The 255,244-nt window shown below is 42.7% G+C and overlaps 1 protein-coding gene and 1 long non-coding RNA gene across 2 annotated transcripts; one reads left to right on the top strand and one right to left on the bottom strand.

Moving 5' to 3' along the window:
- The first annotated feature begins 316 nt into the window (after window positions 1-316).
- On the top strand, window positions 317-188,693 carry FGD3 (FYVE, RhoGEF and PH domain containing 3). The gene is made up of 19 exons (XM_048857647.2): window positions 317-507; window positions 97,630-97,800; window positions 102,314-102,482; window positions 103,538-104,135; window positions 119,304-119,393; window positions 122,161-122,297; window positions 125,398-125,554; window positions 130,531-130,669; window positions 131,474-131,532; window positions 148,980-149,126; window positions 149,456-149,548; window positions 150,778-150,857; window positions 151,270-151,300; window positions 151,826-151,927; window positions 159,041-159,103; window positions 169,127-169,252; window positions 172,245-172,397; window positions 179,789-179,929; window positions 187,300-188,693. The coding sequence occupies exons 1-19, from the start codon at window positions 492-494 to the stop codon at window positions 187,522-187,524; spliced, it is 2,697 nt and encodes an 898-aa protein (XP_048713604.1). The 5' UTR covers window positions 317-491; the 3' UTR covers window positions 187,525-188,693.
- LOC142072871 (uncharacterized) lies at window positions 68,080-86,929 on the bottom strand. Its single transcript, XR_012669475.1, has 3 exons — window positions 86,865-86,929; window positions 69,232-69,318; window positions 68,080-68,399 (listed from the first exon to the last, which is right to left on the bottom strand). It is a non-coding gene; the product is annotated as an uncharacterized LOC142072871 (long non-coding RNA).
- Window positions 188,694-255,244: the final 66,551 nt, after the last annotated feature.

Here is a 255,244-nt window from a genome sequence, read left to right on the forward strand (position 1 = left end):
GGGTTGTGAGAGGGACAGGATTTTTTTTCTCTGTCCAGACAGTGGAGGGGCGGGGGGTCGGTCCCACACGGAACAGGATGTGGCAGGATCCAGTTTTTACCCCTTGCCCTTGCTCCGCTGAAGGGGTGGGGCAGAGTTGCTATTGACTTGAGCGGGATGGGGGAGTCTGGGGTATCAGAGAGTGGAAGGCCACCCCCCCCCTCCCGAAGTCACTGGTGCAGCCCCTCCCCCTCCAGCGGGGAAGCTGCACCTGGCCCTAGGGACTGCAGGGTCCGCCACTCCCTCCCTCCCTCCCTCCGTGGCTGCGGGAGGCTCCCTTGTCCCGCTCGCAGCCTTGGCGGGCGCGATGCGGCGGCCGGGTGGGAGGGGGAGGAAACCCACCCCCCTCGCCAAGCAGCCTCCTTTGTGAGGGCTCGGCCCTGACGCGCCGCCCTGCCCGAGCTGCAGCCGCGCCGGGGAGCGTCCGAGGGCTGCAGGCAGCGCTGGAGCCGATGGAGCTGCCGGAGGGTGAGTCGGAGCCGGCCCCGGCCCCGCGCCGGCGGGCGGGGAGTTGTCCCGGGAGAAGTTTCCCTGCAGGCTCCGCTCCGGCCGGCGGGAAGCGGGGCGCCTGCAGGGGAGCCCGAGGGCGCCTGTGCTGGCGGCGCCGGGGGAGGGAGGTTACGGGTTTGGGCGCCCGGGAGCGGACTTGGTCGTGGCCTTGGCACTCGCCGCCTGCGGGGGGGCGGCCTGGGCGGGGACCGGTTCGGGTTCAAGGAGCGCCCAGCTGCGAACCCGGGACCGAGCTCAACAGAAACCGCAGCGGCTCCTGGGCGAAGAACCTCACCGAGCCCGGCAGTCGCTGGGACGGACGCCCAGAGGCTTGCTCCGGCCTGGGAGAGAGGGAGGGTCCTTATTAAAATAAAACCACGAGCAGGGGCGCTGGAACCATGTGTACACTGGGGGCGCTGAGAGCTGTTGCACCCAACTGTAAACCCGGGATATGATGGAAACCGCTTCCAGCCGGGGTGCAGCAGCAGCCCGCCCCGCACCCCGAGTCCCCGCAGCTCTCACCCTGACTCGGGATGTTTGCAAAGCGGCGATGGGCTCTTCCCAAACGTTTGGCACCGAAGCCCCACGTCGAGTCTCCCTTGAGCGGGCTGGGGTTTAGGGGGCACTGGGATTGCTTGGATTGACATGTACATTAGCAACAAGTGAGTTTGGAAGTTGAGGTGAGATTTATTTAGCTCAGTATTCTTCCTGATCTCCAGTCGTCTGGCTCCCTTTGAGCCCATTCATTACTTTTCCTTGGACTGAAAGGAGATTGGGGGCAGGGACCGACCCCTTTTGCATGCCTGGAAACAAGCAACTAGCTCACCTTGGACGCTACCATAAACAACATCATAATACTAATAATTAATATTTCCTCCTGCTTCACTGCTGTTGACTTATTAACTAGGGCTCTTCTACAACGGGCAACCCCTGATCTTTGCTGATTCCTGCCAGCTCCATTGCATGGTCTCTGCACGTTTGGCAGACCGGCCCAGCTGCTGTATTCAATTATTGTGCAGACAGACAGGCCGCTCTGAATGCATTTTGCACCTTTTGCTCCAGAGAATCCTGGGAGTGCTTGAGGCATGAGGACAACTGCCAGCTCAGAAGAGACTGCCGGCCCTGCTGAGTGAGACCTTAGCATGATTTTGTGGGATGTCAGCAGAGTTAAGAGTTGTGTTTGAGCAGACAAAGGACTTATCAGACTCTTTATCAACGGTTCATGTTCACCACTTGAATTAAAGTCTGGGCTGATAATTTTTTTCTTTGTGAACTGATTTGGCAGTTTGTAGCATAAATCCATTTACACAAAGGAAGAGTTAGCCGTCTTGAAAAAGACCCAAACCATTGACTCAAAAGTACATGCCTATGCTGTGGTCTTGCACTGTTGTTAGGGTAAGATGAAAAGAGTATGAGTTGCAGATGGAGCATCAGCCTTTACTGTACAACCTTGGCTCACCTTGTGTAGCAGCTATCAGAATCTAGCACCTGAAGTCTGTTAGTATTGACTGAGAGATTAGTCTTGTCTGTAAATACAGTACTGAGCTGTGTAATATATTTTTAGATCCTTCAAAAACCACATAAAACCTATCTAGTTAAACACTTATTTTGGAATGGCTATTTATTTCCTCAGCACTGTTATGACCGACCAAGAAAATCCATATTTAGGCACGTTTGAAAACCCCGAGTCTTTTTTTTCTATTTTTTAATACCTATTGGAGCTGTTACTACTTAACATAAACCACTTTCAGTCTGCAAATTGAAAACCTCTGGGCCATTATGGTCTATTGCAGCTAGCTGACTGCCTCTTGAAAGCCATACGTTCTCATAGCAAAGAAAAGAAAAAAAACACAAACCAAAAAAAAACGCTTATGAGATTCATGTTTAGAAAATTGGCTGCATACGTTGTAGCTGCTTTTTAAACCTCAATACTTAAGTCACATTTTCCATTTGAAATACTAAGAGTAGTTAAACTATATTAAAGAGATACACTCCATTTAAAAGCCCCCCCCCCAACTTTGAAGTTTTGTGAAAGGAAACTTGTATAGAATCTAACACAATAGAAATGTTTCTACAGTTAAAAAAAGTTCCAATGAAAGCATTTACTTTGTCAAACATTCCCAGTAGCATCTGAAACCCAAACACTACAGTACTAAAGCATTTGAAAGTTGACTATAAACAAAAGTGATAGTGACTTTATTGACTTTCAGTGTCCGAATGGAGGAATGCAAAATGTAAATGGAGCATAGTGGCAACATATTAGAAATTTAAAATACTGTATTAACATAAAATATCTGTTCTAAAATAAACACAAAACATTCTTTCACCTGGGTAATCTTGAGCATTGTAACAGAGATAATGATGTTTTCAGAACATATCTCAAACTAGCACAGTTGCATTTATAAATTGCCATTCAAAATAAGATGGGCCAAATTCATTCTTGGTGTAACTCTATTGTCAACAAAAAGAAAAGGAGTACTTGTGGCACCTTAGAGACTAACAAATTTATTTGAAATTTGTTAGTCTCTAAGGTGCCACAAGTCCTCCTTTTCTTTTTGCGGATACAGACTAACATGGCTGCTACTCTGAAATCTATTGTCAACAAGTTTTTTTATCTTTATTACTCATAATCCTTAGATTAATATAGGTGGGGAAAAGGCATGTTACAAATCTAACTGAATTCAATGAAGTTCCACTAGGGATGATGTCATCTATTTTGAGTATTCATTTTATAAATACAAATTCACGAGGCCCATTCTTCCTGGCAGTAGGTGCAGATTTAGTCAGCACAGGCGCATTAGCAAGGTGATCAGGCCTGCTGGACTCCTCATCTCCTCTAAACACTGGAGTCCTGATTCACTAAGGTATTTTATTCATGTGCTTAAAGTTAGTCAGATGCTTAAACAGTTCTGTCATCTCTCACATTATATTATGAGCTATTTGGTGTTTTTCTTAAAGCCCCAATTTCTAGAGTCAGATGATTGCCATTTAAAAAAAAAAAGTGAGATTCTCAGGTAATTACATTGCTAGCGCTCATAGTTACAGAGAAGCTATAAAAAGGCTAAAAAAAAGTATTACTTTAAAGATCTCAGAATATTTAAACCAATCTCATAACTTTTAGGGGCTGGACTCATAACTTCTGAATTGCGGGGGGTTGGCAATACTAGAATTTGTCCCATTTGACTTCAGTTCAGCTGTTCATATTTAAAATTAGGCACATGCTTAGGCACATTGCTCAAACCGGATCTGGGGCACTGAGCTTCCTGAGGCCTCCCCTTTTGTCTTTCTGAACATGCAGGCAGGAGCCCACTGGCTTTCTTCCCCAGGGCATGGCTCAAAGGCCCCTGCTTGAGGCACACATTGGAGCAGCAGTGGCGAGGGAACACTCAGAGACTTGAAGCAGTTTTGAAATCTCCCTGCTGGCTGTGGAAGCACTAACTGAACTGACAGTGTCCAAGGAGGTCAGGGTTTTGGTGTTGTTTAGGGCTTGAAATGCCCCAGAGATGCAAATTCAGCGAAGAGTGAGACAGCAGGCATTAAAATCCAACAAAGAATGGTGGTAATAAAACAGAACAAGAAAGCTTAATGTGAAATGCAAACATCTGTGAGGTGATCAGGGTAGGTTGTGGAAGCAGGTTGTGGAAGCAGGTTGTCTGAGCACCTGGACAGAGGGAGGAATGGCTTGGGAAATCAAAATCCAAAATAAGAGTTTCCCTGTCAGTAACATTCTGGATATATGCTGTTGGTCTTGTTTATTTACATTGCAGGCTCTGTGGCTAGGATTTTCAAAGGAACCTAAGGTATTTAGGATCCTAATTCACATTGAATTTCAATAGGATTTGAGCATCAGACTCTTTAATTCCTTCCTTTATTTGTACAGTGTCCGGAACAATGGGCACTATGCAAGCTGTCTTCTTCTTGACTGAGACCTCTGGTGCTACTGGCCAAATATATCCTTAGTAATAATGGGATATTTACTTTTTTATAAAATTGTTAGCAACTTACAAATATATTTTTACTTTTCCAAACTGGCAAGAAAACTTGCTCTAGGGCAGAGACTTTCTATGTCAAGTTTCCACTTGGAGTGCTTTTTTACAGCCCAGTTACAAACCCCTAAAATAAAGTTTTATAATAGCAATACTAACAGATCCTAAGCAATAGTGGTGCAAATGGTGCCCCTCTAATTTGTCTGTCAGTGTGGCTTGATCTGAGTTAGTCCATTTGAGGATTAAAAGGACGGGAATGTGAAAGTCAAAATGTGAGCACTAATGTTCTGTTTCTCATCTGAGCATAAACTTTATCCAACTGAAGCAACTGTGAACTTTAAGATGAATTTAGTCCTCCAGACTGGCTTGTAAATAACTCTTAAACTATTATTCATGATTTGCCATATCCAGAAAACTCAGTAAAAACATCTGAAGCTATTTACAATAGCCTGCCATCAAAAACTGAGTCTTTAATAAAGATTTCTACTGTGAAAAACAAGCAGGTTTTAAGATGCTTAAAATAGATGGACCCTTGAACAAAGAGTGAGTTACATATATGTCATGTGTAAGACAGTGTTATGTCTGCAGTAAATGCTCTCTATATATGGTGTAGCCAAGATACAACAGATCTTATGTTCTGACAAAATGTTTGTATAAAAAAGGAGTTGCTTGTTCTTTTCGAAGTGTTAACATCTATTCAGTGCTCAGTGTATTTGCAGTTTGCAGCACTGTGTTAGAAATAAAAAAGCATTAGTTTTTTATTGAGAGGACTAAACTGTATAGTTGAGAAAAAGCAGTAGCAACTATTGCTGTATTTTCGTTTTGAAGGATTTCAGGAAGCCTGAAACTTTTTTTTCCCCTTTTGTTGGCTTATTTAACTTTCATATGAAAATCCATGTGTCATTAAAGATATCTTTTTTGTTTGTTTACATTGATTGCAAAGTGATTAATAATGACACCACTTTCATACGGTTTTCATTTTTCAGATAATCTAAAAGATTTCTAGTAGTGCTGCAAAGCCAAAAAAAAAAAAGAGGGAGTATTTTCTGTTTCTCAGATGTAAACTGAGACATAGGTTCAAGACACTTTCCCAAGGTCATATGGAGAGTCAGCATTAGAGTTGCGATGAGATCTCTTGTCTTCCAATATAATGCTTGTTCCACTAGCCTATACCCCTCTCTGTGGTTGTTACTAATATTTAGCACATTTTGTGACTAGCGCTTTTCGTGCATAAGTATCAGAGGTCAGTGCGGATCTTAGCCCCATTGTCAATGAGGCATAGAGAGGGTAAGTGACTCACCTGATGCTATGCGTCGAGTCCGTGGCAAATCTGGCAGTGGGATCCAGAGGTTCAGTATAACTAGAATTGTAATTTGTGCATTTCAGGGTCTAAAAACCTTATGGAGTGTTGTTTTAAAAAAACAAAACAAAAAAACCTTCACCTCTAATGGGCCTTCCCTGTATCCAAGCTCACTATCAGCAGGTCCCCCTTGTACTAAGGTGCTGCATCACTACTTTATCTTAATACTATGAAAGCACTAGGAAACCAGCTAGTAGGGAGGGTGCAGAAATGTGAGCACCTGGTGCACCTGTCTGCAGCACTAAGTGGAATAAGTCTCACTGCCCATTCTCCTTTTATTCCTTTTTGATTGTGCATGACTAGGGGATGAAGGCCAGTGGCAAAATGAGATTAAAATGAATGGAAGACTTAAGTTTCTGCAAACACTCCCAAACTGTACGCACTAGTCTTTCTGACTCTAACTACAGTACTGTGAGAAATACCAGTGATGGCTGTTAATGGTTTCCCATTAATAGCACCATTAAAGTGCATTGCTACTGTGGCCTCAGACCACTAGTGCTTCAAATTGCCTTTTTTCTAGTGGTGCAAGTAGGGCGGTCCGGTACACCATTAAGATATTTATGGCCGATACGCCGTACCGGAAAGACACAGGAGTAGAGTGTGGCCAGTAGCTCCCCTGGCGTGGCTATACCGCCCCCAGCCCGTCCACACAGCTGCGTCTCCTGTCTGGGGTCTGTAGAGCCCTGCAGGCGGACAGGACTGGGGGTGATACAGCAGCTGCTGCGCCAGAGGAGCTGCTGGTATGGGGCCACCCGGCGGCCCCACATTCTGCTCCTTTTGCCACTGGTTCCCTGCTCCTTTCGCCGTTGCAGTTTCTCGGAGAGCCCTGCGGTTCAGGGCTCTCTTGGGAACTGCAGCGGCGAAAGGAGCAGAACTTAGCGCCGCTGGGTGGCCCCCTGCCAGCAGCTCCTCTGGCGTGGCTGTACCACCCCCAGCCCTGTCCTCGGGCGCGCTGTACAGACCCCAGACAGGAGACATAGCTGCGTGGAAGGGCTGGGGGCAGTACCACGGCCCCACGTTCTGCTCCCTTTGCTGCTGCGATTCTGGAGAACCCTGCCTTTCAGAAGTCAGTGTCCGGCACAGTGGGAGGACAGAGCTGGGGGCCGGGTGGGGCGGGGCAGGGAGGAGTCACGTGGGGGGTCATGTGTCCCCCTTTTGCTGGTGCCTCCTCCTTTGTGTCCCTCCCACGAGTCGCCTATGCACAGCGTACCAGTAAGAAATAAATTCTACTTGCACCACTGCTTTCTTCCTCCTCTTTTTTTTTTTTTTTTTTTGGTGTCACTGACTTCTGTTGCTATTTGGTCCTCATGTAAATAAAAAACATACTTTTGTGGAAGTTATCAGTGCTGTCCACCCTCTATGGATGCTGGGTTGAAGTCTCTTCATTTTATGTCCAGACTTAGAGACTGACCCTGCCGTGAAAGAAATTGGTGGCAAAACTCCCAGTGACTTAATAGGGGCATGAAGTGGTACTTAATGTGTGTCTCTCCACTCACCTGCATTTGCTGTGCACAGCTCTTCTTTTTCATCAGTAGTTTTTCACTGTCATTTAATCTCAGGGAGACTGTAATGTCCCTTGGGCTGTGTTGTGGTGACCTCAGACAGTGAAAAGGCGATCTAGAACTCAGCAACCGGCATGAAAGGATTAGGAGTAAAAAATAGTGACCCAACTACATGTACTTAAACGCTGCATGAGTATGATTTTAGTATCTGTCCGACAACACTATGCTCTCTGCTTTGCTTTTTGTTACACGCTCTGAGCCAGATTTTCATTTATAAGGCTGTAAGAAAATTGCAGGTTGTGATTTTTGGTGTGGAAACTGCAATTTTCAGCACTCACCACAACTTCTTACAGTTGATGCAAATTGGAGTGGTGTCGTGACCCCATCCCTCATGTCGCAAAGCCTCTCGCTCATGGTGTTGCAAAGCCACTCACTCAAATTTGGCTTGGCCACCCCTACCCCCATGACCTGGTGGAGGCAGTGGCGGAGATGGATGAGGAAGAGGCTGGGGACCTGTGCAGGTCAGGGCTAAACTCCCAGAGATGGTTGTCCCACTTGCTGCCTGCACTCAGTCCTGCTGGCACTGGCCTCACACTTTGCCCAGGGACAGTTCTGCCTTTGCCAGGAGGTGTGGGGCTGGGCCAACTGACCACCAGTAGCTTCTCCTCGACTGCGAGGACGTGGCCTGCTCTGTAACTCCACCACATCGCTACCCTGACGGCACCTCTGCATGCATCGTGACGGAGGGTTGGCTGAGCCACACTTGAGTAGCACTGCAGCCTTGTGTGCCAGGTTACAATGCCACTCTCTGAAGCATGGGTGGTGGTGGTTTGTTGTGTTACTTGAGCTGACTGCACCAAAACTGGAGCTTTAACAAACTGTGGCTGCAACGTTTGAACCAAAAAATCCCAACTTTATTATAACCTTATTCATTTACACCAATCCCCCTTTATACCATTCTGTACCATGGTGTAAAGGCGCTTTAAAGGGGTGATTTATAAGGTAATCGACTCCTTTAAAGCCTTTTACACTGCCAGAGTGGTGTCAAGGGGCTATATTGTAACTGTGAATCTGGCCCTCAGTGTGGAATGAAATCCCTGAGGCAGTGGTTGTGGAAAGCTTAACGGCTGTGACTCATTGGGGTCTATTCTGTGGTAGTCTTATTAGGCCGTAGTAGCATGGGGAAGATAGTTGTCAGTGTTGAGGAAAAACTAGCATCAAACATTAATCGTCCCGTCCCCCCCGGTCGTTCCCCAGATAGTAGAGACATGTGCAGTGTTCTTAATTGCAAGAATTGGAACCATTTTATAAAAAACTTATTTTTCAAAGGCTTCTACAGTATGTTTTAAAGTGTTAGGAGCATCAATTGCTGTTTTGAAGCAAGCTCTGTATATTGACGAAAAAGCTGGCATCAAACAGTGAATGGAATAATATACAATTCATACTCTTCAAATCTGTTACTAGTAGGAAAAGGCATTCCTTTTGATGACAGAATCTTCAAGGCGTTAACAGATGGGCTGGAACAGACTACAGGAAGCTTTATTGTAGGAGACAAGGAACTATTAAACATCTTAGTGCCTCGTGAACATGAATATGAAAATGAATAATTAGATACTTTAAATTGTATTTCAAGACATGTTTTATTTTCTCTTTTTAAGTAATTAAGTTCTGGGATTTCTTCACAGATTGCTTTGATGCATCCTCTTACAAATCTCTTGGATGGATGAATATTCAGTTTTGAGAGTGTATTTTTTGTAGAATTGCTGAGTGAATATAGCATTTATAGAGCACTTGCCATTTTCCTCTCTCCAGCTATGGACTACTTGTAAAGTGCTTGAACTGACGTCAGTGCAGTGCCATCACTGAAAGGTAACCTCTTCTGTCACTGCCATTTTATGATAGTCATTACATGTAATCTGGGTAAAGGAAAGGGTGAAAAATCTATTGATTTAGGAGACAGACCTAAAGAATTCACTTCCAACAGGAGTCCCAAACAGAAATCTAACCTGTGTCCTGGAGGCAAAAGTTTTTAGGAACCATTATGTGCACAGCAATACACAGACCTTTACAAGTCATATTGGGAACCAAAACCAAGATCTTTGAAGACTGCTAAACTCCATATTGAGGACCTGCCTGATTTCAAAAGTGCTGAACATACAACAGCTCCCACTGGGTGCTTGAGTTTTTGAAAACCAGGCAGGTACCTACGTATGGATGCTAGGCCAGTGGGAGCTGCTGGTATTCGGGACTTCTGAAAATCAGGCAGGTATCTAAATATGGATGTATAAACTTGCTTCAGGCTCCTATTTTTGAAAATCTTGGCCTACCTTTTTTTGGTGCTTGCAAGGTCGTCTGAGCACAAATTCTGTCTTGGAAACTTAAACCTGAACAAATATTAACATCAATGAGGTTTCGGCTACTTCAGCAAGGATTTGGAGCATTGAGGCTGGAATGGGGTGGACATTATTGTACTGATCACTGTTTGCTAGTTCTGTCACGGGTACAAGATCTGCTGTAGCATTCTCATAGAAGGAGGTTCCTGCAGAAGTTTCCAGATGTGGGTGTGCCACCTTTAGCAGAGCTCACTTTTTCAACCTGTGCTGGTCATCTGTTGACGCATCACTGCAAAATCACTGATGGGAGCAATAAGAGAGAAGTCTCCTGATGCAGTCAAATTATCTGTTGCCATCCTCTGTGTTATCTCTCATCCTCTGGAAGTTTCCCATTTGTGTTTTGAAGAACAAGTAGGACCTTTACTACCGCCACATCCTAAGAAGGCTGGGGGGTGGGAGTTTGGAGAAATGAAAGGGAGAGAATTGCTGAGAGAGAGAGCATGGAGGTGAGACATTGAGACAGTAGGGGGAATAGAGAGAAAATACAGAAGGTATAAAAAGGAGGAGAAAGGTGAATGAGAAGACAGAAATGTCTTTGAGAAAGAGGGTTTCCAAGTAAAGATGTACCAATAAATATGAAACATTTTAAAAAGAATTAACAATTACAGAACAAATAGTCTGGGCTAAACCATGGACACTGGAAAACACAGGAAAAAAAGATACTTCTGGACATAGAAAGAGAAGTGCAGAATGGGAAGAGAAAAGGGAAATAAATGGGAAAACAAATCTAGTCTTTATTTCATAGAAAGTCTGCTTTACTATATAGCATCCTCAATGGTGGCTTGGTGGTTTCTTGGGATGGGGCTTTGGATGTATAGAAAGAACAGCAGCATCCCATATCGAGACCCTTTTGGGAAAAATTGACAGGTATCCCATGAAACTCCTCTACAGAGACCTCTTACACCTGGTCAAACAACAGTGCACCGAGCAGCACCTTGCCCTAGAGCATCTTCAGAATCTCAGCCATCTTGATGATGCCATTGGGCTCATGTTCCAGAGCATAGCAACCATGAACCTGACTAATAGAGTAGAACAGAGGATCAAATCCTCAGCTGGTATAAACCAGTGTAGCTGACTTGAACCCAATGTATGAAATCTTGGCCCTGTTAAATCAATTGGAGTTTAGCCATTGACTTCAGTAGGGCCAGGCTTTCACGCCACGTGTGTGAGTGAAGTCAATGGAACTACACTGATTTACACTGTCTGAAGATCCGGCCCACTCCACTGAGACAGGCTGCAAAACAAGTCAGTATTTGAATGATTGAGTTCCATTATTGTTTGCAAGTAGGGAACATGTTTTCCTAATCAACAAAGAAATGTATCGAATGTTTCTCTTCCCCTCCTGCCAGATGTCAGAGAAACCAGAGTTATGGGATAGATGGGTTTGCAGATAGGAAAATCTCAACCTTTCCAGTTTCCTGTGGTAGGCAGGTATGCCACCTATATGGAACACACCCTACTGATTCAAGTAATTGGTGACTTGAACTGAAGCTTCCCATGGAGTAACTAATGGTGCTACCTGCTGAGCCATTCTGTAGCTCTGTATTTCTAATCGCAATTGAAATTCTCTTAGCCTGTTTCTGAACAGCAGAAAGGCACAGAGCCAATTGTGGAAAATAAAAGGATTCTAAGGGCTGGATTCATGAAAGAAATAAAGGTAGAATTTTTTTATTCCTTTTGTTTCTAACCTGAATAAATAAATGGCATACTTGTTTAGCAAATGTCTAGTTGTTTTAAACTTTTAGTACTATTGGGTAAACTTTTAAATACAGAAAACAGAAGGTCCCCTGCCCTTAGTCCTGATCTTTGAAGAATTACACATATGCTTAACTTCATGCATGTGAATAGTTCCATCAAAGTCACCAAGACTACATAGTTAGGCCCATGTGTAAGTCTTTTTGCAGGATCAGGGCCCAGGCATTAATTCTTTACCACATGAGGAGTGAGTCTGCATGAGAAGTGGCAAGACCAGTTTAGAGTTCGGGAGTTTCCTACCTGGCAAGCACCTGTGATGCCAACAAGCCCCAAAGGTTCACCAACTGAGCAGTGGATGGCTAGTAACAACACTCTAAAATACAGACACCCCAGTGTCTGGAGTTGCTTAAATCAGCAAGGTCCAGCTATTGCAGCTTGATAGTGATGATGAGTGAGCTGCCAAAGCAGCTACTTTCTGTGTTGCAGAGTGGGGAGGGCTCCTACCACAAGATACTTCTTACTTGTTTGTAAGCAGAACTCATTTGTGCAAGTGCCGCACAATTATAACCTAATCTAAATTTTTTTACTTTTAATTTTTACAACTAATTAAAAGTTGTGCAAGTATCAAAGACCCAGTGCATGTGTGTTGTAAGGATCATGGGAACTGTCATACCGGTGATCGGTCTGTTCTGGTGTCTTGTTTCTGACAGTGACCAGTACCAACTACTTCAAAGGAAGGTGCAGGAAACAAGTGTGAGGCAGTTATGGGACAACTTGTCCCAATGGAAATTTCTTCCTGACAATCATTCTAGATTGGCTTATATCCTGAAGCATGAGGATTTATGTCCAAAACTCTTATGCTGAAATTCAGGTTTCACTGAAGTCAATGGGAGTTTTACTATTAACTTAAGTGAAACCACAGTTTTAAAGACTTTACTATTATAATTCTGGATATTCCTGTCACCCATATAAATGTCCAGTTCTCTTTTGAATGCTGCAAACTTCTTGGCCTCAATAATATCTTCTGGCAGTTAATTCCCCTGGCTAAGTGTGTGCCCTGTGTGTGATTTGAGGAGGTGAGGAGGGGGAAAAGAAACAATTCCTTTCTTGTTACCAGTCCTGTTGATTTAGACTTGTAGAAGTGTGTAGATTAAATGGTGGCTACCATAATTTTATTTCTTTGTGCACTCCAAAATTTGATCTATCTGTTTTGACATTGAACTTCATGTTTTTTTTCCCCCAGCTGCCACACAGCTTGGCAGAATTCTAGCAAGTTGAACTTGAGTTCATTAAGGGAAACCCACAGACAAATTGCTTCTGACTGTACTATAGGGGGCATTGTTAGTGGCTTTTTTCTCTACGTAGTTTGTGACATACTGAGTAATCCTATCCCTGCTCATTTCTCAAACACCTGTTGAAATGTAACCTGTTTTGCTGGCATCTAAAAGTGCCTTTGAAAGCACCATTTTCTCCTCTGCCAAGCAATGGATTTGTGATACACTTCAATATGCTAGTTTATTCTTTTGTAAAGCACTGCTGTAAGTTTGCCTAGAATTCTGTTTTTGCTCACTTTGGCCCTGATTCTGTGAACATGCACATCCTTAACTATGAAGGGAATGGAACTACTCGCATGCTTAAAGTTAAGCATATGTTTGCAGGATCTGGGCCTTTAGTAACAGCTGCTATTAGCAAAGTTGGCAGGCTGTGGAGGGGGCCTTGTCTACTCAGAAGGATGGACAACAGCTGTACTTAGGTTTTGTTGCTATGAAGAGGGGATGTTTCTGTTGGAAGTGCACATAGGGCTGGGGTACTACGTGCTAGGGAGAAAAATGGAGTTCCGCACAAAGCCTCCATTAAATTGCTGGAACTGAACTCAGGTGTTGGTCAATAAGTAATGCCGCACTTAAGTTTGCAGCAGCACTGCTGCTGGAGAGATGACTGATGCTTCTGTTCTGTGGCTTAGGAATCTGAGAGAACCAGGAACCTAAGTGTATGTCTACACTACGAACTTAGGTCGAATTTATAGAAATCGTTTTTTTAGAAATCGTTTTTATATAGTTGATTGTGTGTGTCCCCACACAAAATACTCTAAGTGCATTAAGTGCATTAACTCGGCGGAGTGCTTCCACAGTACCGAAGCTAGCGTCGACTTCCGGAGTGTTGCACTGTGGGTAGCTATCCCACAGTTCCCGCAGTCTCCGCTGCCCATTGGAATTCTGGGTTGAGATCCCCATGCCTGATGGGGCAAAAAACATTGTTGCGGGTGGTTCTGGGTACATGTCATCAGGCCCTCCCCCCTCTGTGAAAGCAACGGCAGTCCATCGTTTCGCGCCTTTTTTCCTGAGTTACCTGTCCAGACGCCACACCACGGCAAGCATGGAGCCAGCTCAGCTCACTGTCACCGTATATCTCCTGGGTGCTGGCAGACGCGGTACTGCATTGCTACACAGCAGCAGCAACCCATTGCCTTGTGGCAGCAGACGGTGCAATAGGCCTGAAAACCATCCTCATCGTTTTCAAGGAGGTGCTCCTGGCCACCTTGGTAAGGTTGGTCAGGAGCGCCTGGGCAGATATGGGCACAGGGACTAATTAGGAGTGACTCGACCAGGTCATTCTCTTTAGTCCTGCAGGCAGTCCTATTGTACCATCTTATGGTGAGCAGGCAGGAGATGAGGATGGCTAGCAGTCCTTGTCACGGAGTCCCCGGGCGATGCTCTGGAACTGCTCCCTACGAAGCCAGTCAGGACTCTGGGGGAGTCTCCTTTCTGTGAGCAGACTGTCTTCAGGACACACAGCTCACACAACTTCCACCTTCTTGGGTCTGACCTTGGAGCATTCAGCATCCTCTGCCCCTCCGTGCGCTTCCCACAGCGAGTCTACCCAGGCGGGGTCCTGGGGAAGCCAGAGGGTCCTGCACCCCAACTTCACAGTAAGACATGACTCCCAGCCAGCCAGTAACACAGAAGGTTTATTAGACGACAGGAACATGGTCTAAAACAGAGCTTGTAGGTACAGAGAACAGGACCCCTCAGCTGGGTCCATTTTGGGGGGCAGTGAGCCAGACAGCCCCGTCTGCATTTCACTCCATGTCCCCAGCCAGTCCCAAACTGAAACTATCTCCAGCCCCTCCTCCTCTGGGCTTTGTCCGTTTCCTGGGCCAGGAGGTCACCGGATTCCTTTGTTCTCCAACCCTTTCGCTATCACCTTGCGGGGGAGAAGGGCCCAGGCTATCAGTTGCCAGGAAACAGGGTGTTGGCCGTTCTCTGTGTATAGACCCCTGCACACACCTGCCCTCTAGGGCTCTGCAATGATCATACACTCTTATCCCACCACCTAGATACTTAAGAACTGCATAGGGGAAACTGAGGCATCCCCACAATATTCAGAGGAAACATTAACAACAGTCCCGCTTCGTCACATCTCTCCCCCCTATGAGACCGAACTGAGCGGGGTCACTTTAGCCGGTGACCTGGGGAAGTTCGAACCCACCAACGTTCTCATGGATGCCCCAGCATCTCTCCCGTTCCTTGGTGGGAGTTACACCAGGCCCTTCCAGTTTCACACCCTCCCTCAGATAGGGGGTGGTCGATAGCACTTGCATGCCGCATGTGGGAAGGTTTATGTGGCCCGTGCCCTTTTGCCACCCCAAAACCCCCGGGGGTCAAACTGGGATCGGGTCTTCTCCCAGCGCTCCAGTTTGGAGGGCTGCAATTCGGGCTCTCTTGGTTAAGAGCCCCCATCTTGACCTGGGCCACCTACTGTTCACTTACAGAACTAGCATGGAGACATTCCTTTCTCAACAACCTTGTCTCCCCAACAAGCTGGCCAAACACAGCCACTTGGTTATTGGACGGTTTACCTTTCTTAACAGCTTTCACTTCATCTGAGACCTTCTCAAAGCTATCCACACTGGATCTTTCAACAGGAAAGTCAGTGGATCCATTCACAACAGAAAGTTTCTGGCTGTTAGGAACTGAAACTTTCTTGATTAAATCACTTTCACACCCTTCAGTTGCAGTAAACTGCTTGCAAAGACTCCATGAGGATTCCTTTCCCTAGGGGCTTTTCTATGCAACAATTCACCGTTCACAGAAATTCTGCCCTTACCCGGTTTACCTAGGGCTTGCTCTAGAGGAACACTTTCCTGAGCAATAACAGACTCTTTCTGGGTCTCACTTACATCCAGAATCACCTCTGGCCCATCAGGCGGATTCCTACACAATCCCCTTTCAGGCAAACTTACAGACTTCCTAGATGAAAGGTTAGAAGCATTCTTCTTCCCTTTGCCACACACAAGTTCAGGAATCTTTTCCTTCTTGCTACAGGTTTCCACACCCTCAGTAGGTAACACAATCAAATCACCTTTCTGGACTCCTTGTGCCCTGGCTAGGATCTCACCCTGATTAGACAGAGTTGCTACACCCTTTCCCAACAACACACTAGCAACAGGCAAAATACAAGCACCAGAATTGTGTGGGCTCTGGGATTTTGCATAGACAGTAACTGGATGTGACCTAGTTACAGTGCCATTCTCCGTAGCAGACACAAACTTAGGACCATTCCCTTCCTGGGCTTTAGTTGAATCCAGAACCAACTCTGAGACAACTGCACTATTCTCAGCTGTCACAGGCTGAAAGGCCCCTTCTGTCTGCTCCACAGACAAAGAAGAGCCGGACACACTTTCTCCTTTACCAGACACACAGCTTGGGATCTCATTCCCCTTGTCCCAGCACACAGGGCTGTTCACAGACAACTGCTTGGAGACCGGGGTAGCTCGCTCCATAGGCAAGTCAATACCCCTGACAGACACAGGCACATTTCCTTCACTGTCCCAATTCTCCACCCAGGTAACAGGTAAGGTACAGGGACACTCATCTTCCACTATCCTCGCCTTCTCAAACTGCTGACTAGACAAAGCCATCAGCTCACAAGGCTGCCTAGGCTCATCCAAACTTTCCTTACCAAGCACCTTGCCACTCCCAACAGATACCCTGCCCTGCCTGTGTCTCCCCCCACCCAGCTGGGGCTCAGCTCCCACTGTTGTCAGCACTGCCCTTGCTGTCCCAGTGGGAGTAGGCAGTGAGCTCGCTGCTTTCCTCACTGCATCAGAGCCAGCATGAGCCCCCTCTCCCGTGTGCAAGGGGGCGGGGACCATCTCTCTGTCCCACCCAGCCCCACGGCTCTGATTACAGGCAGGCAGGTAGGTAGCCTAAGCCTAGCAGCTCCTCCCCGCTGCCAGCCAGGTCATCTGCATTTTCACTGATCATTTCCCTCTCCGCCGATTGGTTCCCTGCATTCAAATTCAAACCCTTGGCCATTACAGGAGCAGGGCCTGGATCCTGTCCCAAAGAGAGACAGTCACTCCCCAACAGGGTCTCACAGCTGATATCCTGGAGAACCTCAACGACCAGCCAGCCCCACCCCTCCTGGGTCTGCACAGGGATCTGGGCCATAGGCAGGGCGAGGAGCTTCATCCCTGAGACCCTCACCCAGCTCACACAGCCCCTCAGTATCTGAGGCTGCACCACCAAGGGCCTGAAAACAGTTCTCTCTGTCCAAGGATCTTGCCACCCCAGGAATGTCTCCCCATTGACCATCACCTTCCGCTCCAGCTGGAGGTCCAAGGGGCCTGAGCCCAGGAGACTCCACACAGACATATAGGTTGGGACCAGGAGTGGGAGCCTGTCCATCTCCCCACCCATCTGGCTGACGGAGTCTATGGCCTTGGGACCCAGCAAGGGAGCTAGACACTGGGGGTTTTCTGCAGGGTCCCCCTGGTTCAAATAGCCAGCCTGCTCAAAGGCAGTGAGGTGGGCATCCACATCCTCCCTGTCCCAGGGGCAGCAATTTAGTATTGAGGTTCCCTGCGGAACTGGCACCCCGGGGTCTATCCCCACTCACCCCTGGGAGGTCCCCTATGCCTCTCCGCTCCACCATCGCCAGTTCATGCTGCTGCTGCTTCTGCAGCTCTTTTCGGACTCTCGCTGTCTCTCACGGTCCTCTTGCTCTCTTGGACTCAGCTCTAATCCTGTCCATCTGCGATCCCCGGATGGGGAACCCGATCATGAAGACCCCCGTCTGGTCGTGGACAGGAGTCTTGGGGATGCCTGGCTACTACTCCAGCTGCTCCCAGATCCTGCTATAGCCCCATTTGGGTCAGGAATCTGTTCCTTAGAGCGGTCATCCTCCTCCAGCTGCACGATTAACTGTGCTTTGGTGAACTTTCCAATGCTCAACCCTCTCTTCTTGCACAGGGTTACAATGTCCTTCTTAAGGAGATGGTGATAGGCCAACACTCCGCTTTTCCCAACTTGTTGTGGACACACAGGCCTGTGTGCTCTCAGCTCCCCATGGTTTCCAGGGAGAACCCCTCGTGTGCCAGCCTTCTCAAGGTCACCACCTCTTTGCCAGGGTCGAGCTGCAGACTCCTCCGCCCCTTGGGCTGCTCGCTGCAATCCCCAGCTTTCTGACCTGGACCCCAGTGAGTCTAATGCTGGCCCTGCTTGGTGGACCCCCTGAAATCTGCTCGCGGCTCCCCAGGGGGCCCGGGACCCCCTGTTCTAGATCCAACCTTTTCTCTCCGACCAGATGGCAAAGACTCCTTCCAGGTCTGGATCAGCTCTTATCTTGACTATTGAAAAGTTTTCCCTCTGTGGTTTTTCCAGCATCTATCTATCTTGCATCACTCCAATCCATACAGAAAGTAGCTGCTAAAATCATCCTCCTAATCTACAGAATTGACTGTTACCTCCTTTGAATTTCTCCAGGAAGCCCCCACCGGATGTGATGAAGTCCCTCATAATTCTGCTTCTGCCGAGTTAACTCATCAGGTTGAAGGCCAGAAAGGATCACCAGATCACCTAGTACATAAGAATGGCCGTACTGGGACAGTCCAATGGTCCATCTAGCCCAGTATCCTGCATTCCAGCAGTGGCCAATGCCAGTTGCTTCAGAGGGAATGAACAGATCAGGCAATCATCAAGTGATCCATCCCCTGTGGTCCACTTACAGCGTCTGGCAACAGAGGCTAGGGACACTCAGACCATGGTGTTGCATCTGTGACCCACCTGGCTAATAGCCATTGATGGACCTATCCTCCCTGATGATATTTGGTTCTTTTTTGAACCTTGTTATACTTTTGACTTTCACAACATCCCCTGGCAATGAGTTCCACAGATTGATCGTGTTTCGTGTGAAGAAGTACTTCTTTTTGTTTGTTTGAAACCTGATGCCTATTAATTTCATTAGGTGACCCCTGGTTCTTGTGTTATGCAAAGGGGTAAATAACATGTCCTAATTCACTTTCTCCACCCTATTCATGATTTATAGATCTCTATCCTATCCCACCCATATAGGTCATCTCTTTCCCAAGCTGAAAAGTCCCAGTCTTTTTAATCTCTCCTCATACGGAAGCTGTTCCATACCCCTAATCATTTTTGTTGCCCTTCTGTGTACCTTTCCCAATTCTAATATATCTTTTTTTGAGATGGGGCGACCAGATCTGCACACAGTATTCAAAATGTATTCTGACCTCCTGCATACCACAGGCCACTAAATGGCACTCAGCCACACCTGACTTTTGGGTCTTATCATTTTGCCTTCAGATCACACTGCTCTGCTTCAACAATTGCCATCATCCCTCTTCCCATAACATTGCTTTAGTGTGAAATACCCTTTGTGAATGGGTGTAGCAAGACATTGGAGCCCCCTTGTTCAAATCCTTCCTTAAGACCCATTTTATCATGACACCCACCTAGAACGACCAAGGGCTTATCTTCATATACAGCTATCGCGCTTTAGTGAAGACACTCCTATGCCAATGGGAGAGCATCTCCCATCGGTGTAGTTAACGTTCCCACTTCCGGAGGCAGTAGCTATGTTGGCGGGAGAAGCTGTCTACCCAGGGGGTTAGGTTGGTATAACTACATGGATTTTTCACACCCCTGAGCGATGTAGTTACCCCGATACAGGTCTGTAGGGTATACCTGGCCTAAAAGTAAAAACTAAAAAGCTATAAAACTGCATATACAGACCCTTGTGTAACCTGTGTTAACTTAGGGTAGCTTTGTCTCTCTTTGTAGTGGCCAGATCTCTTTTTATAGAGGTTTATGAGTGTCCACTCCCTCTCAGTTAATGACCCTGTAGGTCAGATAGTTGAGGCTTAGGCTGTGTCTACACTTCAGCTGCTATAGCAGCCTAGCTGCAGTGGTGGCACTGTAGCAGTTTAAGTATAGACACTCATTACAGCAACGGGAGGGGTTCTCCTGTCACGGTAGTTAATCCACCTCCCCACTTTCCATCATTAACCTAGCGTTGTCTACACTGGGGGTTAGTTTGGCTTAACTGTGTTGCTCAGGCATGTAGATTTTTTACCCCCTTGAGTGATGTAGCTGGGTCGACCTAACATTTTAGTGTAGACCTGGCCTTATGCTTCTGGATCCATAAATCTGGGTTAAGGCCTGGCATACGTCTCAACCAAGGGCATCATTACATGTGGTTATTCAGCAAAATAACATGCACATAATCTGATAGCTGTGACCACTGTCTTTTCTTCCTGCATCCCCACTCCTGTATTTTGTTGCCTTTTTGTTACATTATGTATTAAATCAGACTGTAAGCTCTTTCAGACAGGGTGCAATGGCAATTCTGGGTGTGGTAAAATAACAAAGCCAACTCTCGCTGTGGTTACATAGTACTGCCCATCATTGTTAAAAGCTTTAGAGGCTTTATTCTGGAGTCTGCCCTTAGGCAAAAATAATTTTGATTTCATCAAAGCATGTAGGAACCAAAGGATCTAGTCCATTACACATGCATGAATATTTATTCCTTATATTACATAACTAAGTCAGTATTTCATTACTAGTAATCGAGCTTGTGGGTTACTTTTAAAAGTACATGAATAGACTTTTTTTCAAATGTCAAATTATCCCTCAAATTAAATTTCTCAAACTAATGATAATGCCTTAGCAAATGGTTTACAATGACACTTTTAAAGCTGCTTAATTTTGTGGGGTGTTAATTTTAAAGTAGGTACCTTTTTAAGTAGTTTGAAAATCCCATCCCACATTAAAATTAGAGTCACATAAGTGACTCAGGCACCAGTCCCATTTTTGTCAGTTTTGAAGTCAGTTTTGAAACTCTTCTTTTTGCAGGACTTTTGCAAATTCTACCTTCAGTGTTTCAGTAAGTTGAGTATTAAAAGATATTGCCTGAAGGAATAAGCTTTTCCTTTTGTCTTCGCTGCTGGCTATCCTGGTGCCAGATATCAAGGGGAGGTCACACTTAAAGAGATTAGCAGAGGACTGAGTAAGATAAACCCTTGTCTTAACAACCAGAGTAGACAATACTTTCCATGATGCACTTGCCCTGTCGATCAAGGGGTAGGGGAGGGATGTCATTTAGTGTATTATGGTTGGCATTGATTCTTTTTGTATCTCTTTAATGCCAATATAGTAGGATGAGACTGAAATTGATCTGTTCATAGTGCATGCCTATAATGAAAGCACATTTGTTTTAAAAATGTATAGAAAGGGAAATGTTTTAATGGAAACAGTACCAGTGTTTGTGGTACTGTAATAGTTTGTATGTAGAATTCCATTTAATCTTGCCTTTGGGTTTGAAACTGGTTCTAGGATATCTCAATTATGCAGTTTTAAATATGAATTGTTCATGCACCTATAATTTGATAGGTAAATTGTGTAAATGGGAAAAATTAGTTATGAACAAGATTTTTCTTGTTATTACATTTGACTTTTATATTAGGAATGTACAGAAAATGGATGATTTCAGACTTCATTTCATTTTTCTGTAAGTGAAAAATAGCCTTTTTGCCATGTTATTAGTCCATACTTCAAACTGGTGCCTTTGAGTACTTTTTTTCAATGGACTATTAAATATGTTGATCACTTTAGATAAGCTATTACCAGCAGGACAGTGGGGTGGGAGGAGGTATTGTTTCATGATTTCTGTGTGTATATAAAGTCTGCTGCAGTTTCCACGGTAAACATCTGATGAAGTGAGCTGTAGCTCACGAAAGCTCATGCTCAAATAAATTGGTTAGTCTCTAAGGTGCCACAAGTACTCCTTTTCTTTTTGCGAATACAGACTAACACGGCTGTTCCTCTGAAACCTATTAAATATATAGGTCTCAATCCTACAACTAAACCTGCTAGCATAAACCCTTAAGACCAGACCTCTGTGCTTAAAACTCAGATCAAATGGCAAATGCATTTACTTCGGAGGTCCTTGCTAGAGCTTTCAATTGCAGGACTGGGGCCACAGTTTGTAAAGAAAAATGTTTACCATGGTTTTGCACTGTCATTTTTCCACATACTTAGTGGCAGCCATTGTGAAGTGAGACTTAAGTAGGCCTTACACCAGCAGTCTCTAACCTTTTCAAGCACAAGATCACTTTTTGCATTTAAATGCAACCCACGATCTACCTCAAAGAAAATGTAGAAATAACAGTAATCACGCAAACCCAAACACCCTTGCCTGGCCCCTGCCCTGCCCCTTCCCCCAAAGCCCCAGCCCGCTCACTGCATCCCTCCTCCCTCCGTTGCTCGCTCTCCCTCACACACTTTCACCGGGCTGGGACAGGGGGTTGGGGCGCAGGAGGGCATGCGGGCTCTGGGCTGGGGCTGAGGGGTTTGGAGTGTGGGAGGGCTCCTGGCTGAGCTTGGGGCAGGGCTTTGGGGTGCAGGAGGGGGTTCAGGGTGCAGGATCTGGGTGGGAGTTTGGGTGCAGGAGGGGGCTCAGAGCTGGGGGAGGGGGTTGGGGTACAGGAGGGGGTGTGAGGTGCTGGCCCTGGGAGTGGCCTGATGGCTTGGGCAGCGGGTTGGGGTGCAGGCTCTGGGAGGGGGCTGGGGCAGGGGATTAGGGTGCAGGAGGGAGTGTGGCCCAGGGCTGGGGCCCGGGTTTTAGGTGCAGGAGGGATCTGGGCTCTCGGAGGAAGTTTGGGTGTGTGAGGGGGCTCAAGGCTGGGGCAGGAGGTTGGGGTGCAGAAGGGAGTCTCTTGGTATCACGCCCAATCTCCTGGAGGCTACTTCAACCAAACCGGGAGATTTTGGGTGCTAACAGTCCAGTGCGGCAACAGGGCTAAGACAGGCTCCTTTATGTGACTTGGCTCTGTGCTACTTCTGGAAGCGGCCAGCACTGTCCATGTGGCCCCTGGTGGGGGTAGGGGACGGGGGATCTCTGTGCACTGTTCCCACCCCGAGTGCCGACTCTGCAGCTCCCATTGGCCAAGAACTGTGGCCAGTGGGAGCTGCGGGGGCAGAGCCTGCTGGCAGGGACAGTGCGTGAAGACCCCCTGGCCACCTGCCTAGGAGCTTCTGCCAGAGGGGTGTGCCAGTTGCTTTCGGGAGCTGCCTGAGGTAAGCACCGCCCCTCTGACCCTATTGTGCACCCCAACCCCCTGCCCCAGCCCAGAGCCTGCACTCAGACTACCTCCCAGAGCCCGACCCCACACCCTCTCTCATACCCAAACTCCTTCCCAGAGCCCACACCTGTTCCCGCACCCCAATTTAAGTATTGTTAGTTAACATGACTCCAAGATCATGCTCTAACTAACATGATGATAAACATTATCCCCCCAATCCCCTGACCCAGCCTGGTGAAGGTGAGTGAGGGTGGGGAAGAGCGAGGAACAGAGAGAGCGGGGATGGAGTGAGTGGGGGAAGGGCCTCGGGGAAGGGGCAGGGCAGAGCAAGGGTCTTTGGGTTTGTGGATGATTAGACAGTTGGCAACCCTAGAGGGGGATTGGGGTGTGTGCTCTGGCTGGGTGCTGCTTACCTCAGGCGGCGGCTCAGTGGGGCTAAAGCAGGTTCCCTGCCTGCCCTGGCCCTGCGCCGCTCCCGGAAGTGGCCAGCATGTCTAGCAGCGGCTCCTGTCGGGGGAGGAAGGGACAGGTCGCTCCGCACACTACCCCAATCCGCAGGCACCACCCCTGCTGCTCCCATTGGCTGTGGTTCCCTGTTCCTGGCCAATGGGAGTTGCGTTGCAGCCGAGGGCAGCGTGAGGAGACTCCCCGCCACCATCCCTGGAGCCGCTGCCAGACATGCCAGCCACTTCCAGGAGCGGCACGAGGCCAGGGCAGGCACAGAGCCTGCCTTAGCCCCGCTGCGCCGCAGGACTGTTAGCGGCTGATCTCCCTGTTCGGCTGCAGGAGGGTTGGCAACCTTATTGCAATCAGCTGGTCGATCATGATTCATGGAGCCTCTGACAGTCGATCTCAGTCTCGACTGAGATCGACTGTCAGAGGCTCCAAGATTGACCAGTCGATTGAAATCTACCGGTTGGTGACCATTGCATTACACCATAAGCTGTGGTGTAAATGTTTCTACAAGATCAGATTTTACAAGATCAGATTTTACAAGATTTTACAAGATTCTACAAGATCAGAATTTGTTGGAGTTGGGTGATCACAAGGTGTGCTGTAATTCCTTGGACCATATACGTGGATGGGGAAGACGAAGGAAAAATCCTGGGAATTATGGTATTGCATTCCGAGTGAGCCTGAACTAAGCAGGAAGTCAGATTAGCATCTGAGCCCTGCTCTCTGTTTAGGCCCAGCCATTACCTACTGCATCTCGTGTCTAGTTTACTCTAGTCTTAAAGATGGATTGCTAGGGTCAAGTTTGTATGTCCTTGCTTATATCAGTTTATGTTGACTACCAAAGTTAAAATCCACTTGCTTTCTGAGGTACAATATGATCCGTTCCTGAGAGCAACCTTGCATATAACATTCTTCCAATGAAAATGTCTGACAGGTTTATAATGCTTTGAGTTTTAGGGCAATAGTGACAATCCTGATCTTAATATTTGGATTCTGGAAAAGGGTTGTTTTTATGAAACATGAGTATTGTATGATGGAACAATCAAGTTGCAATGACTTACAAGGAAAAGTATTAGAGGGAGAGAGAGGTGTGCATCCCCTTCCCCTGCTCTACCTTGTTACTTTCAAAAGTAATTTAACTTTAAAAGTATTTTAACTTTGAATAATGTTTTCCTTTCTTCAAACCCAAAAATGTAGGATGCTCTGAGTAATTGCTGTTATTTTTGAACGTGAGGTTGAATTATACATCTTATTTGTTAGTTCTTTGTTTCAGAAGATATACACTCTGTGGCACAAACAATTGGGCTAAATTCACTTCTGGTTTACTCTTCTTGGCATAATCCAGGGTACAAAGCACCCAGTGGTGGTAAATTTGATGGGTGGGGGGAGTTTGCAGCAGTGCCAGCTCGGGGCACTCTTCCTTTTGCAAAGGAGACCTCCTGGCAGTCAGGCCAGCATTTGAGACTGAAAGTGCAGACCAATAAGATGCACCGTCATGGTGGCTGAGGATGCATTAACTTTGCATTCTTCACTAGTGAAGATCTTTAAGCAGCCCATGCCAGATATATCTTTAAGCAGCCCATGCCGTGACTCACTGGCAGCCCATGCCAGTGGGTCACGGTGGGTCTCACTGATACAGGAAGGTGAAAATCACACCTCCTTACGCTAATAGGAGTTAATCTGTCTTCATGTCTCATTTTTGGTGTTGTACGTTGCCAAGCACTTGGTAGGCTTGTCTTCACTAGAAAACTAACTAGTGTTAGAATGGGATCTTGTGGAGCCAGGTTAACAAACGTGATGTTAAATATGACTTTGCAGTCTGTGTAAAGAGGGACAGGTCATGTTTAACATCCCATTAGCTGGTCATGGCTGCTTGAATTAGCTGATGCAAGTTCAAACATTGTCTGTCCCTGTCTATTCTCCCTGCAAAATAATGTTTATCATCATGTTAGTTAGAGCATGATCTTGGAGTCATGTTAACTAACAATACTTAATTTTCTAGTGAGGACAAACCCAGTCAGTGCTAAACAGATAAATAATAAATAACAAGGTGTAAAGAATTAGTGCTTCTTTTTAAAAACGGATGTTTTTCCTGAATCTGTGGATCAGTCTTGTGCAGTATTCTGCATTAGTATAGAATTACACTTTCTATTATATAGGATAAGTCTTCACTATACATGGAGCTGTTGATCATTGCATATGGAGTTAGGCTCACAATTTCTAGTGATTTCATGTGCCTGGTTTTCCTTTGTGTTTGAATATAGAATAACTTAGATTTTTTTTGCTAGGGCTTTCGCATGCAGAGTGGACTGCAAAGCACCATATGTTTAAAATCAAGAGTACTTAATAGTTAATGATTTTCTTCAACAGCATATCTGTCCCCCTGGGAAAAACAGGCTATTACAAACTGCTTTTCTCTTCCCTTTTCCATTCTTTTTTTAAATTATAGGCTTGATATGGACTTCACTGTTAGGTGGCATAGTGGGCTTTGGTCAAAAAAAGCAGGAAGTGATAAAGAGAAACACGTTTTGTCTGTCTCCACCCCAGTGTTCCACTTGGAAAAAAATAAAGATAGGCACCAACTTTATTTTTTGAATGCATTCTTTGACTAAGAGATGGGTGGGACTTCACTGCCACAGAAGTGAGTTACTGTGAGCACTGTAGAAAAGACTAATTTGCACTTCTGCTAACAAATAACACAGTTGGGTCTAGAAGGACCAAATTTCAATGACCTTTGGAAGGATTTCCCCCCCGCCAGCACATGGACTCATGAGGGAGGACTACAACTGTTCCAGGTATCAGGTCAACTTGTGGTGTGTGTATACATATGGTGTTTCCACTGGTGATCAGTTATTAGAAGAACTGAGCCTGTAAAACTGGGAATGGTGGGAGTGAGCATCATGCAGAAAGAATAGGAAAATTCCTGTTCTTTTGCAGGAGGAAGCTTGCAAATGATCTTATTCAGTGTGAAACATTTTGAAACATTGTGGGACTTCTTTGCACTCCATATCTACAGTCTTGCAGGGAGCCAAGGTGGTGGTAAAGTTTGCTTTGGCCTTTGTAATGGCATAGGTGCTGGAACTAAGGGTGCTGTCACACCCCCTGGCTTGAAGTGGTTTCTATGATATATAGGGTTTAGAGTTTGGTTCAATGGCTCTCAGCACCACCACTATACAAGTCGTTCCAGCACCTCTATGTAATGGTCAGGCAAGCCTGCTAAAAGAAAAACATTTCTGTCATTCTTGATGTCATCACTTTCTGGCTGCTGCCTGCCAGTGCTCTACTGGAAATTCCTAATTGTTAATTTTGTTAGGAATGATTTTTTTCTCACTGCCAGCCTGAGTTACTACAGTGCTGGCAGACTGCATGCTTGGTACAGACATTAAAGGCACTCCTAAAGGGCTGTAGATTTACGGGCTGCATCCGATGAAGAGAGCTGTAGCTCACGAAAGCTTATGCTCAGATAAATTGGTTAGTCTCTAAGGTGCCACAAGTACTCCTTTTCTTTTTGCGAATACAGACTAACACGGCTGTTACTCTGAAACCTGTAGATTTAAGGAATCCTTAAGATTCATGCAGTAACAAATTTTTTTTCTACTGGAAACTGTGGCATTGGTTTACGTAATCAGAGTTCTGCTTACTTGTAATGTATAAATTGGCATGTAATTGATCCCTCCTGTTAAGATAAAAACCTCCTGTACTGGAACAGGTGGCTGAGATAGTTCTTGTAGGACAAGTCGGGGAATACCCATGCTAATTCTCTTAGATCTGTCAAGTTCCTTCTGTACCATGAAAAGCAGGGTTTGCAGTCTCTAGCAGGGTATGAGATGCCATGTTGGAGTGGCTTCTCTCAGGTCTGGATTAAAGCAATCTGGGGCCCCGGGCACACCATGACAACATCCTGTAGCTACACCCCATGTTGTGATACTGCTCCAAATTTGAAGAGGCAGGGGGCCCCACCCATTCCAGAGGCAGAGCTAGTGGCCTGGTCCTTGTTATCTTACCAGGATCAGGGCCTCTGCTCCTATTAGGAGCAACAGGGGAGCACCCCTGTACTTATCCTAGCAGCCAAGTATATCTGCGTAGGTGGGTGGTGCAAATCCGCTGCACTCTTCTCCTCTTGCCAGACGGAGTTCTCTGCTGAGGTGGTGTTGGCAGGGCCCCCAAGACAGTGGGGCTCAGTGGGATTCAATGACAGCTGGCTCAGAGAGTCTTATTGGGCAAAGCCCAATTTGATTGTTTTACCTGGCATTCTTGACGCAGACGTTGGATTGGACTTCAGGGGAATGGAGTTGAAGAGGGTGGATTGTTAATGTGCCTGGAATGTCTGTCTGTCCAGGGAAAAAAAACCAATTATCTGTATGGTTTAAGGAATAACACAAATTATATGGAATGTCACCTTGCTGGTGGAGTTGTTTAAAAGCTCTCATGTAGAGATAGCTGATCACCTTCTAGCTGATGTGCTTATTACCACCAGCACTGCTACCTCTGCTTTAGCCTAAAGATATGGAGGTAGCTCTGTATGACAGCCTAAGAGTTTCCATCCATAGGGCTCACCTACTGTCTCCAGTAAATAATATACATAATAATGTAGGTTCTTCCCACCATCAGGTATACTGGACTACTTGAAAAATCGTGAAATGTTTATGCTTAAAGGTATCTTCCATGTATAAAGGTACCTCTTAGACTTCTAAAAAGTTGACTTTAAAAATCATAACACTGGACCTGATGGCCAGGATTCATGTTTGCCAACTTGCTCATCATGATCACCACCAATCTGGCTGATTAAATTAGGTACCCTCTTTTTTTGTGATTGTACCTTTGGGCACTGACTTAAAAATCTAGTTAACTGTAACTGACTTAAACGCCTTCCCTCTTCTTGTAGGACAGTTACAGCTCTGTCCTTTCTGTGTGCTCTTTGGCAGAGATATTGGAGAAGATCTGTTGGATCTCTGTGTAGACAGGAGACCAAAATCCATGTTGAAAAGCTAAAAAGGAGCGGGGAGAAGGGTCATGTTCGGTTTTGTGCTAAATGTTCATTCTTTTTTTTAAAAGGACAGTACCCCACACACTCAGGATTTGTGGGAGTGGAGAATGTGAACTCCTTTTACAATTTTTTCTTGAGTCTTATGATATTTGGTGGTTTTTCTTAAAGCTACTGGAGTCAAATAATTATGTGAGATTTCATTAAAAAAAAAATAGAGTAAGTTTCTATCCCTCAGGGTTGCAGAAATAATGTGACCAGAGTGCATTCTACAAGCTCAGAAACAAGAAAGAAAACCCCCTTCCCAAATTGGTTATTTTTTTAAAAAATAAGCATCTCATAGTTTTTAAACTGATCTCATGATTTCATGAGGCCACACTCATAACAGTTGAGCACTTTTGGTTGACAATACTGGGAAATTGTCCTTTTCAAAGATCATTTAAATTGGAAGGTACAGTTAAACAGTTCTATAAGAAGTAGAAGTGTTATGAGAGAACCCCACTACTGGGCACATTATAAATAACTCCTATTGATGTAGGTTAATTAAAACATTGATTATTTGCATATCTAAGGATGTATGTAAAAAAGCAAAGACCAAATATCTGACTATAATCTGTCCACTGCTGTAAAACGTTGCTTTCAGTGCAATTCTATGTCAATCCACCAGATGACACTTGATGCTTATGAAAAGCAAACAATTTATTTCTTCCACTGAAAAATTATGTATTTCTCCAGTTGTTTTGCTTGATTTGACAGCTGTCCCAGAATGTTTTTTGTATTACTTGTGTAATTATATTTAGATGTGTGCATAAAAATATAGATGTTCGGCATAATCTTTATATTTCTCCACATCAATAAGAAAACAATCAGGATGTATTTATCTGTTAAAGCTGTTTAATAAGAATACTCAATTGCACAAGTTTAAACACCATCCTGATTTCTTGCTGAACTGGTGGTGAGTACAAATCGAAAGTGAGACTAACAGAATTAACTAGAACAGACAGACACTATAGATTGTACTCTTAAACTGTAAAGCTCTCTGGGTCAGGGACCGTCTTTTTGTTCTGTTTGTACAGCGCTTAGCCCAGTGGGGTTCTGATCTGGGGGCCCCTAGGTACTGCCACAATACACATAACTAAAAAAACTTCTTTCACAGCTCTACCAGTAAAACCCAGTCTTGAATTATTATCCCTGATAAAGGCATCTCCTAAACAGACTTCCAAGAGAGCCAAATCACCAGGTGGTTTTCATGTGAAGGCAAAGGAGGGCTGTACCGTGAATATGAGAGCAGAGTTTGACCTGTAGTATTTATCATGCTGCAATTCTACATGATTAAGATGGAAATTAAAACCAAGACCCCTACCTTTCCTCTTTGTGTACTTAGAATCTGGCTCATTGCATAATATACCTATCCCTCAAAAAGAAAAGGAGTACTTGTGGCACCTTAGAGACTAACCAATTTATTTGAGCATGAGCTTTCGTGAGCTACAGCTCACTTCATCGGATGCATACCGTGGAAACTGCAGCAGACTTTATATATACACAGAGAATATGAAACAATACCTCCTCCCACCCCACTGTCCTGCTGGTAATAGCTTATCTAAAGTGATCATCAGGTGGGCCATTTCCAGCACAAATCCAGGTTTTCTCACCTTCCACCCCCCCACACAAATTCACTCTCCTGCTGGTGCTAGCCCATCCAAAGTGACAACTCTTTACATAATCAAGTCGGGCTATTTCCTGCATAGATCCAGGTTTTCTCACATCCCCCCCACCCCCATACACACACAAACTCACTCTCCTGCTGGTAATAGCTCATCCAAACTGACCACTCTCCAAGTTTAAATCCAAGTTAAACCAGAACATCTGGGGGGGGGGGGGTAGGAAAAAACAAGAGGAAACAGGCTACCTTGCATAATGACTTAGCCACTCCCAGTCTCTATTTAAGCCTAAATTAATAGTATCCAATTTGCAAATGAATTCCAATTCAGCAGTTTCTCGCTGGAGTCTGGATTTGAAGTTTTTTTGTTTTAAGATAGCGACCTTCATGTCTGTGATTGCGTGACCAGAGAGATTGAAGTGTTCTCCGACTGGTTTATGAATGTTATAATTCTTGACATCTGATTTGTGTCCATTTATTCTTTTACGTAGAGACTGTCCAGTTTGACCAATGTACATGGCAGAGGGGCATTGCTGGCACATGATGGCATATATCACATTGGTGGATGTGCAGGTGAACGAGCCTCTGATAGTGTGGCTGATGTGATTAGGCCCTGTGATGGTGTCCCCTGAATAGATATGTGGGCACAATTGGCAACGGGCTTTGTTGCAAGGATAAGTTCCTGGGTTAGTGGTTCTGTTGTGTGGTATGTGGTTGTTGGTGAGTATTTGCTTCAGGTTGCGGGGCTGTCTGTAGGCAAGGACTGGCCTGTCTCCCAAGATTTGTGAGAGTGTTGGGTCATCCTTTAGGATAGGTTGTAGATCCTTAATAATGCGTTGGAGGGGTTTTAGTTGGGGGCTGAAGATACCTATCCCTGTTGTCTTTTTTGCTTTTTACACAATAAAATATATAGAAGCCTCAGAGGCACAGTGGGGTTCCAATAAAAATATACAAACATGCAAAGCTTAGCTATATATGCACAGACTACCGCTCTAACTGGTTTCTCAGACATAAACACAGTGACTGTCACTAGGAGGCTCACAACAATTTAAGGGCAAACTACCCAATTCCTTTATACCACAGCCCCCTGCTAATCATGCAAGCCCTTGACCTCAATATTACAAATGTATTTATTTTACTAATTTTTTCCCTAGGTCTAACAGAGTTTCTCACCACCACTCTTCCTAAAGAGAGAATCCTAAATGGAAAAGACTATTTAGATCTTCTGGTCAGGCCTCTCCCTGTATTGAATTTGGTGGGAATTCAGAGGGGTAAACAAGACCAGAATTTGGCTCTTGAAGTACATCTTAGAGGCATAACAGTACACTAATCATCCTTCAGTCCTTTCCTAGGCTCACCCTGTAAAATGATCAGTTATTCCTCTATTACCGCTACTTTTTTCTCCCCATGTCTTTTCTTTACTCTCCACTGAACATGTTATTAAATTATTGTGCCTAATTGGTATGATCAATTGCAAAGTGGTGTTCCTGTTAAGTAGTTAACAGAAATAGAATGCCTAGCTAGGTTCTTTAATCCGAAAGTTTTTGATAATCTGGTATTTTAGTTTCAGAGTAGAAGCCGTGTTAGTCTGTATCTGCAAAAAGAACAGGAGTACTTGTGGCACCTTAGAGACTAACAAATTTATTAGAGCATAAGCTTTCGTGGGTGACAGCCCACTTCATCGGAGGCATAGAATGGAACATATAGAATGGAACATTAATATGCAAACTAGATACCATTAATTTGGGTTTAAATAGAGACTGGGAGTGGCTGGGTCATTACACATATTGAATCTATTTCCCTACGTTAAGTATCCTCACACCTTCTTGTCAACTGTCTAAATGGGCCATCTTGATTATCACTACAAAAGCTTTTTTATCCTGCTTATAATAGCTCATCTTAATTAATTAGCCTCTTACAGTTTGTATTTATACATAGAGAGAGAGAGAAGGTGGAAGTTGTCATACAAACTGTAAGAGGTTAATTAATTAAGATGAGCTATTATAAGCAGGAGAAAAAAACTTTTGAAGTGATAATCAAGATGGCCCATTTAGACAGTTGACAAGAAGGTGTGAGGATACTTAACGCAGGGAAATAGATTCAATATGTGTAATGACCCAGCCACTCCCAGTCTCTATTTAAACCCAAGTTAATGGTATCTAGTTTGCATATTAATTCAAGCTCAGCAGTTTCTTGTTGAAGTCTGTTTTTGAAGCTTTTCTGTTGCAAAATTGCCACCCTTAAGTCTTTTACTGAGTGGCCAGAGAGATTGAAGTGTTCTCCTACTGGTTTTTGAATGTTATGATTCCTGATGTCAGATTTGTGTCCATTTATTCTTTTGCGTAGAGACTGTCCAGTTTGGCTAATGTACATGGCAGAGGGGCATTGCTGGCACATGATGGCATATATCACATTGGTAGATGTGCAGGTGAACGAGCCCCTGATAGCGTGGCTAATGTGATTAGATCCTATGATGGTGTCACTTGAATAAATATGTGGACAGAGTTGGCATCGAGCTTTGTTGCAAGGATAGGTTCCTGGGTTAGTGTTTTTGTTGTGTGGTGTGTGGTTACTGGAGAGTATTTGCTTTAGGTTTGGGCTGTCCGTAAGCGAGGACTGGTCTGTCTCCCAAGATCTGTGAGAGTGAGGGATCATTTTTCAGGATAGGTTGTAAATCTTTGATGATGCGCTGGAGAAGTTTTAGTTGGGGGCTGAAGGTGACAGCTAGTGGCGTTCTGTTATTTTCTTTGTTGGGCCTGTCCTGTACATTTCAAATAATTCACCCTAAGTAGAGTATGGGATATTTCTTTGCTTCCTAGCAGTAGCTCTTGTGGTCAGCACAAATTGCTGGTTGTACCTAATTTGTTCTCATACTGACATGATTTGTATTTATGTTTTGTTTTTTAATCTACTCATTTACGTTTCTAAGTACAGAACCTATCTGCTTTGAGGCCCTCTGTTTTGAAAGCACTTTCACTTCAGGTGGATGTAACGTGCTGCAGAGACACACGCTTCTTTCTCGTGGAGACTTTACATTCTTGTTTTCTTTCACCTAACATAACTCTGTAAGACTGAAAGAATATGGTGGCTTTGTTTATGGAAAAACAGAACAGCTGCATTTTCTCAGGTTCTGATTACCTGGCATGTATTTAACAGCACTCTCTCACTATGGCAACAATATTTGGTATTGTAATGAACTGGTTAAGTGTATAAACATATTGCCCTCTACTGGCTGATACAAAGATACTATAAAAGTTGCCACCAGTGACAAGTGTGGACTCTTGAGCTTTTATAACTAAAGTACTGGGATTCTACTCACCCACCTTACATGTGTATGATACATCTGACATCCATGATATCATTTTGCAGCACATGGATTTTTTACATTTCCATGACTTTTACCTGGGCGTACACATTTGCACATTTTACTGAAATTCTTCGGGTGAGGTACATTATCAATTTATTATATTGCAATATGTTGACTGGCAGGCCCACCTGTATTTGTTGGAAACCTGTCCCAGTATAAAGCTTTGGGGAATTAGAAGCAAGGCACTCTTGGTTATGGGCTCTCCACTATGGATTTCACTCCAGCCAGAAACTCATGTAAGCTTGAGCCTGCCAGTTTAGGGCATGTCTATATGACAGAGCTGCAGTGGGGCAGCTGTACCAATGCAGCTGCACTGCTGCAGTGCATCTGATGAAGAGGCTCTGTGCTGATGGGAGAGAGCTCTCCCATCAGCATAATAGATTCTGCCATTCATGGAGGTGGTTTTGAGTTGGCGGGAGAAGCTGTGCACACGAGCGCTTATGTCGGTGGAACTGTGTCGCTCAGGGGGTGATTTATTCACGCCCCTGAGCGACATAAGTTATGCCGACATAGGCTGTAGTGTAGATATAGCCTTAGAAACCATTGTATTGCTTATCTCTTTGTTCAGTCTTTCAGTTAACTTCCTGCTTTGCAAACATATGGGATATGGCCTACTCCCTCGCCTGTCTCGATCTGCCTTTTAAAGTTATAGGGGGGTGGCGGAAGGGCTCATGATTGATTTTTTTTCTCCCTTTGCTTGAAAAATGTTCTTGATCTTAATCTAAATGCACTCGGATACTGTGGTGATGGGTGCCTTTATAAATGTTTGCAGCAATAATTTAAAAACAATTTTAGATAATTTTAGATGCCGCTGATAGACAACCCGTATTTAATAACAGGCTCTATATATGGTATTTAAAATAGTTGTTTCAGGGTTGGAGGCATGAAGCTGCAGGCTCCGTTCAGAAAGCATTCCTGAGCCTCCCACTCCAAAAACTGTATTAATGCAAAGGGGAACATACCTGAGCAGCAAACCAGATGTCCTATGCAGAGCCAAAATACAGATCTGTCTAAGAGAGATCACAAGTGAGTAAAAGCTCTTTGTTTGATTTTTTTTTTTTTTAATCTTAAAGCAGTAGTAGGTGAAGCCCTGATTTTTCAAACACTTGAGTTCAAGGAGTTTGCTCACTTGATTAAAGTTACTTACCTGCATTGATGATTGCGGGATTTGGGCCTCAATTTGCAATGCCTGCAAAAGACAATAGACTAGAGAGATCCAAATTTTTCTGGCTACTTGTATGCTTGCTTTGGCCCAAGTGTTGCCTTATTCAGCCAAATTTTTAGCTTGAGGTCAATTTGGAAACTCCTGGTAAGCCTGTATTAAAAAATGGATCGCTTGTAAAGCTCTGTGATGTCTCTGGATGAGAAGTTGGAGGCTCTGACTGCCAAAACAGATGAATTAGAGGGAAGAACAACAGGTTCATGCAATGTCTGGATGGGTTTGATTAGGTCTGGATGAACCTCATGGATTTGAAGTTTTGCAAACTATTCAAATGATTTTTGGGTTTGCAAAACTATTCCTGGTTTACAAACTCACCCTTGTAATTTATATTGATTTCCCCCCTCCATACCTGCAAAAGTTAGAAACAAAAGCAGACTTTCCCCCACTGCTCAAGGGATGCCTGCAGTTGTGTATTCAGAATGGAAGGAGTCAACTACCATGAAAAAAGCTAGTCTAGGACTATTTGGTGCTCTGTGTATGGTGTGCATGTGTATTTAACGAAAAAATAGACTATTAGATAGACTTTTCTCTTCCCCCTCTCTGCTCCTGTTGTCACTCCCTTCATATTTTCTTTCACTTTTTTACTGCACTTTTTTTGTTTGCTCTTTTTTCAGTATTTCCTCGTCAGAACACAAACTCAGTCATGTTAAAGTTCATGGCAAGCTTTCAAACTCAGTGGTCAAGCGAGGTTTGAAATTAAACACACTTAAAGAACTGCCAAATTTCATTGCATGGGTGGTCATGTTTCACTGGAAGATGAATTGATCCCAGTGTATAGTGTTTTAAGTAGGTGAGGTGCTTTGGGTTTCTTTTTTGGATAAAAGGCCTTTTATAAATATGATTAACATATAATAGAAAAGATTTAATGATAACTTATTCTATTCTGAAATCCAAAATGGAAAGTCTCTGGAAATTACAAATTTGAGATAAATTTGGCTTGACTTTTACAGTTTTTTGTGCAAGCATGAGCTTTAATTAATGTAATACAGAGATTAATGGGAACTACTAAAATTTTTCTTTGTAGTGATAGTTATAACTTTTATCTTCTTGGTGTAGGTAGATACTCTGGTTTGCTATGCCAAGGAAGTCCATCGTTACTTGTTTGTGGAAAGGAAATTCAGCCAGTATGAGCTCTTATGATTGGAAAGAGAAATGATCAGTGAAGTGTAACCTTTCTCTTAATTGTAGAGCAAAAGAGCTTTGAAATTTACATGAAGGCATACCTATGTTGAGGTAATTGAAAAAGGCTGCTGAACAAGAGTTTGAATGCAAACTATTTTTCATGGAAAAAAAGCAGCGTAGTCAATGCTACAATGAATTTAAACTGAATATCCATTACTATATAATTTTTTCCTCTTGGATAAATTGATTGTTGATTTAAAACAAAATGGTATTGAGCAATCTAGAACTGCAACAACAGGACAGAAGCAAGAAAATCTTTTTCTGTAGGTAGCTAAATCAGATAACACATTAGAACACAAAGTAGGTTCTATTATTCCTTCTGACACAGCACATTTTAACATGTATTTGCACTCAATCCCAAATTATCACAAGCAGAGAGATTCCCCTATTTCGGGGTCTGATTCTGCCATGTTTACTTAGATATTACTTTGCATACTTCCTGAACGGCTCCATTAATTCCCATGGGACTATTTGAGTAGTAAATTACTACTCTACGTGAGTAAGAGTGCCACAATCTGGCCCACTTAGATGAATGTCACAATCAAGCTGTGTTCAGAGGATTACACACTCACCAATTTTTGAAATGTGCTGGTAATGTATATAAATGTAGAATACTAATATATAAAGCTTTAAAAAGTAAACCTATCTGTGTGAGTCCCTTGACTCATGTGCGCCTGGCTAGCCCCTTTCCATGTGCCAGTGAATCAAAGTGAGCTGTAGCTCACGAAAGCTCATGCTCAAATAAATTGGTTAGTCTCTAAGGTGCCACAAGTACTCCTTTTCTTTTTGCGAATACAGACTAACACGGCTGTTCCTCTGAAACCTTAGTAAAACTTTAACTGTTTTGAGAAATAAGAGAGGAGAATGCAACTCAAACACTTCTCTAGTGGAAGAGGATAAGGCCTTTGTTCTTAAAATCTCACCATATTGTTAAACTCCAAAGCTAGCATTACAAATTAATCTCTGCTCCATTGTTGCATGAAGAGCAAATAAATTCTATGAAAGACCTGAAGTTTTTGCTTTGAAACATCGTAATTTAATCCTTCGAATGGAACAGTTTCTTTGCAAATGTATTTGTAGCTCAGTACAAATGAATTTGTATGGCAGAATGCGGTGTTCCTTTTATTCTTCTTGCATGAAATGCCATTATAGTTACTAAGTTGTTTGCATAATGTCTACTGTGTGCATAATACCTGGTCCTTTCTGCAAAATTACATATTATATTTTTATCAGACCATGACTGATGTAGGAAGTGAATTTACAGTGCTAGTGATGTACTGCCAATATTTTAACAAGGACGCCCACAAGAATTTCTGCCTTTGGCCTGTAATGAACCCTGTATACTGGTATATCTTTGTAGAAAGAGAGGAAGGTATGGATCATCTCTTCACTTCATTTGTGAAGCCAAACTGCTTTCTCAATAACCATGACCTAAGGAGGCGGCAGCACCACTATTTGCTCTCTAGTGGATAGTGTACTAGACTGAGACACTGGAGATCTGGTTCCATTCCTGGCTCTGCCACTGACTTGCTGTGTGACCTTGAGCAGGTCACTCTATTTCTCTGTTTCCCCTTTCACCTGCTTAGGCTGTAAACTCTTCAGGATGTGGACTGTCTTATGATGTGTTTGTACAGCACCTAGCAAAATGGGGAATCTCTAAGCCAGGGGTGGGCAAACTATGGCCCGGGGGCTGCATCAGGCCCTTCAGACATTTTAATCTGCCCTCAAGCTCCATCCAGGGAGTGGGGTCTGGGGCTTGCCCCACTCCAGCCGGCAAGCGGGGTCTGGGGCTTGCCCCACTCTGCACATGCCGGGGCTTTGCGTGGCTCCCAGAAGCAGCAGCATGTCTCCCCTTTTCCTCCTATGCATAGGGGCAGCCAGGGGGCTCCGCACATTGCCAAATGTTTCTTTTCAGAAATATTTGTTTGAGCCCTAGAGAGAGAAATCACCTGTGGTCAGGAAGAATGAGGAGTGTTTGCAGGAAGTGATTCCAGTGGGGGGCAAAGAAATGCTCTCCACTTCCCTCTAGGTGGGGGTGGGGGTGGAATTGTAACAAAGGTCTCCTGAAAGGCCCTCAAGCATGTCACTGTGTCTTGGTTGGAGAACCAATAGCAAAGTAGTTTTACAGCCTCAAGTGTAGTAATAGTTTTCTATCTCTGTTCTCCACCCAGCTGCTTTTGAACAGCCTGCTAGATGTAAAGTGCTCTTGTATTGTAGAAATATGCAAAAATGCGATAGAATAAATGTCAAAGATTTTTCAATAGTGCTGTATTCCAGCAGTTGCTTTTAATAGGCCAGAGATTTGGGAATTTTACACATTTTGGTTACAGAACAGACTTTTCTTGAGGGTTTACTGTGCAGTCTGTGACAGATTCTGGGTGGGGAGAATGGTTCATTCAGTAATTTCTTCGTAAATAAATACTTCTCCAAAAACGAGCGGGAATGTGTGTAAAATGTAACATGAAATGTTAGATTTACAGCAAAATATTCTGTTAAACTCACATACTTATTAGAGGGGGTAATTATCACAGTAGATCCACTTTTTTTTAATCAGCCTGCAATGCTTATCAAAGCTCTTTGTTGTTATGAACCTTTTAAGATACACAACTGGTTTCCTATGGTACAAAGGAGATATTTGTTACCGTCATGATAATCTAGTCTGACCTTTTGCACATTGCAGGCCACAGAACCTTACCCACCCACTACTGTAATACACCCATAACCTCTGACTGAGTTACTGATGTCCTCAAATCATGATTTAAAGACTTCAAGTTACAGAGAATCCACCATTTACTCTAGTTCAAACCTGCAAGTGACCCATGCTGAAAAGGAATACAAAAAACCCCTAGGGTCTCTGCCAGTCTGACCTAGGGGAAAATTCTTCCTGACCCCAGATATGGTGATCAATTAGACCCTGAGCATATGGGCAAGATTCACCAGCCACACACATCTGGGAAGAAATTTTCGCTAGTAACTCAGAGCCCTCTCCTTCTGATGTCCCATCTCTGGCTGTTGGAGATATTTTCTAATAGTGATCACGGATGGGCCAGATGCCACTTTTTGCCATCTTATGGTCATATCATGGTGTAAAATGTGTGTTCCAAACATGTCCAGTGAAGACTCATTCATACGGATTTGCTGAAGAGGAAATGTTCTAGGGTAGTTTTCTACTGAATATTTATCTAGCAGATTCATAAACGTGAAAGTTATTTGGCTAATTGTTACAGAATCTTTATCTGCTTTTATACCATGTCCATGATATGAGTGCCTTCCAAGTTTAATTTTTAGTCAGTTTATCTTACATAGAAGCTTTTCAGGAGGACTGCAGAAATCTAAACATGCCAGGCGGGTGTTAGAATGCTGATGAATTTGGCCTGACATTGACTTGATCAGATTTACACCGGTGACAAACTTGGCCTGGGAAGATTATTTGGGAAATTCGGATCTCAGGGCATATGCTATAAGAGTTTTACAACCATAGGTGGTAGCTGGCATAAATGATCAATGTAAAAGGCGATGCCTCCCTTCAAGTTAGGGGCAATGATACAAGCACGGAGTGCTAGCATCTTGGTTCTAACCATACCACGTCTGACCTGTCCTAATACAGGGTGAATAGGTTGCAGCTCCCTGGTCTCATGCGATTTGAAGGCCTCAGTGATTTGAATTTTCCCTTCAGAGAGCACTGGTTCAACTGTAGCAGTCAGGAAGCAGCATACTAGCTCACTTGGAGGCTTGCTGGAATGGACCCAGAAGCAGAAAAACCATACAAATAGCTGTGTTGCCAAACTCAAGAGCTCAAAAATCTGAAGAAAACCCATATTCAATCTCCATCTTGAAATACACCTAAAACTAGTAACATAACCTGCAAAGAGCAAGACATTCACAGGAATGGACTCTGGAAGCAGAGTTGGCTAATGCTATGCTCCATTTCCCAATCAGAGAATGTCTCTTGAGGTGGCACAGTGATGCTGCTCCATCACCAGTGACAGCTTTCAGAGGGGTAGCTGTGTTAGACTGTATCAGCAAAAACAATGAGGAGTCCTTGTGGCACCTTAGAGACTAACAAATTTATTTGGGCATAAGCTTTCGTGGGCAATAACCCACTTCATCAGATGCATGGAGTGAAAAATACGGTAGGCAGGTATAAATATACAGCACATGAAAAGATGGGAGTTCCCTTACCAAGTGGGGGTCAGTGCTAACGAGGCCAAATCAGTCAGGGTGGATGTGGCCCATATTCACCCATTCTTGTCTACTGTTGGGAATGGGCCACATCCACCCTGATTGATTTGGCCTCGTTAGCACTGATCCCCACTTGGTAAGGGAACTCCCATCTTTTCATGTGCTGTATATTTATACCTGCCTACCGTATTTTTCACTCCATGCATCTGATGAAGTGGGTTATAGCCCACGAAAGCTTATGCCCAAATAAATGTGTTAGTCTCTAAGGTGCCACAAGGACTCCTCATTGTTTTTGTTGATATTTCCAAAATTAAACAACAACAACAACAACAATCTCAGCTGTAGTCTCTAGGATCTGGTCTGAAATGTTGACATTAGTTTCCCATTAGCCACTTCGCTGCCATCAGACAGGGATTGCTGATCGATAGCAGAGCTTGTTTAAAAAATGTTGAAAATTTTGGAGGATTTTTTTGGGGGGGGGGTGAAGCTTCAGTTTTTTTAAAAAAAAAATTCCAACCAGCTCTATCACCGGTGTTGTGACCTGGGCTGGAGTAAAATATGTGTCATGGGGGGTGGGGGGAGGGAGAGGAGAAGCTGCACAGCTCATTAACAGATGTCTTGAGCTGCCCTCAGAGCATGGTTTAAATGTAATTTAGAGAAAAATTAAACAAAAAGAAAGCTTCAAAGCATAGATTAATCATGTGGATAATGGATATTTACATACTCTCCCCTTTTTCACAACCCAGTTTATCAAGTCTTTTCTCACCGTTTATTTATTTGGGGAGTTGAAGAGGTTTACAAATCATTGCCATATAAATATCAGAAACAAAATGATAACAGTGCAAGGGTAAGCTTTTGTTTGTTTGTTTAGAGTCCCTTTATGCAGTAATATACTCATCAGCTCTCTCAGCCATATTACAGGGTGAGTCTTTTGACACCATTGCTGGTTCTGGGGATTTTATTAAATTGAGTGAAACTACTGACTCTACTTTTATTTATCCACCCAGGTGTCTATCTCATGTTAACATTAAAAAAATGGGACAGATGTGCTGGCTTTTTTTCAGGTGAATGTACTCTGAATATTGAATAAATGATAGCAAAATATCTAAGTGTCTGTCTGGTTTGCAGGATATGTAACTGATGCATTAAGTTTCCATAAGAACAGCCTTTCCCACTTTTTAAAAATCATTCTTCTAGTTTTGGACTATTTTTTAAACTTTTCCAGTGAGAGGCTATCAATTTGTCAGCTATTAGCAGGTGAGGGATTAATTCTTCATTTCTTTGAATGTGACCATTTCTGATAGGAAGTCCCAGAAGGATTACCAAAAGGTCATTTGGTGATAAATAGCCAGCAATTTGCAATATTTGGTCACATTTCATTCCTAGAGGAAAGAAAGGAAGTGTGAAAATTGCTCTGAGCTATCTTGCCTTGTTACTAGGAAACAATGTGATTTGTATAATACTTTCCTAGAGTAGGATTGTATTGCCCAGTTAAGTCATGAGACAGTTTTAGAATATACGTGTACATCTGTTAATATTAGCAGTTCATCAGGTTTGCATTTATGTAGGCAGTTCTGGCTCTGCTGTGGAATCTTCCTTGAATTTGCTCAGGGAGTGGAAGTTTAATATTAGTGGTTATAAAGATGGAATGGGTAGGCAGATATAGGAGCATTGGGAACCATTATCTGTGTAACCAGGTACTGTACAATTAATCTAACAGGTCTGGTTAAACAGTTATTTCTATGGCAGTCATAATACATACAAAAAGGAAGTAAATATTCCTAATCTTGTTGATTTGCATGTGCTTAGTACAGTGGATGAAGTATTGCACTCTGAAGGCTAAATAGAAAGCTGTTACAGACCTCACCCTCTCTCAATGGATGAACGTATTATAAGAGTAGTGTTTAGTGTGCCTGTCTTCTGGCCAAAACCAGTCCCTGTGCTGCCTCCCCTGCCCCCCAGTTTCTTCACCTGGTATATCTCTCCAGGGTAGAGAGGGAAGAATCCGACCAGAAGTGTGTGTCTCGGGGCCATGGATAGCTCAGGGAGTATACATGTGCAAATACGTAAATCATGCTTTCTGATCCCATGGGCCATGTGCCATATGTGTACTTGCAGTTCCTATGGCAGAGGGGCATAGAGCACCCATTCTGTGGTTTTTCTGCATGACCAGAACAGTAGTATATTTTCTGGTATATATCTGTATATAGCTCCAGATAGAATTTGACTCCAAATGGTTAGCGTTCATCTCCTGGCTGAAATGTTTTCCTGCCAGCATTCTTCAAAAGACCTTTTAAATAAAGGCTCAGTTTATGTAAGCTAAAGTTAAAGTAGCAGAAATGGCAATGCAGGATACCAGGTTTGAGATGCCAATTTACATCACTGATAGCTGTATGACTTGAAAACATTACTGCAGAGAATTGACTTCAGCCCATAAAATCTCAGACACTTAGGACCATGTTCTTTTTAAACTGGAGGCCTAAGTCCAACATGCAAAAATGTACGTGCAGCTACTATGAATAAGATGTTTATAAGTGAAAATGGTATCTACATTTATTTTGGGGAAGTTCTATGGCCTGTTATACAGGAGGCCAGACTAGATGATCACAATAATTCCTTCTGGACTTGGAATCAATGAATCTAAATGACTGTGTGTGTAAATCTGATTGGCATGAGAAGTGAGAAATGCTAGGTGAACAATCACACACATTTCATGGCACAAGTGCGCCTCTTCTTAGAAACACCATAGGACTTCAGACATGGTCTCCAGTCCTTAACTTACCCTTTTGTTCATATGCATTCTGAGTTGTGGAGCTCAGGGCATATCATCATGTCCTGTATGTATTACAGCATCAGGGTACCCTAATGGCCGGAGAGGCTGCTGCTCTCCCTGTGACCCACTACCACAATTACGGCAGCGGAAGTGCTGATACTAGATTGCCCTCGAAAGGAGACTGCTAGCAAGGTGTTCTCTGTAAGGTCCCTCAGGTAATATGTTGCCCCTCCTACTTTTGGTCCAAAATAATTTCAGCTCACTGACTTTCCAGGCATGTTTTGTTTTGCCTGGCCTTAGAGGATAGTTAAGGGAGACTGGAGACCTGGACAAGGTGCTGGTGGTGGTGTGTTTATAGCAGGATTGAGCTGATTGGAATTTTGATTTATTTTTCTAATTTTAAATAATTTTCAGCGTGCTCTAAGCTAGTGTGTGAGCACTTTTAATTGTGCTAAACTGAAAGAAAATGGATTTTAAAAATGATAGTTAATGGTGAAATGGATGACTTAAAGTTGCTGACAGCTCCTGGCAAACACTGAAGTGAGCTGTAGCTCACGAAAGCTCATGCTCAAATAAATTGGTTAGTCTCTAAGGTGCCACAAGTACTCCTTTTCTTTTTGCAAATACAGACTAGCACGGCTGCTACTCTGAAAACTGGAAATATAAGCATTCTTTTAAACGCCCTGTCTGTATAATATATCCTGTAATTCACTTTTTCTCTTTCTTCAATATTTGAAGCATTTTCATAATATAACAGTACTTAAAAATGAAGTCAGTGGAGGTTGCATGCATGTATCTGGCGGCATGGTCTGATCCAAAGCAGTCTGGATTAATTGACTCCGAATAATGTCTGACCTATTTTTGGAGTGCAGGCAGTGCCTGAAAGCCACCAAATTTAAATTTCAGAGTAGCAGCCGTGTTAGTCTGTATTCGCAAAAAGAAAAGGAGTACTTGTGGCTAGAGACTAACAGATTTATTTGAGCAGAAGTGAGCTGTAGCTCACGAAAGCTTATGCTCAAATAAATTTGTTAGTCTCTAAGGTGCCACAAGTACTCCTTTTCTTTTTTTGAAAATTTAAATTGTGTTAGGCCCCTGTGCTGAGACTTTCAAGACAGGTTTCAGTCTATCATGAATTATTCCGGTTGATTACGAATGGGAGTTCTGACAAGACCTAGCATGGGTGAGCGCTGCTGTAGTATTTCAAGTAGGAATCTCATCCAGGATTAACAGTCAGGTTAGGCGTGTGACACAATGTTGACTCCTGCATCTCTGGCCTTTGCCTTTGTGTTCTGTCTAGATCCTATTAATAGAATTGTAATCATTAATCTAATCTGTTTCCAGAATGGTCTCAAAATATACATGACAATTGTCAGTAACAGAAATGCTACTCTGCATTTTAATGATGAGAAGATGCCCCTTTCCAAGCCTTCCTGTCACCATTCATCCTCATTACAATTGCCTTAACTCTGCAACAGGTTCATACTCTCCAACCTGTTTTGTTTAATTTAAACACAGATTCCTCTTTGTGGAAATGCAAATATGCAAATAAACTCTTTTCAGGTCATCAGTTCTTGCTAATGTCTCTGGGAAAGCTCTTATGCCAGCAGGTGTTTCAAACAGCATTGCCCTTTGCTTCCCAGAGGACTTTATTTCTTAGCGCCTCCTTGCTTTAGACATATCACACTAACAGAAAATGAAAGCCAGCACAGGTGTCATTTTGTTGTTGGTAGTAGTAGTAGTAAAACACATTCTCTCCCCCAGTCTCTTCTGCACAGCCCCCATTCAGCCTTCCTTTAAAGCTCTGCTCCATTTAGTAGCAGCACTTGTCATCAGACAAGCCCCCTCCCCTTTCCACATTCATTTCCATGGTAACCCTTCTAAGGCATTCTGCAGGCTGAAAACTACTTTTGCTCTTTCATCATGCAAGCTGGTATTGTCGAGGGCTCAGCGTATTCCTATAGCTTTTGAATGAATAATAATAATAATAAAGCAGAATTCGGATGGACAGTTGTTATTTGGGAGGGAGGCCCTAAAGCAGGAAGGAATGGGTAACCTTCAAATGACCTAGTGTCTACGCATTGCTTAGTAAGGAAAACAGTCTTGTTTCATTAATTGATTAACTTGAGGGGTGGGGTTTATCAGAATTATCATTCTGTGAAGTGAATGTGGTGACTCCCTGAAACAGCTTCCAGGAAGAAAAATGGGCAGATGGCTGTCCAGGCTCTGCTGGTGAACTGCTGGTAAGCTCTCTGATCGGTTGCAAACCTCGCTTTTTCATGGATTCTTTCATGTCTTTTCAGATATGATAAAGAAAATGGTGTCTTAACAGATGCTAGATCTTTGGGCATTTGTTATGCATTTGTCATTCATTGGTATACAAGCAGGTGTACTTAGAAGCACTTATCAATGGGTGTGAGCAATTTAGAATTTTGGTAGTATACCTTTTAGCTGTGTTGCCTGCTTTAATGAGCTGGATTGATTTTACGATCTTTACAATGCATGCTTTTTAAAACCTGCTTTTCTGGAAGATTCACATGTAGTTACATGTGGGTTTTTATTGTATTTCAGCAGGTTAAGGGTATTTGTTTACTATATGTGACTCAAGCAGTATGTGAGATTGATAGTATTTTGCAAAGAAAACAAATGGTTTGCAAACAGTATCTGCAAAACTGGAAGAATGAAAAGGGTATTGTAACCAGTCATTTATAAAATCTGGTGAAAGCATAAACTTAGTCCTACTATAATCCTTGTCAGAAGAGTTATAAGAATTACCATCTTCATATATGTAAACTGATTTGACAGTTAAGATTTTTTTAAAACTCTGGCTGTATCTGTTATGTTTGTTAAATATCTGAATCAGACAATATTATAGCATTGATTGAATACTTCTAATGGTGATGAATGATAAAATACATCTGTTGATATTTTGCTTGGTTTGTGACGAACTAGCAGGATTTTGTGTTTGTTGTTTTGATAGGGGTGAAGATGTAGTTTTCTTTAAAATGTGGTCTGAAGTACATAATGACTGTGAAGTCACCATGACAACATGGACCCTCTGAAATTCCCCCCCCCCATATTATTTGTTTGTTTTTTGTTACTGTGTCACTGAATCATTCATTAATACATTTCCTCTTATGGACAAAGAAATAGTTATGTGCAGCAGTTATGGATATGACTTGAATTATGTCCTTAAGGGTTCATTGCTGGAAAGCCTATACTACCCATCATTCTGTACAGACTTAGTCTGTTTTCTTAAGAGAGAACACAGCTTCTTAATTTTTCTATTTATGGTGCAGTTTCTTTCTAACCCATAGTAGCCATAGGTTTTATCATTTGAGGAGGACACTTAAATTGTGTATGGATTTTATCTTGTATATCTTACTGAGCTTTTATGGAGATTCACCAGCCAAGGTGCTGTCTTATCAAAAGACAAAATATCACTTGGATATCTTATTGGGCCAGATCCTACCCCGATGGGAGAAATGCTACCTGAGGGGGTGAAGGATGAGAAAAACTCTCCAGTGTTCCCTTGCAGAATTTCCTCCAAATTTGTCTGTTGGCTGGTATGGGTTTTTCCCCTACGGAAGAAACAAGAGGACTGGTTTCCATACCCTTGGGATCTCCCAGATCCTCCTGCATCTTGGGAGAGCCCCTCTAGACATACGGCCATCGACCTGGAGGCCTTGTACCTCTACTGCTTCCTTGAAGGTCTCCTCAGGCTCTCTGTCAGCATAGCTTCTGGAAGGGATAGTGATTTTATACTTGTTTGTGTACCTTACAGTAAAAAGCAGGTGTGTAATGTGTATATAATAGATGTGTTTGTATGGACTGTATATGAAACCTTTCCAGTTGGGAAGGGAAGGTGTACTGATAAATTTTAAAATACCAGCATACATTTTTCTGGTTCACCATATGTTTCTGGTGTTAGTTTATCCTATATTATGTTTTTTACAAACTGATCCCCAAATTCTTGTAACTGTAACCTTTACAATAAAAAAAAAATGTGAGTAAAAGAATCCTGCTTCTTAGATATCTTTTAAGAACAAAAATATGGGCTTTATCTAGTAGTCATTGTGACAGCAAAGAAATACAGTTGCAAGTGCATTTATCAGGCTGAAGTAAAATAATTTAAAAGGCAAGTGTAGAAGAGACAGTTTTGTCTTTGAGTTATTTCTATACCTGCTTGACATGAGAAAATGAAGACTTCATCTCAGCTGTCCAAGTTTTCTCACTGGTTTCTGGGAAAAATCCTGACATCAATATGTTTTCTTTTTTTAAAATTATTTCTAAATCAGGAAAACAATATAGTGCCCTATCAATACTCAAGCAAAATTCCCAGTGACTTCAACAACAGTTCTGCTTAAGTTTTGCAGGATTGGGCCCTGCTCTTAAATGAATCCAGACAACTGTGGCATGGTTACCTCCACATGACCATCTCCCTCATCTTCCTGTCTTATTCACTGTCACCTTCATGGTTGTGGCAACTATTGCACCTGCTGCTGCCTTGTCCATGGCATGGCTGGAAATCCTAAGATTTTTTTGGAGGCAGTCCTGAGGACCTGGGGACAGCCTGAATGTGAGCCCAAGGTCAGTAGACTTAGCTGTAGCTCTTATGATTGACTTATCTCTAAGGTTCTGCTGGAGTTACCGGTAGGTACATGGATGTTGATTATACTGGGTGAATAGATTCCACCTTCAAGGGACACTCTGTCAGGTTAAAGACATCTTAAAAAGTTAGTTTAAGCTGCTGCTCTGAGAGCTAGGAATTGAAAGACCAGAAGATGGGTTCATTCCTCCTTCTGAGACTTGCTGCTGTCACCACTGCCTTTAGGAGCCCCAGAGATTGATCTGTCCACTTTCTGGACCTGGAAATGTCAGGATCCATGCTACAGAGCTCTTGAGCTATATGACACTCTTTGCATGTGGGAACTGGCTATTGATTCCCCTCCCCGGGAGTGGAGCCAGTGTGGCTAGTGTAGGGGAGCACAAACCAATCCCCCAACACCACCGGCAGTATGAGTTCCAGGAGGGTTCTGTGTCCAGTATCCACTAATAAGTAGTAGCTGATGGGAGGTCCCTGCTGGGCAGATTAGTGAGTGGGAGGTTAATGATGGAGAGGTGCCTGGGAAGCTGGAGGGATGGAAATGCATGTGAGAGGGAGTGAGTGTGGTTGGGATACTTGGAGGAAGTGAATCCTGCCACCACCTCCCTGCTGTCCATAACTCTTGCTCCATGTTGAGCTGGTGGCAGAAGAGGTATCACAGTCGGCTCTGGTGGTGGAAGGAATCTCTGATGGATTCATGGGGATCCCCTTGGGCTGGAGCAGGGGTGTCTGGGCTCCTTAAAGGCATGAATATCATGCAAGACACATTGTACTTGGCTACCATGGAGATTTAAATTCCCTTCTCACTTCAGTTTGGTTGTGGTGCTGCGGTGAGAGCCCGTTTTGTAGACTTTTAGTCATGTGTATAAGGGATTTGTCTTCTCTCCGGGGAGGTTTTTTGTAAGGGTATTGGTCTGGGGATGGGTAAGCTTTAATGTTTAATGGTGCTTTAATGTTTCTTGGCAGTGTTCTATTGAGCACCAATACTTACTCCACAGCTCAGGGTGGAGCTAGTTCCCCAGTGTAATCCTGATTTTTTCAATCTCCCATAGGATATGCAGAAAGAATCTTTTTAAAAATATGATATTATACATCTCATCGCAGCTGGGAAATTTGATCAAATGCAGGCAAAGAGATATGGTGTTTCTGAAAAGGTATCTGTAATTTTACTTTAGAATGTTTTTACTTGTATGGGGGGAGAACAACCTCCAAAGTGACTGGGCTTATAAACTCAAAATTTGTTTTGTTAGTCTTTTAGGGTAGTCTATGCTCTAATTAGACATCCGTGTCTGGCCCGAATCAGTTGACTCTGGCTCGTGGGGCTTGGTCTAAGGGGCTGTTTAATTGTGGTATAGGTGTTTGGGTTTGGACTGGAGCCTGGGCTCTAAGATCCTGTGCGAGGGTCCCACAGCTCAAGCTCGAATGTCTGTTTCTCAGTTAAACAGCCCCTTAGCCCAAGCCCTGCTAGCCCAAGTCAACTGGCACAGGCCATCAGCAAGTCTCTAACTGCAGTGTAGACATACCCTTAGTGTTTTCTGGGATTGGGAACAGGAGCAAGGTGAAATAGTATCAGAAAATATATTAAGAGTTCTTAAGCGTATAAAGAATATTCTTTATCAATATAAACTTACCTTCTTCTGACTTGAGTTGAGCCAAAGATGGTGGGACCAGTGTGTGTGTTGCGGGGGAGAATCAGGTAATCAGGAATGAGTATAGACTTGTGGTAGGGCATTGCAGGGCATATCGAGGGGTGATTGATGTTGTTCTTCCCTGTCTTGGAATGAAGGAGCTCTGAGTCAGGAGAAGGTAGCACATAGAAGGTAGGGGCAGGACACTTGTTGGGTACAGACAAAGGATGAATGGACTCATACATGTGACTCAAGTGACTTCAGAAGCATAAAGGAGGAGGACACAGATCTCAGGGGGGAAAGGACGTGGAACAGGATGCAGGGAACTGGAAGAGGAATAGAGTGCAAGGAACCTGTGGAGAAATAGAGGTGAACAGAATACAACCAGTTTTCCAGGTGAATAAAAGCTGTCCTTTCCCTTCCACCGTTTGCCTCCACTATCCCCATATTTCATGCAAGTAAAACTCCCCCCACACACCTAAGGACATGCTAACATTTGGCAGAGGGAATCCCTGCTTTGGTAAGCTTCATACGGGGCCAGACCATCAGCTGGTTTAGATCAATGTAGCTTCATTGACTTCTTCCAGCGCACCCACTATTCTTCCAGGTCCCTGCATGCTCTTCTGTTAAGTCAATTGAGCGATTTTGGTTTATGGCACGTGAGGATCTGGCCCCAGATCTTTTAGGGAGGGGCTCCTCTCCTGCTGGCTTCATACCCCAATTTAGTTTCAACATTTTAGAGTTTATTTAAAAGAAAAATAAGGAAACGTATAAACCAAATACATCGGCTGGTCAAAATATTGGGTGTTTTTTAAGGAAATTGAGATTCCTACAAAATAGATTCCAGGAGGGACCATTATGATAATTTAGACCTACTTTCTGCACTAAATATTCAAAAATCTTGCCAAGTAATCTCTGTATCAAGCCTGTAACTTATGTATGAGCTATAGCATATCTTCTTGATTTAAAGACTTCAAGTGATGGAGAATCTATCATATCCCTTGGTAAACTGTCCAAATGGTAATTACCCACACAGCTAAAATTGAGTCTTATTTCTAGTCTGAATTTATGTAGCTTCTGCTTCCAACCATTAGATCTTGCTATGTCTTGTAGACCAGTGGTTTTCAAACTGCAGGTCGCGACCCAGTACTGGGTCGTGGTGGCTCTGGTCAGCACTGCTGACCGGGCCATTAAAAGTCCTGCTGGTGGTGCTGCCGGGCTAAGACAGGCTAGTCCCTCCCTACCTGTCCTGGCTCTGCGCTGTGCCCCAGAAGCAGTCAGCAGCAGGTCTGCCTTCTAGGGGGGAGGCCATGGGGTTCCGTGTGCTGCCCCCGCCCCGAGCACTGGCTCCATACTCCCATTGGCCAGGAACCAGCCAATGGGAGCTGGGGGTGGTGGTGCCTGTGGGCGAGAGCCACATGGAGCCGCTTGCCCACCTCCTCCTGGGAGCCGGACCTGCTGCTGGTCGCTTCCGGGGTGCAGCGCGGTCCATGGTGCCAGAAGAGGCAGGAAGCCTGCCTTAGCACCCCCGCTGCGCCGCTGACCGGGAGCCGACTGAGGTAAGACTGTGCCCCAATCTCCTGCCCCAGCCCTGAGCCTCCCGAAACCCGGAGCCCCCTCCTGCAACCCTACCCCTCATCCCTGGCCCAGCCCAGAGCCCTGACCCACTTCCGCACCCCTGCCCCAGTCCAGAGCCCCCTCCCACGCCCCAAAATCCTCATCCCCAGCTCCAGTCATGGGCATCAACAATTTTCTTCAACTGGGTCACCAGAAAAAAAGTTTGAAAATCACTGTTGTAGACAAGTGAAAATTTCAATTTTGGTGCAATTTTTATATTTTTCAGTCAGGACAAACAAAACCATATATTTTATTTTGGGTGGTGTCAGCCTGAATCTAAACATTTCATTGTCTTGAACTGAATCCAAACTTCTTTTGTTTTAGGTCACTTCAGCATTAATCTATCTACCTGAGCTGTCTTGCTGCCACATGGGAGTTGTAGTTTGCTTTCTTCATGGCTCCATTCTCCCCTGTGGGCTTCCTGGCTGGACTACATCTCTCAAAATGCACTGTGATCTCACCTCTGGCTGAACTGCTGTTGTCCATCATGGCAGTCCTGTGACTGTGGTGCATCATGCAAGATGTAGACTACCCAGGGAACCCCATCCCTAGCAGAGAATGGGGGCATAAGGTACTCAAACTACAGCTCCCATGGTGCACCATAGCAGCTCAGGTGGATCCAGTTCAGTGTCAAACCAAATTTCCAAACAGATATTTTAAAGAATTTTTCATTTTGTGTGTGTGTGTGTTGGGGGGGAGGGGTATAAAATTTGGATGGTTAGTGCTAATTCAGGTTGAAAACAAACGTTGAAATCATGGAATTTTCCAATCAGCTCTGTTAGATAGTAATCCCCTCTGTGACAGCCAACTCCACTTCTGTGACTATTCTCACTTCCCATTTCTCTCTCCCCTGTTTTGAGCAATTCATTTTCAGTCCCTACACTGTGCAGGCTGCCAAGGCCATTATTATGATCCATGCCTTTATGGACTATACAAGAGCAGGAATCTTCTTAACCCCTACCCCAGCTCGCTGTGCAGCTGTGTTAGAGGGCAGAGTCTAGCCCGCGTACTTTTTACCTTCTAATATTCTAGTGACTCTTTATCAGAAGTGCTAATTTAAAAAGGGATTTGCATTTGCCATTAAATATGGCTTTTCCTTTGTGTAAAACGATTATACTTTAGAGGACTAAATTTCTTCATAGCCCAGTCGTGCAAGCTGCTGAGGGTCTCCCAGCAAGGAGTTGAGCTCTCTCCACTCCTTTTTAAACTGTTTGAGCAAGGGGAGCTCAGCACTTTGCATGAAGAGGTGTTCAGCACCTTGTAGGAACAGGCCTTTGAAGAGTTAACATGTATAAGACCGCTACTCAGTGAATATTTAGGTCATGGAATGTTGAGTCTGGAGAGCGACTGTGAACAGCACTGACAACTATGTGGCTTTTACTTGGACAATATAGCATTTGAAAGTATCTTGCATATTCGTGCATCAACTCATGTTTTAGGTTTAGGGTTTGTTACCGTGTTCTCAAATGCAGTGGTCTTTCTGGCATGGGTTATTACAGGTGCATAAATTAAAATAATGTCCATCAATCTCACTGCTTGCAGAGTGAAACTTGAATCCTGCAGTCACATTACCAAAATGGATATTTTTTTTCTGATCTCCAGTATCCAACTATGAACTTACAAGAGGTGAACTAAGAGTCTAAATATGAGTGTCCTAAACTTATTATTCACCGTGGTGTCCTGTGGCCCTAGTCAGGGTCCAATTGTGCTAAGTGCTATAAATACAAAATTATAGGGTACAATCTTTGAAAGTGCCTAAGGGATTTAGGAGCTAAAGTCTCATTGACTTTCTATGGATATATGGCTGCTAAGTCACCTGAGAAAATCCTACCCATAGCCCTTGCCCCGAAATACTTAAAATGATCCTGAAGTCACATACATACTTTTGCGTGTGAATATTCCCATTGAAATCTATGAGACTGCTCATGTGTAACCATTTGCAGGACTGGGACCTAAAATTGTTTTTACTTTTACTTTCCCACCACACCAAGGGCACAGACTTTCTATCTGTACAGTGCCTGGTACAATGGTATGCTGATCATAATCCCAGCCTCTGTGCAGTGTTGTAATACATATAATAATAGCATGTGTAACTACAGTTTCAGGAGGGAGAACCAGCAGAATCCTCTGAATAGAATTATTTAGAATCCTATGTTAATAGGCCTTCTTTTGTTTTAAATAAGAGCTCATGATTAACTTGGGGGTGGGGGTGGGGGAGGGAGAATCTATTTCAAAATGGTAATAAGGACAGTTAAACAAATTGTACACTAGTGAGATAATCCCAGGTGGCCGTGGTTCTGAGCTGGTAAGATTCACCTTGAAGTAGATTTATTTCCACATCTCTTATTGCTTGTGTCAAAATCGTTAAATTTATTATTCAGTGAAAATAATCCTTTGGCAATAAATTAGGTTATTTCTTCCTGACTGGACTTCATGTTTCTGTTTAACTTCTTATCTCTATCAAGAGGAAGGATTATCCATCCCTAAAAATGTGACCATGAATTATTCTTTTCAGTTGGTTTTATTTAAAGTTTTTCCACCTGTGCAGTGTTTACTAGTATTTTCTAGGGTGAATGGTAGCTGCAAAAACCCCCTATATTGCTGGTTGCACAGTTAAAAATTAAAAAGTAAAGAAATGCAGCTATTTTTACTTGTGATGTTTTCTGTTCTTGTTTCTTTTGTCATAAATGTAGTTGATAATTATGCCGTTGTACTTATGCCATAAAATATATAGGGTGTGCTTTGTGGCCAATTTAACTGCAACAGAGTGATAAGTTGAAGGGGAGCAATCATCCTGATTTTTGCATCACAATAAGGTACTGCAATTCCCAACATGCTGTGGGTCTTTTTTATATATGTTCAAATATTTGGGGGAATTTTTTTTGTCAGATATATTGTCTTCAGGTCCATAACTGAATGGCTATTTGCTACTTGTAGTGTTTTTTTTCCTTCTTTTTCCAGCTAACTATCTGCATTAAGAAAAATTAAGAATGGTTATATGAGTATAAATGTAGGTGAGCATATTTGTGAATAAAATTGAAATATTGAAAATGGTATTGCATAGCAAAATCAATTTCCTTTCTAAAACCATCTCAAATAGATTAATGCAGCTGAAGATTTTTAACCACAAACATCTTGTTTGTTGAGCTCAGTGAGAGTAATAGATTTCTTAGCAAAATATATGGTAAAATGTTTTAGTTTTCGTTCACATTTTTGCCAAGAAACCTATCTAAACATTCACTGTGTAACCTAGTAAATGTGAATAAACGATGTCTGAACCATAAATGACTGGAAAAGGGACTATTAACTCTCTACTATTTATACAAATATATTTTTTTAGATAATGGCACATATTAAAAGCAACATTTTGTAAACTGCCTAGTGTCTGTAACTTACTTTTCCGAGACTGATGCAAACCTCTGTGTAGGACTACATACAAATGTTAACCAGTTGTTGCTTTAATATTTCCAAATCTCCATAAAATGATTTTCTCTTAGCAAATAAGAAATTTTGAAAAATAACATAATAAACGTAGTAGTAGTAGTCATGTTTTTCATTTAGAATAATTATGCTAATTCTTGTAGAGTTGCAAAACATATGCATTCTTCAAAAATTTTACCAAAAGTGATGTAGGAGCCTACATTTCACTGAATGCTAATGGGACTTAGGCTCGTAAGTGCCTAAGGGCTAGAAAAAGTACCTGGATTTTCAGAAGCACCTACGCAGGTTAGTTTCAATGAAAGTTAAGTCCATAACCTATGTATTTTAAGCTCCTAAATACCTTGGAAAATCACTTTTTAAAGAGGGACTTAGGTGCTTTTGAAAATTTTCCAATAATCTACTTTGTGTAGTTTACAGTGAACTCTCTAATCTATACCTGTCCCCAATCACAATCTGGCCTAGACGTTAAGGAGCTTCTTCCTCTTCTTTCCATTTTCCTTTTGAACTTTCAAGGGATGTAATATTGGTTGTAGGTCAGTGACATGGGTGTCTGTCTCCTGAGTGCTGGCTCAGGAAATGGTATTTCATCCTTCTAACCCCCATGTTGATCCCAAGTGCAAAGCCTGTTTACTCAGGCTTTATATGGGGAAGGAGAATTTTCATCCAAGGATCTCATAGCACATTGGAAAACATTTAATTAAGCCTTACAAATACTTTTTTAAGTTAGGGAAGTAGAAGTAGTAGTATTATATTAAATGAGAGGCACAGAGAATTCAAGGCAATGCGGTGAGTCAGTGACAGTCCTGCCTCCCAATATTTTCTCTAAGCACTAGGTATACTATCTCTCTTTGTCTTAAATAATTTTTTCACTTAATTTATGTATATTGTTTCTCAGTATAACTGTGCATAACATTTGAATGTGAAAATCTGATGAGCATGTGGTTTTGGAAAAGTTATAGCATTTAGTTTTGAAGTTACTAATTATTTTCTTGATAAAATATTACTGCCTTGTTTATCCTTCACTAGACAACTACTAAGCCTTTCTTTGGTGGTATGGATTACATTCTTTTCAGGTTTTTAATTACAGTCTTCAGTATGCAGTAAAATGTAAATCATTGTCCAAGGCTGAGGACTGTCTATTGACGAGTAGCTGCATTCTGAACTATTCCAACTTGTTCCAATTCATCTGTGAAGAATTTGATTTTGCATGTTAATTACCCTGCACATCAGCAATTGGTTTAAAGCATTGTTAAGGAGAATAAATAGCTTTTACAAAACCTGGTCGTGTGGAAGCTACTCTTACTATTTATCTGCTGTAATTTGTCTGTCTACCGTTTGAAAGCATTATGCACAAAGATGAGCTCAGCTCTTTGAGATAACCATCCACTGTGGATACTAACTTATTTCTTCTTGGAAATTAAAAGACAAAAGAAAATTACTCCCCCCACTTGCAGGCGGACGGAGAAGCAAATCAATTGATATTGGCCCCAATCCTGCAAACAGCTACGTGCTTGAGTAGTCCAATTGATTTCTTTACTCACATGCATAATGTTAAGTGTTTGATCCAGAGTCATTTTTTGGAATTGCATGTAAGTAAACAGGATGTTAGAATAAATTTGGGAGTTGATTTTCATTGCATAGTTAGGGTGACCATATTTTCCCAAATGGAAAACTGGACATTTCTGGACTGTCCTGAGCCCGCCCTGGGATCACCCAACTTCCTTGCGCATAGGGCTGCCCAAGGCCACCCTTGCGCCCCTGCACTTGGGCCAGCCCAAGCCCTTCTTCCTGGACATGCGGAGCCAGCCTAAGGTCCCCGTCCCTATTGGCGCCTGGGATTGGCCTGAACCACCCTGCTGCCTGCCTGTCCGCAGGGCTGGTGGTCCAAGCCCCCGCCACCACCACATGCCTGCCCATGGGATTGGTGGTCCAAGCCCCCACCACCACCACGCACTGGGCTGCCCGAGACTCCCCTTGCCCTCCTGCATGTGAGGCGGGCTGGCCAGCCTGAGCTGCTCTCCCTAGCCTTCCCTCCAGCGCAGGGCAGGTGTTACTTCTCCCCCCGCCCACGTCCCTCCATGCCCCACTACGGGTCCCACGTGTGGGGGTGCGGAGTGGGTTGGCAGTGAGGTGAAACACTGTTCGCAGCCTGCTCCCCCTGCCAGGGAGCCAGTGGAGCCCCTCTCCCCAGGAGAGAAGGGATCCTCCCACCAGGGCTGAGCAGGGACCCCCATCCCCGCGGGCTTCCCCAAGCGCCAGGCAGGAGGCACAGCAGGTGCACGGAGGAGGGGGGGACACACCCTGCCCCAGCTACTCACCCGTGTAAGGCGGGAGCTGATGGTGGCACTGTGGGGGTGCTTCCCGGGAGTTATGGAGGGGCGGTGGGGCTGGAGCAGTAGCAGGAGCGGGGGGAAGTGGCGAAGCCTGGGCAGCTCTTGGGTGTGCTCTGGTTGCCCATCCCTGGCACTACTGCCGCCGCCAGTGCTGCTGGAGGAGGCGGCAGTAAGGGAGACTCTGGTGTGGACGTGCGCTGGAGAGAGCAAAGGGGGTGGGGCATGGCTGCTTGCTGCCCCCCCCCCCCCGCTCTGTGCTGCAATCCCAGAAAATACAGGACAATTTGCCTGTATCTAACAAAAAGTTGGGTCACCTGGAAAAAGGCTTAAATATAGGACTGTCCCGTTAAAACGGGATGTCTGGTTACTCTACACATAGTTGTATCTTTTGTCATGCTATATTTGCACTGTAGTGATGAAACGCAGCTTCATAAAAAGTATAAATTCATTCTCCACTGGAAGATGAGTTCTGGGTGGCAGAATAAATTAATGGGACAGTAGATTTTAGTGTTCCAGTATCCAGATAGTTCAGCTTTCTAGAGAATGGGGAGATTCTACGCCCAGTTCTTGTTTAAGATTTCTCCTTAACATGATAGGATTTGAAGCTTGTCTAAGAAATAAATGTGAACATAAGAATGGCCCTACTGGGTCAGACCAATGGTCCATCTAGCCCAGTATCCTGTCTTCCAACAGTGGCCAGTGCCAGGTGCCCCAGACGGAATGAACAGAACAGGTAATCATCAAGTGATCCATCCTCTGTTGCTCATTCCCAGCTTCTGGCAAACAGAGGCTAGGGACACCATTCCTGCCCATCCTGGCTAATAGCCATTGATGGACCTATCCTCTGTGAATTTATCTAGTTCTTTTTTGAACCCTGTTATAGTCTTGGCCTTCACAACATCCTCTGGCAAGGAGTTCCACAGGTTGATTGTGTGTTGTGGGAAGAAATACTTCCTTTTATTTGTTTAAACCTGCTGCCTATTAATTTAATTTGGTGACCCCTAGTTCTTGTGTTATGAGAAGGAGTAAACAACACTTCCTTATCTACTATACCAGTCATGATTTTATAGACCTCAATCATATCTCCCCTTAGCCATCCCTTTTCCAATCTGAAAAGTCCCAGGATTATTAATCTCTCCTCATATGGAAGCTGTTCCATACTCCTAACCATTTTTGTTGCCCTTTTCTGAACCTTTTCCAATTCCAATATATCTTTTTTGAGATGGGATGACCACATCTGCACACAGTATTCAAGATGTGAGCGTACCATGGATTTATATAGAGGCAATATGGTATTTTCTGTCCTATTATCTATTCCTTTCTTAATTATTCCCAGCATTCTGTTCGCTTTTTTGACTGCTGCTGCACATTGAGTGGATGTTTTCAGAGAACTATCCACAATGACTCCAAGATCTCTTTCTTGGGTGGTAACAGCAAATTTAGACCCCATCATTTTATATGTATAGTTGGATTATGCTTTCCAATGTGCATTACTTTGCATTTATCAACATTAAATTTCATCTGCCATTTTGTTGCCCAATCACCCAGTTTTGAGAGATCCTTTTGTAGCTCTTTGCAGTCTGCCTGGGACTTAACTATCTTGAGTAATTTTGTATCATCTGCAAATTTTGCCACCTCACTGTTTACCTCCTGTTCCAGATCATTTATGAATATGTTGAATAGGACTGGTCCCAGAGCAGACCCCTGGGAGACAGCACTATTTACCTCTCTCTGCTCTGAAAACTGACCATTTATACCTACCCTTTGTTTCCTATCTTTTAACTAATTACCAATCCGTGAGAGCACCTTCCCTCTTATCCCGTGGCAGCTTACTTTGCATAAGAGCCTTTGGTGAGGGACCTTGTCAAAGGCTTTCTGAAAATCTAAGTACACTACATCCACTGGATCCTCTTGGTCCACATGCTTGTTGACCCCCTCAAAGTATTCTAGTAGATTAGTGAGGCATGATTTCCCTTTACTAAAACCATGTTGACTCGTCCTCAACAAATTATGTTTATCTATGTCCGACAATATTGTTCTTTATTACAGTTTCAACCAGTTTGCCCAGTACTGAAGTCAGGCTTACAGGCCTGTAATTGCCAGGATCATCTCTGGAGCCCTTTTTAAAAATTGGCATCACATTAGCTATCCTCCAGTCATCTGGTACAGAAGCTGATTTAAATGATAGGTTACAGACTACAGTTAGCAGTTCTGCAATTTCACATTTGAGTTCCTTCAGAACTCTTGGGTGAATACCATCTGGTCCTGGTGACTTATTGCTGTTTAATTTATCACTTTGTTCCAAAACCTCCTCTAATGATACCTCAATCTGGGACAGTTCCTCAGATCTGTCACCTAAAAAGAATGGCTTGGGTTTGGGAATCTCCCTCACATTCTCAGCTGTGAAGACCGATGCAAAGAAACAGTATTGATATGTTAGGGTTTTAAAAATACATTCTAACCCCATCCTTTGTAGTTGTTAACTTGGTAAGTGCAGCTTGGCTGGACATGAAGATCAGGGTTAGGGCCCCAATAATTTAAGAATGTTTTTCCATCCAACCTTTTGCTACTAGAATTATCAATCTTTCACTCTTTTCATTTTATCCTGCCATCCGTCACCACTGTGTCCCACTACTTTCCATGTAAAATTGTTAGCAGTAGCAAGGTCTCTAGTGGACTTCATGGAGATTCTGGCACTCTTCTCTTTTTTGGGTATAAAAACCCTATCCAAAAGTTGTATTTTGTCTTTGTTTTCAGTTTAGTTCTTTTGTAGCTCTCCTTTTGAGTGTAAAGTGGAAAATTTGTTCTGGAAATGGGAATTCTCTCATTTAAATTAGTTTTAATTAATTTCAGAGTAAAGCAGCAATCCATGAAAAGGAACAAGATGCTTCAGTAAAGCTGGATGTGGTACCTTTCTGAATTGTCTATATGAGAAAGCTTAGTGGTTTAACCCTAACTCAGTAGAATTCCCACCTTAGGTATGTCTGGAATCCTGGGATGTGATTTGCGGCTTGAGTGAACATATCTGAACAAGCTTTAATCTAGCTAATTTACGTACTGGAGCAGGGAAGTCATGGCAGTGCGTACTTCAGTATGTGGTAGCCCCTGAGTAATTACCCAGGGTTCTGGGTGAGCTTGTACAGTCCCTGCTGAAGTACTGCCACAGTTTTGTTGCCCTGATACCTGAGCTAGCTAAATTTAAAGTGAGCTCGGGTTTGTCTACTTGAGCTGCAGTCACACCCCATAACTGCAGTATAGGCATGACCTTAGTTAAACCAGTGCAAACCCTTGTGTGGACACACTTGTTTCAGTTTGAATGGCATTTTTCAATTTAGCTGAAGTTGACTGGGAACAGGTTTAAACTAAGTCAAGATAAACCACTCTTAAACTGAAATAAGGGTTTGTACCTGTTCAGATCAGTTTATAAAGGTGGCTGTTTCTCCCCAAGATAAAGCAATATATGTAGCTATAACAGATTGCCATAGCTCCCTGCACCTGCTCTCCCACTGTCTGTTGCCTTCTTGAGTATTATCCGTATGCGAGTCATGATGCAGTGTTGGATGGCTACTGATTGCCGTTACTTGATATCTGATGAACATGGCGGGAGGGGAGAGTGAACATGAACTCGTACTGCTAATAAGTCAGTACAGTGTGGTTACCACCTATTTTTTCCCCAAAACTCCCTGCTGCAGACCCCTTCCTTCCCCAACCAGATCTTGGATAGCTACAAATGTAAAGGAAAACTATGGCTTTGCTAGAAACCTACTTTTTGTTTTCCATGACTCTCTTCCTTGTGAACAAAATCCTTCCTCGGGTGCACTGGTGGCTCGGGTTGAAGGGAGAATGTGGCTGGGCTCCAATTCGGCAGCAGCAAGCTGAGTGTGGGTCAGAAGTTCCCCCACTTCTGCACAGCACACATTTCTTATGTACTGCAAAATGAGTCAGTTGGGTTTGGGGAGACTGTTCTCATATCCTTATGTTGGCCACGTGCCTCCTGTTAGATCATGCTTTACAGGAGTCGGTTCTATTTTGTTTTGTAGGGCCTATCCAAAATATTTATGCTGGTTCTGGACATTCAGTATTCCTTGTCTGACTTAATAGATTGTAAACTCCCCAGGGTAATAATGCTGTCTTGTAGCTATCCATAAAATGCTATAAACATCTATGATGCTGTATAAATGACCGTGATAATCTCATGATACATTAGTTTTCCTGAGAGAGCAGAGATTCCTTCCTTCGCTATTCTGGTTCCTGATACCCAGATGGTGGTGACTCTTAATAGACTTGTTTTCGTCCTATTTGAACACCATAGTCACTTGCTTTTGCAGCCCTAGGCAGCTCATGTGGACGCACTTATGAATCCCTGGAACCAAGGCCTCCGGTACATCTTTTTCCTGCTGCCCAAGCAAATGATGTCAGTATCAGATTTTTACAGCGCAAAGAAAAAGGTTGGTTCATTATTAGCCAACAAGGTAATAGCTTAGCAAATCTACAAATAACCTTGTTCTTCAAAAATTAGGGTCTGATTCTCATTTATACCACTCAGGTCTTTTAATGTTTTTACTGGGAATAAAGCTAAATTTTCTGTCATTACTGTATATGGCTGAGCACAAGAATCACCTTTCCTTTATCTCTATTGTCTATCTTTGTGGTCCACCATTTCCTTTTTCCATAGAGCGCAGAGGGACAGAGCAAGTACAAATTACCTGTACAGTCAGTGCAGAGCAAGGAACGCTCCCTGAAATTGGTGATAAGTCATATCTTGGCATTAGAAAGGCTGTGTGTGCTAGGTCTCTATTCTGCAGTGGCTTCAACAGCACAACTGATGGGTGTCCTTACCAAAGAACCCCAGTGAATGGTGCGATATATGGGAAGTATAAAGGGCTGGATTCTGATACTGTTGCTTGCATTGAGTAAAACTATACTCCATAAGATGTCACTGGGACTCTTGGAGGAATAAGATGCTACTCAATGTAAATGAGAACATCAGGTTCTGGTCCTAAGCTATACTCTAAATAAAAAAATGTTTTTTCTTTTCTTTTTCTTTCTTTCACTTTTTTTGAAAGTGAGTCTTTCAAATACTGCAAACTAATACCTTTTTTGGTGAGGGTTGTGTGGAAACTATACAACAGGTAAATATTAGTCTTTATGTTTCTGACATGCTTCACTGTTGTGCCCAGAAGATTATGTTTTTATATTAAACATAAGTGTAGTTATGTTTGTTTAAAATCTGTGTTCATAGAGATCAAGGCATTGTTACAGTCAATTGTCTTTTTATAATTGTAACTCTGAAATAAAACACGCTTTACTTCCACTGCTCCATAAGAGTCAGAAGCACTTATTATAGGGTAATTTAAGACATTATTTGGTGCCTTGAATTATAATTGTTGCTTGAGAAGTTAATGCTGAGATTATTTCATATAGTTTTCATAGCTAGAATGAATTGTATCATTTAAACTTAATTGAATCTACATATGATTCCATTAACATTTCATATAACTGTACATATACAGTTTTGGAATATTTCTGGTTGGGTCATTCCTTTACAAATTGCATGAGCAGTGCTCATATTTTGTATTCGGGACTTAAGTAAATACAGTTGTGTTCCAAAAACTACATTAAAAGAATGCTAAGGTTGCACAATTAACACTCAAAAGTTAAGAATTTGAGAATTGAGGTTGCCTATGCATTAAAATAGTGTTTAATTATATGATCACGTAATAATATTTTTCCTGGGACTCCTGTCTCGTTCAGTGAATGAGTAGTTGCTGAATATTTCTCTTTATCCTCCACATTCAGTGTGTGATCCCAGATCTTGTTTAATGCATGCCATCTAAACACCTCACTGAATACAAAATTATTAATTTCCTTAGTGGCACTTCTGTGATGCTATCACCATAACAATTGAGTGCTTCACAAACATTAATGAATTTAAGTGGTGATATCCCCATCCTAAAGATTAGAAACTGAGAGGCAGGGAGAAAAGCCAAAGGAGTCACCATTTTAGAGTAAATTTAAAACAAAACAAAACAGAAAACCCTTTAGCCTGGCATGATAAGCTTAAGATTGTCGTGGCTGAAGTTATATACAACTGAGGTCTTATGGGGGAAAGTTTTAGGCAACCTCAAGTATAGGTGGCACTACCAGATTCACGTATAGTAGATGTCTCTAGACGTTTTGGTTCCATTCCACTTCCCAAAACGTGGGAAGAGATATCCAAAGGCTTTGGCTTGACCATGAGAAGGAAGAATGTTCTGTTGTTGGATGCAGAAGAAGTTTTTATGACCAAGTTGTTTGGCAAGTGTAGGGTTAAATCCTTTCCCCATTGAAATAAATTGCAAAACTCCCATTAACTTCAGTAGGTCCAGAATTTCACATAGTCTTGGAGTTATGCTTCTACTGAATCTTCCAGATGCTGAATTTAGATTGAAACAAAATGGTGCTATTTGAAAATGTCAAATTGCCATTATGCTAGATGCTACCAATCTATACTTTATAGTAGTGTGTTAAGTAGTGGTCGCTGGGATAAATAAGAACCAATTTATACCTTCATCATCTTTCAGATGAACTTTTTAGTGACAACTTGAAAACATTTTGGCTACAGAATTTGAAGATATTTTATTTTCAATTAATTGGATTTTTGCCCATTGGTGTTGACAAAAGGACCAAGAGATGAAGTGTCAAAGTACCGGTAACAATGGGCTTCTGTTGGTCTCCCCAGTTCTGAGAAGGGGCCTAATCCCTGCAGTAAAGCTGTCAGAGTCCCACTTGAACTTTTTTCCTCCTCAGCACTCTGCTATTGCTGGGAAGAGAAAGGAGAAGAAAGTGATGCATTGACCCCACCATCAGGAGCAATATTTAAAGGGACACCCCTTCCCTTCAGTGTCCCCTCTCTCTTCACTTTTCTTTCCTTTTAGTTCAGGGGTGGGCAAACTTTTTGGCCTGAGGGCCACATCGGGGTTGCAAAACTGTATGGAGGGCCGGGTAGGGAAGGCTGTGCTTCCCCAAACAACTTGGCCCTCACCCCCCCCATTCAACCCCCTCCCACTTCCCGCCCCCCTAATGCCCCCCTCAAAAACCCTGACCTATCCTACCTCCCCTGCTCCTTGTCCCCTGACCGCCCCCTCCTGGGACTCCCTGCCCCTCTCCCGCATCTCTATTTAGCTTGTAGGCTCTCTGGGGCAGGGACCATCTACTTCTGTGCACAGTGCCCAGCACAATAGAACCCGGCTCATGGTCGATCTGTAGGCAGTACTGTAATAAACATGAATAATAAACCAGATTTCCATTGGAGAATTCTGTACTTATTGTTATAAGCAACCCACGGCTGCTACTCTGCAACTTAAGATTACTGTAACTGAGAAATATCAGAGAAAAATAATTCCCTATATTTTCAGTTTTTCTTTGCGCATTCAACAGCAGCTTGTGACTAGTCAGTTGTACTCCTTTGTTGATCATGCCCCCCCTTCCCTGGTCTCTGTAACAGCAGCAGCAAAGCCAAAAATGAAGGTGTAATAGGCAAATATATGCACAACAAGATAGGTGATGAGGGAGTCTTTTGTAATTTCTAGTGTCACTTTAGTTGCTTTGTCACTGGCTTCATATCTCCTACTGAACCAGATATCAGAAGGTGGACAATTAAGATATTTAATGACTACAGCATAAGTGTTGGGCAAATGATATTTTAAAAAAAATTAAAACTAAAAAACATTTTCTTTTTATGCTGTTAGTTTCTGCTCTGTAGCTGGCCACCACAATAGCTGAAGAGCAGCAGCAGCAAAGTTGTCTCTTTTTGAGACTTCAGTTTCAGTTTAACAAACCCAGAGATCACTGTTACTCACTATTGTTTATGCTGGCTGCCGGTCTGTCTCTGGGCTTGGGCATAACTGCAGAAGATATACCAGTAGGTGGGTACTATTATTCTGATGTCTCTATGGATGTATAGCTGGAGAAAGAAAGTAGATTGACCACATAGAGCATCAGAGCCTTAGCTTCATCAGTAAAAGTTGCCAAGAGCTGTAGGTCCTTTTCCAAGTTTGCTGCTTTGTCAGCTTTGCCTAAAGTGGGAGGCACAATGGCATAACTAATACATAGACTTTGAATTTATTTATGGGTGTCAGTTTGGACCGAGGGCTGAGCTGTGGATTTTCCCTAATTTGTTCCAGTTCATTTATGAGCAGGATAATTTAGACTAAGGCTGTTCTGAGTCCCAGCTTGTTTGGTGATCATCCTAAAAATTTCAAGATTAGAAAATGCCCCCAGTACTCCAGTGTAGTCCTGAGGAGCTGCAACAGTGCTACGTTTTTATGCATGTCAATCATCTGAAAAGTGTTTGGTGAGCAAGACAGACTTGTGCAGTGTACCTTCCATTTGCTCTGATTTTTTAGAGAGGTGAGGAGGAAAAGAGGGGGATTGGCTTGCCTAATGTGAAATACTGTTGCTGTTCTTGTGTTATAGTGGCTTTTGTAAAGTATAATGTATGCAGGCAGCTGTTCATGAATGGATGTTATAGAATGGCTGCAGGTTAAGCTCTTTTTATTACATTGTTTCACCCTGAAAATTGGATATGGCTTACAGACAACATAATCAAAATTCAGTGCAATCCTTGTTTTTCTTGAAAGGCTTCTGTTGGGCTTCAGTGGACATATGAAGACTCTAAGATTTAATATTATTCTACTAAGAGAGTGACAGACTTACTAGTTATTTTTATAACGTTTCTTGATTTACTCTCATTTGTACACTTTCAATTTTAAAGAGCCTCTCTTTCATTTTTGTTCTTGAATTTTTTTTAAATCAGTGGGAAGATATCCGTTAGGGCTAATTGACTTCATTGTATGGTAAATTTAATCTAACACTTACTCTTTAAACATTTTGAGGGACTGGCCGTCATAAAAATTAAATTTCATCATTAAATTCTTTTATAATTAAAATTTAATTCATTTGATTTTTACCATTTTCTTTTATCATCTACAATTGTGCTCGTAGAAATAATGTTTTAACTTTAATTGCAGATTAATTTAAAAGATCCAAAAATCTGAATTAATTACAAGAGGCATTCAGAATCAGAAATAACCTCCCCCCCCCTTTTTCTTTTGCAGTGAATGTGTTTTGTATTTTTCTTAATAGCCTCTAAATTTGTTATAATCACTTTTATTCTTATCTCCTGCCATTATTTCCGGTTGTCCTTTCTCCTTGATAATACAGCTTTGCCGATATGCACGACATCTTACATATTAAGTATTTTCCATCAATAAAATGACAATATGGAATAATTCATGGAAATTAGTTATTGGTAGAGCTGTGAGGGCTGTTCAGCCAATGATTTATTCAATACAGTTTTAATTACAAGTCTTCAGATGTGTCCTGTCGAAGAAATATTATCTGTTCATATATTTGTAGACCTGCAAATCTGCAGATATGCTTTGTATCCACGGACCATGTTTGCAGATCAGATGCGGATACAAATTTTGTATCCATGCAGGACTCTACATATATTGTGAAACTGCCAAGTGTCAAGTATGTTTTACCATCACATCTTGGTCTCCTTTGGTATCTCTGCTTTCCAAGGATTCTGCCCCACCCCCCATTTAACTTGTGTTTTGGATTATTCTTTCCCCAAGACATATTCACTTGCATTTTTCCTAGATCAATCTCATTTTGTTGTTCTTCGAGAGATGTCCCTGTGCCTTCGCTTGGAGAGTTTTACAGCAGTGTCTGTGCAGTGTCTCAATTAGGGTGGCCAGATGTCCTGATTTTATAGGGACAGTCCCAATATTGGGGCTTTTTCTTATATAGGCACCAATTACCCCCCACCCCCTGTCCTGATTTTTCACATTTGCCATCTGGTCACCCTAGTCTCAATAGCACGTGCGCGGCCCAGATTCCTCAGTTCCTTCTCTGAGACAGAGCTCAGCGGTCCTGCTCGTTTTTCGCTTCTTCATAGTTAGTTTAGGCAAATTTGTAATTGTTAGCTTAGTTTTCTTAGTTAGGTAAGGTTTAGTTCTTAGACTTACCTTCCCTGTTTAAAAAAGAAAAAAAGTCCCCCCTTTTTATCTCAGATTTACTGACCCCATAAAATGCCTGGTTCACCAGGTTTCAAGAGATGCACAATGTGCAGAGAGGGCATCCCCATCTTGGACGGCCATTCTTCATATGTTCGGTGTTTGGGGGAATCCCATGTACCCCACAGATGTGTCCACTTTAATAAATTGAAGGCCAAGGCACAAAAGGACAGAGACCTGAGGCTGAAGCTCATCCTCATGGAAAAGTCCCTCAGGCCCACCTCCGACCCAGGCCATCAGTCCTCCTTGCAGCAGAGTCCACTGCCAAAATCTTCAAAACATAAGAAACTGAGAAAAAAGTACCTGGCTTCATCGCTCAGAGGGAGCACATAGCCTCAAAACAGTCGCCGACCAGGTCAGTCTCATTGGTGCTGGCCGCTCCACAGCTCAGCACATGCGATGCTCCTGGCATCTCCGGCACAGTCCATGCATCGGTTGTTCTCATTTACATTGAGTAGCATCTTATGCCAGTGCCGAGGCTGATGGCTCTTAAGTTGCCTGCCTCCACTGCGGCACCGCCAGTCACCGCAAAGGACGCGGTGCTGGCAACTACTCCCGCACCTGTGCTGCAGCTGCCCGTGACTGGTCCTGAGTTGCCGACGTAGATTACTCCAGCACCGACCCAGCATGCGGCACTGTGCGTGCATTTTGTGCCTCACCCATCGGCACCGACCCAGCATATGGTGCCTCCGACACATGTAGTGCCTCACCAGTCAGCATCGTCAATCTCCATCCCACCCCACCCGCAGTTTCTCCACCAGAGAGATCTGGCTGTTTCTCCTACCCCAGAATCTCCTGTACTGGGCACTGATGTTTCACCGGAACCGTCGGCACCATACCGACAGCTATCCCTGATCCCTTCACACTTTTCCAGTGATGGAGATGATGATATTGAAGGGTTTTTTCCCCCCACACCTTTCTTCCCCAGTCAAGACGCCTATTAATGCTGGACCGTTTAGATCATGGTCCTCATATTCCAGAGACTTACCACCTTGGTATGGCCAACCTTGGATGGGGCCTCCTATGCCCTTCCTGGGTCAGTAGCCCTATTGGAATCCCTGGGGGCCTTACAGAAGACATTACAGCACTTGTCCTAACCCACGCAGGGAGGACAGATTCAGATTCTCCTCCTCCACCCTCAGACACTGCTGTTGAGCTACAGGAGGAGACACCAGTTCAACGGGCAGTGGATGTTGCACCCAGCACCTCTCCAATGAATAACGACTCATCTTCGTCACAAGATGAGGCTATTATGCCTCCGCCACCAACAGCGGCAGATGATTTCACACACTTTCAGACTTTGTTTAAAAGGGTTGCTGACAAGCTAAAGATTCCTTTTGAGGAGGTGTCGGAGAATCAGCATGAGCTGATTTTACAAACCTCTGCTTCTTCCAAGATTGCACTGCCTATCAATGGGGCTATCCTGGAACCCGCCAAGACCATATGGCAGATCCCTGCCACGATACCCCCAACCTGCAAGAGAGCGGACAGCGAATATTATGTCCCTTCCAAAGGTTCTGAATTCCTCTTTACTCACCCAGCACCCAACTTGCTGGTAGTTGAAATGGCCAATCAAAGAAACAAACAGCAACACTTTCGGTCCACTCTATCCGACAGGGAGAGTAAGAGGACAGACTGACTTGGCTACAAAGTTTACTCTCCCCTTACTTTACAATTTAGATTGGCAAACTATGTGGCCCTATTAGCAAAGTACGACCACAGGAACTACGGTAAATTCATGGAATTTATTAATGACATTCCTGAAGATAAATGACAACAGTTCAAAGCCGTGATCTCTGATGGGCAGATGATATCTCACACAGCTCTTCAGGCCATCCTTGATGTTGCTGACACAGCCACCAGGTCCAATGCTATGGCTGCGGTCATGCTCCGAGCCAAATGGTTCATCTCCTCCTCATTCCCACGGGAGATACAGAACACTGTAGAAGATCTCGCCATAGAAAGGGAGAAGCTGTTTGCAGCAAAAACTAATGAGGTGCTGCACACCATGAAAGATTCATGGGCTACGCTCAGGCATCCACACACCTGCCACAAGAAGAAGACAATACAGATATCACCCTTACCAACATCCTAGATATCTGGATGTACACATCATCAAAGACCTTATGACCAGCAGCAGCACCAACCCCAGAGAAATAGACCTCAACAGCACCGCCACACACCACCAGCAGCGTCTCAACCTCCTCCATGTAACGAGCAGATTCTGAAGCCTTGGTCGAGTGTATAGAAGACCTCCCACTCACTACAGCGCTCACTTCAACCATCCACCCTTTTGGACACTGTCAGCTCCCATTCCTTACCAACTGGGTAGCTTTCACTATGGACAGATCGGCCCTAGAAGTCATCTGATCGGGCTATGCCATCCTGTTCCTGTCCATATCCCCCTCCCCTGGCCTTCTTCAGGGACCCCTCTCACAAACACTTGCTCCATCAAGAGGTACAACATCTTCTACAACTAGGAGCAGTGGAGACCGTACCCACTCAACACAGAGGGAAGAAGTTTTACTCGCACAATTTTTTAACACAAAAGAAAAGTGGGGGGTGATGACCCATTCTCGATCTCCGACTACTAAACAAGTTAGTCAAGAAACAGAAATTCAGGATGGTCACCCTAACAACAATAATTCTGGCGCTGGAGCAGGGAGATTGGTTTTCAGCCTTTGACCTCCAGGATGATTATTTTCATGTCACTAAACACCCTGCCCACAGACATTTTCTTAGATTTGCTTTGGGCACAGATCATTACCAGTGCGAGGTTTTGCCCTTTGGCCTTTCAACAGCACCCCACGTTTTCTCAAAAATTCTCGTGATAGTAATCGCACACCTCATAAAAAAGGGAATAATAATTTTTCCTTACCTGGACGATTATCTTCTGAAGTCTCCTACCCGTTCAGAAGCCATTTGAACCGCTCAGACGACCATAGATTGCTTCCAGAGTCTTGGCCTACAAATAAACATAAACAAATCTACACTATATCCTACCCAGCAACTAGAGTTCCTAGGCACCCTCCTTGATTTGACAATGGGGCTTGCATCACTCCCAAAGGACAGATGCCACACCATAAAGACTCTTGTTGCCAGGATGCAGAACATCCCACAGGTCACCGCACATGAGTGCCTGCAACTTGTAGGCCGCATGGCCGCATGCACTTTCGTAGTCAACAATGCATGCCTGTACATGCGATGCCTATGAGGCTGGTTGGCCACTCTCTACAAACCAAATGTGCACAGACTAAACAGACTACTAACTATGCCTCCCAAGGTCAAGGACTCCCTAATATGATGGACTCTACCACACAACGTGTGCTCCGGAGTCCCATTTCTGCAGGATCCTCCCTTGCTTATAATCATGACAGAAGCATCCCTCATTGGCTGGGGGGCACACATGGGACATCATATGACTCAGGGCCTGTGGTCCCCTACAGAAACCATGCTTCATATACATCTTCTAGAGCTCCACATTCTCCCACTCATCAAGAACCACATGATCAGGGTCATGACCAACAACATCGCATGTATGTTTTACATAAAGAGTCAAGGGAGAGCTTGATCCCATTCACTATGCACTGAGGCTATGAAACTTTGGAATTGGTGCCTCCAACACAATATCCACATCTCAGCCTCATACCTGTCCGGGTCACAGAACACCACGGCAGACAAGCTCAGTTGATCTTTCCCCCTCGATCATGAGTGGGAGCTAAACAATACCATCTTACAAGGCATCTTCCACAGTTGGGGTTATCCACAAATAGATCTTTTCGCAACTGTGACCAAAAAGAAATGCCGAAGATTCTGCTCCAGAGAGGGTCTGGGAAAACACTCCATGGGAGATGCATTTATGATCACATGTACAACAATCTGTTATATGGATTCCCACCAATACCACTTCTACACAGGATGGTACAGAAGATATGGACAGACAGGGCCAGGATCATCCTAATAGCTCCTATGTGTCCCAGAGAGGCACGGGCATCCCCCCTTCCAGATCTATCATCTCAACGCAGGGGCCAGTTACACCATCCCAACATAGCGATGCTCCACCTCAAAGCATGGCTCCTCAATGGTTCTCTAATGAAGAACTAGGCTGTTCCAAACAGGTCTCAACAGTACTGTTACACAGCAGGATATGTTCTACACGTACTACCTATCACATCCGATGAAGTGAGCTGTAGCTCACGAAAGCTTATGCTCAGATAAATTGGTTAGTCTCCAAGGTGCCACAATTACTCCTTTTCTTTTTGCGAATACAGACTAACACAGCTGTTACTCTGATACCTATCAGTAGGTTCACCACATGAGGTTCTGCCAGACACACCTCTCCTACTTCTGCCCCTCTTCCACTTATACTAGATTATCTTCTAGAACTTACATTATCTGGGCTTTCTTTTAGCTCAATAAAAGTACATCAACGGCAATCACAGCATTTCACCAAAAGATCAATAACACTACTATTTTTGCCCACCCTGTCACAAAGATTCCTCAAGGGCATCCAAACGCTGTACCCAGACATTAGACCACCCACTCAACCATGGGACCTACACTTGGTCCTCACAGCTTGATGCACAAACCTTCTGAACTGTTTGTGACCTGCTCCCTCCTGCACCTATCCATGAAAATTGTGTTTTTAGTGGCAATTACATCTGCCAGACGCATGGGAGAATTTGGAGCGCTCATGGCTGAACCTCCTCCGTACACTACCTTTTTTAAAAATAAACTCACACTTCGAACACATCCTAAATTTCTCCCTAAGGTGCATTCGTCCTGCCATCTCAACGAAACCTGTTCATCTACCAACATTCTTTCCTAAACTACATGCGAACACATTTGAAGCGACAGTGCACACCCTTGAAGTTCACAGGGCGTTATCCTTTTATTTGCATAGGACTAAGCTGTTTAGGGCAGGGATTCTCAACTTTTTTCTTTCTGAGGCCCCCCTCAACATGCTATAAAAACGCCAGGGCCCAGTGGGGTGTGTATGGGGGGGAACATGGGGTTCTGGGCCAGGGGGGACAGACCCTTGGGCATAGGCAGTTTTACTTCTATTTTGCGGGGGCAAGGGCACAGCAGGGTACAGGGAGGGAGTGCCAACTCCACCCCCACTCACTAAGGAGGCCACCCAGGCTTTGTGGGGGACACAACCAAAAAATATAACTCAAAGGGGGGGCTCAGTTCAAAAAGTTTGAAAACTGCTCACGGTGCAGGGAGGGGGTAGTTGGGGGCTGTGTGCGGGCAGGGCGGTAGCTCAGGGTGCGGGCAGGGGGTAGCTAGTGGCTGTGTACAGGCAGGGTTAGGGGATGCTCCCAGCGCAGCTCCCAGCTTCAACGGGAAGGTGGGGAGGGCATCAGCTTCAGCCCCATGCCGCTCCCGGCTGGTGGGGGGGACCTGCCAGTTTCAGCCCTGTGCCGCTCCCAGCTTCAGCACTGGGGCTCAGGGCATCGGGTTTCAGCCGCAGGGCTCTGCAGTCCCCCTGAAATGGCTCGCAGACCCCCAGGGGGCCGCGGACCCCCAGTTGAGAACTGCTGATTTAGGGCTTCCCCTAAACTTTTTATTTCAATAGCGGAACGATCTAAGGGCAAATCGATATCAACTCAAAGAATATCTAAATGGATATCAGACTGCATCCACTTATGCTACCAATTAAAGCAAATACAGCCTCCAACTTCAATCAAAGCACACTCTACTGTATCCGTGTCAACTTCTGTTGCATTTCTACGTAACATTCCACTCACAGACATCTACAAGGCTGCCACCTGGGCTTTGGAGCACACGTCTGCCAAACATTACACTCTTATACAGGGACCATTAATAGATACTCGAGTGGGGCGAGCTGTGCTGTCAATGGCTTTCTTAACAGATCTGAAGTCCCTACCATCATAAGAGATACTGGTTTTAAGTCACCTGGAGTGGAACACCTACAGGTACATCTCTCTTCAAAGAAGAGGAGGTTACTCACCACGTGCAGTAACTGACATTCTTCGAAATGAGTGTCTCTGTGGGTGCTCCACTACCCACCTCCTCCCCTCTACTTCGGAGTTTGGAGCAGGTTCCATTGTAGAGAAGGAACTGAGGGGTATGAGCCGCACATGTGCTATTGAGACACCAGCGGCGTGCGAGGCCTGCCCGGGCACTGCTGTAAAACTCTCTGAGCAAAGGCACAGGAATGCACCTTAACCTGGAGTGGAGCACATAAAGGGACGCTCCTCTTGAACATGAGTTACTGCACAAGGTGGGTAACCTCCTTTTCTCTGCTTATGTTTCTAGGGTGAAATCCTTGCCCTACTGATGTCAACAGGAGTTTTGCCATTGACTTAATAGGGTCATGATTTTACCTCTAATCTCTTTAGAGCCTTTTGTTTTGTTTCTCTCTCTTCACAATTATTTACAGCTTCTCTCATTTCAGTATCATATCTGAAATTTCACTGAAGTGCTATTCAGGTCTACTTCCCGATTATTAACTAAAATATTAAATAGGAACAGACCTAACAAACAACTGTAGATCACCACTAGAACTCCCCTACACACCCCTTCCTTTGACACATGGTTTATTGTTACCTTTACTTTACAGACATTCACCCAGTTTTCTATCCACATGGCAAGTTTTCCTAATGCAAATCAACCGGAATTAAGTTTTCAGCAAACATTTCCTGACATCCTCTATCAAATGCTTCACAACAACAACATTTGTGCTATGTTCCCTGTGTTGTTCTTTTATAGAACTATAGTGTTATCTCATTTTTAATATTCTATAACTAACAAAAAACCAAACACAACAAACCACACTTGTCTAGCAAGATATAGTCTCTATAAATACATGCTGTTTATTGTTCTGTATAGAAGCAGAGACTAAATAAAGAAACGATCAAGAAATATCTTGCATAGACTGATTTGCCCCTATTGCCAAATAGCAACCATGTTCTGAGGGAACAAAGTGGTTAAAAAAATGAAAAAGAGTTTTCTCAAATAACTATGGTTAGCTGAACAAACTACTATTTAAACATTTATTATGAGGGTTTCCTTCAGAGATATTTGCTGTATGCTATATTTAGATAACTGAAGAAACAGTTGTATGATTGATGGAAAATCTGAGCTATACATATAACTTTATGACAGCACTACTCTAAACAATTTTGCAATACCAACTTTCATTCTTTACTGATGTATACATTAAGTTACAGGGGAAAAACAAGACAGAAAAATATTCACATCTTGAGAGATGACCAGCTGTGAGAGAACATAGGAACATAAGAAGGTCATTGTAAAAACCACGAAGGCGTGGATAGCTATCTATATTGCTCCAGCTAGCTACCATAGGTAGTCATGACACACATACAAACTAATAAAGGTTATAGGTCCCTGGCACTGCACTCCACCTACACACCAAAAAGAGAAACGTATCAGTATTTTTCTAGGTGAAATAGAGGATCAAACCAATTCATTATCTACAGAAAATCTTTAAACCACACTTCACAACAAAAAACATAATTTACGGTTGGTTTTGTAGAAGGTCATTTTTCTTTGAAAAAAGAAATAGAAGCTTTGCTCTACAAAAGGGAAATTATGCTGGTAAGCACACACTAACTGAAGCTGAAGGTTAAGGCAGGAAGCTATTGGAGTAGAAGAGAGCCCAGACTACATTCATGATACAAGAGAAGATTAGAAAGATGCTATAGGCATGTTAAACTGTGTACAGTGCCACATGCAACAGGGATTATTAGGTCTACATAGAAAAAAGAAGTCTCACTTAAAAGGGAAATTAGAAGGAAACAGGAGAGATAAAATGGAAAAAAAAAACAGTGTGTTCTCAGGTCAAACTAGCGACAGACTTATACAAGGCCAGAGAGCAGAAATACTTTCACTTCATTTATAAATCAGGATGTGGTATCATAGCTAGTCACTAGTTACCTTTTCCTTGATCAAGAGGAGGCCACATACAGTTCTGTTCAGTAGATAAGTGACAAGAACACACAAAGCCATTGCAATACTTGACTTCCTGAGCTTCTGTTAATACATAGTTTGCTCAAGACAAAAGTGGCCGTGTTCCACTAGTGCCAACATCCCTGCCATCTCAAATGTGAGGCCCACATGCTTATTCCTTGAGAAGGCTCCATTCTCCAAAGGAAGGCAACCTATCTTTCCTAAGGCCCCCTTGTCCACATTCCACAGGGAGACATTCTTACCTGGATCCCAAGCTGGCAGTCATTTCTCTAAGGCCTTGTCTACGCTACGAAAATAGGTCGAATTTATAGAAGTCGGTTTTGTAGAAAGCATTTTGATACAGTCGATCGTGTGTCCCCCCACACAAATGCTCTAAGTGCATGTAGTCGGCGGAGTGCGTCCACAGTACTGAGGCAACCATCGACTTCCGGAGCGTTGCACTGTGGGTAGCTATCCCACAGTTCCCGCAGTCTCTGTCGCCCATTTGAATTCTGGGTAGAAATCCCAATGCCTGATGGGGCTAAAACATTGTCGCGGGTGGTTTCTGGGTACATATCGTCAGGCCCCCCTTCCCTCCCTCCCTCTGTGAAAGCAACGACAGACAATCATTTTGCGCCTTTTTTCCTGGGTTACCCATGCAGACGCCATACCACGGTAAGCATGGAGCCCGTTCAGCTAATGGTCACCATATGTCTCCTGGGTGCTGGCAGACACAGTACTGCATTGCTACACAGCAGCAGCTTATTGCCTTTTGGCAGCAGACAGTGCAGTATGACTGGTAGCCGTCGTCGACGTAGTCCAGGGTGCTCTTTTAACCGACCTTGATGAGGTCAGGGGCGCCTGGGCAAACATGGGAGTGACTCAGCCAGGTCATTACCCTTTTAAGTTTCATCTCATGGCGATTCAGTCCTACTGCACCGTCTTTTAATGAGCAGCTGGGAGACGACGATGGCCAGCAGTCATATTGGACCGTCTTCTGCCGAGCACCCAGGAGATGACGATGGCTAGCAGTCATACTGCACAGTCTGCTGCCAGCAAGATGTATAAAGATAGATGAAGTGGATCAAAACAAGAAATAGACCAGATTTGTTTGTATTCATTTTCTCCTCTCTCCCTCCGTGAAATCAATGGCCTGCTAAACCCAGTTTTGAGTTCTATCCTTGAGGGGGCCATTCTGTTTCTCGCAAAGTCACCCCCTTTTTTGATTTTAATTCCCTGTAAGCCAACTCTGTAAGCCATGTTGCTGATCGCCCTTCCCTCCGTCAGAGCAATGGCAAACAATCGTTTTGCGCCCTTTTCCCTGGATTGCCCGAGCAGGAGCAGACGCCATAGCACAGCAGGCGTGTAGCCCGTTCAGCTCACTGCAGCAGTTATGACCATTGTAAACACCTTGCGCATTATCATGCAATTTATGCAGAACCAGCACCTGAAAAACCAGGCAAGGAGGCAACGGAGGCGTGGTGATGACATGAACACACTTTTCTCTAAAACCGCGTTCCCCTGCAATTTGGAGATCATGGTGTTAATAGGGCAGGCTCATGCCATGGAATGCTGATTCTGGGCCCAGGAAAAAGCACAGAGTGGTGGGACTGCATAGTGTTGCAGGTCTGGGATGATGCCCAGTGGCTGCGAAACTTTTGCGTGCATAAGGGCACTTTCATGGAACTTTGTGACTTGCTTTCCCCTGCCCTGAAGCACAAGAATACCAGGATGAGCGCAGCCCTCACAGTTCACAAGCGAGTGGCAATGGCCCTGTGGAAGCTTGCAATGCCAGACAGCTACCGGTCAGTCAGTAATCAATTTGGAGTGGGCAAATCTACTGTGGGGGTTGCTGTGATGCAAGTAGCCAATGCAATCATTGAGCTGCTGCTATCAAAGGTAGTGACTCTGGGAAATGTGCAGGTGATACTAGATGGCTTTGCTGCAATGGGATTCCCTAATTGTAGTGGGGCCATAGACAGAACGCATATCCCTATCTTGGGACCAGCCCACCAGGGCAGCCAGTACATAAACCGCAAGGGGTACTTTTCAATGGTGCTGCAAGCACTGGTGGATCACAAGGGATGTTTCACCAACATCAATGTGGGATGGCCGGGAAAGGTTCATGACACTCGCGTCTTCAGGAACTCTGGTCTGTTTAAACAGCTGCAGGAAGGGATTTACTTCCCAGACCAGAAATAACTGTTGGGGATGTTGAAAGGCCTATAGTTATCCTTGGGGACCCAGCCTACCCCTTAATGCCATGGCTCATGAAGCAGTACACAGGCACCCTGGACAGTAGTCAGGAGCTGTTCAACTATAGGCTGAGCAAGTGCAGAGTTGTGGTAGAGTATAGATTTGGACGTTTAAAGGGTCGCTGGCGCAGTTTACTGACTCGCTCAGACCTCACTGAAACCAATATTCCCATTGTTATTGCTGCTTGTTGTGTGCTCCACAATCTCTATGAGAGTAAGGGGGAGATGTTTATGGCGGGGTGGGAGGTTGATGCAAACCGCATGGCCGCTGAATATGCACAGCCAGACACCAGGGCGGTTAGAAGAGAACAGCAGGAAGCACTGCGCATCAGAGAAGCTTTGAAAACCAGTTTCATGACTGGCCAGGGTACTGTGTGACACTTCTGTTTGTTTCTCCTTGATGAAAACCTGCCCCCTTGGTTGCCTCTAAATTCCCTGTAAGCCACCCGCCCTCCCCCCTTCAATCACAGCTTGCTTGCAAAGGAAATAAAGTCACTATCATTTAAAAAACATGTATTCTTTATTAATTGATTATAAAAATAGGGAGATACCCCACCCGGGCTACCTTGTGAGTTGTGGGAGGAGGGTAGGCGGGAAGGAAAAAGCCACTTTAAAACTTATGTTGTTTGGGCTGGCCACTGGGGTGGAGTGGTTGGGTGCCCGGAGCCTCCCCCCATGTTCTTGGGCGTCTGGGTGAGGAGGCTATGGAACTAGGGGAGGAGGGAGGGCTGTTAAGCAGGGGCTGCAGCGGCAGTCTGTGATCCTGCTGCCGTTCATGAAACTCCACCAGACGCTGGAGCATGTCCGTTAGATCCTGCAGTAGCTCCAGCATTGCCTCATGCCTCCTCTGATCTTCCTGCCACCACCTTTCCTCATGTTCGTCGGCCACTGTCCTGTACTCTGCTATTGTGTCCCTCCACACTGCTCTGTCAGTGCCGGACGACTGCATGAGCTCAGAGAACATGTCATCGCGCGTGTGGTTTTTTTTCACCATCTTCTCTGAGATAGCCTTCGGGACGGAGGAGAGAAGCTTGAAACATCTGCTGGAGGAAAAAAAGGGAGTGAAGTATTTAAAAAGATACATTATACAGAACAATGGTTATACTCTTTCACAGTGAACAACATTATTCACATTACACAGCACATATGATTTTGGTACAAGGTCGCATTTTGCATCTTATATTGAGTGCCTGCGGCTTTGGTGTTAGAGATCACACACACAGTGCCGGGCAACAGAATTCAGCTAGCAAGCAACCATGGTAAGCCATAGTCTTTCGGCTTCTGCAACCTTCATAACAGCAGCGCCCTCCTTTCCCATACCAAGCAAAGCCCGTTGAGTTGGCCATTTAGTGCTGCGGTTTTCCTGTTAACGTGCAGCAGCAGAAACCAAACTAACCCCCTCCCCCCACCCAATTCTCTGGGATGATCGCTTTTCCCCTCCCCCCACCGCCTGGCTGGTATCAGGGAAGATCCCTGCTAGCCAAACGTGAACAGCTCAGTGCCAATGCCCCCCCGCCCCCACCGCGTGGCTAACTGTGGGGAGGATTTCTTTTCAGCCACAGACAAACAGCCCAGTAGGAACGGGCACCTCTGAATGTCCCCTTAATTAAATTCCCCTATTTCAACCAGGTTACCATGAACGATATCACTCTCCTGAGGATAACATGGAGAGATAAAGAACGGATGTTGCTTGAATGCCAGCAAACACCGGGACCATACGCTGCCAGGCTTTGTCATGTAATGATACCAGATTACTTGCTATTAGCATGGCATGATAAAGTGTCCTACCATGGAGGATGGAATAAGGCTGCTCTCCCCAGAAACCTTCTGCAAAGGCTTTTAGAGTACCTCCAGGAGAGCTTCATGGAGATGTCACTGGAGAATTTCCGCTCCATCCCCAGACACGTTAACAGACTTTTCCAGAAGCAGTACTGGCCATTAATGCATCCCAAGTCCTCAGGGCTACTTAATCATTAAAAAACGCTTGCTTTTATAACGTGTATTATATTTAAAAAGGTACACTCACCAGAGGTCCCTTCTCTGGCTTCGTTGGGTTGGGAGGGTATTTCAGTCAGGGTGATGAAAAGATCCTGGCTGTTGGGGAGAACGGTGTGCTGTATGCTGTTCCCAACCTCACCCTCCTCCTCCTCATCTTCCCCGTCTGCAAAATCCTCAGGCATGGCGGAGAGTACCCCATCATCGGAGTCCACGGACAGGGGTGGGGTAGTGGTGGCGGCCCCCCCTAGAATTGCATGCAGCTCAGCGTACAAGCAGCATGTCTGGGGCTCTGTCCCGGATCGTCCATTTGATTCTTTGGTTTTCTGGTACGCTTGTCTGAGCTCAAGTTTCAAGCGGCACTGTGTTGCATCCCTGATGTAGCCTCTGTCCCTCATGGCCTCTGAGATTTTTTGAAATGTTTTGGCATTTCGTCTTTTCGAACGTAGTTCTGATAGCACGGATTCCTCTCCCCATACAGCGATCAGATCCAGTACCTCCCGTTCGGTCCATGCTGGAGCTTTTTTTTGATTCTGGGACTGAATGGTTACCTGTGCTGATGAGCTCGCCTGGCCAACAGGAAATGAGATTCAAAAGTTCCTGGGGTTTTTCCTGTACACCTGGGCAGTGCATCAGAGTTCAGAGTGCTGTCCAGAGCGGTCACAGTGGTGCACTGTGGGATAGCTTCTGGAGGCCAATACCTTCGAATTGCGTCCACAATAACCCTAATTCGAAACAGCGATGTCGATTTCAGCGCTAATCCCCTCGTTGGGGAGGAGTACAGAAATTGGTTTTAAGAGCCCTTTATGTTGAAAAAATGGCTTCGTTGTGTGGACGGGTTAATTCGGATTTAATGCTGCTAAATCCGAAAAACTCATAGTGTAGACCAGGCCCAAGTGAGCAAGAATCATAAGGGTTAAAATAGCTACTAACCACTCCTTTACCTCGAGACATCATTGATATCCAAATAATTACCCAAATTCTTACAAGGTAGATTCTGCTACTAACATTCATGTTACAAAGATTATCTCTTGGGTAATGAGCTCTTAAGTGTCTTTAAAACTAAACTTAGCTTCTTTTTTTATTTTTAATTTCCAAGAATATACATGTATTTGTCCTGTTGGTACTTAGTTCAAATATTAGAAATTTTACCTTTAAGTTATGTTTCTATATCTCTAATAGCAATATGGAACTATTAGATCTAGATAGTCAGTGACTTCAGACTGATGCCAAAATTAAAGTTTTTTGTGTAACTGATGTTTCTGTATTTCCCACATGCCAATCTGAAACTGTCGAGTCATACACTGTTATATGACCAAACTGTACCCAAGTTAGTGATCTCTCTTTAAATATTCATACATGCATGCAGATAGCTGCATCTGCTTCAGACTGCATAGGCTTAAGTTGTTGTTCTTATCCTCCTAGCTAAGACATTCTGTCACTTTCATTAGTTTAGTAGTTCTTTTGTGAACCACCAGAATTAGTGTAATACCTTTTTGCGAATACAGACTAACATGGCTGCTACTCTGAAACTTAACATACCTGCTATTTTGACTGTAGAAATAAAACCTACACAATAATATTAAGCACTCTTCAAGGTTGGAGTGAAATATACATACGGGACATAGAAAATAGGTTTACAATAAGATTATTTAAAATTCCTGCAACATGGTGCTGGAAACCTATCACGGGATATAATTAGCCAGCTATGAGATAATTTTTCTTAAGTGTAATTCTCAAGTTTTTCAAAATGTACACTCAGACAGTTTGTAGAGAGAGAAATCCAACCTTATCTGAAGTAAACACTGTTGGGTATTGCATATTCATTTCCCATAACTGGAAATCAACAGAAATTTTAGATTTACCAAAGGAAAGTGAGAGAGGCAGATAGAGCAAGACAAATTCATGCTTCTGTTCAAAACATTTAGTTGACTTTTTCCATGGGAAGAGTAATTATGTTTCTCTAGATAAAAAACCATGCATAATAATCTTCATAACTTCAAGACAAGAGATAGAGAAGAAAACACATTTCAAGTGAAGTATTATAAACAATGATAAACAATAAAAAGGCTGGAGGAGCCCCGGGCTGGCCTAAGCCCGGAGTGCCCCACCCCTCTCGTCCAGAGGAGCTCCAGTCTGGCTGAAGCCCCAAACTCCCCCACCTGCCCGGAGGAGCCCTGGGCCAGCTGCAGCCAGGCCTCCCTTCCCCTTCCTTCCTCAGACCCAAGCCACCAGATATGTTTTTCATTATTATTCGGACTTCTATTATGTCAAAACATTTTTAAATTTACTTCAGAATTGTTATACAGACAACAACTTTTACCAAAAAAGCAAAAGAAACAATAAATAACAAAAAAGACAAGAACGTGCAAAGCAACTTATTTGTGTTTCTATTCTATTAGGTCCAGTAAAGAATAGAGATAACTGTGCATGATTTTTTTTTTTTTGAGTGGGCAAAAAACCCCCCAAACCTTGCATAAATAAATTACAATGATTTGGATGTGTACATGTGCATATTACTTTATTAACTTTAGGAAAAATAAATAGTTTTAGGAAAAAGTGTCAGTGCAGCCACCAGCAAGAGTTGGTGGCCGTACGCTGAGGCCACCAAAAAATCTGGTGCGAGAACCCCTGAGTTAGATTGACATCATATGTCACAGCAGTAGCCCAGTAGCAGAACTAGCAGTGCTGCTCACAAGGTGCATCATAAAAAGCAACCAAAGAGGGAACTAGAATAACATTCTTTCACAAAAGAAAGATAGACAGGAATATAAGATCAGCCAGCATCCTCTCTGAAGTCTACAAAGTTTATTTATTTATCATCTACTGAAGTTGCAAAGCAATAAGTTCTACTTCAATTCCAGATACCAGTCAGAAGGGCCCATCTCCAGGAAGTAAACAAACTAATTGAAATATTATAAACAGTGCTTAACTTGAGAGAAAATAATTGACTTTTTGGCAATACTATTTTATGATGTTCAAATGAATAAAATAAAATGCATCATTCCCACTGTGTTTGGGGGTAGGAGGAGTTGGCGTTTTGTTTACATTTTACATTTATTTTTGGTCTCTTATGAATGAAAAATAAAAGGTTTAGCACCTGTTTATGACTCTTTGGACTCATCATTCCCTTCCTTCCATATACATTAGGAACCTGGTATTGAACAGCTGTAATTCTTGTGGTGGATGCTTCACTGCCTATAGACAGGAGTTTCTGGTTTGCAGTTTTACAATCTGAGATTATTCTTTTAAAAATTATGATAAATAGGAGCCATATTTCTCTAGTTTCTGTAGTCTAGAATTCAGTATGTTAACTGGCCCATTACCAGGGCTGTATTAGGATGTAGCCTTTTTCTAGTCAGTAACCTTATTATGAGTCACAGCAGTGACAGGTTTTTTCTAGGGTTATCTTTCCCCAAAGTAGCTGCTTTGTTATCTCCAGCCAGGATCTTTGGTTTCCGCTTCTTCCTCCTCTTCTAAGTTCCACACTGGTTTCCTCAGAAGCTAATGGATTCCATTTATTTTGATCCCCTCCCATCAACACTAATTCACCTACATGGAATTCATCTAACATGGAACCGTGGGGTAACCTAAGATCTCTTTCTGGAAGCCCCAGGTAATATACCTCATCAGATGCCCTGGATTCATGACCACAGCTCCCTCTGTCCGCTGAAACTCCACCAAGGACGCATGGCAGTATGTGGGTTTATAACTAAACTTCTTTCAGTGGGAGAATTGCTGGGTTTTGTGTTTAATTTAAAGCTATAATTTAGCCTGTCTTACCATTTGAGCCTTCTGTCTGTGCACCTCAACATCCAAAACATGAGCCCTTCCTTTCCCAGGAAGATAATTGACTAAACTCCAGGAGAATGGGCAAACTAGTCACAGAGCACTCTCTTGTAAGTCCTTTCACAGATGAACACAGAATATATTTTCTTGACAGGTAGCAGGGTTTTATTATGATGAATGAGTCCTGATTTATATTACACTGATTATGCTAACCAAAGAACATATTTCAAGTTAACAGTTCCCTTGAGACTATGTATCTGTACTGTTTTAACAACATAAGAATTGCAATACCAGACCACTCCATTAGCTTTAAGTCATTAAAATTATATACGGGTTAGAAACACACAAAGTTTATCAAAGCTATTTTGAATTGCCCCATCAGATTATATCTGTCTGGATGATTTATTGCACTCTGGGCTGCTGTTCCTGGAACTGAGACGAAACTCACGGATCTGTAATTCCCAGGATTACCCTTCTTTCTTTGTTAATGTGAGCATCATGTTGACCACCCTCTAGTTATTTACAAGATTAATGTGAAGGTTACAAAGTTACCAGCTACTAATGAATATGACTAGAAACACCACAAACTAAGTGACACCAAAAATGTTTCAGATACTTTGGTAACTTCATAATTTACCATTTTACTATTGCTTTATCATTTTTTGCTAATAACATGCAGCCCTCAATTAATCCTTCATGTATAGGTGATCTACATCTGAAGCTTTTAATGACATGTATTAGTATTAGTAAACTCTCATTTAGCAAATGTACATAGTATAAATTATCCATTGCTTAAGATTTAATGAAAATGCAGTGTTATATCTCATGAGGCTTGCCCAATTAGCAGGATGTTTTAAAAGCTCAAAATGTTAATTTAGTTTTATTACGCCAATATATTAGCCACTGCCTGTTAAATAACATACTTAAGTACTACATAAAATACAGATTCTGAGTTCACTTCTCCTCTGCAACCAGGCTCTCCTGGGTTGCAGTGGAGGTGGGGGGTTGCATCTACCTGACCCTGTGACCCAGAGGATGTTAGAGCAGCTGGGAGCAGTGCCCTAAGGGACCCTTGCCAGTGGAGGGAAGGCAAAGTGCACTTCTTCTCTGACATTGCCCCCCACACCCAAAAGAATAGCTATACCAGAGGTGGGACGAAAAGGGGAGTAGGGAGATTGGGATAGGAGCCACCTCTGCTAGCCTTACATAAAGGCGATTTCCCTTACACAAGAGGCACTTTTCTATCAGCACCAGCTGGTATCCGTCCACTTTGCACTGTAGGTGCAGTTACATCTTCAGTGGAGATCCAGCTTTTCTGTTTTATAAACACATGCCACTACTCCACACCATGGAAGGTAGCAAACACAACTTTTATCATTTTAAACTTTATCACTTTATCATAACGTGTATTTTTTAAAAGGGGAAAGCTAGTCCGATGATAAAGTTGCATACAAAGAAAAGGTAGCACCGCTCCACTAATATGTATCTCAACTGTTTCACAAAAATGATTAAAGCAGTAAGAATGCTATACACTTTTCATGAGTTACAACTGCTTTGTAGGTTTTCTATTAATAATTTATAACTCCTTGCAGAAGATGATATATAGCATGACTTGTTTCTGTTTAATAGAGATGTAAACCTAAGGCTCCAGAGTCCAATAAAATAAGTCTTTTCCCCCTCCTCTAATAGACATAGCTGAAATACCAGTGCTGAGAGGTGTACTATTAGCATTATTTGCTATTTATACCGCACAATAGCAATGCATGATGACACTTCAAGGGGAAAAAAGAGGAAACAAAGAATAGGGGCTGCATGAAAACTTCCAACTTCTTGCTGTGAGACTTCCACAAAATTTATCACTGGAAACATTGAGTGTGTGTTTGTGGTCCCTTGGTTTTCAAGTCAACTTTTTCATCAGTTTCAACTAAAGTTAACTCAAAGGAGTGATGTGCTGTTTGTTTTGTTAGTGGCTATGGGATCATGACTTTAAAAAAAAATCCCCCCCTTTTTTTTAATTTCTTTTTTTTTGAGGATTGATAGGCAAGGGGGAGAGAGAGAATTTAAGTCTCTACACAGGTGCTTTCTTTATCACAGTGAAGAAGCAGGATAGAGAAAGAGGTGATGGGGAAGAAGCAGCTGTGGATGCACTGCCTGTTGATGGGGAGTGGGGGCAACTGGTTAGGTCAACTGAGGATAATCTCCAGGTAAACAAGGCCGTAGGAGCTCTGGATTTTGTGGTTGGAGCCCCAAAAGCCTTCACAGGAGTGCCCTGTGCCCAGCTGCCCAAGTCTGTGTTGCAAGTGCCAGAGGGTAATAAAACAGATATGTTCGACAGCCAGACAAACCTGCTGTAGTAATTTGCACTATAACTAGTAAATGTGCTGTCAGCTAAAGAGCGAAGTTACTCTTCCTCTCTCTGTAGCCTCTGATAACTAACAGTTGCAATAATGAGCAAAGAACACAAAAGGGCAGCGTACACCATAACAAATGTAGCAGTATACAGTAAGGGCCTTGTGTACAGCTTGGGGTGCACTGTGGAGAGTGACTTGAGTGAAGACGCCTCATCCTCCCTGTCCTTGCTACAGGCCACGCTATCCTGCACAATCACCTTGTGGCAGCAGGTACATGTTCATTTTATATAGGGGAGTTACTTCTCTGGTCCCTGTCAAAAGGTGAGTTTACACATCAGACCCAAGTGTGCCTGCTGTACTAAACACTGACTCAGAATAAACACTGGAAGGAGAGCAGCTTATATAGGGTACACTTACTTAGATAGCACAGGCCACAGATCCCTCCTGAGCAGCAGTAGGGACTCTATTGGCAGACAAGAGAAATTTTGAAGATAACATTGCCCCATCTGTGCAGCTCAAAGCTCTGTGTTCCTCAAGATCTCGGGCAGGCATAGTCAATAGGTGGACTGGACCAAATTCAGACCACCAGATGCTTTTGAACAGACCCCGAAATCTTTTTATTTACTCAATATCATCATTATTGTTATTTTTTATTATTTTTCTCTGGGGTCTGGACCTTGACTATACCTTGACCAAGAAATTTGGAACTTGATAAAAAGTAATTGATTATCCCCGCTCTATGGTAAGATATACAAGTCTACCAAATGTCCCAAAGGAGCTTCATATCATGTGTGCTGCTAATGATAAGTTCGTTGCTGCTGCTAACTCATTTATCTTCCTCTCAGCCATGCTGCTGCAGCCAGCCACCACCACCGCAAAAGGGGGATGTGGGCTGAGTCCATACCTGAAACGCTGAGCAATCAATATTTGATTGCACTAATTTTCTGAATCTAGGTAGTGGTCATGGTGTTTTAGAACTGTGAACAGTGTGTGCTGTATTTCACTATGCAGTGTGCCAAATAATGCTACAATAGTCTGCCTGCTACATGGACTATGAAGAAAGAGTTGCACCACTCTGGAGATAAAATGTCAAAGGAGACAATGTTGGTTTTTAAATCAAAAACCCAATTAATAGTGATGAACCATCCCTTTAGCTATCATTCGCATCCAGGAATGGTGGATCCCAGCCATGCTGGCTGGTGATGCTGCAAGGTTGCTTTAGGTGAGAACTTATTTTGGACCAGTGGTACTCAGCCAGGGGTACGTGTATACCTGGGGGTACACAAGGGTCTTCCAGGGAGCACATAAACTAATCTAGATATTTGCCTAGTTTTACAACAGGCTGCATAAAAAGCACTAGCTAAGTCAGTACAAACTAAAATTTCATACAGACAAAATGAGAAATTAAGCTATTTGTCAGTAATAGTGTGCTGTGACACTTTTGTATTTTTATGTCTGATTTCGTAAGCAAGCAGTTTTTAAGTGAGGTGAAACTTGCGGGTACACAAAACAAAACAGACTCCTGAAAGGGGTACAGTAGTCTGGAAAGGTTGAGAGCCATTATAAAGTTTAGACAATGATGTTAGCTTGTTAAAGTTAAGTTTTTAGACTCTAAGACAGGCGGGCAAACTTTTTGGCCTGAGGGCCGCATCGGGTTTCAGAAATTGTATGGAGGGCTGGTTGGGGATGCTGTGCCTCCCCAAACAGCCAGGTGTGGCCCAGCCCTCACCCCCTATATGCCCCCCCCTTCTCGTCCCCTGACGCCGCCCCCCCCCTCAGGACTCCTGCCCCATCCAACTCCCCTGTTCCCTGACGGCCCTCCCAGGACCCCTGCCCCATCCACCTCCCCTGGCCCCTGATTGCCCCCAGAATCCCCGCCCCTGACTGCCCCCTGCTGCCCCATCCAACCCCTCCTCTCATTCCTGACGGCCCCCCCGGGACTCCTGCCCCATCCAACCATCCCTTCTCCCTGTCCCCTGAATGGCCCCAGAACCCCTGCCCCTGACTGTCCCCTGCTGCCCCATCCAACCTCTCCTCCCTCCTTCCTGACTGCCCCGCCGGGACCCTTGGCCCCCATTCAACCCCCCCCGCCCCGTTCTCCGCCCTCTGACTGCCCCAACCACTATCCACCCCCCCCCCGAACTCCCCTGCCCTCTATCCAACCCCCCTGCGCTGTGCCCCCTTACCGCGCTGCCTGGAGCACCGGTGGCTGGCGGTGCAACAGCCGCGCCGCCCGGCCGGAGCCAGCCACAGCGGCGCAGTGAGCTGAGGCTGCGGGGGAGGGAGAATAGCAGGGGTGGGGCCCGGGGCTAGCCTCCTGGGTCAGGAGCCGGGCAGGAGGGGCCTGCGGGCTGGATGTGGCCCGCAGGCCGTAGTTTGCCCACCTCTGCTCTAAGAAGTGTTATACTTTTGTTTCATATGTAACCATTCTGTTTCCAATGTTCTTGCTACTCATTTGAATCTTTGCATCTCTGTTGTTTGTTAATAAACTTATTTTCATTTGTGTTATAAATACATCTCAGTGCTGTGTTGTTTTCCCCAGTTGAATCAAACAAGCGAATGTGTATACTGTGCCTGCCCTTTGGGGACAGCAAGCCTAGTTATTTCTGTGAGTGTCCAGTGACAAGGGCTCAACACTGCAGGGGATTCTTTCAGATTAGACATGCTTTGTCTGGCAGAAAGCCTGTTTGTTAACTCTGCCTGGTTACATAGTTTCACATATATTTTTAGTAGGTATGCGTAACTCCTTTCATGCCATTCATACAAACATTTCGCAATGCCTATGATGACCAGTGTGTTACTGGCTTTTATTTGATATTTTACATGGCAAAGTTTGTGGATAAATACCATGAAAGTGGTTTGTTAGGTGCAGTGAGTTTGTCAGGCCTGATAGGAGTTGCTGTTCCAGAACAGTGAACCCTTTGCCAGCTGGCATTGAGGGGTTCTGAGGGTCTCAAAGTCAGAGAAAAGGTTGTTGCAGTAACCCAGCCATGAGATGATGGGGCCTGGATGAGAATTTTAGCTGTGTGTATGGGTATGAAAGGCTGCATGTTAGAGATGTTATGCAGAAGGAATTTATGGGATTTAGACTTAGCCTGGATGTGAGGACCTAGGGTGGTCCAAGTCAAAGATGATGCCTGAGTGACAGGATGGATGGTGGTCCTGCCCATGGTGATTGAGAAAGGAGATAGCGGGAAGGGTGTGGCAGGGTGAGGGTGGAAGAGAAGGAGCTTTGTTTTGACCGTGCATAGTTGAGCTGATGGCTAGACATCCACAAGGAGATGTTAAAGAGACAGGGCGAGATTTTAGTTTGGACAGGACGAGACTAGTCTGGAGCAGAGAGAGAGATCTGTGAGTCATCAGCATAGAGAGGGTAGTTGAATGTGTGGTTGCTGATGAGAGTTAGTCGGGATAAAGTACAGAGGGAGAAGAGGGACAGAGCTCTCTGGAACCCCCACACTATTGAAAATAATGGTTCTCTTATGGGACATTGGGGACCCCCACTAGTCAGATCTTGTGCTGAAAATTGTCCATTTAGTTCTACGCTTTTATCAGTTCCTAAGTTTTATGCTTTTACCAGTTCCTAATTCATGTCTGACTAGACCTGGCTTGTAAATGGGAAAAACTCTCCGTGAAAAATCGCTTCCTGTTTTTTTGTAGAAAGTTTGTCTTGTTGGAAATTTTTCTGACAAGCTGTACCACATGATGACTTAATTTCCCAAATAGCTCCTTGTGAGGGACAGTATCACAGCAGCATTTATGTGTGCCCTTATTCTGGCTTTCGGGAGCTCCCTGTACAGTCCCCTCACTCCTTTTCCTTCTGCTGAGATCAAAAGAGATTTCCACACTCAGCTGGGAATCATGTGATAGGCGCATTAGCACATGGGCCATGACCCGGTGCCACTCCTGTGGTGACATGGTATCCCCCAGGAAGTTTCAAGGTGGCCAAAACTGAGATTGTCAGTTTTGTGCCTCTGCTGCTGGTGGTCATTTTTCAACCATACACTATCATTATGGGAAAACCTTTGTACTGCAGTATGGAATTGGAACTAAGGAGAAATCTGGTTTTTGGTTTTTACAGGCGTAAAGATCTGTTTTTATCACCCTCTTGCTAGTTTTGAAACTTGCAGTAAATTGCCTTACAGAAACCTCTCCTTCCTATTTAGCACATCTCAAAGGACCATTAAACTTGATCTTTGTAAAACCAAACAGCCCTTTTTGCTCACTTGAAGTAATATCCACTAACAGCTATCTAGCAACATTCTTCAGAGATCAAGTTTGGTAGGTTTTATCATCTGCTGCTCAAACAACCACATTGTTTTAGAAAAAAATTCAGTTCCTGTGAATGTGAGGCTTTACACGTAATAAGCCAGAAATGTAAATGCACTGTCATTTTAGGACCAGTGCTCTGAGAGTCGGAAGCCGGAACTTGTGCTTTTTATTTTTGGATATCTAATTGTTAGAAAAAATAAGAAAAATGTGGGTCTGTCCGCCAAAGCACAAGTAAGTAATACTTTTGATATAAAACTTCAAATGCAATCAATGCTGGATTCTAGCTTACTTTCTAAAGAGAATGCTAGTGTTACTGAAATTGTCTTCTGTAACTGCTTCAATGCCGAAAGAGAAGATGCAGTTTTAAACATCTGTTACTAACGTAATTCAGCTTAGTAAAAAGGCACTCACATGCCGCTTGACATGCAGGTAGATTCAAAGTCTGTTGCATACCAGCACCATCTGCAGCTACATTAAAGCAAGGTAAGAAGAGTGCTGTGGTCAAGTTTTAGGGGCAATGATTTGAGCAGAGGGAAACATAGAAAGTGGGACTTGATTGTTTTATTAGAGATGTTTAGGGGTCACAGGTCAGAAAGAAGAGGTGTTTTTAAATGGAGTTTTAAAACACTCCTGGAGTCAATTAGGCACCAGAAGTAGAGGGAGAAGGAGGTTTCAGATGGCACTGGAGATCTGTTGCTTACGCTGGCTGGACAAGAAAGGGGAGGGACAAAAAAATTCTGGTGAGTGAGGAGCACATGGAATGGGAGAGAACAGAAAAGATGTGAGATTCAGGGCATTACAAGTCCATGAAACATTTGAAGCTAGTATAGGGTTATATTGTAGCAGGTTCGGTAACGGGCAGGATGATGATATGCAGCTATAAAATCTGCAAGTAAATGAAAAGCATCAGGATTCATTTAATCACAGTGTATTGTGCTTGGTCCTTAACCCCTGTGACACTAGGATTGTCTGCCAACTGAATGCTTTTTGCTACACATAGAGGTTTTTGTGCAGTTGTATAGAGCACAGGCATTTTTCACAATAGTATGCCACATTGTGCACATGTTTCACCCCTGCTGGCACAGGGGGTGTGACTGGCTCTCCCAAAGAGGAGTCAGTTTCAGGAGAGGGGGTTCTACCAAGGGACAGCACCTTTACTCTGTGACTGGGTCTCTCGCAAGAGCTTTTTGCCTGTGAACATACTGAATCGACACATCTTCCAGTGTGCTGGCTATGTCCTTCCCCTTACCCAGCTCTGCCCTTCTTGGTGTTGTGCTGTTCAGCTGTGGGCACCCCATGGACTTGTGCATGAGGATAACACTAGCACAATTTGCTCTTCCTGGATGATTTCCTGTCTATGGGGACCTGCAGGCCTGAGTGACATGGAAGTTGTAACCAAGGGCTGAGTAAAGTTGTGTATATCTCAGGGAAGGACTCGTCCCTAGCTCTTGGCTATATGATATTTATTGGACAGTACTGTTACACAATGCATCAAATGGATGTTTTAGCTGAAAATGTGCAGTTACTTCTTACAACCTGTTGGAGGTGTATCATCAAAAAATTTGGAGCCAGATTTTCAAGACCTCAGCTTCCATTCAGGCACGTAAATAGGGACCAGCTTTTCAAAATAGCTCGACATGTTAGAGGTAGAACTCTCTAGAAAAGCTGCCTAATAGTGTGCATACAGAGAGCTTCCATATATTGTACTTCTCTCGCTCCAAGCTAGCTACAAAATGTCAAGTTCAGCAGCTGCAAGTGTTGTCTGCTCACAAACAACTTGTAAAAACCCACACATGAAGAGTCTTAATATCTATCAGCACCACAAATCTGTTTATAGCTTTCCACCAAGCATCTTGTCTTACGTTTTCAGTGTTTACCCCCAGATAAGTGCACAAAACATGTATCCGTCACTGTGTATCCACTTTCAGTGCACAATAGAAATCAAAAGGCGGAGTCAAGCAACCACAATAAAAGTACTTTGCTTGTGTTGATATCTTGGTCTGCTGATCAGAAACAGGGAGTGTTTTCCTCTGCTTATGCTTTGATGTATTGCCTGTATTTAGGGAACAGGGCACATGCTGCATGTTGTAATAAAATGAGGCCAGGAATAGAGAAGCCACAACAAGGTCCATCTCTTGATGTTAAAAGCTAGCTGAGTGTTAGGTTATTTTATTTTTTAAAAGACTGATTCAAGGAGTGAGAATCATGATCTCTCTCTGTCCTTGCAGACATCCACAGTGACCTATTCCATGCAAATGGACATGCTGTTCAGTCCCATTGATTACACTTTTCAGAGGAACAGCCGTGTTAGTCTGTATTCGCAAAAAGAAAAGGAGTACTAAGCTCATTGATTACACTGAGGTTGCACAGGGCTTAAATCAGCACAAAATTTGGCCACTGGCATTTTAAGCTCAAAACACCAATCTTGCAAGTGATCTCTTCTGGCTAGGCATATGATGCTGCTAACTGAGAACAGAAGAGAGAGTGCTCCTTAAAAGCTTATTAAGAACCAGTTTCTCCACTTGGCATCCAGGTGTGTCCTCCATATCTCTGCTGCCAATCCAGCTAGCTTCATTTTCATCCACTTTACTCCACCCCAGCTTTCAGGACACACCTCGCAAACACCATCCTTCTAGTCAAAAGGATTGGATGAAAATCCTTCAGAGCAATCAGTGCCTATTAGGAGTAAGTTTTCAGCCCTCTTCTGATTTTTTTTTTTTTTTTTTGGGTACATCCACTTTTGCGTGCCTGACTGATGGGTCTCATAAAAAAAAAAAAGTTACACATCCACATTTGAACATGCAGGTCTAGGATCCCAACTGACCAATCTGAGTGCATAGGTGGTGACTTTTGCATGCAAAAGAGGTGCAAAACCCCAGTTTTGTTGTGGCACAAACAAGGGGGTCTGCAAATATGAGCATACAAAATCAGAAGCTGGGAAAATCATTTGGCCCTAATATTCCTGGTAGTGTGCTACGGTGCGAGAGACTCCTCCTAGGTGCTCAGCACGTCAGCCCAACAGTGTTCCTGGATGAATGAGAGACTGGGCTTGGGAATTTAATATGGGTCAGTGATAGAACTGCCACTGTGTTACTGGGATAGAGCCTCAGCTGATGTAAATTCACGTGGCTCCTTTGAAGCTGGTGCTACTATGATTTACAATAGCTGTAATATTTGGCCCTTTATATTCCGTTTATCTTAATTTAATAGAAATACATTATAGGCTTCAAGAATCTCAAACCTGAAACAGCTTCTACAAAAATGTTTTTATCTTAAACTTAGCCAGCTCAGTGAGGAAACCATCTGGCATGGGTATGATTCAGAGGACGAATGATGCTCTTGAGAAATTGCTCTGTTCTGTGAAAAATAGTCTTCCTGATAAAATTCTGAAGTCTTCAGCAAAGATTAAAGTGGGTATTTTTGCAAAAGTTGTTGCAGGTTTTAGGCTTCTTTAGGAGTCTAGTTTATCCTGTATTCAGTTAAAGTTAAATAAATATTACAGGAAACCTTAAACACCAATTGTACTATGTGACTAGTATGTGAAAAGTTATGGACAGCAGTGACCTGTGCTCGCTGTGGGCTGGTCATGCAAACTTTTATGCTTATGAGTAATTTTACTCATGTGAATATGTTAGTTCCAGGGAAGTCATTGAAACTACTCTTGTGTGTAATTTTACTCATATGCATGGCCTATAGGAGTGAATCAGTGACTGCAAAGTTGGATGTAATGAAGCTGAGCTTCAGTTATGTGGCGTTTGTCTTTGACTAGTTTCAGAGTAGCAGCTGTGTTAGTCTGTATCCGCAAAAAGAAAAGGAGTACTTGTGGCACCTTAGAGACTAACAGATGTATTTGAGCACAAGCTTTCGTGAGCTAACCATGTATATGGTAATCAGGCTTGGACGGTAAAATGCACTGACTCTTTTTTGCAGATTATTTTTTAAAATTTGAATTGAATTGGTCTTTGCAAATAGAACCAGTGTTCATGCAAATTAACCTCAGAGTCTGAAAGAGAAGCATTCGTCTCAGATTTCCTTTTGGCATTACCTGCATATTTCACAGCTTATTCACACCATAATATTCTTCCAGCTACTCTGTGACTAGGTGTAAAGCACATTACAAGAGACAGCCAGACCCTGGAAATGGCAATGTGTTAGAAATGTTTGTATGCAGTTACTACAAAACAACTTTGCTTTCTACATTTTACTGACTTCAATTAGTAGGGATAGTTATGACCACTCCATTCGGAGCTAGCTAGCTGTGACTAGGGGGTTGCCCCTGCACAGAGGAGTTAGGGGAAGTCTGCTCCTCTTCTGAAGCAGTGGAGTCGGGCAAGGCCTGGAGTAGGAGGAGCTTTGGCCGGGGAATTGTACTTCATGGGTGTGTCTCAGAGGGGCTATCTCTTACTGGGACAACTTCCTGGGTGGTGCAGTTTACACCACCTCTTTCTCAGTTCTGTCCCTAGAAGCACAGTATAGCACTCACAGCAGCCTATAAGTGTCTTACTTTGAGAAGAATTCAGCATATAATAATCTAGTAATTAGTAACTCTTTTTATCAAGGTATTTTATAGTGTTGGAAAAATAAGTAAGAAAGTAAAAAAAGTTGTAGTTAGGTGTACTACATGTGAGAAGTAACGTTTAGGGTCACATTCACAAATGCACAGGGAATGGCTTAAATTTAAAAAAAAATGAACCCCACCACTTGTGTGGTTTCACATAAGCATATTTTTCTTGTTACATGGCCAAGAATCTGCATTTGCTGTTTAAAGCTCTTATGGATTCAGAGATTAGCATTGGTTGTAATTGCTTATCAATTCTTTTCTGTGCCTGCTTGCTCTTTTGATACGATGTTAATAAGTGTTTGCATGTGAAGTGCAGAGAGTTGGTGAGTAATATTGTCAACAATAACACGTATATAGTGTGCAAGGCACAAGATGTCAAATTTTGTTCTAAGGCAGTTGACTTTTTTATTTGTTCTTTTGAGCTAGGCAGCGGCTTTTAAAAGGAAGTGGTTTAAGACTTATCTAAGTGTTTGGTGCTCAGACATATCAGGGAACAAATCATTAGACGCTTTCAGCCAAATTCAGAGGGAATGAACAGAACTGGTAATCATCAAGTAATCCATCCCTTGTCACCCATTCCCAGCTTCTGGCAAACAGAGACTAGGGACATTTCAGAGCATGGTTTGCATCCCTGTCCATCCTGGCTAATAGCTATTGAATGACCTGTCCTCCATTAACCCTTTTTTGAACACTGTTGTAATCTTGGCCTTGACAACAACATCTGGCAAAGAGTTCCACAGGTTGACTGTGTGTAGTGTGAAGAAATACTTCCTTTTGTTTGTTTTAAATATGCTGCCTATTAATTTAATTGGGTGACCTCCCAGTTCTTGTGTTATGAGGAGGAGTAAATAACACTTCCTTATTTACTTTACTTATTTCATTTACTTTCTCCACACCAGTGATAATTGTATAGACCTCTATCATATCCCTTCTTAATCATCTCTTTTCCAAGCTGAAAAGTCCCAGTCTTATTAATCTCTCCTCATATGGAAGCTGTTACATACCACTAATAATTTTTGTTGCCCTTTTCTGTACCTTTTCCAATTCCAATTTATCTTTTTTGAGAAGGGGCAACCACATCTGCATGCAGTATTCAAGATGTGGGCAGTACGATATTTTGTCTTATTTTCTGTCCCTTTCATACTGATTCCCAACGTTCTTGGCTGCACATTGCATGGATGTTTTCAGAGAACTATCCACAATGACTCCAAGATCTCTTTCTTGAGCGGTAAGGGCTAATTTAGACCCCATCATTTTATATGTATAGTTGGGATTATGTTTTCCAATGTGCATTACTTTGCATTTATCAACATTGAATTTCATTACCATTTTGTTGCCCAGTCACCCAGTTATGCGAAATCCCTTTGTTTCTTCAAATGATTAAAATTCAGTGCTTATAAAGTCCTGCGTTTAAGTTTGAAGCAATTCTGAGTAGCTGAGATCAAATAAATCCCCTGAAAAGTAGATTTGATAGCAGATGCACTAATGAACTTTTAAACAGCAGTAATAGGAAGCAGTGTTGAAGAATTCAGAGATTATGCATAAGGGTGACAGAAGTGGACAGACTTGTGCTAATTCATATTTATTTGATGGCTTTGAATTGATTTTTGTCAGCAAACAGTTATAACTTTGGAATATTCCACATCAATTTGAAAAAATCCTTAATGCTCCCGTGTAACCATCTAACTTTTAAGAACAGCCCTGTGAAATATTTGCAATACTGTATACCTTTAACCCACTCAAACTCAATCTAGATCCAAAGGGCAGTGTTCTGAGGTCGGTAACACATGTAAATCCAGTGTAACTCCACTGACTTCAGAGTCTGATCTCAGTGTAAAGCTAGCCGTGAGTAGGTTGCATTTGTGCAGCTCAGCTCATGTTCCTGAATAATTCACAAAAAAGTCTGAAGATTACTTTAATGTTTAGACAGATCCTCCTTCTCAAGTGTTTGAGATCATCTTATCATTTTAAAGGGGTAGAGACAATTAAACTAGTCCATTTTAAAACATGAAATTAATAATAGTTTCAGGGACTACCTCTGCTCCAGAGTCCCCTGCCAATTTTTATACATTTACAGTCACATTACAGTATTTCATTCAAAGAAAAAACTCTCCAGTTACCATGTTAACATCCACACAGACTGACAATAGAGAAGAAATACCCACAAATACTGTTAAATTCCCCAAACAAACTGAAAAAAGAGACTCTCTCTCTCATCTCTCATTTATACTAGTTAGGGATGTTACTTGTAACAATGGGCTTGATTCAGGAAAGCATCCCTTGTTCAGGAAGGGCACTTAAACATGTTTCATGGCTTAAATTCTGATCCCTTTGAAGTCAATGGCAAAACTCCTATTGACTTCAATGGGGCCAGGATTTCACCCAATGGAACTTAATGCTTAATTGCCTTTCCTGAACAGCAATGCTTTCCTGAATCAGGGTCAATAGTAGGCTGAAAAATGTCAGAAAGTGTGACTTAAGTTGACAACGACCATGTAAGGACCAAATTAAGACCTGTTGTGAATAGGTGCAACTCGATTAACTTCAATGCATATGCATCAGGTCTGAACTTGGCCCAATGTGTTTATCTGCAGCAGTTTTAATCAGAATAAGTATTAGATTGGGACACTGGACACTGATTGTCCAAAAGCACATTCTGTTTGGCTGGTTGGGCCATTTTTGATGACATCACACCCACATACAGTATCAACTTTCTTTGGTACCTGTTGAGACTGCATCAGTGAAAGCCAAAACAAAAAGCAAACAGAAACCTACCTCCCAATATATTAAATTGGGTGGGTTGTTTTATTTCTTTAAAACCCGTAGGAAATGAGTAAATAATAAATTTTTTAAAAGAAACAAAACATCTTAGGCATTCCTTCTCTGGATTTCTCAATGCATCATGTCTAATCTGTCTTTCAGACTATCAGCCCTGTGGGGAAGACCCTGTTTGTATATTGTCTTGATGTATAGGCATTTAATAAATAATAAACAGCAATATTATGTCATTTAAATTGTTAATCTAATTCTTGCAAAGGATTGAAGCATGTTCATCATCTGCCTCGTCTATCACAGGCATTTGTGATTCAGCCATTCTTGAATCTAGGTGCTGATTTACCAAGTAGAATGCAGTGCCTGTGCACCTGTATCTCTACTTAGAGCAGTAGTTCCCAAACTTTAATAACCCGTGAACCCCTTTCACTAAAATGTCAAGTCTCGCAAACCCCCTCCTAAAAATGAATATTTCCAGGGATTTTCTCCTATACCTGAGTATAAATTATAAAAGCAGTGATCTTTGTTTTTATGACATGCTTATTACACACTATTTATTATTATTTATCATTACAGTATTTATATTACATTATGAAAACAGCAACACTCTTCCAAGATCTCACTTACGTAGCTTGTATCACTTTGAATAAGCCAGTTATAAGACAAGGCTCCTATATTTCATCAAGGAGTATCAGATGTGAAACAGCATGAAGGTATTTAAGAAGGAAACCCAAAGAGTTTCTCCTCCACAAGCATTCAGGTCTTGAGCAGTCCAGGCAAAACAGTAAAAAAATATCCACCTCCCTTTCCATTTCTTATAAGGAGCCTTGAACTTTAAATCTCCTCAGTGTGATAGATATGCTCGCTTTGATCTGCTTAGCTCTTGGAAGTCCAGGGGCTCCGGGCCGCTGGCCCTGTGCTGCCTGGGGTCCCTAGGGACAGCTCTGTCCGCAATTAGGGAATTTTTTTCCGAGAACCACCTGTAACATTTTGCAAACCCCCAGGGGTTCACGAACCCCAGTTTGGGAACCACCGATTTAGAGGAAGCCTATCAAAAAGGATTTTATATATACATACTCCCATAACCATTCACTGTTAGATCTATTTAGCTTTTTAGTGAAGAAGTTACTAGTTGCTTGGACAAATTAATACCGAGTTTCATGACCTCTGTCAACCATCCAGTTTAAAGTGATTGTCAAGATGGATGTTTCTGAAGTGATAACTTCTAAGTTAATGACTTTTCTTTCCTTCAAATAACTGATGCAAGCTAAGCTACCAGAGCCAGGACAAGCTGCTTTTCAAGGGAAAAAAGGAGGAAATAAACATTGACCCATTTCTTTTTCCAGGTTGCCCTTGTGCTCCTTTTCAAATCAAATGTCATATTGACTCAAATCCGACATTGGAAGCATGTGGCGAGCTGCAGCACATCGGCCCTGTACAATGTATCCATCAAACTGGAAGGAAACCCAAAACCAAATCTCCATTGGCCAAAACACATCTTCTGCAGAAACCCCAAGGCAAGTGGTTTTGTTCCTCCAATATTCATGCAATTTTTTATTGTGCTGGAAGTCTAATGTTTTTAAAAAGATTGTTTTAATTTGAAAATTAGAGCTGTTGTCTCATTTGATACAGGGAAAGTACAATTAGCGTGACTTTGTATTCATTTTTCCAGTGTTAAAAATTCAATTGAAAAAGCTTTGGGGGGGAAAAATGGACTCATGAATGACACAGATAAATTAACTTTTCAAAAATGTGACCGTATACATTTTCAGTGTGTATATCACATGTAGTAGTAAACATTAGGAGTTAATTAAAAATATTGTTTAAATTCTTTATTCATTTTTATTATAAGAACAGCTTAGCACTCAAGTCTAGAGCTCCTTTGTGCTATATTGAAAACAGCTGCACTTCACCTAGCAAAAAGAAATGCCTGAAAAATTACAAATATATTTTTTAAAAAGGAAACATTAACCAAACCAATGTGCACAGCCAAGCATACCATTATTAGATGTAATAACTGTGCAACCCCATCTAATTCAAGAATAATCACAGTGAAACAAACGCCTCCACCTTACTTCCGGACACCTTACTTCAAGACACAAAGAGCTAGCTCCTCAGCTGGTGTAAATGTATGTAGTTCTGTTGAAGCCAGTGTAGCTATGCTGATTGACACCAGGTGAGGAGTGGGCCCCAAAAGTGCAGAGTTTGAGCATTTAAAATCCCCAGGCTGTTTTTCCCCCCATATCCATTGAAGTGCTAACTGCTTGAGGAGACTAAAGGCCCAGTCCCTTGTATGGGTAGAAATTATTTCCACATGTTGCAGTCTGTACAGTGAAGTGTTAGTCTCTTTGTAGTACCAATTATTGTTTTTCTTACTAGCTCTTTAGAAATTACTTAGAATACTGTGCGTACTAGATGTTTGTCTTCTCAGCTAAGAGATATGCTTAATTTGGAAGGCCTTTTTTTTTGACAAGTGCAGGTGAGAATATCCCAAAGATCTTGATTTAAACAAAGCTTATAAAAAGCAGTCGCATAAGTAGGTAGGTATCATCATTACATGACAACAGGAAACAACCATTTTGGTCACAATCAAAAATATTTAAATATACTGTACAAAATGAGACTCCTATCTTATCATCCTGAATGCCTGTAGAAAAAACAACTTTCTGCCTTACCTTTAACCACTGTTATCCATAAAGAAAAACTGTTGACATTTCTGAAACTGAAAGGCCAGTCTTAAAGTGTAATATTGGTATATTAGTCAATACTTCCCTCCCTGTAGGTGATGTTCTCTGTGTATGTGTGTGTGTATATATATATATGTATATATATATATATACACTAATTAAGTGTGTATACTAATTAAGTAAGAAATTACTAGTTGCTTGGACAAATGAATACTGAGGTTCATGACCTTTGTCAACCATCCAGTTAAGTATACACACACTTAATTAGTTTTCATCTAGAATTCTTTCTCTTTCAGATTTCATTATTGAACAGTCCATTAACATTATTAATAATGCTATAAGGTATTCTGATAAATAGGAATAGCTAAAACTAGATCATCAGCTGGTGTATATCAGTGAAACTGCTCTGGATTTAGTGGAACTGTACACATTTAAAACAGCTGATCTGGCCCATTATCTGTATGTGCATCAGCTTGCTCCATTTGATTCAGATCATGTTTAAAAGTGCCCCAAATTGCATTAACATTGGTCAGCCTCATCTCCATTACTCAAATATCAACATTCCTGAAATGGTATATCCAAGCCTTCCTTCTCTCCCCCACATGGAGCAAGGAATTTAGACTCAAAGGAGTAACTCTCTATCTGGCTGAGATTCAGTTTAACACCCTGAGTAATAAAAAGTTATTGAGATCAAATGGACAAACAAACATAAAGGAAGGCGTAATTTTGAAAAGTTTATCTTGCTAGTACTCCCTACACTCCTGTTGCAAACCAATTTGACACCAATCCCCAAAAGTAGATGACATATATTCAAATAGGAAAAATAAGAAAGTAAGCCAAGATTTTTCAAAAGTAGCTGTTGCCAAGTAGCCACCTTCAGCAAATCAATCTCCGTTTCCTGACAGCCCCACCACTCCTGATAGTCACCCAGTGGGAATATCAGGAGAGGTTCAATTCTTTACTTCATAATTACTGCAATACTTTAAAAATATTGCTACACCTAATTCTGGTTATCCTTTAGCTTAAGTTGTAGAGGTCTGGTTTTCTAACCCTATTGCTCCGTGTGTGTATTAGTTGACAAACATGTCTGTGTGCATGCAGCCATGGAGTCATTACATTTTGGAGTAGTGATCTGTGACTTGCAGCTGCTTCCCCTTCTGGACTCAGATCTACTCTTCTTCTGTAAGAACCAAATGAAGCCTCTAGATCATTCCAAATTTCCGTTGCTGGTTTGGTTTCCCTTGGAAAAGGCCTGCACATTCTTTTGCAAACAGGTGTGTGTCCACACTTCCTCACTGTATAAAACGTTCTGTTTGAAGGTTACTCATCAAGGCCTACAGTGATAAATCTTCAGCTAAGTCTGAGGAGATTTAAATGTGCCACCACCAATATCATTAATGGAAATTGGATTGCTAAATCAATCCAAGTTTGCTCAGAATTGGCTGAACTGAAGATGTAGTTTCACACTCCTCTTTTCTCTCTTCCACAAGTAAGAGGAGGGCTTGTGACCCCCCCGATAATAACCTTTTGACCCCCAGTTTGAGAACCCCTGGATTAATGCCTGCAACAATTTACAAACATTTTATAGAATCTAAACACATTCTTACAAGTCTAACACCTATCTGAACAATACTAATATATAGGCAAGCTGGTCTGGCTTCCCGCTATGAATTTGTCAGTGGTGAGCTGATGCCAACAGCCTGGCCAGAGCTGGCATCTGGTCTGCCAGTGACACAGCCACCCTTTCACATGCAAGAACATTTCCTTTACCATCTCCCCACTCTTCCTGTGCACTTTCAGTTTTCTAGAAAAAACCCCAATAGCAACCCTCTTATTTTTGAAAGGGAATTCAAGGTGGCTTTGGACAGTAGACCAATCCAGGAGTTTAATCCTACTGCTCTAAATGTACAGTAAAGCCCAAATCCTTCACAAGATGTACTTTGTGTTTAACCAGTATTGCTCAAACAAGCTGTGCAGTTTAAATGGTTATAAATGCTCCTGCATGTTGTACTCAAACACATTAAATCATCCTTAGTCATCAACTTCAGTGGAGCTGTGACAACTGACAGCAGCTAAAGATCTGCTCCAAGAAGAAAGGACAGTTAGGCTCGTTCAGATCTAGAGTCTGAAACTCTCATCCAGAGCTTTGCCTGAGTAAAGAATTCAGGAATTGGCACTCTAAGTTCGTTATCATATAATTTAAAAAAGAAAACAAAGCTCTAAAATTACTCATTCAGAACTGTTGATAATTAAAGACATTTTACAACATTAAGCACATTATGCAAACATGTTCCAAATGGACCATTTCAGCATAGTTGCTCTGACTAACATGAAAAGTTGAATTCAGCTGCTGTTCTTGAAAAGTTATTTAGGAAAACACTTTATAACTTGTGTGTCGAACTTTTAGTATATTTCCTATTAGACAATTTAGGCCTGAGTGAATATTTGGCAGCACTGTTCAAAGAAATGCACACTTCTGGATTAATTTCACTGTCAAGTTTTTCTTAGCTTCTAGTTTAAGGTCAACTTATGTGAAGTTGCTTTCACTGCATAAAACAGTAAAAGCATGTGAAACTGTTGCCATGGGTTACTGCTTACGTATTTATAAAACCATTTACTCTGCAAAAAATGAAGAACTGACTGCATATGTTTTGCTAAATTACATTAATTAGAAGGAACTGCAAAGGACTAATTAAGAGGTTAAGGTACAACGTTGACTTTCTTTTTCAACAGATTGGAGACATGTTTAACGTAAGCACTTATTTATACAGTATCTTGTTCAGTGCGGTACCAAAAGAGGAAGGAAATTTGTGAAGAGTATACCACAGAGAAGCTGGGGGAGGGAGAAGGAAATAAAGTTTTTTACATTTTCTTGCAGTGCTTCCAGTAGAATGAGTGAGCTGTCCAAATCCATATTTTTCTTATGGGATCTAGTTAAGTGTATTAGAGCAATAAGAATTCTAAGTTTTGAAAAGTCACCGTAAGGGAAATTGAGCACTATGGTGGAGATGAAGAGAGTGCTTGCACAACCAAGTCTTGGTGTGTGCACTGTGCATCCTGTTTGGCAACAAGGAAGCGGTGATGTTCTGTCAGCTACTCAGTGCTTTGACAGATCTGACAAAACTGTAGAAATGCAAAAGAGAAGCTAGGCTATTTCTTTAGAACATATCAAAGTGTTTTTGTGTGAAAAATATCTTGTGACTGCAGTGGTTCCGATGTAATTAATAAACAGCAGTAAAAGAATGGGTGCTTCTCGCTCTTTCTTCAGAGTGAGGATCTGTTGTCTTTGTTGTTATAAAGAAGCCAGAACTTTATCCTCTCTTTTTCCCCTTAATTTTATTAGTACCTCCTAAACCTGTCCATCTCAAACCTGGGCAGGAAAGAATTCCTCCAGCACCTTCTCGGCCTTTGCCAGCTGATCCCAAGTCATCAAGAAGCTTAGTGCCTGACGAGGAAGAAACACAGACATCAGCAGGAGTCAACATCCTCATTGAAAAGTTTGAAAGTATTAGGTAAATATTTATATTTGTCTATTTCTACCTGTGTCATTTTTTGCATTCGGTTTGAAACTTCGTTTCAATGGGAGGAAAATACAAGTGTATAAAATCAAGAAATATTTATTATAACTATTGTGTACAAATTGACATAGAGCAATTTGTCTAATCATAAACCCTAAACTTAACTGAGTGCATAGGGGGACTTGATACAAAAAGCAATGTTGCTAAAAAATGTATTGATCTATATCATGCCATGAATCCCCAAATAGGAGTTTCCACTGAAATCAGTGAAGAGTTGTGCCTAGACATAACTCAGTGTCTGCTTTTAGTAGGCAAAGTTTGGGTTGGAATTGTTTAGCTATTACAAGATCTTGATTATTGTGTGGCTTTTGATTTTATTGATTGAAAACTTTATAACATTCAATAAATGTCAGGCAAACTGCTTACAGTTTATAGGGAAGGAGAACAGATCACAGCATATTCTAGATCAGGCTAATGTACAAGCTAGTTTCTACAGAAACTGCATTTGTTGAAATTTGTTTGGTCAGTTTTACTGTAAAATTGGCTGATCTTGCAAACCCTATTCAGAGGAAATTCCCATTGAAGGCCAAGCCTGCAGGACAGGGTGTGGAGTTTAAAAAAAAAGTTCTTTCCACTAGTTATGATATTTAAACAGATCACATGAATTTTGAAAGTTATGCTTTGATATAGGAAAATAGTACACTGCTGTCCCTTTAAAATTTCATCTCTCTTGTAGGAGATCCCCTGCCCTGAAGGGATAATTCCATTGAAGAACAATGAGTTCCTGTCTTTAAGTGGGAGAAAAGGCACTTCCTCCCTGCAGGACAGGAGGAATTTTAAAGGGATAGCAAGTGGCATGGCTTTGGGTGCAACTTTTGAATGAGTATTTGTTTCAGTCATTCTGACTGGAATTTTCAAAGGTTCTTAAGGGAGTTAGGACCCCGCTGCCATTGCAACTGAATGGAAATTGGGCTCCTAACTCCCGTAAACACCTTTGAAAATCCCAGCCTCCAATTCAAATGACCAAGGTGCTTCCTCTTCATTTGTAGGCAACCTACCCACGTTCTTCAAAGAAACCAATTAAATTTAACTTTTAAGATGGAACCTGGATTGGACTCTTCCAAACAGCCAAGCTCAAGTGACTGTGAAATGGTAGCTTCCTGTGGCAGTTCTACAAACGAAAAAAGTGAGCCCGATGAAAATGAGCCAGACGTCCTGTGCAGTGCAGAACTGTCCAATGCAGACAAAATGAAAATTAAAGAGCTAAGCATCGGGGAAAACAAAAGCTCTGAAGCCTGTACTGCTGTGAATGTGAGCAAAGAGTCCTCTGGAGAGCTGGAGAGTAAGGACTCAACCTCAGAGCTGAATGGTAACGGTAAAATTCCCAACAGAGACAGTGGAATTGACAGCCCTTCTTGTAGTGTGGCGGGAGAGACTTTCCCAAATGAAGAAGGCACAGACCAGAAGAAGTCTACTGCCTCTGGGAATCCAACAGAGATGGAAACTGACAGCAAGGGTAGCAAGTCTTCACCTGTAGAGCAGAAGAGAGACTCAACCCAGGATGAAGACAGTGACCTAGATGAGGGAAGTAGCGAGGAACAAGAGACAGCAGAAGTGCCGAAGTTAGAAGATTTAGATGTAAACAAGGTAAGATACTTATTTCTTCATCGCTTTCAAACCTTAAGCCCTGATTCTGCAACTGGCCTTGTGCTGGGGAGAGACGCTTGCATCCACATTCATGGATTTTAAAGCCAGAAGGATCATTATGATCATGTCATCTGTTGCTGTGTATACCACAGGTTATACACAGAGTTAGAGTATCTCTTTTAGAAAGACCTTCAGTCTTGATTATCACTTGACTTCAAGTGATGGAGAATCCACCCCATCTTTTGGTAAGTTGTTCCAATTATGCTCAAATTGCACTCAAAGCTAAAAAAGTGCACCTTAGTTCCAGTTTGAATTTGTCTAGCTTCAGCTGTTGGATCCCTAGGTGCAGGTGTCTACCAGTGTGGAGCTCCTGGAAGGATCAGGGCCTCACATAGTCATATTTAAAATCATAGCCATGGAAGTACTTGCACGTCATTTGAAGCCTTTGTTGTATTTTTCATAAAGGCGCTCATGCCTCTTTCTCTTTTATATATTGTGGGTGGAAATGTTTCTTATTAAGGCTGGAGTCTCTGTAAATTACATTGTTTCCAGGCAGTAATACATCTGAATACAGTGTGCAAAGGGTCCAGTCCTAGAGCAGTATTACGTAACTTATGACAAGCAAGGAGCAATACTGGTTCACTGTTCAAACAATTCTTTGCAGCTAAAAGACAACATCCTGGAATACAGAGTACTATAGCTCACAGCTGCAGCAATGTACACAACAGTCTGTAATTTTATATTAAAGGAATATGTAATTAACTGTATTTACTTGGGCTGTCAAGCGATTAAAAATATTAATGGCGATTAATTGCGCGATAAAAAAATTAGTGGCGATTAATCGCGCTGCTGAAGAAGAATAGAATGCCATTTATATAAATATTTGTGAATGTTTTCCACATTTTCAAATATATTGATTTCAATTACAACACAGAATACAAAGTGTACAGTGCTCACTTTATATTTATTTTTATTATAAATATTTGCACTGTAAAAATACAAGAAATAGTATTTTTCAATTCACTTAATACAAGTACTGGAGTGCAATCTCTTTATCATGAAAGTTGCACTTACAAATGTAGAATTATGTACAAAAAATAACTGCATTCAAAAATAAAACAATGTAAAACTTTAGAGCCTACAATTCCACTCAGACTTACTTCTTGTTCAGCCAATCGCTCAGACAGATAGGTTTGTTTACATTTGCAGGAGATAATTCTGCCCACTTCTTGTTCACAATGTCACCTGAAAGTGAGAACAGGCGTTTGCATGGCACTGTTGTAGATGGTATTGCAAGGTATTTGCGTTTGTAAGTTGTGCTTTCATGATAAAGAGATTGCACTACGATACTTGTATGAGGTGAATTGAAAAATACTATTTCTTTTATCATTTTTACAGTGCAAATATTTGGAATAAAAATAATATCAAGTGAGCACTGTATACTTTGTATTCTGTGTTGTTATTTAAATCAATATATTTGAAAACGTAGAAAAACATCCAAAATATTTAATAAATTTCAATTGGTATTCTGTTGTTTAACAGTGCGATTAAAACTGAGATTAATCATGATTAATTTTTTAAATCACAATTAATTTTTTTGAGTTAATCATGTGAGTTAACTGTGATTAATTAGCAGCCCTAGTATTTACCACTTAGTAGTAGAATTGGTTGGAAATTTTTCCAGCAAAAGATAAAATGCTATTGTGCCTATTTCCTTGACCAACTTACACCATCTCATATGAGCAGGTCTGGCCCATGGTGTAGACTTTATTATAAAGTCACTGTTATGTAGCAAGAATATAAGGCCTGATTCTCCTCCAAAGTACCCTAGTGTAAATTGGGAGCAATTTACTTGAAGACAAAGCTGTAATACCAGTGTGAATGAGAGGAGAATCAAATTCCTGGATCCAGGAACATTTACAACCCTCCACTTGCAAATGGAAATGTAGCAACCCAAGTGAATCTTGTGGTGATGGGCTCAGAACTTGTTAATAATTGTAAATCCACATGCATCAAACACAGTGTTCTTCCTGTAGCACCATCAGTTAGTAGTCTGAGCCAAGTCAGAAGGAAGGACAAAAACATTGATTTTGGTGTCACTGAGACCATTAACTTCAGAGAAAGAGCTGACGTTAAGGCAAAACTTGAAAGTTTATTCTGGCAAATGCGGCTTCTCAAAGTGAAGGTTGTTTACATTTTCCAAACAGCGAGATGAATGAATACACAGTCCATTCTAGTGTCAAACAAAACTTTCCAGCATAATTGTAATAGTTTATATTTATGTAGCTAGAATTTTTCATCTGGGGGATCCCAAAGTGCATTGTAGGCTTAACCAACTGATGCTAAAATGTAACTGTTGAGAAGATGGCTTCACCAACTGTATAAGTCCACCAACCCTGAGCTGGACAGCCGCAACCATTCAAGAGTATACGCAGCATGGCAATGCTCCAATTTTAGAACAAATACTGAGATAAAAGAATCACTGTCTGGCAGATAGCGGAAGCCTGAGCAATAACTAATGTGGGTTTGATAAACTACAGCTACTTGGAAAAACCTGATTGCTCTTTTGACAGAACGACACCATCGGTCAATGAGGGTAAAGCAGCAGAGGAGATATATTTGGATTTGCTTCCCTGTGCATTTTTTGTAGTTCACAAAAACTGCAGACACTGAGAACCATGAACCCGATACAGATTTTATACCATCTGCACTGGACAATGAAGACTTTATAAAGTTTATATCAGGTCCAGAGCTACTGTGAACCTGCTATGGTCTGATGTAGGTGCTGTGGACTTAAACATTTGCAGGGAGGTAAAAATGGAGTCGTGCAGGAATCAGGGTATGGAGGCTTGAGAAGCTGAATCAGGGGGCTATCTGGGCACCCAGGAGGGCTGCAGGATCTGCTTAAGGCCAAAGGAAATCTGCACAAGACTCTCTGCATGGACTCTGAGTGCGGACTAGAGGGAAAGCCCTTTGGAACATAGTGGTGCAGGATTCATCAGAAACTGCTGGGGGAGGATTCAGAGAAAGGGACATGGTGAAGCTCTTCAGGACTGTGGGTCCCCTGACCTATAGAAGTGAGCTCCCCTTTCCTCTCTGGCTCCCCCAGGCCGTGATTTCTACTAATTTTCCTAGCTTGCTTCCAGGCAGGCCTTCTAAACCTCATAAAACTGGCTGCAGGTTTTAGTAGGTCTTCAGGAACCATTCATTTATAAAGTCCACATTCAAGTCTTCCAGTACTGTGGGCTTCTGTAAGCTTTATAAAAAGTTCACACTAGTCCATGTAGACTTTATAAAATCTTCATTAGGCCCAGGTTCTGATCAGGATTTACAGCAAGTCTTGGGGACTTCAGGAGAGCTGCGCTATGGCAAAGCTGGGAAGAGGAACGGGGGGGGGGGCAAGGTATAGAGCAGTGGTTCTCAACCTGGGGTGCAGGGCACCCTGGGGGGCCATGAGCAGGTTTCAGGGGGTCAGCCAAGCTCGGCCGGTGTTTCACTCGCTAGGGCCCAGAGCAGAAAGCTGAAGCCCCGCCGCTCAGGACTGAAGCCCAGGGCCCTGAGCTCCAGCACCCAGGGCTGAAACTGTAGCTTGAGCAACTTAGCTTCATGGTGCCCCTTGTGGCATGGGGTCCTATGCAGTTGCCCTGCTTCCTACTCCTTAACGCCGGCCCTGGCTTTTACATGGAGAAAAACCATTGTGGTACAGGTGGGCCGTGGAGTTGTTATAGCATGTTGGGGGTGGAGGGGTGTCTCAGAAATAGAAAGGTTGAGAAACCCTGGTATAGAGCCTAAGGAAGCACGGGAAGGCTGGGAGTGGAGGGGAGATACTGTGGGAAAGCCAGCTGAGAAGCTGGGGATCTAATGAGAGCTTCTGGAATGACAGGTGGAATTCTATGAGGAATTTGAGCTATGGATGGGTCACTTGAGCTGGGGTTGTTTGTCATACATCCAGGGAACCTACCTGACTCCCTTGGCACACCACAAAGTCTGCAGAATCCTGGCTGGCCATTTGCTGTTGACTTACTTCAAAAGTATGCCTTTATCGCCGTCATAATTGGTCCTGTGCATTAAATCTCCTGTGGAGTTTCTAGATCAAACTTTTTCTGAGATAAACCACGGCTAAAAAAGACTTACTCATGTTTTCTAAATTACACAGATTTTTTTTTCCTAAGTCTCAATCTCAGAAATGGCTGGCCTGAATTGCTATACACTAGGCCAAAAGACCATGCAAGATCAAATAAGAACAATTGTCTGGGTATGGGAAGGGCCTGGGAATCTGGACAGCATCAACAAGAAAAGTGAAAGAGTTCTTGAGCACACAAACATCTCCGTTGTGCTGCAAATGTCCTTGCTTACGTCGAACACTCTGGACTCTAACCCTACGAGCAGGGCTTTCTGAATCAAACATGTGCAGCTGCTTGCTGTTTATTTGTACTGAGGTGTAGTTCTTAGGAGCCCCAGCCATGGACCAGGACCCCTTTTGCTAGGTCCACACAGAACAGAAAGAGGGTCCTTGTCCCAAGGAGCTTGCAGTCTAATCTATTGGTGATAGCAGCAGCAGGCTGGTAGATACGATGATGATGTGTGTAGTATAAGAATCTAGACAAGATACCCTTGTACTAACTGTATCACTGTGCTCCAATAATTTCTGGTTTTCACATAGGTGATCCTTTACTAAGACTCAATTTTGGAAATATTGTATTTCTTTGGTCTCCTGTGATAAACCTTCATAGCTCTGTCACTTAATTCCAACACCAGAACTAAAAATGCTACAGAGTCAGATTGTAGAAGGGCTTGGATGGCTTGGGGATTGAAGCCTTCCCCTGCAGTCCACTGGTTCAAATCGAATTGGTAGTAACAGAAAGGTGTTACAATCTGAGTGCTGTTCAGTGGTCTTTGTGAACTGTCATGATTGTTCAGTCCATTTCCCAGTGGATGTGTGTCACTTTTGCAAAATCCCGACAACACCAGGAGATGTGAATAAGGCACTTTTCTCACTAGCCCTGCAGTCACCAAAACACATTTTGTTTTCCAGTTTAACGTTTCTTTGAAGACTAAATTCAGCTAGTTGAACCTCAGGTTGCCAAACAGAAAAGGGAGATCTATGCATTTACTGTTTCTGTTGTGGACCGAAGGCTCACCAGATGTAAAATGTTACAAAGCTAATAATGGACCCAATCTAGAGTCCAACCGTATGTATTCAAGTCTAACTGGGCTCCGAGGAAGATTTGTTTTTGTAAGGAATGCAGGCTCAAACCAGATTTATCCCTTGTGTAAATGCAATGGGATGGATTTGGTTCATTTTAAAGATGTGCTTTACTGACACACCAACATTTTATAAGATATTTGAGTTCCAGGGTGCAGCATTTATAATAATACTCCTTGCTCCTCTGAGATAATTTATGTAATTAAATATATATATAAAGTTTTCATTGGGAGTTTTAAATAACATAAACCATGTGTTTGAAGTAAAGCTAATTGTTACTTTGCTTGGTGCTTTGAGTAGGTTAGGGAATCTGTAAATAGAGACTTAACTTTGCAATTTAAATGAGAAACTCTTGAGGGGAAGGAATTATCCCTATCGCCAGGATTTCAATATTACATTGCCACGTTGTCCTCCCTTCCGCCTCCTTGATTCTGCTCACTTTGACTGTTATGGTTGTTCGGTGCTATGGAATGAACTGGGGAAAGCCCAGAGCATGCGCATTGCCTTATCTGACAGCCTTGTGCAGAGGAAAGCTGGGAAGGTTTTTTAGGCTGCCCTTTCCCGATTGACTGTTCCATTACTGCTCATTCTGGAACTGTCAGCTGGAGAAAGGTAGGGCCCAATCAGGCTGAAAGTTTATTTCACTCTTCCCAAAACCAGTTATTGTGTGGAAGGGAGGTTTCCCTTAAAATTAAAAAGCTCCTGCCCAGTTATAAGGGAACGAAGAAACATCAATCACCATCAGCTCTTGAGATTGGGGGCAGAGAGAGTGCCTCCTCCCTGTCTGAAAAGGACTTTTTAGAAAAAAAACATGCCCGGGGTTGGACCTGTTTCTTCCTGCTTTTTCTCTACACACACACTCAGACCCATACAAGTGCCCCAGACGTTGCAGCCACTCAGCAGGGGTAACTAGTAACTGTAGTAACATCCATGTCTCTGGAAAGCTTTGTATCTTGTAGTCCGAACAGGGTACATAGTAATTACAGCTGCAAGTTGGTTTAATAATGACTTGATGATTCCCAGTCCACCAATTTAAATGGAGATCATGAATAATTGCTGATCTTTCTTCCCCCCACACTGTATTTTTCACACACACACACACACCCCAGCCAAAAACAACAACCTTTTGAATCAATAAACCTTTGCTGGTGAAGTACTATTCCCTACTGTGAAGCTTGCGTTTTTCTCTTTAGACTAGCTTTAAATATCCTATGTCATGTAGCTTCTCTTTGGAGTCTAACACATCTCACTATCAGCACACAATTACTGGAATATATTTTTAAAGTAATTGGGATTTTTATCTGTCTTTTGTCAAAATGAAAATGGACAAGGGGAGCTTATCAGTTTTGATAATGTCTGAGAAAACGTCATCAGCGCAGAAACTGAGACATGTTAGCCTTGATATACTTACAAGAGAGTGAATGAAATGAAAGTGGGATTGGAGCCACTATCATGTTCTGTAGACTGTTAATGTCAGCGTTTTTGGTGGAACTACGGCTTCGCATGCACTGAGTAAAACTTTTGAAAGTGAGAACACTTTTTCATGTCTTTTTATTTAAATGTTTGCAGTAAAACGAAAAATAAGTAGAGAAACTCCTCAGCAGACAACCCCCCCCTCCCCGTTTCACCCCCCCGTTGTCCATCACTGTACTATTTGAGTGCCTTTCACATAACAACGATGGCAATAGCAAAGCCTATAGGGGACTTCATGGAGTCTCTGGCTTATCTCCTTTTGTGGCTGAAAACTCTGTTTGGTGTAGGGATTTGGGGTTTTTTGTTTTTTGTTTTTTCATTACCTGTTTTTCAGTTTTTGTTGGAGGGTGTCTTTGGATAGAAAGGGGTGTCGATGTTGTGTTATTTCTATGGTATTTGCAGTGTTGTTCCCAGAATATGAGACACAAGCTTGTCTCCTTCACCAACAGAAGTTGGTCTAATAAAAGATATTACCTCACCCAGTTTGTCATTACAGTGGTGGAAAGATGTCGTCAAGTAGGAAGGTTTTGCAATGTTTCCTAAAGATGCTCAGGCTCTGGAGTCATCTAAATTTCTCTGGACGTTCATTCCATAGCTGGATCCCCTCATTGTCCCTAGCTCTCATGTACTTCATCCTGGGCTGTGTGATCTGCACTGTCTCAGGGGAGCACAACTGTCTTGGTAGTTCATAAATCGTAATTAGGTCTATAATGTAATTGGAGATTGATCTATTTATTCCATTGAAAATTAGAAACAAGATATAGGTCCTGCTGTGACTATGTAACTATACAATAGATTATTTCTTACAAAGAGGCCAAAAACCCCACACCTCAATCTCAAAGAAAGATCTTCCTGTTCTCTTGCTATTTTCTATTCCCACTACCACCTAGGGCCAATAATACCTCTTGGTGAGGAAAGATGCAGAAGTATAGGCTGTAACTATGTGTGTCGGTTGGCTTCTATATCATCCTGGATTATGGGCTGACCAAGATGGGTTTATTCATGGGATTTGGCCATATTGGATCTCGTTACTCCATCAAGTCCAGTATTCTGTTGCTGACTGTGACAAGTATCTGAATAGAACTCTGCATATTTGTTGTCTGTATAGTTAATTGAAAGTTCAGCCTGTCTCAAGGTTGAAGAACTATAAGCGGAGTTTCAGTTCCAATTTTGTGGCATAATTTATCTGTTGGGAAACTTCACCTGGATTTCTGGGTCAAACTATTGGTCAGATTATCTCTGTGTGTTCAGAATAACTTTCTTTGCCTTAAAGAGGATGTGAAATCATTATGTTTGCTTCCTGATTCAACCTTTAAAGTCGCACCATTCTAAAGGTTGAAACACGTTTCTTAATTTATTTCTTTAGTGGCTTATGTGCAATGGAGTGTTGCCTCTTTCTTTCCTAAGTCAGTGACATTTAAAGGCCACAAATAGATTCACCTAGTTTTCCCTAAAGTGCGCAGCTGCTTTGTCAGTCTTTTTGTCTTAATGGTGGTTAAGAAACAATGGATTTGCTATCTAATCACAATCAATTTATTGGCAACCCCTGGGATAGTGAGGCATCCAGGCTATAAGGAAGTGGATTTAATAGCCTAGGAAATAGATTACCTTTCACTACTGTTTTCAACATTTTTTTTTTGAGTAGGAATTTTTTCCATAACAATTATTTGCCAGAAACTTTTGTGATTTTAAAAAGAGCTTGATCATATTTGACTTTGGATTACTTTTCACATAAGATATATGTTGCTAGTCTGTCTGTTTGGCAAGATTCAAGACACACCCATCTTATAATAAATTGGAGATACTAGCTGCGTATTCCTGTTGACTTAACCTACAGCTCTGCCTAGTCTATGAGGAGTGAGTGTCATGTGTCACTTGAACAGTAATTTCCCCCAGATTTAAAGTCAGGGCTTGGATTTGACCTGTTATTTCGCTGTGAGGTATGTTCTTAACATAATCACTGCTCTAGTGAGCTCCCCCACAAGTGTGTGTGCTTTCTATGGGAGAGAACGCATGTGGAATTATGGGCGATTGTTCATTTGACCCAACTCTTCTTGTGTCCCCTCCCACTTCTACACAATACGCATATGAGGCAGAATGCCCCCCATTTGCCTCTATGGGTGGGGGAGCTTGATGGGGCTGTCTGTGAAGGGGGACAGTCCCAGTAGTGAGGAAGGGGACACTCGATGAAGGACACAAAGTAGCTGTCCCTTTCCCAAACCCCCCCCCCCCCCCCGCTTTCCCCCCTGGCCCCAAGTGTCTGGGACCCACTGGCCAGCTGGGAGGAAGAGGTGCTGATTGGCCAGCATTCCCCAGCTCCCAGGATTTAACCTGGAGTGAGGGCCATATCTAGCCTCTCTTGGCTCCATTCCAGCAGGAAAGAATTACTCGCCACTCACCTGCTTCCCTCTTGGTCTAGGGCAGAAGCAATCTGCACTCTCCCATTTGTTGGTACAGCTTACTTCCCTTTTGGCTCTGGCTCAGCTGCACTGTCTCTTGCATTGGAGGGGAGGCGGGGTTTTGCAGAGCCTTGGCTGTGCCCACTAACCCTCTCCTGTTTCCCCCACTCCACCCACTTCTGCAGGAGGAGTAGCAGTCCCAGCAGTGGCTGCTTTTCCTAATGTGTGGGGGTGAGCAATGTGGATAGCTTATCCCAGGGAACAAGGGAGCTCTTCACTCTCCTGAGTGGGTACATAGCAGGACATGTGATTGAGCTCTGAGGAAGTGCAGTGCACACTTACGGCAAGCAAGCTGTCCAACTAGGCTTTGTGTGTGTAATTACCCATTTGCCTCTGTGACTGTGATAACTGCACACACAGTTTCAGAGATCCCTCTGCATATGCGTGAACCTGGGCCTCTGCTTTAGGAACATGTGGTCCAGTGTTTTTGCTAAAGTAGAATTTGCCCCCATTTTTTAGTGTTGGAGAATAACTATAGCCACGTATGCGTTGTGGTTGGGAAGAAGTAATTGGACTATTTGAAAAGGAATGAATGACCATAGTGCAATCATTACTTTCAACACGCTGTAATAAGCTTCCCGTGTCTGCAAAATAAATGCCTACTGCTTCCCTTTTTCTTGTCCTTCTGCTCATTCAGCCAGCATAATACTTAAACTACTTCAGAATATTTTTAACAGCTGTAATATACAGCATGGTCATACTGACTAATCATCCAGCAAGACTATTAGGAAGAACAGAAGTTGAGTATATTTATAACGCATGTGTATACGCAGTAGAGGAACATATTTTACAACTTCCTGAAAATTACACTCGTGTTATCTGTATAATATGTGCTTATTAGTAAAGCTAGCTTCACTGGTGCCCATTGTATAATATCAAGAATTTATTTATACATAGTCTGGAGTTTAAGTTTACAGGTATCTTTAGTCATTTATGCTAAATAAATAAAATAATCGCTCTGACCATTACTCCCAAGAGTAAAAGTTTATGTTTCAGTGCTGAGTTTATGCTTGGTAAAGCCTTGGAGCCTTAATCTTTTTGACATAAAGCTGAACTCAATGGCTGGATGACAACATTATAATCAGCTAGTGATTTCGTTCCACACATCAATAGAGGCACGTATACAGCTCTTTTCATCCAGAAGATCTTAAAGCACTTTCCAGAAATGGGCAAACATCACTTTCTCCATTTTACAGGTAGGCAATGAGAGATTAAGTAACTTGCCCATGAGTGATGTGATGGGGTCAGGCTGGACGGCTATAGGAGAGTGATCCTATTGGGTGCTTGGAAGTGGGTAGGTACAAGCCGCCCACAGCTAAAAGCCCCTCTCCCAGCCGGGGGACGAGCTACTGAGCCCAGAACTCAACCAAGTTTGGGGGACAACAGAGGAAAGAACAAGAACAGGCGTAGGGTTCAAACTGTGAAGACTAGGGAACCTGAAGGGGACACCGAGCAGAGAACCCCAGACAATGTCCACTACTCCTCAAAAGTATCCAAGAAGCCAGCGGACGCAGCCCAGAGGAACTCTGCCCGGATGTGTGAGTGGATAAAGGAACAAAAACAGGCTCCACAGTCACAGAGCCTCCCCTCAGCCAACCTCCTCTCCCTAGTGTTATAAATGGCCACCTTGGCCATAGCTAGGAGGAGGTTGATGAGGAGGTCCCTTGACTTCGTGGGGCCACAGATGGGGTATGCATAAACAAACAGGTGGGGGAAAAGTGCAGCCAGAACTTCTATAAGAGGTTCTGGAGGAGCCGGAAGAGGGGCTGCAACCTGGTGCACTGAAGATACACATTTCCCTCATGCCACAGAAAGGACAGGCTTCAGGGATGGGAGTGAACCGCGCCAGGTACACGCCTGTGCTCACAACTCCATGGTGGAGCTGCCAGCTGATATCCCCGGCGGGCTGCAAAACTAGGGTAGAATACAAGCTGGCCCACCGGGGTTTCCCACCCTCCATAGCTGGTAATAGATCCCGCTACTTGGTGTCCAGGTGGCATGTGAGGGTGGGGAAATGAAGCATGTGGACCATGAACCTGTACAGCTGTTCTCTCGGCGCGGTTCAAAAACAAACCGGCTGCAGAGTACACAGCTGGCTTGGGGTAAGAGGAAGACGGGGTCGGGAGGGCTCACGGGGCAGCGGCCCATTGGAAAGGTCCAGAAGGCCTGGGGTGAGGAGTGGGTGGGGAGTGTCCTCTCGCAGGACCCGCTCGAGGTCGACCCGAGAAGCGGTTAGTAAGGCGGCCTCAGCCTCCTGAAGTACGCACCGCGAGGTCCAAAGGGTGGAGAGCCCCATGCGCCAACCTAGCCAATAGAAGGCAGGTATATTAGCCCCAGGATAAGCAAGTCACTTTTCCCCTGGTAATTGAACAGGGGTTACTCCAGGTTAATTAGGATAGCTGGGGCCAGTCAAGGGCCTGCCAGAACCTGTTAAAAGCCTCCCCTCCAGTCAGATAGGTGCGCACAATAGGAGTTGTGGGGAGCAGGCGTGCTACTGGAGAGCGGGACAGTGCAGACACTGACAAATGCCAGAGACAGACCTCACAGGTACAGAGGTGAAGAGCAGGGGAAACCCTGCCCAACAGGGCGTACAGCCCTTCCAGGCCCCAGAGGTTTGCGGAGAAGAGACTCTGCCAGAGGGGAGAGACTGAACTGGCTGCCTGGCCTGCCACCACAAAACCCGGAGGAGTTACCAGAGGCTAAGAGGAAGGCTGGGAGGAACCCCTGCCCAGACAATGTGGGGGCAGTAAACCCAGGGGTGTGGGGAAATTCCCAGGGAGAGAGGAATCCCCCAGCCCACTGCTAAGAGGAAGCACGGAACCCACTGCTTGAGAAGGAGCGCTGCTGCAGTGTATAGCAAATCAGTGGTATGGTTTGGAAGAGAACCTGGGTTTCCTGATCAAGAGGACTGTGTTCTAACCATTACACATGCTGCCTCCCAAGCATGTGTTTTCTAGCTCACTCTTTTTCACCAACTTTTGTTGTCTAACCCTTATTGGGTTAAAACCTGCTTGCTTTACTCAAGTAAAGAGGCTTATTGCCTTCAGTTGGATTATTTACATACATGAGTAAACTGAGCAAGAGTTAGCATATAATGTCTTCATCTATATGGCAATTTGCTTTGTGTTAATTTTACCTTTATAAAATGTAGAGCCTGGAAGTTTCATGCTTTTTTTTGCCCTAGTATCTTTAAGGCCAGATTCTGTAATCTTACTCACATTGATCAGTATTTTACTCCAAGAATACTAATTGCAGAGTTAAGTATGGCTCAATCTTGGTAGAATCAGACCCTTAATTATTCAAACAACAGAAGGCTGCAAGAGTAGGACTGTCTATAACAATTAATTCACTTTGTTAAAGGTTATGCCAGTGAGAAAATTACCAACCAAGCATTCATTTAAGACGTTCAAGGTGACTATACAGGGAAATGATTGAAAAATACAGCAACTTAAATGCCCATATCTCTGCCACCACCAGCAGTTGCTGCTGTAGTGTAATATCACTTTAAAGAATTAGGTCCAGCTTGAGCTAAAATTATCTTTAGCCATTGTTTGGTATTTAAACAGATGTCAACATGTTTTTTGGAAATGTAAACTGAGTTACAGACTGTGAGGCCCAGGACGTTAAAAGTAACTGTGTGCTATATAAAGCTTTACTTTTGAGAAGTAATGTATTTGGTTAAAACTAATTCTTTTCAAGTTCTGAATTCAAACAACTGAAAAGATAGCTTTAGTGGCTGGCATGGTGGTCAAGTTAAAGCAGGTTGAACTTCATGCCTTTCACTTAGAAACTCCTTCATTTTCAGCAAAATTGGCAAGTAACTAACTTTCTCCCCATGAAGAGATCCATCCATTGCTAACAACTTGAATGACCAAAGAGATATCTTGGTATAAAGTAATATGTTTTTTTTATTTCCCTTTTGCAAGTTCAAAGGTTATGAAAGCAGTGGTGTCCCATCATTTACTATAAATAATAGGCACAAAGATCAGTACTTATTCTGTGTAGAGTCAGGTAGGACACAATGCAATACGTTTAAAATGATACGTTATTTCAGTTTACTTTACACGCTATGATTTTAATATTGGGAGGGTTGCAATAAGAGCTTATTTCACAGGACAGCTATATCATAAATTATCCCATTGCCCACTGCAAGCTGCAATGCACAGTACATCGGAACTGAGGAATTGCATCAGAGTAAGATGAAAGAAATATCTTTACAGAACAATCAGGGAAATGGATTCCTATCCTCTGTCAGTTAGTGGTTGACTTAAGTTCTGAATCATGCATGTTTTATCCTAGCTAATGTAACTGTAGAGTTCTCATTTATCCATATAAATGTCTAATTTCTGAATTCTGCCAAGTTCTTGATCTCAATTCTGTTTTGCGACACTGAGGTCCACAGGATAAATTTAAGTGTTTTCCTTTTATTAATTTAAATTTGTTGGCTTTAAGTTTCACTGAATGTTCCCTGGTTTTGATTATAAACAGGAATTAATAGGAACACTCGATTTACCTTCTCTATGCAAAAAGTACCCCATCAAGTCCCCTGTTGTTTATCTCCTCTCTAAACAGTCCAGTCTTTTCAATATCTCCTCTAACGGAAATCTTTTCATGCTTTTAATTATTTTTGTTACTTGTCTCTGGTCCCTTCTGTTTTTCATGTGTTTTGGGGATTGGATGATCAGAAGTGGATGAAGTATTTCCTGTAAGGCTATACCATCCATTTATATTAATGACATTCTAATATTTTCAGTATTATTTTCTCTCTCACTTGTAATCACCCCATTATTTTGTTTTTTTGATCACCACTGCACATTGAGCAGATGTTTTCATTGAGCTGCTGACAGTGAAATCCATGTTTTTCCCTTCAGTGGGTACAATTAACTTAGAATCCAGCACTCTGTATAAGTAGTTCAGATTATTCCTTCAAAATATGTTAGATTCCCTTGAATTTCTCATCTCTGTGCCATTGCCCAATCATTGAGGTCTCTGGAGTTTCTCAGTCTTCTAGTCTTGACTAACCTAAATAATTTATATGTGCATATTTTGCCCTCTTTCTGCTCATCCATTTTTCCAGATTATTAAAGGTGTAATCATTTTAATACTAAATACTGATGCTAGTACAGAAACTTCTCAAGTTTCCCTATCTTTACACGGTAATCATCTGCTAATTTAAAAACCTGTATATTTTCTAATGGGACCACTAGAGAGAGAGGAGATATTGTTTCATCATAAGCACACAGTTTGCATTTAAAATCTTGGATACTACAAATTGTTGATGGATATTAAAGAATTTGTCAAGAGGATAAATGTATTTCAGTCAGCAACATGCTGACTCAATGAATTTTAAGAATTGAAAGGACTGAATTTATATACAGTCTAAGGCTAAACTAAGACTGAAGTGGGGACGTTATAATTAATGTCAAGTGATTGAATTATGTAAAAACCAGGACTGGGGAGAAATAGTTTGGTAGAAGGAATAGCACTAAGAATAATGGGATGAAAATAAGACAAGGTGAATTTAGCCTGAATATCAGAGAAAACTTCCTAATAGCAAGTGCAAGAACCTCTAAAGGGAGGTAGTGGAAGCTGCATCCTTATGCATTTAAAACTACACCATGCATTAGAAATATACTGTAGTGTACTCTGGTTTGTAGTCATAGCTCGTGAATTTAAAAATGGACATCAGGTAAAGTGGTGTCTAGCATGTTAGTCACCAGATTAGCGTGCTAATATTTGTAAAGGCCTGAAAACCGAATTTAAAGATTTTTCTGGTTTGGGGTATTCTATCATTTGTAGCAAAATAAAGAGAACGGAAGTGCTATCACAGCCAGCCATCACATGTTAATTAGGTTTTAGACAATAACTTTGAAAATGCACTAGCAGCAAACAGATCCTTTGATTAGAAATGCTGGGGCAGTTTCTCCCATGGGATGACTTAATACTAGTGAGTCTTGGGAAATAGAATGTTTGATGAAAATAGGGTTTATATTAATTCTTGGATAACTTCATTTGTAATATTTTTTTCAGTGTACAGAGCCGCAAAAGCTGTTCAACATTGCCAATGAACTGCTTCATACAGAAGAGGCTTATGTTAAAAGACTGCATCTACTGGACCAGGTAATTCTGCTTAGATCAAGTTGTGCTTCATTTTCAATACACAAAACAGATTTCTTCAGATAAATGTGGATGTTGTGATTACTTTGTACATAGTTTAAGACTTTTTCTGTGACATCAGATTATTAGTAAGGACAAGTAAAATTTAGGTAAACATTATAGGTAGGTTTGAGAGTTGGCTTGGTAATTTCCCCTTAAAATCATGGATGAATCATAGAAAGTGTTACTAAAATGCAGTCATGATCTTGCCATTTCTTAATAGGTTACTCACTGCAAGACATTTCTTCCTCTCCATCCTCCAGCCCACAGTCCTATTTCTACTTCCTTTTTCTCTGGCTTCCAGTATTCCTACACTGGCTGGCATTTCCAGCTCAGGCTCCAGATGAACAGCTCTTATACCATTTACAACTCAGCCTACAGGTATTGCACATGCTTTGGTTCCCATTAGAGTTATTGTGTACAAAGTATGGTAAGTGCACATGGTAGAGAAGCTGGTTGCAAAAGCCAAAACTGGTTTTGCTGGTGGAAGGAGGAGTTCAGCTTACTAGAGACAAGACAGTAGAAGTTGGTTGAAGACAGTGGTGGTGGAGAAGGGCTCTAAACAGCTACCGCCTATTTTTTTTTTAAATCCCTTGATCTGTGCTGAGTACCATTAAAACAGGCCGTAAGGAGCAGGAAAGAATTAACTCAACTACCAGCACTGTAGGGACCACAAAGAGGAAGCAGTTACTGAACAGATACTGAAAGGAAATCATGGGCACAGTAAAATGCTTTGTGATACGATAGGATCTGTGACAGCTTTGTGACCCCTGACAGGCTTTTGTCAGTAGGAGTTGGGCCTGCATCAGCTCAGCAGAATCAGGCCCTTTATGTCTCTGGATTCTTCACCTGGCCACACTCTTTAATTTACCTCCTTCATGTTGTGGGTAAAAGTAAAACTGGTGCAACGATACTGCAGTTTTTAACTTCAGTGGTGTGTTTAAAATGGTCAGCGGTTAGAATTGTTTAGAAAAGTTGACTCCTCTGTCTGTAGTACTGTGATACTTTGGGGATCACCCAGATCAGGAAGATGTTCTGTCACCTCCAGCTCTGTCACCTTAGTGTGCTGCTATGGCTCAGATCCCTGATGCCAGTCGCCTGCCCAAGGTCTCATCCTGGCTTCCACCAGCCTAGTTACTCCTTGCAGGCTGATTTCAGGAGTCCTTCCAGTTCTGAGTCTCCCCGTCTTTCACAAGTTCTTAACTCTGACTTTTCTCTTCCTATCTGTCACCCCCAAAGGCGTGAAACCAGTTCCCCCCCCTCCACACAGTTTGCACAACAGAGACCTGCGTAGGATAAAAATAAACAAAAGGGTTGTTTAGTAGAAAAACCACAGACTCAAAGATGAAATAGTAAGGGAAGCCAACATACACAAGTGACACAGAAAATAAACATAAAGGCACCAATTCAGGTGTAAAACTTCTATATTAGATAAAGTCCCTTTTTGAATACAAATTACCTATTGCATTTGAACAGTTTTCCAGGCTATCCCCTAACTCTGGGGGGAATCCAGCATTTCACAGACAGCTTCCCACTTAGAAGCTGTCCCTCTGTTTCTGAACAGATTTCACTTTAGCCCCCTTCCATTTTAAAAGGGCTTGCAGGTTCAGTTTTGTGGGTCTCTCTTCCCCCCCCCCCCCTTCAGTCACTATAGATATTCAAAGTGGGGGAAACTCCCTCCTTTCTTAGTTTTCAAAGCCTGGGGTTTTCTTTTCAGTTTCAAGTTGTTCCCATTTACTTTGATTTTTCCTCAATGTTTTTTTCCTGGGCTGAACGATTGCTTGGTGCGTGGAGTGAGTCCCATCTGATTGGGGAAGCAGCCCCTCCCTGCGTGGCTGCCCATCAACCCATTGTGAAGTGGAGGTGAAACTGCACCACAGGTTATGAGCACAGTTTCCTATATACACAAATACATAAATTCCTAACCACAATCTGTATACATGTGTCGTAATGAGCAGCAATTTCTGAACACTACAAGCTTTCATAAAAGACCAGGCTCGATTTTTTTTTTTTAATACCACACTAATACAGGATGCAGTCAATTGGTTCAACTGCTCATTTTGGGGATTTAAACCTCTTCTTCCACTGCGGAGGTCTGGACCATGATTGTCACCCAGGCAATTGTGCAATTTATGAATGTGGGAGTAAGAAGGAATAAAAATGGTGAATCACTTTGGTAAGTCAGGTGTGCTGGATTTCTTAACAATGGAATCTGTCCTCTTGCTATGAATGCAGTTAGGGAAGTCATTATTTGTATAAGCCCTTTACACTCTGCCCCTTGGACTAAAGATTTCTGTGGAAATTTGGGGTAGGTTGGGTTTGGATGAGCAGAGGTCTATTTCCAGGGGCTTTAGGAAAATCTGAGGAGTGCTTTTCATTTTCATTCATGTACAGAGTACTTTTGTCCTGGACTGAGTAAAGACAGGTAGGAAAAAAAATCTGCTTTTCTTCAACTAGTTTTCACATCAAAAAACAACTAAACTAGTTTTAAACCTAAATGGGTTTAACCTCCCCATCTGAATGAGAATCAGTCTTGTTTAACAGATTATTCTGTATGACATACAATGTAGCTTCAAAGAAAAAAACAGAAAAATACACACTCCAAAATACAGAATGTGTGATCCTATACTAAAGCACATTAGTCATCTTTTAAATAAATTGGTTCATAACATAATGCCAGGTTTTAGATTTATATTAAGTAACTGGTAATATCTTGTTTTTTCCCATGCAGGTTTTTTGCACTAAATTGTCAGAAGCAGGTGTTCCAACCGAAGTGATAACTGGCATCTTTTCAAATATTTCCTCCATCTATTGCTTCCATGGACAATTTCTCCTGCCTGAGCTCCAAACAAGAATTACACAAGAGTGGTGGGTAAACCAATGTATTACAAATAAACATTCAGTTTGCAGGTGTTCTAGCAGTCAGAAAGCCTAGTCTTACAACATAGGTTTTAATTACACAAGAACATACTATTTCCCGTATAATACAGAAGGTCATCATACGTTTTTTAATACATGCCAAGATACTAAGGCAAACCTAAATAAAAAAAATATTGTCTCAGAGTGCTTTGTGGGTCCAAAACATTGCAAGAGCTGTCCTCCTTGACAGTATGTCCACCATTCCAGTGTTACAATGCCATAAGACAGCCAGATCACTTACTGTTTTTTATTACTTTGGCCCCACAAGTGGTTCTGTGAGGCAATCAGAAAGGCAGTGGCAAACATCAACATATATACTTATACAAGGATGCTAGAACGCTCCTATAATGGAATAGCTTTTTGTGTGCTATATCTAAGGCTTGATTTGATCAGTCCATTTCTTTAAGAACTAAGTTGTGATTATGTTAAGATTAACTGTAAATCTAATTTTTTAATAGAAATAGTTTCACACAATGTATGAAGCATCTAGACAAGTTACGTAGATCTGCAAATCTGTTAGTCTATTGTCAAGTCTGTTCCAATAGTGTTTTACACCTTACATCAAATTCTATTTGACTCTGAAATCCAAATTCGTTGTCTCCTGCAAGATAAACTGCTATAATCATAATTATATTAACATCCACATTGTACACACACAAGTATTTCTTTAAGCATAAGCAGATGTTTTTGTTGAATGTTTAATAATGTTTATGCTCCAGTTAGGCCCAGAAAATTGCACCAAGTTGTAAATACAGAAGCTCTGGAATGCAAGAAAGACAGGCTATTTGTAAGATAGACCTAGAAAATTAAATTTGAGATGACAAGTTGGCTGTAAAGACTTTTCTTCCTATAGAAAGCATAGTGTGTTCTGACACAGTGTTTTTATATTAAACTATAAAGTCAACCAAAAGTTAACCTGCTCATCTACTCTGAAATGATGGAGACAAGATCAGAGTTCACATCTTACTCTGCTGAGTCCACTCTTTTTCAAATTGTACATCAGTGACCAGAGGAAATAAGCAAAAAGATTGCCACATTTGAACATTACTGGAAACTATGGGGACAGCCAGTACTTAAGATGAGGAAGACTAGACAACAGAAGGGTGCTGGGAAGTCAAACGCATGCATGGGCTATTAAATGACTAGTGCAGTTTAACGTAGATTAAAATTAAAGTTATAAGCTTAGTGTTGGGGTGAAATGACAAGAAGGCATTGTCTCCTAATGGTCATGACCTGCAAGACAGCCACTGGGAGAAAGGTCCGGCTTTGAGAGTGAATAGAAACTTAGAGCTGGCATTTGCAAAAAGTCTAAGAGAGTTAGACACCCATCTCCATAGAAACTTGTGCACTGAACTTCCTTTGGGCTCCTTGGAAAATCCCAGCCTACGTCTATCAGTTCTAGAATTGCCACCTAGGATTTCTAATATTAGCACATAGCTATCTAAAGATGTCACTGTGCTTAAGCCTTACAATACCCGTATGAGGTTAGTGAGGGTTGTTATAGACAGGAAAACTAAAGCTCAGGAAAAGCGGCAAGGAGTCCTGTGGCACCTTATAGACTAACAGACGTATCGGAGCATAGGCTTTCGTGGGTGAATACCCACTTCGTCGGATGCATGTAGTGGAAATTTCCAGAGGCAGGTATAAATATGCAAGCAAGAATCAGGCTAGAGATAACGAGGTTAGTTCAATCAGGGAGGATGAGGCCCTCTTCTAGCAGTTGAGAGCACCAAATGCTAGAAGAGGGACTCATCCTCCCTGATTGAACTAACCTCGTTATCCCTAGCCTGATTCTTCCTTGCATATTTAAACCTGCCTCTGGAAATTTCCACTACATGCATCCGACGAAGTGGGTATTCACCCACGAAAGCGTACGGTCCAACACTTCTGTTAGTCTATAAGGTGCCACAAGACTTTTTGCCACTTTTACAGATCCAGACTAACACAGCTACCCCTCTGATACTTAAAGCTCAGGAAGTGTGACTTGTCCTGGTCACATAGGACTGAAACAGAACCCAAATCTGCCGGTTTCCAATCCAGCCTTATTCCAACATTGTGATGGTTGGGCCAGTTAACCATTATTGTAGTTATTCCTTCCCTTGTGTGTGAAGTCAGAAATAGGAATGCAAATGCGCAGATAAGGGATAACACCATCTCCTGGCTCCTGAATAAAATCTTTTCTAATAAACCCTATGTACATACTGAGGTCTTGTCTCTTCTAGGCCTCCATTCTTGTCTGATTTCTGGCCCTCTCATGCTGCTCCAATGGCATAACGGGGATAGAAAGTAGCTGAAAACTTCCCCAGCCCAGGAGGGATCCTGAGAAATGCTCTGTTCCTTTGTGATCCCAGTTGAAAAGACATGTCGTAGGATGAAGGGAGTGTGACCAGGCTGGCAGCTCTCTGTGCTCAAGCTATTCTGGGCTGCAGAGCAGCCCATAAATGAGTATGGAAAGCTTTTGGAAATTAGAGTAACCCTATGGCGGCTCTGACTCTTTCTGTGGGCTGGGCAGACCCCCAATCAAGCCTTAAATTTAGGAGATATGAAGGTCTAGATCCAACTTTGCTCCCAGCCCCCACTTCCTGGGCTCTGCCTCCTGAGGGGCCCAAAATATGGAGGGAGCATTTATTCAGGCTATTCTGTTTCCTATATTGTGAAAGTGAATTTGTGGGAAGTTCTTCATGTATTACTGAGTTTCTGTGTCCTCCCTATATGCTAACATGTAACCCTCAGGTGGAGTGCCTAGATGTAACTACATGGCCTCTTTGCATCTTCAGTTCTTTTGCTATATGGAAAAAAAATAATTGTGAAAAATCACAGACTCTTTTCAGTAAATTACTTTTCTTATTGGACAAAAATCTAGATTATTCTCTTAAGAAAATTTCACAGAGCTGAATTCAGCCTTAATGTAAGTCTGGGTGAGCCCCTAGTGATGTCAAAAAGGAATTGCCCCTTTCTACACCAGGGCTAAAATTGGGTCGAAGTAAGTGTGTGTGTGTGTACAATAGTGTGGGTTTCAAGACATGTTTATCTGCCTTCTTTGCAATAGGAATGCAAACCCACGGCTGGGAGACATCCTTCAAAAACTGGCTCCCTTTCTGAAGATGTATGGAGAATATGTAAAGAACTTTGACAGAGCGATGGACATGGTGAACTCATGGATGCAGCGATCATCTCCATTTAAAGATGTCGTTCAAAATGTACAGGTATAAAGCCATTCCTTTCAGTACATCTCCAGCTTGATGGGATTTTAGTTCTTCTTGCCTTTCCAGTTCTAGCACTCCACAATGGGTTGCAGGATAATGTTCGTAGAGTGCTGAAATATAAATATAGTAAAAATCCTTTCTTCTCCTTCTGCATGTGACAAACCTCACTACACAGGTGGAGTATTTCTCCAACGTGATTTGGGGACTCTCTCTGTAAGCTATGACAATAATGCCAAGTTACTCTAATTTTGGTTGGCTTTATTCCCTTTGTTTTCAGAGATTTTAAAAACACTGAACTTGTCTCCTTTATTATTCTAAAAACTTAACACTGAGTTTGTCCCTAAGGCAAAAAAGGAATAGGATAGGGATACTGTAGCTATACACATTGTATATTAATCTTTTTAAAATTCCTTTCCCTTCTTACTAATAAAACGTTAATTTTAAAGTGAAAAATTAAAAGCATAATACATATCTTGATTTTCTTAGCTTGTTTGCAGTGGGCACCTCATTCTCCTTGGAGGATGAAAGTAGAGCATTCAGTTTCATTTTTATTTCTAGTCAGTTTAATTTTCTGGTGCTTATGCTGCAACACAGAGCTCTTGTTTGGGCTAATGATTTTTCAGGAGAATGATTTACCTAAAACTTTCAATTGTAATGAAAAATAAACAATGAAAGCCTTTCTGCTCACATCAATATGCTTTGTAAAAATATTTCCTGTTTCTTCCTTCCTTCTTTCTTTGCATGAGTCCAGAGCCAGCCAAGTTAGGAATGTAGTTAAGGCCCAGCAGGTGCAGGGAGAGCATCCACTGTTCTTTGCAAATAACAGTGACTAGCAGGGAAAGGGTTAATGCTTTCTCTCTGTGCACAGAGGAAAGACCACAGCGGCATGCCCGAAATGCAGGGATTGTCCTGGTGGTAGGGCTGGGCCAGCTGTCATGATTCTTTTTCCCTCCCTCTCCCCCAACCCCGCACTGCAAGAGAAGACGTGTGCCAGGGCTGGTTACCCATGTGAGTCAGAAGCTCCTTCCTGGAGCTGGTAGAGGGGAGAATATTAATTGGGAAAGTTGTCCTTCTACCAGACTTGTACTACAAATGCCCTTTTCTACCTCAATCATCTGTCTAATCTTGGACTAAGCAAGGTTTTGATTATTCTGACTGGGGTCTGAAAAACTAAGTGCTCCTTTTGGTTGAAATTTGAGACCCTGGCACATGGGCCCCAAATGGAGCATTGCTTGTGTGATTTGTCTGAGAGCTCTGGAGTGTACTCTCTGCAGGGCTCCCTGCTTCTTTCTGCTTGTGCCAGCAGACTGTCTCGGCTCACTTCCACTTTGGTCCTCACGCTCCAAACCTTCCCAGCCCAGTTCTCCAGAACAACACACAACTGGTCTTTACATTTTGATCTAAAAATCTGTTGTCCCTTTAAAATAGAGCAGTGTTGTTATAATTTACTCTTGTCCAAGACACAGTCCCACTGACTTCAGTTTGTATCAGGCTCCTTGGTGAAGGTTGCTTTCTCAAGAATATGGGAGCCCCACTGTAACTCATTATATGTCTTACTTCCTGCAGCAAGGAGATGTATATTTCCCTAAAATTCTGCTATGTCTCCTCTGTCACATCACCAAACAGGCTAATCACACAAATGGTTCACATTAGCTGTCAGAGCCACAAAACATGCCTGCAGCTATCTGCGATCATGAGTGTCCTCTGCTGCCCCATGAAAAGAGTTCTTGACAAGTAAGTTTAACACAGGGGTTATACCTGGAGCTTCAGTTCTGAAGCCCAGTGGTGGTAATCTAAAATGGCAACACTGTTAACTATTTCACTGCTGATTATTTTAGCAGAGATGTGCAGCTTGGTGGCTAGATCTCCAACTGGTGTGTCAATAGGCCCTAATCTATTGCCTGAGGATTTACCCAGCATGTGTTCTGCAAATCTCAGTGGCCTCTCTGGTGCCCTCTTACCAGCTTTTCCTTTATTTTTGCCCCTATAGCTGTTGTGACACGCATTGTCATGGTCAATACAAAAGCCTGTAGCTCTCAAAAATGGAAAATGCAGCCCACGTAAAACAAATTTGATTTAATGTCAGCATATGGGCTACTGAACTGATTGTATTTATTTTCATATTTAATTAATTTCAAACCGGACATTTTCATTTTAATGAAGCTGCCATAGGATTTCCTGTCTCTGATGCCAGCACATCAAAGAACCCAGGAACCTTGCTACAGAGATTTAGCTCCCCCTTTCCATGGAGGTCATGGGGGAGCCTTCAATTACAGATAGAGAATGTCCAGTAGTTTAATGTGATTTCTGTTGGTTGGTCCTTTGACCTTTGCCCTTGCTTTGCAAAACACCACTTGAAATGTGTTGTAATCCTTCAGAAATGCACTGTCACTCATGTTTTATTGCTTAATTATAAAATTCCATGCAGGTTGTTAATAACACTCTAGGGATTGTTGAATGGCATAGTTTTTCAGGTTGAGGAATTAGCAATAATTAAATTGAGCTCATAAACACCTGACATTTTTTACTGCAAAAAGCCATAACTGATCACAAGCTATTGATTGTTTTCTTTAGGCAACCTTAAAGGGAAATACATCCCTATGTGTTACCATTATATCCAACTTCTGGGGCTCAATCCTGCTAGGTTTTGAGTGCCCCCAACGCTTATTACAGGCTCAAACCTTACATTCCTGACCAAAATGACACATTGATTTTTCTGAAGTCATAGGAGACTTGTACAATCTCCTGTCTTAACAGAAAGACTGTTTGCTTTGTGAGAACTCGCTTTTCATGCACATCTGGTACCCTTGCCAAGGTTTTTTGTATTTATAGGTTTCACACCATTCTGCAGCCCGGCTCTCACTTGAACTTGTTTAACGCCAAAGTTTGAAATGCCTGTTGCTTCTTTTTAGATTAAATGGATTCTGAAGATGAGAGACATGGTGCTTTATTCTTAGTTGTAGCGGTAAAGCTGGGCAAAACATTTCCATGTAAAATCTCACCAATTTCTTCCCCACCCCATTCTTTGTCCAAATTTTGAATTTTTCAAATTTTCACATCAACACTAATTATTGATTTGTCTAAAAGTAATGGCCATTGACCCCGAATAGGGTCATACAAATATATTGTAAGAAATGATCCCTGCCCTTAAGAGTTTACAATCTAATTAAAACAAGATACAAATCACTCGCTTGGTGCAACAAACACATGGCAGAAATGGTGTGTGTGGGTATCAGTGAGAAGGAAAAGTGACTGTATAAGAAGTGGTTGTATGGATTAATTATTTGCATATGCATTAAGAGAAAACAAAGCACCTGATTTTCACTGGGGTCTAAGTTGATTTCCTCTTATATACTGAGACATGTATATGCTCATTTTGGTGCACTAATGAGTCTACATGCAATGGAAGCAATTGGGTTTTTGTGACTGCAGATTCCATCAGCTGTGCTTGAGCTTACGGGAGTTAGCAAACCATGTGTGTGTACATGTACTGTCACACATACACTTGCATAAATAAAACAGTTATATAAAATACCCCCCTGTTTAGCCCTGATCATTTGGCAGTTCCCTGCGGGCGTCCTAGTAGAAGTGAATTTTAGTGAAGGATTAGAAGGATGACCGGGTATCGGCTTTGAGGGCTAGTTTGAAGATGCCATTGGAGGCATGATAGAAGAAGGTGTGAAGATGCTTGTTGGGGAATTGGGCAAAAGGGCAACAGAGGATGTCATCCTTGTGGGGGGATGCATGATGCAGTAAGATACAAAAGCGAATAAGGGAGTAGTATAATTCTCCATTTTACTTTTCTCTTCCTGGAATCTTTAATTCTTTCCCTCCCAATTGTGGCATCTGAGAAATGTTATGCTGTAGATCTCTGAAAGATAATAAATTCACCTCAGCTACCATAAACAGCAGTAGTGTTCAGTACATGGTGACAGATTATTTTTAAAGTAAATTTACATCTTTGAATTACTGGAAAGATGGCTAATATTTTTCTGTCAGGTATTTGCCTCATTATCTCCCAGAATCAGGCAAGTCAGCATTATGTCTTCAGCTGTAATATTTATGAGAAATATTGGAAATACTTGACACAAACATCTTTTGACTGAGGAATAGAATACAGAAATTAACGTGGTGGTTGAGGGGATGCTAGTATTCAAACAGAAATATATGACTGGACCAAAACTTGGTCCAAAGGATTTATTTTATTAGATAGGCTGAAGTATTAATTCCATAGAGGAAGGATGTGTTTGTGGTTAAGACACTGAACTGGGATTGAGGAGCTGTGGGTTCAGTTCATGGCTCTTCCAGAGCCTTCCCATGTTCCCTGGAACAAATTACTTAATCTTTCTCTGCCTCACTTTCCCCACCTGTAAAACAGGCATATTACTTCCTTAGCATGAATATCGTGAATATAAATACTTGGAATAGTATAAGATGATTGGGGCCCGATGAGTGCCTTGATAGGTAAGCATTTAATAAAGTAATATGCATGCTCAGTCTTTGAACCAACCACTGATTGGTCAAGTGAAACAGCGATGCAGTGTCATGCTTTAGAAGCTTATACAAATGACTTATATTTTCAGTCTCTGTGCTGTTTGTACAATAAATACTAATAAGGGAGAAGTATTTTTGTGCCCCTGTGTTTATTGCATCAGTCATATGATTTCTGTTTCCACTTGGTCTCCTAGGGCAAAGTTCTAACAAGGGACTCACACAAAGTCTTGCACACACCAACACGGGAGAAATGTTTAATAAAAAACAGGAGAATGACTGTAAATTTATAACAATTGGTAGAGAAGTAAGGGCCAACTGTCTACATTAAACACTTTTTAAAAACTGACTAGATTTTAGATTGACAGTGTCTCTCTATTTGTGTGGCTGCAAATGTGATTTTTTTTAATTGCAGTTTGAGCTGGAAAAAAAATCATACAAAGAAACAACATAATCCTTGCATAATTGTTTTCTCTGAGTTACAGAAACAGGATGTGTGTGGGAACCTGACGTTGCAGCATCACATGCTTGAGCCTGTGCAGAGAATTCCTCGCTATGAGCTTCTTCTAAAGGATTATCTAAAGAAACTTCCAGAAGAGTCTCCAGACAGGAAGGATGCTGAAAGTAAGTGTAGCTTCCATGATCTGCATCATGAATGTGAACCATGTTGTTGGGAAGAGTCATGTTCTTGTGTAATCTTGACTTCAAAGTTCAAATGTTGTAAACAGTAGATGAGATGATTGTAGATGCATAGAACTGAATTAACTATTTGAACAGTGGCAGAGAAGCTATGCCAGATGGAAATCACAGTTCTAGAAGTTAGGACAACTTTACCAAATAAGCAATGACAGAATACTGTAGTCTATACCAGAGACACAGGACATTCAGTTACCTTTATGATGGCTTGGTGGAGGAAAACAGAAATTGTCTGAAATGTGAGTATTTTCTAGGGAGTCGGGCCACATGACATCAAGACGGGGAGGGAAGAAGCATATTCCTTTATTGATTTACAACAGCTTGGAATTGTCTCAAGAAATGCCTAGAGTATGGTGTGAACCATGGCAACGCATGTAGGCGCTGATTCAGCAAAGCACTTCAGCACATGTGTAAAACGTCTTAATTGGGACTTAAATTACAGTTTTATGAAAGGGAAATGGTTCCTAAATTGTCAATTTTGCACCTTATGTGCTGTTTTGCTTCTTGTCTGGACTTGTAAATAGAACAGGATAAAATGAAGTATCATTTACATGCCTGCTAAGCATGCAAATGCGATTCTATGTGTCAAGGCTTACAAATGTTCCATTTACTTCAGGGAAATGCAGAATTCAGCAGGTCTTTTGCAGTGGAAACATACGTATCAGGAAGATAAAAATCGTGCTATTAACTGATAGGCTTAAGAATGTATAACTGCTGCTACCTTTATTACAGAATCGCTGGAGCTTATTTCTACAGCAGCAAACCATTCAAATGCAGCCATCCGAAAGATGGTGAGTAGAAATTGTGTAATGGAATCATGATGTGACCCATTAACTGAGATCCTTGGTTCAGTCAATTATTCTCTTATTGCCACATCTTCCATTAAAGAAAGGCTTTAGTTCTGGGAAAATTTTTCAAATACGTTATATCAGACTTAAATAGAAATTGAGGAGCCTTATACCTGTGTTCCATAAATGCTCCTGCCATTGTTACCACACACTGAAGTTTTTGTGTGCCAAGATTTCAAATACCTCACACCAGTCTCAAAACAGAGGCGGCTGAGGAATGTGAGAGAGATGAGGAAGAAATATTTGCAAAAAAAGGTCTTTGTTTTGCACTGAAAATTTTTGAAACTAGAAATCTCCTTGACCAGTTCTGCTCAAAGTTTGCTTGCAATTTTTCACATGTAATTTTTTGGGCATACAAAGACTCTTTATTTGTGCCTAGTCTTCATATGTGTAACAACTTCTAGTGTGCATGTTCAAAGTTGCAGACATCACTTTTGAAAATTTAGTCCTATGTATCTAAAGTTGGGCAGCCAGAATTAGAGATGACTGTAAAATCTACCTCTTAAAACATAGGGTCACATTTTCAGTGAGACCTCAAGCTGGCCTCCACAGACCTGTTTGTGCACTAACAATTCTGCACACAGTTAAAATAAGGGAGGGGGGTGGTTCGTGCTTGCAGATCGTGTCACTTGTGTGTGTGCACGGGGATGTATAAGAGGTCTAAAATACAAAATGCTACTGTTTGTGCCCATGGATTATTTGTGGATGCAGCACCATAGTTGTTTTCAAAATCAGGCCTGTAGTATTCTACGTAGCAGTAAGATGATCTCAAGAAAATACCCTTTATTCTATAAAAAGCATACTATCCTCTCTTTTAAAGGTTGTTTCTGCACAAAAATGTTTGGAAAAACACTCAAAATTACCGCCATACATTTTCACCCTACATAATTTGTATTACATTTTTCATTTCAGATTGCCTTCTAATATGGTTTCTATTTCCCCCCATCTATATATCGGGCATTCTCTACGTTTTTCCCATGCTCTTATTACTTTGAGTAAAATAATTCTAGACAATGTGTTGAATAACACACTTGTACCTCACTCTGTGCAAACTAGAGGAATTGTAGCTTCCTCTTGTCAGCATGGCTGGCAGACACATTATCAGATCCCCACTTCCTTCATCCCCGAGACATCATCTGACCACTTTTCCTCTTGCTGGTAACCAGCTGATGTCTGAGTCCTTTCACATATAAAAGGATTTAGGAACCATCTATTTCTGTTTGAATTCTGTTCTCTCCTAGCTTTTCTCTCTTATAGCTTTTTGGTATAAATGTTTTCAACTTTGTGTCTTTAACTTCTCCACTGTGGGTAGCAATTATTTTACTAGGCTCTAGGGCCGCAAACACCAGGTACCTGTGCTTATAGTGGAGTGGCATATTTTATAGACCTTCATTACATCCCATATATGGAGCAACCACCCCATCACCACAGTGGTGGGTACTGTATAGAGATATAAAGGAATAATACAACTATCAGGGGATGTATAGAAATCAAGCTTTCCAAGCAACTATTCTCAACTCTGAGTTGTCTGCAAAGAGTTCTGGGGTGAAGGTCATTTACTTTATTCCACCTAACTACAGCTGGCGAGACCCTAAGGTCTTTACTCAGTTTTAACCCAGCAAATTCCCACTGTAGGTAGTGAGTTCCTCTACAGTTAACGGGATTTGCCCAAGCTAACACTTTGGAAAAACTGAATGAGGAGCTCAGCGTTTGGCCCAGTGGCTCATGAATTTGCTTTGTCCCCTAACACATAAACTTGTTATCTCCAGCATGCCCTCTTTTACTGCTCTGCAGGAATTGAGACACTAAGAAGTGCTTTTGGAATGCAAAGGGGGAAGATAGGGGTCATACAGGGCAGTGTAGCATATGGTGAAATACCCACTGCTAAAGGCTGTATCCTATGTGTGCACTGGAAGTAGCATGCAAGCCTGCTGCTAATGTATGGATCAGCAGACAAGATCAGACCTTAAACATAATACAACCAAAAGGAAGGCAAGAACTGTAGCAAAATGCTCTAATTCCTAGACCTGGATTAAAAAAATCCCACCAGTTTCCCTTCCATAGGTTCACAACTTTTGTAGCAATGGAAGAAATTATAACCGTTGCTTCAAAATTTTATTAAAATAATGTATCTTGCCTAGCGTACAGATATCTCTTAGGGTGTTGTACTGCTATCTACCACCAGAGTGTCTGAGCTCCTCCAACACAAAATGGATTGGTAATAGTGTGGATTTCAAGGGGTGTTGGGCTCGTCTCTCTTTTTGGAACATAAAAACTCTGCTTGGACTACGGCCTTTTGTTTGGTTGGTTGTCTTGTTTGTTTCAGGTCTTACTGGTTTTGTTTTTGCTTTGCTGTTAATAAATGTGATTTATTTTTGGATGCGGGGGGGGGGGGGGGATATCTGCCATATATGGCAGAGTGTCTTAATTGAATGAGAGAATACTGTATGCAAACTTTATTAAGCACTTCCAAAACCCGTTTCATATGCATGAGCAAATTCGGATGTTCAGTGCACAGGGGGCTTGTATGTGACCTTTTTTTTTAAACTCATCCGTAAAAGACTTTGATGGAGCATATCTACCAGCTTGCAGTTTAAATTAACTGAAACTCCCCAAACATGATTGTTTAGCTGATTTTGCAGCTGCTTGGAGATTTAAGAATCCTTCCTGTTTCAATTTGTTAAAGCTATTGAAAAACTGGTAGTAGTAAATGCCGGTGGATGAACTACACAACTTTACAAGACTAGTCAATGAGCAGGGAAGCTAAGATGTTTACAGGGTTGAAAATAAAGCAGGCATGTGGTGGTGGTTGTGCTACAGAGTTGAAATTCACTCCTGTGCAAAGATCCTGACCAGTGTTTATGCAACAGTTAAGTTACCCTAAAACCATATTTTGAGAACTTACGTAGGACTTTAGTGCTGCATAGGCTTTGTGCTGGCCCTCATAAGGTAAGTTTTACCCTAAGGGGGCAGTTCTTCAGACTCTGCATAGGAATGCAGAGTTCCTCTATTGAGCTGCCATAAGTAGTATAAGGGCCCTACCGTCAATCAAACCCTAACCCCGCCCTTTGACCCAGCCCCTTGACCCCTTAGCCCCGCCCCCAGCTCAAGGGGGCCCTACCATCAATCAAACTCTAACCCCGCCCCTTGACCCCACCCCCTTGACTAGAAGTCCTGCCCCTATCTGGGGTATTACTTCCAGGGTCAAGGCTGCCACGTGACCGGAAGCAAGGTATGTCATGTGACCCCTCTAACAACTCCGCCCCCAACCCTCTACCAATCAAGAGGGGTTTCGCCCCTGTAGGACCTCCCCAAGAGGAGATTTGACCAGTTAGGATGAGTTCCGGGGTGGGGTGACCCGACCGGAAACGATTCGCGTGTGACCCCTCTAACGACTCCTCCCACTGACCTCTACCAATCAGGCCGCCCGGAGACCAGATTTGACCAAAATAGGGCACGTTCGGGGATGGGGTGAACCGCCCAGAAGAGGGGCGTGTGACCCCTCTGCCAATCAGAATGCAGCTCCATCACCCCATAAGTCCCAGCGTCGGGCGGAAGAGGCTGTCTTTTACCAAGAGCGCGTGTTTTACAAATCGTGGAAACATGGACTCCTTCACCACCCCCGTGAGAACTTCGGACTTTGTTTTAGCCCCGAGGACCTTTGGACTTGTATGGAGAAAGCGCTACATCAGCGAGAGTTCCGAGGAGGACCCTTTGGCCCAGCCGTTGATGGACACACCGGAGTCTGACCCTGAAACCCAGCTGCTTGTGAGGCACCGCGATGAGCGTGATGGCCTCTTGTTGTCCACCCCCCGAGAGGTGGAAGGTGATCATGGCTTGGGGGCGTTACGGGCGGACAAGGTGAATGAAAAAGACGTGGCTCAGGTAAATGAATGTTTAAGAAGTGACGGTCTGGGGTGGGGGTGTGTAATGGGGGTGGGGGGGGGGGGTTAGGAACCAGGGATTGTGTAAATCAAAAACCAAGCAGTGTAGTGCTTACGCTGTTTCTTTTTTTGAAAAAAATCTCTCAACAGCTCAATGATGCCTTTCTGGAGGCCTTTGAGAACTTACACATTGGTAGCCCTGTGGGAGTAAATGTATCATGCATCAGCTGTTTTTGCTCATGTCTGAGACACAGCTCTCAAGAGGAAAAGGACAAAATGGAAGAATGAACCAGCACAGACACCCTCATGTTAGGACTCATGGCTTCCATTTTTACAGGCGGTTGTAAAAGGTTGTGTTAAACCAGGCGATTAATAAAACTTATTTAAATGTGTTCATGTGAATGTTGTCCCCCACCCTCACTTGTGTTAGTAAAAGATGGTACCAGTAACAGTCATGTCTCCACAGGCGTCTCTGTTAAAGAATATATATTACACCCCTGGGGAAGTTGGGAGCTTTGGCGGGGTGAACCCTCTTTTTCAAGTGGCCAAAAAGCATAGTAAAACTTTAAATAGAAGACAAGTAACAGCTTGGCTTTCAGACCAGGATGCTTATACTTTACACAAACCGGCTTGAATACGTTTTAAAAGAAACAAGACCATTGTTTCGGATGTGGATGCGCAAAGGCAGGCAGATTTGGTGGATATGCACTGGTTCTCCAAACACAACAGCAATTTTAAGTACATCTTAACAGTGGTAGACATTCTATCCAAACATGCCTGGGCCTTAGGCCTAAGGGACAAGATGAGCGGGGAGGTAACCAAGGCCTTTAAAGCTATTTTTAGTGAGGGGCGCGTGCCTCAAAAATTACAAACCGATCGGGGGAAAGAATTTTTAAACAAACCTTAAGCAGATTGTTAAAGCGGCACGGCGTTCACCATTTTGTTACTAATAATGAAGTCAAAGCAGGGATTGTGGAGTGATTTAACAGAACTTTAAAAACTAGGATGTGGAGATATTTTACAGCCAATAACACCTTTCGCTACATCGATGTGTTACCTGGCTTTATAAAGAGTTACAACCAGAGCTTTCACAGAACTATACATACCAGACCCGCTGATGTTAACCCTTCAAATTCTCTGAAGGTATGGAAAATGGTTTATGGCGATGGTTTTAAAATAAAACCGGTTGTTGCCCCTTTTAGAAAAGGCGACCACGTGAGACTATCTAAAACCAAAGGAGCTTTTGAAAAAGGTTATGAACAGACATTTACCGATGAGATATTCATAGTGGATGAAGCCTTAACCAGGGGTCAGAGACCTGTATACCGATTAAAAGACTACGAGGGTGAGACAGTTACTGGATCTTTTTACCCTGAAGAATTACAAAAAGTAAACCCCAAACGAGACAGGATTTACAGGATTGAAAAAGTTCTAGCGGAGAAAGGAAAAGGGAGAAAAAAGCAACTACTGGTGAAATGGTTGGGGTGGCCTGATAAGTTTAACAGCTGGGTGAAAGATTCTCAACTCTGTGACATTTAGACACAAACAAACAAAAGTTATTCCTCCCCGCAAAGACAGAGAAGATGAGCGACAGCGGGTTTTACATTACTTTGCCCAGCAACGCCAGCTCTGCAGTTTTTCCCCAAAACACCAGCTCGAACTTTACAATATGGCTAATTAAGCCCTTGGATCTCCAGGGTGCCTGGGAGGTGGGGTTAGTGGAAATACAATACCCACACAGCTGGAACACTATCAACGAAGACACCCCTTTTGAAGTCACCTTTGGAGATATGGCATGGAGTTTCATCCTACGACGAGGTTATTACGCGTCCATACCCGAATTACTGGATCATATGAACAGTATCATAGCTCGTCACCCCGGACCGCCTGAGATGATCATGAACTACGACCCTGTGGGTAGAAAAATTAGACTTAAATCCGCCGCTTTTACTTATATGTTTTCTACCAGCAGGGAGCTAGCTAACATTCTGGGCTTGGGCCCCAAACACAGCATCCAAAAATTCCCTTTCTCGGCAGACATTACAGGGGGTTTTAATTCCTTGTATCTGTACACGGATATCGTAGAACATCAGTTTGTGGGGGACTTTCCTTTCCCCTGTTACGTTGTGTCCTCGTCCAAGGAAGGAACAACGAGTTTGTCACCATCACCTACGATAAACCTCATTACGTCCCTATCAGTAAACACCACATCGACACCATTACCACTGAAATAAAGACAGATCAGAACAAAAGCGTCTCATTTCGCTTTGGCAAGGTGATCATCAAGCTACACCTGCGCCCCCGGAGAGAACGAGTTTTCTAAAAAAGCAAAACAGTATTATGGCGATCCTAAAAAATTACGGCGAGCCCAACGTCTACAGAAACTATTACAAAGCCCAGGCGGGATACGCCCTTCGTGGATATCATGGGGCCCCCGTGATGTATGGGGCAGGCGTAGGTGGAATATTCCGTAGCCTCTTTCAAAAAGCCGTACCGCTTTTGAGGAGGGGGCTAGAGATTATTAAACCCCACGTAAAAAATGCCGCTCAAAACATAGCTAAAGACGTGGTAGGTCACGTCTCCCGCGCTGTTCTGGAGAAGGTGGGGAACACAGCTTCACAGGAAGGATTGGGGCTGATGTACATTAAAAGGAGGAAGAAGAGAAAGAGAAATGCGTCATACCCGCGACGCACAGGTCCCCCGAAACCCTTTAAAAGAAGGGCTTTGATCTGCAGGGTCGGCCATAAGCGAAAGTCCAAGAGGAAGCCTGGGCGAAAGAGGAAACACTCTCCGGCTGATACGAGAGATATCTTTTAATCAACATGGGTTTCGTTCACTGTGGGTCTGAAGAATGCACCAAATCCGAACTAGACTTGTTCCAAATAGCCCCTACGCAGACCAGCATTGAGAAAAGCATCTACATCGAGGTGCCACCTCTGTCGGCCGTTACGGAGTCTGCCCCCATTGACTTTTTTATAGCAGGGAATGGCGTAGATTATATGGATTTAAACAACATACTGCTGTACCTGTGTTGCAAGATTGTAAAAGGAGATGGAACTGAACTCGATGCGGACACCGAGGTGGGCCTGGTGAATTACCCAGTGGCCTCTATTTTTAGTCAGCTGGATGTCACGCTCGGAGACCGCCTTGTAAGCCAAAGCAACAACTGTTACCCTTACAGGGCCTTTATAGAATCGGTGCTCAATTACAGCAACGACACCCTCGCCACGCAATTTTCCGCTGGCCTCTTTTACAAAGACACTGCCGGACAACAGGAAGACACAGACTTGGATGGCGAGAATCTAGGGTTTGTGAGGCATGCAAAGCTGACCGCTCAAAGCAGAACAGTAGAGCTTCTAGGTCATCTACACAGCGACCTGTTTTTTCAAGAAAAACTATTGTTGAACGGAGTGGATGTGAAAGTTAAACTGACGCGCAGTAAAGATCCTTTCTGTTTAATGGGCAGCGGTACCGAAGGCTTTAAACTGCGCATTCTATCAGCATCCCTTTTTGTGAAGAAAGTACGGGTGGCCCCGAGCGTTTGTCTGGGGCATGCCGAGGCCCTGCTTACCGCTAATGCCAAATACCCCGTGGACCGTGTGGGAATGAAAGTGTTTAGCATCCCTGCAGGCAGGAGAACCTGTTCTTGGGACAGTTACTCAAAATGCTTGTCCTGGGGTTCGTGGATAACGAAGCCTTTAGCGGAAGTTACGCTAAAAATCACTTTCATTTTAAGCATTACGATATTAATTTTGTGGCCTTGTATGTGGACGGTGAGCAGATACCGACCAAGCCTCTGCAACCAGACTTCGAGGCAGGACGCTGCGTGAAAGAATACGTGAATTTGGTACAGACGGCCGGTAAACACATGAAAGATCGTTCTCTGTTAATCGACCGTGAGGAGTTTGCACAGGGTTACACCATGTTTGCCTTTGACCTGTCCCCCGACCAGGAATGCGCTGATCACTATTCCCTGATTAAAACCGGGAACCTAAGAGCAGAAATTCGTTTTGGGAAGGCTTTAACCATTACTGTCAATATGATTGTGTAAGGGGTTTTTGACAACGTCATAGAGATAAATCAGAGGAGAAATGTTCTGTTTCAGTACATGTGAACATGGACACCGTGCAGCTCTCACGTGTCTTATCAACAGACCCTTACACAAAAAAGAATTTCTTAGACGTATTTCCCTGCGATTCGTTCCCTGGAGGCAAGCTGTCTCAGAGACCCCCTAGGTTTGGTGGTCAACACACATCCACACAACCGACCGGGTGAACACTGGCTTGCCGTGTATCTGGTGGAGCGTAACCTTGGAGAGTTTTTTTGACTCATACGGGCACCCCGCAAACAGTGTGTTCTTTCCTAAAAGCATTATGAAATTTTTAAACAAAAATGCCACAGAAATTGTGTTTCACAACAGACAATTACAAGACCCCAGATCCATCGCATTCAGTTCAGTTCCGCCATGGCATTCATAAACACATCCCATCCCTTAGGTACATGTCTGCTAGGAACAGAGCGCGTCTGGGTGACGGCCCTGACTAAGTCGAGCATGTTAGAGCCATTAACCACAGAGCCTTTGTACACAAAAGACCCTTTATTGGTCTATGAAGAAATGTTTTTATCTTGGCCCAGCTTATTTAGCAATACTGATGCATTTTTCTTATAACACTTATTCACGTTATCCAATACCTCCTGAGCAACAGAGTCTGAGGTCTTTGGTGTTTCGGAGGGTTTGGCAGTCACACTCTGTTCCTGTTCTGGTAGAAACAGACTTATTTTTCCTTTGTCCACATCGCTCTGCTTCACGTACGTTAGGTACCTTTGAAGCACAGTGCTGTAAAGTTTAGCCTTTTCATATTCACCTAAGTCAGTTCTTTGAAGAACAGATTTCATTTCAGCATCCAGTAAGCGTGTTGCGGTTGTTCTGATATTTTCCTCTGCCTGAGGGGGAGCGCTTAATTGCTCCAACTGCCGGCTGGGCACCAGGTACATTTTTTCTGCATACTCCATTATCGATTAGTTAAAAGCCCCGTTATCAGAGGGATAGCAAAACTTAACAGGGGTCCGATAAACCCCCCAGACTGCTTCACCAGATGCTTCTTTCTTTTAAGTGAAACCCTTTTATTACACAAAGTTTTTATAAGCATGTGTTTCTTTTTCAGCACACGCACTTGCTTCTGTGTTAAAGGTACGTTTCCTTTTAAGGTGTTGAGCGCTATTTCTGAGATGGCTGCTACTAGATCGTCAGAGGCTGAGCACAGTATAGCCCTCCTTTGCTGCAGGGACGATTTGCTAAGTAATTTTAAAAGGCCCAGGTTTCTTTTCACGCAGCTAGACATGTTTTCAGTCAGCAATCCCGGCTGTTAAAAAGGGGCCTGCCAATAATTCATCTCTTTTTATACCGGGCTGTTGTTCTTTTTAAAGTATAAACTGCCGGCCAGTCTGGAGGGAAAAGACCAGTTCTTAGCCTATAAGCTTCTGGGGTGGAAGCATTTAAATCCACCACCAGGTAGCCATAAGGCCTTTTGGTAGCATCCTCAAAAGCTTCTAGAAAGAACTGAGCTTTGCCAGGGTACATTTGCCGAGCGAGTGTAGCAATTTGTAATCTGTCCCTGGGGTTTTTGAACAGAACCATGTACTTTGTGTTTAGGTTAATAGTGCGACTCTTTTTTCCCTGGCAAAATACGTTCTGAACTATATACATAATGCTCAGGTTCCTGTGATGCACGTACTTGGTAAAGGCTTTCTCGATTTCATCGCTTTCACAAGTGGAGTTCATCAGATCGTCTATGATAATCATGTTCACTTTACTGGTAGGAAACAAACGGTCATCATCAAAAGCATCAGGCAGACCCTCCACAAAATTGATAAAGGGGTATTTACAGAGCAGTTCTTTATACAGAGGTTGCCAACAACTGTATCACCACACAATATTCTCAGGCGTAACAGACAATGTTTGTTTGGCATTATCCAATACATTTTTTATAAAGTAACTTTTCCCGCAGTTGCTAGGCCCCGCGAGAATTGCAGAAAAGGGGTGTTTCCACCTCATATCCATTTTTCAAAGCCGTAGGGCAGGGTTTTAAACCCTTCTCCTACGACCCTCTTGTTGTAAACAATTTTCTGTGTTTTTTTAAGGGTTTTTGTCTCTATTTGCCACTGATTTTTGTTTCTTACAATAGAGGGTTGCTGCACCTCTATCTTTTTTGAGGGGTTCTCTCGCAGACCCGTGCAATAGTCCAGGACTAGATCTTTCAGACTGTCAAAGTTGATCTTTTTACAGTTTGCTACGTTCAGGGTAATACCTTTGACCTTCATACAGGCCTTTCCTCCCGACAGTTTATACCCGTATGTTTTTGGGCCTGCCGACACAAACTCGGTGATGTGTTGATCTGGTGGGATCTCGCTCGTGAGGTCCCCTAAATAATCCCCCAGAGGGGGATTCCAGGCCCCCTCTCTTTTCGCAAATATCACCGAGTCAGTGTCGTGGTACAGGCACCACTCTTGCAATCCGTCTAGGAGGCTGTATAGTTCTAAGCGGGCATAAGCGGTGGTGAAACAGGCTATGAAAACATTGGTATTGCCAGAGACAGAATAACGGTCTTTTGCATGCTTCCAAGATTCGCACGCTGTTTCATCGTCGATAAACTCACAGGATGAAACCTCGTAGTTGGGGGAAAATAGGTATTGAAAGAGTTCGTCGGGGTCTCTCACGATGCTGATATTGGGTAGGTTGGTTCTTTGGCCGAATTTACCCCACAGAGAATTTAAAAACAGTTTAGCAATTTGGCGTTTAGCGGGGTTTAGCCTGATCTCGTGTTTTAGACAGGCATTCAACTTGGTTTTTTGACATGTCTGTCTAAACACTCTTTGGACAGACAATACAGTTTACAGCTAGGACACCCCCGCTGCACACCCACGTTGTCAGAGCATGTTGCGCTCAAGCAGAGGCGGCAACGATACCTGCAAGAATGGTCGTGACTGTACACTGTGTGGCAAAACTCACAGTAATTTTTTGCTCCGAACAACTTTTTCACATCCAAAACCCCATAGTAATGTTCATCGTGCAATAGGATAAAATAAGTCTTAGGGTACACGGGGCCCCCCGTTTTAAAAAAACCCCAGCCACCTTTCACCGCATACAACACCACCTGTATGTTAACTCCTAAATGCTGTTCAAACTTTGCCACGTCACTGAGCATAACCTTTTTTTGATCTGACCACCCCAGTTTCTCGTGCAACTTTCTCGCCTCTGCTAACAATTCCGCATCCGTAGGTTTATGACCGGCCATGACGGCCAAGAGCCCTCCCGCAAAACATAGATTGGTACCGGTGTAAGTCAGGTCTACTAAACATTGTCTCTTTTTATGAATAATCTGACTACTAAGGATAGAATTTAAAACTCTTTGAGCACCCCACCCCTATTTTTTACAACTGTCACAACGAGGCACAACGTATCATCGAGATGCAATTCTCTATTGCTCGGAAGCAGCTTTGAGGTCTGATTTAAGAAATCCTCAGCAGATAGCACATCCCTAGTTCTTCTGACCGAAAACAAAGGATTAGTTAAACGACGGCTCTCTAAACGTAACTGTACGTAATCATCAGGGCCTACCCTACCATTAACGTCATCAAGAATTAGCTGTATCCCTCTGTGTATGGCTTCAACAGCCTGTTGAGCTGAATTTATTTGCTCAAGATGGACAAAATGAAACTCCTCACAATACACCGATCCCCCAAATCTAGGTAATTTACGTTGCCAACTTCTCACTCTCTCCATATACACCTCTGCATTTTCAGGGTTACTTGGGGGTTCCTCTACGGAACCATCAATGGCATCTTCTACATCAGATACTAATTGAGAGTCAGACTCTGAGACGCCCCCTTGAGGGTCATTGGGAGTAGATGGGACCCCGTCTAGAGAGCCCTCTGGGGAATTTTCTAAACCAGAGTCTGATTTCGCGTCCCCATTTTGAGGGGAGTTTGAGACATGCCAGTTTGAGAGCCTCTGGTAGGGGGCATCTCTTTTTGTTTTTTTTCCCTCATTACCTCTTTAGCCCTTTTTAAAATTTTTACAGCGACCCTGGCCTGGAATTTTTTGGCAGCCATCTGTTTATCCCCCAAGCGCCGTCCGCCCTTTTGTTTACACATGAGCTGATGTGCACCCTTGAGGGTACCCCTTTCCACACCTAGTCATGCCTGATCAGAGCCACCCTTTCCAGCCACCCTTTCTTTTAGGCCCCCTGAGGATTCAGCGTCCATCAGTTTTCTGAACAAAGCATCGTATTTTTTCCAAATCTTTTTAGAATGCCGTAGTTTTAGACCCCCCCGAGGATACAGCGTCCATCAGTTTTCTGAATGAAGCATCAAACTCTTCCCAAATACTAGAATATGGGGGATCTGTGACAAGCTTATGGTTTTGGGAGAATGGCTTGTCAGTCCTTAGTTTTTTATTCACAACCTCTAGAGCGCCTGCTCTGGGTTTGTGAAAGTGTGTGTTTCTGCACACATTCAGAGCCCCTAGAGCGCCTACTCCGGGTTTGTGAATGTGGACGTTTTCGCTCACAGTTTTCTCAGGGCTTGGTGCGGCGGTGGCCACTGAGGAACTGGAGTTGTATTTGCATGGTTGCAATACCTTGGCATTGCAGGTGTTTTCAATCCTTGGTTTTTTATTCACAACCCCTAGAGCGCCTGCTCCGGGTTTGTGAATGTGGGCGTTTTTGCTCACAGTTTTCTCAGGGCTTGGCATGGCGGTGGACGCTGAGGAACTGGAGTTGTGTTTGCATGGATGTTTTTTACCAGAGAGTTTTGTTTTGTCTTTGGGTTTGACGTAAATGAGGTTTGGACTGGGCTGATGCTTCATCTGCACTCTTGTGCTGTTTTGCGTTGTTAAAGGTCTCAAAGCAGATTCCTGGTTCTTTGGTGGTTCTCGGGGAGGGGTCCTTGTAGCTCCCACTACAGCCTTGTCAGAAGGGCTGCATATGCCTGATTGGGGCAGGGCGGGAAAAAAAAGCATTTTACAAAAACGTAACTTTGCCAGCTTTCTCACCCACACCTATGTATGTACTTAAAATACAAAACCTCATAAATTAACCAGACTAATAAGCAAAATATATTTACCCGGCTTCATCCATCCATCTGTCACTGATACTTGTGAATTTTTCTTTTTAGTTGTCTCTTTCCTTTTTCTTTTGAGCATTTTTACCCGCTCATGTTTTGACCGTGCTGTAAAGCAAACAACATTCTAATAAAACACGTGAAACTGTCTAGTAAACTTTAAAATAAAATAAAAAATATCCATTAGGGTGTTTTTTCTATTTAAAAAAGTCATAGCTTTAAAACAAAATAATCCATTTCAGGCTGTACAACAAACACAGGTTTTGAGTTTATTTCTACCACTTTGAAAACAACCCCCACAAATATATTTTTTTTAAAATACATCTCATTTTGCAAAGTAAAATCCCTGTTAATTGGAAACACACCATCACCATCAGTTTGTAGACATATACTTTTTAAAAACCACCTATGTTTTACACACACACAACAAAATACTTTTCAATAAACCCACATGCTTTTAAAAAGACCCCTGGTTGTTCTGTCCCCAGCCCGGCCTCAGCCATGTGTGCTTGGGGTCTTTGGGGTAAAAAAACAAGCCAAAATGTTAGTTAGTATTAGCTCCCAAATCCCTATTCAACCTATGTAATACCTGAAGTTATTAAGCACAACTACAGTTAAAAATGGTTTTTACCTTTGCCTGGTGATGAAGTGCAACTTAAAGTTACTGGCTCCATGCTAAACAGATCACACTGCAATAAAGATATGCACCATTATTTACTAAGACAGCATGGCCAAAGAATGGCATTATATATATATATATATATATATTTTTTTTTTCAGAGTTAAAAAAAAAAAACAGGGAACATACCTCCACTTGCAGTCCAGCAGCAATTCAAGAGAGTTTCTGTTGAAAGAGACAGTCTCCAAGCTACCTGAGGTTTTTTTTTTTACACCATCCTAACTCTTTTGTTTCAAAATAGTTAGCAGGTTGATTGGATCACCCCTCCCTAGCATTCCCTTTTGTGATTGAGGATGGGGAATAAGTTTTCTGCACAATTGGGCTGCTTTTCTTTTTATCTTTTTTAAGTTCAAATACTTCTTTGTTTTTTTCCCCCCTGTAGGGCCTTCTTACAGTAACCATTTCATGTGAGGGGCCCTTTGCAGATATCAATGAATGTCTTGGGGCTTGTTTTTGTTTTTAAAAACATGTTTCTTTCATGCTTAAAGTTTGGTGGGGCAGGGGTGCTTTCTAGAAAAAGTGACCCATGGCCTTCAACCAACTCCTGGGCCATATTTAAACTGGCCTATAGTGTTCCACCAACTCCAGGGGTTATATTTAAACTGTCCAATAGCATCTGCGAACTCCTGAGGTTTTATTTCATTTCATATTAATCAGAACTCACCATCCTCACCCACCCACCTCCCTTACTATGGGTGCACCCCCATTCAAAATTAACCCTATGACAACAAGGGTGAGTAATCACACCCACCCTGACTATTCAGTGACGGGGGGGCGGGGGAGTGGTTAAACCCGTTCAGTTCAACAGAATAAGTCAGCTCTATTGTACTCAACCACATGTCTGAACCATCCCTGTTTGTTTTATTGTTTTTCCCCTTCCCACAACATACATTTCAGCTTTTTTTTTTTGCTGTAAATGGGTCTCTCTTACACAAAAGACACAAGAGCTAGGTTCTCACAAACATTTTTTTTTTTATTTAAAAGACATACAGCTCCTTGAAAACAAACCAAGATGCTCCATTAAAAAAAGAAAATGAAAAAAAACTTTAAGCTACCTTAAGGGCCAGAGACCTTTTAACAGAAATACAGATAACCACAACGCCCTTTTCAATAGATTTTTTTTTAAATTTACAGCTACCAAGTTTTATATCGCATGTTTGGCCCCTCACCATTTTCTAACTTAATCCTTTTAGATTTCTTACAAATAGCCTTTTTCTTAAGCAGGGTTCTGTAACTTTTTGTGCGGACCAGACGGTCAATATAACGCTCTAAGCAGGCATCTTCCGGTTTGGTCATTTTCTTTAAAACATGGTCAGGGTCTCCACTGAATTGCACAGCATTTATCAAGGTCACCCCTTGTGCTAAATGTTCTTGGGTTAGGCACAGACATTGCATAGCATAACCTATGGCAATAATAGTGTTTAATAAGCTTTCCAAGCACAGCTCAGCACACAGGCCCCGGAGCTTGCAGTTTATATCCACTGAAGTCCAAGTCACACAGTCATGGTGCCGCTAGCCTGGTGCATCTATGACACAGCCCTCACAGTCTTCAAAAAGCTTTTCCCTAAGACAGTGATTAAGAACAGAATAAACAGCAACGCGTACAATAGTCTGCATGACTTTTTTACGCTCACGACGTGGCACTGGCTCAGTCAGTTCCATGCCAAGCCTCCTCCTAAACTCCTCATAGCCGTCATCCTCGGAGTCCTCTTCAACATTTTGTGTCGGCGTTGAGCAAAACAAGGTGGGCCCGGTTCATCTTCGCTGCTTGGCGCAACGCTGTCCAGGGTCTCCGGGTCCTCTAGAAAGGCATCGTCGAACTGTCGAGAGATTTTTTTTTTTTAGAAAAGAAACAGCGCAAGCACCCCACTGCTTGGTTTTTGATTTACACAATCCCTGGTTCCTAGCCCCGTTACACCCCCAACCTCGACCGTCACCTCTTACGCATTCATTTACCTGAGCGTTGTCTCTTCCGTTCATCTTGTCCACTAGTGACTTCCCCGAGCTGCGATCACCTTCCACCTCTCGGGGGGTGGACAACAAGAGGCCATCACGCTCATCGCGGTGCCTCACAAGCAGCTGGGTTTTGGGGTCAGACTCCGGTGTGTCCATCAACGGCTGGGCCAAAGGGTCCTCCTCGGAACTCTCGCTGATGTAGCGCTTTCTCCATACAAGTCCAAAGGTCCTCAGGGCTAAAACAAAGTCCGAAGTTCTCACGGGGGTGGTGAAGGAGTCCATGTTTCCACGATTTGTAAAACACGCGCTCTTGGTAAAAGACAGCCTTTTCCGCCCGACGCTGGGACTTATAGGGTGATGGAGCTGCATTCTGATTGGCAGAGGGGTCACACGCCCCTCTTCTGGGCGGTTCACCCCATCCCCGAACGTGCCCTATTTTGGTCAAATCTGGTCTCCGGGCGGCCTGATTGGTAGAGGTCAGTGGGAGGAGTCGTTAGAGGGGTCACTCGCGAATCGTTTCCGGTCGGGTCACCCCACCCCAGAACTCATCCTGACTGGTCAAATCTCCTCTTGGGGAGGTCCTACAGGGGCGAAACCCCTCTTGATTGGTAGAGGGTTGGGGGTGGAGTCGTTAGAGGGGTCACAAGACCCACTTCCGTAGAGGACACCCCGCCCCGGAACTCACCCTGATTGGTCAAATCTCCTCTTGAGGGGAAGTCCTACAGGGACAAAACCTCTCCTGATTGGTAGAGGGCAGTGGGAGGAGTTGTTAGAGGGGTCACATGACATACCTTGCTTTTGGTCATGTGGCAGCCTTGACCCTGGAAGTAATACCCCAGATGGGGGCGGGACTTCCGGTCAAGGGGCAGTGTCAAGGTGTCAAGGGGCGGGGTTAGGGTTTGATCGCTTCCGGTCACGTGGCAGCCTTGACCCTGGAAGTAATACCCCAGATGGGGGCAGGACTTCCGGTCAAGGGGCGGTGTCAAGGGGCGGGGTTAGGGTTTGATTGACAGTAAGGCCCTTATACTACTGCCATAAGCTCAGGTACTAGAACCTTGCAACTAGAATTACTTGCAGAGTAATTATGTGCATGGTGCTGGCAGTTGGATTTCGTTAGCACGGATGAGAATACAAGAGAGACTGGAGTATTGATCTGAGACTGAGGGCTGGAATACAAGAGATTATGCATGGAAACACAGGAATCGCCAAACTTTGGGAGAAAGCTTAGGCTGAGATTTATATTGTGTTGCTGTTGGGTTACCATTAAAGCCAAACTCCAAGGAAGAGTTACGTGTAAACTACACTCAGTGTGTGTGAGCTCTGTTTGGAGCAGGGTAGGAACTCTAGCTGTTCACAGTGTGCTACTGGCTCATTCATTGGCTATACTGGACTTAACCTCATTGCTTTCATTGATACGTGTTTAATGTATGGATATGAAAGATGTGTGTTTAATGGATAGGAAAGATCCAAAGCCATCCAGATAATTTCAAGCAGACTGACCAAAACATGCAGTTGTTCTATTTCAAGCAAAGAGTGAGACAAAAGTGACCACAGTAGAGAAGTGAAACTGTTGAAGGGTAGGGAACTGCAATATATTTTTGAGGTAGATCTTTCACCCTCCTCCATAATATATTTGTTTCCAGGCTTATTTGGGTCGTACTCACAAAAAATGGTATTTTGGGTAACAGACAAGTGAAGTAACTTTAAAAAAAAATCGCTGCTTGGATAGACATTATGTTCTGCGCTTACAGGAAAAGATGCACAAGCTGTTAGAAGTATATGAGCGACTTGGGGGTGAAGAGGACATTGTTAACCCCGCCAATGAACTCATTAAAGAAGGCCATATCCAGAAACTCTCAGCTAAGAACGGCACAGCTCAGGATAGGTACTTGTATCTGGTGAGTTTCTTGCCAATTTTTTCACACTCATATATTCAGTGTTACTGCTATGAAACATTCTCTTCTTTCCTCTCTCTGATCACAGTCCAAAATGCAATGGCCTACTCTGCCCAGATGCCCCTCTCTTCTCCTTAGACTTTTCTTTCCTTTGATTTGTGGTTAACTCTCTGAAACATGTTGTGTAAAAATGAACTATATTAGATTATTTACAATAGCGGCGTTTTGTTATGAGACACCAGAGCCTGGACCCTGAATCATGATGCTTTGCAATCAAAATGTGGATCCCTTCCTACCTGTATTATCTAGTACATATCTTTTCTCCACTACAGTTTAACAGCATGGTGTTATACTGTGTGCCAAAACTGAGGCTGATAGGCCAGAAGTTCAGTGTTCGAGAAAAGATGGACATTGCAGGCTTGCAGGTTGGTATCTACTTTTTGTGCTTAATCACAGTTCTTCTCTATAGCCAAAAGGGCAGTGATGCATTGGCTTTGAGGCTGATGCCAGTTTGTGGCTGGAAGTTGATAATACTCCTGACTATAAGGCAGCTAGACTTCATCACAGAATTATCTGCCTGTGCTAGTCCATTAGCTAATTCTGTCACCCTGGGGAGCTGGAATGTCAGTAACAGTGCCACTCCGATTAAGTTGATGGTGTCACAGCAGTCAGCTTTTTCACTCTTCAACTTGGGGTTTGGTTTGGAAATGAGCTCAAAACTTCGAGGCCTAAGGGCTGGTAGAATGTTGTCAGGAAGCCAAAATTAGTTCAGTATCCTCAAGAGATGTACCAATAAACACTGGTGTCCATGGACTGGTTCAGACATCTGTGAGCTAATGCACTAGTTTCCTACACTCCTGTCAGATGTACTATGGAATTGAACACTCAGGTATATTTCCTCTGTTATCTCATAAATAGAAATATTGTGCTGCATATTTTCTATGCTGACCTCTTGACATACTTCATCAAGTGGTCAAAAGTTCTGAGTGTGAGATTTGCATACAGTAGAATTGCCAATAACTGTGGCTAGTATAAAGTGGGAACATGGGCATCTCTCTCAATTATACATCATTGTAAAATGTGGGCTACGACTCCTTTAGCAGCTCATTACACATACCTAAATTGGAAACTCTTTCTCAGATGTATGACTTTGAGCATAGGTAGGTAAGTAAGGTCCCCTCCTGCACAGATTGCTGTGGGATGAATGGGAAGGGGCAAGGAATATGCGAAATCTTGACTGTACCCAACTTACAATTTAAAATTTTTGAGTAGGGTGACCAGATTTCCCGATTTTATAGGGACAGTTCCGATTTTTGGGTCTTTTTCTTATGTAGGCTCCTATTACCTCCCACCCCCGTCCCGATTTTTCACATTTGCTGTCTGGTCACCCTTTGTTTGAGGTATGGGACCAGATCCTGTCCTGTGTTTGTACTGCGCCTCACACAATGGGGTCTGGTTCCATGATTCTGTCTCCTCTAGGCACGACTACAATACAGATAATATATAATAATAATGAAAAGAATCCCTTCATCATTTTAAGCTTTATGCTGTATTATTTTTGGTAGTCACCCCAGCTTGGATATTTAGAGGATTGAATGTAGTGTTTGGGAATAGTTATAATGAAGAATATAAACTATCAACTTGCTTTTTCCAGGTCCAGGAAATTGTCAAGCAAAATGTGACTCATACATTTTCGATAACTGGAAAAAAGAGATCCTTGGAACTCCAAGCTAGGTACAGTGTTTCCTCTGAATTCCAAAGTCTGGGAATAGAAACACTTTTTATTTCTGAGATAGGGACATGACTATGCTAGAATGACCTCGTTTCAGACCCTGAGATCAATAACAAACATGATTAATTATACTACAGGTAATTTTCTGCTGTTAAGTCAAAGCATATTAAAGTGCAACATTGATTTGCATTCATTATTAAACAAACAGCTTATAATGGGCTGGTAAATCGAATTCCAGCACCATGTCATGAATTTTGGTAATTATTATTTAAGGTCAACATTATGAATGTTTATAAGGTAGCTGGTGTACAAGTTAAAATTGTTTCTGGAAATAAAACTGTGAGAATATCAATATTTTGATTTACTGAAAATACTAAATGTAGAGCAAATGTGTCTTGTCTTTTATTTTTACAGGACAGAAGAGGAGAAGAGAGAATGGATTCAGGTTAATAAAAAAACATTGTTATACTGACGGAAATCCCCATGTATCCAGCTCATTTCATTGATAACATTCTCACATTTGGATTATGAACAAATGGAAGTTGTATGTAAGAAATAAGGCAGGGTGACCTGAAGGGCTTAGTATGGAGTAGGAAGTCCTGCATTCTAATCATGGCTCTGCCACTGACTTTGCTGTCTGTCTTTGTGTAATCCACTTTGTCTCTCTGCCACAGTCACCCCATCTCTAAAATGAGGACAGCAATCCCTAAGTGCAGTTAGGAGGAGAGGTCAGCTCCACCAGCCGCAAGAGAAGACCCTGGTTTCTGAGATTAGTTAGTACGTACCTTGCAAGTGGAAGACTGATAGAAGACTAAAAATCTTGTAAGAACAAAGAATTGTGACAGATAGTTTATCCGCCTCTCAGTTTTCCACTAGAGCAAAGATTCTGCCAGTTTTCCTAAACCGGAACTTTTCCAGGACACGCTTTGTGACCCATACTTCTGTCTTCCCCTGGCTTTTTTTTTTTCAGGTAATTCAAGCAACTATTGAAAAACATAAACAGAACAGTGAAACATTTAGGGCTTTTAATAGCTCTTTTTCTCAAGAAGATGAGCATCTTCCAGACTCTTCGGTAAGCATGAATGAAAATTCTACCTGTCCTTATTTTTCCTAAGTATTTTCCAGACTTTTTCGTGAACTCATATACAGCTAACTTTCTTTTTTAACACTATCGTCCCGGTCTTGATTTTTATATTATATTGTTATGCAGTGCAGACCCATTTTTCTGACTCTCAAATTTATGTCAGTCATTGTTATCTAGCCATGCAGGTATGGAATACAATTACCCAGGGTAATTCAGTGCAGGGACCTATCAGTCATGTTTTCCAGACTAGTGGCTCACTTGGCATAACAGGTGTAATTCTTCAATGTTCTCAGTGGTTGGCTGTCTGGAATGAAGTTTGTGCAACTGGGTGGTTTTGCACACTACTTTTTTGAGAGATGCTTTTTGTTGGGAGTTTCTTCCCAGCTGCATACCTCTTACAGAATAGTCCTATGGAAATGAATAGAAAAAGATAACTTTTGCAGAGGTTTTTAATGGTACCATCTTAAAAAATTTAATAGAGAATGATATGTAGATCCTAGCAATAGAGTTCTACACGATTGTTCAAAAACACCTGTAGAGAGCCACCTTTATTAAATTCTGTACATTTTAAGAGCAGTGTCTATATTAATTTTTAAAAGGGTTCATCACTTTAAAATTCTGCAGGACTTTTCCATAAGGGATGTGGTCTCTCTGGTACTTAGTTTCAGGCAGTCACTTGAAATTGATGATAAAGACCAAGGCCAGGGTCACTGGAAAAAAAAACAATAGAAGGGGCCTCTGAGGAAGGGAAATGTCCATGTGTATTGCAATTAGAACTGACCCCTGGGGTCATGTGACCTGCCCTTAGGACTGGCAGATCTCAGAGCAGGGAGTCTAGGTTCTGTCCCTCCCAATTCCCTTGAAGTGCAGATCTGTTGGAGCCTCCTTTTTCAGGGACTCACCTTTCCTAGGTTGCCCTGATGCCCCTGAGGGGCACTCTGCAGAAGAGACGGTGCAGCTCCGTGCAGCATTACTTCTGGGGGTAACTTCCCCAGAGCCTGAGTGAGGTATCTTATGTATGCATCTCATCCCAGCATGGCCCCTGGGCTGCAGGGAGAGGGCTACACAAGCTCCAGAGGTGGGTGGATGATGCAGTGGGAGTGAGTGAGCCCTCCGTTCCTTGAGGAACAGGGAGGATCCTTTTGCAGAGAGTTCCTTTCACGTGCAGTCAAGAGACACAAAGTAGCCCCAAATTATTCATCACTTAAGTAATACCCTATTTAAAATCAGAATTAACTCGGGGAAAAACCTGAACCTCATAAGCTAATATATAGGTTCCATGGGCTGCTTTCAAAGCAGAAGTGTTCAGACAGAGCATCCTCTTGTTAATGGCCAAATTAACTAGCAGACTTTCCCTATCCTCATAGGACTGACTGTCTGATTTCTTCATAATTATATCTTGCTTCTTAACCTCCAGTTTACTTTGAGATTGTGAACACGAGGTAGCCAAGTGCTCACACACTAGTAGTTCGTAAAAAGACAAGCAGGGAATAAATGATTAATTTCTCCGCTGTGATGTGAATGCAATATACACGTTAATTTCCTCTGTACCAGATTGCTCATCTGTATTTTCAGAAGAGTAAATTATCAGTATGATTGACTTTGAGATTTGATGTCAAGCCGAATGTGCAATAAATTGCTATCAGTAAAAAAGAGCTGAAATTGATACTGTAAATATGGAAAACTGGACAAATACCAAGAGCAATCTCAGAGCAGCAATTTTATCACATTGTAGGTATATCAAGTAAGTTTGCCATCATCATGAGATATTAGACAGATCAGGACACATTAGAGTGAAAAATAGATGATGTATTCTCCTCACTTTCTCTTGTATGACAAGAATGACTGCATTCTGACTGGCTATAATTTACGTTTATATTGGCTCCTACAAATGATGTGACTTCTGTTGAGATCCATGTTCAGTGCAGTACATTGGAGCAAGTCGTTTGCTCATCTGTCAGGGCAGAATGGGCCCTGGATCTAGCAAGCTCAGGGGAAGATCTGAAGTATGTTGAGACTCTCCACACTATGCTCTTGGCATCCAGTATTTGTGCTGAATTGGCAGTCATTAGTGGCTGCTGCAAGGCACAAGAGTCAGTCTTTGGTGTAAATTTATAGATGACTCCTAACACTTTTGTAAACTGAATTCCCATAATCCTGTGGTTTGCAAAGGTCAACGATGTGACTCAAGTGTAGGTTTTTACTTACTATCATATACATTAGGCTGAACATTTCAGTTATGCAATAGGGATGCTGAGGAATAACTGAACTAGGACTGAATGCAGCTTCCACCAGAGCTTGTCAGTGCCCTTCAGTTGCCAGCTTGGAGGGCTTCTAAGGAGTGACTGAAGTGCTCCCAACCTGTATATCTAGTAAAGTGTCTAGCCCCTTCTACTTTCAGGAGAGAGAGACCAAGTTCAATCCTGAAGTTGGATCCCAGCATGGCTGTGCATTGAGTTCCCCACTGGCTGTACTAGTATTTTTAAACTGAGGTTGAAAGACTTGATTATAAAATATATATTCTTTTTACTAATTTTAAAAATCAGGCCAATATGTCACCCTGAGTCTGTGATTGTGCACTGACAAGAATCTGTATGCTAGTGTTTCTGCAGATGCAAAAAGGCATTCACACGTTCAAATCAGACAGTGTGGGCATCAACCTCCAGGAGCTCCAAGTGCCTCTTTTCTGCCACGAAAGAGATGAATGCACATTTTTGTGACCAAGAATTAGAAATTCTGAGTAGGACATAGCAAAACTCAGTCTATGGGTTGTTGGCATCCCTTTGCAGGATCTAGCCCCGACCAGGCCGGAGAGAATGTTGTGTGTAAGGAAGTGTAGCTGTAGGTGTCACTGTTTCAAAACAGTTCTGAAAATTTGCATGTCTGCTCCCCTTCCCCTTCCCATTAACGAATCCTGACCACTGTATCAGAAAGGCAGGGGCATGGGTGGTTCTGGGAGGATTGTGGGGTAAGTAAATGGGCTCAGGGGGAGGGTGCTATTGTAACCTTGGCCTAGTTCTGCCGCCAGGCTTATAGGTATTGCTTACTTAGCAATTTCTGATATAAACTAAAAAAAAGGGCTCCAAACCTGAAAACCAGTTCCTGAGCCTCTCTCTTAACTGGGTATTGCCATTGATTTTAACACCCACTTGTGTCTCTTAGTATGTTTGCATAGCACCTAGCACAGTGGGGCCATGACCCCGGGCACTGCTGCAATACAAATAACAGAGTAATCATTAATTCACACCTTAAAAAAGATTTGTTGAGTGGGCAAAAATTGAGCCTGGTTATTGGCCGGTTGTTTTTCCTCCTCCCCATCAACCCAAGGATAAGAGCAGCATCAGTTTCAAAGGAGTCTCTTTTGAGTCACTTGAGATTCCATTGCAGCACCACTCCTTTAGATAGAGGACATACATGGTTTTTTTTCAGTCCCCATTTGCCATGGTTAAGGCTATGTAAATGTCTCCTCTTATTAAATACTATAAAAATGTTCCCAAGAAAAATTATTTTTCCCATTAATTCACAAAAGGCTAGTGACCCACAATGCGTGGACAGAACACAATGGTGGAAGTAAGCTAAGGAAGAGCCTTGGTTCCTCTTATGCAAAGAGGCTAAATTCCATACACGTGGGACTCCCGAGGTCTAGAAGCTGAATTCCAGCACTGGCTATGTACTGCAATTACTTAGTACCTTCTGGATCCTGTTAAAATAATGATTCTCTGGTGGAGTCATTTAGACAAATGAATGAAAAATTATCATCCCCGTAGGACACATTTTACAAATGTTGAAAGTAACATTTAAAAAGTAACTTAAGGGCCATAACTAGGGATTCCAAATTGGCAGGAGTACATGTACATTTTCCAGTAGGAAGGGAGATAAAAATATTTTTCTCTGGAGAGAGAACATTTTTTCCATAGAGGCTTTTCTCCAGAGCAAATGTGAGATGCATGCTGCGATAGAATGTTAGAAGTTGATAGAATGTTAGAAGTTGCAGTTAAAATACTGATGGGGAACCTATGTGACCAGCAAATATCAGCTGCCAAACGACATTGTACCGGAAACTGCATGGATACTGTACCTAGCTCCAAGGGGATTTAGGACTTAGTGTATTAATGTTGGTAAAGCTCTTTTGAGATCTTCTGTAGCTTAAAGCTAGAGAGTGCCTGTGGAAGGCATCAGTTTCTTAGTGTATGTTTTACATATACAAATTTTTGCTTGAGGCCACTGAAGTGCTTTAGGACAACTAAGATGATTTCCCCCCACCTGGAGGGCATTCTCCACATCTCTATCAAAGCTTAGATCCCTCCCACCCCACGATATATATACTCTCTCAAGGCCTTGTGTCACAGGCTTCATCCTCCTTGCCATCAAGGATTAACTGAGACTCATCAGTGCGGCTCCTTAACTGATTTGATAGAGTTCCTGTAAGACCCGGTTTTGCTGCTTTCCCTTCTTGCAGTACTAAGTAAGTATGTTGTCTCCAAAGACAGTATTGTTGCCCGCTTTGCAGAAGACAGTGCAGCTGGTTGAGTACAGAGAGGTCCGCATACGTTGCATCGTCCTAAATAGGTGTAATCCCACTCTCAGCTCCTTTTGGGGTAGTGCTAATCTACCATTCTGGGTTTGCATTGATTTAAACCACATTTGTGCGAATTTGGCTCCTATTTGCCTTACAGTGTTTTTTCTGTGCCGTTGTTCGATTGTGTTAGCATATAAAGGGTTACACCTAGACTTCAAATTTAGCAGCTCTTTCAGTGTTAGTATTTTAGTCCACTAGCTGAGTCAACAATTCTACAGCACAAATTGTTTTTACAACAAAAATAAAAACTTACTGCTTCTAATTAAAGTTGGAAGATGTAGTGTAACTAACGGATTTCTCCGAGCCTATAGATTTGGTCCCAGATTTATTCATTATATTACATGTGTTAAAGTGGGTAATGCAGATGGCATATGGGTGTGATAAGTAGGGCACTTAATGATAAAGAGGGCCTAATCCTTAGAGGTGCAGAGCATCTTCAACTGCAGTTTAAGGTAACAACAGATACAGGTACTCTGCATCTCTCAGCATCAGACCTGTGTTTATAGAAATGTAGAGCTGGAAAGGGACCTCAGTAGGTCATCTCTGGTCCGTCCATCCACCCACCCTGAAGTAGGAGTAGGTATACCTAGACAATCCTTGGCAGGTATTTGTCTAACCTGTTCTTAAATTTCCCATGATAGGGATTCCAGAGCCTCCCCTGGAAGCCTATTCCAGAGCTTAACTACGCTTATAGTTAGGTTTATTGTTTTGTTTTTGTCTTTTTCCATCTAATATCTAACCAAATCTCCTTTGCTACAAACTGGAGTATTATGGAGTGTTCCTAAAAGTTATGTCCTTGGTGTTTTTGATTTGCTATTTTAGCTTAATTAAATAAACTGTGTACATATGTTCACATTCTTGGTCTGTCTTAACATGAATGAGTTATACAAACACTTAAATGGGTGAAATCTGTATCAAGGAGCTACACTTCCATCCTAGGGTTCTGATTGTGATGGGTTGGATCACAGAAAACCCCGTGGGGCTGCCAACTGATGTGCTGAGACTACCTCTGAGCCTGTTTTCCCTGCCAGCTTGGGACTCCAGAACCTTGCCTTGTTTGAGCCAGACACATTTGCCTGCTGCAAACACAGACCCAAGTCTGAACCACATCCCGTAAAAGCTGCAGGCTTAACTGAAAACAGCTTAAGAAGTGTTCCTGTCTCCAATACTCAGATGCCTAGCTCCCAGTGGGGTCCAAACCCCAAATAAATCTGTTTTACTCTGTATACAGTTTATACAGTTTAAACTCATAAATTTTTCTCCCTGTATAACACTGATAGAGAGATATGCACAGCTGTATACCCCCAGGTATTAATACATACTCTGGGTTAATTAATAAGTAAAAATTATTTTATTAAATACAAAAGGTAGGATTGAAGTGGTTCCAAGTAATAACAGACAGAACAAAGTGAATTACGAGGCAAAATAAAACGAAACGCGCAAGTCTAAACCTAATGCGGTAAGAAAATGATTACAGATTAAATCTCACCCTCAGAGATGTTCCAGTAAGTTTCTTTTACAAACTAGCCTCCTTCTAGTCTGGGTCCAGCAAACACCCCTGTGGTTACTGTCCTTTGTTCCAGTTTCTTTCAGGTATCCTTTGGGGGTGGAGAGGCTATCTCTTGAGCCAGATGAAGACAAAATGGAGGGGTCTCCCAGGGGCTTAAATAGACTTTCTCTTGTGGGTGGAGACCCCCTCTTCTCTTCTATGCAAAATCCAACTCCAAGATGGAGTTTTGTAGTCACATGGGCAAGTCACATGTCCATGCATGACTCAGTCCTTTCAAGCCAGGCCACATTCCCAGGAAAGCTCAGATGTGGATTGGCGTCTCAACGTTCATTGTTAGCTTAAGTGTTTCTTGATTGAGCACTTAACTTGCAAATTCCTTTCGAAAGAAGCTGACCAAATGCCTTACTAAGGCTACTTAAAATCAAACAAGTACACAGCCAATATTCATAACTTTGAATACAAAATTGATACATGCATACAAATAGGATGAATATATTCAGTAGATCATAACCTTTACAGAGATATGTTACATGGTATATGTAGCATAAAACATATTCCAGTTATGTCATATATACATTCATAAGCATGTTTCCATAAAGCCTTATGGGGTGCAATGTCACACTGATGACTACACAAACTACTTTGCTTTTTTGGTTTCTATTATAAGAATCAATGTAGCTGTGAAATTGAAAATCTGCCCCTTTTTGTTTTATATGTGAAACCCAAAACTTTTCTTCTGTTTAAGGTGTCTGTATTAGGTATTTATTGTGTGCATGCACATTTCTGAATATGTAAACAGACCTTTGTAATTCAATGCCGTCTGTAAAGTCACCCACTTTATTGCCATCTGAATATTCCAGAGTAGTTGAATACATGTGCAATTACTTATATTCATAACCAGAACAAATGAGGGGTTAGAAGTATATTATTCCATGTTTTGATTTTAATGATTAACATAATTTAAGAGCAATCTCCACATTGAAATGTTCTTTGTGATTTACTTTTCCTTCAGATAGTAAGCACCAGCTCCGTAGAATCTATGCCAGGAGCAGATGGCATCAGTGCATCTGGAGGGGTACGTAATTATGAGATTAACATTTTTGTTTAGGCAGACTTTTCTCAGTTTTTTTAGAACTCTGGTTATTTTCCCCATTCAGTGTTGTTATCCAGTCATTGACTGGTTTCAGGTGTATGTGTTTGCAATTGTATAATTGAACGTCAGCTCAGAAGTAGAATTTGAGAAATAATTAGTCCATAGTATGTTTCTCATTTATTTCTGCTGAGGGTGTTGGGTGGTGAAAAGGTTGGTTCTTTAACACCGTGAAAGATTGGATACTGTGCAAGCCAAATATTTTTCATAACAATTTCAACACAGTCCTCATAGCCCTGTGATGTCAGCTGTTGAGTCATTTCAGCACTCCTACTCTAAGAGGGTTTGTGCGCTCATTATCTTATATCTTTAGTACACTCTTCCCTCCCATCTAAGACAGCCTACCAGAATCCCAGGTCTTCAGGAAGGGTCTTAGATACTGCATGACCGCCTTCAACAGCAAGCGTCCTCGCCAAAAGTTATCCTAGTTTATTGTGGAACGGTCAGAAGTAGTCTTTAATAGCATTATTTGCCCAATGCATGGACTGTTGTCTCCAGGCAGCCTCACATTGTGCCCCCATCTCCTCCCATCCACTTGTGTAATAGTAGATACCTTAAGTGTCTTCGTTGTCCCTTTCTGGAAGCAGATGAGAGATGCTGCATGGCCGCTCTCCTCCTCCTTACCCCCATTTACTCCCTCTCACTAGTAGGTGGCCTTCTGTGGTCCAGCTACCACATATGTACAGAATCAGCCCAGAAATGCATTTAATAGGATGATTCCCCAAGTATCTTTGTTGGGATTGGCACATTGTTAGAGCTCTGCCCAGGAGACACATCCTACTTCAGAAACCAGTAAGCAGAGGGTTAACAGTTTTGTATAAGTCCGTGTGTTGACGTATAACACCAGATAAGGGGAGTTGATATAGACAGTTATGATTCAATTAAGTTTTTAATTTAAGTGTACAATTCCTTACCTGTACCACTAACAGCATGTAATCTATTAAAAATGAAAGACTTTTTGAAAACTGGCATAGTTCTGATTATTTATGTTTGTTAATATTTTGCATTTCCCTGATAAACCATGAAAATCACGTCACTTCTGTTTTTCTTTAAGTCAGTCATACATTCAGTGCTGCAATGTTTGGGTTGCAAATATTACAGAAAAATATTTGTTTTTAAAAAATTGTTTCAATTTCAATTTTTAAAAAATGGAAACATTTATCTGGGTCTCGTGTTTCATAAAATGTTTTAACTAGATCTAAATTTTGTTCAAAGTTAACTTGAGTCCAATTACTTTTAATACATATTTGTGTAACAATGGATTTGAATGGTATGTCTTGGTTTATTTAATAATCTTCCATAAAATTATATTTTAAAGAAAAATAACTTTTAAATACCCCTGAATTTAAATAACATATTTTAGTTGATTAAAAAATAATTCATTGTTCCTCAGGCTAATAAGACTTATGTTCCTCTGCCTACCTAACAATGATTGTTTTTCATTGTGCTATATTTTAACACAGTTGTGTGACGGAACAGTAACATCAGCGTGAACTGTGTTGCAGGTCACAGCCTTAAGTCGTATTTGATTTTAATTGTCACACCTATTAAGAACCATCCCAGTATTCGTGCAAGAGGAATTGCACTGATTCTACTTTAATCTTATTCATGTAAACCACTTGGTGGTAGTGGTGGTCAGCAAACTAGTATCTCCCTTCTATGTTTGGCTCAGCTTAATGAAGAAATATGAAGAAGAATAAGACTTATTTGAAGATTATTACATGTTAGCATAGCCAGACAATAAAGAAATAATAGAAGAAATGCAACAAGTGTACAAACGCTGCATTATGGTAACTGCTTACAGCCAACATACAGTGCTCATTATACTTTTGTATACATAAATTCAAACCCAACCTACAGTTCCTAATATTCAGTATAAATGTCTTACACATACAGAAATTGGTATATGGTCAAGAATTCTGAGCCATGTAACTAAAAAAACCCTGCAGTATTACAAAGTGTAAAACATACTATTTTTAATATGAGTTAACTCCATTTCACTTAATTCAACACATTTTCAAAGACTCATGCTGAAGGGGTGTGTGTGTGTTTGTGTGTATGTTGATGAACAGGTAGTTTTCACATGGAAAATATGTAACTCCATAAAATGGGTAAATGAGCTTGGAAATACCTCTGTTGTTCATGCACCTGTCTATGTGAGCACCTGATTATCAGTTTGAACTCTTGCATATAACAGGCATGTGCAATTTAGGTGCTTATATTTTAAATAGGGCTGTCAATTAATCACAGTTAACATGCAATTAACTCAAAACAATTAATCGCGATTAAAAAAATTAATCACAATTAATCGCAGTATAACTCTCATTGTTAAACAAGAGAATACCAATTGAAATTTATTAAATATTTTGGATGTTTTTCTACTTTTTCATATATATCTTCCATTCTGTGTTGTAATTGAAATCAAAGCGTATATTTTGATTCCAAATATTTGCACTGCAAAAATGATGAACAGAAGAAATAGTATTTTTCAACTCACCTCATACAAGTACTGTAGTGCAATCTCTTTGTCCTGAAAATGCAACTTACAAATGTAGATTTTTGTTGTTGTTACATAACTGCACTCAAAAACAAAACAATGTAAAACTTCAGAACCTACAAGTCCACTCAGTCCTACTTCTTGTTCAGCCAATCGCCAAGACAAACAAGTTTGTTTACATTTACAGGAGATAATGCTGTCCTGCTCTTATTTGCATGGCACTTTTGTAGCCAGCATTGCAGGGTATTTACATGCCAGATATGCCAAACATTCTTATGACCCTTCATGCTTCAGTCACCATTCCAGAGGTCATGCTTCCATGCTGATGGTGCTCATTAAAAAAATAATGGATTAATTAAATTTGTGACAGAATGCCTTGGGGGGAGAATTGTACATCCCCTGCTCTGTTTTACCTTCATTCTGCCATATAATTCATGTTACAGCAGTTTCGGATGATGACCCAGCACATGTTGTTCTTCGTTTTAAGAACACTTGCACTGCAGATTTAACAAAACGCAAAGAAGGTACCAATGTGAGATTTGTAAAGTTGGCTACAGCACTCGACCCGAGATTTAAGAATCTGAAGTGTCTTCCAAAATCTCAGAGGGACGAGGTGTGGAACATGCTTTTAGAAGTCTTAAAAGAGCAACACTCTGATGCAGAAACTACAGAACCCAAACCACAAAAAAAGAAAATCAACTTCTGCTGGTGCCATCTGACTCAGATAATGAAAATGAACATGCGTTGGTCTACACTGCTTTGGATTGTTATTGAGCAGAACCCGTCATCAGCATGGACGCATGTTCTCTGGAATGATGGTTGAAGTATGAAGGGACATATGAATCTTTAGTGCATCTGGCATATAAATATCTTGCGACGCCAGCTACAACAGAGCCCTGAGAACACTTGTTCTCACTTTGTAAACAAGAAGCAGGCAGTATTATCTCCTGCAAATGTAAACAAACTTGTTTGTCTGAGTGATTGGCTGAACAAGAAGTAGGACTGAGTGGACTTGCAAGCTCTAAAATGGTACATTGTTTTATTTTTAATGCAATTTTTTTGTACATAATTCTGTATTTGTAAATTCAACTTTCATGATAAAGATTAGGTGAATTGAAAAATACAATTTCTTTTGTCTTTTTATAGTGCAAACACTTGTAATCAAAAACAAATATAAAGTGAGCACTGTACACTTTGTATTCTGTGTTGTAATTGAAATCAATATATTTGAAAATGTAGAAAGCATCCAAAAATATTTAAATAAATGGCATTCTATTATTGTTTAACAGTGTAATTAATCATGATTAATTTTTTTAATCGCTTGAAAGCCCTAATCTTAAATACTGGACTAGACATAAGATGAAAGAGAAAAATGAGGAAAAAAATAACAAGAAAACAATGAAATTATAAAAACAGACAATCCCCCAAACCCTTTTCATTCCTTAATGTTATGGTGAACTTTCTTGGCTTTCCTTCCTCCCTCTGAAGTGAAGGAGGCTATAACAGTTTGCTAACGATGCCTGGTTTTCTCATTTTTCCCTGGCCGAAGCGCTGATCTAGCAAACACTTATGCATATGCTTAGATTTAAGGCATGAGTAGTTCCAAAGTGTAGTCATTGAAATGCTCTTCCAGTTTTTTGATCAAAATTCAAAACTTCAATGAAAAGTTTAACCGGAAATCAAAATTTTGAAAAATGTGAGATAACTGTAGAATAAAAGCAGATTAATGGTCAAAACTTCCCTGTTTGAGAAAGCAACTCTTAGGCCCTGATCCTGCAAAGAGTTCCACGTGCAGTTAACTTTATCTGTAAGTCGTCTCACTAACCTCAATAGGATTAGTTGTGTGAGGAAAGTTGAGCATTAATATTATTATTTTTTATTGTTTACCTGCAGTAAGATCAAAAGGCCTCAGGTGGGGTCAGGCCCTCTTTTTGGTAGGTCCTTTTTGAACATATATAATTAATTCAGTTGGTCAAACAAAAGAGACAGATGCTCAGCTGGTCAATGGAGCTATGACAGTTAGGATCTGATCTGGCCTCCAGAACACGTGCGTTATTCAAAGCACTCTCTTGACTTGCAAGGAACTCTCTTCAGGCGATGTGTAATTAGCAGTAGATGGAACCGCTTACTATGTGACCTATGCTCCTTTGAATGGGTAGACTGTCTTGTTTAATGTAATTCAGTGCTTAAAACAGAGATCTGAAAGCAAAGTCTCTTTGGTTCTGTCCCCATTACTGCCACTGAATAACTGTATGACATTAAGTCACTTGACATTTCTGTACCTCAGGTTTTTCATTTTAAATATGGACCTCAGAGGGGCATTCTGAAGCTTAATTAATGTTTGTCAAGTGTTTAGATCTTTGAATTAAAGACATTTTAACTTTTTGGGGTTTTTTTTGTTTGTTTATTAAAAATAATACAAAGTAAAGTTCTTGTTGTGGGCTCTAGGCCCCTTTGCCATACATTAAAATACAATCATAAAAAAAATCAGCTCACCCGAAACCCAGTCAATATCTCCCTAACCACAACCCCAGCCTTTATTTTACTCTTCTGTCCCTCACTATCCCCCACCTCCACTGTGGTAAATACATGGGCCTTGCAGTCATGAAGGTCACCTAATTCTTGCTATTTTAGACGAAGAGGAAAGTAGGTTTCAAAGCTGAGGTCTCTCATGGAAAATACCTTACTGGCAGCTTCCTCTCTTTTATGCTATGGAAATGCACATTATTATTATCATCTCATTTATTCGGGAGCTACCCAGTGCATTCCAAATCAATCAGCTGACTTCTCGCTAAACAAAGCCAGTGTACAGTGAGGAATTTTAAGCAGTTGTTTCTCCTCACTGCAGTTGTTAGTATGTATCAACAGGAATGGATATTGTGCATCAGGTAGACATAGTGTTGGTCTTATACTATTCTTTAAGATTACCTTCCAGTAACTTAACTCACAAGGCCAAATTTTGCCCTCAGTTACACCCATGCAATCCTGTTAACAGCAATGAAGCTATGTGGGTATGTATGAGCACTAAAATCTTGTAGTGCAAATTCTAACAATATAAAACTTTTCAAAGTTTAATTAGCCAGTGATGAAGTGCTTTGCTGTAACGATTTAAGAAGGGTTCATTCCTCTACAGTTGAAAGGAAATGCAGTCTCCTAAACATTTAATTAGCATTAACACCAGAATTAAAGCTGTAAAACAAATCCATCAGAAATGAATGACTTTAGCCTGTAGAAATGCTGGGAAAAATGGATGCTCTTTAGACTCATGCTGATTAGGGAAAGTATTCCAAGTCTCCTTAATTGTATGCCTTACTTTGAGAAGGTCTGATATAGTCTGAAATGAAACTCAGTGGTAGTGCGTCATCTAAGACATCTGTAAATGATTTAGTTGTGATAATGTCAGGTTAGCTGCAGCAAACTCTTTACAAGTGAAGTGCAGCACCACATTTGAGCTGTGTGTGTGAGAGGACATGGATCCGTAGGAACTCTCTCTGTTCTGGGCAGCTGTAAATGTGCACATAAAGAGAGCTCTAGTCATTTTCCTTAAATGAGCAAATCTGTGTCACTGCACTCCATAAAGTTTAACGCAAAACATCATCTGTCCCTATGTAAAGGTTTGCCCTTGCAGCAGGAAGGAAGCAAACAAAATCGAAAAGAACAAATTCATTTAAAACTGAGGGACTGGTTGCAGTCAGGGTCATTCCTGTAGCACTGTTGACTGGCATTCTGCTTTCCATTGTCCCCAGAGAATATCAGAACAGAGGGTCAGTTAGAGGCGTTAGAAAACTTAGGAGTAGCAATGTAGTCAGCAATGTAGCAGCTTGGCCCCTTTGCATCACCCTGTCCTGCTCCAGGAAAAGGAGTAGGGCCTCGGAGGAGCAGGGTGAAGGGTGCAGTTAGGGCAAGTGAGGGGAACCAAGTGTGTGTGCTGGAGACATTCTGTGTGACCAAGAGATAGGTAAAGGCTAAGAAGAGCAGGAGAAAGCAAGAGGGCCCAGAGCAAAGGGAAAAAGGAAGAGGGACAGTGACTGGTTGGGGAGGGGAGGTTGTGGCCTGGAGTATGGAAGAAGGTGATAGCAGATGGGAGAGATAGTAAACAAGGTCACAAGGAAGATGATGCGGAAGTCAGCTGGTATAGCCACAAACTATATCATGTGGTGATGTTGCTTTCTGACATGCAGATTTTCCTGTGGGATAAAAATATTAAATGTAGCAAATCTTCTTTCTAAAAAACAATGAGGAGTACTTGTGGCACCTTAGAGACTAACAAATTTATTTGGGCATAAGCTTTCATGGGCTAAAACCCACTTCATCAGATGCATGGAGTGGAAAATACAGTAGGAAAATATATATACATAGTACATGAAAAGGTGGGAGTTGCCTTACCAATTCTAACGAGACAATTCAATTAAAGTGGGCTATTATCAACAGGAGGAAAAATCAATTTTGTAGTGGTAATCAGGGTGGCCCATTTCAAACGGTTGACAAGAAGGTGTGAGTAACAGTAGGGGGAAATGAGCATAGGGAAATTAGTTTTTAGTTCTTGTAGTGACCCATCCACTCCCAGTCTTTATTCAGGCCTAATTTGATGGTGTCCAGTTTGCAAATTAATTCCAGTTCTGCAGTTTCTCATTGGAGTCTGTTTTTGAAGTTTTTTTGTTGAAGAATTGCCACTTTTAATTCTGTTATTGAGTGTCCAGGGAGATTGAAGTGGTTTTTGAATGGTTTTTGAATGATATAATTCTTGACGTCTGATTTGTGTCCATTTATTCTTTTGCGTAGAGACTGTCCAGTTTGGCCAATGTACATGGCAGAGGGGCATTGCTGGCACATGATGGCATATATCACATTGGTAGATGTGCAGGTGAACGAGCCCCTGATGGTGTGGCTCATGTGGTTATATCGTATGATGATGTCCTTTGAATAGATATGTGGACAGAGTTGGCAATGGGGTTTGTTGCAAGGATAGGTTCCTGGGTTAGTGTTTTTGTCATGTGGTGTGTAGTTGCTGGTGAGTATTTGCTCCAGAAATTGCTACTGAGAAATGGAACACAGCTCCCTCCTTCGCCCCTTTGATTTTGCTGAGATTGAGTGCTCAGGGTTCAAACTGCTGGCTGCTCATGGCCTTTTCACAGGTTGCATTGAAATCAGTGAGAGTTACAAACATTCAGCGCATCTCAGAATCAAGTCTTAGAAATGGTTGCTTTAGTGGCTTTCACAGGGGCAGCTACAACATGTTGACTTACTAGAGAGACCTCACTCACTGGGTTTGCTTTCACTGTGCTGAGGAGAGAGGGTTCTTTAGAAGGCTACAGGCTTCCCTTCAGGCTGGTATCTCTAACATGGCAATGAGAGGGCCGCCACCTCTGATTTTATATACTGGCTCCCAGCTCTGAATTCCCAAGCCTCTGGAATCCCTCTCCTCTTATGAAAGACTTCAGCTTTCTGAAGATGCAATCATTTGGGTAGATGGCTCTCTCACATAAGTCTTGTGACTTACCTCTTCTTATGGTGCACAGCTCTCTGAGGAAGAAGGGTGTGTGTGTTTTTCTTAATGTACAATCGCATCCCTTTCTAAATGTAATCTGTAGGTTGTTTGTTCTTTATCTGGTAATATAGGTTCCTTCAGACTGCTCTGGGCATAATGAAAGCTGGAAACAGAGCTGCATTATTGTGAAATTACTGCTTACACGTTCCCCTTAAATTGATTGCTGGAGCGCCAATATAAACTCCATAACAAAAGTAAAATATCTTTTTTATTTTATACAAAGCTCCCGCTTTAGTTATGGGCACGTGATAAAAATTTACGAGGGAAAGGTTTTTCTCTCAATAGATTGTGAGTGGATTATCTGAAGCACAGAAATAGCGAATGAATTATTAAGGCTTTTGTCTTGCATGCTGCAGTTTGACATTATTTCGCTAGTGAAACCATCTTACATTCCCATAGTGTGATGTATTTCCTCTGCATAGACATAAGTGAAATTCACGCCAGGGACGGTGCCAGAGTAATTTGGTTATAAATTTTTGCACAGAAAGTGTGTGGAAAGTCTGCCATGGTGGGAGTAGTACAAAGTGCCTACTACAATCTTCCCTCCTACTATAGGACCCAGCGGCAGCCAGTAGAGTCCCCAAAGGGAGCTGTGCCGACCAGGGAGAAGGCACAGGGATTTATTTATCCAAATTTATAAGGAGATGCATGTGTCCATCCAGAGCTCTGAGCTCAAGACCATAGTTTTACAAGCTCCTCGTAGACTTTAAGGCCAGAAGGAACCAATCATGATCATCTAGTTGGACCTCCTGCACATTGCAGGCAACAGAACCTCACCCACCCACTCCTGTAATAGGCCCATAACCTCTGCCTGAGTTACTGAAGTCCTCAAATCTTGATTTAAAGACTGCAAGTTACAGCGAATCCATCATTTACTCTAGTTCAAACCCACAAACAATCCATGCCCCAGGCTGCAAAGGAAGGGGGAAAAAACCTAGTATCTCTGTCAGTCTGATCTGGGAGAAAATTCCTTGGCAACCCCAAGTATGGTGATCAGTTACCCCCTAAGCATGTGGGTGAGACCCACCATCCAGATATCCAGGAAAGAATTCTCTGTAGTAACTCAGAGCCCGCCCCCATCTAGTGTCCCATCTCTGGCCATTGGAGATGTTTCCTGATAGCAGTTGCAGATGGGCCATATGTCATAATAGGCAATCTTATCATGCCACCCCTCCATACAATTAGCAAGCTCAGTCTTAAAGCAAGTTAGCTCCCATTACTCCCTTTGGAAGGCAGTTCCAAACAATGCCCACTTCAAAACTAATCGGCACATCAGAGTACAAGACTGCTCTTCCCATCCAAGCCACCCTTGCACAAATCTCCCTCTCCCTCACCCCGCAGAGAATATAAGTTTTGCAACATGAAATCATAGAACTATAGGGTTAGAAAGGACCAGAAGGGTCATCTAGTCCAACCACCTGCCAAGATGAAGGATTTGTTGTGTCTAAACCATCCAAGACATTTGGCTATCCAGCCACTATGCTATAGTTTGAACCCATGTCCTGAAGGATAATCAAATTCAGGCTTTGTTGGATAACCAGAGAAAGAGTGAGTTCCAGAGTGAAGCCCCCTCACTGAAAATGCCCTTCCTCCAGACCCATCCCCTTTAAACCAATAGGCTATCAGATGGAGTGACTTTCTGGTTCCGGTGATGCACAATGGAAGAGGTGGACTCTGAGGAGTAGGGCCCAAACAGCTGAGAGCCTTATAATTAAAAATCAGCACATCCCCACTGCAGCCTCAACCCCAACAGGCTTGGTAAGAGGAAATTTTCCCTAAAATTGTCTGTGTGGGGAATAAATCTGGGAAAGAGCTTCATAAGCATGGTAGAAATTGAGTGGCAGAAAATTGTTTTGCAATAGTTATGTTGTATAATGTCACCTATCTGTATGTTTCATTTCAGCCTGATTCCTGCAGAAAATCATCTTCTAAAACCAAGCGAGACAAGGAAAAGCAAACTTGCAAAAGCTGCAACGAAAGCTTTAATTCCATCACTAAAAGGCGGCACCATTGCAAACAATGTGGAGCAGTGAGTATCAGAATGAAATTGTAGCAGTGTTTCATTTTATGTCCATTTAATTAGTCTATCTGTAACAAACGACTTTTTAAATCAAATTCTGAGTTTGTTTCATTCTGAGGGAGCTTTTCAGTTTCCAGTAGGATAGACACTGGAGTTCGCAGCAGGGCTGTGGTAGAACAGACCTTTCAACTTGCTTTGTCCATTGGGGATCCGGCAAAACAAAACAATGGTGGTGTAAAAGGCCATGAGTGAGTGGTTGAGGAGACAAATGTCACACGTCTGTGGCTGAAAGGAAAGCTGCCTCTGCACCTAGGTGTGTTTTGTATCAGGTGTCCCAAAAAACAACCTTGTTGACCAGGGTTTCCTTCACATAACTAGCATCCCTTAGCCACTGACCAACAGCAGAATAAATAGCCTGGAACACAGCTCTTCTAGATCTTTGTCAGCAGCCTTTTGCTGCAGGCTTCCAAGTGCCTTCTTCTTCCTCCTTTTCTGAGAGGAAACCAGCCATTTTGTGGCTAGGGTAATGAGTTCCAGCTGTTAGAAGGCTACAGGGGCCCTCAATATTCAGTGCTAAGGTGATGGGGTTGCATTTCCCCCAGTGGCAAAACTAAATCAGGGTGCTTTTGGCCAAAGAGGGTGTCCTTCTGTGCTTGAAAGGCCTGGAGAATCCAGCACATGAAAAATCCAGGTGCTAGAAGCATAAGGCCTGGATTTTAAAGGAGCCAAAGGGAGTTAGGTGCCTATCTCCAATTGAATCTCAGTGGATACCTGATTCTCTGAAGCTCTTCCAAAAATCCCAGCCCAAAATTACATGAGGTTGACTGCCTTATTGTGGCTTGAAACCTTCCTTCTATGACATCAGTTTCATGGTTCCATGTTCCTGGTGTAACTAGTTTAGAATAGTTAGTGAAATAATATCAAGTTTTTGTAGAATGGAGATAAATTTGGGTCTGAACAGACAGGTAAAATGTGTAACTAAGAATATTAAAAGCCATTCGTTCTAAAACATTCATCTCAGGAATCCAAATACTGCTACAGTGGAAGAGACATTATTATTCTGGAGTCAGCTATCTTGAATCTTTGGAGTTTTTAAAAATAATTATTAAAATAAATACACTTTCTTTGGTATTTAAACTGTTACATCAAAGCTCAGTTTTAAAAGAAATCAAACAAAAACCTCCCCGTGGACAAAAAATAATGAGAATTAAGTTATTAATAATTTAATGTTAAATAAACAATTGTTGGTTATGCAGTGTTTTCTGGTGTGGGTAGTAGAATGCAAATGAAAGGAGTTAATTTGCCTCTAGCAAAGACTATTTAAAAAATGTTAGTTTGCTTTTGTTTGTGCATTTCAGCAGAATGATGCTGCATTCAACACTTGCATATGGTGCACTGAACTGGAGCAATGCAATGCTTTGTGTAGTAATACATATCTTGTAGGCATACATAAGAGAGCATACTATTGCGACTGAAGAGCATTCAGACTCTGTTGTTGTGTAATAAAATGGGATTTGAAGTTAAATCCTGCTGACTGCTCTTGTAATGCACATAAGTGGTGGATCGCCTTCTGCTACTGCAGTTAGTACCATGAGACTGCAAATTTGAAAACCGACTTCACTGCTCTGTAGTGGGATATGGAGTCAAGAGGCCATATCCTCCATTTTGCCAGGTTCACCTTGCACCAAAACTTAAAGCAGCTAGAGGTTTGTACACGTATCCTTACTCTGCAGGGGGAATCTCTGCTGACACAAAGCTGGCTGTGCCATCTCCTTTATCAGCTGTGTTGCCTCTCCTTTACCAGCCCTGTTGCCCAACTCCATCATCGCCTGTGCTGGAAATTCCACTGCCCAGTGTGAGGGGAGGCAGGGGACATATTGGGTGGGGGGAGGGAAGAAATTATGTTAGGAGGAAAGAAAAGGAGAGGCAGTATGATGGAGCAAGGCTCCATTCTGCTCCATTCACCACTGGTGTTCGGTCTCTACGGGACCTTATGCCAGCAGCGTAATTAAAGCTGCCCTCCATGGCCAAGCAATTGAGAGACCCCCTCATTGGCCTCCCTGGGAGCTTGGGACAGTGGTGGTCCCAGCTCATGAATTCAAACCCAGCCAAGATTAGTAGTGAATGACAGTTGCTGCCATTTTGGCAGCTGTTCAGTGGGCTACGTGAAATAAGTTGGTGCTTTTTGCTCCTGCTGGAGAGGTGGGCACATAAACACAACTGTGCTCACTGCATTCCTGTGCATAGTTCCAATAGACTGAACTACCCTCTTCCTCTCGAGGAGGATGGTACCTTGAGTTGAGTAGTTAGGTTCATTGCTTGGGGTCATACAGGGGAGCTGTGCAGATAAACAGACGAGTTGAGTCTCCAGCACTGTAAATCCAGCACTTTTCCCAAGCACTGATTTCATGTCAAGTTTAATTGCTTGTTTGGGCCAAACCAGAAAAAGGAATGGAAAGCCATAAAATCACTGCCTCCCAGCCCAATGTGGCATCAGGCAGATCATTATATGCAGTGGATAGTTCTCAAAATTCTCAAAAATGACTCAATTTTTGGATGCTGAGCTCCAGACAGCTCAAAGGGGCCTGATTTCTCAGACAGTGCTAAGCACCAAGCACCACCTCCCACCCACTGTGAAAATCAGGCCTCTTTAAGGTATCTCAAGCTGGGCACTCACGATCATTAGGCACTGAAAACTTAAGATTATTATAACTCAGACCTTTTATACGGGAACAGAAAAGCAGATACCTATCAGTCACTTTCTGAACGATTAGAAACACAATGCAAGACAAAAAAATCCTTTATCTCTGATTGAGAGAAGTGGGGTGTCCCATCTCAGACCTTGACCTACGTAAGATACTGAACATCTGTCAATCTGTCTCATCCTTGCATTAGTTTGCAGGATTTTATTTCAGCAATTTATCTGCAGCAAAGTGATTGTAATAACAGGGATTATATTTTCATAGTTGCTGAAGAATGAAGTATTATCTTTCTGATACAGGTTATTTGTGCAAAATGCTCTGAATTTAAGCCACTTGCAGATAACAGCCGTCACAATCGAGTGTGTAAAGACTGTTTTCTGCTGTCATCAGCAGTCCCATGCAATGCAGGAGCTGAATCTATGGGAGAACAAAAGAAAAAAACTGCAGTCGAGGTACAGTTATCTTGCTAATAAGCTTTTAACATGCTAGATGCCTGAAGAGGCTAGTTATTTTATACGTTATTAAATCCCTTGGAGTGTGCTTTTCTCCTTGATCTTACACCCTTTTAGTAGGCTATCACTCACAACGTACACCTGACAAACTGGCACTTGTCAAGCTGTATGGACATACATTGTGAATCTTATTTTCAAACATGAGTTTTGTACTTTTCATGCAGGGATACACCGGTTTTGCAGGGAAATTTCAACCCCCAGGTTTTAAATAATTGGCCTGCTGGGACATTCGATTCTGTTCAAATGAGCACCTTTCCCAGCTTGCTCTAGGTGTAGCTGTACAGACATCAGATCTGTTTCCATGCAACTTCTCTTGTTCCTGTTCTGGAAAGCTTTGTGCTCTTGACATTTCACTTTCCTACAAAATGCCAGTGCAATTGACCATTTTTCTCAGTGATTCATGCAAAGGCATGCCAAGCCATTTTTAAATGAAAAATCCTGTGTGTGAAACATCAAGCAGTAGTAGAGTGGGATGGCCACTGTCTTTGCAACTTTTCTCTTTGGGGCAGACGGAGTGAGCTGTGCTCTGCTCCATGCTCCACCAAGAAATAAGGATGATCGTGTGCTTAAGGCCTGGTGCTGGGAGTGGAGGTGTCATATGTGTTTAACTGTCCCTCAAGGAATACTGCCTGCCCTACCATATGCCCTGGCACAGAGGTGTGCTTAGGTGTGTGATGGGGGTGGGAGGAGACCTGACTACAGTGCTTTGAGCTTTGGCTATTCTGGCTGCAGAGCAGCCCTTCGACTGTTGTGGGCAGCTGCCAGAAGTGAGAGCAGTTTCTTGACGTTTCTGATTAATGGAATTCTCTGTTGCCTAGGTGCTCTACCTCAACTTTGTAGCTTCATCTTGGTCCCAAATCCTAGAGGTGCAAAGTGGGGTAAAGCCATAGGTGCACGCTCCCTTCCTGAACTGTGTCTTCTGCAAGGCACAATGAAGTATTTGGCTCTGTGGCTTGATATCGTCATGCTGCAAAGTCTCTGTTATACCATGCACCTGTGATTACAGCCCAAGAATAAAATTGAGTATGCCCCAGTATTTCATGCAGTATGTCACAATAACCTATCAACGCCATTTCAGCAGAAGTATCTGCCAAGAAAGTTAAAGCCTGCACCTAAACAGCAGAGAACTCTGCTAATCCTAAAAGTCAGAAAGCTATTTAAAAGCCAGTGAAATGTGACCCAAGGTTTTACTTCAGAGAACAGATTCCTTACTGTAAAAATCCAAGAAATGGAGTAGTTTTCATTCACATGCTCAGACTTTTAGCTCTGTGCTAAGTCTTCAAAGAATCAGGTAAAATGCAATAAAGGTGGTAAGTGCACAAAAGAGAAATATTTGAGCAAGTCTGTTTCTTCCCTTCCTTTTTTACATAAAACTTTGTTAATGAGCTTAATAACAACTTGAGAGCTTGCCACTTCACAAGTGCTATTACAGATGCCAAAAATCCTCTAGAGCTTTTTTCCGCTGGAAAGGCCAATACAGTACAGACATTTTTTCAGTCACAAAAAGCTTTTTTCTTCCTTTTGTCACATAGCCTTAGGATATGGTTCATCATACTTCCTCCCATTCATATACCAGAGTCTCTGCTAATTATAATGTTGGAAAAAAACTGGGTTTCTAAACACAGGCTATAATGCAGTCCAAAGAGCATCAGTAAAAATACTGCATTTTCTTAACTCTATCCTTCTCAATGTTCTTGTTCGTTGATTTTTTTTTCCATTCAAATCAAGACATTTGCCTAGTCCACACTAGGGTAATTATCCTCCTAAAGGAGGTATGCGGTGCACAGAATATCTTGTGCATTTCCTACAGGAGAGAAGATTGTGCATCTTGGTGCCAACCTATGGTGAAGCAGGCTAAGTGGTGAACCATGGAATGGTGCCAGTTTTCCAGGCCCTCCTTTACCAAATGACCGCCTACAAACAAACCAAATAGGAGAAAGTTACTTACCTGTAACTGGAGAGTCTTTGAGATCTGTGGTCCCTATCTGTGTTCTACATATGGGTGTGCATGTGCGCCATGCATCTGAGTCCAGAAGTGTTTCTTAGCAGTGTCCGTTGACCTGCACGTGTGTAATGCTTCCCCTCGTACTCCAGCTGAGGGTATAATAAGTAGTGCAGGTCGATACCTCTCTAGTCTCCCTCTTACCATCATGGAATCCAGTCTGAAGCAGAGGGGATGGAGGGCGGGTAGTTGAATACATCTCGAAGAATCTCCAGTTACAGGTAAGTAACCTCTTCTTCTTTGAGTGATGGCCGCTGTGTGTATTCCACACGTGGGTGGGTGACTCGCAAGCAGTGGTTAGTGTGGAGGTGGGTGCGAGAATACCAATGGAAGTGCAATCTGCAATATAGCTTGGCCTACTGTGGCTTCTGTAGCAGCCACTTGTGCAATGGCATAGTGCATTGTGAACATGTGGACGGAGCACCACATTGCCGCACGGTGGATGTCTTGCCAGGACACATCCGTTAGGCCAGTGTGACAGCTTGTGCTCGCGTAGAGTGTGCCATGACTTTATCAGGTGGGGGTGTGTTGGATTGGTTGTAGCATTCATAGCTGCACCCCGATACCCATTTGGACAAAAGAGCCATTCGGCAATGGTCGCAAATAATGAAGGCAATGTGCAAAAGGGTGGAGTCCTGTGTAGGCAGTATGCCAGTGCATGGCAGATGTCGAGGGGCATGCAAGCCTCTCTTAGTGAGGGAAGCATGTGGTTTGGGGTGGAAAACCAGCAGGTCGATGCTCTGATTTAGGTGGAATTCCGACACCACTTTTGGGATGAATTTGGGGTGGAGCCACAAGGATACTTTGTGCTTGTGGGATATGGGAGTGGGGGTGCGGTCCATCATTATGGCTGCTATTTGCTGCCCAGTCTGGCTGTGATAATGACTGCCAAGAATGTCACTTTCATTGAGAGATGGGAGAGGAAGCGTGTTGCCAGCAATTCAAAGGGTGGCTTCGTGAGGGCAGAGAGAACGAGATTAAGGTCCCATGGTGGTATCCGTGGTGGTCAGGCCTCAATTATGGACAAATAGGGAAGGTGGCCCCCCAAAACAATATGGGGTGGCACAGGTGGCATCGGGGGAGGTTTGTGGGTCTCAACCTGCATGTCAAAACTGAGGTTTTGCCTGTTGCTGGGAGAGGGTTGAGGAGATGGTTGTGGTGGAGGCAGGGAAGCATGGCTGTTGAGATCGGGGTCGCTGACATGGGGGTTCCTGCTGACGTTTGTAGTTAGCCAGATAAGGAGCATATGGGCACAGGCAGAATGGTTGCCTCTGATGTCTGCATCTTGGGGACGGGGTATATATACCGAGGGACCATAGCATGACTCTGGAGACCTTCAGTGGAGGGATTCATCCATCTTCTCGTGGAACAATTTGTTCTCGTCAAAGGGCAGACCCTCGATTTGGACCTGCCTGGGGAAGCCAGACGATTGTGTAGCCACAAGTCCCAGCGCATAACAACCCCAGGTGATAGAGAGTGAGAGGACGTGTCAACCATGTCCACAGCTGCCTGGAGGCCCACCTTGGCGACCAGTCGTCCTTTTGTCTAGCAGTGCCTGGAATTGTTGCTGTTTCTCAGGCAGCATCTTGTCCTTGAATTCTGCTAGCCTGGTGTAGTTAAAATCATACTTGGCTATCAGAGTCTGGTAGTTTGCAGTCTGGAACTGTACTCCCGCCAAAGAATATACCTTTCTGCCTAGCAGGTCCCTCCTCATTGCCGCCCTGTCCAGAGGAGTAGACTTCTGTGAGTGCTGGCATGCCTCCGGTGCTGCCGTGTGGACAACCAGAGAGCTGGGGGGTGGAAGTGTAAAAAGAAAATCCACCCTTTAGCAGGTACGAAATGCCTCTTCTCTGCCCTCTTCACTGTGGGGGCACAGGAAGCGGGGCTGGGCCATCCTGCCCATGTTGGTTGGAGGATGCCATTGTTAATGGGTAGAGCTACCCCAAGAGGGCCCCTGGGTAGGAGGATGTCCAGGAGCTGGTGTTGCGGGTCCTGAACCTCCTCCAATGGGATATCCAGGTCCGCTTCTACCCCTAGAGCAAGTCCTGGTACTGGCGATGGTCGTCTGGCAGAGAGAGCCTTGTCAGGCAGTGAGGATGCAGCAGTGGGACCTGGCAGAGCCAGCTTTACTGGTTTGATGTCTGCCTCTTCCTCATAAACCGATGGCACTGATGGGCGAATGGGGGACGGTTGATAGGATCCCTAAGATGGTGGCTGGCGTTTGCAGTAAGGATCCCAGTGTCCCCAGCGGAGCCAAAAAAAGGGTCCGTCAGATGTGGTGTGCCCCATGGATAGTGATCCTCTGTTGCTGGATCATATGCCAGGGAGTAAGGCAGTCTGTGCTATCAGCCGGGCTTTGGCATGACATCAGGGAGAACGAGGGTTCCGGCTCCAAGAACTCCTCTGACTCTGAAGCTGGTTCCGGCAAAAGTGGAACCACTGGTACCGGAGGGCTGCGGTGTGACAACAGAACGGGTTTCTGTGGCAGTAGCAGAAGAGTTTTGCCCTCTGGAGTAGGGATGTTGCGAGTGGTGGAGAGGAGTGGAGACTGCTGATAGGGTACGAGTGGCTCCTCTGCTGATAAGAAAGGTTCTGTGCATCAAAGAGTCCGCAGTGTGCCCATGAAGATGCCAGAGGGTCCTGGCAGCATCTGCGAGGCAGGCCTGTCTGGGAGGCGCAGAGGTACCAGTGGAGTGGGTGGAGCACGTGCCAGTGAGTGTTCTGGATGTCTGGGTACAGGGGTTGTCGTTGGTACCATTGGATCATGTTTGCGCCTGGCCTTACCCTCCTCACAGGGAAGCTTGGGCACTGGTTCAGCCAGATCCGTACGTGACATCTCACCTGACCCGGCCCAGCTTGGGGAAGAAATGCTGCACTTGGGAGCAGTCCGCAGCAGGGATCTGCTTTTGTGCCTGTGAAAGTGTTTTTACTCTCATGCCGGGACTTGTCCTTGGCTTTCGATACTGATGGTTCCGGGGCGTGCAAGGTGCAGTGAGGGGCACTCAGCGTCGGTGACAGTCACTGTACAGGGTGGTCCGCCGGTCCCAGATCTGAGTGCGCCCTTAGTCTCAGAGCTTCCTCCATCAAGTTCTTAAGGAAGCAGAGCTCTTGAGCTTCCTGGGTTCGGGACAGGAAGGACATGCAAATGGAGCAGCGCACTGTGATGTGTGCCTGGTCCAGGCAGTAGAGGCACCATTGGTGATTGTCTCTCACAAAGAATGAACGTGGGCAGGAAACGCAGTTTTTAAATCCCAGAATCTCAGGCATAGTCCCCCAGGGAGGTTGGACAGTCCCCAAACAGGGAAAGAAACTACACTAACTAAACTAACTCATCTACCTACACTAGAAAGACTATCTACAACTATCTACACTGAATGAAAGGTAGATCACGCTCTTAGACAACTAAGAGTGCGAAGGAATAGGAGTTCTGACTCAGGCCATGCGACGGCTAGAGGGAACTGGGGAGGCGTTGACCCACACAACCTATTATACCCTCAGCCAGGAGCATGAAGGGGTGCACTACACAAGTGTGGGTCAACGGACACTGCTAAGAAATGCTTCTGGACTCAGGCACATGGTCACATGTGCACTCACATGTGGAATATACATAGGGACCATCACTCGAAAAAGAACCACAACTAAGTGTGATGAACAAGGCTGGTGCAGAAGGGAAGGCTGATGGATTTCTGAGTTTGAGGAGTATGGAAGGATGGTATCCTGAGGTACAGGTACTGGAAAGCCATTTTGCCCGGGGTGGGGTGGGGGTAGGGGGGCAGAATGTTTGTGTATTAATGATCAATATGCTTTGACACTCCTTGGAGGGTACCCAGGGCTGTGAGGCACCTTGCTACCACTTGCCCTTAAACATGAGGGAAGTTTTTTCTGTGCCTACCAGGGGTCACCTCCCCAGCTCCACAGGCATCACAAGCACACGCCTCCTGGCCTGGGCAGGCCTCAGTCTGTCTACAGGTTGGTGATACGGGTGTGTTCCAACCCTCGAGCCTTCCTAGCGTCCTGCTGGAATGTCCAGCCCCTGGTCCACTAAACACTCGCAGAATACAGACTTGCTGCTCCCAAAGGAACAGTACACACCAGCTTACCAATGTCAGCTCAGGATCACTGGTCCACTTAACACACAGCACTTAGATATGTTTATAGTGGAAACAAGTACCAGAGAATAGAGATTCAAGTGATATCAAGTAAAAGTATTTGAAACAAATGGTTACATGTAAAATAAAATTGTCACATGCCTTTTATAACCTAATCTTAATTAACAAAATACTGTCTTGCTGAATGAAATGTAGCTCACCAAAAGTCTCCGCAGTGTTTTCCAGGCAGGTTGGCTGTGACCCTCCTTTCATAAGACAGAATATGCTGATAGTTCATCTCCTTGATGAAGGATCCCGGGCGTACATCAGGACCCCCAGTTATACCCTTCAAATCAATTCTCTTCATTCATAAACAGGATGCCACCCCCTGCTGTTTTTTTTCTGCAGTTCTCTCACGTGAATTCAATTCTCTTCATTGCTCAGTAATGCAAATAGACTTACAATGACCAGCCAGAGAAAGAAGCATCTACCAGCCCCTGCCTGAATGGAATCTGTTACCACCTTTTGGTGACCTGTCTTAATTCTTGTACCTTAAGAACATAGTTTTCAGTGCAGGTACATAACTCCTTAAATATCATCCATCCAAACATTTCACTATGATTATGATGACCAGTAAACTTCTGCCTCTTGGAAGAGACCTTATGTGCCATCCTTTTGGCAAACTAGTATGTAGATACCTGACCCAGATGATTGCTGTAAACTATAGTGTGTATCCTTTATGCCCTCTGCCATTAAGAGGTCCCTGGCCCACATATGCCTCAGTCATACTCTCGTACTCTCTTAACATTGGTGTAAAAGGAACTACTTGATGGTGAACCCAGAGCTCTTACACATTCTTGCAGCTGCTCTGTGCCTTTCTGATGGAGTTCACTTGTGCTGAGACACCTTTTTCATTAATTTCAAATCTCCTCCCAGCCTACTGGTGCTAAGCAAGAAACAAGCTGTATCATCTTAATTGCTTTTCTCAAATTACACTGTGGAATTTTAACTCCCCAGTCATTGAGAACAATAGTTCAGCACCTAACTCTGAGTACCTAGGAACATACTATATCTTGATGATACATTATGCTAATTAAACTCTTGTACAGGTATGAACTACTCAGCATTTGCCCTTCTGAATCACTTGGCTGTGTATGACTAAATATTGTACTTAATGTATAATTGTAAGTATCCGGACCACATAAGCATCCGTATAAGCAGCTCCTGCTTTCTTTTTACAGAAACCAAACTTTTTGGCAACTGAAAACAGCCTTTTCAGCAGCCGCCTCCTGTTCCTAGACAAAGGGAAGACTTGGTGCAAAATGTGTGTCACCATCCCCAAGACTGAACCTCTTGTCTTGTATCTACATGGAGGAAGTCAGGTAAAAGTGATATTAGTGCTGAGTGACATCCGAAGCTAGAAGCATAAGCTTAAGTATGTCAATCTGCGAAATAGGACAAAGGATTTGGCTTACTTTCAACAACAGAAATTAATTTGGCAGTCGGAATTTAGCACAAAGCCTCAGAGATTTCAAATTTCCTTCTTATCTGGAGATGGAGCTTATGAGATTTTAAGCAAATGTCTAGGCTCACATCTCTTTCTAAAAAATATAGCAGAAAAGAAGGATAAATCAATGATAATTATTTCAGTTAAGATTTATATTCCTAAGGTTTCAGAAAGGCGTATTTTCAAAATAGATACGAAAGGGTTAATGACCTGTTATATGGAAAATACATAGGACTTAGAAAATACATAGGACAGCAAAGTGTTTCTGATAGGACAGTGTTGCTTTAATCCTTTTTTGATTAATGCTATTCCAATTCTGGGTTGACGTTAGATGGATTTACACAAATTCAGATGTTCTGAAGGATGGGTGAAGTGAACTCTGTGAAATGAAAGCCATATGTCTTAACAGCATCTGCTCTAGGGCTGATGTTATTTTTTTTAATTGTTTCTTTGAAAATGATTGGGGGAATACACTGTGGTAAGTTAGGTGCTTACTTATGCAATGTACGTTTTTTAAAACAAAAGTTAAATTTTTTTGCAAAGGTACTCAGACTAAATGTAAGATGATGAAATCAAACCCTCCATTATTGCTGGAAAAGTAGAACGACCATGCTGAAAGTAGAAGTCCTTCAGATTTAGCTGTAGTAGCACAGCTCCACATCTCATTTATTGTTATGTGCCAGTGGTCTTGTTTTAATCTGTGTTTGGGGGGAGCATTTGGGCCAAATTCAGCTCCTTGTTTCCACTGTGCAACTCCAGAGATGTCAGTGGATTTACTTTTGGTTTGCACCAGTTTATCTAATAGTAAATGAAAATGTATCTTCTATGGGTGATGTACTGTGAGTGCTTTATTTTCCTTAGTTATTGTGACTGTGTGTTATCCATGTGTTGTAGAACTGTAGGAAAATAAAGCTTCCATATAACACGTGTAAATATGTGTAGCTCACCCTCAAAGACATGCATTCTATTCATGTCCTATTGGAATGGATTTTTAAGCTCACTTTTTGTAGTGTTTTTATGTGTAATATTTAGGAAGCTGGAAACTTCAACTGAAGGATATGTGTATATGATATTGGCTTTGCTTCAGCTGGAACTCAAACTGTGGAACAGGGTAGCCTTCCAAACCATTTTACAGGCACTCAGCTGCCATATTTCCATTCTAGCACCAGGGCCTGCATAGCTGAAATTGTCAGTTTGAAAAAAGAAATCACCTTGGACATGAGACTTAAATGAATACAGCAAAACCTAACCTTTAGATCTCACCTGGAGTCTGTTTTGGGTAGAAGAAGTTTTTAAAATAGTGCAGAAAATATTGTTTCCCATAAAAATTAGACAATTGAAGTGAAATTCATCCAGTGCAGAGTTCCAGCATGATTTCTGTGTATCACTTAAGTCTCATTTAAACTCAGGTTAAGTGGAACATAGGCCTTACGTGATGAATTTCTCTGCAATTTCACCTTCAGGGGACATTATATGTTATAGGGTTCAATATGAACTAAATCCTCTGTTTGGGACAAGTGTTGCCCCCTTCCCTTTGCAGGCGTAGGGTGCCCTGAACGCAGCAGAATGGATGTATTTCCCCTCTGCAAGACTGAGTGGGATGTAGGGACCTCCCACCAGAAGTCCCTGTGTGCTGCACAACTCTGTTGTCTTCAGTTTCTACATGTACCCCAGTGCACAGAGGAGCTTGGGGGAAGAGCCCCAGATCTATTGACCTTTTCTGCTCAGAGGCAGGGTACATCATTTCCAGAGCATACTGCAAACGGGAGGCTGCAGTATTTGCTGCAGAGCAGCTCCACTCCCACAATGTGACTTGGGAAGAGGATTTCTGTCTCTTATCACACAATTTTATCTTACAATCCAGTGTCTCAGCACCGCACTAATAATTCATATCAGACAAATCAGTTCCATTGGATGCACAGCAGAAGAGAAACAGCTATAACATGCAAAACTTTTCAACATATGTGGGTTGGGGAAATGAAACTAATGCCTGGAGACTGGGGGAATTTCTACATAATCAAAGGTTTCAGAGTAGCAGCTGTGTTAGTCTGTATTCGCAAAAAGAAAAGGAGTAATTGTGGCACCTTAGAGACTAACCAATTTATTTGAGCATAAGCTTTCGTGAGCTACAGCTCACTTCATCGGATGCATACTGTGTGCATCCGATGAAGTGAGCTGTAGCTCACGAAAGCTTATGCTCAGATAAATTGGTTAGTCTCTAAGGTGCCACAAGTACTCCTTTTCTTTTTACATAATCAAAGGCACCATATTCTTTCCTCCTTGCCCTGCCACACTTAATCTTGAGCTATTCTGGGGAAGCGGGTACCTTTCACACTAGGCATTAGTTTGATGACTGTATAGAACATTCATTAAATCCAAAGGTGAGTACTTCTGACTATTCCAAATATAGGATAAATCACCCCCCAAAAAATCCCATACAGGGCAAGGTTAATCCAGCTCACATTCAGTAACAAGAACCATAGATTTCCTATCAGAAATCAACAATTGCTGGCTGGAACCATAACGATGAAAATGAGCCCTTATTTCAAGATAGCATCCCCCCACCCCCTCATGTGCTTCCCAGCACGTATGGCAAACTGAAGGGAAACAATTACAGAGCAATCTATTCCGCATTCCCTCATATAATCCAAATGTTCAGTATAATTCCAATTGATATATTATACAATGTACTTACATTTTCTGATAATAATAAATAAATAAAAGCTCTCCAATTCAGATTAATAGATTCCACAACAATTCTTAAATGTTATTTTCCTGGACATCACGAGTGTTTGAGATGGCAATCCATTTTGTATAACACTCCCATCCCATCCCTCATAAATCTCCTTTGTGGTATTGCTACTTAGGGTATACAGAAATAACAAGGCATGAGATTAGCAGTGGTGCCCCCCAAATTTTCATAGTTTGTAAGTGCCTTTTAAACATTTAGGACTATAGGAGGCACCTCCTCAAATTCCTGATATATAGGATCCTTGACCCTAGCTGCTGAATAAGATATATAGCCCTCCCTCTGAGGCCTACAGGAGTCTTTTCATTCACTTCCGTGGGTTTGGGATCAGTCCCTAGGTGCACAGGGAGCTAGTAGGGGGAAAGGTAAGGAATTCTTCAAGGCATTGGGACTCCACAAAGGTGTGTGTGTGGGAGACCCAATAAAGAAAACCCATCATTAGGAATCTTTATATCTATTATTATTCATTATTGCGGCCAATGGCTTATTTTCCCTCTATTTATATGTAACTCCTCTTAGCATTAATGGGAGCTATGCTAGTGTATTCAGAGGAGCTAAAATGGTGCTCACTGACTGAGAGAGCCCCGTTAGGAAGTGGACTTGAGTTATTTGCATGAAATCCCAAGTCCTGCATGTTGTAATTACCAACGCCATAATGTTAAAAACAACAAATAAACCTACTGTTAATGTTCAAATTACTAGAATCCTACAGATGATAGACAGTAACACCAAAATGGTGCATGCTGCATGTGATTAGTGACAACGCTCGATACCCGTTTGATTTTAGTTTAACACAGTTTTATCTATCATTTTGCTAGGAGAGAGAGAGAGAATTCTCTTGAGTTCGATTTGATGATTTCTTGCTACCATGTAATCCAAAGCATTCCTTTCATAAATGTCACAATACACAGCAGGCCACATCCAGTAGATGTTTACAAATGGCATGTGAAATGCACCGCTATGCAGATGGCCAGCATGGCGAGGCCTAGGCTCCGCATAACGCTCAATTTAAAACTTAAACAGGAAGGATGCAAGTGATGCACACCTAGAAATGATGGGATAATATGAAGTGCAAGAATTCTAAAAAAGCTCCTGAACCCTTAAAGAGAACTGTATATATGTGCCCTCAAGTAAGGGCCTGATTCTACAAGGTGCTGAGTGCCCTCTATTTCCACTGACTTCCATTCCAGCAGTCAACGGGCAGGACTAGCCCCTTATAGATTAGTGTTGCATACAAATTCCCTTCCTTTTGTTTCAATAATGTCCACAACCTTGGGCCACCCAGAAGTTTATATACAAAAATACACACACACAAAATAAATCTACTTAGAGAAGAAACAAACTGGTCAAATTAAAAGAAAAAAAAAAGATACATGCATTGTTAACTTTAAATGTGTCTGTTAGTATTGTGCAGGAATAGCAGATACAGCCCAAACATCAATTTATTCTTACACTGTACTTCCGGACTGCAAAAGAGAAGAATTTTCCAGTGCTGTCAGTGACCTTCAGTTTAATCATGATAAATATTTAATCCTTATTTTCTGAAATGTTAACTACGAGATCAATGAAGCAGACCTGGGGCCTGAGTCTGGCACGTCTTCACTGCTGCGGAAATGAATGTGCTTGTATTACACCCACAAACCCTGTATTTGCTTGCTTCAACCAGGCCCATGCGCACCAATGTATATCACAGAATCAGAGAACATCAGGGTTGGAAGGGACCTCAGGAGGTCATCTAGTCCAACCCCCTGCTCAAAGCAGGACCAATCCCCAACTAAACCATCCCAGCCAGGGCTTTGTCAAGCCTGACCTTAGAAACTTCTAAGGAAGGAGATTCCACCACCTCCCTAGGTAACGCTCAGTCTGTGCATGCAAATACAACGGGTGCATTGTTTTGTAGCTACAGCTTAGGTGTCAGTGTCTAGAAATTTTCCCTGGATTGATATTCCACAATAACATTGTATCTAAAATCAGAACCAGATACTTCGATCTTTTACGGCCATTTCACAGCAGTCTCCCAGTGCAGTGCTACCCGAATGCACATGGACCTGCCCATTGAAGGATACTCCCTATGAAGATGAGTTCTAGGTGGCATAGAGCCATCGTAACAGCTCTTTTGTTGCCACTCCCCAGTTATAGCCATGGCTGGGGTGCCCCAATGTTCTGATATTTCCCTGCTGCTTGAATAGTTCCTTGGGGCCTTTTGCTGTTGGTGCAGTTTACAGTAGCATTCACACTGTTCTAATCAGCTTTAGAAGACCAGCCTTGTGCTGAGCCATTTGAGACCTGGAAGCTGCAAAGCCGCTTTGTCCTTCTCTCCACCCCCTCTTAGCTGGCCTAGAGTATTGTGCCAGCATGTTCAATGAAGAGGTTAACTTCAGCTTTACAAAACCAAACTCGAGTTGAAGTAAATCTTGCTCTTATAATACTATTGGTATGCAAATCAGGCTTCACATGCTAATTTAATAAAATGAGTTTTATCTTCATAACTATGTATGCTCACATACATTGACTGCATGAGATGCTACAGGAATTTGAATTCAGGTGTTAAACTTTTAAGATCACCCCAAATCATATAATCATCCCTTGGTACCAGGGATGGGATTCCCTTATAAACATGCTTTTGGCAGGATAACCTGCTCTAGCATTCTCCCCATTTCACAGATGCTATGGCACAGAGAGAGCTCAAGCCCCAACTTTGGTGTGTAACATTTAGGCTGCTAAGTAAAATGTTCTGATTTCCAGAGGTGTGAAGTATCTGCAGCTCCTGCTGAACTCCTGTAGATTGAGCTCCTGGGGCTGCTCAACATCTGTGGATTTAGTCATTTGGCTTTAGGATCCCACTTTTGAAACTCCTGGCCTATGTCACTGGACAAAGGCCACAAATACGGTCAGGGTCAGCTGAGATTAGACTCTTGCACTGTCTCCTGCTAGGTCCACTAGATCATGGTGCTCTCATGCTATTGAGGTGCCTCCCCTTGTGGCTCAGCAGAGGAGTTGGTTCATCCTCAACCACATGGATGGTAGTGAGCTTATGGCAGCCCTGGTAACATCAGTGCTATTCCTTCAATCTCTGAACTTGTCTCCAGGGTCTTCTCAGAAATCCAAGGATCTCTGGGTCTGATTTTTCTGGACTCCAAAGCTGTGGAAGTGTGGTTTGAGCATTGGCCTGCTAAACCCAGGGTTGAGAGTTCAATCCTTGAGGGGGCCATTTAGGGATCTGGAGCAAAAATTGGGCATTGGTCCTGCTTTGAGCAGGGGGTTGGACTAGATGACCGCGTGAGGTCCCTTCCAACCCTGATATTCTATGATTCTATGAATAAAGCTTTCAACCCTAGTGATTGGTGAATGAAAGCTGGGATTCTTCTGTGTACTTCTAGGATCCCCCCACAAACTAGAGGAGAACTACAGTTATTCTTTGTTGCTTGCAAAAGCCAGCTCTGCGTACATGACCTCCAGTTAGCCATAGGGATATCTTGTTGGGATCTAGGAGAATCGCATTTGGTCATCCTTGGTTGGAAGCATAGACTGAGCTAATATAATGTTTGAAGAGGGACTAAAGGCGGAAAATACCAGGTTTCCAAAGGGGTGTAGTCATAGTTGAAATGCTACAGAAATCCCTAGCCACTGCCTGAACAGGGAGAGTCTGTTAAATGAAAATAAGAACCACTGAATCATTTAAAAAATAAAATCTAGATTTAAAACCATTTTTGCTGTACAGGTCAAATTCTGTGTCAGCTTGTACCCTGAGCTATTGCACTGAGCTCAGAGCAAGTCAGCTGTTGCACTGAACTCAACACAAGTCAGCGTAGAACGTGGCCTGGGGTGACATACGGTGTGCACCCGTGTGTGTATATAATACATGTAATTATTTGTTATAAAACAATATAAGAAAGGTTTGTCACCTAATTAGATACAATAAGGGTATGTCTGCACTTTGAGTGAAGGTGTAATTCCCGCTGGAGGAGACATGCCCATGCTACCTCTCAGGGAGCAAGCACACTAAAAATAGAATGCAGCTGCAGCACTGGGAGGGGCTACTTATCCGTCCAAGACCCTAGCTATGTACTTGGGTTGGGGTGGCTGGCCCCTCCCACCTCCATAGCTGCATTTTGTTTTTAGCACACCAGCTCAATGAGAGCTGGTGCAAGCATGTCTCCACGAGCTGAGAATCACTCTTTCCCCCCCCCCCCCCGCTTGACGTGCAAACGTACTCTAACACGCTTATAAAACTGTGTTTTGAATTGCCATATGGCACCCTAGCTGTAGGTTGTGACCGATGGTATTTCCTTGGTGTTTTGAGCTGAAGTGTCCCCCTACCTGTTGCTCCAGGTAGATCTTAATTAGAAAACCATTGGAAAATGAGTTCCCTCAGATCATTCTTACATGTTGGTGAGAGGAAGCCTTTATATTCTGTACATTGCCTTTTTTTCCCCTCTATTTCAAATGCTATATTTGGTGGGGTTTCACCTTTGCCTTTCCCCCCTGTGTCTTAGGATGGGCAGACTCCACGTGCTATACCTCTGCCTGGATACGCAGTCAGTTTACCAAGTTCTGGTGAGAAGTTTGAAGTGAAGCACGTTTTTAAGCTTTGCCAATCCCAGCAAACTATATATTTTAGTGCAGAGGATGAAGAACAGCAAACAAAATGGATGGAAATTCTCACCAAAGCAGCTAAAGGGGAGACTGAAGATATAGCTGAAGGAATTGGTCACCTGTAGAGCAAGCTCCATTTAGTTTCTTTAGTACATGCTATAAACCATCACTTGAATTCAGTATTCATAGCACTTTGAATCTGTATGGCTTTATATTTTCATGAGTCCGCATAAGAATTTCAGTGTTTTCTCTGCTTTCATTGTACATTTATCACGTACAGTGCTAGCTGTCTGGCATATATTATGTTAAAGGAAAAAGTAATTGTAGTTGTTGAAAGTGTTTATGCTGGTTTTACGTAAAAAGACAAGGAGAAAAGCATTAATTTTATCAAAGGTATCAGAAAACCATCAGTCTCTTGTTTTCCTAAATGTATATTTTTTCAATCCTTTCAATTGCTGTTCAGTGCAGGATGTGTATAGTCTGTGATTAGTTATATAAATGCTGCCTTTAAGGTAAATGTTGTAAAGGCTTGTGGCTGGCCACTGACATTCCGTTCTCTGTCCTTTCCCTTCTGATAAAATGGTCTTTGTGAAATGCAAGCAATGTACTGAATTTTTTCTTTTGCTAAAAGTGTTTGTCTCTGCTATTTTGAGATGACATGTTCACAAAATGAATACTGTAGAAGAGACTTCTAATAACTACTGCAAACCATGCAGAAAAGAACATTGAGAAGCCGGATTAATATTAATCACTTATGTATAATTTTTTCTCTTTTGAAAACACCTTCCTTATTTCATTTTATGAGCCCATTTTAATGTAAGTGAACAAACATTTTATACTGCAAACTGGGATGTGACCAATAAACAAGAACATTTTTAGTACACACCGTACAAAAAGGTGACTTTTTTGTTGTTGTATTGGTTAACTTTAAAGTAATCTGGGATTTATTTATATAATTTGTAAATAATGTTACATAAGTATTTTAAAACGTTTTAAAGGTTTTGCGCTAATAACCGGATTTAGTTCATAGAATAAGAGATTTGTATTAATTCAATTTGTAATTTAATTTTCCTGTTTACCTGTATTTGTTATTTTCACACTTAAGTGCTTATCTATTTAAATAAAATCCATGCAGTTAACACCTGAGCCAGATCTCCAAGATACTGAAAGCTTTAGATCAACATTTAACATAGGTATAGTATGAGAGTAATGTCTATTTCTAGTGATAGCAATCGTGTAGTGCTGATATGCAAGGAGAAAAATGAATAAAGTGTCACATTACTGTAATTTTAAACGGTTTCATTTAACATTTGTTTCCTCTTCAGACTTCTACATTTTCTAACTGACATTTGTAAAAGAGGAAAGCTGGTCCACGTAACCAGAGTTTGTTAACAGTGTCAAAAATTAAGGTTCTGCACCAGTGAGTATTTCCCTTATAAAAAAAGCCACTCTGCTGACAAAGGATTCAGTTGTTTTCTACTTTGAATGAATGAATCCCTGTCCGTAGCTTTAATGGTAATCAAGACCTACAGTAGTAAAAAATCAAACCCATACACGTAATGAGCTGCCCGTACAGCTTCATGCAGTTGTGCCCACCATCACATTACTGTGATCAGAGCTGGTCAGAAAATGGAAAATCTTTTTTTTCAAATGTTCTCAAAGTTATTTTTGCTGTGCAGGTTTTGAAAAGACATTATTTTTTTATTTAATTAATTTTTTAATGAAAATTTTTTTGTTTTGCAATATGTCGTTGCTCGTCCCTTTTTTTGCCATCAAAAAAGGGAAGGAAGAGAAAAAGACAGGTGACAAACCAAAAGAGAGAAAAGGTGATTTTTTTCCAGCTTTATCAAGAAAACAATCTTAAAAAAAAAAAGAAGAAGAAAAAACCCAACCCCCCCAATGAAAATTTTTTTTATTTAGAGCTGGTCCACATTTGACAAAATCCATGTCTAATCATCCTAAATTCCTCAGCTCAGCACCTCCTCAAATGCTCTGAAAGCGTTTTCTGGCGAATCTGGGAGGTCAGCATATGAGTGTACTGGCAGGCCCAAAGGGGAAATGTGGCCCAGAGTCAAGGATCCCACGCAGAGAATGCCCTACCAGCAACTATTCCCATTTAAAATGAGATTGGGCAGGTTTTTGCCTGGAGCATCTCAGCCGATCGTGACTCTCTGCAGAGAGAGGTGGTGTTTCATGTAACCAGGCCCCAAACAATGTAGGGCTTTATAGATTGAAGCCAAAAACTTAAATTCCACCTGAAAATCAACAGGAGGCCAGTGCAGATTCCAGAGCTCTGGTACAATTTGACCTCAGCATAAAAATCCTTTCCCACCAGAAACAGCCTAGAATCTAACAAGACCCTGAAATCGCAGACTTGTATTACACTGGGGCCTCATTCCATCAGTCAGGGCTGCCAAGATAACCTGTCATAAGTCTGCCAGGGTACGTCTACAATGCAAGAACAATAAAAAAAAAAACCCTGCAGCAGCAAGTCTCAGAGCCTGGGTCAGCTGGCTCATGCTATGAGGCTAAAAATAGCCGTGTAGGCGTTCCTGCTCAGGCTGGAGTCTGGTCTCTGAACCCAGCGAGCGGGGAGAGTCTCAGAGCCTGGGCTGCAGCCCAAGTGGCAATGTTTAAACTGCTATTGTAGCCCTGTAGCACATGCCCAAGTCAGCTGAGCCGGGCTCTGAGACTTGTTGCCATGGGTTTATTCCCCACCCCATGTAGATGTACCCGCAGTTCCTTTCCTCAGTCTACAGTGTTCCTTATCTTGTCTGGACTGAATGTTAGAGCCTGATCCCGCTTCCACGGGAGTCAATGGGACTCTCTCCGCTGACCACAGGCAGGGTTGCACAAGACCCTTAGGGTATGTCTACACTGCAATGTAAGCCTGTGCTTAAGGTTAAACCCCTTGAATCTACACTGCAATTACGCTAACCCAAGGCTTGAACCCAGGGTCCCAGGACCCGCAGGGCTGGAAGTCCGAGCTCGAGTCAAGCTGGGTCCAAGCCCTGTTGTTTTACAGTGTAGCTGCAACCCCACTTGACTCAGGTCCTGGAAATCATTCAGAAGTATCCCACAATTCCATGGAACAACTTTCTTATTCCTCTTTATCCCAACAATCTGATGTGCACTCTATTGAAAACGGAAGCCCCCTGCCCCCTTTGCAGACAGCAGCAGCTCAGGTCAGCATTAACCCATTCTGTTCTCATCACCAATCTGCAAGCACACTGTCAGAGAGCAGAATGGGTTTGAAATAGAGAGCAAACTGATCAAGACTTTTGCGAAGCTGCTTCCTGGTAACGTGCAGGAGAGGCAGTAAAAGTTTTCCCACAGTGTACCATGGTCCTAGAGCTAGAGTGGCCACATTTCAGGGGGGCGGGGCTAGGGACTCTGTTGCATGGTTACTTTGACTCAGGTCTGCGCACTGAGCCCTAGGGTTGAGCACAGGTCAGAAAATTCCTATTGTAGGGTTAAAATACAATGTAGATGCTCAAACCCAGGATTTCCTAACATGAGTCAGCTGACTCAAGTCCCACTAACCCTGGGCTTACCTTGCAGTGTAGACACACATTTGGGGAGTTAGCTTCATCCTAAATCCAGTGTTATGCAGGCCTTGGGTCCTTCTTTCCTCTTCTCAGGTCCTCTTGGTGAGTTGCAAGCTGGATGGTCTGGCAAGTGGTCCAGTGATTAAAAGGGTTGAGACTGGGAAAGGTTTGACTCTAATAATGTGTACCTCGTTAAGAGTTGTAGACGCACATTATTCCGTGTTTCCTGTCATCTTGGTTAATCCACATACCCTGCTGTGTCAGGAAACCAGACTCGTCTGTCTTACACACTTGTGCAAATGAGGACTTTATTAAAAACAAATCACTCCAGTATCTAGCTTTGCATGATGATATGTATACCAAGATTGCCATCAGCTAAGTCAAGCAGAGTTCACGAATTCTCAGAATTAGCATCCTCCATTTGGTTGTATGACCTATGTCAACGGTGTGCTAAGATTTGCTAGGTATAATGGTAATGAGGCGAGCATATTTTTTTTTAATGCTGAGTGATAAACTAGGAAAACAACTTTTTTTTTTACATTGTGTGGTATGGATATAATACAAGTAAGAAACTGTCTGCATTACATACTAATAGTAATTCAAATCTTTCCTTTATTTACATGCTGGTTCAAAGAAAGATAAATGAGAATAACCATTAAATGAGCAGGCAATTATCAGCCCTCCACATCAGCACCAAAGTGCAAGATATCATTTTGCCTTTATTAAAATCTGAGACAATGATACCAAAACATTTGTTTCCTGAGTCTGTTTCTTGTAGTCTCTTCCATATTTGTATCCTATTACAGTTTCCCAGAAACAGGTGCACAACAGGTACTGAAAATGTAGATTAAAGTTTGTGGTTAACCTATGTGATGCATATTTCACTTCCTGTGTTGTCTTTCACTTGTAATACTGAGTGTTAACTGCTAAATATAAACGGCTGTGTATCTTGTAAACCTACTTACACTAGTATGTTGCTTTTTAAAAAAAAAACTTATCTAACCTTTCTCTTTTTCTGTTCTTCAACCCATATGTGGCTTTTTGTTTGCCTGGAGCTCTTGTCTGTTTCACTTGGCTGAGCAGTCTGCAGGGCCTGAGGAAGCTTGACTGAGTTGAGTGATTACATTTTGCTGTAAAATGTAAGGATCATAAAATAAACTCTTCAGAAAGCAGTCACTGGCCATCCACAGATGCTGTGTGATCAATAATCACAGAAGATTAGAACAGGAGGAATTTCAAGTTCTTTGGTGTCATCCCTTACGTAGAGGACTTGCTCCAATCTCTGTCAAAAGAGAATGCATTTAAATACGTTTTCCCCTATTGCATGTTGTGAGTGCTAAAATAAATTGTAGGAATATTATTTAGTTTGTTTTATTTTGATTGAGAGTAAAATGCAAGAAAGTGCACCCATTCCACTAACATTGAATACATCATTCTATCAAAGTGACTTAGTTAAAACAGGGACGAGATAAGAGTGTGATATATAATGGCCGACGGTAATTCAAAACCACATGGCTGAACAGGAAGCACATGCCTATGCAAACGTTCTAGTCAGAGGCAGCGTGGTGGAGAGTGGTGAACACAGCACTGGATTAGGAAGTTCTGAGTTCTAACCCAGGCTTAGGATAACATCTCTGTGCAGGAAGGGGATGGGTTCCTTGTGTAAATCCTGTAATTTCTCTATATTTCTCCTTAGTTCACTGTCCAGTTGGAGAGGATTTGACTGCAGTCCAAAGTAACTGCTTAAAAACTAGTGTGCAGACTCACAAGCCAGGGAAGGAAAATTCAAAAATCCTAACATCCTTTTCCTCAGGGCTTGTCCCTCATTTCCAAAAACACAGCTTACAGCCAGCACAACAAACTCAAACTTCTGGGTAACAACCGCCTGAGGCCTAGCCATGTGGAGGAGAAGAGAACATAACCTTCCCTCATGACAGCCTCCTTTGCACCAGTTTTCCCTTTTCTTTAATAATCCCACCCAGATCAGCGTGGTGGAAGGCAGAAAACTGGTAATGCTTTTACACTATGTCACACACATTCCCAAAATAGTTGCTCTGTGATATCTTGTGCCGCCAGAACCTAAAACGAGGGCCGTAATTACTGGGAACTAGAATGCATGCTGTAGTGTGTTCATTTCTGTTACTGGAAGAGACATATGGAAAATCTCAGTCTGAGGTGGTGCAGCTGGGTGCAAGACAAGTGATGGTAAGTGCCCACTGACTGTCAGACCTCGCGTGGATAAGGGCAACATTGCATGACGGGTTTGTCTGCAGTGTCGTAGTCATCTTGGTCCCAGGATATTAGAGAGACAAGATGGGTGAGGTAATATCTTTTATTGCACCATTTTCTGTGGGGGAGAGAGACAAGCTTTTGAGCTACACAGGCTGAAAGAAGAGCTCTCTGGAGCCCAAAAGCTTGTCTCTTTCACCAACAGAATCCCTATGATGGCTTTAGTCACTCGTTATTAATCTCATGCTCACGTCACTTTAACCTACTTTCCCCTTTGGTAAAAAGCCTACTATTGACTCACACGACACAGGGGCTAAGAGTTCATCTAATTAAACACTGATTTGCAACTCTTAGTTGCCATTTGTATAGACGTGTGATATTCTTTGTTCTCAGCACATCTGTTCTGAAGTATTGGCATATTCCTACAGACATGAGTCCGTGGGCTCTTTCTGCACTAATTCCAGGAGCATCCCAGCTCACCTCATTCGCTTTATCAAATTTAACAATGGATTTAATTTGTCCACTAGGGAAAAAAGTATGTTGGATTTGTGACATTCTTTTTCTAGTTAAAGAAAGTAAAAGCCAGGTGAATTCTTTGTGTCTAGAAAGGGGATAAATCAGGGATTTAATTAAAAGCAGCAGAAGAAACAACTTGGAACTCAGTACTAAAAATGTATAATAGAAGAGTAGTGTCCTTATGTGTGGACTCTGCAGATTACTCTCTCTAATTAGAGAAAAGTGGCATCAGCTCCATCACTTTCAGACCCTCCAAATTAGTTCTGTGGGTGTTGTTAATCTGCATGTCCTGTGTTACGTGGCTGAATGCGGCGGCATGTCTCCAAAGGTGATGCTGCACAGCATCATACCTCAACAAACCAGCAGGGAAATATGCACCGCAAAGAATGCTGGCCTGGTCAATGTTCATTCCTGCAAGTTCCTACTCTGTACTGTCAACCTACCCTCGCGTAGTCACCAGGCATTCTGCAGGTTGTAGGCAAATGGTGTCAAGGAGTACATGGAAGCCCAAGGAATAACACAAGCCAGCACTGTGCACAAATATCTTAGCCCCACAAGATACGCTAGAAGAGAGACTTCGAAAATCTGCAGTTTGGAGGACCATGGCCCCTATTTACATAGTAGGGCAAAACCCAACCCATGCTCTGATTCGTGGTTCCTTGGAAACTCCACAAGTATCAGCTCTGAGTTTCCCAAGTATATTTCCCATTCCTCTAGGTTTTCGGCAGAAGAGGTTTGTGGATGTGGAGAGTATTTTTTGTTGGGAAAGGTGAAAATAATGCAAAAACAGCTGTTCTTGTATGGGGAAAAGTCAAGTTTTTCCTTTTTAAATTAAAAATGTTTGGGGCTGGCAGGAGTCATTCCTGAGTAACCCCCTTGAGACCAATGGAACAACACTGGAGTATGTGAGAGAAGAATCAGACCGCTGGCTTTCAGAGGTGGGAAGAACGAACCTGATCTTTGTTGTTTCAATTTATATTTGGAACCCATTAATGGTGCCTGTCATCACCTGCAGCTTCCATGTGTGTTCTGCCAGGGTGCTTCTGTGACAGGACCTAATTGTGAACTCTGTTTTGTATTGCAACCTCCATCTTAGCTAACCTTCATCCTGACTTTCATTATGTAACCTTCATATTGGATTAGAATGTCCAGTTTGAATGAAGAGGAGTACTTGTGGCACCTTAGAGACTTTGTTAGTCTCTAAGGTGCCACAAGTACTCATTTTTGGGAATACAGACTAACACGGCTGCTACTCTGAAACCAATTCTGACCGTCTCTCAACTACTGACCCAGCACCATGGGGCAGTGGACAGTCTATAAAGACGCCTCATGGGGGAAGGATCCGGAATTTTCCGGTTGGAGCACCTGGGCAAAAAGGGAAAGAGACTCTATCTGTGGGGGAGCGGTTTCTCTGACCAGGAGGGCTGTCCACATGCCAGAAGTCTGGGCTGGAAACAGAGAGAAAGTAGGTGGGACTCTGTCTAATCTGAAATCTAGGCCAGAACTCAGATTTGTGGAAGGCACAAGATCAAACTAGAAGAAGGAATGTGTCAGGACTGTTTGTTATTTTGCAAAGATCTGTAACTCTCTAATGCTTTCTTAAGAGTAAAGTTCCTGTGGTTCAGAAAATCCTTTGCTAACTCTGTGTTCATGTTTGCCTGTTACTTTGTCCCGAAAGGGTTAATCGAGAAACTCAGCGTGCCCACAAGGTAGGGCTCTGAGGGAACATGTATAAGCAACTGGGGGCTCAAGAGAGCTGATGCACTAGTACCATTGTTTAAGGCGGCTGCACTGTGGATCCCCACATCCCATGGAAGGGGTGCAGACATGAGGTCTGCACCTGGAAATGTGCCTTAGAGACTCAGCTAAGAACTGTGACCTGACTCTGCCCAGACCTGCTTGCCTTAGGAGCATGTGGGGTACAGCAGTTGGGCCAGGTTCATTTAGTGGTCTGACTTATTGGAGATAAGAGAGAGGCACATTCCACATCTCTACTACTAATCAGAGTGGCATGAAACTGTAGAAGTCTTGGAGTCAAATGGGGGAAGTGGTTTCTTTTGAGCTATATTGAGTGATATGGTGCTGGATGTAAGCAGAAATCATGTTTAAACCTACTAAGAGATTTAGATTGGCGGAATTGAAACTGAGTTTGTTGAGGATTTGTGTTGCCTCTTTTTGACTTGAGCAGCTAGTCAAATTTAAGTGTGCTGGGGTTGTTCCATTTGCAGTAGCAATTGATGAAAGAGCCTGGTATTTTCTTTGATGCAGCTGTGTTTGTTTACAAAAAACATGCAAAGTCTTGCTTCTCCGAACACAGGAGGAACCAAAACCAAAAGAACAGTTTCTTGGCTAATGAGGCATGAGGCTATAAGCTAACACCAGGCCCAAAAATGCACACTCTAACTTTTCCAGGGTCACAAGGTGCCTACAGGTGGCCGCTTGGCTTTCTTGCTTTTTGCCTCTGCCTCTCTCTGTTCTGTCTGTTCTCAGTTTTGGTGTGTTCGGCCTTACCACACACACCCCCACGCATAGTAAGAACAATACCCAGTAGATCCCTTTGCCCACAGGGTGTTCCTTCCTGGGCCTCATCTGAGGTGTGTCCCCTTAACTGTCTCTTTCAGCTATCTTAAAATAAGGGCACGGTGACGCATATTTTTTCAATCTGGTTTTAACTCAGCTTGTAACCAGGTTTAGCCGGGCTCACAACGGCATGCTGCCTTATGTTGATCTGTGGGGGCGGCTGAGCTGAAATCTTCAGTGGGACGTTCTATAAAGACAAAATTCAAAGTAGGGAGGATAGTAGCTGCCTTTTTTTCAGCAAAAGTTTAGAGGCTGTAGGAATTGCAAATAACTGCTTCAGGGAAGAGCAATAAATCAGTCTGGATTGTCTCTGTTGACTTAAAAAGAAACCAAAACCTGAAACCAAAACCCAAGCTGCTATTGAAAGGGAGAGGATCCTTACCTACAAATGGTGCATTAAATTTAATGAAATAACAAGGGTGTGACAATAACAGGCACAAAAGAAAAAAAAGCTAAATAACTAGAAAGACTGACATTCCGTCCTTAAATCAACCCATTGTTCCTGGGCTTTGTAAGGGCTCTGGTGACCTACCATTCAGTGCTGTGTGTGATAGACTGATAATCTTGTAAGTAAATGGTGAAAGGCCAGATCCTCAGATGGTGGTAGCTGGCGTAACTCCGCTGACCGAAATGGAGTGGTGATTATTTACACAAGCTGGGGATCTGGCCTGAGGTTTCAGCTTTGACTTTCAATTCTTTAGCTTTGATGGTGCACTGTAATCTTTTGGTAAATGTATTGTTCTGTAATTTCCTTACTTGTTTTATAACAAATATACTTGATGGCAAGTTAGTACATGTCATTTATGGAGGAGGATCGTAGGACTTGGGGAGCAGCTAAGTGTATGTGTACACTGCAGTCAGAAGCGTGATTAAAGCTAACATGGGCATAACCTCCCCTAGCTGCACACTAGTTAGCATGGCAAAAAATAGTAATGAAGACACAGCAGCACAGGTTCTACAAACCCAGACAGGAACCCTGGGTGTGTACTCTCATTACACCTCTGATCGCAGTATAGACCTACAAGTTTGTATGGAAGTGACCGATCTGAGACTATTCTGGCCACAGGTTGTATCCCCCAGGTTGTGGTCCCGGTTCCTGAGAGTGCCTTATATTTAAGACATTGAAGGTCTATAGTGAGATAGATATCTATACACCTTATTATTACTACTATGCTTCCAATCTACACTGTCTCAGTATTTAGGTGACACTTCTCAAAGTCCTGTCCCAGCATGGATTGGGCTTGTTGTAAAAATTGGGTTGGATTCTTTGAGCGTTCTGAAGCCCTGATCAAGAATAAAGAAGGGTGGGGAAAAGGTCCCCCTCCCCCCCCCCCGCTCAATGGCAGATGTCAATAAAGAAAAGTGACACTTACTACTTCACACCCAGGATTTGTGACCTTGGTTTCAGGACTAAGAAGTAGAACTGAGTGAATTGTGGATATTTTGGTTTGGGTGCTGAACCAAAAAAAAAGGGTTCAGACCAAACCAAAATGGAACTTTTTCGATTTTCCTCCCCAAAACAAAAGACTAAATGAGAATTTATTTTCAAGTCAAACAAAACATTTTGTTTCACCCAAAACAATTTTTTTTCAGTCTTTCACTTTGGGATTTTTTCACTTTAAAAAAAAATGAGCTAAATTTCTTAATGAAACACTGTTTTGCAACAAAAAGGGTGAAGCAGTTCATTCTGAAATTGTCAATGCAATGTGAAATAATCCCGGTTTGTTTTCGTTTTTTGGCTGAAACTGTTCAAGCAATTAGCCCCAGATTTGTGAATTTTTACGTGCCCCAACACAATGTTTTTGGGCTCAGTGTCTATTCACTGAAAAAAAATCACCCAGCTCTACTCAGGAGTTTCCCAATCTGCATGAGAGATTCCTGGTCCAGCACCCCACTGCTTATAGCTCCCACACCACTCTATTCCAAAATATGGGCCTCTCCAGCTACCATACACTTTAACTTAGTAGGAAGTGCCTCCGCACGATTGCCTCCCTGCTCTAGCGTTTGTGCACCTGGAACACACTATTTCCAGACTGTATGTTCCTCCTTCAGGATTGACCTGCCCTGTACCCAAAGCCCATCTAGACAATGGGACTGCAGAGTTCCATTGCTCTATTTTCGTACATATACTGCAGTGTATGCACCTGGCCTGGGGAGCTGTGACTGGATTTATGGGATGGGTGCCACAAAGCACAGGAACAGCAGAGGCTGGAAGGAGGCTATGTGGAGGCATGCTGAAATGGCTGGAACAGCCTGGTTAATGTAATGAGGAGCACGTCAGGAATAAACAGCTAGAGTGTATAACATTGAAATATTTTAGTCCTGAAAACAGAGACTTGTAATGAATATAGTTATGTAACCTTAACTGTAAGTTACCAGCTCTTCCTATAGTATTGTGTACTGTAGCATGTAAAGAGCGAGTGAGCTTGTAAATATTCAATGGTTTGCCTTATGTTGTATTTTGTTTGTTTCACTGATTTTCTCCAATGGTTCAGTCCATCCCATGGATGTGCTTATACATCATGAGGGGCAGGAGCTACGCCTCACACAAATGCCTGCAGATGTCATGCTGGATGGCCAAAAGCTGCCCTCATCACCACTGCTTGATAGTGCCTTGGTAGAGCTTGGATGACAGAGGAGATGAGGAGCTTGCTGCTTATAGTGGTATAAAGCTCTTACAGCTTATGATGATGATTTTGTGCTTTGTTTTGTTGCTGAACTAACAGTCTCTGTCTCGTGTTTCCCACTAGGAGCCAGAGATGGGCATGAGGTTGCTCTGAAGAAGAGTCTCGGAAGCTGGGACTAGATGGATCACTTGATAATTGCCCTGTTCTGTTCATTCCCTCTAAAGTATCTGGCACCAGCCACTGGCGGAAGACTGGGTACTGAGCTAGCTGGACCCTTGGTCTGACCCAGTGTGGCCGTTCTTATGTCCTTATCTCTATTGGAGTCTCCCTGAGGGCCAGCCAGTTTGTCCATCTCTTTCCTGTGTCCTGTACCCTTGTACATATAGGACTGCAGGGAAAGAGCAAGCAATGAGTGGGTGCTGGAGCTCCAGGGAGTGGTACGTAAGGAGCTAATTCTTATCTCAGTCATGGAGAGTAGCCCTGTTGTGGATCTTCTTTTACTCATGTCCCTTTAGCTGTATTCTATATTTCAGGTCTCAGGAACTTGGGGGTGGAGGCTGAGGCAGCTGCATCATTGCCACAGCAACCCCTATCCCCAAGGGATGTTGTGTGCATGCTTCCTAATAATTATTTTGTGTTTGTGTGGAAGGGAGTTGACAGGTGATAGTCGCTGCTCTGTGTTCTCAGAGCTGCCACTGATGGATGACCAGGAGCAGTGCAGGAATGTGCTGGGAGCACCAATTGAAAAAGGAAAAGCTTCACGGTCTGTGCTTCCTGTCTACACTAGTACTTCAAAGGCTTGAACTAAACTGGGGTGAGAACTGGTGCCACTCTCCTAGTGTGACCCCTTAGGAGTATGTCCCTATGGATAGCTAGATGCCTGGATTGGTAGTGTGATTGCCAAAGTAGTCTGGTGAAAACAGAGCTTTTGTTATACGTTAATATCAACCTGACACTGGTACAGGGCCACAGCCAGAGCACGCGGGGACAAGAAGCAGAAAGTAGGGTTGCTACATTAATTGCTCAATAGCATCCCACCCTGTTGTATCTCGTTGCTTAATTTCACTCGTTGTGTCATGCTGTGCCAATAGCTGTTGCACAGATTTGGGAATCTCAGATGCTTGATACAAAGGGACATGATGGATCTGCTGCTTCCTTGGCCAGGATGTGAGGGAGCCCTGTGAGGGAGAATTTCAGAGCTGATCATAACAAATGACTTCAAATCCACAGACATATTAGAAATACAGGAGGTGATGAATTACAGGTTAAGAAACCACAACAGGAATATTTGTTTCCTGCAGTCTGGAAATTATCCGCAATTACTAGAAGCATGCATGACTTTTAAACAGACAAGTCCAAAGGGATGTAAGAGGAATGTAAGAGGAATGTAAATAAGTAATGCACGTGGATACAAATGGTTAGCAGAGAATGGAGCCAAGTTTAATGGAAACAGCAATCCTGAGGACAAGAGCTTATGTTTTTTTTAAAAAAGTACGTGTGTTTAACCAAGAAGATTGTTCCCCTCTCCCTTCATGGTTTAATCAAAACGCCAAATGCTGCAAAGGTAAGAGCTGATGGAGTAGCTCCAGCAGACATGCTGTGGGTGGGGTGGCCAAAGCATTGTGCCCTGCCTGATCAGGCCCCAAACAGGCAGCAAATCCCTAAGCGTGCCTGTTCGCAAGAATATTTTATCTGGCATTTCACTGTCCTCTGAGCAGGGATGTCGTGGTGATGGGCACTGTCAAGGTTCCTTCCCCACTCTGAACTCTAGGGTACAGGTGTGGGGACCTGCATGAAAGACGCCCTAAGCTTATTCTTACCAGCTTAGGTTAAAAACTTCCCCAAGGTACAAACTTTGCTTTATCCTTGAACCGTATGCTGCCCCCACCAAGCGTTTTAAACAAAGAAAAGGGAAAGAGCCCACTTGGAGACATCTTCCCCTAAAATATCCCCCCAAGCCTTACACCCCCTTTCCTGGGGAAGGCTGGATAAGAATCCTCACCAACTGGTACAGGTGAACACAGACCCAAACCTTTGGATCTTAACAACAATGAAAAAATCAATCAGTTCTTAAAAGAAGAATTTTAATTAAAGAAAAGGTAAAAGAATCACCTCTGTAAAATCAGGATGGTAAATACCTTACAGGGTAATCAGATTTGAAACATAGAGAATCCCTCTAGGCAAAACCTTAAGTTACAAAAAGACACAGTTTATTTTACCAGCCATTAAACAAAAGAAAATCTAACACATGTTCTAGCTAGATTACTTACTAACTTTACAGGAGTTGTAAGGCTGCATTCCTGATCTGTTCCTGGCAAAAGCATCACACAGACAGACAGAACCTTTTGTTCACTTCCCCCCGCCCCCCCCCTCCAAATTTGAAAGTATCTTGTCCCCTCATTGGTCATTTTGGTCAGGTGCCAGCGAGGTTACCGTAGCTTCTTAACCCTTTACAGGTAAAAGGGTTTTGCCTCTAACCAGGAGGGATTTTATAGCACTGTATACAGAAAGGTAGTTACCCTTCCCTTTATATTTATGGCAGGCACCAATCTTAGAAACGGGTGGATAGATAGAGATGTATCCTAGACACCACCGGCAGAACCAGGACTTGAACCCCGTTCTTCTGACTCCCAAACTCATGCTTAATGTACTAGACAGTGTTTGCCTTTCAGTTGCTGTTGATATGAGAAAGGGACAAGAATCCTGTTTTGGTTTGTCCAGTTCAATTACTACAGGGAGGAAGGGGTCCGGGGTGCTTCCTAAAAGTCCAGAGAAGATTGTAGCTTAGATACTTACAATTTATATCTCCTCTGTGTCTTCCAAACTTTTTTACAATGTAAGTGATTGCTCACTTCTGATCCTGCCATCATGTTAGCAGCTTCACATATGTCCTCAAAAGGTCCCTTATGTGGTAATGACAGGTTTCAGAGGAACAGCCGTGTTAGTCTGTATTCGCAAAAAGAAAAGGAGTACTTGTGGCACCTTAGAGACTAACCAATTTATTTGAGCATGAGCTTTCGTGAGCTACAGCTCACTTCATCAGATGTTTACCGTGGAAACTGCAGCAGACTTTATATACACACAGAGAATATGAAACAATACCTCCTCCCATCCCACTGTCCTGCTGGTAATAGCTTATCTAAAGTGATCAACAGGTGGGCCATTTCCAGCACAAATCCAGGTTTTCTCACCCTCCACCCCCCCACACAAATTCACTCTCCTGCTGGTGCTAGCCCATCCAAAGTGACAACTCTTTACATAGTCAAGTCAGGCTATTTCCTGCATAGATCCAGGTTTTCTCACATCCCCCCCACCCCCATACACACACAAACTCACTCTCCTGCTGGTAATAGCTCATCTAAACTGACCACTCTCCAAGTTTAAATCCAAGTTAAACCAGAACATCTGGGGGGGGGGGTAGGAAAAAACAAGAGGAAACAGGCTACCTTGCATAATGACTTAGCCACTCCCAGTCTCTATTTAAGCCTAAATTAATAGTATCCAATTTGCAAATGAATTCCAATTCAGCAGTTTCTCGCTGGAGTCTGGATTTGAAGTTTTTTTGTTTTAAGATAGCGACCTTCATGTCTGTGATTGCGTGACCAGAGAGATTGAAGTGTTCTCCGACTGGTTTATGAATGTTATAATTCTTGACATCTGATTTGTGTCCATTTATTCTTTTACGTAGAGACTGTCCAGTTTGACCAATGTACATGGCAGAGGGGCATTGCTGGCACATGATGGCATATATCACATTGGTGGATGTGCAGGTGAACGAGCCTCTGATAGTGTGGCTGATGTTATTAGGCCCTGTGATGGTGTCCCCTGAATAGATATGTGGGCACAATTGGCAACGGGCTTTGTTGCAAGGATAAGTTCCTGGGTTAGTGGTTCTGTTGTGTGGTATGTGGTTGTTGGTGAGTATTTGCTTCAGATTGCGGGGCTGTCTGTAGGCAAGGACTGGCCTGTCTCCCAAGACTTGTGAGAGTGTTGGGTCATCCTTTAGGATAGGTTGTAGATCCTTAATAATGCGTTGGAGGGGTTTTAGTTGGGGGCTGAAGGTGACCGCTAGTGGCGTTCTGTTATTTTCTTTGTTAGGCCTGTCCTGTAGTAGGTAACTTCTGGGAACTCTTCTGGCTCTATCAATCTGTTTCTTTACTTCTGCAGGTGGGTATTGTAGTTGTAAGAAAGCTTGACAGAGATCTTGTAGGTGTTTGTCTCTGTCTGAGGGGTTGGAGCAAATGCGGTTGTATCGCAGAGCTTGGCTGTAGACGATGGATCGTGTGGTGTGGTCAGGGTGAAAGCTGGAGGCATGCAGGTAGGAATAGCGGTCAGTAGGTTTCCGGTATAGGGTGGTGTTTATGTGGCCATTGTTTATTAGCACTGTAGTGTCCAGGAAGTGGATCTCTTGTGTGGACTGGACCAGGCTGAGGTTGGTGGTGGGATGGAAATTGTTGAAATCATGGTGGAATTCCTCAAGGGCTTCTTTTCTATGGGTCCAGATGATGAAGATGTCATCAATATAGCGCAAGTAGAGTAGGGGCTTTAGGGGACGAGAGCTGAGGAAGCGTTGTTCTAAATCAGCCATAAAAATGTTGGCATACTGTGGGGCCATGCGGGTACCCATAGCAGTGCTGCTGATCTGAAGGTATACATTGTCCCCAAATGTGAAATAGTTATGGGTAAGGACAAAGTCACAAAGTTCAGCCACCAGGTTAGCCGTGACATTATCGGGGATAGTGTTCTTGACGGCTTGTAGTCCATCTTTGTGTGGAATGTTGGTGTAGAGGGCTTCTACATCCATAGTAGCCAGGATGGTGTTATCAGGAAGATCACCGATGGATTGAAGTTTCCTCAGGAAGTCAGTGGTGTCTCGAAGGTAGCTGGGAGTGCTGGTAGCGTAGGGCCTGAGGAGGGAGTCTACATAGCCAGACAATCCTGCTGTCAGGGTGCCAATGCCTGAGATGATGGGGCGCCCAGGATTTCCAGGTTTATGGATCTTGGGTAGTAGATAGAATATCCCAGGTCGGGGTTCCAGGGGTGTGTCTGTGCGGATTTGATCTTGTGCTTTTTCAGGAAGTTTCTTGAGCAAATGCTGTAGTTGCTTTTGGTAACTCTCAGTGGGATCATAGGGTAATGGCTTGTAGAAACTCGTGTTGGAGAGCTGCCGAGCAGATTCTTGTTCATATTCCGACCTATTCATGATGACAACAGCACCTCCTTTGTCAGCTTTTTTGATTATGATGTCAGAGTTGTTTCTGAGGCTGTGCATGGCATTGCGTTCCGCATGGCTGAGATTATGGGGCAAGTGATGCTGCTTTTCCACAATTTCAGCCCGTGCACGTCGGCGGAAGCACTCTATGTAGAAGTCCAGTCTGCTGTTTCGACCTTCAGGAGGAGTCCATCTAGAATCCCTCTTTCTGTAGTGTTGGCAGGGAGACCTCTGTGGATTAGTATGTTGTTCAGAGGTATTTTGGAAATATTCCTTGAGACGGAGACGTCGAAAATAGGATTCTAGGTCACCACAGAACTGTATCATGTTCGTGGGGGTGGAGGGGCAGAAGGAGAGGCCCCGAGATAGAACAGCTGCTTCTGCTGGGCTGAGAGTATAGTTGGATAGGTTAACAATATTGCTAGGTGGGGTGAGGGAACCATTGCTGTGGCCCCTTGTAGCATGTAGTAGTTTAGAAAGTTTAGTGTCTTTTTTCTTTTGTAGGGAAGCAAAGTGTGCGTTGTAAATGGCTTGTCTAGTTTTAGTAAAATCCAGCCACGAGGAAGTTTGTGTGGAAGGTTGGTTCTTTATGAGAGTATCCATTTTTGAGAGCTCATTCTTAATCTTTCCCTGTTTGCTGTAGAGGATCTTGATCAGGTGATTCCGCAGTTTCTTTGTCCTTACCCATAACTATTTCACATTTGGGGACAATGTATACCTTCAGATCAGCGGCACTGCTATGGGTACCCGCATGGCCCCACAGTATGCCAACATTTTTATGGCTGATTTAGAACAACGCTTCCTCAGCTCTCGTCCCCTAAAGCCCCTACTCTACTTGCGCTATATTGATGACATCTTCATCATCTGGACCCATGGAAAAGAAGCCCTTGAGGAATTCCACCATGATTTCAACAATTTCCATCCCACCACCAACCTCAGCCTGGTCCAGTCCACACAAGAGATCCACTTCCTGGATACTACAGTGCTAATAAACAATGGCCACATAAACACCACCCTATACCGGAAACCTACTGACCGCTATTCCTACCTGCATGCCTCCAGCTTTCACCCTGACCACACCACACGATCCATCGTCTACAGCCAAGCTCTGCGATACAACCGCATTTGCTCCAACCCCTCAGACAGAGACAAACACCTACAAGATCTCTGTCAAGCTTTCTTACAACTACAATACCCACCTGCAGAAGTAAAGAAACAGATTGATAGAGCCAGAAGAGTTCCCAGAAGTTACCTACTACAGGACAGGCCTAACAAAGAAAATAACAGAACGCCACTAGCGGTCACCTTCAGCCCCCAACTAAAACCCCTCCAACGCATTATTAAGGATCTACAACCTATCCTAAAGGATGACCCAACACTCTCACAAGTCTTGGGAGACAGGCCAGTCCTTGCCTACAGACAGCCCCGCAATCTGAAGCAAATACTCACCAACAACCACATACCACACAACAGAACCACTAACCCAGGAACTTATCCTTGCAACAAAGCCCGTTGCCAATTGTGCCCACATATCTATTCAGGGGACACCATCACAGGGCCTAATAACATCAGCCACACTATCAGAGGCTCGTTCACCTGCACATCCACCAATGTGATATATGCCATCATGTGCCAGCAATGCCCCTCTGCCATGTACATTGGTCAAACTGGACAGTCTCTACGTAAAAGAATAAATGGACACAAATCAGATGTCAAGAATTATAACATTCATAAACCAGTCGGAGAACACTTCAATCTCTCTGGTCACGCAATCACAGACATGAAGGTCGCTATCTTAAAACAAAAAAACTTCAAATCCAGACTCCAGCGAGAAACTGCTGAATTGGAATTCATTTGCAAATTGGATACTATTAATTTAGGCTTAAATAGAGACTGGGAGTGGCTAAGTCATTATGCAAGGTAGCCTGTTTCCTCTTGTTTTTTCCTACCCCCCCCCCCAGATGTTCTGGTTTAACTTGGATTTAAACTTGGAGAGTGGTCAGTTTAGATGAGCTATTACCAGCAGGAGAGTGAGTTTGTGTGTGTATGGGGGTGGGGGGGATGTGAGAAAACCTGGATCTATGCAGGAAATAGCCCGACTTGACTATGTAAAGAGTTGTCACTTTGGATGGGCTAGCACCAGCAGGAGAGTGAATTTGTGTGGGGGGGTGGAGGGTGAGAAAACCTGGATTTGTGCTGGAAATGGCCCACCTGTTGATCACTTTAGATAAGCTATTACCAGCAGGACAGTGGGGTGGGAGGAGGTATTGTTTCATATTCTCTGTGTGTATATAAAGTCTGCTGCAGTTTCCACGGTAAACATCTGATGAAGTGAGCTGTAGCTCACGAAAGCTCATGCTCAAATAAATTGGTTAGTCTCTAAGGTGCCACAAGTACTCCTTTTCTTTATGTGGTAATGTGATCCACTCTTATGGGGTGATTGGTTTAAATGATAATAGACCACGTGCTACTCTTTTTAGATTCTTTGATCATAAATAAAGCCTTGTGGGTTAAGCATGCAACATCATATCCCTTACGGTGCTTAATTTGTGCCAGGGCTTGCCAGGGCTGAGCTCCGGCATCTCTCAGCTTGGCAGTGCATAGCCCCGGCCTCTCTGGGCTTGCTGCATCAATTCTGAATGTAAAAAAAATGTTTGGGCCCCGGCACCTTTTCATTACAAATTAAGCATTGATCCTTCATATCTGACAAAATCCATTGTTTAGGACTTGTCTACACAGGTATAAAGAGATGCTGCAGAACAGAGTAATTGTTCTGAAATAGTCATTTTTATTCCAGAGTACAGTGTTGTCCACATCGGGCAGTTATGCTGGAATAGCTATAACACAACAATTATTCCATTATAGCCATGCTGGTCCATTGCCCATGGAGACAAGCTCTTCGATTCAGTGATGAATATTTCTGCCACCAAGAATATTTCTGCTTTTAAAAAACACGTGCCCTGAGGGAGGGAATGAAGAGTGCTTGATAGAGCTGTGTAATGTTTTCATGTATAAGCCTCCAGAGACTTGAATTCAACGCTTGTTTAGTTCAGACATCTACCGTGTCTTCACCCAGTTGATGCACACAGCCTAAACCCACTCTAGAATCTGGCTCTGTTCTGCAGTGTCGGTTTATATGAAAGGCCTCATAATGGAATAACAGGGTGTCTCTGTTCAAGAGTCAGCAGTGTCTTTCCAGAGAAGTGAACAATTCAGTGTGGGGGGGGGGGGACAGGGAATGGGGTTATCATGCTAGTAAATTTACTTGTTCAAATGCATGAACTTACCCTCGTCTGAGCTAGTGAAAGCTAACAACATTATGCTTGTGTATTAATCACACCTGTCCGCACTAGATAAATTATAACAGATGGTTCAAGATCCATCTCTTTTATTTTTATGTTTCAATCACTGGTGTCTCTAAAAATAGGTAGTAGCAGTGTCAGTTTGAATAGTAAAATTGAAAGTAACTGCATGACGGTAGGACTCACAAATGCCTTCCTGGAACTTTGGTTATTACATGAGTTTAAGGCTAATGTGACTAAAACCATGGGACAAATCCAGCAGTGGAATAGATGGTGGTGTTAGGGTAACCCACTGGTCATGTGTGTTCCCCACCCCTGCTCTGTGTCCAGTCCATAGAAGATGTGAGCTTGTTACAGTTTCTGAGTACAGGAGCTGCTCTTTGAGCTCAAGCCGTTGTGCGCACTGAAAGGGTATCTGCCAGGGGTTACCACTTTAGTGGTATGCTGGGTGTAAGCAGAAAAGTAGTTTAGCTGACATTTGGTTTGCATACCCAAGTGAACACTAGTGTGGTTTAACTGATGGTGCTGTGGTATTCTGTGAGGACCAAATTCAGAGCTGGACTCAATTTGCATAACTCCCGGTGAGATCAAAGAGAGTTGTTCCCTCTAATACCAGGGGCAGAATTTGACCCAGGGTGTGATTGGGGATGGTACAACATACAGTAAATTGTGCGTGGGTGTGATGCACATCATCTTTACCTTACACCCTTATGATAGCTGCTTTTCCTACTACAACCTCCCTCCCATCCCTGGGTGTGCAAACACCCTAGCTTTGTACACTGATACTGAATGCCAATGCTTGCAGTTTACACCCACCAATGCTAGCTAATCCCCAGTGTGCCATTGATGCCGTCATTTACATCTCCACTGAATTGGGTCCACTGACTTGCACGAGAGCCTAGGTAGCCTTGGGCCCAGCAAGTCATTTGAGAGCTGGGAGCTAAAAGCATTCTAGGAAAGCCTAGAATAAGCAAGCTGCAAATACATGCGGCTGTTGTCTTTTCGTTCCAGTGTTGTCTTCTGTAGGTTGGTGAGTCTCATGGAGCAGCTTCACCATTTCACTTGGGATCTTCATCCCGCCCCCCTTTTCCAAATGCTGTTTTGGCAGGTGGGGGGAACCCTTCACAAAAGGAGATACTATAGCAAATGACAAGTGTAAGATTCTGACTTATTACTCATAAATTAGTCATAAGGTTGCTTCAGGTAATGGTACGTTTCCCATCTAATGAATGACTGTGCTCCTGTGTTCATAAGGCAGCAAAATACATCGTAAAAACTACATCAAGGAACTAGAACTACCAAATAATCCAAATGGCAATTTCTGGTAACTGCCAACAATCTTTAGGTTTAATTATCTCCATTGACACTTTCCCTGATGACAGATTTAATAAAGAGCTCTTCATAGGCACCAGAGAGCTGCACATGATCAAATATAAATGACCAAGAAGAAGAGGAGGGGGCACTAGGAAAGAAAATAGCTAGAATTAAAAAGAGTTAAGCTTTATTTTACATTATCTTTCTAAGGGTGTGTTCTGTATACTGTGTAATGAATGCTAATTTCAAATGCAACTTACTTTGAGTATATTTCAGTAGGCTAGAATAAATGAATACATGAAACACATCTTATAAACAGAGCTAAGATACATCTGTAGTTTAGTCTCACCCATTTTATGAAGCTTCTGGATTTATGCAAGGAACATGCTAATTCTACAGACACTGAGTCCTTGAATTCTATAGTCAAAGATCTGTGTTCAAATGTCTCTTTGTGCTTCAAGGTTGTTGCTGTAAGCTTTTCAGTTTAGGCAAAATGTTGCACAGCTCCAGTAAAATTAGAATAAGATCTATAAAACCCTGTTGCAATCACAAACAATCTGCTAGCATATGTATCCCTCCTGAGAATGCTGCAGACAATCTATTTAATAATACAGTATTTTTAATAGACCCGATTCTTTGTTCCCAAGGAATACATCAATATAGTACTGCATTCGATTAATATGGAATGCAATGAATTGTATAGCCTGCATTCATTGCGAGCAGATCAAACTACATGGAGAAATACTGTAGAACCTCAGAGTTATGAACACCTCGGGAATGGAGGTTGTTTGTAACTCTGAAATGTTAGTAACTCTGAACAAAACATTATGGTTGTTCTTTCAAAAGTTTATAACTGAACACTGACTTAATACAGCTTTGAAACTTTACTATGAAGAAGAAAAATGCCGATTTCCCTTTATGTTTTTAGTAGTTTGTTTAACGCAGTACTGTACTGTATTTGCTTTATTTGGGGGGGGGCGGGAAGTCTCGGATGCTGCCTGACTGTATACTTCCAGTTCCAAAGGAGGTGTGCGATTAACTGGTCAGTTCATAACTCTGGTGTTCGTAACTCTGAGGTTATACTGTAGTCATGATGAAGCTTGTGATTCAGGTTAAAATAATGTTTTACTTTTCTGGACTACAAGCAAATTAAGACATGTTTCTCTTAGTTTTGGTTTCATGATTTGGGCCAAGCCCTGACCACATCAAAGTCCAGTGTTAAAACTCCCATTGACTTCATTTGCCCTCTGTTGAATATAGGTTTCTTTATTCTGGTGAGTGTCTTGGAATAGTTTACCCCAAAATTTATAAGCTGACTCTTTGTAGGTTGTTCATTGTAGCTTCTCATACTTGAATATCCCAGTCCAGTAAATCATTTAAGCACACGCTTAGCTTTAAGTATGAGTAGTCCCTAAAGTCAATGATACTATTCACATGCTTAAAGTAAAGCACATGCTTTAGAGTTTGCTGGTGCAGAGTGCGCAGTAGATTATAGCACTGAACCCTAAAACAACCCAAAAGCTAAAGACTCCATTCAAGTCTTCCAGTGTATTTGTTTACACCCCATGTGCCCCCAACAAATGGGCTTTCGATGTCAAGTGCAGTGCTCTGCGTTTATCAGGGGGTTCATCATGGACTTCATGTGAACTTCCTGTGTTCGAGAAGGGCAGGTTAGGAGGAGATTTCTGATTTACAATTAGTAACAGTTGAATAAAAGGGAAGCATGTTATATGGAAAATGTAAAACCTCAAAAACTTGTTTTATTTAACATAGGAGTATTTTTAATGAAAATTTTTGAAACCATTTTTTTCATTCCCTTTGTTCTGATGGGAAAATTCTACTTTTTAAAAAAAATCCCCACCCGGAAAAAAAAAAGTTTATTGGAAGAAAAGTTTTTTAAAAAGGAAGAATGAGGTTTTTTCCCAGTTTCCTCTAACTGTGCCCGATTTTTCCAGCCATTTGGAGCCTCTAGCCAACCGTAGAGGGTGAGCACAGCTGAATGCCTGGAAGATCTGTGTATGGAATAAGAATGTTGCAAATGTTCCTGATGAATTTTGCATGTTCCTATAGTGACTTCTGTGCTCTATACTGAAATGAACTCAGTTTTAGGCTGCACCTAAGCTGCACATGTAATTTCCACTATTAAAGTTTCTCTTCTGTGTATACAGCTGGAGTTTACACACTGCTCTGAACACTGTAAATCGTACAGACGTATCCTGCTTCTGGGGTTTGGATTTATTGGTAATTCAAACAAAATAACAAAACACTTGGCTGTTCTTGGCTCAGCCCCTAGTCACCTCTGCCTCTCTGAATGGCACGTCAACCTACTCTCATCTTGGTTAGAGTTAAAAAGATACACCCGCTACTATGAAACAGTAATAACTACCCTGCAGCTGTGTGTAGGGTTCAAGGACCTGGCATCAAAAGGACTCAAGTGAGGGTCTTGCATCTTTTAGAGAATACTGTCTTATTTTATAACATGTCTTGGAAGGTCTGTCTCCTGCAATGAATAAACACAGGTACAGTATGAGATTAGAAGGGAAAAATTGTACTAGCGTATGAATTAATATTACCTTTACAAAATATATAAATATCTCTAGTCTGAGACTAAAATGTCCAGAAAACCTGTGATTTGCCCAATAAATCTGTTGCCTTTCCATACAGTTCTTCAACATATTTTTATTGATTTTCTTGATATCTAATTTTAATTCTCTGCAGTGCTAAAATAAATATTTCAGCACCTCATTGTCAGTTCTCAGATTAGCTGCTTGTTTTCAAGGGTCTGTTTGAATGATAATGCCAGTTCTTTCCTAAATGAAAGTGGGTCAGCCAGACCGAGAAACACCAAGGGAAATGATTCGTGTCAAATCTCTACCTCCTTGTTGTACTTGAAAGCGCTACTTAAGGTATCCTGTTGTGCAGTGTTGTTCCCAGTGTGGAATTGGAGTCGCCCCCATTATAACTAAATATTATGTCTCCAGGCAATGGTTCATTCAAAGGGAACAAGCCAGAACATTGACCGTTTCATGCTCATGCTTGCAGCTTCACAAGTGTGCCAGGCTTGAGGCCAACCTCTCTTCCAGGGGCCAAGAGGAGGCCTTTAGAGCAGTGCTTCTGAAGCTATCTGATGGGGGGGACTGGCAATTTTTTTTATCAATGTGCTCTCAGACTGGCAGCTGATGGCTCGCAGACCGGCACCGGTCCGTGGACCACCACTTTGAGTAGCACTGCTTTAGAGGATTTCAAGGCATCTCTCTCCTGTGACCTCCCTGCCCACAATGGTGTGAGGGGGCGGCATTCAGCTTGTCTGGAACAGAGCCCTTCTTTTGAGATGTGTGAGAAGAATCTCCTTTGCCATTACTCATGAAGGGTTGGCTGAAAAGGAAATGTGCACACTATGGTCCAGGCACATCAGCTCACCCAGACACATGGGCTGTGTCTACCCCACCACTCCTATTCACTTGTTTGGTTTCTGCTTCTGGAACTTCCATGTGGAAGGCCAGACTCTGCAGAGCTATTCCTGCAGCTCTGATGCTTTGGGAGATCATGCCTGGCTAAAGAAGTCCCTAGGACAGCACCAGTCAGCTTCTCTCACAAGCATAGTGCAGAGCAGAATCTCTCCTCCCTGTGGCCTCCAGAAAAGAGGGGAGAGACATTTTACCCCTTTCTGTCTGCTGTCTCCTTTTCTCTCACCCTCTGTGGTGGGGCTGGTGAGGAGAAAGAGACAAGTGAAGCTTCCTTTGGCTACCCCTCTTCCTTCCAGGCCGGCAGGAAAGGCAAGGGAAGGTTCCCCCTCAGGTTATGCTTCTTCTTCCTGACCCTTGAAGAGAAAGGGAAAGTCCTATCCCTGCTGGCTACCCAGCAGAGGAAAGAGTGAAGATTACTCATTCACATCCCCAGGGTCCCTCCCCTCCTCATCCCCTTCTCAGCCGTTCCCACTCCAAAGGGCCTCTGTGAAGGTAGGCAGTAGGGGCATTTAGCTGAGGGCTGAGTTGCTGTGGGGTTAGGGTTCTGAGTTTTTTCAATTGTATCTGCAAAAATGGGAGGGCTGCATTTTATGAGTTCTTGGATCTATCTTTTAGATGTTTTGATGCTGGATTTTTGCCACGTGTTAGCATGCTAAGAGTGGGGAATGGATGGCTCAGTATTGGAGGACTGGGGTGGGTGAGAACAAAACAGAAAATCCTCTCTACCCCTCGATGCTCCAAATCGCCTTTATTTTCTTCTTGCAAAACCTGTTGGTACGTGACACGTGGGCCTTACTCCAGTTAGATGTATGCTTCTATGTCTCTACTCTATGGCAACAAGGAATAGTCTGCATCTGCTACCATTGTTTTCTACGCCCACTCTGGCACAGTGTGTCTGCCCAAGTAGTGACTTACCCAGCATTCCCTAAGCCTTGCTCTGCTTGTCACAGAACCTGCTTTACTAGCAGAAAAGAGACTTTTCTATACTGAACAATTGAGGCATAAAATGCCTTGTCAAATCTTCACATCCCACCCTGCAAGCTTTTCCCCCTGTAACCCAGAGCAGTGCAAAATGAAGGCAGAATTGCCTGCTCATAGAAATGGTCCTCACTCCACAGGTATTATACGCTTTCATAAAGAGAAATGGGATGAATATTTTCATCCAGGCAGGTGAGTAAACATCTCCTTCTGGGGAGAGCAGTTTGCTTGTTCTGGACCTTTATCATAAGGGTATAGCCACTGCATAGTAGGACCAAACAAGGTAGACTCTGTCCAGTTATTAACAGAGTCTAGAGTGCGCGTCCATAGCTATCACTCCCCTAAGCACTCATTTCTATCTCCTGTAATGTATTTGCATACTGAGTATTGTCAGGTAAAAGCAGACCTTCATTTGTAACTGGTCCCAGTCTTGCAAACTCTTACTCATGTAAGTATTTCTACTGATATCCCTGGTACTACTTGGGCAAGTACAGCACTACTCGTGTGAGTAAAGGTTTGTAGGATTGAGCCCTGGGTAGCCAAGCCTTTGCCACACAAGCTGCAGTGGGAAGTATTGTAATTAGATGCCAGAGAAGCTTGCAGCTTCTAAATCAATGTCTGGGGCAGGTGTCATTTGCAAATCCAGGGAAAGCAGAGACTAGCAATGAATCCATGTCTGCCGGTGTCTTTGAGCAGTGGAAAGGAAGCACTTGTTGTGACTTAGAGGTGCTATGTGATCCTTCACGTCCATTCACACCCAGTATCCCAAATTACATTTCTGAGAAAACACTGGGCCAGTCTCTTTCCCCTGAATTAACCGCTGTTCCTATTTCAGGGTTGAACTGGAGTGGAAATGATACCTTCGTATCTAGAATATGAGATAAATTGAACTTCATGAACCATTGAATTAACCCATTTCCCATTTGACACCTTTCAGTGACTCAGCTGATATTGTCAAGGATGCAAATCTGAGAGGAAACACTAGAACTCCTGATTCTTTCTCATTTCCCCCCTTTCTTTGGAGTGGAGCTCTTCTCTGAAGAAAGACTGTGTAAAAATGGCACCTTCTTTCTTGACAAATCTGCTTTTGGTGTGTGCTCAGAGCTATATCTCGCAGCTTCAGTTACTAAAATAAGAGTTTATTGCTTTTGCTCCTGTTCCCTCTTAGCATTACAGAGCTATCATTGCTGGGGGAGAGCGAATTGGATTCTACTCCTAGCTCAGCAACGGAACTATTTACTAGCTCCCAATCTGTGCAAACGCTTCGAAGGCAGCAGGATTTAGGCAGTTATTTTTGTAGACAATGGGTGCAATCTGGGGTCTAATTTGGCCTATGGAATCTTTATTTCTGGAAAGAACATATGAAACACTAAACTTCCACTTGACTCCCACAGTGTAGATTGTGAGTTAGTGAGGTTAGCAGTTAGAAAAACATCTTTAGCTGTAAACTGAGGGCATTTGTTATAGAAATCAATGAGAATTATCAGCTACGGAACTCCGCAATGCCATTATTACAGTCACTTGTCAGAGCAGAATCACACTTCCAGGTATCTTTCTAGACTGATAAATAGGAGATAAATGTAAAAAACGTTGATTCCCCTGAGTCACTCCTCATTTTATTTCACCACCATTTGTAAAGGGAAGGTGGCCCATTATTGTTCTTTCAAGTCACTGATCAAACAGAGGCAGTTTCCTCCTAACAGCATCTGTTATGTCTCTGTGAACGGAGAGAATACCCAAGGATTTAGAGATTGCTTACAATTGGTGATGCTGGGAAGGAAGATTGATAAAAAGTGTTACAGATAGAAAGTGTTCTGCAGATAAATGAACATCCTAGACTTGGTCATCTTCTCCAATTTGATCTGTAATCCTAGCAACAATCTTATTTTTTCTTAAGATGGCCCCATGGAGATATTTTCATTTAAAATCACAGAATTAAAGTATTTTTTTTCTTCAGGATAAACTTTGAACCAACACTTTCAGATTTAAAATAAGTACTGAATATTGAGAACTGATTGGAAACTCTGTTAGGTAAGTAGTTTGTTTTCTCTTCCGTTAGTTATGATCACTGCCATCTATAGTGACCCTTCTTATTTGTACTCAGAAGAAATACTCCTGTTGAAAGTTAACTGCATGCATCTTTTATCAACATGAGCCAAGCCAAGCAGCACAGATGGTGGGATTTATTTATTTTTTTTAAGTTTCTTAACAGGCTACCACTTTGTCAGGTATTATCATAAGAATAAATGGCAAATTGCCAGACCGCTGCACTGAGCAAGGCAATGTAGTCTCAGTAGTTTTAAGGAAAACCAAACCAGAGAGTACTTTACTGATTCTTTCATTGAGTTAGAAAACCCATTTACTGCATAAATGGAAGCTAGAGGAAGAGGTTTTATGCTAAGTGTTTCTTCATCTAGTTCAACATTTCAAAAGCAGATTCATCAGAAGAGGAAACGATTGCTTATGAAAAGGAGGACTTGTGGCACCTTAGAGACTAACAAATTTATTTGAGCATGAGCTTTCGTGAGCTCAATGCTTATGAGTTATCCTTGGGCTTTTAGGGAGCTTTTTTTGTTTGTTTGTGTTCCCCGCTTGGCTGCACTACGTTGCTGTTTTTCTGAAATCAATGAATAGCTCCAAACAGCTCAGAGGACTTCACTCGTTTCTTCATCGTTCATGTGTTAAATGATCCTCGACAAGATGAAAAGCAGGATGGTCTAGTGGTTAGGCCACTGGACTGGGACTTGGACAGGGATTCAATTCCTAGATTGGCCCCTAACCTGATGCGTGACCTTGGGCAAGTCCCTTCACCTGCTTCCTCTCCTTCCCTTTGTCTGTCGTGTTTAGTTTGGAAGCTCTTTGAGGTGGGAGAAAGGATTGTCTCTTACAAGGCGTTTGTACAGCGCCTAGCACAGCGTGGATGTGATCTCAGTTAGTAACTCTAGGGGTACGTCTACAGAGCCCATGGCAGCGAGCCTTCCCATCTGGGTCAACGGTCGTGGGCTTGCACTAGTGTTCTAAAAATAGCTGTGCAGAAAGCACCTTGCTGTTGGCTTGGGCTCTAAAGCCCATCCCTCTCCCCAGGTTTCAGAGCTTGAGCTCCAGCCTGAGCGGCAACTTCAAAGCGCTGTCTACCCGGCTAGTTTGAGAGTATTAGCAAGAGCCCCACAAGTCCCAGTCTACAGGCCCAGGCTGGCTGCTGTGGACTGTGTAACTGTACCCTGGGTGACTGTCCTTTTGAGTGCCAGGACATAGGCAGGTGTGAGTTCGCCCACCTCTAAAAGCCCCTCCCCCCCAGCCTAGGGAGGAGCTACTGGATCCAGAACCCAACCAAATTCAGGGGGAAACAAAGGCAATAAGGGGAGCAGGCATGGGGGTCAAAGGGCCAAAATTAGGGAACCAGAAGGGGACACCGAGCATAGAACTCCGGACAGCACCCACTGCTCCTCAAAGGCATCAAGAGAGATGACGGACACTGCCTAGAGGAACTCTGCCCAGCTACGTGAGCGGATAAAAAATGAAAGATGGCCCCATAGTCGCAGGGCTCCCCCTTCTGCCAACCTCCTCTCCCTGCTGTTACAAATGGCCACCTTGGCCATGGCCAGGAGGAGGTTGATGAGGTGGTCCTGCAATTTCATGGGGCCTCAGACCGGGTGTGCATAAATAAACAAGTGTGGGGAAAAGTGCAGCCAGAACCTTGTAAGAGGTTCTGGAGGAGCTGGAAGAGGGGCTGCAGCCCTGCGTACTGAAGGTACGCACGTGCCAGGGTCTCCCTCATGCCACAGAAGGGACAAGCTTCAGGGACAGAGGTGAACCGCGCCATGTACATGCCCATGCTCACAGCACCATGTAGGAGCCGCCGGCTGATATTGCCGGCAGGCCACAGGACTAAGATGGAATATAAGCTGGCCCACTGGGGTCCCCCACCCTCCGCTGCTGGTTAAAGATCCCACCAGCCCTGGGTGCTTGTCACAGGGTAGGTGGTCTCTGTGGCTGGACTAAGTTCAGCCCCCCGGACTGGAGCAGGTGAGTCTAACCCAGCTAATTAAAGAGGGCTGGGCTCCACCTGGGCCTACAAAGGGTTACTAGTGGGCAGCTGGAGGGAGGAAGGACTGGGACAGGCTGAATCGTGGGTAGCAAAGACTACACTGGGTTGGAGCGGAGCTAACTCCTGCGGTGGGTCCCTGGAGTAAGAGGGCCAGGGAAGCAACCCTGTGGCTGCAGCTCCAACAAGGGAGTGGAGCTGGAGTGCCAGAGACGCCTGGGAGGGGTGGCCCTGAGGGCCAGGTATTGAGTTAAGACTGTGCTCTGTTTGTTAACCTTTGTTATAGGAATAAACCTCCGTGACAGAGGCTGGGGGTGGGCCCCGGTGACACTGCTCCTGTAATACAAATAATAGGTTAGTTCAAATTTAGCAGCCAATTTAAGCCATGACACCTGTGGAGTAATGCTGACAGCTGGTTTCAAGGCTAAAACTGAAGCTTTGATCTGTGTATATTGCATACGCTGATAGACTGGAAGTGATCTGATTATGTTCATGAAGAACTGTGCATGCCACATTTTTAGTCTCAGAATAATACCCTTTTGGACATTGTTTTTTTTTAAAAAACCCTTTGATTTCCTTCCCTCTCCCCCTTTTAACGCCATGATTGTTAATTGCCACAGTCACTCGCAACTGGCTCTTTGCAATGTTCTCATACTCAAACTTTGTATTCTTGGAACCATGTCAGTAGAAATGTGTTGAATATGCCAGGAAATGCAGCAGGGGGCCTGAATCTCATTTACCGTGACTTTATTAAAAAATTCTCTCAGTGATGTGCATGCTAAACAAATATTGGAAAATCTACTTAATCAAAAAGAATATATTAACAAAGCAGTGTGGGCAGAGAGGTCCATATCAAAAGACTTTTGCAGTAGACTGCTCTATCACATCCAGTTCCTTTGCTGTACTAAAGCCCCTGCACAAGCGGCCCAGAACATGGGTACTGGTTTCCCCTGAGAGTATCATCCCCTCTGAAAACCTGGAAGCACTGAGTATGTGGGCCTCATTCTGCCAAGTAAGAAGTGATGATATTCTCTGTCTTGTCACCCCTCCCTCAGTTAGTGGGAAGCAGGAGCCTCCAAGACCATAAAACACAGGTCACCTGCTGGTCTAAAAAGCTTTGTGTAAAGAAGGACTTTCACCAGTCCTAGAAGCTGTTTTTTCTGAATGAAATTCACCCCCATGCAGAGGGCAGCATGAGGCCTGTGCATCCCATAACTCCTACTTGAACCCTCAAATTAGGGCTTAAGTTGTGGATAGTCCTTTTCTGGCTCTGCACAGAACTGAATTTCATCCACGGGGCATGTCTATAGCGTGGGGGAGGGGGAGATTTTTTTTAAACAATGTATTAGCTGATGCATTTTAAGTGGCGTTTACAAATGTGTTGGCACCTAGTGGAGAAGGGGTTTAACATTCATCCACATGGTTGGGGTCTTCCTATTACAAAAACGAAAAGAATTACAAGGTGACTTATGATCTGGTTATCAGGATTTTGATTTTAGCTGTAGCGTTCATTGATCAGGAAATAATGAGGTATGCATTTAAACTATTGGTGCCAGCAGTTATGCTACCTTAGGTTGTACACTTGTCTGATCTCCTCAGAAGGTAAGCAGCATTCAGCCTGGTCAGGACTGGCCTGTAGCATCTCCATGGAAAACCAGAGTGTTGCAGGAAGCAGTGCATGGTCTTCAGTAAGCAATACTCTTCTTTCTGAATCAATTCTGAAATGTTGGCCCATCATAGCATTAGGGGGCACTGTGCTTCTGGAAGGGTCACCTATGGTTCAGAAAACTTTGGGCATTAAAGATCCGAACTCAGATATCCTTGCACAGTTCCTTTCTGGAAATTCTATTACCTACCTCCGTGCTCCTCTGCAGGTTTAGCTGAAGATGGTTTTGTTACATTTTGCCCTGAAGTGTTGTGCAGTGTGGCTACGCAGTGTTACGTGGCTGCAGTGTTTCCTAAAGAATTAGGGGCACTTCAGTGAGCCATGTCTTGTCTGTGTTGCATTTTGGGGGATCTTGGAGTGAAATGTACTTGAGTCGTCATTAATGAGATATGATGAAAATAGACAATACTGTACAGTCTGCCTTCAAAATACTCATCTACTGCTGATTCACATTCAAGGTAGATGGGGTCTGAAATAGTTCCTTGTAGGATGCATCTGGTACATAATTCATCAAGATAGTTTATGCCACAGAGGGAGTCATTAACTCATTTTGTTATTTGTTATGTATATTGGGGTAGCGTCCAGGAGCCCCAGTCATGGGGCAGGACCCATTGTGTTAGGTGCTGCACAAACACAGAACAAAAGGAAAGTCCCTGCCTCAAAGAGCTTATGATCTAAGTATAAGACAAGACAACAAACCGACAGATGGGGGAATATCAGACCTATCCGCTTCTTCCGCTGCTTCAAAGTCATTTCTAGGAGTATCCTGTCTGAGAGCAGTACTTCCTAGAACAAAATAAAAGCCTCTAGTGTCTGTGGAGAACTGAGGCAGAAGAGGGTTCCGGATAACCAGTTGTCAAGGTTCCTTCCCCACTCTGAACTCTAGGGTACAGATGTGGGGACCTGCATGAAAGACCCCCTAAGCTTATTCTTAACAGCTTAGGTTAAAAACTTCCCCAAGGTATAAACTTTGCCTTGTCCTTGGACCCTATGCTGCCACCACCAACCAAAAAAAGAACAGGGAAAGAGCCCCTTGGAGACGTCTTCCCCGCAGAATATCCCCCCAAGCCCTACACCCGCTTTCCTGGGGAAGGCTTGATAAGAATCCTCACCAACTGGTACAGGTAAACACAGACCCAAACCCTTGGATCTTAAGAACAATGAAAAATCAATCAGGTTCTTAAAAGAAGAATTTTAATTGAAGAAAAGGTAAAAGAATCACCTCTGTAAAATCAGGATGGTAAATACCTTACAGGGTAATTGGATTCAAAACATAGAGAATCCCTCTAGGCAAAACCTTAACTTACAAAAAGACACAAAAACAGGAATATACATTCCATTCGGCACAACCTATTTTACCAGCCATTTAACAAAAGGAAATCTAACACATTTCTAGCTAGATTACTTACTAACTTAACAGAAGTTCTGAAGAGCATTCCTGATCTGTTCCTGGCAAAAGCATCACACAGACAGACAGACAGACCCTTTGTCCCCTCCCCCCCCAGCTTTGAAAGTATCTTGTCTCCTCATTGGTCATTTTGGTCAGGCCAAAATGGTGCCAGCGAGGTTATCCTAGCTTCTTAACTCTTTACAGGTAACAGGATGTTGCCTCTGGCCAGGAGGGATTTTACAGCACTGTATACAGAAAGGTGGTGACCCTTCCCTTTACATTTATGACACCAGTGTACCATATACCTCTGGAGTGCTAAATCCCCTGGGTTTAGAAGTACTTGTATGATAGAAATACTTGGTGACACAGGTTTGGCACAACTTTTATTTAAATAGCTGCTTAATTTTCTATTGCCTGTCACTTGAACACTGTACTTAAAAAAAAAAAAAAAGAATGACACTTGAAGAAGTTTAATTATCTGGAGTTGCACATTAAGAGCCTGGAACAAAAAACATTTTAGTTTCTGGAGGCATTAATTAACAAATCAATTAGATGTCCTTAATATCATTACAATGCAATTTTCAGTCTGAGTGGTTTTCTATTAATTTTTCAATCTAACTAAAATGTAGCATTGTGCTGGCAGTACCAGGAGGTTGGCAGAAGCACAAATAAGTGAGCTGCTGCCAAGGGGAAGAAAAAAGAAAGTGACAATACAGACACATGGATAGTATTCAATTATTTATCCCTTCCATAGGAAGGTGATGGAATTTGACAGGTGTCCAGTTCACCAGACAGTAAGAAGTATAATGATGAAGGGGGAAATAGCCTGCATTAATGGTTTAAAAAGTAGGGGAACTCCAGGAACTATTATCCTCTAGTCTGAATCTGATGAGTGTGATTTCCTGCTCTCCCCCCACCCCCCGCACCTTGTGTAGTCATTAACTTCTGTAAAAAGAAAAGGAGTACTTGTGGCATCTTAGAGACTAACAAATTTATTTGAGCATAAGCTTTCGTGAGCTACAGCTCACTTCATCGGATGCATTTCTGTGTAAAGTGGATGTGAAACATGACTCAGTTAGAATGATAGCTTTTTACACCCACTTCACATTCAGTTTGCACCAATTTAAATGACTACACAAGGTGCAAGGCTGTGGAAAATCAGGCCTGTCTATGGAAGAAAGGGATTTCTCCTAAATCAATGCAGCCTAAAGATGTGCATGAGAAACATGAAACATGCAGATATAGGGTTTAGGGGTTTTTTGTGGGGAGGGGCCACAAACAATACTTTTGCCCCCACACTGCCCAGTGGCCCTGAGCTATGTGAAAATGTCCAACCAATTTGGGATATTGTGATTGTAAAGTACTGCACTAAATTCCACTAGGGATCAGGCTGCCTCAAATCTATCCTGAGAAAGAGGGAGCTGCAGTCAGCTCCTTGATGAATTGGTCCCCTCTCTGCTGTGCCCAGTGAAAATAGGATTCAAGGAGATAATCTGAGCCAGAGTATCTTTGACAGAGTTTAATGGAAACACAGTTCCTCTTCAATGCACTTGTCTATCTTGGATCCAGCTAATTTTTTCTATGTTTTCTAGGCTCCACTTTTTTTGTTTTGCTCATTAACTATACCTCCTCCATTTTGCTTGCTAGGAAGCACCATAAGACGCAATAATTGGAAAGCTGTTTCCACCTCTGCACTCCAAAAGGGGTGGGGGAAGGGAAGGGTTTAACAGAATTCCTTCTCGAGTTGCATCATTGCAGAATCCTGCTGTGAGGAGTGGGGCCTTCTGCCAAATCAGAGCAACACGAGACACCCAGGAGTTTAGCAGGGTCAGAGAATTGTAACCTGTGCAGGGTAATTCAATTTCTAACAGCAAGAAAAGAAAAAAGTGAGTCTCAAATCTTCTTTTGTTCTCATCGATGGACTTGTTACTGACTGGTGCTTATAGCTGTTTCAACGAGGGTGACAAAATTGTGGATTTTGTGTTTTGTGCTAGAGCAATTGAGAGAGAAAATATTGACGATGAGTGGAACTGAGGGATATGTACTCATGTCCATTATAGCCAGCTTTCCAAATAACAGTAATTGCCGGATCAGACCAGTGATCAGCCGAGTCTGGTTGCTTTTCTCTGACAGTGGTCAGTACCAAATGCTTCAGAGGAAGGCACGAGTATCCCAAAATGGAAAATGAATTAAGGAATAATCTGCTCATAAAAGAAACTTTGTCAGAGGTGGGCTCATGCCCTGAAGCATGAGAGTTTGCATCCCATCCAAACTTCTTTAAAAAGTTGGGCCAGGTCTACGCTACCACTCACACAGGAGTGTGAATAAACCAGCCCCCTGAGCGACATAAGTTACACCAAGCTTAAACACCTCTGCGGAGAGCGCTATGTCGGCAGGAGGGCTTCTTCCACTGACATAGATACTGCTTCTCATGGAGGTGGATTTATTATGCCGACAGGAGAGCTCTTTCCTGTCAGCATAGAACATCTTCACCAGATGTGCTACAGCTATGCCGATGCAGCACTTCTAGCATAGACTAGCCCTTACAATCCTAGCTAATGCAGCTGTAGATGTTCTTGTTATCTGTATCAATGTCCAGTCCTTTTGAATCTTGTTTTTTACCTCAGTAAGTAGAGCCAGTGCTCTGGTATGATGCTAGCCAGGCTAGCATTCCTGCCATTGCTAGCACCAGTGGGGGATTTCCCTAAAAGGTTAGGTAAGGGCTAAGAAATGGCCTCTTCTTAACTTGGCAAAGAGTCCTGTGGTACCTTCTAGACTAACAGACATATTGGAGCATAAGCTTTCATGGGTGAATACCCACTTTGTCAGATGAATGTAGTAGAAATTTCCAGAGGCAGGTATAAATATGCAAGCAAGAATCAGGCTAGGGATAAGGAGGTTAGTTCAATCAGAGAGGATGAGGCCCTCTTCTAGCAGTTGAGGTGTGAACACCAAGGGAGGAGAAACTGCTTTTGTAGTTAGTGAGCCATTCATAGTCTTTGTTTAATCCTGAGCTGATGGTGTCAAATTTGCAAATGAACTGGAGCTCAGCAGTTTCTCTTTGAAGTCTGGTCCTGAAGTGGTTTGCTGCAGGATGGCTACCTTTAAATCTGCTGTTGTGTGTCCAGGGAGGTTGAAGTGTTCTCCTACAGGTTTTTGTATATTGCCATTCCTAATATCTGATTAGTGTCCATTTATCCTTTTACGTAGGGACTGTCCAGTTTGGCCGATGTACGTAGCAGAGGGGCATTGCTGGCACATGACGGTGTATATTACATTGGTGGACGTGCAGGTGAATGAACCGGTGATGGTGTGGCTGATCTGGTTCGGTCCTGTGATGGTGTCGCTGGTGTAGATATGTGGGCAGAGTTGGCATCGAGGTTTGTTGCATGGATTGGTTCCTGAGTTAGAGTTACTATGGTGCGGTGTGTAGTTGCTGGTGAGAATATGCTTCAGGTTGGCAGGTTGTCTGTGGGCGAGGACTGGCCTGCCTCCCAAGGCCTGTGAAAGTGCGGGATCGTTGTCCAGGATGGGTTGTAGATCACTGGTGATGTGTTGGAGAGGCTTTAGCTGAGGACTGTATGTGATGGCCAGTGGAGTTCTGTTGGTTTCCTTCTTGGGCTTGTCTTGCAGCAGGAGGCTTGTCTTCTTAACTTGTTTCACTAGAGAACTAAATTCAGACCTACATAGTCTCCCTCCCTCCCTCCACCAAGCTATTTTCTTTCCTCAACCTTCTGATTGATTGTGGTCTTTGCCTTGAATGTTTCTTTCTTTCATGAGGGGCCATGTTCCTTTCTGTGCGCAGGGCAGAACACTGGGGTACACTAGAGTAAAGCATCTTGTTCTGGGCAAATGCCATTGTTTAGGAGATTCTCATTCAAAGCAACAGTGTGACCAAGCAATTGGGCATGTTCACTTTCCTTCTTCAGCAATAGATCTGCTATGGGGTGACTGAGATCAATAATAGCTAGGGTGACCAGATAGCAACTGTGAAAAAATGGGATAGGGGTGGGGGGTAATAGGCGCCTATATAAGAAAAAGTCCCAGAAAATGGGACTGTCCCTTTAAAAAGAGGACATCTGGTCACCCTAATAATAGCTCCCTTGGCAAGGGAAGATCCAGAGTGTGGACTTTGTTGAATCTACCCAAGGGTGTGAAGGGGAATCAGAAGCAATAGCAGAGTTTGTGGAGGCAGCCAGGGGAGCTGGAACAATTTTATAGTGGGGGCGCTGAAAGCCATTGAACCAAACTATAAACCCTGGATATGATGGAAACCGCTTCAAGCCAGGGGGTGCAGCAGCATCTCTAGTTCCAGCACCTATGGCGCCAGCAGCTTTGAAAGCGTGAGAAAAGGTGGTATCAAGAGAAACAGTTTTAGTCTGCATTGAAGTGGGTACTGGAGTGCCACTCATTTCCGGGTGCACTGTTTTCCTGATGAACACTGCTGCTTTCCAGAGGAGGGTTATACAAAGGAGGCTTTAACTCTACATGGGTGTGCAGGGTACAGCAACGCAGCCCACAGCACTTGTCATGCCTCCACACAGTACCCACCTTTGGGCTCAGCCAGGTGCAAGGACTGGTGCTGGTTACCCCAAACGGGACAGGGAAGAAGCAGGGCCATGTGCTTTCCTCGTTCCGCCATCCCCTCCCTATCAAAGAGCTGGCCAGCTGCAAAGGTGCGAGTGTGGGGCGAGGGGCATGCTATACCATGTTAAAGAGTGACCTAGTGACGGTGTTTCCTCTGCGTGCCAGGGAGCTCTGAGGGGTACTGGGTCTACCTGACCCCAAAGCTTCCTGCAGCTCCTGCCTGGGGAAGTACAGCACTACACTGTCCCCACCATCAGATAGCGCCTAGCGACACATCCAGTGCCTGGCATGCATTCATATGTGCCCTGATCTACTATAGGAGGACACAAGAAAACTATTGTGTCCACATTTTCAACCTGCTCTCAATTCCTCCACTGGGAGAGGGCACAGAGGCGCAACTGGGAAGTTATTTGGGAAAAATAACATGTGCAGCCTGTGAATATTATCCAGCTGTGTAAAAGGGTCCAAGGGGAATAATGATATACATAATGAAAGAGTAAAACCTACACAAGGAGTTAAAATAGCACCTTTCCTTAGGTCGCCTTGTTTCAGGGTTAGAATGTACTTAGGGGGCCTGTAACATTTCCAAGCTAGTTGAGCACTAATGCAGCCTTTATAATGTTCTATTTTTACATTTCTACCAAGATCCAGCTCCACTCTGGAGCCAAGTGTCTTCTTTTTGCCTTACTTTTCATGTTGTTGTGTAAGCTGACACCTGAGCAGTTGTAATGCAGCACAGTGTTTTGCTGGTCGGCCTCATTTTCTTTTGTTCGGTTCCTTTAACAAGTTGAAGAAAGAAATACTGACCATAAGCACTGAGTGCTCATGAAGCTGATCTTGTGCTTGCATTGTTACTTAGATTCTTCAAGAGTTTCCATTTGTAAAGAAAATTGATGTTGCTATAGAGGGTGTAGCAACCAATTATTGACTAGACCAAAAATGAATGTGATAAATCTACAAAAGGGACAAAAAGTTAAATAAAAATGACTTAACATGACAGCCACTAAAACTGTGTAAAGGAGAAATAGCATTATTAAATACATTCACTGTGAATTTGCTCAGCAAAGCATTCATTTGTAAAAATGAACACTGGGCCAAGATCCTCAGCCAGTGTAAATCTACATTGAAGTAACTGGTGCTATACCCATTTCCATCATCTCAGGATCCATTCTTTATGTTGATTTTGAAACAGTTAATAGGGCTATATTTCAGAGGAACAGCCGTGTTAGTCTTTGTGACTCATGGAGGACCACTGAAGTTCAGGAAGTTACATCAGGTATGTAGTTATCCCTAGATGAACAGTTGTGTCTGTAGGCTTATTCAGTTGTACGTGGAGGATAGGTCCATCACAGGTTGTTGGCCAAGATGGTCAGGGATGCAATCCTGTGCTCTGGGTGTCCCTAGTCTCCGTTTGCCAGAAGTTGGGAGTGGACGACAGGGGATGGATCACTTGATTACCTGTTCTGTTCATTTCCACTGAAGCACTGGCATTGACCTCTGTCTGAAGACAGGATACTGGGCTAGAGGACCATTGGTCTGACCCAGTACGGCTGTTCCTATGTAATAACATTTCATTCTTCTAGTAAGGCCTTGGCAATGCTATATAGCATGGCTATCAGTGAACACGGTAGCGAGGGCACGCTAGTGACCAAACGCACTGAATAGAACACTTCGAGCTTGATTCGCCATTGACATGAACCCTATCGATAGAGCTGGTAGAGACACTTTTTTTTTCCCTCCCTACAGAATGTTTTGATCAAACCAAATTATTTCAGGTTTTTGTTTAACAAGCAAACAGAAAATCCACAAATTAAAAAAAAGATAAAATAAAATAAAAACTGGGTTTTGTTTTTTTGAGAAAAGTCCAGAAATCTTCTGTGAAAACAGAAGTTTCTCATGTGTGAGAATTTCCATTCCGTTGCACAGCCCTTTTCTGTCAAAAAAATTTTTTTCAGTGCCAGCTGTACTCATGTAGTCATTTCACCTATGTAAAGGGACTGTAAATGGTGTCACTCTGAATTGGCGGCATTTTGAACCCACTTCATATTCATTTTGCATTGGTGTAAATGACCACACATAAGACAAATGATGGAGAATCAGAGCCCCAGAGCATGAAAGATTCCCTCAGTTGGGACCTGGGTTAGGACAGCTCACAGAAACAGAAGCGGGCAAATTCTGCTCTCAGATAACACCTGTGAAGGACATGGCCCAGTTCCTTTCAGAAAAATCAGTCAGGTTTGTCAGAGGAGCCACCGATTTTTATTTTTTTATTTTGGTTGACATGAGCTTTGAGAACCCAGCCAGTTTCACTTGGATTTTCAGGTTTAGTGTAACCCCCAGTGAACATAGTCAAAACCCATCAAAGTCACTACGAAACCTTATTTTCTTCACTTATCTTTAACAGTTTTCTTGGCAGAGAGGTAATGGCCTTTACTCTCTAATCTATTTACCAGTGTATAGTTTGGGGCATCTGATACCTCAAACTGAGGAAAGGGCAATTAATACAGGCAGCAGAGAGACCATATAAGCATTTCCTAGTCATATTGCTATTGGGAGGGGGGGGCATGTAGGCAGCTTCCTTGATTATCCCTCTTGTGCACTGAGGGCAGGAGGCGTGGTGGGATTGAGAGCTTATGATTTCTTCAAGGTCTGTATCACCTCCAAGCTTTGACAAGAAATGTGTGAGTCTTTGGACAAAGAAGTTTGTGAACACTGACAACCTGACTTTCAAGACTTGACAGACTTTTGCACAGCTCTAGTCACAGCAGATGCATCCGTGAAGTGACAGAGACAAATAGTCTCTGCTCTCACCTGCACCGATTGCTCTGTCATATAGGGCCATGTTCAGATTACTTGTTTTGTGGAGTCCCATTAATTTCTGTGAGGTGCTACTCCCACTGAAAAAGGGTGGCAGAATCTGACCCATCACCCATTTTTGCCCAATCTGAATCAAAGGGAATTACAAACAAATGGGAGAGTTTCTTTAAAACAGAGACTCCCGGACTGACACCAATCAGACAATGGAGTCTTTACTTTTATTTTTTTAACCACAAAGAGATAAGTGATGGGATAGATACATTTGCATAATTTAATCTGTCTGGGTTTTTGTATCATCCTCATCAAACCACTGTCAGTGTGCCAAAATATTATTATAAGACAAGTAAAAATGGTGTTACAAAATCTGTACATTGGAATCATGGCCACAGGTCACCTTTTGCTTACAATGTTGAGTGTAAAGATCTCGCTCTCCTTCCAAACTGCCCCCAGGTAATCAAGGACTGCTGGACATTGAAATGATACCTCTACTCTGCATCTGGATATGGATGATAAAACGTTTACAAAAATAATTACTAGTTCATGAAACAAAATGGTTTCAGAAGTAAATATGGGTGATCTTCAGGTATATTTATACCCATCAGAGGAGGATATAATTGAAAGAGATTAGGGCACATTACCTGGGAAGTAAAAGATAGATTGCAACCTCTAGCTATGATATCATTAGATGCCGGTAAGGGTTAGATCACACTAGCTATTCTGTACCTTGACAAGAATGTGAATAGGGTGATCAGATAGCCAGTGTGAAAAATCGGGATGGGGTGGGGGGTAATAGGAGCCTATATAAGCCAAAGCCCTGACTATTTTGTTGACTCACCCTGAGAGCCAGGTCAGGTGGGTCTGATCAGCCCTTTTCAGGGGCACAGAAAGGCTGAGCATCCCTCTGAGGGCAAAAGAGGGCTAGAGGGACATTGCCACAGGTTGGGCTGGCCCATTAAGGCAATTGGGCTCAGCCATTCCTGTGTCTAGTTATCTGGTCCTAGGTGATGGGTTTGGGACAATGGTTGGGTCAGGTGACCCTGCTCACCTAGCAGTAGCCTGGAGGTGGGATTTGCTATAAGAAGCCTCGAAAGGCTCCCGTAGAGGTTCCAGGGTTAGAGAGGAAGAGGCCAAGGGGCTCTCTATACCAGCTAAGCGCCAAAGGCTGTGTAGAGCTCTCTGCAGTGAGGAGGGGCAGGAACAGGGGCTTGAAGAAATGACAGGCAGCAAGACCTGGGGTTGTTTGAGAAAGAACTGTTGAGCCCAGTGAAGTTGAACATAAACCATGGAGTCAGAGCAAAGACTCGTTTTGGTTTAAGTTGACACGAGCTATATTATTAATCACCCAGACCCCAAGAAACGATGTCATCTGATGTGTACAAGAGGCTGGGGGTGGTTTGAGAGTCTGAAGAAGCGGGGAAATGAGGCATCAGCAAGGTCTGAGGCCAGTTTGGGAACGTGCTTGTTACAAGCAACATTCAGAAGGCTACTCAAGGAGAAATCCTAATCAGTCCCTTTTGGTGAGCTCTTGAAGATGAAGTCTTATGGTCTAGATTGAGCCTGTAGGCTCAGTTCTGAGTATAGGGTAGCATACAGGTGCTCAGCTATGGAAGAAGCATATGTCCTCCCGCCCTCTTGCTCTACAGGGAGCTGTCTTATTGCAGCCTTGACAAGGAGACGGTTTACTTCCATCCTGTGTGTGAGCAACACAGTGGGAGGGAGTGCTGGATGAGCAGAACCAGTTCTGTCCACTCCCCATTGCCCACCCTGCTCTCTTCATCCCAGGAGGGAGAATCACGGGTGTAGGGCCGGGGAATCAGAGCGGTGATCCAAGCAGCTCGGCCAAAGCCATGCAAAGGCAGGGGGCTGCATTAAGGCTAGTAACAATCTAGCCCTATGTTTGCAAGTACAGTCCTGCCTTAGGGGTTTCTTGTTCTAAGAATAAAGCCAAACCTCAGGAAGGGGGGATGAGCTTGGTTAACATCCTTTGTGTACATTCTGTGTTTATTTCTAATAAGAAATTATCCTTATGTGGCTTTAGCTAACTTGTTCGCTGTGTCTTTACAACCTTAATTTTCCTTCCATGAGTTTGTTTTTCTTTTTCTCTCTCGGGGGATCACGTTGAAGAGTGGGTTAATGCTGAGGTGAAAGGGAAAGTACTGAGCAGCTGGAGCCACTGGATCTGTGCCCTTGCTACCATGGCCAAGCAATAAGAATCCAAGAATATCCATAGCTGTATCTACAACATGATATCATGTTCATCTGCAGTTAGCTCCCTAACTCCTTCTTCTCTGATCGTTAAGCTGCTGCATTACATTGACACTTATTCTGCTTTTTTGACTGTCCTAGCCATCTATAATCTTTCCACTGTATGTGATTGCTTAATAATACTTTGGCCAAGTTTACATCAGCAGAGCTCAAGGATTGTGCTTTTATAGCTATATTTCCTCTTAAAAATCATATTTATCACAAAGTTAGTATTTCCTTCCTGATCTCCAAAGTCAGCTTAGACTTGTAGCAAAGCAGCACTGCGATGTTAATCAGACCAGTTTTTCCCTGACTTCTGCTTTCACTGGATAAGAAAATTGCATTGTTCCTCTCATTTGAGTTTTTTGGAGCAGGCATCTATATTAATTGAGCCAGATTCTGCTCTCAGTTACACAGGTCTAAATCCAGAGAGACTTCAGCAGGTTACTGTAAGATCACAATCTGGCCCACTGTCTTTTTCGGGCAGGTCCAAGAAAGAAAATAGAATTTGTTCTACCAAGAATGTGTGACAGTAGACTCTAGGTATCTTCTTAATGACTCTCTTGTCTTTGTGATTTGTAATGAGGAACAGAACTTGAGGAGTTTATGTAGCAGGAGTTCTGTGGAAAAAAATGTGTTTTTTCACAAGTCGTGTTCTGGGAAACAGCCAAAATGTTTTAGCTAAAACTTTCTGAGAAAAGTCAGACATGCGCAGCATAGAAAATTTTAGCCCAAACAGTTAAAGTTTGGCAAAGCTATGAGCAATTGAACACAGGTCACCTTTTGTAATGGGGAGTGTTGGGCAAGCTTAACTAAAGGTATCAGCCCTTGCTTATAATACTTCCACAACCATTCCGCCTGTCTTGTAAATAGTGTGGCTTCAGTGTACACTCTGGCACCTACTGACAAACCTGTGATGCCCTGAAGTCTTTTCCACAGGTGAGTACAGTCTGTGCTGACCCTTGCAGTACTCCATTGGCTGGTGTACTAAATCTAAGAAAAAAGAAAAGGAGGACTTGTGGCACCTTAGAGACTAACAAATTTATTTGAGCGTAAGCTTTCGTGAGCTACAGCTCACTTCATCGGATGCATGCGGTGGAAAATACAGTGGGGAGATTTATATACACAGAGAACATGAAACAATGGGTGTTACCATACACACTGTAACAAGAGTGATCAGGTAAGGTGAGCTATTACCAGCAGGAGAGTGGGGGGGAAAAAACCTTTTGTAGTGATCATCAAGGTTGGCCATTTCCAGCAGTTGACAAGAAAGTGTGAGGAACAGTGGTGGTGGTGGGAGGGAGGGCGGAAATAAACATGGGGAAATAGTTTTACTTTATGTAATGAGACATCCACTCCCAGTCTTTATTCAAGCCTAAATTAATTGTATCCAGTTTGCAAATTAATTCCAATTCAGCAGTCTCTCATTGGAGTCTATTTTTGCAGTATGGATGTAGAAGACCTCTACACCAACATTCCACACAAAGATGGACTACAGGCCATCAGGAACAGTATCCCCGATAATGTCACAGCAAACCTGGTGGCTGAACTTTGTGACTTTGTCCTCACCCATAACTATTTCACATCTGGGGACAATGTATACCTTCAAATCAGCGGCACTGCTATGGGTACCCGCATGGCCCCACAGTATACCAACATTTTTATGGTTGACTTAGAACAACACTTCCTCAGCTCTCGTCCCCTAATGTCCCTACTCTACTTGCGCCACATTGATGACATCTTCATCATTTGGACCCATGGAAAAGAAGGCCTTGAGGAATTCCACCATGATTTCAACAATTTCCATCCCACCATCAACCTCAGCCTGGACCAGTCCACACAAGAGATCCACTTCCTGGACACTACGGTGCTAATAAGCGATGGTCACATAAACACCACCCTATACCAGAAATCTACTGACCGCTATGCTTACCTACATGCCTCCAGCTTTCATCCAGACCACACCACACGATCCATTGTCTACAGGCAAGTTCTACGATACAACCACATTTGCTCCAACCCCTCAGACAGAGACAAACACCTACAAGATCTCTATCAAGCATTCTTACAACTACAATACCCACCTGCTGAAGTGAAGAAACAGATTGTCAGAGCCAGAAGAGTACCCAGAAGTTACCTACTACAGGACAGGCCAACAAAGAAAATAACAGAACGCCACTAGCCATCACCTTCAGCCCCCAACTAAAACCTCTCCAACGCATTATCAAGGATCTACAACCTATCCTGAAGGACGACCCATCACTCTCACAGATCTTGGGAGACAGGCCAGTCCTTGCTTACAGACAGCCCCACAACCTGAAGCAAATACTCACCAGCAACCACACACCACACAACAAACCACTAACCCAGGAACCTATCCTTGCAACAAAGCCCGTTGCCAACTGTGTCCACATATCTATTCAGGGGACACCATCATAGGGCCTAATCGCATCAGCCACACTATCAGAGGCTCGTTCACCTGCACATCTACCAGTGTGATATATGCCGTCATGTGCCAGCAATGCCCCTCTGCCATGTACATTGGCCAAACTGGACAGTCTCTATGTAAAAGAATAAATGGACACAAATCAGACGTCAAGAATTATAACATTAAAAAACCAGTTGGAGAACACTTCAATCTCTTTGATCACTTGATTACAGACCTAAAAGTGGCAATTCTTCAACAAAAAAACTTCAAAAACAGACTCCAATGAGAGACTGCTGAACTGGAATTAATTTGCAAACTGGATACATTAACTCAGGCTTGAATAAAGACTGGGAGTGAATGTGTCATTACACAAAGTAAAACTATTTCCCCATGTTTATTTCTCACCACCATCATCACTGATCCTCACACGTTCTTGTCAACTGCTAGCAATGGCCATCCTTGATTATCACTACAAAAGGTTTTTTCCCCCCCACTCTCCTGCTGGTAATAGCTCACCTTTACCTGATCACTCTTGTTACAGTGTGTATGGTAACGCTCGTTGTTTCATGTTCTCTGAGTATATAAATCTCCCCACTGTATTTTCCACTGCATGCATCCGATGAAATGAGCTGTAGCTCACGAAAGCTTACGCTCAAATAAATTTGTTAGTCTCTAAGGTGCCACAAGTACTCCTTTTCTTTTTGCAGATACAGACTAACACGGCTGCTACTCTGAAATAAATCTAAGAACAAGCCTATTTTAACTGAACTGGAAGTATGAAAGCAATAAGGTATCATCTTTTTTTTCGCTTTTTCTCATGCCCAATCAATCAAATTATTACCCCCCAGAAATTCAGATCGGATACAAAGTTAAGCATATTGAATTGTGAGTGGCTATCCAATCTATTCTTTAAAAAAGCCTGACATCACTTGTCATATAATGTCAGAGTGGTTTATAATGTGATGCACCATTCTATGACACAGCATGGCTCCTAGTATGACAAGATGACAGCTCTCCCATATTTTACTACCATAGAAATGCTCTACAGCTGAATTTGAGTCGAAGAGTCTGTCCGGTTACTGGAGGTTATCTGAATGTGCTTTAGAAATATACCAACATTTTTAAAGGGTTCCTGCATTAATATGAAAAACTGCAGTAATGGAGAATATTGGCTCCTCATTACTAAGTGTTCACGGTGTCTTCAATTAATATGCCAGGCAATTAGAAAGGGTATTTTCAATTTGAATAGCAAACATATGAAAACTGGCATTAATTGTTTTAAACTGGTATTTAAATAAGCCCATAGTAATTGGTATCTATGAAAATAAATTGTTAATAATAGGATTTGAAAACAGTGGCAACAACATTGGCAATATTATTACCTGTGTCAACAGAGCCATTTCAGGCAATCATGGTTCTGTTTGGGTATTGTTAAGAGACTCCTCCTAAATATCTCAATAGAGATATGAACAGTGTACCACAGGCTAGCTAGGAGTGGGACAAATCACTACTGCCAACCAAAGCTGAGAGAGACAGATTGGTAAAGCACTGGTAAAAACATAACATTGGTGTGCCTATTTAAGCAGGGATTTTCCCAGCCTGTGCTTATACAAGGTATTGGAAAGACAAGGTGCGTGAGGTAATATCTTTTGCTGGACCAATTTATGTTGGTGAAAGAGAAAAGCTTTCAGGTTACAAAAAGCTCTTCTTCTGAGCAATATATTCCTTATCTCTTGGTATAAACTTTGGGGGTTTCTTCCCCCACTCTATATCAGGGTTATAATGTACTCCATATAACCAGCTTCCTGTGTTGGTGTGGTGATCTGAGAAAAAGAGCTCTGTGTAACTCTAAAACTTGCCTCTTTCCCCAACAGAAGTTGGTCCAATAAAAGAGATTACCTCACTCACCATTCCTCTACTATCCTGGGACCAACATGGCTACAACAACACTGCAAACAACTTCTAAAAAGTAAAAATACTAAGCTGGAGTATGTATATTGGCATAGCTCAGCTGAAGTCAATAGAGCTGGTTAACGGCAGATGAGGATGGTGGGCCAAACTGTTTGCAAACACAGAAGAAGCACATTAGAAGATAACGAATCAACCCTCTTGACAGAGGAGGAACAGCCTGCAACACAAACAGTATTGGAACTCAGGACCTGGTATCTGGGCAATGCCTTGAAGGAGTTCTGACAACATCACAGGAAGCTGGGTAGATGGAGTATACGATAGCCCTCATATAGAGGAGAAGGGAACCCCCAAAGTTTGTCAAAAGACAAGGAATTTGTGAAGAGGTGTTAATCCTTGACTGCACGAAATAAAATGCACATTTTCTCATACAAATCCACAAATAGCTCTTTTAATAGATTTAAAAAAATTATTAAAGCTAATGTTAAAAAATTATATAGTATACAGGTTGATAAAAGAGTGTCTGTGCATCTGATGAAGTGAGCTGTAGCTCACGAAAGCTTATGCTCAAATAAATTGGTTAGTCTCTAAGGTGCCACAAGTACTCCTTTTCTTTTTGCGAATACAGACTAACACGGCTGTTACTCTGAAATCTGTACATCTGGGTATAGTACTTAGATTATTCACAAATATGAAGTTTGTTTTTAAAGTCATAAGATACATGTAGTGCATAATCAGCAATAACCCAAATTTAGGTGAATAAATTTAAGAATACAGTTTAGATATTAGCATCCAGGTATTCAGGTACATCGCTCATGAAAAGTTATACAAATATAACTGGTTGTGGAAAGCAAATATAGCAATGAGTGAAGATTGTCCCTCAGTAACTGAGAATTGAGGGTAGGTTGTCCATTAGAAAATACAAGTCCATCACAGAAGTATTTGAGTTACTTTCCCCACTGTGCTTCTCATTGGCACTCCAGCTCATCCCTCCTGGTATTGCCAATGTCCAGTGATGTGTTCTATGTAGATGTCTCTACACCACCTGATGGTGTCCAACACCATGATACTAATTATGGGTTGAATCCTGAATCCACTAAAATTGCTGTGAATTTTGCCATTGACCTCAATAGCAGCATGATCAGCCCTAAATAGTGAGGTGCAAATTCATAAAAGTATGAAGGCATTTTAAAACTCTTTCGCTTTTAATCACATGTGATTAACAGAGCCCTTTACGACACCAGAGACACACATACCCAGGTATGTAAGAACTAGAGCTGTGAGAACAATAGATTTTTTTCAGTTTGCGGCAATCCCAAAGACTAAAACTAAATTATTTGTGACTCAAATGAAATGTTTCATTTCCGCATTATCAAAACAAAACATTTCTAGGTTTGACCATTTTAAAACTTTTTTGATTTTTTTAAAACAAAATTTAAAGGAAATTTTTCAATGAAAGATCATTTTGAACTGAAAAATCAAAAGTGTGTCTGTGTCATATAGGAGGTCAGACTAAATGATCTTTCTAGTGGTCACTTCTGGCCTTAAAGTCTCTTACTTTATATCAAAATGAAATATATAGATTTTTATTCTTTGTATAAATATTTTAATTTTATTTTTGCAGCCAATACGAATTTGCAAAATTCTTTGATGTGGTTGAATGCCCCCTTCTCCCTGCCCCCACCAAGCCAAAGTGGGGCTGGGGGGGAGGGCTCGGATCGACTCAATGAAGCCACACCAGGTGCATAAGTATGACCGGTTTTATTGCCAAAGTATAATAAGCTTCCCAGCCTTCAGACGTTACTAAATACGTGCTTTCCAGCAACCAAGCAAGCAAGCAAGAATCAATGCTTACGCCCCTTCTGCTACGGACAGTCCTGGACCCTCCAGCCAGGGCCGGCTCCAGGCACTAGCGAAGGAAGCAGGTGCCTGGGGTGGCCAATAGAAAGGGGCGGCACTGTGTCCGTGATTGGGGTGGCACGTCCGTGTCTTCGGCGGCAATTCGGCGGCAGGTCCTGCTTCTTTTTTTTTTTCTTTGCCTCTTGGGGTGGCAAAAAAACTGACGTCAGCCCTGCCTCCAGCCTTGTCCGTGAGTGCTCGTAGCAGGTGCCGCTCCAGCGTGGGGAATTCCTGGGCACCCACAAAGCCTAGGTCCGCAGGTGAGACTGTTTGTCTAAAGCAATTCTCTTAGCTGCTTTTATCATCATCTCCTTCTAAGGGGGCGCATAGTCACCCACAAGCAGGCTCTGGCAGGAAACACTACTGCTCTCTATTCCCACACTCAACACTCTCTGGCCTTCCTTATCTCTTTACTTGTTTATCCAGTCAAGTGGCTGTAAGCCAGCCTGGTCGGTCAAAGCGAGTTCACTACTATCTCCACCCGAACTATTCTGTAACAACAGGCTGAGGTAACTTGCGGTCAGCCCCAACACCCCCCCCCCCCAAATGTTTCAGCCAAAAAATTCCCCCCTGCTGTAATAATACCAAATCCCCTTTCTGTAGTGTTTCTAAAATCTGAACTGTAACTTTCTCTTTTCCTTTGAGTCTATTTTCATCTAATCAGAACAAGTAAACACAGTTATCCGTGGTATCAGTGGGGAAGTGTTAAACCTACATCAGGAAACAGTATCCAGTCCAGGTTAGGTGAGTGGTACACTTACTGTTTTTATTATTATTATTTTGATTTGTACTATAACAAACAAAAGGGCACTAATTCTGAACTCTGGATGCCTTTGACACTTGTCACATTTCAGGGCAACTCCACCTGTATTTCTTTTCTGTGGTCCAGCAAGGGTGCATGCTCTAGGCTCCCGGCTCCTCAGCCATCACCTGTCTTGGATGGAGACCCATGTCTCACGCCCTCCTGACCAAGGTTTTTCCAGTCTGTGTAGTTCCTTGCCTACACGGTGAGTTCCCAGCAAGTCAGACAGCCTCACGGGCCTGCTTTGCTTTCTGCTCAGAGGCTATAATAAACAATGTTATTGCCCACAGTTAAGCTACCACATAGTTCTTTCTGAGCAAGCACACTTACTCTTAAGATGAAAGCATTACAGAGAAAACAATAAAAGAACCTACACACATGGTAATGAAAGGTGTTCCTTTATACTGTTAATTATAAATAATAGTTTTTCTATTTAAGCCTGGGTTGAACTGAGTTCTCACAGTTTTATCCTGAGGCTTTAATCACTCTCCCCTAATATATATCTATAAAATCATCTTGAGGGAGTCTGTGTAGTGATCAAGGTCACAGGGAAGACTGTGATCTTTATCCAAAACAATGCCACAGCAGGTCCTGATTATTTAGGTACCCATGACCCTTTACTGTAGTATCTGAGTAGCTCATAATTTTCACTGTATCTGTCCTCACAACACCCCTGGGAGGTACGGCAGAGCTATTATCCCCTTTGTACCGATAAAGAACTGCAGCACAGAGAGACCTAGTGACTTGCCCAAGGCCAAACAGCCTATGAGGGAGCAAGGAATTGAACTTGGGTCTTCCTAAATCCCAAGCTAGCATCCTTACCAGAGAAGAGGCATGAGAACGAATAAAGGATTAGCAAACACGCCTTGTTGTGGTTGAGCTCTTTGAGTCCCTCTCTTTAGCTTAAAAAGGAAAGGTAACAGGGTGACTTGATTGGTCTATAAGTATCTACATGGGGAACAAATATTTAACAATGGGCTCTTCAGTCTAGCAGAGAAAGATAAACATGGTCTAATGGTTTGAAGTTGAAGCTAAACAAATTCAGACTCAAAATAAGGTGTACATTTTTGACAGGAGGGGAATTAACCATTAGAACAATTTACCAAGGGATGTGGTAAATTCTCCATCACTGACCATTTTAAAATCAAGATTGGATGCTTTTCTTTTGGGGAAGCTCTCTGGCCTATGTTATACAGGAGGTCTGACTAGATGATCCCAGTGGTTCCTTCTGGCCTTGGAAATATGAATCTATAAACCACTAAACCTGCACTGTAGACATCTAAGAGCCAGGAAACTTAAGGGTACAAGACACCATCACAATGGCTGACAATAAGAGCCCAGGAGATGAATTTTTTTTTAACACGAAAAAACTTTTTCACTAAGTCTTTCTATATGAAGGAATACTTGTTGAAAAAAACTCCTTCAATTATATTCAATACCAAATTAAAAAGAGCAAAGGATAATTGTTTGAGGTTCACTCTCTCCCTCTCTTTTTTCTTTCTTCTTTTTTCTTTTTTTTTTTGGCACCTTATATTTTATATTTTGTCAAGACACAAGAAGCATTATGTGTAAGTATGCTGACTTCAACAGAATGTAGGAGCTGTTCCATTCTCTGTCCTGGAATACTACATTTAGTGTGAGCTGCTTCCTTGATTTCTAACTTTGCTTCTCCTTCAGTTGGCCACAGATCAAACTTTTATATTTAGACTACACATCTACTGTTGGAGTTCTCCCCAGAGATCCCTGCATAGGGTCTCACAATCTAGTTCCAAAAGGACCCCAGTGTAGCGAAATATTGGAGAGTTATTGATATGGTCCATGGCACTTATTTGCCCACATTAATTTTAATAATTGCACAGCCTTTCAGCCTCTGCCAAAAATATTTCCTTCTCACGAGGAAAAAAAAAATACCCTGGGCAAAGCTGCTGCACTAAAGAGCTTTTGAAAGATTAGCAAGCTCCTGAGCATGGTGTTCTAATGTCCACTATAAATCAACACCATACTGAGCATGCTCGGCCATCTATCAAGGGAACAGAGTGAAACTGTTTGGCTTCTGCTGGAAGTGAAGGGACCCTGAAAAGATTCTGATTCTTAACTGAACTAATTCCTTTTAGCCCTTCCCTCCTCACCTTGGTACCCTGGTGAACTTGAGCTTACTTGAATTAGAAAATGTGTTTACAACATTTTACAGATCACAGCTCATGATCTTGTGACAGTCCCCTTGTCTTACCTTGGCTGCCTTTTTTTTTTTTAGGCCTGAAATCCACATTTACAAAAAAAGCCTAGAAGTTTCATTGTTATTCTGTTTCATTATTTGTATTGCAGTAGTGAATTTAGGGACTGACATTGGGGTCCCATTGTGCTGTACACCATGCAAACGCATAGTAAGAGACCCTGCCCAGAAAAGTTTACATCCTTAAATGGACAAGAGAGCCACAGGCGTGGGTGCGCAAATAGGCAAAAGGATGCACATCTGTCTTTGTCCCTGGCCCTCTGCCTGGTCATCTACGATTGCTGTGGTTTTTGAGTGGTGGAGGCATGTGAAATAACTGTATAGCCAATACGTCTATTTGTCTGGTCTTGTATTGAAATGTTTCCGCTTTTTGCCGCTTTAGTCAGGACACATTTTGGCCCTAGGAATTTGGAAGTAAATCTAGTGTGACTTTTGCTACTTCCTTATTCTGGCTTTCCTTGCAGTATCTCGGTATTTTTGTTCAGTCCCAGACAAACTTTTTTTCAGAGGCATGTGAAAATCCAAATCACCCTGAAGCACGCAAACAACAGAAACTACTTTCTTTTTCTCCTTTGGGTCGCTAACAAGTTTCACTTGAGATTCCATTCAGGTTGGTCCTTATCTGAATGTGTTCTTATTAGGGCTGTCAAGCGATTATAAAAATTAATCTCACTTAATCACTCTGTTAAACAATAATAGAATACCATTTATTTAAATAGTTTTGGATATTTTGTACATTTTCAAATATATTGATTTCAATTACAACACAGAATACAAAGTGTACAGTGCTCACTTTCTATTTTTTATTATACATATTTGCACTGTAAAAAACAAAAGAAATAGTATTTTTCAATTCACCTAACACAAGTACTGTAGTGCAATCTCTTTATCATGAAAGTTGAACTTACAGTTGTAGAATTATGTACAAAAAATAACTGCATTCAAAAACAAAACAATGTAAAACTTTAGAGCCTACAAATTCACTCAGTCCTACTTCTTGTTCAGTCAATCGGTCAGACAAACAAGTTTGTTTAAATTTGCAGGTGATAATGCTGCCCGCTTCTTTTTTACAATGTCACCTGAAAGTGAGAACAGGCATTCACACAGCACTATTGTAGCTGGTGTTGCAAGATATTTATATTCCAGATGCACTAAAGTTTCATATGTCTCTTCCTGCTTCAACCACCATTCCAGAGGACATGCATCCATGCTGATAACGGGTTCTGCTCAATAACATCCAAAGCAGTGCGGACCGATGCATGTTTATTTTCATCATCTGAGTCAGATGTCACCAGCAGGAGTTGATTTTCTTTTTTGGTGCTTCAGGTTCTGTAGTTTCTGCATCAGAGTGCTGCTCTTTTAAGAGTTCTGAAAGTATGCTCTACACCTCGTCCCTCTCAGATTTTGGAAGGCACTTCAGATTCTTAAACCTTGGGTCGAGTACTGTAGCTATCTTTAGAAATCTCACATTGGTACCTTCTTTGTGTTTTGTCAAATCTGCAGTGAAAGCATTCTTAAAATGAACAACATGTGCTGGGTCATCATCCAAGACTGCTATAACATGAAATATATGGCAGAATGCAGGTAAAACAGAGTAGAAGACATACAATTCTCCCCAAAGGAGTTTAGTCACAAATTTAATTAATGCACTATTTTTTTAACAAGCGTCATTAGCATGAAAGTACGTCCTCTGGAATGGTGGCCAAAGCATGAAGCTGTGTACCAATGTTTAGCATATCTGGCACTTAAATACCTTGCAATCCTGGCTACAAAAGTGCCATGAAAACACCTGTTCTCACTGTCAGGTGACATTGTAAATAAGAAGCTGGAAGCTGTATCTCCCATAAATGTAAACAAACTTGTTTGTCTTAGCGATTGGCTGAACAAGAAGTAGGACTGAGTGGACTTGTAGGCTCTAAAGTTTTACATTGTTTTGTTTTTGAGTGCAGTTGTGTAACAAAAAAAATCTACATTTGTAAGTTGCATTTACACGATAAAGAGATTGCACTACAGTACTTGTATGAGGTGAATTGAAAAATACTATTTCTTTTGTTTGCCATTTTTACAATATTTGCAAAATATTTGTAATAAAAATAATATAAAGTGCGCACTGTCAACTTTGTATACTATGTTATAATTGAAATATATTTTAAAATGTAGAAAAACATCAAAAACATGTAATACATTTCAACTGGTATTCTACAGTTTAGCAGTGCAATTAAAACTGATTAATCGTGATTACTTTTTTTGAGTTAATAGTGTGACTTAACTGCGATTAATCGACAGCCCTAGTTCTTACGTGTGTTGCCTCCTAACTCCTTCTGTGCATTTGTATGTGGTGTACTGAGACTATAAACACCTTGAGGCAGGGGTCATATCCTTTCATGGGTCTGAAAAGCCCCTTGCACACTCTGGGTAGTATACAAATAATACATAATGACTTTCACATTCTCCCTCACCTAATAAGTACCCTTTTAGGAGAGAAGACTGAATACTACCTGCAACCTGGTATTGAATGCTTTAAATTTGAAAGCCAATAATTATGAGACTTGAAATTTAACTTTATACCTTAAACTAACTCCTAGGTGGATGTCTCTTGGGTGGTGTCTAATTTCCAGGATATTTTGCTGGCTGCTGTGCCAGAGGAGAAAGGACAGTTTCTGGCACAGAAGATGGTGCAGCTCAGGACTCTTGTGGTGAGTTCAACCTTTCCACGCTCCACTTGCTTGAGAACTTCCTGTTCACCCTAAGCCTCCCTCCTGACACGGCCAACTTCCCCTTGTTTCTTTTTCCTAACCCTCCCCCCCGCCCCCCAGAGACCAGAAACCAACAGGGACGAAGCAGGTTGAAAGGTGGAGCTATCCAGAGGGAGAGCAGATAGGTGGGGTCAGTGACTCTGAGAGGAGGGTGGGGTAAGGAGAAGGTAGGTGGGTGTACATTTTTGATTGTTATATGGGGAGGTTAGAGGAGTAAGAGAAGACTTGTTGGGGGAAGAAAGGGGAAAGCTCAGAAACTGGGAGGAATTGAGTTGTGAAAGAGCGTGAAAGCATACTTCTCCATTTCAGTCCCTCCATGAAGAACAGTGACCGCCTGTTGCATACTCTCCTCCAGGACTCTAAAGTGGGATGCATGTGGTCAAAGCCCTGTACCATGTATTTTGGTCTAACCCTCTCACATATTTTTATTCTCATACCTGCCTTGTTTGCCAATTACATTTTATTGCAGTGAGTTAGAAATCAGTTCTTTAATATTTCATACTCTCAATGGTGTAATGGTAACCTGATTCCACATTTTACAGCAAAGACAAGACAAATGATTGCTGCACTGTAATATGATATTTGCTAAATATGGACCAGATCCAATCCCATTAAAGTCCATGGGAGTCTTCCCGTTGACTTTCATGGAAGTTGGATTGGGATCTATAATAGAAGTCTGGGGAAAACCTTAGATCTTTTGGTTCTCACTGATATGCTTTCCTGTTTCTAAAGCTCCCATCAACAAAATACTTTGGGGCATAAAAATAATAAATTATTATAATTAATTGGAACAAATCCCAAGGGAAGTGGTGGATTCTCCATCTCTTGATGTCTTCCAGAAAGACACCCAGTTTTGATTTGAAGAGAGTTTTTAGCCAAATACAAATTCTGTTGTGTCATACAGGAGGTCAAACTAGATGAGCTAAGGGTCCCTTCTGGCCTTAAACCTCTATGAGACCACAAGACTATATGGTGTGGTATAGTATTGTGTCCAGTTCTGGGTGCCACATTTCAGCAAAGATGTGGACAAATTGGAGCATGTCCAGAGGAGAGCAACAAAAATGATTCAAGGTCTAGAATACATGATCTATGAGGACTGAAAAAATTTAGTTTGTTTAGTCTGGAGAAGAGAAGACTTGGGTGGTGGGGGGGGAACATAACAGTTTTCAAGTATATAAAAGGTTGTTACAAGGAGGAGGGAGAAAAATTGTTCTCGTTAACCTGTGAGGATAGGACAAGAAGCAACGGGCTTAAACTGCAGCAAGGGAGGTTTAGGTTGGACATTAGGAAAAACTAAAGCACTGGAATAAATTTTGTAGGGAGGTTGTGAATCTCCATCACTGGTGATTTTTAAGAACAGATGAGACAAACACCTGTCAGGGATGGTCTTGGTAATACTTAGTCCTGCCTTGAGTGTAGAAGACCTGACGATGTCCCTCCCAGTCCTATGATTCTATGAATATTGATGAAAAATGGAATGGATCTAATGCTGACTACAGACACAGAAAAACCAGTTCTTTCAGTGGTTGAGAAATCACACTGAGCTCCTAGAGAAGATTTTCTGAGTTTAAATAGATGGATAAATGCTAACATGCAGATATCGATTAGCAGGATGAAACCTGATATATAGTAGTAAGAAAAGGTATTGCTTTTGTCCAATGGGGAAAATGCCCTCAGTTACTCATTCCTCCCACTTTAACTTAATCTGCTGCAAATTGAAATTCCAGTCTAGGAACTATAGGTAAGTTTCCAGCAAACTATCTAAATGGTAGTAGGGGAATAGAGATGAATTTTAAGGAACTATTAACAGCTGATAAAATTCTGAGAAAGAAACCTTGTCATTAGCTTCTTCATCCCAAGCAGTTGGAATTAGCTAAGCACCTCTTGATGCTCTTTGGGGGATGAAGTGAGCTGTAGCTCATGAAAGCTTATGCTCAAATAAATTTGTTAGTCTCTAGGGTGCCACAAGTCCTCCTTTTCTTTTTGGGGGAATTGATTAGTTGTAAGATGTATGGTTAGTTGTAACATGTATGCCTTCTTGGTTAGTTGTAAGACGTATGCCTTCACCTTCAGAATTTCTCTATTATTCTTCCTCATGAATGTACTCGGGCATGTAAGCACCTCTCAATTGTCTGTGTTTTCAGATTCACTAGCTAGAATAAAAACAAGGATGCCTGGCATTGGAATCGCCTGTCTAACTCCTTTGGGTGCAATATTCTTTGAGGGATGGGATGCACTGATTTGAGGGACTGGAATGATAATCCAGTTGTCTGTGTCACAAGTTAGCTCTCTGGGAATGAGAGACATGGCTGCCAATTTTATACAGGTCAGTGTGTGATGTGTCACATGACCAGTCATGACAAATCACGGATTTCACTCGCCCAGTTCCCCTTAGCAGTGAGAGTGGTTGTGAGGAGGAAGGACCTTATTCTTTGCACCCCTCAGAAGAGGGAATAAGGGCTTGCGGGGAGCTAGAGGCAACTTGTAGGGGTATCAATTACTGTGTGGAAGACAGCCTGGGAGTTCCTGAAGTGAACCTGGGAGGAAGTTTGCTGTGGAGTGGGAGGGACCCTCAGGGATTGCTACCCAGTTGGAAGAGGGTACCTGGAGTAGCTGGGGAGTAGAGATTGTTCAACAGTAGGGAATATCATGGAAGTGGATGTTGTTGGAGTAGTGATGGGACAGTCAAAGAGATTCCTCTGCTCCTCCTCAATCCGCCAGCTATATTCAGCCCCAATCCCCACTTCGGTTGAGTGCCTGGCCCCATGCTGGCCCCCCTTACTGCCCTTGTCCCCTGATTCAATCCATTTTATCCTGTCCCCTCACTAGTCACTCCTGTTCTGTCCCCTTGCTAGCTCCAGCTTCCCCCTTCCTTTCATTAGCCCTTTCTCCCCCCTGCCTTGCCACTTCCTCCTTCCCTCTTGGCTGTGCCATTTGAGCAGGAGACCAGCAGAGGGAGTGGAGTGCAGAAGAGGGAAGGCCACCTGCTCAGCAGGCACTGCACACCAAGTGTCCACCAGGCTAACTCCCTCCTGTTTCCTGGAGCCCTGCTGACTACGTGACATCCAGACAGTGCTATGGGAATGGATGTCGGGGGCCTGGAGGTGTGAGTGTCACATGAGACACATGACACTTGGCAGGTCTGTAGTTAGGTTAATTTAGGCTAATGGAGGTGCCATGGCCTTTCTGCTTTGGGGACCATTGCTGAGTGAGACTTGACTTAGACTTTAATATTGGTTCCCATTTCTCACGACATTTCTGAGTCACACTCTCTAAGGTAAGTGGGGAAACTGAAAGTATAAGCCAGGTATTTTGTACCCTATTTACTATTTATACTTCCACAGTGTCAAGAGGTGGTTCAGCATCATAGGCAATATTAATATGTAAATAAAGCTTTGCACAGCTTTTTATTACTAAGCAAGGGCCAGCCTTCCCCTTTTGCTCATCATCATGGCCTCATAAATGTCACAGTAGAGGTGGTTTTAAAGAAAGATTTGGAGGAGAGGGGTCCGTTCAGAAAGGGGGAGCCATGCGTAAGGGGTCACATGGATGAATGTGTGCAGAGGTTTGTATGAGAGTCTGATAAACAAATGGATGAGGCTGGCACCACCGGTGGAGCAGAGGAAATGGAGGAAGTGACATGGACCAGACTATAGAGAGAGGAAAGGTTGTGATGGCCTTTTGAAGGTGAGGGCAAGAAGTCTGAAGCTGATGGAGTGAAACAGATGGCGTAATAATACTTCAGTGCCTGCCATCTGAGTATCTATGGGGCTAGAACCCACTTCTCTTCTGATGTCCATTGAGCTACCTTAATCATTAATCAGTGCTCTCATGCATGCAAGCTTAATTATGGCCAAGGCTAAATGCAAGATTTTCTGTCAGACCCAGAGGAGAAATCAGACTGGATACCGTGATTCTGAAAAACAAACCGCTACCTGCAGAGAAATTGATGCATGGAGATTCTCCACAACCATTGGAAGAATACAGGATTTTGTAGGAAATATTTTGTACAGGGCTTCACCCATCTTTTTAGCATACTGCAGTGGTTCTCAAACTGTGGGGTCGTGACACCATTTTAATGGGGTCACCAGAGCAAGCATTAGATTTGCTGCGACCCAGGGCTGAAGCTGAAGCCCAAGCTCCATCCTGACCCGGGTCAGTGGGACTTCGGCTCAGGCCCTCTCTCTCCCCATCCCGGGGGCAGTGCTCAGTCTCCGGGCCTCCTCCGGGGGTCATGTAGTAACTTTGTTGTCAGAAGGGGGTCATGGTCCATTGAAGTTTGAGAACCCCTGGCATACAGTGTTCTATGGGAATGCCCCCAAGAAATTCTTTCTCCAAAAACACTTATCGAAGCAAAATCATATTGAGTAAATTCTGAGTTTTTTACCTAAATGGTGGAAATATAAACACCCTGTGGAACTGCTTTGGTGGACCACAGTGATCTCTTCAATTTTGTTGCCTCTGAAAAGTTAAACTATGACCTGTTGAGCAAGACAGATACTCATTGCTTTATTTGCTTCTCTGCTGAATCTCTCTTTCTCCTTACATGCTTCAGATGTGCCATAGTGGAATGCCCAGTGTGACAGATACGGGGCGTGTGAGAGCTCTGCCCCAGAGGCTCTAAAGAGAGACATCAGGTTGTCCGATGACTCTGTGCAGACTTTTGAAGGATGTTGGTCACTTGCTAGCAGAATGTTTATTATCTGAATAGTTGAAATGTGAAATTATGAAAGGTAATTGCAGAAATTGCCAGGAAATAACTGTGGGTTCCCCTAGGATGCTCGTCAAGCACCCTATTGCATCCACTGCTTTAGCGCGGCGATGTGGGAGATGTGACTATGTCCTGCAATATCTTCGGGAGATCTTACTGTATTAAGCTTCAGTATCATTGTGGGTAGGGATTGTATGTAATTCCCTGTGGGAGAGTGACCACAGCCACCGGGAACTATGAACAGTGTGGGGTAATCAAATAAATTCACTCAGATTGTAACACCTCCAGAGAAGTACCACCCCTTGAAGACACTCACATATACTGGTTCAGACTGGATTCTCCTGAGATCAACAGACAAAGAAAGGACTTCTGGATAAATATCCTGAGTGCAAACTAACTCAGGGCCTGCTTCTGATCCAACAAGCGGACAGGACCTTCTGTCCAAGGGGAACCCAATCCTTCCTGGGAAGGGCTGGAAGGATTTTGGCCTACTGAGGGCCTGTAAGATTGATGGGTGACCTCTGGTAATCTTATTGGCATGTGTGTAGATTCTTTTATTGTTTTAATATATTTCCCCTGGGAGCCTAAAGTGGATGCCCTTGGTGGACCATGGAGGGGAAATGCAGGTGCACTTGCCATGAATTTTGACACCTGGGTCCAGACTGAAACTGTTGTGAATATGAAAAACTCCTGCAGAACTTACCTTAGTGCTTTTCTCTTTTGCCTGTTTTATTGTATCGTATTAGCCAAAAGCAGGAATGCTCTTCTGGGGGGAACATTCATTTTCTATTGTATCTGGTTTTAAAATGAAAAATTAATTCCATCTCTTTTTTTTGCCCCTCTGTAGCTTATTGTTTATTATAGATGTATCACAGCGTCTTACAGAACGGGCACATTTGCCATGTGTTTTAAAAACCCATTGAGCACAAACTGCTGTAATATCTACATTTGACATTTAATAATCTAGACAAAATATGATTCCATTTTCTCAGTTCCCATATCCCATATTTTAGTGGGGAATGTTGAGGCTCTTGCTATAAGTAATAAATTACAAAAAATAAACTGTATCTGCTTGGGTTTAGGACCTAAATTCACCCTCCAGTCCCTGCCGAGGCTGACTCTGGATGCCCTGCAGGTGAGAAGTTTGGTTCCTGGCACTGGGTGACAGGTTAGTTTAGTGAACAAGGAGGAATCGTACTCTATGCTTCTACACTCTTCATAAGGAGAGCCATAAGGTTTGCCTTTGCAATACCTTTTGCTGCATTTAAATGGCAAGCTAGATGCAGCAGAAATGTCACTGTGTCCTCCTTTGGTTACCTCCACAGACAATGAATGTTACAGTCAGAGGCCAGCAGACAGATAAGCTGCTCGTTGGGTACATTTCAAACATGCTGGTTGGGTACATTTCAAACATCCTCTTTTCTGCCTTTAGGCAGCCTGAAAATGGTTGTGACATGGATTTCCCACTTGCACTCAGCACTCAAGTGTTTACATAACAGTGGGAGGCTGCGTTATCTTGAAGGTTAAACGCCTCAACAGCCAGTAAAACATTCTCATTTCCAGAATACATTTACACCCACTGATTTGTCTTTATAATCCAGTGTGATAAGATCCCTGGGGGTGTGGCAAGGCGTGATAAATGCATATGCACAAGTACATGTAAATTGATGTGTGCATGTGTTTTCTTGGGAATATTGCTGGTCCCTTAATAGCTAATTACAGCTGATGATAAATAAGGCGCATGGGGGAAGACTTCTTTGACTTCCTTGTAGTGTTTCAGAGCCCAGGCTCCAGCTTGAGCAAGAATGTCTACACTAGTTTTAGCCCCACCAACCCAAATCAGTTGACCCAGATTCTGGGACTCGCTGCTGTGGGTCTTTTATTGCAGCATAGAAATACTGCTTGTATTATGTGGCATGCTCTGACACTTCAATTCCACAGAAATTAAGAACTTCAATACTGATTCGAGCAATAACACAACTGTGAGTTGGGTAAACTGAGATGGCTGAATCTTACCTGTGCAGGAACTGAAAGATCTCTTTCAGATGTCTTGTTTTATGGGAAAGCAACAGGAAAGGAAATACTCCCCCAGAGGATAAACACACAAAAGTTTCTTTCATCACATTTACAACACTGGGGGGAGAGATGCATTTGAACTTGTCTTTGGACTTTCCCATTTGCTGCAATGCTTCTTTCTCTGAATTTTCTATCTAGTCCAATGTACCCTGTGTATTTTAGATTGTTTTACTTTCTCCAGCTTCCTGGCTTTTCTTTTGTTAAATCTGAAATCTAATTTAAGAGAATGAAGCACCACTAAATACCATTGAGTCTAGAATTCTGGTACAGTGTTGTTGGATAGGGAGGAAAGTATTGTATTTAGCTCTTTGTTTTCTTTAGCTTGAATGGCAGCAGTCAGTACTATATATTTCTGACTACTTCCTTTTTAGACTTGGCTTATTATTTTTTAACAATTATTTTAGATTTATGTTAATTTAGGGAGCAGGGACCTCTGTGATCTTAATTTATCTCGGGCTGAGAGCATTGTGCTAGCAGTGCCTTCCGCAATCCCTTCCGTGACTGTTAAATCTGGATAACGAAGGGCCTAAGGAGGAGCCACGTGCTAGCATTCGATAGCGCAGACCATGTTGGCTAGAGAGTACGAAGGGGTCTTGGTTGTGTAATGGGTGCTGGACACAGACATCTTCACGATAACAAGGCGTGCAACCATTTTGACATGGTGGGCTGTTCAGCACACAGCATTAGTACTGAAAAGTGCATGGGATAACTGAAAGCAGAATTTGACCCTACATAGATAGTAAAATATTAATGGACCAAATAGGCTTAGGAAGAAGGTAAAAAAGAAGAAATGCTTTGGGCTTCTAAGGTTTTGTGACCATGATACCATTGGTCCTATGCAGCTGCATGTTCTGTTTTGGATTTGAGTTCCCATTGCCTGCTAATTCGAAGTCAATCAAGTGTGCCTTGGCAAGATTTATTATTGCTTCCTAACTTGCTACTCTAGGAGCCAGATTATCCTAGTTATGCAGGCACCTGATTTATGAGTGTGAATCCATGTGTGCACACAACTGGTCTGTTTGCAGGCACGCCTGGCCAGCTAAGGTGCTCCCTTGTACTCTTTGGACATAATGGCTCAGACTATAAATAGACATGCACCCGGAGATGTAGGGTAAAAAAAACCCTGGCCACATCGAATTCAATGGGAGTTTTGCCACTGACTTCACTGAGACGTGAGCCTCTTTTTCAGCTTTGTCATTCACCCACCCACAGAGGAAACATGGTGACTGTGCTGCTTCAACTGTACGTGCGTCAGGGTGGAAAGTAAATCATCTAGCCTGGATGTCCTGTTCAGTGTCCAATGCATAGTATTTTTCAGGGTGTTTTCACTGTGAACATACAATATTCAAAAAGGTGTGACCAGAGACACAGCGGTTGTTTTTAAACCAGAGCAGTCAACACAATAAAGAGAACTCTTTTATGTGCCTGCGCAGCCCATCAGGGACCTGGAAGGGTGGCCCCATTTAGAAAAACGACTTTGGAAACTTTTGAATTTCATACTTCTTGAGACCATTTCGCAATCTATTTTACATGTATGCCCATCATTTGTCCCACAGACCAAAGGTAGCACATGGAGGCATCCCTCCCTCATCCTATTCTCTCATGTTTCAATAGTAAGCACTACAGGTGGTCAAACTATTAGTTAATAATGTCTGTTACAAATATAATCTCTCTTTCAGTCAATGAAATATTCATGACCTGATCTGGATTGTCTGACATTTTCTTTGTGATATTATCCAAACAGGTTGGAAAAATAATTTTCAACCTACCTCTTTTGGCTTTTTGTTTCAACCTTCAGCTATTTGTTTGTGTTGTGTGGTTGGTCAGCCTAGTCACATGGTGTAGATTCTGTTCCCTGACTGGATGACTGATGCACTTTAAACATGAGAATAACAAACCGTGAATACTACAAATTCTGGGACATGGTTTTGATTGGATAAATCTTTGTACTGCAATGTGTAAATTTTGGGGATTTACAAATAACCATCATGAGTCCCAATGGTTGTGTGAAACCTCATGATTTTCCTGACTATGATGAGTCTTAGACAGATGCCCAGGCTCAGTTAGTGATCTCTTCAGTTAAAATATAAATATTTCCTGTCTTCTGCAAAAGAAAAACCAGCAGGTCTGCCAAAACCCTTTGTTTTGACTAATCTCCTCATAAGTTGCACCTGATTTTGTGAAATATTTTATCCCTCACCCACAGTCATCCACTGAATTTTTCGGTTTGGGAAGTATTTGAAGCTGAAGGCTGGAACAGGTTTCTTGTGTGACTGAAGCTGGGAAGACCAAGGTCAGAGAGTTGAATCTTCAAAATTTTGCATCCCTTCAAAAATCCAAAATTAGAAAATCCTGCCTGGGAAAAAAACCGTCTTTCAGAAAGCTTCCTACCTTTTATCTTTCATTCATGTCCAGATAGCCTTTTTAAAAGTAGCACCTGTGACACACAGACCCATTCCTTATATTGCTCTGGCAGTACCATTGAGCAGCTTCGTTTCTTGGATACTAGGGTGCCGTCTGGCCAACCGTTTGACCAAGAGGAAATGGACTTCATTGACCATACTCAAGGAGTCTCTCTGAACTGCTAACATAGGATTGAGGTTTCTTCTGATAGACAGCTCATATCTCATAGAGAAGTGCCTCTGCTGAATTTTCTAGTCTGGACTAGGACACAAAGTTCTCCTCAATTCATTGAAGGAAAAAAACTGTTAGTCAAAGCAGAAGTTAGCCCCACGTTAGAATTTGCAGGGACCTGCCAAGCATACTCACCGGAGTGCCCTAACAATCCAGACAAAGCTCCATGTTTCATGCTGAGGGCTGGGGCTGCAGAATGCTTAATGTGGATTCTGTGCCTGCTGCAGAGGGGAACTTGTTTTATTTTTGGCCTTGAAATTGCACCTAATGTCTGAAGTCTGTGCCTGCCTCAGAAGCTATTTTTCTGATAATAGAGCCCTTCGTGAGTTGTAGTCAAAGTACAGTAATTCCTTTGAATAAGCCCAAAGTAAACTATTAAGATTATTCAGCTTGTAGAATTAAATGCGGTTTATACAGTATACCGCTGGCAGATTTGCAGCAGGAAGAGCCATCTTCCTCTTGATTTTTACCTAAGGAGGTACATTTCACAATTAAATCAAATGGACATGAGACAATCTTTCTTAAAAGCCCTTGTTAATAGGATTTAAAACACAAATAATTCTAACAACATTGCACACTGGTAATAGAGCAGGTTTTTACTTCAGGCCAAATATTTAAGTTATAGTTTTTCTGTTCACATTAACATGTTGAAAGCCTGACAAGTGACTATTGCAGACAGACGCTTGCATGAAGTGCAACTGTATTTTATACAGAGTAATAAACAGAGAGCAACTAGCTTCAACTGTGTTATTTCAGCCACTAGCAAACATATAGCTTGCACTTTCAGAAGTTGCTAATGACAGCTTGGGTCAGGAATATATTTCTTTCATTGCCTGCACTCATTAAGAATAAGCTCCTGAATCTTCAGAGTATCAAGGTGAATAAACTGCGTGGCTACAAAGGAACCAAAAGATACATCCCATAATTAGTATCTTGGCAGGTTTTGGAGTGCTGCCAAATCACACAATGTGTTTTGAATGTCTCCAACGCCGGTGTTTAGCTTCCAGTGGGGAAATTAGCATAAATATCCTAATAATTACTTTTCTTGTGTATTAGATCACATTGATATGTCCCATAGGGGAAAATAACTCACTTAAAGAGACTTTGGGAAAGTGATCACCATTGCACTTGTTCTTTCTGTTATGAATTTGAACTTTCAAGGGCATGGTGCATCCTTTTTAGTTATTTATTATATATTGAGGAAAAACCAGAAGAACATCAGAGTCATTTAATAAAAAGCAAAGTTGGTAAATTCAGGTATATATTTTGTTGTCCTTTGGTTAGAATCCATCTCAATGAAAAACATTCTGAAGGGTTAAAATATATAGGGCCAAATGCAGAAGCAACAATTCTGCCATCTGAAGCAACAATTCCCATTGACAATGGAAGTTTCACCAATGTACATGAGGGCCAAATTTGGTTCCTCCTTTAGAATGTTTTTAAAAAGTGAGTAATTGAGCCTTAAATTTTTTAATATGCATCTCAGAAGCCTCTTTTTCTGAAGCTTTTGTTTTGTTTTAAAAATAGTGGGGTTTAAAAAGGAATAGGTATAGATTGTTATGCAGGGGGTTTGTGCTGTGTATGATATAGGACTGGGAAACCCATTTGGACAGACCATGTTTCTTTGAAATTCTTCCATCCTAATCTGTCCACATATGCCCACACTTTTTTAAATTGGTGGGTGCAGAGTCAAAGCCTTCCCTTACAAGTTCTCTAATGCGGCAAGATTTAAAACAGAGAACCTCACCTCGTGCCGGCTACTGATTAAGAGGTGTGCCTTTGCTCAAGGTCATTCTGATTTCCTCTTGTCTATTTTTTCCCACTCCGGGGGGAGGGGTGGGAAGAGGCAGGGCAGGGTCATCCTCTGTGAGAAGCAAATCCTTTTGCCTTCTTTCATGGTGAAATCTGCTAACTTGCTGATAACACTAGGATTCTGAGGATCTCGTGTTTCCTATGAGAAATTCTGTTCATGTTTAAAGGCAACAATTCTTAAATCTTTACAAAAGATCTTGTTTCTAGGAGCTATTAGGTCTTCAGTGATATTGCTCAGCCCAGCACTATTCTTAGCTGAGAGGAATCTCTCTCTAGCTTGCTCACGCACTCCTATTTCTAGCACCATTCTCCTGTTTGTCGGTCTACACAAGCACTCTACCCAGTGTGGGAGTCTTCGCCTCTGCTGGACTTGCTCTCTAGAACTGGCTTCAGCTGTTTATGTGGCCACATTTCATTTCTCTCTCCACTTCTTTCTCCTACGTCCTTCCTATTCCTCTTGTTAACTCATTTCCGGCACAAGCACCCCCCACTCACTCCCAGCCTAGCCCTCTTAAAACCACCACTTACTTGCTGATCCTTCTCACTGCCTCCTCATGCTCCTGAGGCAATTCTGCACCAAAAAATTAAAAATTCTGCACACAATGTTTTAAAATTCTGCAGATTTTGTTTGTCAAAATAACATATATAATCACACCAGTTTCAATTATTTTGGTAATTTATTTCAAAATACCTGTCAGCAAGTATGTCTGTAACAATACAGACACACAAAAACTTCCCCCAGGAGTAGAGAGTTAAAGAAACCCCCACGACAACCCAGTTCCTACTTCTCTGCCCCCCTCTCCCCGTCCCAGATACTCACACCTCCTTCCCCCGTGAGCCCAGCCATGGGGCCCCCCCAGCCCAGAGGCTCACACCCCCTCTTTTTCCAGAGCCCAGCTGTGCCCTCCCCTCCTCCCAGCCCAGACTCTCACAGACTCTACTCTCCTAGAGCCCAGGGAGAAACAGCCTCATGCGGGGTCCAGGGTTTGCACTGCGTTTCGTGCATGCCACTGCCTTCTTACTTCAGGGCATGCGGGGAACTGCAGCTGCTGGAAACCCTCCAGTTTCCTCTTCCTCCCCCCCCGGCCTTGTCTTCTATTTGCGAGCTGGGCTCTGCCAGGTCCAACAGCCCATAGTGGTGGCCAACATTTCTGCAGCCTATTTCTATGGGGGGAAATGGAAATTCTGTGTGGCCAACATTAATTTCTGCAAAATTCTGCGTTGTGCAGAATTCCCCCATGAGTATCCTCAGAAGGCTCTCTCCCTTTCCCAGACATGGGGTGGTACAAATGCAACAACCCAGTCTATTGGCTTCTGGGTCATGTAGTTATGCAGTGGCTGACTGTCCCACTTCCAGCTGACTGGTGAGTGCCTATCTCCCTCACGAAGGGTCAGTCGATGAGATGGAGGTGACCCTTGTCTGACAAGCCCACACCAAAATTCACTGTGGGAGGGGATAGCTATTTAGTATCCTCCCAAACCTGATGGAGCAGTAGGGGGGAAGTCTCCAGACCCTCCACCCCAAAGATATCCATAAGTGTTCAGGGCTCTGGATATAAAATAGGGTGATGGGAGTGCAGGCTGGATGGCTGGGGATCATGGTGGTTCAGGGCCTAAGTGAGAATGAGAGAGCACCAGCTTTGGCGCTGGTTCTATGCAGCAAAGCAGGAAAGAGGGAAACTGATTGGTTTGGGTGATAATGAGGAAGGAGTCTGCTCTGGACTGTTTTAGCTGCGTGCTTCTATGTTAATATAGGCAACCTGAGGCAGGTTTGCAATAGGTTCCCGTGTGTTTATCAGTAATGGGAGGGCTGTCTAACTTCATGATGCTGTGCAGTATGTGTGTTTGCAACACTGGGATTTTGCATGTTTTTAAAACTTTTGTCTCCCTCCTATTCCTAGAAATGGAGCAAACAAAAGGGGAAGAGAATTATTTGTTTGCTTTTAAAATTTTCACAAGTGAACTGTGAAAATTTAGCAAGTGACATAGTCCAGATTACCATGGGCACTGAAGCCAAAACCAAACAATGCTTGGTAAGGCTGTCTTTGCTGAACTGTAACAGTG

Source organism: Caretta caretta, chromosome 7, assembly GCF_965140235.1.
Source record: "Caretta caretta isolate rCarCar2 chromosome 7, rCarCar1.hap1, whole genome shotgun sequence".
NCBI classification, from domain to species: Eukaryota; Metazoa; Chordata; order Testudines; family Cheloniidae; genus Caretta; species Caretta caretta.

Coding starts and splice junctions, on each gene's coding strand:
- FGD3 (XM_048857647.2), top strand. Junction 125,555..130,530: donor ATGTCGTTCAAAATGTACAG/GTATAAAGCCAT, acceptor TCTGAGTTACAG/AAACAGGATGTGTGTGGGAA. Junction 149,549..150,777: donor TGGACATTGCAGGCTTGCAG/GTTGGTATCTAC, acceptor TGCTTTTTCCAG/GTCCAGGAAATTGTCAAGCA.